Source organism: Coregonus lavaretus (genome assembly GCF_964263955.1).
Source record: "Coregonus lavaretus genome assembly, chromosome: 5".
Taxonomy (NCBI): Eukaryota; Metazoa; Chordata; class Actinopteri; order Salmoniformes; family Salmonidae; genus Coregonus; species Coregonus lavaretus.
The window spans coordinates 30653249-30941606 of record NC_139992.1 but is presented as its reverse complement, the minus strand read 5'-3'; the positions used below and the strand labels follow the sequence as shown (position 1 = coordinate 30941606).

Genomic DNA, 288358 nt, shown 5'->3' with positions numbered 1-288358 from the left:
GTTTTCCTTTTGTAGTCCGTGATTGTCTGTAGACCCTGCCACATACGTCTCGTGTCTGAGCTGTTGAATTGTGACTCCATTTTGTCTCTATACTGATGTTTTGCCAGTTGAATTGCCTTGCGGAGTGAGTAGCTACACTATTTGTATTCTGCCTTGTTCCCAGTCACCTTGCCATGGTGAAATGCGGTGGTTCGAGCTTTCAATTTTGCGAGAATGCTGCCATCTATCCACGGTTTCTGGTTAGGGTAGGCTTTAGTAGTCACAGTGGTCACAACATCTCCTATACACTTCCTAATAAACTCAGTCACCGTTTCAGTGTATTCGTCTAAATTATTTTCGCAAGCTACCCGGAACATATACCAGTCCGCGTGATCAAAACAATCTTGATGCGTGGATTCCGATCGGTCAGACCAGCGTTGAATAGTCCTTAGCACGGGTACTTCCTGTTTGAGTTTCTACCTATAGAAAGGGAGGAGCAAAATGGAGTCGTGGTTAAGCAAGACAGAATGAGCTATCCGTAAGTTGTATGATGGTTTTCTTATCATTTTCAAATATGTTACATGAAATAGAGGTGCGAATATCATGCATAAACTTAATTTATTGTTTTATTCTTTGTCATGTCTCAGGAAGAACAGTCCGCACAAAACCTGTGTACTGGGTGTGCTGGTCAGTCATCTGAGATTAAGGTACACAGATGGAAAGTGGAACATGGCAGATTTTGAATGTGAGTAGTTTCATAAAGACAGACTGACTGTAACATAATACTACATTTTACAATTTTCTCAAAGATTTTGATGCATATATCCTCATATGCATTGAACTGAAAGAGCGGCATAAGTCGTCGGACACCCCAGACAGAGCAAAGGAATGGGACATCAAAAAGCGAAGGCGATGTCGCCAGAGATAGGTTAGTTTATAGATGTAAACTAACCCATACATTTTAAATGCAGTACTGAATTTTGAAAAGTTAAGACAGCTTTCAGTGTGTGTGCTTCTTTATTATTTAAATTTTTTTGATATTCCATTGTTCAAGACCATTTGTTTATTGTGTAGAATAACTTGTTGTCTCCAGTAATTTCACAGACTCTGGCCAGTTGGTCAAAATAACTATCTGTTGAAAAGAAGCAGCGATTTGCGGGCGCAACTGAAGACATGATGTCTGATGTGAAGCCAGACCCAGAGGACCGCAATGCATTTTTTATAACATCTCCACCCTGACGCTCCCCTGAGTTTGAGAACCTGATTGCGTCAGCAGACCGGAGAAGGGCCACGCGTGCTTATGGGGAGAAATTGCTCCGTCAGAACGAATCACCTTTATTTTACCTTTATTTAACCAGGTAAGCCAGTTGAGAACAAGTTCTCATTTACAACTGCGACCTGGCCAAGATAAAGCAAAGCAGTGCGATTAAAAACAACAACACAGAGTTACAAATGGGGTAAAACAAAACATAAAGTCAAAAATACAACAGAAAATATATATACAGTGTGTGCAAATGTAGCAAGTTATGGAGGTAAGGCAATAAATAGGCTATAGTGCAAAATAATTACAATTAGTATTAACACTGGAATGATAGATGTGCCAGAGATTATGTGCAAATAGAGATACTGGGGTGCAAATGAGCAAAATAAATAACAATATAGGGATGAGGTAGTTGGGTGGGCTTATTTCAGATGGGCTGTATACAGGTGCAGTGATCGGTAAGGTGCTCTGACAACTGATGCTTAAAGTTAGTGAGGGAGATAAGAGTCTCCAGCTTCAGAGATTTTTGCAATTCGTTCCAGTCATTGGCAGCAGAGAACTGGAAGGAATGGCGGCCAAAGGAGGTGTTGGCTTTGGGGATGACCAGTGAGATATACCTGCTGGAGCGCATACTACGGGTGGGTGTTGCTATGGTGACCAATGAGCTAAGATAAGGCGGGGATTTGCCTAGCAGTGATGTATACTGACACCACTCACACACACACACTTGCTTTCACTCACCACATACGCTGCTACTGTCTATTATCTATCCTGTTGCCTAGTCACTTTACCCCTACTGTGACTTTGAAAATATTCATAACCCTTCACGTATTCAAAATGTTGTTGTCTAACAGCTTGAATAACAAATTGATAAAATTGATGTTTTTTCTCACCCATCTACACACAATACCCCATCATAACAAGTGAAAACATGTTTTTAGAATTTTCCGCAAATGTATTGAAATACAGAAACATCTCATTTGCAGAAGTATTCACATCCCTGAGTCAATACATGTTTGAATGGTTGTTGATCATTGCTAGACAACCATGTTCAGTTCCTGCCATAGATTTTCAATTTGATTTAAGTCAAAACTGTAACTGCCACTCAGGAACATTCACCGTCTTCTTGGTAAGCAACTCCAGTGTAAATGTGGCCTTATGATTTAGGTACTCAGTAATGTGTTGTATTGCATTTGGCCCAAACAAAACACTTTGTATTGAGGACAAAAAGTTAATTGCTTGGCCACATTTTTTGCAGTATTACTTCAGTGCTTTGTTGCAAACAGGATGCATGTTTTAGAATATTTTGTACAGGCTTTCTTCGTTTCACTCTGTCAATGTCACGATCGTCGAAAGGAGTAGACCAATGCGCAGCGTGGAATGCAAACATATTTTATTATATTCACCACACGAGTAAAAACAACAAAACGATACGTGAAGTCCTTGGTAACAAACACAAACCAACACGGAACAAGATCCCACAATACACTGTGCCAAACAGGCTGCCTAAGTATGGTTCCCAATCAGAGACAACAAGCAACAGCTGATTCTCGTTGCCTCTGATTGAGAACCACCCCGGCCAACATAGATACACATGAACTAGATCCTAACATAGAAACACAAACACATAGAATCTACACACCCTGGCTCAACATATAAGAGTCCCAGAGCCAGGGCGTGACAGTCAATTAGGTTAGTATTGTGAAGCAACTATAATGTTGTTGATCCATCCTCAGTTAAACTTTGTAACCATTGGCCTCATGGTGAAATCCCTGAGCAGTTTTCCTCCTCTCCGTCAACAGAGTTAGCAAGGACGCCTGTATTTCTGTAGCGACTGGGTGTATAGATGCACCATCCAAAGTGTAATTAATAACTTGCTGAAAGTGGTATTCAGCGTCTGCTGTTTTTATTTTTACCCATCTACTAATAGGTGCAATTCTTTGTGAGGCATTGGAAAGCCTCCCTGGTCTTAGTGGTTGAATCTGTGTTTGAAATGCTGCTAAACTGAGGGACCTTACAGATATTTGTATGTGTGGGGTACAGAGATGAGGTAGTCATTCAAAAATCATGTTAAACCCTATTATTGCACACAGAATGAGTCCATGCTATTTATTATGTAACTTGTTAAGCATATTTTTACTCCTGAACTTATTTAGGCTTGCCATAACAAAAGGGGTTGAATACTTGTTGACTCAAGACATTTGTTAAAAAAATAAAATAAAATAAACATCCACTTTGACATCAGGTATTGTGTGTAGGCCAGTGAAAAAAATCTAAATTTAATCAGTTTAAAATTCAGGCTGTGACACAACAAAATGTGGAAAAATCAAGGGGTGTGAATACTTTCTGAAGACACTCAACTACCTTGTATTCATGCACATCGACTTGGTACTGGTACTCCCTATATATGGCCATGTTATTTTTTACTCGTTATTGTTATTAGTTATTCGCTGTGTATTTATTCCTCGTGTCACAATTTATTTATTTTTTACTCTGCATTGTTGGAAAATGACCAGTAAGTAAACATTTCACTGTTAGTCTACACCTGTTGTTTACGAAACATGTGACAATTTTGTTTTTGTTTTATTTGACAGAGACTTTTCAATCTCTTCACACTTGCTTCTTTAAAAAAAATGCACAGACTCACTCACTCACCTACACACAGAACGTCACCCTCGTATTTTTACTACCCTTTATAACGTAATTTTTTTATATAATTGTCTTGATATTGTGTATTTTTGATAAATGTGTAGTGCACTGTTAGAGCCTCAATATTTTAGTTTTGTTATTATATTACACATTTTTGGGCAGGGGGGTTTGGAATATATTTTACTGGGGGGGAGGGGCTGTGACAATGGTGAGGTGTAGGTGTCAGGATAACTTAATGACATGTTTTACGCTGGACACATTGGCAGTCAGGTTCTAGTCTCCACCGAGTGTTGTTAACACCCCATGCTTCCCCTTATTTAACTGTGGATGGAGAAACAAGCTTTTGAGTGTTCAGAGATAAAACACCCAACTTCTTCTGACTGGCATGGGAGTGGCTATATATTTTAATTTTTTTAACCTTTATTTAACTAGGCAAGTCAATTAAGAACAAATTCTTATTTTCAATGACGGCCTACCAAGAGGCAAAAGGTCTCCTGCGGGGATGGGGGCTGGGATTAAAACTAGAAATGTAGGACAAAACCCACATCACGGCAAGAGAGACACCACAACACTACATAAAGAGAGACCTAAGACAACACAACATGGCAGCAACACATGATAACACAGCATGGTGGCAACACAACATGATAACAACATGGTAGAAACACAACATGTCAGCAGCACAACATGATAGCAGCACAAACATGGTACAAACATTTGTTAGGCACAGACAACAGCAAGAAGGGCAAAAAAGTAGAGACAACAATACATCACGCGAAGCAGCCACAAGTGTCAGTGAGGGTGTCCATGATTTAGTCTTTGAATGAAGAGACGGAGATAAAAACTGTCCAGTTTGAGTGTTTTTTGCAGTCTTCTTACCGAACCACATGACCTTTGTTTTGGAGGTGTTCAGAACAAGGGTAAGGGCTTGTGTAGAGCGTTTAACACAAAATCTGGGGAAGGGCCAGCTGAGTATAAGCTTGTATCATCTGCATATAAATGGATGATAAAGCTTCCTACTACCTGAGCTACACAATATATACAAAAGTATATGGACACCCCTTCAAATGAGTGGATTCGGCTATTTCAGCCACACCTGTTACTGACAGGTGTATACAATCGAGCACACAGCCATGCAATTTCCATTGACAAACATTGGCAGTAGAAGGGCCTTACTGAACAGCTCAGGGACTTTCAACGTGGCACCATCATAGGATGCCACCTTTCCAACAAATCAGTTTGTCAAATCTCTGCCCTGCTAGAGCTGCCCCGGTCAACTGTAAGTGCTGTTATTGTGAAGTGGAAACGTCTAGGAGCAACAACGGCTCAGCAGCAAAGTGGTAGGCCACACAAGCTCACAGAACGGGACCGCCGAGTTCTGAAGCGCATAGTGTGTAAAAATAATCTGTCCTCGGTGCAACACTCACAACCGAGTTCCAAACTGCTTCTGGAAGCAATGTCAGCATAAGAACTGTTCGTCTGGAGCTTCTTGAAATGGGTTTCCATGGCTGAGCAGCTGCACACATTCCTAAGATCACCATGCCTAATGCCAAGCATTGGCTGGAGTGGTGTAAAGCTTGCCGCCATTGGACTCTAGAGAAGTGGAAATGCGTTCTCTTGAGTGATGAATCACGCTGGCATTCTGACAGACGAATCTGCTTTTGGCGGATGCCAGGAGAACACTACCTGCCCCAATGCATAGGGCCAACTGTAAAGTTTGGTGGAGGAGGATTAATGGTCTGGGGCTGTTTTTCATGGTTCGTGCTAGGCCCCTTAGTTCCAGTGAAGGGAAATCTTAACGCTACAGCATACAATGAGATTCTAGACAATTCTGTGCTTCCAACTTTGTGGCAAGAGTTTGGGGAAGGCTCTTTCCTGTTTCGGCATGACAATGCCCCCGTGCACAAAGCGAGGTCCATACAGAAATGGTTTGTCGTGATCGGTGTGGAAGAACTTGACTGGCCTGCACAGAGCCCTGACCTCAACCCCATCAAAAACTTTTGGGATGAATTGTAACGCCAACTGCGAGCCAGGCCTAATCACCCAACATTAGTGCCTGACCTCAATAATGCTCTTACATTTTAGTCATTTCGTAGATGCTCTTATCCAGAGCGACTTACAATATTGAGTGCATACATTTTCGTACTGGTCCCCCGTGGGAATCGAACCCACAATCCTGGCATTAAAAGCGTCATGCTCTACCAACTGGAAGCAAGTCCCCACAGCAGTGTTCCAACATCTAGTGGAAAGCCTTCCCAGAAGAGTGGAGGCTGTTATAGCAGCAAAGGGGCAGACCAACTCCATATTATTGGCCATGATTTTGGAATGAGGTGTTCGACGAGCAGTTGTCCACATACTTTTGGTGATGTGGTGTATGTTGTTGATGGAAATTGAGAAGTGTGTAGGGCCTAGGATCGAGCCTTGGGGTACTTCCTTGGTGACAAGCAGTGTCTGAGACAGCAGATGTTCTGACTTTACACATTGCACTCTTGAGAGAGGTAGTTAGCAAACCCGTCCAAAGACCCCTCAGAAATACCAATACTCCTTAGCTGACCCACAAGAAAGGAATGTTCTGCCGTATCAAAAGCTTTGGCGAAGTCAATAAAAATAGCAGCACAACATTGCTTAGAATCAAGGGCAGTGGTGCTATCATTTAGGACTTTTAAGGTTGCAGTGACACATTCATAACCTGAGCGGAAACCAGATTGCATACCAGAGAGAACACTATAGACATCAAAAAAGCCAGTCAGTTAATTATTGACAAGTTTTTCCAACACTTTTGATAAACAGGGCAAGATAGAAATTGGCCTATAACAGTTATGTTCAGCTTGATCTCCCCCTTTAAATAAAGGACCCGCTGTGGCTGCCTTCCAAGCACTGGGAACCTCACCAGAGAGGAGAGACAGGTTAAAAAGGTGAGAGATAGACTCGGCGATGATAGGGGCTGCAACCTTAAAGAAGAAAGGACCTAAACCATCTGACCCAGATGTTTTTTTGGGGTCAAGTTTAAAGAGCTCCTTTAGCGCCTCAGACTCAGTGACCACCTGCAGGGAGAAGCTGTGTAGCGGGGCAAGGAAGAAAGAGGGAGGAGCATCAGGGCTAGTCACATTAGAAGGGCTGGGAGATGAGGAAGTGTTGGACGGGCAAGGAGGCTTGGCTGAGTCAAATAGGAATCCTGACTTAATAAAGTGGTGATTAAAGATCTCAGCCATACGCTCCTTGCCAGTAACAGCCACATCATAAATATTAAGGGACATGTGCAGCTTTGAGGAGGCGGGTTTATTCTCCAGGTCTTTCATATTTTTCCAGAACTTCTTGGGGATAGACCCACAGAGAGAAACTGCTCCTTAAAATAACTAGCTTTGGCCTTCCGGATAGCCTGACTGCACTTATTTCTCATTTGCCTGAATGACGGCCAGTCAGCCTGAGAATTTGTATGCCGAGCCTTTTTACCAAATGGTGTTCTTGAGGTTGAGTAACTCTGCCAGATCACGGTCGAACAAGGGGCTGAACCTGTATTTACTTCTAATTTTCTTTATGGAGGCATGCTTGTTAACAATACCACTGAAAATATCAAAAAGATCAGAGCTCTAGCGCACCTGATTCTAATAATTAGCTGGTTGATAAGCTGAATCAGGTTAATTACAACTGGGGTTGGATTGAAAACATACAGGATGGTAGCTGTCCAGGAATAGGGTTGGAAAACCCTGGGCTAGAGTCACCAGAGGTGTAAGGATAATTAGGAGTCTGAAACTAGGGTATTTGGTGCTGTGCAATTTGCTCCAGGCATTATACCTAAAGCGGACATTGCGATTGGCTGCACGGATTCCATTAACAGAAATCCATGCAGCCTTGTTTACAAGTTCGAACACTGGAATGTGAGTAGCCTATCTACACCTCGATTAGGATAATAGAAATCCTTGTTATTTAGTTTAATAATAATAGAAAAACTAATAAAAATACAAACTTTACAAAACTTTAATAACCTTGGTTGGTACGTGTGTTTCTGCATGTGTTAGTGTTTGTGTGTGTCCCATAATGCCCCTGGCTATGTATTTGCATCGTTGTTGGTGGTGCTCGTCTTCTCCCGGTGCTGAAATGTCATCCTGACCTGGCTGTGCTAATGGATCCACAGCTCCCGTCACTAACTGATACGGCGCCATGAGGAATGCAAAGTAGATGAGGCCATGAGTAGAACTCTGACATCATCAGATTGAGTGCAGGATTCAGAAAGCACAGAGGAACACATTTACTAAGTGTCTTCTGCAACAGGGATTTTTAGTAGGGGATCACCAAAACAATTTGCAATACAATAGCTACTGAAATAAATAGCATTAGCACATAAAAAGCTCAGGTGAGGAGGGCCAGAAATACTGGTCATACAGTATTTACAGTACTGTATGTGGAAATATTGTGATATTTTAAATGCTGTATGGTCTTGACTCTCACCGCAACATATTCAAGAGCTTTGACTCGATACTTCATTGACTTGTAATTTGATGGCTGACATGGTATAAGGTTGTAAGTCAAGTGCAATAACATTTGTCGTCAACTGAACTCAAGCGTACCTTGTTGAGGGGATTCAAGTTGGGCTTTTGAACGTGAGCTGTTTAAGTCAATTATGTTGAGTATGGCAATCAGCTGGATGTCAGAGTTTATTATAGCAACAAGCTTGACTTATCAAATGTTGTTAGTGAGAAATATTTTGGTGAAGAGCTCTGGGATAATTGGAGGTAGTATATGTTTCACAGGTGCCGGATATATGTATGAAAAAGCATATCAAAGAGAAAGGAAAACACATAACTGCATACTGTGATGATCCTAGTTTTAAGCAGTCATTTAAAGCAGCAATCCAATGCTACATTCAACTGGCAATCCTAGCCCTGAAACCTCCATTAAACCATTGTCTAATGTTGAAAGGGCATCTTCATCAGCCATACAGAACAGGAAGAAGGAATCCTCCCACATTGGTTGTGTATAGTAGTGAGGGTTATGAAAAGTTTCTCTCCTCGCTTTGTGGAATTGCTCAATAGACCTGTGCCGGTGTTGGCTCTGTTAGCTCCTCAGGGAAGAGACAGGCACAGAAAGACATTATCACCTTTCTGTGAGAGCATACAAAATGTAATTAATGATTTACCTTACACCAAGCGTGCCCTGAAACAAAGGCTGGCCCCTAGATGGCTCTGAGGCTATAACAGAAGACATGTTGGGGGACCAGGGGGTGCCACGCACACACGCACACACACACACACACACACACACACACACACACAAACACACACACACACACACTCCCAGGCTCTGTTTTTGGATCTCTCTATTTTTGGATCTCTTTTGGATCTCTCTTGCTGGGGGTACCAGACACAGACCACTGGACTTGCCCACTGCAAATTAATGCAACATATTCCCCATAAGAATACAATGGTGTAGCAGTACGCCTACACCATGTCTGCAGTGCACTGGTCCACCAATATCCTTTGGTATTGCACTGTAATGGAAAACTGTAAATTATATGGTCTTTTGGGGTATTATCAACAGTTAAATACTCTAAAATGGTTTACTGCAGCAGGGGAGGAATTGCTGTATTTCGAATGGTACTGTAATTCACCCCCACAGAATACAGTACCAAACCGTATCTTTGGACTGCCAAAAACCTTTTGACCACTACTGGGTGCATGGTATTGTTGTTTCTGGCTCATCAAGAGTGTGCAAAGCTGTCATCAAGGCAAAAGGGTGGCTATTTGAAGAATCTCAAATATAAAATAGATGTTGATTTGTTTAACACTTTTTTGGTTACTACATGATTCCATATGTGTTATTTCATAGTTTTGATGTCTTCACTATTATTCTACAATGTAGAAAATAGTAAAAAAATAAAGAAAAACCCTTGAATGAGCAGGTGTGTCCAAACCATTGACTGGTACTTAAAAAAATATATTTTCCTTTATTATTTTCCACTTACCCTACCACCCTTCCCCTAATTGAAGTAAACTAATGAACAACAACACTTAGGCTTCTACTTCCAGCTTAAACAAAATATATACATTTTACGGAAACAATCTATTTTACAATAGTTATATTTTGTTTGTTTTTAGTCCTGTCCTTCCTCTACTCTCAAGCTCTCCCATCTATTTCTGATGTCTATCCACTTTGATTTGTATTTGCCATATATTTTTAACTGTGCTGTTTCACAAAAGTTCTGAACCTATATACATTTTACGGACACAGTATGTTTTACATTAGTTATCTTGTTGATATTTTCAACAATCAATTTCTCACAATTTTTTTTATAAAATCATAGTTTTATCAAGCGAGAATCACACCTTATCTGATTAGGGAAAGAGTAAGACAGATAGAGACCATAGCCTACTGTGCTCCAGGTTTCCAGCTGAATCTGAGGACTACTGTATTCCCCAGCCTGATTTGTGGGTCTCAGTGAGAAGGCTGGGAGAGCTCCTATAGGTTAAAAATCTGCAAACAATGAGTCTTGTGTCCAATGATGGATGAGCTACATCCTTCCCCATTTGTCTGTGCTTTATCCTTTTCTCTGTATCAATTGTTAAACCAAAGTTTGCTTAACATGCACTCTCTGACTGTAGCTCTGGCTGGGCAAAAGGGAACAGAGGAGACACACATGCACGCACACAGAGAGAGAGAGAGAGAGAGAGAGAGAGAGAGAGAGAGAGAGAGAGAGAGAGAGAGAGAGAGAGAGAGAGAGAGAGAGAGAGAGAGAGAGAGAGAGAGAGAGAGAGAGAGAGAGAGAGAGAGAGAGAGAGAGAGAGAGAGAGAGAGAGAGAGAGAGAGAGAGAGAGAGAGAGAGAGAGAGAGAGAGAGAGAGAGAGAGAGAGAGAGAGAGAGAGAGAGAGAGAGAGAGAGAGAGAGAGAGAGAGAGAGAGAGAGAGGAAAAAAATAAGGAGTTGTGGGTGACTTTCAGGTCCTAATTAGGAACAGGGCCATGTGCTACCTCTTCCTGTGACATTTAACCGGACATTCTTGTTAAATGTCAGAGCATGGATATGTGGACGGCAAATGGATGCATCACCAACTGCTTAATAACCTTTATAGATAGTCCTGCCAGGAATTCAAATCTTCTATCTGTGCTCTTCCTTGCATCCGTAAAACACAAGCCCTTAATCAACTAGGTCTGTGTGTGTGTGTGTGTTATGGCCCTGAACTTCCTTGTTGGGATTTTGACTAACAAGTTTGCCTGGGGAATAGGTGACCCGGGTTGTTCTATGTTTCATTTTTAATGAACAATGCTGTCACAGTACTGAAACGCAAGGTTATTTGCCGAGAGTTGATTTGTGTGAGTGTACGTGTGCGTGTGAGAGAGAGTTGGAAACACAGAGACTTATACAGTCAGGGAAAAAAGTATTTGATCCCCTGCTGATTTTGTAAGTTTGCCCACTGACAAAGACATGATCAGTCTATAATTTTAATGGTAGGTTTATTTGAACAGTGAGTGACAGAATAACAACAAAAAAATCCAGAAAAACGCATGTCAAAAATGTTATTAATTGATTTGCATTTTAATGAGGGAAATAAGTATTTGACCCCTCTGCAAAACATGACTTAGTACTTGGTGGCAAAACCCTTGTTGGCAATCACAGAGGTCAGACGTTTCTTGTAGTTGGCCACCAGGTTTGCACACATCTCAGGAGGGATTTTGTCCCACTCCTTTTTGCAGATCTTCTCCAAGTCATTAAGGTTTCGAGGCTTACGTTTGGCAACTCGAACCTTCAGCTCCCTCCAGAGATTGTCTATGGGATTCAGGTCTGGAGACTGGCTAGGTCACTCCAGGACCTTAATGTGCTTCTTCTTGAGCCACATCTTTTTTGCATTGGCCGTGTGTTTTGGGTCATTGTCATGCTGGAATACCCATCCACGACCCATTTTCAATGCCCTGGCTGAGGGAAGGAGGTTCTCACCCAATATTTGACGGTACATTGCCCCTTCCATCGTCCCTTTAATGCGGTGAAGTTGGCCTGTCCGCTTAGCAGAAAAACACCCCCAAAGCATAATGTTTCCACCTGCATGTTTGACGGTGGAGATGGTGTTCTTGGGGTCATAGGCAGCATTCCTCCTCCTCCAAACACGGCGAGTTGAGTTGATGCCAAAGAGCTCGATTTTGGTCTCATCTGACCACAACACTTTCACTCAGTTCTCCTCTGAATCATTCAGATGTTCATTGGCAAACTTCAGACGGGCCTGTATATGTGCTTTCTTGAGCAGGGGGCGCTGCAGGATTTCAGTCCTTCACGGCGTAGTGTGTTCCAATTGTTTTCTTGGTGACTATGGTCCCAGCTGCCTTGAGATCATTGACAAGATCCTCCCGTGTAGTTCTGGGCTGATTCCTCACCGTTCTCATGATCATTGCAACTCCATGAGGTGAGATCTTGCATGGAGCCCCAGGCCGAGGGAGATTGACAGTTCTTTTGTGTTTCTTCTTCTTCTATTTGCGAATAATCGCACCAAATGTTGTCACCTTCTCACCAAGCTGCTTGGCGATGGTCTTGTAGCCCATTCCAGCCTTGTGTAGGTCTACAATCTTGTCCCTGACATCCTTGGAGAGCTCTTTCGTCTTGGCCATGGTGGAGAGTTTGGAATCTGATTGATTGATTGCTTCTGTGGACAGGTGTCTTTTATACAGGTAACAAGCTGAGATTAGGAGCACTCCCTTTAAGAGTGTGCTCCTAATCTCAGCTCGTTACCTGTATAAAAGACACCTGGGAGCCAGAAATCTTTCTGATTGAGAGGGGGTCAAATACTTATTTCCCTCATTAAAATGCAAATCAATTTATAACATTTTTGACATGAGTTTTTCTGGATTTTGTTGTTGTTATTCTGTCTCTCACTGTTCAAGTAAACCTACCATTAAAATTATAGACTGATCATTTCTTTGTCAGTGGGCAAACGTACAAAATCAGCAGGGAATCAAATACTTTTTTCCCTCACTGTAACTGTTGACAGATTACATGTGACACTAAACTAGTGCAGTGAGATTTGATCATGTTTGTTTGTGGAAGGACAGGCCATCGGCAAGTCTGCATTCAAACTGAAGCTGCATGACATACAGTATCTAGGGCAGGATTAAATGTGCCATTCATTTAAATCTGTTTTTTCGGAAACAATTATTGTAGCACAAAACCTTCTGATTAAGTGCAAGGCTTATAAACAATACAATTCTGCTTCTTCTTAGTTTTCTTTTGTAGCACTTTTGCTTCTTTTGCTTAGCCCAGTAGTGGGATTTTTAAAACATCAAACCCCAAATTGACATTGGGTTGTTTAAGTCCTTCGTTTCAAGTAATTCTTTGATAAGAGTACATACATTTAGATTTATGTAAATGTATTCTTCTTAAAATAAGAACATTTATGTGATTAAATGAATGCGTCTAAATATACACTTGGAGTGTTTGGTGGTTATTTTATCTGCATTGTTCTCCTTGGACCTAGGCTCCTGAGTGATTATCGTGTGTGCGCACACACATGCAAGTGTGTGTGTATTTGTATGCGTGCACGCCAGAGCGTAGGTATTTGTGCGCGTCTATGTGTGTGTGTGCGCGTATGCATCTGTGTGTGTGTGTGTGTATCTGCCTATCTGTTTATGTGTGTGTATGGTTGTTTTATAGTCACACTGCCCAGGCTGTACCGCTGCGTGTTTGGCTAATTGCCTCTCCAAAGGAATAATTAGGTGACAAAAGGCTACAAACTACGATGCATGTCATGTCTTCTGTGTGATGCACGGTGCACAGCCATTTGTTTGAAATCTGTCGGTGGTAACGAATGAGCTAGTGAGAGAGAAGACACAGATAGTGCACAGCAGCCTATACATTTTGAAGTGGGTTTACTAGAACAATTGTGTTCCCTCTGTGATATAATTAATTATGGTTAATTAAACATATCCCGTATATTTACTGGGCCACAGATAAATCTCCACCCCGCGGCCAAGTCAAACTATTTCGGTGGTTAAAAGGTATAACACACACACACACACTCTCCCACTAATAACTAATACCCAGCCATCCAGCCTTTCTATCGTTTAAAATTGTATTTACTCTTTGTTTGCAAGTGTTTGGGTGGGCAACCAGCCAGCTCACTCATGATCTACAGGGAAATTAGATGGATGCGTGCAAGCCGCGAGCTAAACCTTAACCCTTAACTTAACCAAATCAAATCGTATTGGTCGTGTACACATATTTTGCAGATGTAATCACAGGTGAGGCAAAATGCTTATGCTTCTAGCTCCAACACAATAAACACATACATATTTTTTTGCAAAAATAAGAAATATCAGAACAAGCAATGTCAGAATCCGGAATATATATATATATATATATACAGTTGAAGTCAGAAGTTTACATACACTTAGGTTGGAGTCATTAAAACTTGTTTTTCAACCACTCCACAAATTTCTTGTTGACAAACTATAGTTTTGGCAAGTCGGTTAGGACATCTACTTTGTGCATGACACAAGTCATTTTTCCAACAATTGTTTACAGACAGATTATTTCACTTAAAATTCACTGTATCACAATTCCAGTGGGTCAGAAGTTTACATACACTAAGTTGACTGTGCCTTTAAACAGCTTGGAAAATTCCAGAAAATGATGTCATGGCTTTAGAAGCTTCTGATAGGCTAATTGACATCATTTGAGTCAATTGGAGGTGTACCTGTGGATGTATTTCAAGGCCTACCTTCAAACACAATGCCTCTTTGCTTGACATCATGGGGAAATCAAAAGAAATCTGCCAAAATAAATTGTAGACCTCCATGTCTGGTTCATCCTTGAGAGCAATTTCCAAATGCCTGAAGGTACCACGTTCATCTGTACAAACAATAGTACGCAAGTATAAACACCATGGGACCACGCAGCCGTCATACCGCTGAGGAAGGAGACGCGTTCTGTCTCCTAGAGATGAATGTACTTTGGTGCAAAAAGTGCAAATCAATCCCAGAACAACAGCAAATGACCTTGTGAAGAAGCTGGAGGAAACAGGTACAAAAGTATCTATATCCACAGTAAAACGAGTCCTATATCGACATAACCTGAAAGGCTGCTCAGCAAGGAAGAAGCCTTTGCTCCAAAACCGCCATAAAAAAGCCAGACTACGGTTTGCAACTGCACATGGGGACAAAGATCGTACTTTTTGTAGAAATGTCCTCTGGTCTGATGAAACAAAATAGAACTGTTTGGCCATAATGACAATCTTTATGTTTGGAGGAAAAAGGGGGTGCTTGCAAGCCGAAGAACACCATCCCAACCGTGAAGCACGGGGGTCGCAGCATCATGCTGTTGGTGTGTTTTGCTGCAGGAGGGACTGGTGCACTTCACAAAATAGATGGCATCATGAGGAAGGAAAATTATGTGGATATATTGAAGCAACATCTCAAGACATCAGTCAGGAAGTTAAAGCTTGGTCGCAAATGGGTCTTCCAAATGGACAATGACCCCAAGCATACTTCCAAAGTTTTGGCAAAATGGCTTAAGGACAACAAAGTCAAGGTATTGGAGTGGCCATCACAAAGCACTGACCTCAATCCTATAGAACATTTGTGGGCAGAACTGAAAAAGCGTGTGTGAGCAAGGAGGCTTACAAACCTGACTCAGTTACACCAGCTCTGTCAGGAGGAATGGGCCAAAATTCACCCAACTTATTGTGGGAAGCTTGTGGAAGGCTACCCAAAATATTTGACCCAAGTTAAACAATTTAAAGGCAATGCTACCAAATTCTAATTGAGTGTATGTAAACTTCTGACCCACTGGGAATGTGATGAAAGAAATAAAAGCTGAAATAAATAATTCTCTCTACTATTATTCTGACATTTCACATTCTTAAAATAAATTGGTGATCCTAACTGACAGGGAATTTTTACTAGGATTAAATGTCAGGAATTGTGAAAAACTGAGTTTAAATGTATTTGGCTAAGGTGTATGTAAACTTCCGACTTCAACTGTATATACAGTACCAGTCAAAGGTTTGGACACACCTGCTCATTCCAGGGTTTTTCTTTATTTATACTATGTTCTACATTGTAGAATAATAGTGAATACATCAAAACTATGAAATAACACATATGGAATCATGTAGTAACCAAACAAGTGTTATACAAATCAAAATATACTTTAGATTCTTCAAAGTAGCCAACCTTTACCCTATTTTTTTTAATGTACGTTTTACGTCATTTAGCAGACGCTCTAATCCAGAGCGATTTACAGTTATTGAGTGCATACATTATTTTCATACTGGCCGCCCGTGGGAATCGAACCCACAACCCTGACGTTGCAAGCGCCATGCTCTACCAACTGAGCTACATGGGCCCATTTGGTAACAGACCAAGTCCATATTACGGCAAGAACAGCTCAAGTAAGCAAAGAGAAATGACAGTCCATCATTACTTTAAGAGATGAAGGTCAGTCAATCCGGAACAGTTCAAGAACTTTGAAAGTTTCTTCAAGTGCAGTCGCAAAAACCTTCAAGCGCTATGATGAAACTGGCTCTCATGTGGACCGCCACAGGAAAGGAAGAGCCAGAGTTACCTCTGCTGCAAATAATAAGTTTGTTTAGAGTACCAGCCTCAGATTGCAGCCCAAATGAATGCTTCACAGACTTCAAGTAACAGACACATCTCAACATCAACTGTTCAGATGAGCCTGTGTGAATCAGGCCTTCATGGTCGAATCGCTGCAAAGAAACCACTACTAAAGGACACCAATAAGAAGATGAGATTTTCTTGGGCCAAGAAACACGAGCAATGGACATTAGATAGCTGTAAATCTGTCCTTTGGTCTGATGAGTCTAAATTTGAGATTTTGGGTTCCAACTGCCGTGTCTTTGTGAGACACAGAGTAGGTGAACAGATGATCTCCGCATGTGTAGTTCCCACCGTGAAGCATAGATGAGCTTGTGTGATGGTGTGGGGTTGCTTTGCTGGTGACACTGTCTGTGATTTATTTAGAATTCAAGGCACACTTAACCAGCATGTCTACCACAGCATTCTGCAGCGATCCGCTATCCCATCTGGTTTAAGCTTAGTGGGACTATCATTCGTTTTTCAACAGGTCAATAACCCAAAACACACCTCCAGACTGTGTAAGGGCTATTTGACCAAGGAGAGTGATGGAGTGCTGTATCATATGACCTGGCCTCCAAATCACCCGATCTCAACCCAATTGAGATGATTTGGGATGAGTTAGACCGCAGAGTGAAGGAAAAGTAGCAAACAAGTAATCAGCATATGTGGGAACTCCTTCAAGACTGTTGGAAAAGCATTCCTCATGAAGCTGGTTGAGATAATGCCAAGAGTGTGCAAAGCTGTCATCAAGGCAAAGGGTGGCTATTTGAAGAATCTAAAATCTAAAATAGATTTTGATTTGTTTAACACTTTTTTGGTTACTACAATATTCAATATGTGTTATTTCATAGTTTTGATGTCTTCACTATTATTCTACAATGTAGAACATAGTAAAAAATAAAGAAAAACGCTTGAATGAGTAGGTGTGTCCAAAGTTTTGACCTGTACATTTGTGGTCAAAAGTTTTGAGAATGACACAAATATTAATTTTCACAAAGTCTGCTGCCTCAGTTTTTATGATGGCAATTTGCATATACTCCAGAATGTTGTGAAGAGTGATCAGATGAATTGCACTTAATTGCAAAGTCCCTCTTTGCCATGAAAATGAACTTCATCCCAAAAAACATTTCTGCTGCATTTCAGCCCTGCCACAAAAGGACCAGCTGACATCATGTCAGTGATTCTCTCGTTAACACAGGTGAGTGTTGACGAGGACAGGGCTGGAGATCACTCTGTCATGCTGATTGAGTTAGAATAACAGACTGGATTCTTTAAAAGGAGGGTGGTGCTTGAAATCATTGTTCTTCCTCTGTTAACCATGGTTACCTGCAAGGAAACACGTGCCGTCATCATTGCTTTGCACAAAAAGGGCTTCACAGGCAAGGATATTGCTGCTAGTAAGATTGCACCTAAATCAACCATTTATCGGATCATCAAGAACTTCAAGGAGAGAGGTTCAATTGTTGTGAAGAAGGCTTCAGGGCGCCCAAGAAAGTCCAGCAAGCACCAGGACCGTCTCCTAAAGTTGATTCAGCTGCGGGATCGGTGCACCACCAGTGCAGAGCTTGCTCAGGAATGACAGCAGGTAGGTGTGAGTGCATCTGCACGCACAGTGAGGTGAAGACTTTTGGAGGATGGCCTGGTGTCAGGAAAGGCAGCGAGGAAGCCACTTCTCTCCAGGAAAAACATCAGGGACAGACTGATATTCTGCTAAAGGTACAGGGATTGGACTGCTGAGGACTGGGGTAAAGTCATTTTCTCTGATGAATCCCCTTTCCAATTGTTTGGGGCATCTGGAAAAAAGCTTGTCCGGAGTAGACAAGGTGAACACTACCATCAGTCCTGTGTCATGCCAACAGTAAAGCATCCAGAGACCATTCATGTGTGCGGTTGCGTCTCAGCCAAGGGAGTGGGCTCACTCACAATTTTGCCTAAGAACACAGCCATGAATAATGAATGGTACCAACACATCCTCAGAGAGCAACTTCTCCCAACCATCCAAGAACAGTTTGGTGACGAACAATGCCTTTTCCAGCATGATGGAGCACCTTGCCATAAGGCAAAAGTGATAACTAAGTGGCTCGGGGAACAAAACATCTACATTTTGGGTCCATGGCCAAGATACTCCCCAGACCTCAATCCCATTGAGAACTTGTGGTCAAACCTCAAGAGGCGGGTGGACAAGCAAAAACCCACAAATTCTGACAAACTCCAAGCATTGATTATGCTAGAATGGGTTGCCATCAGTCAGGATGTGGCTCAGAAGTTAATTGACAGCATGCCAGGGCGGATTGCAGAGGTCTTGAAAAAGAAGGGTCAACACTGCAAAAATATCGACTCTTTGCATAAACTTAATGTAATTGTCAATAAAAGCCTTTGACACTTATGGAATGCTTGTAATTATACTTCAGTATACCATAGTAACATCTGACAAAAATATCTAAAAACACTGAAGCAGCAAACTTTGTGAAGACCAATACTTGTGTCATTCTCAAAACTTTTGACCACGACTGTACTGTATTTATATATATATATATATATATATATATATATATATATATATATATATATATATATATATATAGAAGCAGTGCCTTCACTTTACTTTTCCACATTTTGTTGTGTTGCAGGCTGAACTTAAATTAATTCAATTACGATTGTGTGTCACTGATCTACACACAATACCCCATAATGTCAAAGTGTAACTGTGTTTGTAGAACATTTTCGAAATTAATAAAAAATGAAAAGCTGAAATGTCTTGAGTCAATAAGTATTCAACCCCTTTTTTATGGCAAGCCTAAATAAGTTCAGGAATAGAAATGTGCTTAACAAATCATATAAGAAGTTGCAGGGACTCATTCTGTGTTAAATAATAGTGGTTAATATGATTTTTGAATGACTACCCTATCTCTGTACACCACACATAAAATTATCTGTAAGGCATTTCAAGTACAGTTTCAACCGCAAAAGATTAGGGAGGTTTTTCATTGCCTCGCAAAGAAGGCCACCAATTGGTGATGTGTTTTTAAAAAAAAGGCAAATGCTGAATATCCTTTTGTGCAATGTTAAGTTAATAATTAGGCTTTGGGTGGTTTATCAATATACCCAATCACTACAAAGATACTAACTCAGTTGCCGGGGAGGAAAGAAACTGCTCAGGGATTTCACCATGAGGACAATGGTGAAATTAAAACAGGTACAGAGTTTAATGGTTGTGATGTGAGAAAACTGAGGATGGATCAACAACATTGTTGTTACTCGACAATACTAACTGAAATGACAGAGTGAAAACAAGGAAGCCTGTAGATAATAAAAATATTCCAAAACATGGATCATGTTTGCAACAAGGCACTTAAGTAATACTGCAAAAACATTGGCAAAGAAATGTACTTTTTGTCCTGAATACAAAGCGTTATGTTTGGGTTAAATCCAACACAACACATCACTACTAATCCAACACAACACATTGTCATCAGCAAGGACTAGGGTGTTTTTTCAGGATAAAAAGAAACAGAATACAGGTAAGCACAGGCAAAATCCTAGAGGAAAACTTGGTTCAGTCTTCTTTCCAACAGACACTGGGAAACAAATTCACCTTTCAGCAGGACAATAACCTAAAACATAACGTCAAATCTACACTGGAGTTGCTTACCAAGAGTGGCCTGGTTACAGTTTTTATTTAAATCTACTTGAGAATCTATGGCAAATCTTGAAAATAGCTTTCTAGCAATGTTCAACAACCAACTTGACAGAGCTTGTCACGATCGTCGAACACAGTGGACCAATGCGCAGCGTGGAATGAGAACATACTTTATTTGATTCACCACACGAAACAAAACGATACGTGACGTCCTTGGTCACAGACACAAACCATACACGGAACAAGATCCCACAAACACTGTGGCAAAACAGGCTGCCTAAGTATGGTTCCCAATCAGAGACAACAAGCAACAGCTGACACTCGTTGCCTCTGATTGAGAACCACCCCGGCCTACACAGAAACACATGAGCTAGATAAAAAACCTAGAACACAAACACATAGAAACTACACACCCTGGCTCAACATAACAGAGTCCCAGAGCCAGGGCGTGACAGAGCTTGAAGAATATTTTGAAGAATAATATTGTAAATATTGTACAATCCAGGTGTGCAAAGCTCTTAGAGACTTACCCAAAAGACTCACAGCTGTAATCGCTGCCAAAGGTGATTCTAACATGTATTGTCTCAGGGGGGTGAATACTTATCTAATCAATATATGTTTTATTCTTTATACATTTTTTATAATAGTTCAAATTTGTCTTCCACTTTGACATTAGATTATCTTGAGTAGATCATTGACCAAAAATGACACTTAATGAATACTGTATGGACAGTATATGAATAGGAAAGGTGTGTATAGTAGTAGTTATATAGGATGAGCCTTGACTAGAATACAGTACATACACAGAAGAGGGTAAAACAGTATGTAAACATTATTTAAGTGACCATTGTTCAATGACTATGCACATAGGGCAGTGGAGGGGTTTTGGAGTGGAGTGGTTTTTGTTTTAATCCTTTTCAAACACTAACCCTTCGGAATTAATTCCTAACGACATTTTACGGTTATGGAAAAGGTTTTGGGATGTCTGATTCTGCGGTGAGACTGAGCTTGGTGGGGTAACAGCCCCCTGGTACAGTAGATTAGTAATCCATTACACTAATGACTGGCTTGGCCTGGCGTAGCAGAGCAGAGAGGACCAAGGGAACGGTCAAGGGAAGCCAAGTGCAAAATTAATGTTTGAGGAATTGAGGTAGTGGTGGTTCTCTGTCGTCGTGGAGATGTCACCTGTTCAGTGACTCATCTCATGACAGCAGGATTGGTTTCCTGCTTCCTGCTCTGAGTCTGTGTCACAAGACATCATCCAAGTCATCCACATAACATGCAACTCACATGTACTGGACATATTACAGTATGAGTCACAGCATCAATAATGAAAATGTGATCTCTAAGTCATTAAAACTCAAATTAAACTTAACCCATAATGAACATTGAGAATGTGACTGGCCTTTGGAATAAGTGTGATGTTCGACAGACTGATTGCCTTTATATATGCATTATTTAAATTGTTTTTGAAATATAAAAATGTTTGTTTGTATGACTCACATAATCATCTCTGAAATAGAAATGAATAGAGGTTGTTTGTGAAGTTCCCCAGTCTCCTGTCTTCAAATGGGGTTATGCCACAGAAGGACTCTGTACACACAATCTGGATAAATATGTATCAATTGCAGTTGGTACACACAGACCAATGGGGGATTTGTGAAAACAGAAAAGCAGGCTTAAAAATGAGCTGAAAACAGAATTCTTCACATTGAACTATAATCTACCAACACCAATATTGGTTTTATATTTTCCTCTGGTTTTTACCCCATTTCCCAATGGGCGTTGAAATTCTATTTAGAAGTCAGAACATGACTGAGCTGAACAAAACACACTGTTAAGAGAATGAGCAAGTAAACTGCAAAACCAGGATGCTCACGATTCAGGCACACAATTCATAAAGGACATTCATATTGTTACCACGCACAAGCAGGAAATACTGACACTGACTTCCCTCTCACTCCTCTTCCCCCTCTCTCTTCTCTCTTTCCCTGGGGACGGCCCATATCCCATTCTCTCTGTTCTCTCGATTGGCCTTCATGATGGATGCCCTGCTTGAGGAATGGGCCGTCCTCGTGGGGCCAGGCGTCTTTTCTGGGTTAAACAGCCTCCTATATCAAACCCATCGATACATTCACACAAACATACACACACACACACACACACACACACACACACGCTACAAACACATCACAACTGCTGCTACCAGACTTATTATTATTTCTAAATACTGCACAATTTAAACACTTGCCCCCCAATCCCACCATCCCAAAATACATGTAAATATTGGACTATAAATTGTGCCTTCCTGTATTATACTTATACAATAATGTTTAGTCTATTTTACTGATCCATTTACTTTATCTTCATGTTTGTATATTTTATAATTTCTCATTGTTGTTGCATTGTCGAGAAGGAACATGCAAGTAAGCATTTCATTGGACGGTGTATACCATGTGTATCCTATACATACGACTAATAAAAATTTAAACTCATTTTTTTATGGTAATAGTAATGAATCAATGGATTAATTACTTAATTAATTAAAATCATTGATGGGTGGCAGGGTATGTACTTCATAGTATTTAACTGTAATTGCATGGGATTGGTGCATAAAATAATTAAAAGCTGAAATGTCTTGAGTCAATAAGTAGTCAAACCCTTTGTTATGGCAAGCCTGAATAAGTTCAGGAGTCAAAATTAGCTCAACAAGTCACATAATAAGTTGCATGGAATCACTGTGTGTGTCAAGGTGACGTGAATGCGGTAAACGAAGTCAAACGCAGGACACCGAGCCGCTGGCAGACGTACTTTACTGAACACAGTAATAAAAGTAAAAATAAATAAATAATAATCCTAACAGGGAGGAAACAAATACTCGCACAACACAGCTACTGCCGACCTCACGAAAAACAATCACACACAATAACCAATGAGAGACAAGGGGTTATAAAGGGAATACAATGTAACATAATGGGAAACAGGTGTAAACAATAAAGACCAAACAAGACAAACACCGAAACATAGATCGGTAGCAGCTAGTACTCCGGGGACGACGAACGCCGAAGCCTGCCTGAGCAAGGAGGAGGAGCAGCCTCGGCTGAATCCATGACAGTACCCCCCCCTTGACGCGCGGTCTCGGGGATGGCCAGGAGGACGCGGAGCAGGGCGAGTCGGATGACTCCGGTGGAAATCCCTCAACATGGAGGGATCTAGGATGTCCCTCCTAGGGACCCAGCACCGTTCCTCCGGACCGTACCCCTCCCACTCCACGAGATACTGCAGGCCCCCCATCCGACACCTCAAATCCAAGATGGACCGGACTGAGTACGCCGGAGCCCCCTCGATGTCCAGTGGGGGCGGAGGAGCCTCTCGTACCTCACTCTCCTGGAGTGGACCAGCTACTACCGGCCTGAGGAGAGACACATGGAACGAGGGGTTAATATGGTAATTAATGGGCAGTTGTAACCTGTAACATACCTTGTTCAATCTCCTCAGGACTTTAAATGACCCCACAAACCATTGACCCAGCTTCCGGCAGGGCAGGCGAAGGGGCAGGTTTCGGGTCGAGAGCCAGACTCGATCTCCCGGTGCATACACCGGAGCCTCACTGCGGTGGCGATCGGCGCTCGCCTTTTCCCGCCTGATAGCCCGCTGCAGATGGACATGCGCAGCGTTCCAGGTTTCTTCCGAGCGCCAAAACCACTCGTCCACCGCAGGGGCCTCGATCTGGCTCTGATGCCAAGGTGCTAGGACCGGCTGATAACCTAGCACACACTGAAAAGGCGTAAGGTTAGTGGAGGAGTGGCAGCGTGAGTTTTGGGCTATCTCTGCCCAGGGGATATATCCCGACCACTCCCCCTGCCGGTCCTAGCAATAGGACCTCAGAAACCTACCCACATCCTGGTTCACTCTCTCCACCTGCCCATTACTCTCGGGGTGAAAACCTGAGGTAAGGCTAATCGAGACCCCCAGACGTTCCATAAACTCCCTCCAGACTCTAGAGGTGAACTGGGGACCCCGATCAGACACTATATCCTCAGGTACCCCGTAGTGCCGGAAGACGTGTGTAAACAGGGAGTCAGCAGTTTGTAGGGCTGTAGGGAGACCTGGCATAGGAATGAGACTGCAAGCCTTCGAAAACCGATCCACAACGACCAAGATCGTCGTGTTCCCCTGGGAGGGGGAATGTCCGTGACAACATCCACTGATAGGTGAGACCACGGCCGTTGTGGAACGGGTAGGGGTTGTAACTTCCCTCTTGGAGGTGTCTAGGTGCCTTACACTGGGCGCACACTGAGCAGGAGGAAACATAAACCCTCACGTCCTTAGCTAAAGTGGGCCACCAGTACTTCCCACTAAGGCAGTGCACTGTCCGACCAATACCATGATGCCCAGAGGAGGGTGACATGTGAGCCCAATATATCAATCGATTACGAACCTCGAGCGTCACGTACTCGATGTCCGCATCAACCTCCCACACCACCGGTGCCACCAGACAAGACTCCGGAAGTATGGGAGTGGGCTCAATGGACCTCTCCTCTGTGTCATATAGTCGGGACATGGCGTCTGCCTTAGCGTTCTGTGACCCTGGTCTATAGGTGAGCCTAAAAACAAATCGGGTCTAAAACATAGCCCACCTTGCCTGGCAAGGGTTTAGCCTCCTCGCTGCCCGGATGTACTCCAGGTTACGATGGTCAGTCAAAATGAGAAAAGGGTGTTTAGCCCCCTCAAGCCAATGCCTCCACACCTTCAGGGCTTGAACCACAGCTAACAGCTCCCTGTCCCCCACAGACTGAGCTTTTTAGAAAAGAAAGCACAGGGGCGGAGTTTTGGTGGCATACCCGAGCGCTGAGACAGTACAGCACCGATCCCAGCCTCGGACACATCCACTTCAACTTGGAACGCCAAAGAGGGATCCGGATGTGCCAGCACCGGAGCCGAGGTAAACAGGTCCTTCAGATGTCTAAAAGCCCTGTCCGCCTCAGCCGACCACTGCAGACGCACCGGACCCCCTTTAGCAGGGAGGTAATGGGAGCTGCTACCTGTCCAAAGCCCCAGATAAACCTCCGGTAGTAATTGGCAAAACCCAAGAACTGCTGCATTTCCTTCACCGTGGTGGGAGTCTGCCAATTGCGCACGGATGAAACGCGGTCAATCTCCATCTCCACCCCTGATGCGGACAACCGGTGTCCCAGGAAGGTGATGGACTCCTGGAAGAACAGACATTTCTCCGCCTTCACAGACAGGTCATGCTCCAACAGTCTACCAAGCACCCGACGAACCAGGGACACATGCTCGGCTCGTGTAGCGGAGTATCTTAGAATGTCATCAATATACACCACTACACCCTGTCCATGCAAGTCCCGGAAAATCTCGTCCACAAACGATTGGAAGACTGAAGGAGCATTCATTAAACCGTATGGCATGACGAGGTACTCATAGTGACCCGAAGTGGTACTGAATGCTGTCTTCCACTCATATCCCTCCCTATTGCGCACCAGGTTGTACGCGCTCCTGAGATCCAATTTTGTGAAGAATCGCGCCCCGTGTAATGACTCCGTCATACTAGCAATCAGAGGGAGAGGATAGCTGTATTTGATTGTGATCTGATTGAGACCACGGTAGTCAATACACGGGCGTAAACCCCCATCCTTCTTCTTCACAAAAAAGAAACTCGATGACGCAGAGGAAGTGGACGGCCGTATGTATCCCTGTCTCAGCGATTCGGTGACATATGTCTCCATAGCCGCCGTCTCCTCCTGAGACAGAGGATACACATGGCTACGAGGAAGCACAGCACCCACTTGGAGGTCTATCGCACAATCCCCCTGTCGATGGGGTGGTAATTGAGTCGCCTTCTTTTTACAGAAGGTGAGTGCCACATCGGCATATTCAGGTGGAATGTGCATGGTGGGAACTTGGTTCGGACTTTCCACCGTCGTTGCCCCAATGGAAACACCTACACACCGCCCGAAACACTGATCAGACCATCCCTTAAGAGCCTTCTGTTGCCATGAAATGTTGGGGTCATGAGATGTTAACCAGGGAAGCCCCAACACCACGGGAAACGCAGGAGAATCAATCAAATACAAACGAATTACCTCCTCATGGCCCTCCTGCGTTTTCATCCTGAGAGGCGCTGTGACCTCCCTAATCAATCCTGACCCCAAAGGGCGGCTATCTAGGGCATGGATAGGGAAGGGCACATCAACTGGTACAATGGGAATCCCTAACTTATAGGTGAACTGGCGATCGATAAAATTTCCAGCTGCGCCTGAATCTACTAGCGCCTTATGCTGGGAATGAGGAGAAACCTTGGGGAACACAACTTTAATACACATATGCGCAACAGGGAGCTCTGGGTGAGTTGGGTGCCTACTCACCTGGAATTACTCATCAGTGCGCTGCCTACTGCCTCGATTCCTAGGAGACCCTCCCTAGCACCGACCAGCAGTGTGTCCTCTGCGGCCACAGTTGGTGCAGGGGACGGCCTCTCTCCTGGTCTCTCTCCGGGTCTCCCTAGTACCAGCACCTCCGAGCTCCATAGGGGTCAGCTCGGAAGTGCTGGGGGATGGAATGGACAGCCCTGAATCCGGACGTCCGCGGGTAGCCAACAGGGTATCCAGGCGAATTGACATGTCCACCAGTTGGTCGAAGCTGAGGTTGGTGTCCCTGCAGGCCAATTCCCTACGCACGTCCTCCCTCAGGCTACATCTGTAGTGGTCGATGAGGGCCCTCTCTTTCCATCCCACGTTGGCAGCCAGCATCCGGAAGTCCAGTGCGAACTCCTGTGCGCTCCTCCTCCCCTGTCTGAGGTGGAATAGACGCTCACCCGCCGCTTTACCCTCTGGTGGATGATTGAATACTGCCCTGAAGCGGCGGGTGAACTCCGCATAGTTGACAGTAGCGGTGTCTATTCCCACCCACTCGGCGTTGGCCCACTCCAGCGCCTTGCCGGACAGAGAGGAGATGAGGGCGGACACGCTCACGTATCCCGAGGGCACCGGGTGGATGGTTGCCAGGTAGAGTTCCACCTGGAGCAGGAAACCCTGACACACGGCAGCTGTGCCATCATAAGCCCTCGGGAGCAAGAGCCGAATCCCACTGGACCCCGGAGGTGAAGCGATGGGCATCGCCGATGGTGGTGGTATCGTCGGAGGAGGTGTAGGCAGACCCCCTCTTTCCCATTGCTCCATTGTGCTCACCACCCGTTCCATGGCGGTGCCGAGAGCCTGGATCATGGCCGCTTGTTGTTCGACGCGTTCTTCCATTGATCCAGCTGGCACCACCGCTGTTGCTGACTCCATGTATGGTGTGTGATTCTGTCAAGGTGACGTGTATGCAGTAAACGAAGTCAAACGCAGGACATCGAGCCGCTGGCAGACGTACTTTACTGAACACAGTAATAAAAGTACAAAAAAAACAAAAAACCTCCTAACAGGGAGGAAACAAATACTCGCACAACACAGCTACTGCCGACCTCACGAAAAACAATCACACACAATAACCAATGAGAGACAAGGGGTTATAAAGGGAATACAATGTAACATAATGGGAAACAGGTGAAAACAATAAAGACCAAACAAGACAAACACCGAAACATAGATCGGTAGCAGCTAGTAGTCCGGGGACGACGAACGCCGAAGCATGCCCGAGCAAGGAGGAGGAGCAGCCTCGGCTGAATCCGTGACAGTGTGCAATAATAGTGTTTAACATGATTTTTGAATGACTACCTCATCTCTCTACCCCACACATACAATTATCTGTAAGATCCCTAAGTCGAGCAGTGAATTTCAAACACAGATTCAACCACAAAGACCACGGAGGTTAACCAAAGCCTCGCAAAGAAGGGCACCTATTGGAAGTAAAAGTTAAAAAAGCAGACATTGAATATGCTTTTGAGTATGGTGAAGTTATTAATTACACTTTGGATGGTGTATCTACACTGAGTGTACAAAAGATTAGGAACACCTGCTCTTCCAGGACAGACTGACCAGGTGAATCCAGGTGAAAGCTATGATCCCTTATTGATGTCACCTGTTAAATCCACTTCAATTAGTGTAGATGAAGGGGAGGAGACAGGTTAAAGGAGGATTTTTAAGCATTGAGACAATTGAGACATGGATTGTGTATGTGTGCCATTCAGAGGGTGAATGGGATAGCACAGAATAGCAACTATAATCTAACCTTGTCAGGTAAAAACTCTGTGTCTAAGCTCAGTCTCGCCATTGCCACCGGGTCTACGTCTCACCAAACAGCGGGCGTCACAAACGACAGAAATTTAGTTTTTCATTTGATCCACCTCAACACTGATAACTCCTTTGAACGGTGCCCTGCTCCGGAGAGCAAAGCATGACACAGGGTTGAGCCCCAAAATGCGCTGCCTCTGGGTGGAGGATGCACAATTTTTTAAAACAATTACACTTCTTCTAGTTTGTCCTTTACCCAGCCTGAAACAACGTACAAGTCGGCCAAAAAGCATGAATCCACTTTTTCCAAAAATCTCAATCCTATCGGTCCAAAATCATGGCAAACACTGGGAGTGTCTAGCATACCTGTCGCCGCAGGTACTTAATCCCGGTCTGGCTCAACTTCAGAGCACTCACTACTGGAGACCGACTCAAGGTTCTCAAGAGAGCAAGTAATTTTACTTCGCACCTCCGCGTGCTCCACAGCTCCTTGCCCAGCATGTTGACAGCTGACTGCTAGAAGCACCTTTTTGCTGTCCTGCCTCAACTTTATCCAAAACTGACTCCTGACAACACACACTTCAGTCCTTACTCAATGAAAAGCCATGGCAAACATTGCAAATACTCAACCACTAAAGGTTCTTCTTCTATGGTATAATGGCAGTCTGCAAACAAACTTTTAAGGTGCATGCCACAACCTACTGTGCTGGAGTGTGCGATCAATGATATAGTTTGCCTAATTCTGTACTACAAAGAACAATTATTACAAATAATTTAACCAAAACGCTCCCTCTATCATGCTGAGACAATCCATCCTCACGATTATTCAGCATTTCAAAAATCATGTCGACAGTAACATCTGTTACCCCTAAAAACTCTGTTGCCGTATCCACAATAATCTTCAACCTTCAAGCATTTCTGCTTTCCACAATCCGAGTTGATAACCTTTCCAATGAAAGCTACGGAGTCAATTTTGTTTACTAACAAAGTGTCCTTTACACAGTACATTTATGGGAGCAAGATTTCTGAACATGCCTTGAAACCATGCCAGGACTAGTAGAAGCATCAGTTCTGACAGTAGGTCCACTTACCATGGGAGCAGCCATGGTAGCTCCATCAGTCCATCTAGTAGTTCCATCAACCTGTCCCACATGAAAAAAATACTGTGGTCTAAATACTGCAGTATTACTATATTTATATACTATAGTATTGATTGCAGTTTTTTTGTGGACATGACTGTAGTGTACTGCAGTATTCACTGTAGTGTTTAATCACATATACAGTTGTCACGCCCTGGCCTTGAGAGGCCTGTTGTCTTTAGTTGGTTTGGTCAGGGCGTGAGAATCTATGCTAGAAATTGCAATCGCCATCACACTGCACACTGCCCTATCCCATCTGGACAAGAGGAATACCTATGTATGAATGCTGTTCATTGTCTATAGCTCAGCATTCAACACCATAGTACCCTCCAAGCTCATCATTAAGCTCGAGGCCCTGGGTCTGAACCCCGCCCTGTGCTAGATGCATTTTTTGGGGTGGTCCTGGGCCAAAAATGCTGTTGACCACCTAGCTAGCTAGCATTATCATCTACATTTTTTATTTTATTTTTGTTTTGTTATTATCATCTACACACGAAACACACCATCATGTCAACAATCAGCATATCTCGCTTTAGCTAGCTAGTTGGAATAAAGGCATTGGGCATCTTGTGCGGTTTATGCAGTGTACATGATGCTATCGTTAGATTACTTTTGAGTACAAAACAGTCCGAATACAGAAGATGTTAGCTAGCTAGCTAAGTAGCCTTGTTAGCTAGCTTGAACACACTAAGGTTAGCAGTAAACGTAACTAGCAGGCTAAAAATGCAACCCAACACTTACTTAAAATTACCAGTCTATGAGAACGGTGGCCATTTCGGCGTAACTTCCACCTTTCAAAATTAATTCCAATGTTTATCCAGTTTATTGATTGGTCATGAGCAGTCTTTTTCTCTCTTCATCTCTTTTGACTTCGACTTGATTCAGTTCCAAGAACAAAGAATGATGCTTGCTGGCTTCGTCTGCTCTGTTTGTTTCTGGCGGCTTTCACTTCCTCTCCAGCTCAGGGGCAGCAGGGTAATTAGAGTTGGCGGGATTTGCACAAAGACACACCTAGCCTAGAAGGGCAGCCCAAGGCAGCTCAGGGCTCAACCCCCTTGTTTTCGTTCAAAGTGAAAACACCACGACCTGCGGATTTCCGCTTTAAAGATAGGGGGTTAGGTTTGCTTGTTTGACACATAAGTAACACATTAACAAGAGTAAACCAAAATGACTTCTTAGATCTATTACTTCCACTAGATATATTTCTGAAATACAACAGTGCTTTCACAGAGATTAAGCTGACCAAGTTCACAAGATGACCAAAAACAGTGACAAACAGTGGAGTAAAGTACTTAAGTAAAAAATACTTTAAAGTACTACTTAGGTCGTTTTTTGGGCTATCTGTTCTTTACTATTTATATATATTTTTAGAACTTTTACTTTACTACATTCCTAAAGAAAATGGTGTACCTTTTACTCCATAAATTTTCCCTGACACCCAAAAGTACTCGTTACATTTTGAATGCTTAGCAGGACAGGACAATGGTCCAATTCACGCACTAATCAAGATCCCTGGTCATCCCTACTGCCTCTGCTCTGACAGACTGTCTAAACACGCATGCTTTATTTATAAATGATGTCTGAGTGTGGGAGTGTGCCCCTGGCTATCGTTAAATAAATAAAAACAAGAAAATGGTGCTGTCCGGTTTGCTTAATGTAAGGAATTTGAAATGATTTATACTTTTACTTTTGATACTTAAGTATATTTAAAACCAACTACTTTTAGACTTTTACTCAAGTTGTATTTTACTGGGTGACTTTTATTTGAGTAATGTTCTATTAAGGTATCTTTACTTTTACTCAAGTATGACAATTGGGTACTTTTTCCACCACTGGTGACAATCAATACTGTACTCCTGATGGTAGAAAATAACAGTTAACTACAGCAGTTACATAAACAATAGATTTTATAAATGCAAATACTGTAACTTTACTTTAAAATACCATCACCTTATTGGAGGGTGCTGCTAATAAACTGCCTGGACTTCAAACGAGCAAAAACTCTCCAAACAAACCAACTGAAAACAAAAGGACATTATCGCAGTGGCTTTACATAATGAACATTTTGAATATTGTCAGATGAATGAACTCACTGATGTCAAACACAACACATAACATTCAGAGCAATCAACCACACTCCAAACATTTCTTCAAGACATCATGGTCACAAAATGGTTGCTCACAGAAATAAACCACCAACAACACCACCATCATCATCATACAGCCTACATACACACAAAGGACCTTCCAGGTACAAAGCGCTCACCAGAACTTCTTCTTCTTCTATGAGGTTTAACGGCGGTTGGAATCCAATAAATGTTGCATTACCGCCACCATCTAGACTGGAGTACAACTCCCTTATACTTTGCATAAAAACGACCATCTAACACTACTCAAAAAAAATTATTTTGTTTTTATAATAATAATAAAATAACACCACTCTACTCCACTATTTAAATCTATGTAGTCCTACCTCAGACCAACAACCTGAAAGGATGGGACACCACCACTTAACACACCCTGTAACTCTTCTGATGTCAAGTCTTGCACACCCAAATACCTCTCTGCAGCTGCCACCACAACCTCAATTTTCTGCGACATACATTCCATCCCTGCAGTACAGTTGATAACCATTGCTATAAATGCTAAAAATCTTACTGAAACACATATCACTTGTTGGCCTATCCCTCTGTACTTGTACAGATCAACTACTTACACCACTCCTCTCAGGATCCCTCCCCCTTGACCCAATCTTCCTCTACTTTCTTCACTGCCTCAGCATATGACAACTTCTGCACTACTCTAACCCTGGAAACCTCAACCTGCCTCTCTCGCTCTGGACATTTCTGATCTCCAGCCCCATTGGCACCCCTACAATTAACATATACCACTACTTTCCCCAATGCTACACATTCCTTTGTCGCATGCCCTTCTGCACACTTCTCACACCTAGGAACCTCCCTCCTACACACTGCTGCCACATGCCCATAAGCTTGACACCTGTAACAACGTAATGTATTCGGCACAAACGCTCTTACAGGATAACTTATATATCCTAACATCACTTTGTCGGGCAAAGACTCAACATCAAAACTCAAAAGAACAGACAATGACTCTTCTGTTTCACAACTCACCCCACCCTGTCTGCGTCGCACCAAATGACGAGCATCAAAAACACTGGGAATCTTCCCCTTCAGTTGGTCAACTTGTACATTTACTGCTACCCCAGTAATCACTCCTTTCAATGGCGCCCTTTTCTTGAGCGCAAAACAATTCACATCTCTTGCCCCCATTCGTTCAGAGCGCCTGCTCCCTCTGATGAGCAGAAACACAAACAATTATCACAAGACCACTTCTGGTTACCCTCACCAATTCCACAGCACCAAACTCTGTTTACACCCACCCTGAAACCACAAATGGATCAGCCAAAAGACAATGTTCCACCTTTTCCAAAAACTGAACTCCTACTGTCACAGACTCATCTTTATCCTGACCCTCGGTACAATCCTCAGGCTCCAAGAACTTCACCACACCTACCACCTACTTCGTCCATATTCACTTCAATTTCTCCTCCTGTCTTCAGCTCACTCTGCTTATACTTTCTACCATTCTTCTTTAACAATCCATTTCCCTTTTTTCCGGCATTTTTTACCAACTCAATCTCACCCTCTTCCTCCCTCTCTCTTAGACCTCCTCTGCCTCTCTTTTTCCCTCCATTCCTCCTCTGTATTTCAAGTATACGTCTCCTTATGATAATACTGCACTTCTCCTGACATACATCTTGTTCTTGCCTTCTCAAGGGACGCCATTTAACCGGCTGTCACAATCTCCGTACAATCAGCACAACCCCTCGGGATGTAGAGCTCAACAGTGCATCCCACAGTGCGCGTCTTCATGTTCGCGACGCTTTTCCATTTCAAATAAATGCGCTCTTCCAACCACCGTCCACCGTCACTCATTACGCTCCGTGTCACCTGTCTTTTTTATTTCTCTCTCTCTCTCTCTCTCTCTCTCTCTCTCTCTCTCTCTCTCTCTCTCTCTCTCTCTCTCTCTCTCTCTCTCTCTCTCTCTCTCTCTCTCTCTCTCTCTCTCTCTCTCTCTTTTTAAGATCGGCATACCATGGATGATTTAGCTATTTGATTTGGAATTTAAGGAACCCATAAATCAAACAATTAAACACAAGGAATAAGGTTTTGAAGTGTCTGTCATATATCTATTTGATATAAGAAAGTTCAGGAAATATTTTAGTTTTTTGGACACATATTTAACCCATTATTTTTGTTGCCACAAAACTACCTCCATACTACCATTCATTTGTATGGGTTACATTCAGACGAGTTCCGTGACACTTGTGGGGGTCGTAGAGCACAACCGAGAACACCATAGTGTTCGTGAGAGTCTCATCTTTCCATAGAGTGGACATATTAGTTAATACACTACAGACGTTTTCGTGAGAAGATTGATCTTCGGGATGTCTCCTGGTCTGACAAACAGAGCTGTAGCTCTGCCACTTTCCACCGCAGATGTGGACATATTAGCTAACCCTAGTTGGCAGGTGTTACTAGAATATACCACAGCCATGTCTGCAAAAACACCACAGTCATATATGCTAAAACACTACAGGAAATAATACAGTATACTACAGTCATGTCCACAAAAAACACTACAGTGAATACTATAGTAAACTCTGCAAAAACACTACAGTCAATACTAAATTATACTACAGTCATGTCTATAAAAACACTGCAGTGAATACTACAGTAAAGGCTGCAAAAACACTATAGTATATAAATATAGTAATACTACAGTTTTTATCAAAAAATTATAAAGTAAGCACTACGTGATCGAGGGGTACTACAGTGTGTAGTATAGTATTCTACAGTATACTACAAAAGTCTAAAATATGAACTACACGATCGAAGGGGACACTACATTGTGTACCATAGTATTCTATAGTAAACAGTAGTATTTTTTAATGTGGGGTCTTACAGCCGCTGCATAAGTTAAATCATAAGTGATTCTATATCTCTGGGCCTCTCTAGCCTCTCTCTGCACCAGGCATCCACCAAATGCTGCACTGTGTTCTTCCCACAATTACAACATTTAGCCTTCACATTGTTTCCACATTCAATGTATCATGTTCCCCTCCACACTTGGCACATCTTTTCTTTCCTTTACACTAGCTAGGTTTCCATCCAATTTGCGACAGATTTTCATGTGAATATTCTCAAATCTGCGTAAAATAATGTGCTCATGTATTTTCATCAAACTGACTTATTGCGGTTAAAGGTCTGTGCACGATGACAGTGCACATAAAAATAACTTTTGAGGTTAAATTCCCATGTATCGAATGAAAAATACAAGTTAAATGTGTTTCCATTGCATTTTCAACATTGTCACAAATGCTGTTGCGTTATATATCAAATGTGTCCACTCTGGTCTTGGCACGTGCACTCTAGCCAACTGCTCAACAGCTCGCAGATACAGTGTGTATATGGTTACCTACATTATGAGATTATTATGGATAAGAACTATATTTGTATTTGTCAAACGGCAGCCACATCGACCATCATGTCACCAGAATAAGACCCTCGATATTTATTGGAAAGGAGCATCAAGCTTATCACGTGCACTATCACCACCCTGTGAAATTCATCATAACTTATTTAATCTGTAGCCTAATAAACTGCATGCTTACCCAAGTTGTAGTGGGAGGACCACACAACATATCATTGCGTGACTCCAAGTTTACTTCAATATGATGGTTATTATATAAATATTTGCGCATAACAGCGTTTCCTCCGCAATTTCTCGCATAATTCATTTTACCGACACAAAAAGATCCCACCATGTCAAACGAACAAATTGTCTGCATATGCTGTTTCCATCAGCCTGCTTGTGATTTTTTTCATGTGTCAGGTAATTCATCGGGATTAAATGGTTGGATAGAATCCTGGTTAATGAGCAGCTAAATGTCCCATTCTTTGGCATTAAAAACACTGCAAAACCTTCTCAAACCTCAGTAGCACTGATAAGCATTCATTTCTTTGACCCTCTTTCCTGCTGATCAACCTTTTGGCCTCAATCACTATGCCTCCCTTCACATTTTCTGTCACGCCCTGACTCAGGGGACGCTTATATGTTGACTCAGGGTGTGTATATTCCTTGTTGTGCTTTTTCTATGTTGTCGATCTAGTATGTGTGGATCTATGTTGGCCGGTGTGGTTCCCAATCAGAGGCAGCTGTCGCTCGTTGTCTCTGATTGGGGACCATACTTAGGCAGCCTATTGGCACAGTCTAGTTGTGGGATCTTGTTCCGGTTAAGGTTTGTTGTATCTACCTTAGGACTTCACGTTTAGTTTCGTTTATTGTTTTGTCGTGTGTTTATTTAGTTGAATAAACATGTATGTATATCACGCTGCGCCTTGGTCTGTCCCGTCATTCAACGAACGTGACAGAAGATCCCACCAAACGAGGACCAAGCAGCGTGCCCAGGCGGAGCGAATAGCCATGTCACAGGTGGGCAAATTGTGGTCATGGGAAGAGATATTTGCAGGGAGAGGACCATGGGCTAACGTAGATGCCCAGGCAGGAGAGGTGCAATGGCAACACGGAGTAGGCCGGTCGAGGAGGAAGCCCGAGAAGCAGCCCCAATACATTTTTTGGGGGAGGCACTCGGGGTGGTTGGCGGAGCCTAGTATCAGAGCAGAGCCAACTCCCCGTACTCACGCGAGGAAGCGTATGACTGGGCAGGCTCCGTGTTATGCGGAGCTACATACTGTGTCGCCAGTGCGCCGGCACAGTCCTGTACGTCCTGTGCTTGCACCACGCACGTGCCGTGCAAAGATGGGCATCCAGCCAGGACGGGGTGTGCCGGCTCAACGCTCCTGGTCTCCAGTACGCCTCCTTGGTCCCGCATATCCTGCGCCAGTTCTACGAACTGTATCGCCAGTGCGCGTGCACAGCCCAGTGCGTCCTGTGCTGATACCTCACACATACTGTGCGGAAGTAGGCATTCAGCCAGGACGGGTTGTGCCAGCTCTCCGCTCCAGACCTCCAGTCCGCCTCCACAGTCCGGCCCGGCCTGTTCCTGCTCCTCGCACCAAGCCAGTGGTGCGCGTCGCCGGCCCGGCCTGTTCCTGCTCCTCGCACCAAGCCAGTGGTGTGCGTGGCCAGCCCGGCCTGGCCTGTTCCTGCTCCTCGCACCAAGCCAGTGGTGCACGTCGCCAGCCTGGACCGGCCTGTTCCTGCTCCTCGCACCAAGCCAGTGGTGCGCGTAGCCAGCCCGGCCCATTCCTGCTCCTCGCACCAAGCCAGTGGTGCGCGTCGCCAGCCCGGCCTGGCCTGTTCCTGCTCCTCGCACCAAGCCAGTGGTGCGCGTTGCCAGCCCGGCCCGGCCTGTTCCTGGTCCTCGCACCAAGCCAGTGGTGCGCGTCACCAGTCTGGCACGGCCTGTTCCTGCTCCTCGCACCAAGCCAGTGGTGCGCGTCGCCACTCCGGCCCGGCCTGTACCTGCTCCTCGCACCAAGCCAGTGGTGCGCGTCGCCAGTCCGGCCCGGCCTGTTCCTGCTCCTCGCACCAAGCCAGTGGTGATCGTCGCCAGTCCGGCACGGCCCTGTCCCTCGCACCAAGCCAGTGGTGCGTGTTCCTAGTCCGGTCCGGCCCGTGCCTGCTCCTCGCACCAGACCAGAGGTGCATTTGTCCAGTCCGGCACGGCCCGTGCCCGTTCCACCGGTACCTGTTTCGGCACCGGTCAGCTGCTACACTCCGGAGCCAGAGCAGTCCGCTCCACCGGTGCCTGATCCAGTGCCGGTCAGCTGTTCCACTCCGGAGCCAGAGCAGTCCGCTCCACCGGTGCCTGATCCAGCTCCGGTCAGCTGCTCCACTCCGGAGCCAGAGAAGTCCACTCCACCGGTGCCTGATCCAGCTGCGCCACTCCGGAGCCAGAGCAGTCCGCTCCACCGGGGTCCAGTCCAGCTCCGGTCAGCGGCTCCAGTCCAGACCATGACGTCAGCCCCTCTCCAGGTTCGGGGTCTCCCACACCAGGGTCCAGACAGGGCCTGGCGTATCGTGATAGGAAGGAGAGGGGAAGCAGCGCGCCGAGGTCCAGACCAGACCAGGGGCGCAACAGGGAGGCGGAGAGTGAGAGGTCGTCACGCCCCGAGCCGGATCCGCCTCCGAGGCGGAATGCCCACCCGGCCCCTACCCTGTTATGTTTATGTTGTGCGGTCGGAGTCCGCACCTTTGGGGGGGGGAGGGGTACTGTCACGCCCTGACTCAGGGGATGCTTATATGTTGAGTCAGGGTGTGTATATTCCTTGTTGTGCTTTTTCTATGTTGTCGATCTAGTATGTGTGGATCTATGTTGTCTGGTGTGGTTCCCAATCAGAGGCAGCTGTCGCTCGTTGTCTCTGATTGGGGACCATACTTAGGCAGCCTATTGGCACTGTCTAGTTGTGGGATCTTGTTCCGGTTAAGGTTTGTTGTATCTACCTTAGGACTTCACGTTTAGTTTCGTTTATTGTTTTGTCGTGTGTTTATTTAGTTGAATATACATGTACGTATATCACGCTGCGCCTTGGACTGTCCCGTCATTCAACGAACGTGACATTTTCTTTAATATCATCTATGGACATAGATAGTGGGACCCCATAAATGACTACCCTCAACTTAGCATAAGCTCCAGGGACATGGCTTTTGATCTTCATCGCATTTCTATTTGAAGAATCTTCCCTTGCTGAGCATGACTAGCACAGAATATTAGCATTCTACTATTCCCAATGAACCGGGCTAGTTTTACTTCACCTATCTCTTTCTTTACAGCATTGGTTAATCAGATAAGGTTTAGATAAGGCCCTGTTGTCACATCAAACACCATCACAACGTTCCATTCCGACACATCATTACTCTTTTTTCCTACCTTTGCCCTCTTCACGTTCTCTTCGCTAGAAGCATCACTGCTTTCAGTAGCGTGGTCTCTCTTTTTACTATTACTTTCCACTACAGATCATTCAGGTCCTTGATCCTCATCCTTCCGACGCATATCATGAGAACTATCATCCATACTGATAGCATTCCAGCACAGCTGTTGCTTCTCCATAGCATCCATCGCCTCATCCTCACCACTTGCCGCTAACGAATCGAAATCAAATCAAATCAAATGTATTGGTCACATACACATGGTTAGCAGATGTTATTGTGAGTGTAGCGAAATGCTTGTGCTTTTAGTTCCGACAGTGCAGCCATATCTAGCAAGTAATATCTAACAGTTCCACAACAAAAACCTAATACACACAAATCTAAGTAAAGAATGGAATAAGAAAATATAAATAAATGGATGAGCATTGACATTATCAGAGTGGCATTGGCTAAGATGCAATAGATAGTATAGAATACAGTATATACATATACAGTATATAGTGACTAGCGTTTCATTTATTAAAGTGGCCAGTGATTTTCAAGTCTGTATGTAGGCAGCAGCCTCTCTGTGCTAGTGATGGCTGTTTAACAGTCTGCTGGCCTTGAGATAGAAGCTGTTTTTCAGTTTCTCGGTCCCAGCTTTATGCACCTGTACTGACCTCACCTTCTGGATGATAGCGGGGTGAACAGGCAGTGGCTCGGGTGGTAGTTGTCTTTGATTATCTTTTTGGCCTGTGACATCGGGTGCTGTAGGTGTCCTGGAGGGCAGGTAGTTTGCCCCCGGTGATGCGTTGTGCAGACCGCACCACCCTCTGGAGAGCCCTGCTGTTGTGGGCGCTGCAGTTGCGGTACCAGGCGGTGATACAGCCCGACAGGATGCTCTCAATTGTGCATCTGTAAAAGTTTGTGAGGGTTTTAGGTGACAGGCCAAATTTCTTCAGCCTCCTGAGGTTGAAGAGACGCTGTTGCACCTTCTTCACCATGCTGTCTGGGTGGACAATTTCAGTTTGTCAGTGATATGTACACCTAGGAACTTAAACTTTCCACCTTCTCCAGTGCTGTCCCGTCGATGTGGATAGGGGGGTACTCCCTCTGCTGTTTCCTGTAGTCCACGATCATTTCCTTTGTTTTGTTGACATTGAGTGAGAGGTTATTTTCCTGACACCACACTCCGAGAGCCCTCACCTCCTCCCTGTAGGCTGTCTCATCGTTATTGGTAATCAAGCCTACTACTGTTGTGTCGTCTGCAAACTTGATGATTGAGTTGAAGGCGTGCATGGCCACGCAGTCATGAGTGAACAGGGAGTACAGGAGGAGGCTGAGCACATACCCTTGTGGGGCCCCAGTGTTGAGTGATCAGTGAAGTGGAGATGTTGTTTCCTTCCTTCACCACCTGGGGGCGACCCATCAGGAAGTCCAGGACCCAATTGCACAGGGCGGGGTTGAGACCCAGGGCCTCAAGCTTAATGATGAGCTTGGAGGGTATATGGTGTTAAATGCTGAGCTAAAGTCAATGAACAGCGTTCTTACATAGGTATTCCTCTTGTCCATATGGGATAGGGCAGTGTGCAATGTGATGCCGAGTGCATCGTCTGTGGATCTATTGGGGCGGTAAGCAAATTGAAATGGGTCTAGGGTGACAGGTAAGATGGAGGTGATATGATCGTCGACTAGTCTCTCAAAGCACTTCATGATGACAGAAGTGAGTGCTACGGGGCGATAGTCATTTCGTTGAGTTACCTTTGCTTTCTTGGGTACAGGAACAATGGTGGCCATCTTGAAGCATGTGGGGACAGCAGACTGGGGGAGAGATTGAATATGTCCGTACACACACCAGCCAGCTGGTCTGCGCATGCTCTGAGGACGGGGCTAGGAATGCCGTCTGGGCAGGCAGCCTTGCGAGGGTTAACACGTTTAAATGTCTTACTCACATCGGCCACGGAGAAGGAGAGCCCACAGTCCTTGGTAGCTAGCCACGTCGGTGGCACTGTGTTATCCTCAAAGCGGCCAAAGAACTTGTTTAGCTTTTCTGGCAGCAAGATGTTGTTTTCGGCGACATGGCTGGTTTTCCTATTGTAGTCCGTGATTGTCTGTAAACCCTAACACATACGTCTCGTGTCTGAGTCGTTGAATTGCAACTCCACTTTGTCTCGACATTGACGTTTTGCCTGTTTGATTGCCTTGCGGAGGGAACGACCCCTCTGTTTGTATTCTGCCATATTCCCCGTCACCTTGCCGTGGTTAAATGCGGTGGTTCGTGCTTTCAGTTTTTCGCAAATGCTGCCATCTATCCATGGTTTCTGGTTAGGGTTGGTTTTAATAGTCACAGTGGGCACGATATCTCCTATACACTTCCTTATAAATCCGAATGCGTTCACCCAAAGTAGAGAGGGGAGAGCAGACAAATGGGGCTTTCTGGCATATTAATAATGCACAGGACCCTACTGCATTCACAGAATGCTTTGTACACCAAAATGTCAGTCGGAACCGGTCCAGAACCACTCAAAGTCCCCCTTATGGGGGACTTATCATTTAAGATAAAAGGTTTTAGGCTTGCTGCCATTCCAATCTGTCCCCTATACACATGTAACTTTTACTACTGGTCAAACGGATTTTGGTGCTCCAAAAATATGGTAGGGTACTGTATTCTGTGGATTGGAATTACAGTACCATTTGAAATACAATACTTATTTACAGTAATGTACTGTTAAGCCAACATTTAATTGGAATTTACTGTATCATTTACAAGTTATACCTAAAATCACTGAGTGCATTGTGATTTACGGCAATTTACTGTAAATAATGAATAGGGTACATTGCTGATAGTTTTATTGTATAATACTGTATAAACAACAATATTTTTTAACAGTGTATGTAACCAAAGAAGAGGATTTATTACAACACTAATTCCAAATATATATTGTGTGCGCGTGTGTGTGTGGGATGGGGGTTGGGGGAGAGAGAGACAAAGGGAGAGAGGGGGATGGAGTCAAAATTGGGATTGGGTACAATCCTAGATCTATGATCAGGGGCAAATCTATTTGTGGTAAGGGGGTTCAGAAGCGGTGAAACACACAACGGGACAGTTTGGTCAGGAGAGCATCAATGAGAGAGGTCAGCAGCTGCTGAAAATATTGTTCCACTTCACCACCGTTTCAAGAAGATATTTTCTAAAATAGTGTGACAACATGAGGTTGGTGCCTGAAACAGAAAATGTGAATCTACAGTAGGCATAAGCTATTACTGTAAGGAAATACAGTATGTTAGAGTAATTTTTACAGGAGGCTTCTAATTACAGTAAATAACAGTATTCTTCAGCATTTTACCCATAATGCAGTGCAATATACATATTTAATTCTGTAAAACACATTTAAGGTATTTTACTGTGCATTATACAGTGTTTTGCTGTTTAAATGACAGTTGTCTTATAGTGGATGGACATGACTTCTCGTTAGCGAAGGTATCAAGAAATCTGCATCAACATCTTGATAATTTCCATATCTTTAGTACAGTCTAGCTGGTTGTGATCTTGATTATTTCCATATCTTTAGTTCTGTCTAGCTAGCTGGTTAAGATTTTGATAATTTCCATAATACAGTCTCGCTGGATGTGAATTATACTAGGATTACTCCTTCTAACCAAATCCCCAACAGTCTTATTGGCAGACTAAATAGCCTTGGTTTCTCAAATGACTGCCTCGCCTGGTTCACCAACTACTTCTCAGATAGAGTTCAATGTGACTGGACCTCTGGCAATCTCTATGGGGGTGCCACAGGATTCAATTCTCAGGCCGACTTTATTCTCTGTGTATATCAATGATGTCGCTCTTGCTGCTGGTGACGCTCGGATCCACCTCTATGCGGACGACTCTATTTTGTATACATCTGGCCCTTCAATGGACACTGTGTTAACAAACCTCCAAACGAGCTTCAAAGCCATACAACACTCCTTCCATAGCCTCCAACTGCTCTTAAACACTAGTAAAACTAAATGCATGCTCTTCAACCAAACGCTGCTTGCACCCGCCCACCCGACTAGAATCACTACTCTCGGCGGGTCTGACCTAGAGTATGTGGACAACTACAAATACATAGGTGTCTGGTTAGATTGTAAACTCTCCTTCCAGACTCACATTAAGCATCTCCAATCAAAAGTTAGATCTAGAATCGGCTTCCTATTTCGCAACAAAGCCTCCTTCACTCATGCTGCTAAACATGCCCTCGTAAAACGGACTATCCTACCGATCCTTGACTTCGGCGATGTCATTTACAAAATAGCCTCCAACACTCTACTCAGCAAATTGGATGTAGTCTATCACAGTGCCATCCGTTTTGTCACCAAAGCCCCATATACTACCCACCATTGTGAGCTGTATGCTCTTGTTGGCTGGCCCTCACTACATATTCGTCGCCAAACCCACTGGCTCCAGGTCATCTATAAATCACTGCTAGGCAAATACCTGTCTTATCTTAGCTCACTGGTCACCATAGCAACACCCACCCGTAGTCTGCGCTCCAGCAGGTATATCTCACTGGTCATCCCCAAAGCCAACACCTCATTTGGCCGCCATTCCTTCCAGTTCTCTGCTGCCAATGACTGGAACGAACTACAAAAATCTCTGAAGCTGGAGACTCTTATCTCCCTCACTAACTTTAGGCGTCAGTTGTCAGAGCAGCTTACCGATTACTGCACCTGTACACAGCCCATCTGTAATTAGCCCACCCAACTACCTCATCCCCATATTGTTTTTTATTTTGCTCATTTGCACCCCAGTATCTCTATTTGCAAATCATCTTTTGCACATCTATCATTCCAGTGTTAATACGAAATTGTAACTATTTTGCACTATGGCCTATTTATTGCCTTACCTCCATAATTTACTACATTCGCACACACTGTATATATATTTTCTGTTGTATTTTTGACTGTTTTTATCGCACTGCTTTGCTTTATCTTGGCCAGGTCGCATTTGTAAATGAGAACTTGTTCTCAACTGGCTTACCTGGTTAAATAAAGGTGAAAAAAAAAAGAAAAAAAAAAAAGCCTAACTAAGCCAAGCCAGTTGATTTAGAAAGATAGATTTTGTCGAAATCTTGAATACTCGAGAATATGCTGTGAGCACGTTTGTGTTGTCTGTCTGAAGTCACTCTCCTGTCTGTCTGAACACTATCTCCCCCTGACTAAGATAGACTCTCTGTGGCATGTTTCTCAGAGATAAGGCTTTTCCCAGGGCCCTCACGTCCACTCGCTGTCGGCTAGGGGTGATCAGAGTGTTAAGTTTACCGTCCTGTGGTGGACTCTTGCAGTCATCTCCAGCAGGCCAGTGACAGGAAGTACATAGAAGTTCACACAGGGTGGTGGATAGTAAGGAAGCTAATTTGACCTCAGTTACATTGAGGTTGTCAGTCATTCCCTTGGTGGATAATAGCATAGCCACAGGAAGTAGGGGTGCTTCTTCTTCGTCTTCATCTTCATCTTCATCTTCGTCTTCGTCTTCTCATCCATCTCCTTCTCCCTCTTTTTCTTTTGTCTGTCTGTTACTCTTACAAAGTGCTGGAAAGAAAAGTCCACTTTGCTGGAGTCGGCCAGGTGAGAGTGGGAGGCTTAATGGAATGCTAATACAGGCCACAGAAGTCAGTGGTTTATAATTGGAGCACAGCTGCTGCTGGGACCAGCCAACAGCATCCTGTGGGTTGAGAGACGCCAGGCTGAGAGGAGGTACAGGCTTGCTAGAGGAGGAGGTGGTGGAAGTCACAGTGTCACAGTGATCAGGTCAGCTTTGTCTCAGAATAGAGATACCTATGGTAATTTATGATATTATAATTTATTGTACTATAATATAGTTTTAGAATGTTAGAGTTGAAGAACTCATTAAGAACTCACTTTAGATTAGAAAGAACTTGTGAGATGTTGCCTTAGCTTAGACACAGTATGTTGGCATATTGTTGGCATATTAGCATATTGTTATTCCAGGCCAGACTCTAGTGGATTACGGCCTAATTATGCATTTTTTTAATGTTGAAATTAAGGCCTTGGATGTAATTTTATTTCCATGGCAATTTCCTACCATTCACTAGGGGCAACGCAAGCACCTAGTAGGCTCGCAATGAGCTAGGGTGTTGTGGATGGGATAAAGATGGCCTTAAACCACAGTAAACGGCTCCAATGATCGCCGGTTCAATCCCAGTACTAGGCACTTCATCTGTAATTTTAGTTTTTCTGTTTTAACCCCATCCCAAACCTTAACCCTTACCTTAACAATTTTGAACTAATACCTAACCTTAACTGTTTTAACCCTACACAAAAATAAGTGCTAGTTTGTACCAAAAAAGGGTTTTTCATATTGTCCCTTAAGGCGAACCCTTTTTTGGGCTATGGAAAAACGTTTTATATCTGTTCTTTGAATAACCCTTTGTATAACTATTTGTATGGTTGTTCATTACGCTGATAGAACCAGAGGGTTCTTCATTACACTAACCACGTTTCCATCCAGAGTTTTTATGGGAGTAATAGCCTACCGTAAAAAAAAACTAAAATCACAATAGCTGTGATGGAAACAATACACAGTTTCGGTACAATTTTATAAATGTTGACAGATAATTTGTTCGTTCGACATGGTGGGATCTTTTTGTGTCTTGAAAATTATTTATGCACGGAATGGCGGTCGAAACGCTTTTATGTGCATTTAATGATATAATAACCATCACATAGAAGTAAAATTGGTGTCACGTTATGATATGGTGTGTGATTTTCCCACTGTGACTATGGAAACCATGCAGTTTATTAGGTTAAAAATTAAGTTATGATGAACTTCACAGGGTGGTGAAAGTGCATGGTGATGAGCTTGATGCATTAAACATTTTTGCTAAAAGTATTATTATATTATTGATCGATTGACTGTGACTTTTCAAATCACCCAGCAGTGCTATTTGTAGACTTAGCTCCAGGTAAATGTTGCAATTCTTCAGCCATTTCTGGACCTGCGACCAAAAACAAGCAAAATATGGACAGTACCAAAGCAAATGATCTAATGAATCTGTCTCTTCACAGCAAAATCTGCAGAGCTGGGATGGTTGTATCCCCCACATATATAACGTTATATTGGTTGCAATAATTTTGTAAAATAATTTAAATTGAACATTCTGAAGTTTTGAATCCGGCGTCGTCTTGCGCATCAGTTCATAAACCATGTGCCATGGAATCAGTACATCGCAGGGCCGACAGACAAGTTCCTTACTTTTTCCCCCTTCCACTTTCCTCTTCCATTTTTGCGGTAATGCTACAATTAGTTGTTTGTAATTTTGGGTAGAGCAGACATTTCCATGTATTTTTGTTAGCCGCATGTGTGACACAACTCCACCAGTCCAATTCATGATATCATTTACAAAGATTAAACCTTTTCTAAAAAAAAAATCCAAAAAAAATGTTATTTTATCAATTAGTATATTTGAGTTTAATCATAATATTTGTTGTATTATTTATTCAGTCTTTTCTGGTGGATTAAACTGAAATTGCAACCAAGGTTGGCTTCTTGGCGTTAATTGCTATTTCCATTAATTGTACCTTACAGATGGAAAGGAAATCCCAGAAGATTGGTTGTAACAGCAGTAGAGACGTTTTGGGGTATCAGAGATTTTAATGTGGAAGAACTACAGGGGGTTTTGAGAGAAGGGATTCCAGCCTCCCAAGTGTATGATCTTTTGGGGCCAAAGTAGTGGGAAGGGGTGGTGGGGTGTGTTGAGGATGGTGGTATACTGTATGTATATATTCAGTATATAGGGTTAGATGGTGGTGCAATTTCCTTTTTTCCCCCATTTCCCTTTTTTTGTGAAAACATTTGCAATGTACTTTCCAAACTGTGAAAGGCAGCAATACTCAACAAAGCGTTTAGTCTGTCGGAAAGCCACACGAAGAAGAAGAAGAAGAAGAAGAAGAAGAAGAAGAAGAAGAAGAAGAAGAAGAAGAAGAAGAAGAAGAAGAAGAAGAAGAAGAAGAAGAAGAAGAAGGCTATCGAGGAGGGAAGGACACTTTTCCGTTTGCCTACTAACGAATTGACATCTCCTTGACCACTTATCGCTTTCTGGGTCACGGAGGAGAGAGGGTGGAGGATGGACTTTTATACAAATGAGAAAGGCCCTTGTGTTGTGTTATTCACAGAGCCACAATAGAGGAGGGCTTTGTGATCAGGTCAGCTTTGTCTCAACTACCTACCTACGTACATACTGTAACTATAATAGCTGGACCTGCAAGGCCTATAGTTTATAAGAACGTACTAACTCACTCAGTTTATATGAGAAAAATGTCTGACATTTTTGTGACATTTTGTTATTTACATTGAAATGTTGTTTATTTATTTTTAAGCGACATGTGTTTCTAGAGTTTTAAGAGTTTTATGGGCCTGTTTTGAAAAGGAACTGACAGAACTGTCTTAAAAGCAAATTCTGTTTAACTACAGATGATAGCCAAAGATGATTAGCTGTAATTCATGGAATATGCTGCACTTTATTTCAACTACTGTTGCTCGTCGTTAACTTTTTCCAAAATACTAACCTATGTACCTTAAATGTATCCCTCTGTCATGACTTCCGCCGAGGCTGCCTCCCCTCCTTGTTCGGGCAGGTTTCGGCGTTCGTCGTCACCGGCTTACTAGCTACTGCCGCTCCCATTCTCATCACTCCACTTGTCTTGTCTTGTCAATCACACACACCTGGTGCTATAGGATTATTTTATGTATCATTAAGGCAAATGTAGGGAGATGCCAAAGGTAAAATATAATAAACATGACTGTGTTTTAACTGAATGTATGTGCTCTTTCACAAAAGCTCTCAACAGTATGTGTTACATTAGTTATTTTTTAAGAAGGGGCCTAGGCCACGCAGCCAATAGAATGATAAAATGAGAGGCTTCATATAGAAAAAAGCATTCATTACCTTTTGGAGTGGACATTGTGTGACAGCTGGACGTTGGAAAAGAAGGGTGGTGCAGAACTAAAATAAGTTAGGAATTTGCCATAAGGGGGTAACTGAATATGCCATGGAAGTATGTTTGTGCATTTGTGTGGGTATAAAAGGAGCTCTATGCCAAAGGAAGACAGCCGTTCCATGGAACTGCTCGGCTTTCGTTATTAGATAATAAAAGTCTAATTTTTGGATTCACAGGCTCCAGTTTCTTGAGAGATATGTTTGATTTGACTACTTTCGAGTCATATATTTCTACGACAGTGCTCATCGACCTAATTAGTCTGTGTATACGTGTTCCCTCTGCCCCCTTGTCTTTGTGAGTGATTGTTCTATGTGGGTTGAGAGTAGCTCGGTTGAGATACACTCTCATTTATTTTGCCAGGGTTGATTTTCCCCTGTGTCATTACATTTATTGTATTTTCTGAGACTGTGTTTGGTCAGGGAGGATTATTTCACCTGTACCTGTTTCGATTGCTGTTGTAGGCGCATTGTATGTCTGGAAGGAATAAATTCTGCATCCGGTTATTTTACACGTGCGCCTGACTCCGTCCATCATTCACCACACCCTCAATGTTTCCCAAAGCTTTTCTAAGAAACTCTAAATCTTTTCAATTTTGCCAAATGTTCCCCAATCTATACACAACTCTTTCATACTAATACAACTCGAGGGAGAAACTTTGACTTCTGAGGCACTTTAAATATCACTCATTTGCCAGCCAAGTTTTAATCTGTCCATCCTCCGTAATCCATCCTCCCTCTGGTCTTTTTCTCAGACCTCAATCGCCATTGCTATTTTATTAATTCAGATAATTTCCATACACTACACAACCATGAACATGACATCAGTTCACAATACCATATGGTCTGCTGAGAGAAACATATTTCTGCTTCTAATGCAACCTGGCACTGCTAGCTCTCTGTGGACACACAAGCCTGGAGAGCAGAAGGTTGAGGGGGAGTCTGTATTTCACCGGGCCTTTTCTGAAGCCACTCTGTGAGCCAAGAGAAGATGATTGACATGAACCGCCCATCATGAACCTTGGATGGTGAGGGTTAGGAAGGGGCTTGAAAGGGTTCCACCTATATAATGAGCTTATTCTCAACAGTGGAGCTGACATACTAAAGGCTCTTCATGGATGGACAGGCAGCGACGCTGGGAGGGGATCAGGCTTCATTCTTGATTTGATAGAAAATAGAATTGAGAATTGTGAGAATTGTACTGCTTGTAGCAATGTTCTAGAAGCCTCAAGCTGGGTTCACATTCAATAGTCTATAGACTACAATAGACCTATATAGACACATCTTTATTATTGTAATTTTGCCTCAGCCGTGCATGACAAAACATTGAGCGAGGAAAACATTGGACACCACAGATGTGGCGGAAATATATGTCTTCTTTAACATTTATATTTAGTGAACTTCCAGATACCTCCAGCATGATCAAACCTCAAACATAATGTAGGCAATGGCCTCCATATGATAAAACCATCCTAAAACAATCAGTTATTGGTTTACCCTGTAATTTATTCTAATGGAGCTAAAATAAATAAAAATGTTGTGTTTCTATATAGGTGCATATTTTCCAAAGAGTGGTGATGTGCACAGTTTGTCAGTACATTGTCTCTGTGGAGTGTAATTTATCCTGCTGCTGTGTGTCTTCTTAATGACAAGGCGCATTAGAAAAGGCCTGGGGCTGGAAGCATAGCAGCAGACAGTGGCACAACAATATCATCCTAGACTCAAATCCTCACCAGGAACTGATAACTGGGGAGACAAACATACATGTTTTATTTGGGCTATTTCATTGTGATGTAAAATGGGATTGGAATATGTTTTATTCTTCAGCGTGGAGTTCTATATTCAAGGATGAGGATTTGTTTTCACTCAGAGCTATTTCTCTTTCTCGTAGGCATAAAATATTAATTTCACAGTTACAGCAAATTGGTCAGTGTTACCTAGTGTAGATTTTTCAGTGTAACATTTCTAGTGTTGTTTCAGGAGTAAGTGTTACATTATCACTCAGTGGTGTAAAATAACCCCATTGTTGGTGGTAATAACCAGGGTTGAACCAAAACCGTGCCCATCATTATCATATTTCCCAATACGCTCTATTGCAATATCTACGTTTTGCATGTACATTGATTGATTAATTAATCTAACACTACACAAATATAAATAACATACATTTCTCGAAACTAATCCAATCTGTTAGTTGGACTTATTGCACCCGTTACTGAAATTGCTGTTCCAGTTTAGATGGTTTAGGAAGTCTCAGTTATCAGTCTACCTTACCCTGATTCTGAATGCAGGTTGGTGAATAAAAATTCAAATTGTTGGATATCCCCACCCTGGCTGGAATCCGACAGGAATTACACATCACTTTGTAAGCCAGCATAATGTGACTTGCAGGTCTGATATGGCCTGTTAACCATGAGTTTCCGGCCACTGTGTAAGGGTAAACCTAGGCCGTCAAAATAAGGCCTTATGAAATATGTATTTTATTAAAAAATGTATAACATATTTTCGCTTAGGATCTCACTTGATGAAGGCAACAGGACTGCAAATGAATGAATGCAACAACCATGTCTCTCTCACTAACAAATACAGTCATGTCAGGTAACTCAACAATTCACTCTTAAGGCAAGGCGTACTGGGAAATACACTAAGCAAAGGAGTAATTTAACACTGAAAAGTGTGGAATGTATAGACACTGGAACCGTGTTAAATATAACACTCTCAATGTTCATTTAACACTGGAAAATTTGCTGTGTATATTTTTCGTGATAACCTTTATTTTTTCTATCAAATAGATTATAGTTCTGTTATTATGTTTCTGGATATGATTCTTTCCCACCTCAATTACCCCACTAGAGTATCATACACTCATAAAATTGTCTTGACGTGTTGACAATCATCTCCCTCAAATGTTGTACACTGACTCGCTCTCTGCTACTCTCTCTTCTGTTCCTTCCTCCCTATCGCACTCTTTCTCTCCCATTCTCTCTCTCTCCCTCACCATCTCTCTGCCTCAAAGGACAGTGTGTTCCGCCAGCCCTCGCTTTGTTGGGGGAAATTGCTGTCATTTTCCATTTGCACTTTGTTTGCAGTGGTTTGATGTTACTACCTGCAGAGCATGTCCGTCTTTTTGCACTGGTGGTGGCCTGTATGCGGAATGGAGTGTAGAACTCAAATTAAATATTGAAGTCCCAAAAATGTTCTCATATATAATAATGAAATACTCTAATTGTTTTTCAGCGAAAAAAATAACAATAACAATTGTTACTCTCCATATTTGTCTCTCTTTCTGATGTCTGTCCTTGTCTATCACACAATGATAGCAGTATGTGGAACTAAACATGGTCAGTATGAAAAATGTATGCACTCACTAACTGTAAGTCGCTCAGGATAAGAGCATCTGCTAAAATGACTAAAATGTACATGTAAAAATGTACAGATGTGTAGTGCTATTTTGTTTAGAACAGGGAAACCAGCTGCAGGCACCATCTTTCCCCAGAAACTGACAGGGTCACAATCACCAACCTGCTCTTTCAAAGCCACATTTTCTTGCAGTTCAATCAACTCCATTTGTAGTGATGCAACATTTACCCATCTGAAGGTCTGTTTTGCTTCCTCTGAAAACTCTGTGACATTTGTGACCAAGAAGCGGTTCTGTATGGACAGCAGCAGGTGTCTTCCAAGAGTAAAGTCATCAAAGCGAGCCTTGAAGCTGTGTTGTTTTGTCCCTGCAGCTTAACATTGAGCTCATTAAGATGTGATGTATTTTCTGCCAAAATTGCAGCTGTTTGCATTTTCTCCACATCTTCCAAAAACTCTGTAAACTGAGTTGCCTTTTCACTCTTTTGCTCTGATAGGAAAGATTTGATCTCCTCACGAATGGCCCAAAAGCGCTCCAAAACCCTGCCTTTGCTGAGCCATCTGAAATGGTTGTACAGTAGTAAGTCATCATAGCTGGCATTAACCTCTGTCAGAAAGCCTCTTAGCAGATGATACTGTAGGGATCATGAAGCTCTCAAAAAGTTTATCAGTTTCATCATTGTTGTCATGACCTCAGACTGGCACACAGGACAGATTGGTGGATGATGCAGTGGTAAGATGTCAGGTCAGGGTGGTCCTCTTTCAAACGCGCAACCAGTCCCCTCCCTCTTCCTATCATGGCTGGAGCTCCATCTGTGGTGACGGAGACCACTGACTTCAGATCTATCCCCCTTTTTGTCAGCATCCCTTTGTTGGCCTCATGAATGTCCTCTCCTCGTGTGTGTGCTTAAAGAGTTGTTAAACCCAACAGGTCCTCACAGAATTCCTTTTGTGTTTTGTCATAAAATCTCACAATTACCAGAAGCGTTATTGGTGGTATCTGTTGATTCATCCACAGCTAAAGAAATGCATGGTGCATTCTGAATGGCCTCATCAAGTTGTGAAATCACATCTTCAGCTAATATTTGAGTTATTCTCATTGCTGTGGAATCTGACAGTGGGATCTGTCCTTCAGCTCATCTTTCTGTTTACCATCAAGCAAGGGCTAAGCTACTTCACTCATGCATTCTTTAACCATCTCTGCGTCAGTAAATGTTTTTTTTGCGTTTTCCCAAAACCCAAGCTATTCTCAGTGAGCACTCCATTGCACGTTCTTGGGCTGTCAGGGAATGCACAAGAACTTTAGTGGACCTCGCATATTGGGCTTTGAGCTGATTTATTTTCTCGTTCTCACCTCTGTGTTTTGGGGATACGTTTGCTTGAAATAACTGTGTTTTGTGTCATAGTGGCGCTTCACATTGGCACTTTTCACGAGCGCTACGGACTCTGAGCATATCAGGCACATTGCTTTTGAACTTGTTGCGGGGAGAATTAATGTGTACTTGTCTGTCCACTCGTCTTTGAAAATGCGATCTTCGCTATCAACTTTTATTTTCTTTGAACAAGCCATCCTCACATTCACAATGTCTATCGATGGACGTATTACCATGTGTGTCTGCCTGCTGCTTGTTCCCAGTCCCAACACCGTCTTTCACTGTCGAAGATATTTGCATATATTTATGCGATTGGATGAGACGCGGCTCTCTTCATGAGTTTAATTTGCATAAATGCACGCGATTGGATAGGTCGCGGCCCCAGGCTGGTGTTTCTTCACCACTGCTAGAGACAGTGAGAGGCTGCGGTGCACTTGGGAAACGGCGCCCGGTCGATCATGTTTGATGGCTCACATCATCACCATTATCCCAGAAACCCTACACCCACTCCAATTTGCATACCGCCACAACAGATCCACAGATGAAGCAATCTCTATTGCACTGCACACTGCCCTTTTCCACCTGGACAAAAGGAACAACTACGTGAGAATTTTATTAATTGACTACAGCTCAGCGTTCAACACCATAGTGCCCTCAAAGCTCATCACTAAGGACCCTGGGACTAAACAGCTCCCTTGCAACTGGATCCTGGACTTCCTGATGGGCCACCCCCAGGTGGTAAGGGTAGGTAACAACATTTACATTTACATTACATTTTAGTCATTTAGCAGACGCTCTTATCCAGAGCGACTTACAGTCAGTGAATACATATCTTTTTTTTTATACTGGCCCCCCGTGGGAATCAAACCCACAACCCTGGCGTTGCAAACGCCATGCTCTATTAACTGAGCTACATCCCTGCCGGCCATTCCCTCCCCTACCCTGGACGACGCTGGGCCAATTGTGCGCCGCCCATGAGTCTCCCGGTCGCGGCCGGCTGCGACAGAGCCTGGATTCGAACCAGGATCTCTAGTGGCACAGTTAGCACTGCGATGCAGTGCCTTAGACCACTGCACCACTCAGGAGACTAGTGGAGCACTAAGGTACCATTACAAATGCAGCATTTGTTTCAAAACTCAAGTGCTATAAAAGTTCAGTTCTCATAGTAACGTCACTGTCAAACATAAGCCACACCTAGAAGTAAGCAGTCACAAATGGAAGTCAGCTGGATAGACTCAATTGAATTGGCTCTCGTTGTATCACCCTTTACCCAGTGTGGAGGCGTGGGATTGGACTTTCACATTTATGTAATTAGACCCACCCCTTCCATGAATCTCATTGATGCTGGTGTTGGACTGTGGACTTAATCATCTCCATTTACACAGTGATTTCTGTGACACCATTTGCTGGGATCTTCAATAACAGAAAATGTGCTTGTCAGGGTTAGCTGTCCATGGTCTCTCTTGACCATAAATCTCCCAAGACCGGTCCAATAGGTTTCTTTCAGAGTGCAGCGTCCAAGCAGAGGCTGGTTTGGAGTCGAGGTTGTGGTTCGAAAGGCCTTGGGGTTCAGAGGAAGGTCCTTCCATCAAATAACCAGGCACAGGTCAGTTCTTAAGTTAGGGACCATGATGGAGGATAGAGAGCACAATAAACGCGAGACCCTAGATTCCATGGGCATTTCAAAAATGTCCTTCACGGTATGTTTGGATCCAGCTGATGTGAAAGGTGTGAAACATGCACTTGTCAATGGGGGGGAAAAATATCCTTCCTCTAAATGCGCAAATGGCTTTCTGGGTCAGGCTCTACAGAACATCGAGACAGAAAAAAACAGATGAAAAGAAAACAAACGGGGAGGATGTGTAGGCCTACATCTTTGGCCTGCATGGGCTTGTCTTCCATCTGGAGAGCGTTAGACACAGAGAGCTTTGGGGAACCTGTCCTCAGTGAATCCCTCAATCTCCTCCTCATCATCATCATTCAGCTCCATGTCCAACTCATTGTCCAGACAATCGCGGCCATACCCACTCAGGACACTGATGGAGCGACAGGTGAAGAATACAATCCTCTTCAGCCTCTTGTTGTAGAAGAAGTAGTTGAAGGACCAGAGGCTGCCTTCCTCACCAAAGGGGTCTGAGTCCAGGTCAGGATTGTAGCTGTATATGTCACATTCCTGCAGGCTAATTTCCTTGTCAACACATCTGCCATGCTGATCCTCAATACGGGGGCCCCTCAGGGATGCGTGCTCAGTCCCCTCCTGTACTCCCTGTTCACCCATGACTGCATGGCCAAGCACGACTCCAACACCATCATTAAGTTGGCCGACGACAGAACAGTGGTAGGCCTGATCACCGACAACGATGAGAGCCTATAGGGAGGAGGTCAGAGACATGACAGTGTGTTGCCAGGATAACAACCTCTCCCTCAACGTGATCAATACAAAGGAGATGATCGTGGACTACAGGAAAAGGAGGGCTGAACATGCCCCCATTCTCATCGACAGAGCTGTAGTGGAGCAGGTCGAGAGCTTCAAGTTCCTTGGTGTCCACATCACCAACGAACTATCATGGTCCAAACACACCAAGACAGTCCTGAAGAAGCACGACAATGCTTATTTCCCTTCAGGAGACTGAAAAGACTTGGCATGGGGTCCTCAAATCCTCAAAACGTTCTGCAGCTGCACCATCGAGAGCATCTTCACTGGTTGCATCACCACCTGGTATGGCAACTGCTCAGCCTCCGGCTGCAAGGCACTACAGAGGGTAGTGCGTACGGCCCAGTACATCACTGAGGCCAAGCTTCCTGCCATCCAGGACCTCTATACCAGGCGGTGTCAGAGGATGGCCCTACAAATTGTCAAAGACTCCAGCCACCCTAGTCATAGACTGTTCTCTCTGCTACCACACGGCAAGCCGTACTGGAGCGCCAAGTCTAGGTCCAAAAGGCTTCTTAAGACTCCTGAACAGCTAATAAAATGGCTTCCCAGACTATTTGCATTGTTATGCTTCTGCTATTCTCTCTTCATTATCTATACATAGTCACCTTACCTCTACCTACATGTACATATTACCTCAATTACTTAGACTAACCTGTGACTCCACACATTGACTCTGTACCGGTACCCCCTGTATATAGCCTCGTTACTGTTATTTTATTGTTGCTCTTTTATCATTTGTTATTTTTCTATTTTCTACTTTTAGATTTCTTTCAAAGTTTTGTTAATGTTTTTTTTTTTACTTCAGTTTATTTTAGTGAATTCTTCTTATTGGTGAAGGGCTTGTAAGTAAGCATTTCACTGTAAGGTTTACACCTGTTGTATTCGGCGCATGTGACAAATAAAGATTTGATGTTGCGTTTATATGTTTGTTCAGTGTATATTTGATGACCTCCTACACTATAGCTGTCTCTCACTTTCTCTCTGCAGTACCTGAGAGGAGGGAAATGGTACCATGCCATGAGAAAATAACCCTGCTCAGTCTGCTGTTATTTCAGTTCCTTCTGCATTATCCACTCAGATTGATTTATATGCTGGAAAAAGCACCCTGGCTTTCATAAATCCACAGACACTTCTCACTACTTTATTAGTTCATAGACCCAGAGATTATGTCTCAATGCAGTATGATGCATTATGCATGGCTATGCACCGCCGTGGTAGCACCCTGTCGAACCCTTATTTCCCTGTTCATTCTACAATGAGGAACACACACCACACACCACACACATCACACATCACACATCACACATCACACATCGGAACACTATATATACACACAGGCACACACATAGGACACATACATTTATATTTTAGCAAACGCTCTTATCCAGAGCGACTTACAGGAGCAATTAGGGTTAAGTGCCTTGCTCAAGGGCACATCGACAGATTTTTCACCTAGTCGGCTCGGGGATTAGAACCAGCGACCTTTCGGTTACTGGCACAACGCTCTTAACCACTAAGCTACCTGCCACCCCCATACACGTACACACTGAACACACACACACACGAGTGGAAAGGGGGAGAAAACCCATGTATTTCATACCCAAATGAAACGCAGTGAAAGTACAATCAAAGTGATGCCTGCATGTTCACAGTCATGCTCTGCTCTCGTCTGAAATGGTAAAAACACATTTTTACCTCACTTCTTCCAATCCTTTTATGCCTGTGGTAATACGGCCGTGCACGCTGCGCATGCCTTATGGACGATAAAGGAAAAGCGATGGAGGTTGCCGCGTGTGCGTGTGCGTGTGTAGAGCGGTGGAGCTGTCTTTTGGCTGGGTAGGTGGTGTTGTGTTGGGGCCCGGCTTGAGAAGAGAGATCCTTGCAATTGTTAGTGTTGTCAGTCACCTGTCACATCGCGGTGGGCTTAGCGAGAGGAGACGGGAGTGGGGGTAGAGAGAGGAGCGGAGGATAAAGAGAATGAGAGAGAGAATAAGAGAGAGGGGGAGAGACAGAGAGAGAGAGAAAGAAAGGAAGGAAGGGGAGATCGAAGGTCTCTGGGAGGTTAGACACAAACAAGAAAGCAGCAGAGGTAAGTGTCAGAGCTACGCTGTGCCTGCTGTATTATACCTGCCTGCTCAATGGAAAGGGACCACACACAGTTCAGTTGCATTCAACAGTCAAACCATACATATTGTATGGGGGATGTACTGTCTGACACAGGTAGCTAATGGACTGTGAATGCTACACTGCGTCCGTAATGGGTCCGCGGTCAAACGACCACCCCTCATCACTGTCAAACGCTCCCTTAAACACTTCAGCTAGCAGGCCTTTCTAATTGACCTGGCCCGGGTATCCTGGATGGATATTGACCTCATTCCGTCAGTAGAGGATGCCTGGTTGTTCTTTAAAAGTGCTTTCCTCTCCATCTTAAATAAGCATGCCCCATTCAAAAAAATCAGAACTAAGAACAGATATAGCCCCTGGTTTACCCCAGACTTGACTGCCCTTGACCAGCACAAACACATCCTGTGGCGTACTGCATTAGCATCGAACAGCCTCCGCGATATGCAACTTTTCAGGGAAGTCAGGAACCAATATACAGAATCAGTTAGGAAAGCAAAGGCTAGCTTTTTCAAACAGAAATGTGCATCCTGTAGCACTAACGCCAAAAGGATTTGGGACACTGTAAAGTCCATGGAGAATAAGAGTACCTCCTCCAAGCTGCCCACTGCACTGAGGCTAGGAAACACTGTCACTACCGATAACTATCGAAAATGTCAACAAGCATTTTGCTATGGCTGGCCATGCTTTCCACCTGGCTACCCCTACCCCGGCCACCAGCTCTGCACCCTCAGCTGTAACTTGCCCATGCCCCCCCCCCCCCCCCGCTTCTCCTTCCCCCAAGTTCAGATAGCTGATGTTCTGAAAGAGCTGTAAAATCTGGACCCATACAAATCAGCTGGGCTACACAATCTGAACCCTTTCTTTCTATAATTAGCCGCCGAAATTGTCGCAACCCCTATTACCAGCCTGTTCAACCTCGTTTCGTATCGTCTGAGATCCCCAGAGATTGGAAAGCTGCCGCGGTCATCCCCCTCTTCAAAGGGGGTGACACTCTAGACCCAAACTGTTACCTATATCCATCCTGCCCTGCCTTTTGAAAGTATTTGAAAGCCAAGTTAACAAACAGATCACCGACCATTTCGAATCCCACCATACCTTCTCCGCTATGCAATCTGGTTTCCGAGCTGGTCATGGGTGCACCTCAGCCACGCTCAAGGTCCTAAACGATATTATAAACGCAATCGATAAAAGATAGTACTGTGCAGCTGTCTTCATCGACCTGGCCAAGGCTTCGACTCTTATTGGCAGACTAAATAGCCTTGGTTTCTCAAATGACTGCCTCGCCTAGTTCACCAACTACTTCTCAGATAGAGTTCAGTGTGTCAAATCGGAGGGCCTGTTGTCTGGACCTCTGGCAGTCTCTATGGGGGTGTGTATAGAAATGATGTCGCTCTTGCTGCTGGTGACTCTCAGATCCACTTCTACGCAGACGACACCATTTTGTATACATCTGGCCCTTCAATGGACACTGTGTTAACAAACCTCCAAATAAGCTTCAATGCCATACAGCACTCCTTCTGTAGCCTCCAACTGCTCTTAAACGCTAGTAAAACTAAATGCATGCTCTTCAATCGAACACTGCTTGCACCTGCTCTCGGCGGGTCTGACTTAGAATATGTGGACAACTACAAATACCTAGGTGTCTGGTTAGACCGTAAACTCTCCTTCCTGACTCACATTAAGCATCTCCAATCCAAAGTTAAATCTAGAATCGGTTTCGCAACAAAGCCTCCTTCACTCATGCTGCCAAACATGCCCTCGTAAAACTGATTATCCTACCGATCCTTGACTTCGGCGATGTCATTTACAAAGTAGCCTCCAACACTCTACTCAGCAAATTGGATGTAGTCTATCACAGTGCCATCCGTTTTGTCACCAATAGCCCCATATACTACCCACCATTGTGACCTGTACGCTCTCTTTGGCTGGCCCTCACTACATATTCGTTGCCAAAGTCCAAGCTCCAGGTCATCTATAAATCACTGCTAGGCAAATCCCCACCTTATCTTAGCTCATTGGTCACCATAGCAACACCCACCCGTAGTATGCGCTCCAGCAGGTATATCTCACTGGTCATCCCCAAAGCCAACACCTCCTTTGGCCGCCATTCCTTCCAGTTCTCTGCTGCCAATGACTGGAACGAACTGCAAATATCTCTGAAGCTGGAGACTCTTATCTCCCTCACTAACTTTAAGCATCAGTTGTCAGAGCAGCTTGCCGATCACTGCACCTGTACACAGCCCTTCTGTAATTAGCCCACCCAACTACCTCATCCCCATATTGTTATTTATTTTGTTCATTTGCACCCAGTATCTCTATTTGCACATCATCTTCTGCACATCTATCATTCCAGTGTTAATACTAAATTGTAATTATTTTGCACTATGGCCTATTTATTGCCTTACCTCCATAACTTACTACATTTGCACACACTGTATATAGATTTTCTATTGTGTTTTTGACTGTACGTTTTGTTTATCCCATATGTAACTCTGTGTTGTTGTTGTTTTTATCGCACTGCTTTGCTTTATCTTGGCCAGGTCGCAGTTGTAAATGAGAACTTGTTCTCAACTGGCTTACCTGGTTAAATAAAGGTGAAATACAATGTTTTAATAAAAATATATACTACTGACTCTCAGCAATAGCATTTGATACAATTCCAGAGGGATATATGTTTTATTTCTGACCAATTAGCTGCCTAAACATCGTATTGGTCGTGAACTTGTCTCTACAGGGACATTATCAGGGTTCGCTCCATTAAATCAACTACTGGTCTGTAGCTGTAGGAAATAAACACTATCACAGTCCTCCCAGGGCAGTACCTCACCCAGCCAAACGCCAAAAGCATAGAAAGTCATAATTCCCATTTGTTGTTGTTGTTGCTTGTTTTCATTCAGAGAGCATTGATGTGTTTGTTTACGTGTGTTTTTCCTCGTTCTCGTTGATCTGGAGGTGGTGGAGCGATCATCATTATGCTTGAGGGGAAAGGTGGCTTAATATTTTATCTCTGGATTTCAAACACTCCACTGGGCAAAAACTGGTTGAATCAACGTTGAAAACTGATTGGATTTGCAAAAAGTCATCAACGTAAGAGAATTTCGTATTTTTTTCACCCAACTTTTAACCTAAATCCAATAACATTTAGATTTTTAAAGTTGATTTCACATTGTATTCACGTTAGTTGACAACTCAACCAAATGTATATCAAAACTAGATGTTGAAATGACGTCAGTGCCCAGTGGGACAGTTCTTGTTTTCACCATAGCTTGACAATGCAAGGAAGTACTAAAACAGAAAAGCAGAGATGAGGTGTGGCTTTAGATATGGTATGACATTGAGAGGAAGTTCTTGCGTTAAATGTTTTTTTTGCTGTCTCAACCGATTTATCTGAGGGTCAGGTCTCTAACATCACAGAATCTCAGCTAAGAATTTTCTCTTAAAGGGCAATTCTACCACTTTTCAACCTCATATTCATTGTCTCCAACACCAAACCAGTGTCTATATGACAACAACGCATTTCTATGATCTGTGGTTAAAAAGATAAGAAGAAATGTCCTAAAAAATGCTTCTCTGTCACATCACAGGGTAGGATTAAATGTAGAAACAATAAGTGATTTTCAAAACCTGCGACGAGTTTCTAACCAGAGGGAGGGTATTTTCTTGCTCATCACATCACCTCAAATCTCATAGTGTTTGAAAATCACTGTTTTTAAAATGTTATACATTTTGATGATGTCATTGGGTATAACTTTTTTACTTCATATATTTTCCAGACAAAACGTAGAAATGCACAATTTTCACATATATAGACACTGGTATTGTCCTGGAGATAATGAAAATGAGGTTGAAAAGTGGTGGAATTGCCCTTTAACCCCTTACACTCGTGGGAATTGGCCTATATGATGGGGTTAAATTGAAACGTTTCTTACAGAATAAATATGGAAAGCATATGCATAACCATTGTAGCAATCAAAAGGGAACACTTTGGACATTTTGGGGAAATCATTAGACTAAAGGTGAGGCCAAAACAGTTCATTGGACACAAGGCTGAATTACACTGTTGATTTTATGCATTTACATTAACTGCACTTTTCACCACATTTGTTGATAACGAAATCTGAAAACACTCTGGATACATTCAGTAACATGATAAAAATATTCTGGAACATTTTGGGTAGGTGCAACAAGACAAAACAATTACAAAGGTTTGAGTGAGAGGACTAACTGGTGTCTCCAAGTGGCCACACACCTCTCCAAAGTGTGCACAGTTCCTTCATAATTTCAATGCACATTTATGACTTAAAGAAGAGCTTTCAACTATAAGGTGCTATTTTGAGCTCTCCTAGCTGTGCCGTTGAGGAACTAGAGCAAGCAGACTTACTGTTGTTGTTTACGCATTCCAAAAACGGTCCATCATAAATTGAAATCTGGTCAGGTGGGCAAAATTTGAAAGCATGTTCTATTGCCAACATTGGTAGTTAAAGGAAACATCCACCCAAAACCACTCATTCCTTTAATTTACAGTGTAAAATAACACTCATATGTGAGAACAATATTTTTTGTGAACAAATGCTTTATTTTGTCTTCATAATAAGGTTGGTAGCAATATGAAAATTGTTGTGGAAATCTGCTCAAGTCGACTACAAAATCCACAACGCAATGCTCTCTCTATGGGCTGGCTGGTTAGCAAGAAAACGTAGCTACACACAATAATACCAAAGACAATATCAGCATGTAAAGTAGCTAGTTAGCTGTAAAACCGCCTAAACAAACTGCACTATCAATGTAGGACTCTACAATCTCTCCATGTTCAACCTGCAGATCTATGTGCCTCACAGAGTGGAGCCTGACATTTGCAACGGCAGATGTACTTTTGAGGAGATGGGACAAGGAACGCTCTACGCCAATAACTCAGATACACATGAAAACATGAAATGACCCAGGGAATTGATAGAACATCACTCAGAGATGCATAAAAACAGTGTTATCTTACAGTGTTATGATTTCACAAGGCAATTCAGAGAAGCAGATCAGAATTTTGGTGTCATCAGAGAGCATTCAGATGCGTGTTCCCCGCCAAATGTCTTCACAATACGACAAACATAGTCTCATTCTGTTCAGAACAACCCAGGGTATGACGCAATATTGTCTTTAACTGTACATCAAGCATAGTGATCATAAACGTTGACAATGTATATTACATGAGTTTTATGATATGGAAATGTGAAGTGCATATTTGGATTAACGGTTGTTTGCTTGTATGACATCAAAGCGGTATTTATTATAATCCTCATCGTCTCATCTTTCAAAATACATTTATTTACAGCATCTGCCTCACTCAGTCAACAAAAATTGTACAAAAGTTGCCCAATTAGCGGGAGGGATGGGGGCAACTTCTTGTCGCACGCAGTGTTCAAGTTCAGAACCGCTGTCAGTCAAAATCAATACTGCACTGTGAAGCAGAGACTTTGTTCTCTGATGTCATGCATACATATCAGTGCCCAAATCTGCTATTTTTAACCCATATATACGTGTACGATGGTAAAGAGCTACGAGGAAACAAGAAACTCAATCAACAAAATAGAAAATCCCAAAATAATATGTCCCCAAATAAATATGCCAGTCCTGAAGGTCATAGCTTTTTGAAACCCATTTGAATCGGTTGCTGTCTCCCCTTTTCCTCGATCTCTCTGTCTCATCTCTGCTCTGTACTCCTTATCTAAACCCGGACAATTCCGTCTCAGTCAGGACAGTAAGTCACCCTTGATCCTTCAAAAACAAACACACCCAGGGACTCATGGTGGACAGGTGAAAGCACTGACCTGGAATGACATAGTTGGTTGGGAGTTCTAGGAAAAATGCAGTAATACCTACTCCCAATCCTCATACCCAATATGGAAGGCTTGTCCCTGGCCTGCACCCAATCCTAATACACAATACAGAATGCCCCTGCCTGCTTTCCCATCCTCATTAGTTGAGCTGTACTGGTGATGCCAGTACAACAGCCGTGTGCTAAGGTACTGCATGTGTGTGTGCGTGCGTCTGTGCGTGTGTGTGCATGCCTATGTGTATGTCATTGTGTCTACTGTTATGTGCGTGTGTATCAGCATTGGGCAGCCACTCCAAAATGCTATCATCATTGTGCTTCCGGCAGGCTCTCCCATTCTATCCCTGATCCCCTGTGAGCGGATGATAAAATCTGTCACAATGCCGTGCGTCCATTGAGGAGCCCATTGTTTTGGGGATTAGGGGGATTACGGGGTGCTGGAGACAGAGGGGCTTGAGCCCTGTGACCCCTTCTACTAATCATTATGTGACGGATATGGAGCGTTCATCCTTTAAAGCCAAGATTTTATTGGATTATCAATTATTCATGGACTGGGAGGGAGGGAGGCAGGGAGAGAAAGAGAGGGAGAGGTGGAGAGAGAGAGAGAAGGAGATGGAGAGAGAGAGAGGATGAAATCTTGACTTTTTGAAAGAAGTCATTACAGATTACACTGATTTAGTTATATTATAACTGCTACAGGCCAAGGCCGGGGGTTAAGGGGTTAATGCTTCTGTCATATCTGACAGGGTCTCTTGTGTTATAAAACGGCTTCATCAGATTAAATTCTATTAAGATTATACCATGGCCCTACATCTTAAGGTCCCACCCGTTACATCAATTACCCTAATCATCCTGTCCGATTGGCGCAGACATCCATAACGATGACATTCATTTGAACCATTTATGAAACTTCAAAACATCACACCCCTTCCTTCCTTTTAATTCTATGGAACCCTTTGACTTGATGACTGCTTTGTTGTCTTTGGCCTATGAGGCCATCACCATTTCCCGTGTCAATATCACATCAGCTCGTTCTAACAGAAAAGACATGACTGCCTGGTTGGTGCTTTGACCTGGCGGCTCTATGGGGACCTCCATCAAGAGGTTAGGAGACTTGGAGCTCTCTGATTTTGTTGTGCTCAGCAGGGTCCCATGGGATGGAGGAACATGTTGGATCAAAGCTGCCACAACCAACTTTAATCAGGGAGACTGGGATCTCTTCTCCATCACTACTGACACAGAGTCCAACTGCTGTTCCCTAGCTAGTCTCTAGCATGCATTCTCTCTCTCTCTCTCTCTCTCTCTCTCTCTCTCTCTCTCTCTCTCTCTCTCTCTCTCTCTCTCTCTCTCTCTCTCTCTCTCTCTCTCTCTCTCTCTCTCTCTCTCTCTCTCTCTCTCTCTCTCTCTCTCTCTCTCTCTCTCTCTCTCTCTCTCTCTCTCTCTCTCTCTCTCTCTCTCTCTCTCTCTCTCTCTCTCTCTCTCTCTCTCTCTCTCTCTCTCTCTCTCTCTCTCTCTCCTCTCTCTCTCTCTCTCTCTCTCTCCTCTCTCTCTCTCTCTCTCTCTCTCTCTCTCTCTCTCTCTCTCTCTCTCTCTCTCTCTCTCTCTCTCTCTCTCTCTCTCTCTCTCTCTCTCTCTCTCTCTCTCTCTCTCTCTCCTCTCTCTCTCTCTCTCTCTCTCTCTCTCTCTGGTTGCAATGCTATTAGGGAATCCATCTCTGTTGTGTGACACTAAGCCAAACGTTTCACCTGTGCAATCTAATCAAATCAGACCCATGTATCCTGGAGCCCTGATGCACAGTGGCAAAATGTTCATGTGAAGCCCATGCTGCCTACAAGAAATACTTCTGCCTACAAGAGTTCTGCCTTGTATCCTAGAGTTCCCTCTCTCTCTGTTAGGTGGGATGGCACTGCACACGACATACCAGCAGTGTGAATTTTGATGGCTGGGCACTTCTCTCCCATCTCTGTCTTGGCAGCTTTGCCTCCTCTCTCCACCTTCCTCTTCTGAGAATTCCCCTTTTCCCTCCCTCTCTCCAAGTGAGAAGCTGTTAGCGTGTTAATTGCTTCAGCCTCCCTCCATAATCAAGGTGCTAGGAGCCAGGGGAGCCTGGGGAGCCCAGGGAAGGTGAGATCCTTCACTCTGCTTTAGAGGGGCTTTAAATTAACCAGAGAAGACACCCAGATAGGCCTTCTGTCCTGAAGAAGAGGGCTGGAGCCTGGAGATGGTCACTGTGTGTCACCCATAGTGCTGTGTCACCCCATCTATTGGCCATGTTCTGGTATTCATCTGCTAGTTACCTTTTGAGATGTCCATGGAGCTAAAGATTTCCATCACCATTGTTCAGAACCAATCTTTGACATCTTTGTCAATCAAGTTGTAGTGTAGGAGACAGAAAATTGTCCTGTCCTCTTTTCTTTCCTTAGATGAATTGCTAAACTGTTGTGTTTATTTTTTATTTTATTTTATTTCACCTTTATTTAACCAGGTAAGCCAGTTGAGAACAAGTTCTCATTTACAACTGCGACCTGGCCAAGATAAAGCAAAGCAGTGCGATAAAAACAACACAGAGTTACATATGGGGTAAAAAACATAAAGTCAAAAATACAACAGAAAATATATATACAGTGTGTGCAAATGTAGCAAGTTATGGAGGTAAGGCAATAAATAGGCTATAGTGCTAAATAATTACAATAGTATTAACACTGGAATGCTAGATGTGCAAGAGATTATGTGCAAATAGAGATACTGGGGTGCAAAAGAGCAAAATAAATAACAATATAGGGATGAGGTAGTTGGGTGGGTTAATTTCAGATGGGCTGTGTACAGGTGCAGTGATCGGTAAGGTGCTCTGACAACTGATGCTTAAAGTTAGTGAGGGAGATAAGAGTCTCCAGCTTCAGGGATTTTTGCAATTCGTTCCAGTCATTGGCAGCAGAGAACTGGAAGGAATGGCGGCCAAAGGAGGTGTTGGCTTTGGGAATGACCAGTGAGATATACCTGCTGGAGCGCAGACTACGGGTGGGTGCTGCTATGGTGACCAATGAGCTTAGATAAGGCGGGGATTTGCCTAGCAGTGATTTATAGATGGCCTGGAGCCAGTGGGTTTGACGACGAACATGTAGTCAGGACCAGCCAACAAGAGCGTACAGGTCACAGTGGTGGGTAGCGTATGGGGCTTTGGAGACAAAACGGATGGCACTGTGATAGACTACATCCAATTTGCTGAGTAGAGTGTTGGAGGCTATTTTGTAAATGACATCGCCGAAGTCAAGGATCGGTAGGATAGTCAGTTTTACGAGGGCATGTTTGGCAGCATGAGTGAAGGAGGCTTTGTTGCGAAATAGGAAGCCGATTCTAGATTTAACTTTGGATTGGAGATTCTTTATGTGAGTCTGGAAGGAGAGTTTACAGTCTAACCAGACACCTAGGTATTTGTAGTTGTCCACATACTCTAGGTCAGACCCGTCAAGAGTGGTGATTCTAGTCGGGTGGGCGGGTGCCAGCAGCGTTCGATTGAAAAGCATGCATTTAGTTTTACTAGTGTTTAAGAGCAGTTGGAGGCTACTGAAGGAGTGTTGTATGGCATTGAAGCTCGTTTGGAGGTTTGTTAACACAGTGTCCAATGAAGGGCCAGATGTATACAAAATGGTGTCGTCTGCGTAGAGGTGGATCTGAGAGTCACCAGCAGCAAGAGCGACATCATTGTGTAAGGTACATCTGTATCAGGTAGTTGGTATTTAAACGCACACATAAAGGCCTTGCCCTCTTTGTAACGGCCTGAGTGCTTGCCCCTCACTGCATGAAAAGCAGAGTTTCTGGATTAAATCAGATCTGCTATATTCCGTGAAATTTAAGATTCATGGTCGTTGGTGGGAAGTTCCCATTGCGAGTGTGCAGACACCTGTAGACTCCCGAACACCCCTGAACACTTGCGTCATACAGGAATTCTGGGATAGTAAATTCCAAATTATGCATTAGTACGTTTCTGGAAATGTCCTTTTGTAAATTCTCAACTGCCACAGACGTGAGCCTCTCTACCTCATGTAGGACGAGAAGCCCAGTGAAAATAAGCCAATTCTCTAACTCTCCTTATTTTCAGGTTTGTAACATTTACACTACCAGTCAAAAGTTTGGACATTGTAGAATAATAGTGAAGAAATCAAAACTATGAAATAACACATATGGAACAAGAAAGTGTTAAACAAATCCAAATATATTTTATATTTGAGATTCTTCAAATAGCCACCCTTTGCCTTGATGACAGCTTTGCAAACTCTTGGCATTCTCTCAACCATGATGTTGTCACCTGGAATGCATTTCAATTAACAGGTGTGCCTTCTTAAAAGTTAATTTGTTGAATTTCTTTCCCTCTTAATGCGTTTCAGCCAATCAGTTCTGTTGTGACAAGGTAGGGTTGGTTTACAGAAGATAGCCCTATTTGGTAAAAGACCAAGTCCATATTATGTCAAGAACAGCTCAAATAAGCAAAGAGAAACAACAGTCCATCATTACTTTAAGACATGAAGTTCAGTCAACACGGAACATTTCAATAACTTTGCAAGTTTCTTAAAGTGCAGTCGCAAAAACAATCAAGCGCTATGATGAAACTGGCTCTCTCGGCACACTCGGGGCCTCCCGAGTGGCGCAGTGGTCTAAGGCACTGCATCGAAGTGCTAGCTGTGCCACTAGAGATCCTGGTTCGAATCCAGGCTCTGTCGTAGCGGGCCGCGACCGGGAGACCCATGGGGTGGCGCACAATTGGCCCAGCGTCGTCTAGGGTAGGGGAGGGAATGGCCGGCAGGGATGTAGCTCAGTTGGTAGAGCATGGCGTTTGCAACGCCAGGGTTGTGGGTTCGTTTCCCACGGGGGGCCAGTATGAAAAATTAAAAAATAATGTATGCACTCACTAACTGTAAGTCGCTCTGGATAAGAGCGTCTGCTAAATGACTAAAATGTAAATGTAATGAGGACCGCCACAGGAATGGAAGACCCAGAGTTACCTCTGCTGCAGAGGATAAATTCATTCGAGTTTCCAGCCTCATAAATTGCAGCCCAAATAAATGCTTCACAGAGTTCAAGTATTAGACACATCTCAACAGCAACTGTTCAGAGGAGACTGCATGAATCAGGCCTTCATGGTTGAATTGCTGCAAAGAAACCACTGCTAAAGGACACCAATAAGAAGAAGAGACTTACTTGGGCCAAGAAACACGAGCAATGGACATTAGACCAGTGGAAATTTGTCCTCCCAGCACAATGTGTCTGTGCGATGTAAAAGAGGACAAACACGTCACTGGATGTTAATGTTGTACTACATGTTATCTGTTCATTCAAACACTGAAAAAGAGTGACACTCTCAAAGGTACAGTATGCTTAATGCTCTTTTTACATACGATAGCAAGGTTTACCTGAAAACATAGGGGACACAATCTTGGAGAATGCAGAAAAAGGGTCGCCAGAGGAGAAAGCGGTATGGAGTCCAAATTGCAGATGTTTTGTTCCAACCGCTGTGTTTTTGTGAGATGTGGTGTGGGTAAACGGATGATCTCCACATGTGTATTTCCCACCGTAAAGCATAGAGGAGGAGATGTTATGGTGTGGGGTTGCTTTGCTGGTGACACTGTCTGTGATTTATTTAGAATTCAAGGCACACTTAACCAGCATGGCTACCACAGCATTCTGCAGCAATACGCCATGCCATCTGGTTTGGGCTTAGTGGGACTATCATTTGTTTTTTAACAGGACAATGACCCAACACACCTCCAGGCTGTGTAAGGGCTATTTTACCAAGAAGGAGAGTGATGGAGTGCTGCATCAAATGACCTGGCCTCCACAATCACCCGACCTCAACCCAATTGAGATGGTTTGGGATGAGTTGGACCGCAGTGTGAAAGAAAAGCAGCCAACAAGTGCTCAGCATATGTGGGAACTCCTTCAAGACTGTTGGAAAATTATTCCAGGTGAAGCTGGTTGAGAGAATGCCAAGATTGTGTAAAGCTGTCATCAAGGCAAATGGTGGCTACTTTGAAGAATCTAAAATATACTGCTAAAAAAAATAAAGGGACCACTTATACAACACAATGTAACTCCAAGTCAATCACACTTCTGTGAAATCAAACTGTCCACTTAGGAAGCAACACTGATTGACAATAAATTTCACATGCTGTTGTGCAAACGGAATAGACAACAGGTGGACATTTTAGGCAATTAGCAAGACACCCCCAATAAAGGAATGTTTCTGCAGGTGGTGACCACAGACCACTTCTCAGTTCCTATGCTTCCTGGCTGATGTTTTGGTCACTTTTGAATGCTGGCGGTGCTTTTACTCTAGTGGTAGCATGAGACGGAGTCTACAACCCACACAAGTGGCTCAGGTAGTGCAGCTCATCCAGGATGGCACATCAATGCGAGCTGTGGCAAGAAGGTTTGCTGTGTCTGTCAGCGTAGTGTCCAGAGCATGGAGGCGCTACCAGGAGACAGGCCAGTACATCAGGAGACGTGGAGGAGGCCGTAGGAGGGCAACCACCCAGCAGCAGGACCGCTACCTCTGCCTTTGTGCAAGGAGGAGCAGGAGGAGCACTGGCAGAGCCCTGCAAAATGACCTCCAGCAGGCCACAAATGTTCATGTGTCTGCTCAAATGGTCAGAAACAGACTCCATGAGGGTGGTATGAGGGCCCGACGTCCACAGGTGGGGGTTGTGCTTACAGCCCAACACCGTGCAGGACGTTTGACATTTGCCAGAGAACACAAAGATTGGCAAATTTGCCACTGGCGCCCTGTGCTCTTCACGGATGAAAGCAGGTTTACACTGAGCACGTGACAGACGTGACAGAGTCTGGAGACGCCGTGGAGAGCGTTCTGCTGCCTGCAACATTCTCCAGCATGACCGGTTTGGCGGTGGGTCAGTCATGGTGTGGGGTGGCATTTCTTTGGGGGGCTGCACAGCCCTCCATGTGCTCGCCAGAGGTAGCCTGACTGCCATTAGGTACCGAGATGAGATCGTCAGACCCCTTGTGAGACCATCCACCAACGCCACGTTGCACCACAGACTGTCCAGGAGTTGGCGGATGCTTTAGTCCAGGTCTGGGAGGAGATCCCTCAGGAGACCATCCGCCACCTCATCAGGAGCATGCCCAGGCGTTGTAGGGAGGTCATACAGGCACGTGGAGGTCTCCTGGATCAGCCTGTAGTGTGGTTTTCCACTTTAATTTTGAGGGTGACTCCAAATCCAGACCTCCATGGGTTGATAAATTTGATTTCCATTGATCATTTTTGTGTGATTTTGTTGTCAGCACATTCATTCAGATCTAGGATGTGTTATTTTAGTGTTCCCTTTATTTTTTTGAGCAGTGTATAAAATATATTTGGATTTGTTTAACACTTTTTTGGTTACTACATTATTCCACATTATTTCATAGTTTTGAAGTCTTCACTATTATTCTACAATGTAGAGTATTATACAACTAACAGCAATGTACTGTATTAATTATTTACAAATTGCTGCAAATTGCAATGCACTCTGGGTGGTTTTAGGCTTAACTGGTAAATTACACAGTAAATTCAACTGAAACTTTGGTTTAACAGTAAATTACCTTAAATAAGTTGTGATTCCATTTGACATGATTCCATATGTGTTATGTAATAGCTTTTATGTCTTCACTGTTATTCTACAACTTAGAAAATAGTCAAAATAAAGAAAAATCCTTGAATGAGTAGGTGTTCTAAAACTTTTGACCGGTAGTGTGTAAGCATGGTTTAGTTTTCAAAATCTTGAGATAACATGTTTATCTAAACTGTGAGTTTTCTGGTCATTTTGATGTATCATTTAAGTGTTTTGACTGAGTGAAAAACAAGTGAGATTTTCTCATTCATATGAGTGTAGCCAAGTTAAGCTAGCTAACTTTGTATGAAAGTTGATGAGAACAAGATGGCATTTCAGGTTGTTTTTCATTTCTGTTATAAATGTTTCTACATATGAACAACAAAAATGATATGTATTTTAGAAGTTTTATCTAATGGTTGCATGCTAATTGCTAACAGTATGAAAAATGTATGCACTCACTAACTGTAAGTTGCTCTGGATAAGAGTGTCTGCTAAATGACTAAAATGCAAATGTAACTACTAATGTTAGCTAGCTACAGAGCTAGGCACTAGCTAGCCTACCATTTCTCCCTACTAACTAGCTACTTTTAGCTTATGTTGTTGTTGGCTAGCAATTCATGTTTTTTAAATTACATTTAATACACAGGCCTCTTTTATAATTTGTTTGTACTGCTGTACAAACTGTTTTTGCCCATACAATGCATGGGTGTATATTTAGTGGTTTTGCACACCACCATCTTTAGTGATAAACTAGCTAACACTAGCTAGGTAACTAGCTAGCTAACTAACCCGGTTCAAACCCTGATGCATCATACATACACACCTAGCAAGCAGTGTTGGGGAACGTTACTTTTAAAAGTGACTCGTTACTTTACAACGTTACTGCCATTAAAAGTAACTTGCTACGTTACAATGTTACTTACTATGGAAAGTAAATTGTTAGTCGTTACATTATACTATTCCAGGTATTCCGTAAAGAGGTAGGGTTTCAAGTGTCTCCGGAAGGTGGTCAGTGACTCTGCTGTTCTGGCGTCGTGGGGGAGCTTGTTCCACCATTGGGGTGCCAGAGCAGCAAATAACTTTGACTGGGCTGAGCGTGAAATGTGCTTCCGTAGAGGTAGGGGGGCAACAGGCCAGAGGTGAATGAACTCGTTTGGGTGTAGGGTCTGATCAGAGCCTGAAGGTAAGGAGGTGCCGTTCCCCTCACAGCTCCGTAGGCAAGCACCATGGTTTTGTAGTAGCTGGAAGCCAGTGGAGTGTGCGGAGGAGCGGGGTGACATGAGAGAACTTGGGAAGGTTGAACACCAGACGGGCAGCAGCGTTCTGGATAAGTTGTAGGGGTTTAATGGCACAGGCAGGGAGCCCAGCCAACAGCGAGTTGCAGTAATCCAGACGGGAGATGACAAGTGCCTGGATTAGGACCTGTGCCGCTTTCTGTGTAAGGTAGGGTCGTACTCTGCGAATGTTGTAGAGCATGAACCTGCAGGATTGGGTCACCGCTTTGATGTTAGCGGAGAACGACAGGGTGTTGTCCAGGGTCACGCCAAAGGTTCTTTGCACTCTGGGAGGAAGACACAATGGAGTTGTCTACCTTGATGGCGAGATCATGGAGCGGGCAGTCCTTCCCTGGGTAGAAGAGCAGCTCTGTCTTGCCGAGGTTCAGCTTCAGGTGGTGATCCGACATCCACACTGATATGTCTGCCAGACATGCAGAGATGCGATTCTCCACCTGGTTATCAGAAGGGGGAAAGGAGAAAATGTATTGTGTGTCGTCTGCGTAGCAATGATAGGAGAGACCATGTGAGGATATGACAGAGCCAAGTGACTTGGTGTATAGAGAGAATAGGAGAGGGCCTAGAACTGAGCCCTGGGGGACACCAGTGGTGTATGCCAGGAAGATGGTAATAAAGGGTATATAAGGTAGAGTGTCTTCTTTGTTCAAGTGAGTTCAACTGACGAAGGGCAAAGCTATGTCCGTTGGTTAAATGAACCCACGAGCTCGTGATTCAATAAATACTTGGTATGAAATCTCCACAGAATGTCTAAGTATATCCTTGCATCCTTGGAAACTCATCATAACAGTGTGTGTGTGTGTCTCTTCACAGTCCACGCACAGTTCGTTGTAGTTATATCTGTTTTTTAAATCAGATTTTACTGCTTGACTGAGTTACATAATGTGGAATAGAGTTCCATGTAGTCATGGCTCTATGTAGTACTTTGCGATTCCTGTAGTTTGTTCTGGACTTGGGGACTGTGAAGAGATGTCTGGTGGCATGCCTTGTGAGGTATTTATGGGTGTCTGAGCTGTGCGCTAGTCGCTTAAACAGACAGCTCTGTGATTTCAACATGTAAATACCTCTCACAAAGACAAGCAGTGATGCAGTCAATCTCTCCTCCACCCTGAGCCAGGAGAGATTGTTGTAGTAGTGCAGTCCTGTTTTTGTCGTGTGTCTGTAAATAGCCTGTAAATACCCTGTTTTGTATTTTTCGTACATATTTCCCTATCAGACTTTTCATCCTTCTACAAAATATACTTTCCTGCAACCCGCCTCACTCAATGTGGAATGGATTCTATTATTGACTTACCTTTTATCTAGAATCTCCAGTTGAAACTAGCTAGCTAGCTAACTAGCTACTTGCTATTAGCCACAGTTAGCGGTATTTCACCCAGAACATTGGATTTTTCTGCCGGAATAATTTAATCACTGGACATTAATCACCGGATCGCAACTAGCTAGCTGCAACCGAATGGATGTTGCTGTTTGGCTAATCACCACTGCCCCCGATGCAAGCACCAGTTAGCCTCGAGCTAGCCTAGAGCCAGGCCCATATCCCGGCTATCTACCTCTCGGTCTACCGGACGGGAGTAGCCAGCTAACTAGCTACTTGCTATCAGCTACCGTTAGCGGTTTTTCACCATTGTCCGTGGCCTGCACCACCTACCAGCCAGCTCTAGCCTGGACTATTATTCGGCCAGTCTGCACTGTCTGCACAGCGCGTTATCGACCCAGAACATATCAGTTTTTCTGCCGGAATCGCTGAATAACTGGACCTTTAACTCCGGATTCATCGCTACCAGCTAGCTGCAACAAAATGGACGTTGTGGTTTGGCTAATCATCCTGAGCTAGGCCCATCTCCCGGCTATCTACCTCTCTGTCAACCGGACGGGACCACCTAGTGTTGACACGGAGCCCCGCCGATCCTACACGACTGGTCTGCCGACGAAATCGTCTGATGTGGTTACAACAGGCTTCCCGTTACGACGTCGACCACGAAGATTCCATCTGCTAGCCCCGGCCCGCTAGCACACGCTAGCCATGGCCTCTTGCTCGCTAGTGCTTTAGCAGCCCCCGAACTACCTCCGAACTATCCTATTGCTGTTCACCGGACCTTATGATAACTCAGCTATACAGCTGATGCCTGCTGGACTGTTCCTTTTTATGGTACCGCATCCTGTTTATGTTTAGCCTCAACCCAAACTGTGTCGTCATTACCAGCTGTTGTCTTAGCTCTCTCAAATTACACCTGTGATTGCTTTATGCCTCTCTCCCATGTCAATATGGTTAGCTTATTGTTGTTTCGGTTATTTCTAATTGTACTATTTCACTGTAGATCCCCCAGCCCAGCTAAACCTTCCTTAGATAGTTCCTTTGTCCCAACCCCCATACAAAAAAATCAGAAATTTCCATCCCCAACTATAACATTTTCTGTCTAGATAGAACTGCCAAAGGGGGTGGAGTTGCAATCTACTGTAGAGATAGCCTGCAGAGCTCTATCATACTATCCAGGTCTGTGCCCAAACAGTTTGAACTTCTTCTCCTAAAAATCCACCTTTCCAGAAATAAGTCTCTCACTGTTGCCGCTTGCTACAGACCCCCCTCAGCCCCCAGCTGTGCCCTGGACACCATATGTGGATTGATTGCTCCCCATTTATCCTCAGAGTTCATACTGCTTGGTGACCTAAATTGGGATATGCTTAAAACCCCGGCCATCCTACAATCCAAACTAGATGCCCTCAATCTCACACAAGTTATCAACGAACCTACCAGGTACAACACTAAATCCGTCAACATGGGTACCCTCATAGATATCATCCTGACTAACTTACCCTCTAAATACACCTCCGCTGTCTTCAACCAGGATCTCAGCGATCACTGCCTTATTGCCTGCGTCCGTAACGGGTCCGCGGTCAAACGACCACCCCTCATCACTGTCAAACGCTCCCTAAAACACTTTAGCGAGCAGGCCTTCCTAATTGACCTGGCCCAGGTATCCTGGATGGATATAGATCTCATTCCGTCAGTAGAGGATGCCTGGTTGTTCTTTAAAAGTAATTTCCTCTCAATCTTAAATAAACATGCCCCATTCAAAAAATACAGAACTAAGAACAGATATAGCCCCTGGTTCTCCTGAGACTTGACTGCCCTTGACCAGCACAAAAACATCCTGTGGCGTACTGCATTAGCATCAAATAGCCCCTGCGATATGCAACTTTTCAGGGAAGTCAGGAACCAATATACACAAGCAGTCAGGAAAGCAAAGGCTAACTTTTTAAAACAGACATTTGCATCCTGTAGCACTAACTCCAAAAAGTTTTGGGACACTATAAAGTCCATGGAGAATAAGAGCACTTCCTCCCAGCTGCCCACTGCACTGAGGCTAGGAAACACTATCACCACCGATAAATCTACGATAATCGAGAATTTCAACAAGCATTTTGCTACGGCTGGCCATGCTTTCCACCTGGCTACCACTACCCCGGCCACCAACTCTGCACCCTCCGCTGCAACTTGCCCATGCACCCCCCCCCCCCCGCCACCCCGCTTCTCCTTCACACAAATTCAGACAGCTGATGTTCTGAAAGAGCTGCAAAATCTGGACCCCTACAAATCAGCTGGGCTAGACAATCTGGACCCTTTCTTTCTAAAACTGGCCACCGAAATTGTCGCAACCACTATTACTAGCCTGTTCAACCTCTCTTTCGTAACGTCTGAGATCCCCAGAGATTGGAAAGCTGCCACGGTCATCCCCCTCTTCAAAGGGGGTGACACTCTAGATCCAAACTGTTACAGACCTATATCCATCCTGCCCTGCCTTTCGAAAGTATTTGAAAGCCAAGATAACAAACAGATCACCGACCATTTTGAATCCCACCGTACCTTCTCCGCTATGCAATCCGGTTTTCGAGCTGGTCATGGGTGCACTTCAGCCACGCTCAAGGTCCTAAACGATATTATAACCGCGATCGATAATAGACAGTACTGTGCAGCCGTCTTCATCGACCTGGCCAAGGCTTTCGACTCTGTCAACCACCGCATTCTTATTGGCAGACTAAATAGCCTTGGTTTCTCAAATGACTGCCTCGCCTGGTTCACCAACTACTTCTCTGATAGAGTTCAATGTGTCAAATCGGAGGGCCTGTTGTCTGGACCTATGGCAGTCTCTATGGGGGTGCCACATGGTTCAATTCTTGGGCCGACTCTTTTCTCCGTGTATATCAATGATGTCGCTCTTGCTGCTGGTGACTCTCAGATCCACCTCTACGCAGACGACACCATTTTGTATACATCTGGCCCTTCATTGGACACTGTGTTAACAAACCTCCAAACGAGCTTCAATGCCATACAACACTCCTTCAGTAGCCTGCAACTGCTCTTAAACACTAGTAAAACTAAATGCATGCTCTTCAATCGAACACTGCTGGCACCCGCCCACCCGACTTGAATCACTACTCTCGACGGGTCTGACCTAGAGTATGTGGACAACTACAAATACCTAGGTGTCTGGTTAGACTGTAAACTCTCCTTCCAGACTCACATTAAGAATCTCCAATCCAAAGTTAAATCTAGAATCGGCTTCCTATTTCGCAACAAAGCCTCCTTCACTCATGCTGCCAAACATGCCCTCGTAAAACTGACTATCCTACCGATCCTTGACTTCGGCGATGTAATTTACAAAATAGCCTCCAACACTCTACTCAGCAAATTGGATGTAGTTTATCACAGTGCCATCCGTTTTGTCACCAAAGCCCCATATACTACCCACCACTGTGACCTGTATGCTCTTGTTGGCTGGTCCTCACTGCATATTCGTCGCCAAACCCACTGGCTCCAGGTCATCTATAAATCACTGCTAGGCAAATCCCCGCCTTATCTTAGCTCATTGGTCACCATAACAACACCCACCCGTAGTATGCGCTCCAGCAGGTATACAGTGGGGAAAAAAAGTATTTAGTCAGCCACCAATTGTGCAAGTTCTCCCACTTAAAAAGATGAGAGAGGCCTGTAATTTTCATCATAGATACACGTCAACTATGACAGACAAATTGAGAATTATTTTTCCAGAAAATCACATTGTAGGATTTTTAATGAATTTATTTGCAAATTATGGTGGAAAATAAGTATTTGGTCACCTACAAACAAGCAAGAATTCTGGCTCTCACAGACCTGTAACTTCTTCTTTAAGTGGCTCCTCTGTCCTCCACTCGTTACCTGTATTAATGGCACCTGTTTGAACTTGTTATCAGTATAAAAGACACCTGTCCACAACCTCAAACAGTCACACTCCAAACTCCACTATGGCCAAGACCAAAGAGCTGTCAAAGGACACCAGAAACAAAATTGTAGACCTGCACCAGGCTGGGAAGACTGAATCTGCAATAGGTAAGCAGCTTGGTTTGAAGAAATCAACTGTGGGAGCAATTATTAGGAAATGGAAGACATACAAGACCACTGATAATCTCCCTCGATCTGGGGCTCCATACAAGATCTCATCCCGTGGGGTCAAAATGATCACAAGAACGGTGAGCAAAAATCCCAGAAACACACGGGGGGACCTAGTGAATGACCTGCAGAGAGCTGGGACCAAAGTAACAAAGCCTACCATCAGTAACACACTACGCCGCCAGGGACTCAAATCATGCAGTGCCAGACGTGTCCCCCTGCTTAAGCCAGTACATGTCCAGGCCCGTCTGAAGTTTGCTAGAGTGCATTTGGATGATCCAGAAGAGGATTGGGAGAATGTGATATGGTCAGATGACTTTTTGGTAAAAACTCAACTCGTCGTGTTTGGAGGACAAAGAATGCTGAGTTGCATCCAAAGAACACCATACCTACTGTGAAGCATGGGAGTGGAAACATCATGCTTTGGGGCTGTTTTTCTGCAAAGGGACCAGGACGACTGATCCGTGTAAAGGAAAGAATGAATGGGGCCATGTATCGTGAGATTTTGAGTGAAAACCTCCTTCCATCAGCAAGGATATTGAAGATGAAACGTGGCTGGGTCTTTCAGCATGACAATGATCCCAAACACACCGCCCGGGCAACGAAGGAGTGGCTTCGTAAGAAGCATTTCAAGGTCCTGGAGTGGCCTAGCCAGTCTCCAGATCTCAACCCCATAGAAAATCTTTGGAGGGAGTTGAAAGTCCGTGTTGCCCAGCGACAGCCTCAAAACATCACTGCTCTAGAGGAGATCTGCATGGAGGAATGGGCCAAAATACCAGCAACAGTGTGTGAAAACCTTGTGAAGACTTACAGAAAACGTTTGACCTGTGTCATTGCCAACAAAGTGTATTTAACAAAGTATTGAGAAACTTTTGTTATTGACCAAATACTTATTTTCCACCATAATTTGCAAATAAATTCATTAAAAATCCTACAATGTGATTTTCTGGAATTTTTTTTCTCATTTTGTCTGTCATAGTTGACGTGTACCTATGATGAAAATTACAGGCCTCTCTCATCTTTTTAAGTGGGAGAACTTGCACAATTGGTGGCTGACTAAATACTTTTTTTCCCCACTGTATCTCATTGGTCATCCCAAAGCCAACACCTCCTTTGGCCGCCATTCCTTCCAGTTCTCTGCTGCCAATGACTGGAATGAACTGCAAAAATCTCTGAAGCTGGAGACTCTTATCTCCCTCACTAACTTTAAGCATCAGTTGTCAGAGCACCTTACCGATCACTGCACCTGTACACAGCCCATCTGTAATTAGCCCACCCAACTACCTCATCCCTATATTGTTATTTATTTTGCTCTTTTGCACCCCAGTATCTCTATTTGCACATAATCTCTTGCACATCTAGCATTCCAGTGTTAATACTAATTGTAATTATTTTGCACTATAGCCTATTAATTGCCTTACCTCCATAACTTGCTACATTTGCACACACTGTATATATATTTTCTGTTGTATTTCTTGACTTTATGTTTTTTTACCCCATATGTAACTCTGTGTTGTTGTTTTTACCGCACTGCTTTGCTTTATCTTGGCCAGGTCGCAGTTGTAAATGAGAACTTGTTCTCAACTGGCTTACCTGGTTAAATAAAGGTGAAATAAAAAAAATATATAAAAATACAAAATAAAAATCATGCATATTATCAATGCTGGCTCTCCATGTACATCTAAGGGCCAGCTGTGCTGCCATAGATTTCCAAGCCGATTTAAATCAAAACTGTAACTATGCCATTTAGGAACATTCAATGTTGTCTTGGTAAGCAACTCCAGTGTATATTTGGCCTTGTGTTTTAGGTAATTGTCCTGCTGAAAGGTGAATTTGTCTCACAGTGTCTGTTGGAAAGCAGACTGAACCAAGGTTTCCTTTAGGCTCTGCTAAGCTCTATTCCGTTTATTTTTATCCTAAAACATTGACATTTTAGTCATTTAGCAGACACTCTTATCCAGAGCAACTTACAGGAGCAATAAACTCCCGTAGTCCTTGCCGATGACAAGCATACCCATAACATGATGCAGCTACCACCATGCTTGAAAATATGAAGAGTGGTACTCAGTGATGTGTTGTGTTGGATTTGCCCCAAACATAACGCTTTGTATTCAGGACAAAAAGTTAATTTCTTTGCAGTATTATTTTAGTGCCTTATTGCAAACAGGAGGCATGTTTTGAATATTTGTATTCTGTATAGGCTTCCTTCTTTTCACTCTGTCATTTATGTTAGTATCGTGGAGTAACTACAATGTTGTTGATCCATCCTCAGTTTTCACCTATCACAGCCATTAAACTCTGTAACTGTTTTAAGGTCACCATTGGCGTCATGGTGAAATCCCTGAGCGGTTTCCTTCCTCTCCGGCAACTGAGTTAGGAAAGGCACCTGTATCTTTGTAGTGATTGGGTGTATTGATACACCATCCAAAGTGTAATTGATAACTGCACCATGCGCAAAGGGATATTCAATGTCCGCTTTTTTATTTTACCCATCTACCAATAGGTGCCCATCTTTGCGATACATTGGAAAACCTTCCTGCTCTTTGTGGTTGAGTCTGCGCATGAAATTCACTGCTTGACTGAGGGACCTTACAGATAATTGTATGTGTGGAGTATAGAGATGGGGTAGTCATTTAAAAATAATGTTAAACACTATTATTGCATACGGAATCCATGCAACTTATTCTGTGACTTGTTAAGCACATTTTTACTCCTAAACCTATTTAGGCTTGCCATGACAAAAGGGTTGAATACTTATTGACTCAAGACATTTCCGCTTTTCATTTTTTATTAATTTGTTAACATTTCTAAAAACATAATTCCACTTTGACATTATGGGGTATTGAGGGTTCAACATGGAACCCAAAAGGGTTCTACCTGGAACCAAAAAGGGTTCTACCTGGAACCAAAAAGGGTTATCCTATGGGGACAGCTGAAGAACCCTTTTGGAACCTTGTTAGAGTAGATTAGAAGGACATCTTAAAAGCGGAGGGACAGTTGAATGGTCTTAAACTGTTAATACAAAGAGATATGAAGTCTTATGCCAAAGTCTCATTTGAGTCATTCAGTTCACCTACTGTGGCTCACCTAGCAGTAGCCTGCCTGAATTAAAGGCCAGCACTCAACCTAATGAGCTCTTATGATCTAAAGGCTCAGGGCAAAATAACCTGTTTCATGATCACTGTCCCCTTTAGTCCCTTCTTTAGTCAGGAGATGAAGTAAACTGCACTTGCTGTTTTAAACTTTGAAGTAGCAGGGTCTAGCAGTTGACACACTTGATCCCTAGTTCCCCAATTCACTTAAATTGAAGCATTGCCATATTCCCATTATAGAATAACCACTTAAATTCAAAGTGATTGAAAAGCTTGCTGCGGTGGGGAAAGATGTGCAAGTTGTAGATGTTTTACATACTCGTTCATTTCTGCGTGGCTGCCAGCTCCTAGCCAAAGAATATGATAATGGTAGTTCTATATTAAATTCCCCCCACCCTGTTATTTCTGTAAATGAATACTTTGAACACTCTGGGTTTCTTTATGGAATGGAGCAGAAAAACATATATCTCGTTCTGAGTGAGCAGTTAACCAAAACATTCCTAAGGGGAATGATTCCTTGCTCCTTGTCTTGCCTTGCTCCCTCGCTCACTGACTGAACAAACCTCATCATCACAATGGTTTGCATCCCCAATGGCACGCTATTCACTATATAGTGCACTATTTTTGACCTGATCCCTATGGGTCCTGGTCAAAAGTGGTGTACTAAAAAAGGGTGCCATTTGGGATGCAGTCAATGACAACTGACTGAATTTCAACTCTGATAGTGAAATGTATTAACGCGGCGCTGATGATGAGAGTGTTTTAGAATAGCAAAGATTTCTACTGAGGCGAGGAGAGAAGAGAACGAGCCTGTCAATCTCTTTGATGAGAAGACACAGTCGTTAGTACACAGGGTGACGCCTCTGCCATGCCACTGCCATTTAAGGGATAGTTAGAGATTTTGGCAATGAAGCCCTTCAGCTAATTCCCATTAATATGTTTCTGCGTCCACTATGCAGGAAGGAAGAGGTAATTACGCAAGCCAATGCTAACTAGTGTTACTGCAATGAAGTCTATGGGAACAGCTAGCATGCTAGTTGTTGCCATAGACCTCCAGTCATTGCGCTAATGCTATTTATATAGCTACATCCTTCATACTGCACGCAGAGACATAGAAATGGTTCATCTGACTCTGGGGAAGTAGGTATTTGGTATTTTGGTATTTTATTAGGATCCCCATTAGCTGATTCAAAAGCAGCAGCTACTCTTCCTGGGGTCCACACAAAACATGAAACATTACATAATACAGAACATTAATAGACAAGAACAGCTCAACGACAGAACTACATCAATAAAAATAAAAAAATAAGGAAAAAGGCACACGTAGCCTAAATATCAATACCAATACATACACACAAACTATCTAGGTCAAATAGGGAAGAGACGTTGTGCCGTGAGGTGTTGCTTTATCTGTTTTTTTAAAGCAGGTTTGCTGTTCATTTGAGCAATATGAGATGGAACGGAATTCCATGCAATAATGGCTCTATATAATACTGTACACTTTCTTGAATTTGTTCTGGATTTGGGGACTGTGAAAATACCCCTGAATGCATGTCTGGTGAGGTAAGTGTGTGTGTCAGAGCTGTGTGTAAGTTGACTATGCAAACAATTTGGGATTTTCAACACATTAATGTTTCTTATAAAAAGAAGAAGTGCGCTCTGTTCTGGGCCAGCTGCAGCTTAACTAGGTATTTCGTTGCTGCACTCGACCACACGACTGGACAATAATCAAGATAAGACAAAAGGGCTTTATTGCAAAAATCCCGAACTATCCCTTTAAGAAGACAAATGCAGAGCAGAGAAACAAACACATGCATGCACTCATGCACACACACACAAACACAGTAGCAGTGTGTGGGTAAAATCACTAGGGAAGCCAAGCCAGGAAAAAGGCCATATTTGCGTAAAATCACTGTGGAAGCCAAGAAAAAAGCCATATTTGGGTAAAATCACTTGAGAAGCCAAGCCAGGAAAAAAGCCATATTACAACCTACTGTATGTGTTGTGATAATTGAGTTGTTTGCTCTATAAACCGTTAGTTCGTATGCCACTGTGTGTGTTTGTGTTTGTGTGTGTGCGCAAGTAGAAAAAAACATGATGACTCACCCTACTTGTAGATGAACAGGAACGCCAATGCCATCCACCTCTCTTTCATGTTGGCAAAACGGTTTGACTGTCATACAGTATACACTTTTAGTTTTTGTTGTCCTAGACTAGGCTACTTGTCTAAAATGCTTGCTAGCCAAACTTCCCTACCCATATGTACATACAGTATCTACCTCAATTACCTCGTATCCCTGCACATCAAAGAGCTTGCTCCAAAGCAATATCAGTTCCCATTGCCTGTAGTGACCATATCATTGTGGCAATAACAAGGAAAGCCAAAGTACCAAAGGCAGGGCCTAAAGTTATTTATAAGAGATCATACAAAATGTTTTCTCAGGACTCTTTTGTTGAAGATGTAAAACATGTATGTTGGTCTGATGTGTATAACACAGGAGTTTGGTGGCACCTTAATTGGGGAGGACGGGCTCATGGTAATGGCTGGAGCGGAATTAGTGTAATGGTATCAAATACATCAAACACATGTATTTGTAAAATTATTCTTGCTAATTGTTGACAAAAACGCACGTTAAGAAACTAACTGTGAGAACTGTTTGATGATGAATTGAAAAATGTTATGGTTCAAAGAAATGATGCAAAAAAAGTGGCAAACAAGTCAGACTGCTCAGCTGATTGGTTGACATACTGTCAATTGAGAAATGCTGTGACAAAAAAATTAATACAAATAATTCATTATATTACCAAAACAATTCAAATGATGTAAAAAAAAAACAATGGGAAAAGACTTTGGAGCACCTTAAATTATATTATGCGCAGAAAACCCAAATCATCTCCATCGTTTATTGAAGCTGATGGGTAATTTATAACAACAGTTTTTGATACAGCCAATCATTTGAATTACTATTTCACCGTTAAAGTGGACAAAATGAGAAGTGAAATGACAATACTGAACAGTGTATTAAAGATCTAATAATGAAAGAGAAGGATTGCCGTTTTGAATTTGGTCAAGTTTGTGTGGAAGAGGTGAAAAAAGTGTTTGTTATCCATTAATAATGATAAGCCATCAGGTATAGACAACCTAGAAGAGGAACTATTGAGAATGGTAGCAGACTGTATTGCCACCCCTATTTGCTATGTCTTTTACCAAAGCCTAAAAGAGTGTGTGTGTCCACAGGCGTGGAAGGAAGCTAAAGTAATTCCACTACTTAAAAATAGTAAAGCACCCTTTGCTGGCTCTAACAGCCGCCCAATCAGTTTGCTGCCTGTTCTTAATAAACTGACGAAGAGAATTGTATTTGAACAAATGCAATGCTCTTTTTTAAAGAACAAGTTAAATATTGACTTTTAGCATATATTTAGAGAAGGGCACTCAACTTGTACTGAACTGACTCAGATGACTGATGATTGGCTAAAATAAATGTTGGAGCTGTATTGTTAGATTTCAGTGCAGCCTTTGATGTTATTGATCATACTTTATTATTGAACAACTAACTTGTTATGGCTACATCACCTGCCATCACATGGTTGGAGAGTTACTTATCCAAAAGAACTCAGAGAGTATTCTTCAATGGATGTTTCTCTAACATCAGAGATGTACAGTGCAGTATCCCTCAGGGCAGTTGCCTTGGGCCATTACGCTTCTCTATTTTTACAAATGATTTGCCACTTGTCTAAAAATGAGTTAAAATGACTTTGTATGCTGATGATTGCACACTCTACACACCAGCACCTACAGCCAGTGAGCTCACTGACACACTTAGCAAGAAACCAAAAGCATTGTATTTGGTACAAAGCATTCTCTTAGACCTAATCCTCAACTGGAGTTGTGCATTGAGGGTGTGACCATTGAATAATTTGAAGAAGCTGAACTCATAGGAGTAACATTGGATAGTCAGTTATCATGGTCATATCATATTGACAAAGTTGTTGTGAAGATGGGGTGAGGTATGTCTGTTATAAAAAGATGTTCTGTGTTTTTGACACAAAGATCAACTGTACTAGTTGTTCATGCTTTGATCTTGTCCCATCTTGATTACTATCCGGTAATATGGTCAGGTGAGCAAAGAAATACCTAGCAAAGCTGCAGCTGGCTCAAAACAAATCAGCACGCCTTGCCCTTATCTGCACACACAGAAAGAACATCAACATGCATTATATTCTTTCATGGTTGAGGGTTGAGGAGATATTGACTACTTCTTTTCTAGTCTTTTTAAGAAACATTTGTGTGTTGAAAATGCCTAACCACTTGTGTAATCTATTTTCATACGCTTCAAACAGACATACAGTGGGGAGAACAAGTATTTGATACACTGCCGATTTTGCAGGTTTTCCTACTTACAAAGCATGTAGAGGTCTGTAATTTTTATCATAGGTACACTTCAACTGTGAGAGACGGAATCTAAAACAAAAATCCAGAAAATCACATTGTATGATTTTTAAGTAATTAATTTGCATTTTATTGCATGACAGAAGTATTTGATCACCTACCAACCAGTAAGAATTCCGGCTCTCACAGACCTGTTAGTTTTTCTTTAAGAAGCCCTCCTGTTCTCCACTGATTACCTGTATTAACTGCACCTGTTTGAACTCGTTACCTGTATAAAAGACACCTGTCCACACACTCAATCAAACAGACTCCAACCTCTCTACAATGGCCAAGACCAGAGAGCTGTGTAAGGACATCAGGGATAAAATTGTAGACCTGCACAAGGCTGGGATGGGCTACAGGACAATAGGCAAGCAGCTTGGTGAGAAGGCAACAACTGTTGGCGCAATTATTAGAAAATGAAAGAAGTTCAAGATGACGGTCAATCACCCTCGGTCTGGGGCTCCATGCAAGATCTCACCTCGTGGGGCATCAATGATCATGAGGATCAGCCCAGAACTACACGGACCTGGTCAATGACCTAAAGAGTGCTGGGACCACAGTCTCAAAGAAAACTATTAGTAACACACTACGCCGTCATGGATTAAAATCCTGCAGCGCACGCAAGGTCCCCCTGCTCAAGCCAGCGCATGTCCAGGCCTGTCTGAAGTTTGCCAATGACCATTTGGATGATCCTGAGGAGGAATGGGAGAAGGTCATGTGGTCTGATGAGACAAAAATAGAGCTTTTTGGTCTAAACTCCACTCGCCGTGTTTGGAGAAAGAAGAAGGATGAGTACAACCCCAAGAACACCATCCCAACCGTGAAGCATGGAGGTGGAAACATCATTCTTTGGGGATGCTTTTCTGCAAAGGGGACAGGACGACTGCACCGTATTGAGGGGAGGATGGATGGGGCCATGTATCGTGAGTTCTTGGCCAACAACCTCCTTCCCTCAGTAAGAGCATTGAAGATGGGTCGTGGCTGGGTCTTCCAGCATGACAACGACCCGAAACACACAGCCAGGGCAAGTAAGGAGTGGCTCCGTAAGAAGCATCTCAAGGTCCTGGAGTGGCCTAGCCAGTCTCCAGACCTGAACCCAATAGAAAATCTTTGGAGGGAGCTGAAAGTCCGTATTGCCCCAAAACCTGAAGGATCTGGAGAAGGTCTGTATGGAGGAGTGGGCCAAAATCCCTGCTGCATTGTGTGCAAACCTGGTCAAGACCTACAGGAAACGTATGATCTCTGTAATTGCAAACAAAGGTTTCTGTACCAAATATTAAGATCTGCTTTTCTGATGTATCAAATACTTATGTCATGCAATAAAATGCAAATTAATTACTTAAAAATCATACAATGTGATTCTCTGGATTTTTGTTTTAGATTCCGTCTCTCACAGTTGAAGTGTACCTATGATATAAATTACAGACCTCTACATGCTTTGTAAGTAGGAAAACCTGCAAAATCGGCGGTGTATCAAATACTTGTTCTCCCCACTGTACATACCCACCAGACACGCCACTATGGGTTGCTTCAAGGTATCCAAACCAAAAACAGATTTAATGCGTCGCTCAGTTATGTATAGGGCCATGTCATCGTGGAATGCTCTGCTACCAAAAGTTACTCAGGCAAAAAGCTGAATGTGTATGAATAGTGTGTAATTGTGTACTTCTTTTTGGTCTCTTTCCTATATATAATTATTATTTAAAAAATATATATATATATTTTGAATTTAATGTAATATCTTATGTTGTTCTTGTCTATTACTGTTTTATATTTGTCATGTATTTGTACATTTTATGTGGACCCCAGGAAGAGTAGCTGTAACGAGGTGTGAATGAAGGAGTCAGGCGCAGGAAGTAAAATACCGAAGTCCAGAGTTTATTCCGTTTACATAAATCAAACGCCCCAAGCGTCAAACAAACTATTACAAGGGAAAATATCCACCTTGGCATAAATACAGTGAATAGTAGCTCAACCGAGCTACACGCTCTCACAACGAATAGTAGCTCAACCGAGCTACACGCTCTCACAACAAACAATCACTCACAAAGACAAGGGGAACAGAGGGAACACTTATACACATACTAATTAGGGGAATGAGCACCAGTTGTGTGTGATTGACAAGACATGACAAGTGGAGTGATGAGAATGGGATTGGCAGTAGCTAGTACTCCGGTGACGATGAACGCCGAAGCCTGCCTGAACCAGGAGGGGGGGGGCAACCTCGGCGGAAGTCGTGACAGTAGCTAACGACTCGGTACTGGTACCCAGTATATATAGCCAAGTTATCGTTACTCATTGTATATCGTGTGATTATCTTTCTATTTTTTTATATTTTTTGTTCTGCATTGTTAGTCTACACCTGTTGTTTTTACGAAACGTGACAAATAAAATATAATTTAATTTGATTTTGATTCTCACATGGGCAACGATGAGCCAGCTCGTAATGTTAGCCTACGACATCTACATATTAAACTTCCATCCTCTCAGTCCAGGGGCACAAAAAAAAGTCTTCACAGTCTTTATGGTAAATTTACAAACATATATAATGATAAATAGACTTGAAACTTGTATCTCATTATGGTGTATGGTGAAATAAGTATAGCCCGTTATAATTGTAATGGCTTAGCTGATAATAACAAAAGAAGAACAATATTTACATGGCTCAAAGAGAAGGAATAAAATATATATTGTTTACAGGAAACTCATTCAACAATTCTAGATGAAATTGCGTGGAAAAGGGAATGGGGGGGCGAAATATACTTCTCCCATGGGCAAAGAAATTCGAAAGGGGTGATGATATTAATTAATAGTAATTTCGATCCGAATATGCAAATTGTCAAAATAGATACGCAAAGGAGATGGATTATTTTAAATATGTTATTGGAAAATAAACAGATATGGCTCATTAACATTTACGGACCAAATAATGATGATCCACACTTCTTTGACAATATATATAATAAATTATCAACCCTGCAAGCAATTCAAGACAATATTATTATGGTGGGGAATTATAATACTGTTTTAAATAGCTCAATGGACCGTAAAGGAAATCACACCACAAACAATCACCCATATGCTCTTAAGGAAATCGTGAATGTCATGGATACATTAGAACTAGTAGATATATGGAGGCTTAAATATCCTGATCTAGTGAGATATACATGGCGGAGACTCAATCAAGCTAGTCGTCTTGACTTCTTTCTTATCCGTCACGGTGTCAGTGTAAAGCGGTAGACGAAGTCAGGTGCAGGACACAGAACTCAAAGAAAACGTATCTTTACTGAAACACGTAAAGAAACAATAAACCTCCACGCAGGGAGGAATAAACCCGCTCACTAACGACATCCGAAAACAAACAACAAACACGCACAGAACACAATGGGAGCCACAGGGTAAAATAGGGGTGGAGTAATTACAAGATGGGCAACAGGTGTGAAACAATCTGACAACAACAGGTAGACATAGAACATAGATCGGCAGCAGCTAGTACTCCGGTGACGACGAACGCCGAAACCTGCCCGAGCAAGGAGGAGGGGAAGCCTCGGCAGAATCCGTGACAGTACCGCCCCCCCGACACCGGCCTCGGGGACGGCCAGGAGAATGCGGCGCGGGGCGAGTGGGATGATTGCGGTGGAAATCCCTCAACATGGAGGGATCGAGGATGTCCCTCCTAGGAACCCAGCACCGTTCCTCCGGACCGTACCCCTCCCACTCCACGAGATACTGCAGGCCCCCCACCCGACGCCTCGAATCCAATATGGAACGAACCGAGTATGCCGGTGCCCCCTCGATGTCCAGCGGGGGCGGAGGAACCTCCCATATCTCAGACTCCTGGAGTGGACCAGCTACCACCGGCCTGAGGAGAGACACATGGAACGAGGGGTTAATACGATAATTAGTAGGAAGTTGTAACCTATAACATACCTCGTTCAATCTCCTCAGGACTTTGAATGGCCCCACAAACCGCCGACCCAGCATCCGGCAGGGCAGGCGAAGGGGCAGGTTTCGGGTCGAGAGCCAGACCCGGCCTCACTGCGGTGTCGGTCGGCGCTCGCCTTTTGCCGCCTGATGGCCCGCTGCAGACATACATGAGCAGCGTTCCAGGTCTCCTGCGAGCGCCGAAACCACTCGTCCACTGCAGGTGCCTCGATCTGGCTCTGATGCCAAGGTGCCAGGACCGGCTGATAACCTAATACACATTGGAATGGAGAAAGGTTAGTGGAGGAGTGGCGGATTGAGTTCTGGGCTATTTCTGCCCAGGGGAGGAAAACCGACCACTCCCCCCGCTGGTCCTGGCAATATGACCTCAGAAACCTACCCACCTCCTGGTTGACTCTCTCCACCTGCCCGTTACTCTCGGGGTGAAATCCTGAGGTCAGACTGACCGAGACTCCCAGACGTTCCATGAACGCCCTCCAAACCCTAGAGGTGAACTGGGAACCCCATCAGACACTATATCCTCAGGTACCCCGTAGTGCCAGAAGACGTGTGTAAATAGGGCCTCAGCCGTTTGTAGGGCCGTAGGGAAGCCGGGCAGCGGAATGAGGCGGCAGGACTTTGAAAACCGATCCACAACGACCAGGATCGTGGTGTTCCCTTGTGAGGGGGGAAGATCCGTCACGAAGTCCACCGATAGGTGGGACCATGGTCGTTGTGGAACGGGTAGGGGTTGCAATTTCCCTCTGGGCAGGTGTCTAGGAGCCTTACACTGGGCGCACACCTAGCAGGAGGAAACATAAACCCTCACGTCCTTAGCTAAGGTGGGCCACCAGTACTTCCCACTAAGACACTAAGTGCACTGTCCGAACTATGCCAGGATGCCCAGAGGAGGGTGACGTGTGAGCCCAATAGATCAACCGATCGCGGACATCCAGCGGTACGTACACACGACCCTCTGGACACTGGGTAGGAGTGGGTTTGTTACGCAACGCCCGCTCGATCTCCGCGTCAACCTCCTACACCACCGGTGCCACCAGACACGACGCCGGAAGTATGGGAGTGGGCTCCACGGAACTCCCCTCCGTGTCATACAGTCGGGAAAGAGCATCTGCCTTAGCGTTCTGGGAACCTGGCCTGTAAGAAAGGGTGAAAACAAAACGGGTGAGAAACATGGACCACCTTGCCTGGTGAGGGTTTAATCTCCTCGCTGCCCGGATGTACTCCAGATTGCGGTGGTCAGTCAAAATGAGAAAAGGTTGTTTAGCCCCCTCAAGCCAATGTCTCCACGCTTTCAGAGCTTCGACCACAGCCAACAGCTCCCGGCCCCCACATCATAGTTGCGCTCCGCCGGGCTGAGCTTCTTTGAAAAGAAGGCACAGGGGCGGAGTTTAGGTGGCGTACCCGAGCGCTGAGACAGTACAGCGCCTATACCAGCCTCGGACGCATCCACCTCAACCGTGAAGGCTAAGGAGGGGTCCGGATGAGCCAGCACTGGAGCCGAGGTAAACATGTCCTTCAGACGACTAAAAGCCCTGTCCGCCTCAGCTGACCACCGCAGACGCACCGGCCCCCCCCTTCAGTAACGAGGTAATGGGATCTGCTACCTGACCAAAGCCCCGGATAAACCTCCGGTAGTAATTGGCAAAACCCAAAAATCGCTGCACCTCCTTTACCGTGGTAGGAGTCGCCCAATTACGCACAGCCGAAATGCGGTCACTCTCCATCCTCACCCCTGACGCGGACATATGGTACCCCAAGAAAGAGATGGACTCCTGGAAGAACAGGCATTTCTCTGCCTTAGCATACAGGTCATACTCCAACAGTCTTCCAAGCACCTTACGCACCAGGGACACATGCTCGGCCCGTGTTGCGGAGTATATAAGGATGTCATCAATATACTCCACTACCCCTTGTCCGTGCAGGTCCCTGAAAATCTCAGCCACAAATGATTGGAAAACTGATGGAGCATTCATTAACCCGTATGGCATGACCAGATACTCAAAATGTCCAGAGGTGGTACTAAATGCCGTCTTCCACTCATCTCCCTCGCGGATACGCACTGGGTTGTACGCGCACCTGAGATCCAATTTTGTGAAGAAGCGTGCCCCGTGCAATGATTCCGTCATAGTAGCTATCAGAGGTAATGGATAGCTGTACTTGATGGTAATCTGATTTAGGCCACAGTAATCAATGCACGGGCGTAACCCACCATCTTTCTTCTTCACAAAAAAGAAACTTGAGGAAACGGGTGAAGTGGACGGCCGAATGTATCCCTGCCTCAGAGATTCGGTGACATATGTCTCCATAGCCACCTTCTCCTCCTGAGACAAAGGATACACGTGACTCCGGGGAAGTGCAGCTCCTACCTGGAGATTTATCGCACAATCCCCCGGACGATGGGGTGGTAATTTAGTCACCCTCTTTTTACTGAAGGCGATAGCCAAATCGGCATACTCGGACGGAATGTGCATGGTGGAAACCTGGTTTGGACTTTCCACCGAAGTTGCCCCCAAGGAAACTCCTAAACACCTCCCTGAACACTGACCGGACCATCCCTTGAGAGCCCTCTGTTGCCATGAAATCGTGCGGTCATGAATGGTTAACCAGGGAAGTCCCAACACCACAGGATACGCAGGAGAATCAATCAGATAGAGGCTAATCCTCTCCTCATGACCCCCCTGCGTCATCATCAGCAGTGGAGCGGTGACCTCCCTGATTATGCCTGACCCTAACGGGCGACTATCTAATGCGTGAACAGGGAAAGGTTTATCAACAGACACTGTGAGAATCCCTAGACTACGTGCATACTGGCGATCAATAAAATTCCCAGCCGCACCTGAATCTACTAGCGCCTTATGCTGGGAATGGGGAGAAAATTCTGGAAACATAATGTCAATACACATATTAGCAACAGGGAGCTCTGGGTTAGTCGGGTGCCTACTCACCTGAGACGGTCGACCAGTGCTCTGCCTGCTGCCTCGACCTCCTGAGAACCCTCCCCAGCACCGATCAGCAGTGTGTCCTCTGCGGCCACACTTGGTGCAGGGGACGGTCCCTCTCCCAGTCTCCCTAACTGCAGCACCTCCGAGCTCCATGGGTGTAGGCTCGGAGGTGCTGGGGGATGGAATGGACAGCCCCCCATCAGAACCTCCGCGGGCTGCCAACAGGTTATCCAACCTGATGGACATGTCCACCAGTTGGTCCAGGTTGAGATTGGTATCCCTGCAGGCCAGTTCCCGACGGACGTCCTCCCTTAAGCTGCAACGATAGTGGTTGATAAGGGCCCGCTCACTCCATCTCGCGCTGGCTGCTGAAGTCTTAAACTCCAGCGCAAAATCCTGCGTGCTCCTCATCTCCTGTCGTAGGTGGACCAGACGTTCTCCCGTGCTCTCCCTTCAGGTGGATGATCGAATACCTCCCGGAAGCGGCGGGTGAAATCCTCGTAGCGGACAGTTCTCGAGTCTATACCTCCCCACTCGGCGTTGGCCCACTCAAGCGCCCTCCCCGATAGACAGGAGATGAGGGCGGACACCCTCTCGTATCCCGAGGGCGCCGGGTGAATGGTGGCCAGGTAGAGCTCTACCTGGAGGAGAAATCCCTGGCACCCGGCAGGTGTACCGTCATATGCCCTCGGGAGCGAGAGCCGAATTCCACTGGACCCAGGTGGCGAAGTGGTAGCCAGTGTTGTACGTGGTTGTGTAGTTGGAAATGGGGAAGGAATACCACCTCTCTCAATTCGTACCATCATCTGGAACACTCGTTCCATTGTAGCACCGAGATTCTGAAGTACCGTCTCTTGACGTTGGACTCGTTCCTCCATCGTCTCAGTAGATCCAGTTGTTCCTGCTGACTCCATATTGGTGCGTGTTTCTGTCACGGTGTCAGTGTAAAGCGGTAGACGAAGTCAGGCGCAGGACACAGAACTCAAAGAAAACGTATCTTTACTGAAACACGTAAAGAAACAATAAACCTCCACGCAGGGAGGAATAATCCCGCTCACTAACGACATCCGAAAACAAAGAACAAACACGCACAGAACACAATGGGAGCCACTGGGTAAAATAGGGGCGGAGTAATTACAAGATGGGCAACAGGTGTGAAACAATCTGACAACAACAGGTAGACATAGAACATAGAACATAGATCAGCAGCAGCTAGTACTCCGGTGACGACGAACGCCGAAACCTGCCCGAGCAAGAAGGAGGGGCAGCCTCGGCAGAATCCGTGACATTATCTCATTCTCGTTGGCACCAAAAGTTTAAAAAGTGTGGATAGGGGACAAAATGTGGTCGGACCATCATACACTGCTCAAAAAAATAAAGGGAACACTTAAACAACACATCCTAGATCTGAATGAATGAAATAATCTTATTAAATACTTTTTTCTTTACATAGTTGAATGTGCTGACAACAAAATCACACAAAAATCATCAATGGAAATCAAATTTATCAACCCATGGAGGTCTGGATTTGGAGTCACCCTCAAAATTAAAGTGGAAAACCACACTACAGGCTGATCCAACTTTGATGTAATGTCCTTAAAACAAGTCAAAATGAGGCTCAGTAGTGTGTGTGGCCTCCACGTGCCTGTATGACCTCCCTACAACGCCTGGGCATGCTCCTGATGAGGTGGCGGATGGTCTCCTGAGGGATATCCTCCCAGACCTGGACTAAAGCATCCGCCAACTCCTGGACAGTCTGTGGTGCAACGTGGCGTTGGTGGATGGAGCGAGACATGATGTCCCAGATGAGCTCAATTGGATTCAGGTCTGGGGAACGGGCGGGCCAGTCCATAGCATCAATGCCTTCCTCTTGCAGGAACTGCTGACACACTCCAGCCACATGAGGTCTAGCATTGTCTTGCATTAGGAGGAATCCAGGGCCAACCGCACCAGCATATGGTCTCACAAGGGGTCTGAGGATCTCATCTCGTTACCTAATCGCAGTCAGGCTAGCTCTGGCGAGCACATGGAGGGCTGTGCGGCCCCCCAAAGAAATGCCACCCCACACCATGACTGACCCACCGCCAAACCGGTCATGCTGGAGGATGTTGCAGGCAGCAGAACGTTCTCCACGGCGTCTCCAGACTCTGTCACGTCTGTCACATGTGCTCAGTGTGAACCTGCTTTCATCTGTGAAGAGCACAGGGCGCCAGTGGCGAATTTTCCAATCTTGGTGTTCTCTGGCAAATGCCAAACGTCCTGCACGGTGTTGGGCTGTAAGCACAACCCCCACCTGTGTACGTCGGGCCCTCATACCACCCTCATGGAGTCTGTTTTTGACCGTTTGAGCAGACACATGCACATTTGTGGCCTGCTGGAGGTCATTTTGCAGGGCTCTGGCTGTGCTCCTCCTGCTCCTCCTTGCACAAAGGCAGAGGTAGTGGTCCTGCTGCTGGGTTGTTGCCCTCCTACGGCCTCCTCCACATCTCCTGATGTACTGGCCTGTCTCCTGGTAGCGCCTCCATGCTCTGGACACTACACTGACAGACACAGCAAACCTTCTTGCCACAGCTCGCATTGATGTGCCATCCTGGATGAGCTGCACTACCTGAGCCACTTGTGTGGGTTGTAGGCTCCGTCTCATGCTACCACTAGAGTGACAGCACCGCCAGCATTCAAAAGTGACCAAAACATCAGCCAGGAAGCATAGGAACTGAAGTGGTCTGTGGTCACCACCTGCAGAACCACTTCTTTATTGGGGGTGTCTTGCTAATTGCCTATAATTTCCACCTGTTGTCTATTCCATTTGCACAACAGCATGTGAAATTTATTGTCAATCAGTGTTGCTTCCTAAGTGGACAGTTTGATTTCACAGAAGTGTGATTGACTTGGAGTTACATTGTGTTGTTTAAGTGTTCCCTTAATTTTTTTGAGCAGTGTATAATTGGCATATGCATTACTCTTACTGAATTTCCACGTGGGCGAGGATATTGGATATTTAATCAAACCCTATTGGATGAGAATTTATTTTTAACTAGGACAAAGGAATTTATAACTGACTTTTTCCGACATAGCATAGGTACAGCAAATCCCCTTATTGTATGGGACACCTTTAAATGTGCCTTTAGAGGACATGCAATTCAGTAATCATCTCGAAAACAAAAGCAATTTAGGTCAAAAGAGTTTATACTAACAAAGAAAATAGAAAGTCTAACAGAACAGATAGATGGCAATAAAAACTGTAACATATAGGCTCAGAATAAATTAGAGGAAAAACAAAAAGAAATGGAGAAACTTAATCAAGAAAGATCAAGTGTAATATATTATAAAAATAAAGCAAACTGGATGGAATATGGGGAAAAATTCACACATTATTTTTTAATCTTCAACATAGGAATGCTACCAAAAAGAATGTAATGACGGAGTAACCCATGATTCAACAAATGATATTTTGAAGGAGGAAACAAGGAACTTTAAGCATATGTTTTTGTTTCAGTCGCCTCCATCTCCTCTAACTGAAGCTAATTGTAGAGATTTTTTTTTCTATTGATAATGTAAAATGAACAGCCAAACAGAAAGACTCATGTGAAGGTGAAATTACAGAGGAGGAACTTCTGGATGCAATTAAAGACTTTAAGTCTGGGAAAACTCCAGGGTTGGATGGCATACCAGTCGAGGTATACCAAACCTTTTTTGATATACTAAGAGGACCGCTATTAGCATGTTTTCACCACTCCTATGTAAATGGTAGATTATCTGACACTCAAGAAGAAGGTCTGATCTCATTATTACAGAAACAGGATACAAGTGGAAAATATAAAGATCCAGTCCATTAAAAAAATTGGAGGCCCCTTACACTTCAGTGTTGTGATGCAAAAATTCTAGCAAAATGTATAGCGCATAGAATTTAAAAGGTATTGTCGGATATTATTCATTCTAATCAGACAGGTTTTTTACAAGGAAGATACATTGGAGATAATATAAGGCAAGTATTGGAAACAATAGAACATCATGGAAAATCGGAGAAACCAGGCCTGCTATTCATAGCAGACTTCGAAAAGGCATTTGATGAAGTACGACTGGGGTTTATATATAAATGCCCGGAGCATTTCAATTTTGGTGAATTTCTTATAAAATTGGTCAAAATCATGGATAGTAACCCTAGGTGTAAAATAGTAAATAATGGCTATTGAAACAAGGTTGTCCACTATCGGCATATCTATTTATTGTGGCCATCGAGATGTTAGCTATTAAAATCAGATCCAACAATAATATCAGGGGATTAGAAATCCAGGGCTTAAAAACAAAAGGTATCATTGTACGCTGATGATTCATGTTTTCTTTTAAATCCACAACTAGAATCACTCCACAGCCTCATAGAGGATCTAGATACATTTTCTAACCGCTCTGGATTACAACCAAATTATGACAAATGTACTATATTACGTATTGGATCAATAAAATATACAATTTTTACATTGCCAAGTAGTTTACCAATAAAATGGTCTGATGGTGATGTGGATATACTCGGAATACATATCCCAAAGGAAATAAATTATCTCACTTCAAAAATTATAATAGAAAGTTAGCAAAAATAGATAAGATCTTGCTACCATGGAAAGGTGGGTGCCTGTCAATTTGTGGAAAAATCACCCTGATTAACTCTTTAGTATTATCCCAGTTTACCTATTTGCTTATGGTCTTGCCTACGCCTAGCGAACAGTTTTTTAAATTATATGAGAAAAAAATATTACATTTTATTTGGAATGGCAAGCCAGACAAAATTAAACGGGCCTATTTATATAATGAATATGAATTTGGAGGACAGAAATTATTAAATATGAAAACATTAGATCTATCACTAAAAGCTTCAGTCATACAAATGTTATACTTAAATCCGAACTGGTTCTCTAGCAAATTAGTAAGATTGTCTCACCCAATGTTCAAGAATGGCCTTTTTCCCTTTATTCAGATTACAACCACTCACTTTCAGTTATTTGAAAAGGAAATAATCTCTCAGATATCACTATTTCTAAAACAAGCCATAGAAAGTTGGTTGCAATTTCAATTTAATCCTCCAGCAACGACAGAAGAAATAATGAAACAAATATTGTGGTTAAACTCAAATATACTAATTGACAAAAAATAAAATATTTTGACAAAATGTTTAAAAAATGTATAATCTTTGTTTATGATATCATCGGTAGGACTTGTGGAGTTATGTCGCACATGCAGCTAACAAAAACATATGGAAATGTCTGCTCTACCCAAAATTACAACCAAATAATTGCAGCCTTACCGCAAAAATGGAAGAGGAAAGTGGAAGGAGGACAAAGTAAGGAACTTGTCTGTCGGCCTTGCATTAAAGAACATAATTGGAGGAAGGAAAACTGTGATAAATAAAAAGGTATATCAGTTTCATTTAAGGACCAAAGGATTGACAGCCGTCCCATATAGATTGCAAAATAGTTGGGAAGAGATTTTTGACGTACCGATCCCATGGCATAGTGTTTATGAACTGATACGCAAAACGACACCGGATTCAAAACTTGGAATCTTTCAATTTTTATATAAAATTCTTGCTACCAATATAATGTTATTTATATGGGGGATACAATCTTCCCAGCTCTGCAGATTTTGCTGCGAAGAGACAGAATCATTAGATCATTTGTTTTGGTACTGTCCATTTGTAGCTTGTTTTTGGACACAGGTCCAGGAATGGCTAAAGGATTGCAATATTTACCTGGAGCTAACCCTGCAGATAGCACTACTGGGTGATCTGAAAAGTCATAGTCAATCGATCAATAACATAATAATACAATTAGCAAAATGTGTTATTTTCAATTCACAATCTGTAGAAACAATGAGAATAGAAAGGTTCAGAACTTTTGTAAGACATCACAGTACAGTTGAAATATATACGGCAAATAGAAATCCTATATGGATGGTGTTAAAAGATAGATGGGAGGTGTTGAATGGAATTGAAGGATGGGACTAATAACAACTAACAACAAACAATAACAAGATAACTAATAATGTAGGCACGCTGTGTCCATAATAAGTGTATTGGTTGTAGGTTGGGAGCTTTTGTGAAGGAGCACAGTTAGAAAGATATGGCATATAGAAGCAAACCGGATGGACATCATGAAAATGATCGGAGAGGTTGAGAGTAGAAGAAGTTCAGGAGAAAGAACAAACAAAATGTAATTACTGTAAAATTGACCATGTCCATAAAATGTAGATAGTGGGTATGGGCTGGAAGTAGAGGCCTAGGCATTGTTGTTCACTAGTTTACTCCAAGTGGGGAAAGGGTGTCGGGGTTGGAAAGTAATAAAGAGGAATATATATATTTTTAAAAAGGATATGTATGTGTATGTATGTATGTATGTATGTATGTATGTGTGTGTGTGTATATTTGTATGTAAGTGCATGTATATATATATATATATATATATATATATATATATATATATATGTATATGTAAATGTATATGTATATATGTATATGTGTATGTATGTATGTATGTATATATGTATATATATATATATATATATATATATATATATATATATATATATATATATATATATATATATATATATATATATATATATATATATACACAGTGGGGAAAAAAAACTATTTAGTCAGCCACCAATTGTGCAAGTTCTCCCACTTAAAAAGATGAGAGAGGCCTGTAATTTTCATCATAGGTTCACGTCAACTGTGACAGACAAAATGAGGGAAAAAAAATCCTGAAAATCACATTGTAGGATTTTTTATGAATTTATTTGCAAATTATGGTGGAAAATAAGTATTTGGTCAATAACAAAAGTTTCTCAATACTTTGTTATATACCCTTTGTTGGCAATGACACAGGTCAAACGTTTTCTGTAAGTCTTCACAAGGTTTTCACACACTGTTGCTAGGTATTTTGGAACATTCCTCCATGCAGATCTCCTCTAGAGCAGTGATGTTTCTCGCTGGGCAACACGGACTTTCAACTCCCTCCAAAGATTTTCTATGGGGTTGAGATCTGGAGACTGGCTAGGCCACTCCAGGACCTTGAAATGCTTCTTACGAAGCCACTCCTTCGTTGCCCGGGCGGTGTGCTTGGGATCATTGTCATGCTGAAAGACACAGCCACGTTTCATCTTCAATGCCCTTGCTGATGGAAGGAGGTTTTCACTCAAAATCTCACGATACATGGCCCCATTCATTCTTTCCTTTACACGGATCAGTCGTCCTGGTCCCTTTGCAGAAAAACAGCCCCAAAGCATGATGTTTCCACCCCCATGCTTCACAGTAGGTATGGTGTTCTTTGGATGCAACTCAGCATTCTTTGTCCTCCAAACACGACGAGTTGAGTTTTTACCAAAAAGTTATATTTTGGTTTCATCTGACCATATGACATTCTCCCAATCCTCTTCTGGATCATCCAAATGCACTCTAGCAAACTTCAGACGGGCCTGGACATGTACTGGCTTAAGCAGGGGGACACGTCTGGCACTGCAGGATTTGAGTCCCTGGCGGCGTAGTGTGTTACTGATGGTAGGCTTTGTTACTTTGGTCCCAGCTCTCTGCAGGTCATTCACTAGGTCCCCCCGTGTGGTTCTGGGATTTTTGCTCACCGTTCTTGTGATCATTTTGACCCCACGGGGTGAGATCTTGCGTGGAGCCCCAGATCGAGGGAGATTATCAGTGGTCTTGTATGTCTTCCATTTCCTAATAATTGCTCCCACAGTTGATTTCTTCAAACCAAGCTGCTTACCTATTGCGGATTCAGTCTTCCCAAGATGGTGCAGGTGTACAATTTTGTTTCTGGTGTCCTTTGACAGCTCTTTGGTCTTGGCCATAGTGATGTTTGGAGTGTGACTGTTTGAGGTTGTGGACAGGTGTATTTTATACTGATAACAAGTTCAAACAGGTGCCATTAATACAGGTAACGAGTGGAGGACAGAGGAGCCTCTTAAAGAAGAAGTTACAGGTCTGTGAGAGCCAGAAATCTTGCTTGTTTGTAGGTGACCTAATACTTATTTTCCACCATAATTTGCAAATAAATTCATAAAAAATCCTACAATGTGATTTTCAGGATTTTTTTTTCTCAATTTGTCTGTCATAGTTGACGTGTACCTATGATGAGAATTACAGGCCTCTCTCATCTTTTTAAGTGGGAGAACTTGCACAATTGGTGGCTGACTAAATACTTTTTTTCCCCACTGTATATATATACAAAAAATATAAAATAAAATAAGTCTTCACGCCCCTTGACGTTTTCCAAATTTTGTTGTGTTACAACCTGAAAAATTATAGAAAATAATTATTTGATACAATATTGATTTTGGCCTTTACTACGATAGCCCATAGAAACACATTGAATAACACATTAATAAATGAAAAAAAAAACAGTGAAAAAAATAAGCATAAGGAATATAGAAAGCTCAGGATATATTATAGATTTATTTGGACGCATATTTAACCCCTTATTTTTGTTTGCTCAAAACTACTTCCATTCATTTTTATGGGTTACCTTCAGACGAGTCCCGTGACACTTGGAGAAGTCTGAAAAGATTTGGCATGGGTCCTCAGAACCTCAAAAGGTCCTACAGCTGCACCATCTAGAGCATCCTGACTGGTTGCATCACTGCCTGGTATGGCATCTGCTCGGCCTCCGACTGCAAGGCACTACAGAGGGTAGTGCGTACGGCCCAGTACATCACTGGGACCAAGCTTCCTGCCATCCAGGACCTCTATACCAGGCGGTGTCAGGGGAAGGCCCTAAAAATGGTAAAAGGCTCCAGCCATCCTAGTCATAGACTGTTCTCTCTGCTACCGCACGGCAAGCGGTACCGGAGTGCCAAGTCTAGTTCCAAGAGGCTTCTAAACAGCTTCTACCCCCAAGCCATAAGACTCCTGAAAATCTAATCAAATGGCTACCCAGATTATTTGCATTGACCCCCCCACCCCTCTTTTACGCTGCTGCTACTCTCTGTTTATTATCTATGCATAGTCACTTTAATAACTCTACCTAACTCTACATGTTACGCCAATTACCTAGACTAACCGGTGCCCCCGCACATTGACTCGGTACCGGTACCCCCTTTATATAGCCTCACTATTGTTATTTTTACTGCTACTCTTTAATAATCTGTTACTTTATTTTGTATTATTTTATATTGTATTTTTTTGGTATTCTTTCTTAAAACTGCATTGTTGGTTAAGGGCTTGTAAGTAAGCATTTCACTGTAAGGTCTACACCTATTGTTTTTGGCGCATGTGACAAATACTATTGATTTGATTTGATTTGTGATAAGACTGCTTTTCGGGATGTCTCATGGTCTGACAAAAACCACTGTAGCTCGGCCACCTTCCACAACAGATGCGGAAAGCCGACATAGGCAGATGCGGTGGATTTTTGCCCATGCAAAAAAAATCTCTAGCGTAAACTGACAGATTTTGATGGGGATTTTGTTATTATGTTACTTAGAATTACGCACAGGTGCATCGATAGAGTCTTAAGGATTTTAATGGCTGTAATAGAGAAAACTGAGGATGGATCAACAACATTGTAGTTACTCCACAATACTAACTTGTACAGAAGAAGCTTGTACAGAAGCTTGTACAGAAGAAAAACATTCCAAAACATGCATCCTGTTTGCAACAAGGCACTAAGGTAATACTGCAAAAAATGTGGCAAAGCAATTGACTTTTTGTTCTGAATACAAAGTGTTGTTTGGGGAAAAACCAATACAACACATTGCGGTGTACCACTCTCCATATTTTCAAGCATAGTGGTGGTGTCACGTCTCCTCCCGTTGCTCCCCTCCGGTGCTCTGATTCGCCGGTCTACTGAGCCACCGGTCTGAGCGCACCACCTCGGCAACACCGGAATGGAAACCCAACGCACCCTAATCACCTCCAGCGCACACTATCTCATCATCTCATCACCACCCCTATTTAGCCCTGGTCTGTTCTGTAATATGTTGTGTGTGATTGTTTAGCTTCATCTTTGTTATTTCTCCTTGTCATTGTTAAGTAAACATTGACCTTGTTCATTCCTGCGTCCTGCCTCTTCGTATAATCAGTCCTCGTCACATGTGGCGGCATCATGTTATGGGTACGTTAAAGACCGTGGAGTTTTTCAGGATAAAAAATAAATGGAATGGAGCCAAGCACAGGCAAAATCCTAGAGGAAAACCTGGTTCAGTCTGCTTTCCACCAGACACGGTTAGATTAATTCACCTTTCAGCGGGACAATAACCTAACACAAGGCCAAATTGCTTACCAAGAAGACAGCAAATGTTCCTTAGTGGTAGAGTTACAGTTTTGACTTAAATCTGCTTGAAACTCTATGGCAAGACCTGAAAATGGTTGTCTAGCAATAATCAACAACCAATTTGACAGAGCTTGAAGGATTTTGAAAATAATAATCGGGAAATGTTGCACAATCTAGGTGTGGAAAGCTCTTAGAGACTTCCCCTGAAAGACTCACAGCTGTAATCGTTACCAAAGGTGGTTCTACAAAGTATTGACTCAGGTGTGTGAATACCTATGTAAATGAGATATTTCTGTATTTTATTTTCAATATATTTGCAAAAATTTTAAAAACATGTTTTCATTTAGTCATTATTAGGTATAGGTGAGAAATACAATCTATTTAATCCATTTTGAATTCAGGCTGTAACATAATAAAACGTGGAATAAGTCAAAAGGTATGAATACTTTCTGAAGGCACTGTATGAATTTATAGTTGGATCAGAACCAGTGTTATAATCATATAAAACCACAAGTCCAAATCTCCATCCATGGCTAATTTAGGAAAGGGCCAATTAATTGTACTTGTGAGCAAACACTAGGTGGCAGTATGCACCTTTTCAGTTTGTTTGCCAACACATCAAAGTAGTAGAAGAAGAACATGGACTACTTCAAAATGGAGATTTTCTCAATGGCGCTGACAGTGCGCTCACAGACAAAATAATGGGACATATATAAAGATGATATCTCTATCTATCTCTGTGGGTGAGATAGATTCAGCCACTTGCGAATTGAAGGAAAATTATGAAACACAGGGAAACGAAATATACATTATTTAGTATGTTTTGTCTTTTTCTCCTTGGTCACATTTTTGAGGAAGCCTGATTTCCCTTGGCAATCATGAATACACGCCACTGCACACACACACACCACAGATGATTTCCACTCTGTCGCTATGCTATCACACAAATGCCACAGATTTATAAGGAGATGTAAAGATTATACCTTTTTGAAGAAATTATTGTTTGTTGATGATGTTGAAATAGGGATGTCAGGCTCTGGAAATATGACTTGGAATGTGTCTCATGTACATGTAATCCTATATGCATACTGTAGCCGATATGAAATGTGATTTTCCTTTCCGGCCTTCAGTATGAGGAACCATGGACCATACTTTTGTTGAGGCCTGAATTTACAGCATTCTGAATTGACGACAACAGAGTAAGAACATGAAGAGCTGGTTAAAGTCATTTTATTTCCAAGTACCCGTTCTAATGATCTCACGTTTTGACCTTGACACCATTGCAGCTACTTATACTCTCTTAAGGAAAATAACTTCAGGTATAATAGAAATGTACATTGGTTTGTGAGAATCTGCATGTCGTTTCTGCCATGGCGTCAAGCGTGCCACGCAGCTTCGGTTTTTATGTCTAATATATTCTCTGTTCACATTTTTTACAAAGCTCAGCTGACCCAGACACTTTATTTACGAGGGAGTCACAGGGACATTTGTGGTGAAAGGTATTTAAATGACCCTTATAATTAATTTAAAAACCATTGGCTGTTATTTTGAGTTATGTTGAAGGATGCGACTCAGACACGGCTCATAGGCCTACATCATTGCCCGGCCGGCCAGGCAGGTGTCATCAATCTATGGGTCGTAGTAAATTCTAGGCCAGCAGGTCTTTGATTTTCTATTGATGATTGGAATTGCCTTTTGCTAGACAAATAGATATGAAGCTCTCAGTCATGAAGCTTAAAAAACTTTGTCTTAATCCACTGATCAATACATTTGGACAGCAGAAATGACACTATAAAGTATATTTAGGATGGGGCAATCTAGGACAGGCTCAGAGAGGCAGGCAGGGAGCCTCAGACGCCAGAGAAAATGGAATCTTCAGTAGAGAGAAGAAACAAATGTTGTTTCTTATTGAATATCTTCATCTTTAGCAATGACTCACCTTCATTGTATTTGTACAGCATGTACATATATTTTCATAACTTAGCTGATTGAATAATAAAGTAATGAGGACATGGTATTTCTAAAACAATGTGTTTGTTTGTTTTGGTTCAGTTATTTTCCTCTGTCATGTTACTGACTGAAGCCGTGAGGTGACATATGGTGTAGGTTTAAGACATGGCTGCAGTCTGCAGCCATATTCTAAGGCATAGATGTGACACAAGAATCACATAGATGATCTGAAGTACAGTTGAAGTCGGAAGTTAAAATATACCTTAGCCAAATACATTTAAACTCAGTTTTTCACAATTCCTGACATTTAATCCTAGTGAAAATTCCCTGTCTTAGGACAGTTAGGATCACCACTTTATTTTAAGAATGTGAAATGTCAGAATAATAGTAGAGAGAATGATTTATTTAACCTTTTATTCATTTCATCATATTCCCAGTGGGAATACACTCAATTAGTATTTGGTAGCATTGACTTTAAAGTGTTTAACTTGGGTCAAATGTTTCAGGTAGCCTTCCACAAGCTTCCCACAAAAAGTTGGGTGAATTTTGGCCCATTCCTCCTGACAGAGCTGGTGTAACTGAGTCAGTTTGCAGGCCTCCTTGCTCGCACACGCTTTTTCTGCCCATCAATGTTCTATAGGATTGTGGTCAGGGCTTTGTGATGGCCACTCCAATACCTTGACTTTGTTGTCCTTAAGCCATTTTGCCACAACTTTGGAAGTATGCTTGGGGTCATTGTCCATTTGGAAGACCCATTTGCGACCAAGCTTTAACTTCCTGACTGATGTCTTGAGATGTTGCTTCAATATATCCACATCATTTTCCTTCCTCATGATGCCATCTATTTTGTGAAGTGCACCAGTCCCTCCTGAAGCAAAGCACCCCCACAGCATGATGCTGTCACCCCCGTGCTTCACGGTTGGGATGGTGTTCTTCGGCTTGCAAGCAGCCCCCTTTTTCCTCCAAACATAACGATGGTCATTATGGCCAAACAGTTCTATTTTTGTTTCATCAGATCAGAGGACATTTCTCCAAAAAGTATGATCTTTGTCCCCATGTGCAGTTGTAAACCGTAGCCTGGCTTTTTTATGGCGGTTTTGGATCAGTGGCTTCTTCCTTGCTGAGTGGCCTTTCAGGTTATGTCGATATAGGACTCGTTTTACTGTGGATAGAGATACTTTTGTACCTGTTTCCTCCAGCATCTTCACAAGGTCCTTTGCTGTTGTTCTGGGATTCATTTGCACTTTTCGCACCAAAGTACGTTCATCTCTAGGAGACAGAACGTGTCTCCTTCCTGAGCGGTATGACAGCTGTATGGTCCCATGGTGTTTATACTTGCGTACTATTGTTTGTACAGATGAACGTGGTACCTTCAGGCGTTTGGAAATTGCTCCCAAGTGTGAACCAAACTTGTGGAGGTATACACATTTTTTTATGAGGTCTTTGTTGATTTCTTTTGATTTTCCCATGATGTCAAGCAAAGAGGCACTGAGTTTGAAGGTACACCTTGAAATACATCCACAGGTACACCTCCAATTGACTCAAACGATGTCAATTAGCCTATCAGAAGCTTCTAAAGCCATGACATCATTTTCTGGAACTTTCCAAGCTGTTTAAGGGCACAGTCAACGTAGTGTATGTAAACTTCTGACCCACTGGAATTGTGATACAGTGAATTATAAGTGAAATAATCTGTCTGTAAACAATTGTTGGAAAAATTACTTGTGTCATGCCCAAAGTAGATGTCCTAGCTGACTTGCCAAAACTATAGTTTGTTAACACGAAAATTGTGGAGTGGTTGAAAAATAGTTTTAATGACTCCAACCTAAGTGTATGTAAACTTCCGTCTTCAACTGTATGTAGTAGTCACTCATTTCCATGTTCGTGGTCATGTCAATGACACACATTTGGCACCTCAAGACCTGTGACATACTACAACCATAGATAAACGGAAATGCCTTTCATAGTCTTTCATCGACATTTCAGAATACGCAAACCACCACAGTTTCAAACCACTTTTAAGGAATCACTGTACACTGACCTCTGATATTAGCCCATTTAAATGTATAGAGCGCAGCGCCTCCGTCACATCTCCATCTCTCTCCCCATGAGGTTTCACAGCGACTTCATTAGAAGAGTTCCCTCAGGGGCCATCATAAGACGCCCGGGCCGACCGCTCCACGACTCCACATTGTTAGACTAATGAAGGGACAGGATTTGATTAAAACATTTCAAACATTTTGTCCCCGATGCGGCACAAAGAGGGTCCCCCACTGAGCGCACTTAACACCCGTCGGTCGCTAGGCTGAATGGAGTGGACGCCCCGGCGCTATCCCCCGCTCACAAAGGTGAGTTGACAAATCACTGACTGGGTCCCAAATGGCACCCTATTCCCTACACAGTGCACTACTTTTGACCAGATCTAGTCAGCCCTGTTCAAAAGGAGTGTACTATATAGGGAATATGGTGCCATTTGGGACGCATCCATAGTAATGCATTCACCTGGGCGCTTCCCTCCCCTCTTCCCTCGCTCCCCTCCTCTCTCCACGCTCGCAATGACACCAGTCGTTAAAATGTCATTTGACGGTGTTTGTGTGTCAGCTCCTTGCGGATGTCACCCCTGATAGCTGGCTGTGTAGAGAGGGTAAAGTTTTCCTTGGCCTGGGGGGAATGTAGAGATCAGTGTGTGTAGTAGCCTAGTAGGGTGACTCTCTGTGGCATTGCTACAAAATGGGGTTAAGGAGATATAAAAGTTCCAGTCCTGTTTGCTCAAGTACCGAAACAATATCAGAAACCGCCTTATGCTTCAGAGGAAGTGAATGTGAGCAAAGGAAGAAAGTTATGTAAGGATATATTTTATTATTACAGTGAAACGTTAGATCTGTTTCATGAAGATTATAATGCACTAAAGAGGTATATCATGAATATTGGCACATATAAGGGGTTTTAGCCGTGACATTGTTCATATGCAGTACCATGTCTTCTGTGTGCATTATCACTTAAGTAATCTACAGTCATTTGGAGCTTCAAGGGAAATAATAATTTGTAGAAGACACATTTGAGGCTGGCTCAAACAAACTGTAACACTTTACTTGGATAGTCCATCTGTAGATACTCTACAGACTGTCAGTAACATTTCAACTAACTATCTACACTCTTAGAAATAAGTGTATGGAATTGTTCCCTGGGGTACAAAAATATAAAAATAAACATAACATACCTTCAGAGGTACACATACAGTGGGGGAAAAAAAGTTTTTAGTCAGCCACCAATTGTGCAAGTTCTCACACTTAAAAAGATGAGAGAGGCCTGTAATCTTCATCATAGGTACACGTCAACGATGACAGACAAATTGAGTAAAAAATTCCAGAAAATCACATTGTAGGATTTTTAATGAATTTATTTGCAAATTATGGTAGAAAATAAGTATTTGGTCACCTACAAACAAGCAAGATTTCTGGCTCTCACAGACCTGTAACTTCTTCTTTAAGAGGCTCCTCTGTCCTCCACTCGTTACCTGTATTAATGGCACCTGTTTGAACTTGTTATCAGTATAAAAGACACCTGTCCACAACCTCAAACAGTCACACTCCAAACTCCACTATGGCCAAGACCAAAGAGCTGTCAAAGGACACCAGAAACAAAATTGTAGACCTGCACCAGTCTGGGAAGACTGAATCTGCAATAGGTAAGCAGCTTGGTTTGAATAAATCAACTGTGGGAGCAATTATTAGGAAATGGAAGACATACAAGACCACTGATAATCTCCCTCGATCTGGGGCTCCACGCAAGATCTCACCCCGTGGGGTCAAAATGATCACAAGAACGGTGAGCAAAAATCCCAGAACCACACGGGGGGACCTAGTGAATGACCTGCAGAGAGCTGGGACCAAAGTAACAAAGCCTACCATCAGTAACACACTACGCCGCCAGGGACTCAAATCCTGCAGTGCCAGACGTGTCCCCCTGCTTAAGCCAGTACATGTCCAGGCCCGTCTGAAGTTTGCTAGAGTGCATTTGGATGATCCAGAAGAGGATTGGGAGAATGTCATATGGTCAGATGAAACCAAAATATAACTTTTTGGTAAAAACTCAACTCGTCGTGTTTGGAGGACAAAGAATGCTGAGTTGCATCCAAAGAACACCATACCTACTGTGAAGCATGGGGGTGGAAACATCATGCTTTGGGGCTGTTTTTCTGCAAAGGGACCAGGACGACTGATCCGTGTAAAGGAAAGAATGAATGGGGCCATGTATCGTGAGATTTTGAGTGAAAACCTCCTTCCATCAGCAAGGGCATTGAAGATGAAACGTGGCTGGGTCTTTCAGCATGACAATGATCCCAAACACACCGCCCGGGCAACGAAGGAGTGGCTTCGTAAGAAGCATTTCAAGGTCCTGGAGTGGCCTAGCCAGTCTCCAGATCTCAACCCCATAGAAAATCTTTGGAGGGAGTTGAAAGTCCGTGTTGCCCAGCGACAGCCCCAAAACATCACTGCTCTAGAGGAGATCTGCATGGAGGAATGGGCCAAAATACCAGCAACAGTGTGTGAAAACCTTGTGAAGACTTACAGAAAACGTTTGACCTGTGTCATTGCCAACAAAGGGTATATAACAAAGTATTGAGAAACTTTTGTTATTGACCAAATACTTATTTTCCACCATCATTTGCAAATAAATTCATAAAAAATCCTACAATGTGATTTTCTGGATTTTTTTTCTTCTCATTTTGTCTGTGATAGTTGACGTGTACCTATGATGAAAATTACAGGCCTCTCTCATCTTTTTAAGTGGGAGAACTTGCACAATTGGTGGCTGACTAAATACTTTTTTTTCCCCACTGTATGATCTCACATGGTACTGTTTGGTACCTTTTAGGGTACATGTGCAGATAAAGAGTATGATGGTACATTGTTGTACCTAATATTTTGAATATTAAGGTAGAATCATCACGCTCTCACTTTCAAAATACGGTGAAGGTACATTTCTGTTTCCCAGAGTACAAACTTATTTTGTCTACCCTCAACTCTTGATGGTAATGATTTATACCTTTGCGTAGCAGAAAAGTAAAGTATTGAAGAAAGCTACATATTTGTACCCAACATAAGGTACAAAAATGAATATTTTTTGCCACCTAAAAGGAACTAACTGCTTTGTCACTTGGGTGGTACCCTAAAAAGGCACATTTGTACCATAAACATTATCATATTTCCCAGCATGCTCTACTGCAGGTTGGTGAATTGTTTTTAATAGCTGTGTTTTTGCATGTATGTACATTAATTGATTCATCTTATGCTACACAAAGATAAATAACATCGATTTTTCTAAACTAATCCAATTAGTTAGCAAAATGTTTGGCACCCATTACTGAAATGGTTGTTCCATTTTAAATGACTTAGACAGTCTCCTCATGATGTTCCAAATAATGGTGGTCATTCTCAATACAGGTTGTGGATGGATAAAACAATTCCAACTGTTGGATATTGTTACTCTGGCTAGATTATGAAGGGATTACACATCACTTTGCAAATCAGCATCAAGGGCCTGATTCAGGCAAAGAAAATGTATGCCTTTCCTACACATTACTGCAGTTGGTATTCAGATTCACCTTATGCAGGTGCGCAAAAGGCTTTGCAGTCATGGTTCCCTTGCACAGGCTGAATACATTTAATTCAACCGCTGAAAACCCTCCCACTTGCTGGCCAACAGATTTTCTCATGGAGTTTTCATTCAATAGGGTTTTCTGTACATTTATCTAAAACCATCAATTTAAATTAGGTGTACCTTTAATTTGAATTTTCTCGACAGACTCAGTAAAATGGAGAGTATATGGCGAGGACGATTCAGAATATTAGGAATCAATGAATGAAAGCCATCTAAAAACATGCATAAGCCTATTCATATCCTTTTTAGCACTAATTGGTTGATTTTAAAATACTGTGATCTTAAATATTATTTAGGGTTATTTCGTCGGTCGGTCGAGCAAGCAGGCAGGAGAGAGAAGCAAGACCCAAAAGCAACTGTGGGCTTTGTACCAAGCAGAACGTCAGGCTGATAGATCAACATTTTAAACTTGCCCAACAACTTACAGTTGCAATATGAAGAAATCGCTCCACCATTTCCTGCTTGCTAAAATTCGAATAGATCGCTAATTTCAGTTTCTGTGACAAAACAAACAATTATTGTGTAGAGAATCATTGTGCCATCTAAACCGCTGTGAAATATATATTCCATGACTAAAAATATTGTATTTTCAGCTTTTTGAAGCTGGTGTACAAAAACAAAACTTAAGAACGGGAAGCATAGAAATAGCGTACAGATCTACCACTTCTTAGACTTCCTTTCAATGAAAATGAGAGATCTATAACTCACATTTCTATGTGAATTTGGTTGGGTCGCCCAAAAAGTTACATATTGCAGCTTTGTCTGGTACTATCGAATGGAGACAAGCTATGCTTGCGAGCCGGCTCTCGGCCCGACAGACAGCAGCCCGGAATGCAGCAGCCGACGCAGCAGAGCGCTGGTGGTGGTGGCAGAGAGAGCTGGGACACTGCCGGCAAGAGAGAATGAGCAATCGGAGCAGCGGCTGACACAGCAGAGAGGTTGTGGGATGCGGCATGAGCCGACGGAGAGCGCTGGAACGCCGCCGGCAAGTGAGAGTGAACAATCAGAGCGGGGCGATAGACCTACAGCAAGCAGCGGTGAGTCCCCCTCGCATCCACAGGGTGATGCCATTTCATCCACTACTGAGGCTCCAAGACCTCACAGGAAGCGAGGAAAAAAATATTACATTTTGACAGAATACGAAGCGTTTCTACTGGGTAAAGACCCATCTGAGAAGCAATTGGATAATACCCAGTCGAGCCTATCCCGAGTGTGGGAATTCCTACAAATAATGTCCGGGGGCAATGCCGACGAAGGACTGTGCTGCACGGCAAAGTACAGGCCTGTGTCAGAATGGTACAGTCAGTGCCAAGAGAGTGACTTGGCCGCTTCCATGTTGAAAATCTATTGGGCCGATATTAGACGTTTTCTGCGGTATCTTCTGCAGTTCAGACCGAAGACTCTGTGGGCCAAAGCCAGTGGGATTCGAAAGGTGTTGCTCTGCTTGATAAAGCTGGATTGGGAGTCGTGGCAGGAACTGGCAATGCACAGAGTGCTGTAATGCAGGCGCTGTAGAGAAGGGGTTCTCAGCCCTGAGCAGTTGGGTTGGTTCATCCTCCTGAGTTCGCAAGCAATTCCAGCAGTTCTCGAAAGACTGGAAGCCCGAGCTACCTGCTCCGACAGACGCAGATTCGCGGCTCTCATAACCAGCCAGTTAGCAGTGTGTAACAGGACAAGGCGATCCCTACTGACTATGTTCAGTGAAAGGGAATATATAGAAATATCTCAGTAAAGTGGGGGCCATCAGCTATCTGTTGCAAGCCATAAAATAAACTATAGCTTTGGCGAGTGTCCAATTCAGCCAAAGAGTACGGTTGGCTGAGGCGGGACCACGCGCTCAGGCCTTCTTTAAGCGGCTTCGGCGGGGAGATGGAGTATTTTTCATGTCTGGCAGTAAATCAAACTGTAATCTCAGGGACCACGTCGGCCGGATCTTTGATGAGTTTGGCTTGGGAACTTATGTGATATTTGGCACACTCCAACGCAGTATTGGGACAATTAACTTTAATCAAGACTCTGTTATAGACCTGTCCACTGTCACAGATCACATGAATCACCCGATTCAAACGCAACCCCACTATTATCGCTTCCATCGTCTGCCTCATAACACCAGCCAGGCCAGAGCTCTGATCGAGGCAGCAATACACCCTTCATCCATTGTTGAATCAATACAGTTGATAACTTTGAAATGAACCCTTGTGTATGTTATTTGGTCATGGGTAATGCCCAACGAGAGGGGTTTTGAACTGGGATGGGAGAGTAGATGTGGAGGCCTGGAGGTCTGGCGTTCCAGTGAGTAAGCTGGATGCTCAGGCTCAGGGATCTGGCAGGCAGGGGGCAGAGACAGAGTGTGAGAACCAGGCAGGCGGGTAGAGGGTGAGACAAAGATGGGGGCTCTGGCTCCTGAGATAGAGGGCCAGGTGCATGGGCCAGGTGATCCTCTACTCTCCCTAACCAGCCAACACTTCTCTCTCTGGGCATCATCCATCACCGCGTCCCTGCCGGGGCTCAGCCACCTAAACAACCTCGACCACGAGGCTAACTGGGGCACCCGTACATCAGCACCACTCTCCCAGCCACTAAGACCTCTATAGCCCCGCTGTGAGGAACCACTGGAACCTGGTGACCCAAATGCGCTCTGTGCAACTGGTACCACTAACAGGCTCTGTGCACATGGCAACCCACTCGCTTTTCCACTCAGAGACTCCACAGCATGATAAAAGTCAACTTGTCCACATGGTTATCAAAACGTCACGGCAGGGTAAGCCTATACAAAAAACAGTCCTTATTTTAAGTGTTTCTAAATTCCCCTATGGGATAAATGAATGGTGGAAAAACGATTGGAATCATTTCCCTGTTTGAGCTCTAGGTTTTATGGGTATTATGACACCTCCACTGTGGGGCTCTATTCCACTACTTTGGCCCTATCTGATCCTACTCCAGGCCAGCAGCCTGGGAGGATGGGACACTATCATTCAAAACACCTTGTAACTCTTCTGCAGTAAAATCTTGTATACCCAAGTACTTCTCTGCAGCCCCTGAGGGCCCCTGGAGCTATTCCCCCTTGCTGCACATGGTAACCCATTCGGTCATCATGTGCACATTTGGACTTCAACTTGGGCGTCCAGGGTTTTGACCCCCGATGACTGGGCATCAGCAAAGTTTGTGGGGGGGCGGGGCTTATGTCAACTTTGCGGCCTCTCTCATAGTTGTGCTACTAGTACCGCCTGGATGACATTAACAACTTGGTTTTTAATTCATTAAATGTATTTTATTTCATCTGGGCGCTTACGTCACCCACTAACACCCTGGAACTACTCGTAGCTCCCGTTCTCCTCAGTCCGTGAAAACACTGAGAGAGAAAGAACAACTTGTCAGACGGTGCCTTGAAGATTGACATATTCCTGTCCTGACTTTTCATAATACCATTGCAGATCTACATAAAAGCCCTAAAAGACATCCGTGGTGTCGCTCTTCATTTCTTGGTTCTTCTGTGGTACATATAAAGAACGCTACAGATTGGTGCTGTGACCCGGATCAACAGATCAGATGCAGCGGCTCGCCGGGGGACCCCAACACAGAAGTTGATCGACATCACATGCTTAGAACATTTGAGGGTATGGTGAACTTTGTACAATATGTTGCGTACACCTCAGTTGTATGAGATTACAGAACAGCAGAGAAAATAAGTATCAGATGTTGGTGATAACAATGTACATGTTACTCTGGTTGGTGTTACTCTGAGAGGTGCACAAGGTATTACCACTGGGATGGGGCGGGGGGCTCAGTTGGCCAGTATGGTGGAACATAGTGCTACAGCCAGTCCTGTTAGATGCCCAGCAGTCAATACTAGAGGGCCAAGTGATAACAGTAGCCAACCAGGCAATGATAACAGTGAAGAGTCTCAGAAGCCCATAGGGGTGAAAATGAAAACCAAACCCAGTTTCAAGCCCTAGCAGAGTTAGTCAAACAACTGGACAGTGAAATAGGAAATCAAGTTGCTGCTAGTCTAGCAGGGGCTGATCCATGCACTCCCCAGCCCATAGCACAAATACCTGATTGGTCAAAGGTCAACCTAATTCTGAAGTCAGGGGTGATAGCACAGACCGGTGCACAGTGACTGAATGGCAATCAATGATTCAAGCTTACCTGAAAAATAAGGAATACAGTATATCAGAACAGGGGCAAGAGACACAGAACAGACTAATGGGGCGGGCTAAAGACATAGTCAGGATTGGGCTCTGTGGAAACCCCCTCGTTAACATAAGCAGAGACCCTGAAGCCATATACAATATCCAGAGGCAACACTTTGGAGAGGCAATCTCATCCACAATTCCATTAGGATACTTCTATGAAACCTTACCAAGACAGTTAGAGAGCTGCTTGGATTATTGGGCCAGACTGAACAAAGCAATTGACCTTGCCAATGAGTGCTTGCAAAGACAGGAAAAAAGAGTGGATGATCTAGGTCATGAGGTGACAATGTTTGTTAAGCACTGCCCTGACCCAGCAATATACGCCGCCCTTAGGTGCAAGCCTATTGAAAATTGGACAGTTGGAGATTTACAGGCAATGATTGACTGCCATCACAGAGACAAACAGTCAGCCAGACACAGGGCAGAGAGTACTGCCAAGGTAGAAGACGGGATGACCCCCAACGCTTGGTGTTTGACTCAGCAACAAGCTGTCGGTCATGATAATTCAGCCACACCCAATAACAGTGATCAGGCTTCATTGAACAAAGTGATTTCTCCCCTGGAAAAACTTATCTTAACCCAGGAACAGAATCAACGGAGAACTTCGTCCAGAACGCCACAAACTAATACATCCGCTGGCCCCTGTAGAATTTGTAAGGCTTCAGACCATTCAACTCAGTCGCACTGCTTTAAGGAGGGTACATGCTTCAAGTGTCACATGACAGACCACAGAGGCTTTGAAAACAAGTTGGAGAGGCAACTGCCGAGGCTCCCCTGGGCCCGTTTTAAACTGACATGCTCACGCCAAGAGGGGGGCAGTGTGGGCGAACATGTTACACCACCACAGAACACCATGGATACAAAGACAGAGTAATGGCAGTATTTTCTATGTTCCAGTAATAGTGCAAGAAATTGAAGAACTTCAAGCTCTGATAAACACTGGGTCTAGAACCTGCACGTTAAGTGAGTCAGCTGAAGACACACTGAGATGGAACGTGATAAAACCAGGGTCTAGAAAGCCAACTCAAGTAGTTATTGTAGGCTGTGGGGGTAAACAGGAACAGCCTAAGTATGAATATGACTTGAACATTTATATTTTATATTACAAGATGGCAGTGTCTGTTTTAGTTGTACCTGGACAGACAGACCCCATGATAGTTGGATCAAACGCCATAAAACACATGATGCAACAGGTTAAGAAAACAAAGTCGTACTGGGACAGCCTCTCCAAACCTGCCAAAGAACATTCACATGGACTTTTACTCAGCATGCTAGCCAACGTGAACCGCTGGCATGGTGACAAGATACCAGACCAAGTGGGAACTCTAGTGCTCAAGCAGAGTGTGACTCTCATGCCTCAGCATGAACACTTAGTCTGGGGAAAACTGAAAGAAAAGGTGCCTCTATCAGTTGGTAGTACTGTAGTCGTAGAGGCCACTATAGCACGATCTGCACCAAGGAATGTCCTAGTAGGACGCACTGTATGCCTTTTGGGAGGTGACAAGTGGGTCCCCATGAAAGTGATCAACATGTTGGACCGCCATATTGTTCTCTGCCATAACACCAAGCTCTGCTGTTCAGAATGTCACCCAAGCCGGGGAAGAACGTTCAGTGAGTGGGGAAAGGGCAAAGAGGGAGTATCTACAAAAGTTGAAAGAACTAGGCTTAACAGAAGTTGATAGAGTCATGTGAAGTGTCTGACATGTGGAAAGGAAAACTAGTGGACCTTATTGCTCAGTATGAAGGCATCTTCTCCAGGGACCGACTTGACTGTGGGGAAACGAAGAGCATCATCCACCGGATCTGACTCAAAGATGAAAAGCCTTTCAGGCTGCCGTACAGGAGGGTTCCACCATCCGACTACCAGAAACTGAGCCAGACGTTGGAGGAGATGGAGGAGCGGGTATCATCCGTAAGTCCAGTAGTGAGTGGGCCTCCCCCTCGTCCTGGTTTGGAAGCTGTAAGGAGACATGAGAATTTGCACTGATTTCAGATGGTTGAACCAGAGGACAGAGAAAGATGCGTACCCATTGCCCCATCAAGCCGATGTTCTCGCTGCTTTGGGATGGAACTGCTTCTTCAGTACTATGGATTTGACTTCGGGATTCCACAACATCCCCATACATGAAGATGACCACAAGTACATAGCGTGCACAACACCTGCAGGGTTATTGGAGTACAACATAATGGCTCAGGGGTTATATAACAGCCCAGCAACATTTGCCAGAAGGATGACCTCGATCTTCGGCGACCAGAACTACTTGTCCCTCCTGTGTTACTTGGATGATCCCCTGGTTTTCGGGAAGAGTGAGCAGGAAGCCCTGGACCATCTTGAAATTGTGTTCTCCCGCCTCAAGGAACACAACCAGAATGTTACCTCCTCCGAAAATCGGTCTGCAATTAACATCACAGCAGCTGACCTGATGGAAAATTATGGGAAAACACCTTCACCTACCAAGATCAGATCATTCCTTGGTATGGGAACTATTATTCCCACTTCATTGTGAGTTTAGCTAAACCACTGTTTCATCTGACTGCAGGACAGAAATGTAAGCGGAAAGGAGAAAAAGGAAAACCTCATGGCGGTGACCTAAAACGTCTGAAACCTGAAGACTGGACTTCTGAATGTGAGGAGGCGCTGGAGAAACTAAAAGTTGTAGTCTCCCAAACAGCCATGCTGGCTCACCCAGACGTTAGCAGACAGTTTTTTTCTATCAACAGATGCATTGATGTATGGCCTAGGTGCAGTACTTAGCCAGACACTTCAGGGTGAGAGTAGGCCAAGACTAGTAGCCTTTGCAAGCAAGACTCTGTCGAGGTCCCAGTTCCTTTACCCAGCATACAGATTAGAGTTCTTCGCTCTTAAGTGGGCTGTGTGTGATAAGTTCACTCATTGGCTGAAGGGGAATAGATTCAGAGTCCTAACAGGTATCAACGGTAGGTCTCTAAACTTGCCCTCTTCAACTTGACTTGAAGTACATCCCCGGGCCCCAGAAAGTCGACAGCCGTTCTCTGGGGTTAGGAAGGCAAGTGTGATCCCAGAGTATGGAGCAGAGCATGTGACTTCAGAGTCCATCCAGGAAGCATTCAAACTGTCAGTCAACATCCAAAGAGGCGAGATCCTGGCTCAAGTCTCTCCTGAAGGAATGAAAGCAGTTTTGGAATCCTGTCTGGAGTGGGATGCGAGTGTGCCAGTGTGCAGCTTCCAATTAGCCTAGTATTCTGCCCGCATCCTTCAGCATGACGCGATACAGGGAAAACAGAATGCGGATCAGGTGCTGGACCGGGTAGAATACTTTGTTGAGAGGAGGAGACCTTCGCAGACGGAGAGAGAGCTCATGAGACTGCCCAAGTGTTGAGAATGCTGAAGCATTGGGGCGAAACTCAAAATCAAGGATGGGATCCTCTACCGAAGATCTAAGGACAGAGTTGGCAAGAAGAGGCACCAGCGGGTAGTGCCAGACTTCCTTAAAGCCATCGTTCTGAGGGGAACCCATGACGACGCTGGCCACCAAGGCCAGACTATAACCCTCCATCTTGTGCGTCAAAGGTTCTTCTGGACTGGGATGGACGGGGAAGTGAAGAATTATGTCTCCTACTGTAAGTGCTGTGTGGTTGGCAAGACACTGGAGCCAGGGCTAGGGAATCTCTACAGACCAGCACAGTGTTGGAATTGGTGTGCATAGACTTCTGGTCAGCAGACGGAAGGAACGGAGAGAGCGTTGATGTACTATCATCACAGACCATTTCACGACGCTGGCACAAGCATTTCCTTGCCTGAACCAGACAGCAAAGGTGGTTGCCCAGAAGTCATGGAACCAGTTCCGGTGGGACAGACAGACAAGGTGTCCACAGTCGCGCTACTGCTTCACAAACGCAGAAAGCGGTGACAAAAGACCAGTATTCGATATGGATGAGGATTCAGAGGATCAAAGGACTGCTGCCTGGATTCTCGATAGCCAGAACCCTGAGGGGCCCACAGAAGCTGAAGCCCCAAAATTCTTCAGGACTGGAAGATGGAGTAACCATGAAAGAAGCCGATCCTCCAAGTCCACGGGAGGACATCATCTCCGGAGACGCAGCTAGCTCGAGCACAGGGAGCTCCTCAAGGATGCCTAGTGATGATTAAAGTGATCTTTCCGAAGATTACACAAGTAGAAAATGGACATTAGTGAGCAGTCTAGATGGCATCAGCAGTAGAAGTGCATCAGTCAGCTGCTCTTGATGCATAAGATCTATTAAGAACAGAACGAGTAACCAGAGGGAGGAAGAGCACAGAAACAGCCAGATGGCTGATCTCAGTCCTGATACAGTCTTGAGACCTAGTGAAGGCACCTTGAGAACTCAAACTAGAAGAGTTATGAAGTCTTTCAGAAGACGTTTAGAGTCAATGAGTCAAGTGATCGCTGAGCCTGACAAAAGAGAGCATCTAGCTGCCCTGATTCAAGTCCTATTAACTTTTGTTGAAGTGTAGGCCTAAGTGACATAACCCCCAGTGAAACATAGAGGCCCAGAGGATAGATCAATAGAGAAATACTGTAGATCTCAAGAAAGAAGTCAATATATTAAGGGAATGATAAATACTTTATTATTGGGTCATAGGTTATATGTATAAGGGCATATTTCTACCTGACAAAGTCTCTTTGCTGTCCTTCTGGACGACTGAGGAAAAAGTCTTACCTTATGTCTTAAAGTTTGCTTGAATTAAGAAGGGATGAGTGTAGGAGAGCTAAAATGGTTATTCCATCAAACTTCTAATTATTAGAATAGTAAACAACGCAGAAGAGAACATCCAGGTTAAGGGTCAGTGGCCCAAGCCCGCGAACAGGAATGTTCCAAGTTCAGACAGAAGGGGGAATCAGATTGCTATGATCGGCAGGAACTTTACTTTTGGTTTATATTTTCATTAGTTGCACTACTAGTACTGCCTGTTAATGTTAAGGAGGCAGCTACAGTAGCTGGATGATATTAACATCTTTGGTTGTTATTTCATTAAATGTAGTATTTTATTTAATCTGGGTGCTTACGCCACCCACTAACACCCTGGTACTACCTGTAGCACCCGTTCTCCTCAGTCCGTGAAAACACTGAGAGAGAAATAACAACTTGTCAGATGGTGCATTGAAGACTGACTTTTCATAATACCATTACAGATCTACATATAACCCAAAAAGACATCCGGTGTCGCTCTTCATTTCTTGGTTCTTCTGTGGTACATATAAAGACCGCTACAATAGCAAAGAGATTGAAGCCAGTTTCATTTGACATTTATTGGACATGAAAATATGGCCTATTAATTGTAATGCATTTCAGTGTCATATAATGAATTGTACGCCATTTGAATTGCAGATCACCCCAAAGCTTTGTCAGGGGTCTGCTATGATGATAGACATATGACAGAAAACATATCACCTCCATTGAAATCACACACAGCAATCCCTGTTTAATTAAATGTCCACTTTAACACTATTACGATAGCTATTATTGTACCGTTATTTAATAGTATTCAAAAAGACATGAAAAATACACATAATCACTCAGGCAGATAAAGAGAAAACATATGTTGATTCATTGCTGCCTTAACATTATCAACCATAACACCTCTTTTGCTTTCTCTTGGCTCTCCTTCTCTTCTTCATCTCTCTCTACCTCTCAGCTCACCCAGCTCTCTCTATCTGTACTCCTTACTCTCAGCCCTCCCTCTCTCCATCTCTCAGCTCTCTACCCCTCCATCCCACTATTTTCTCCCTCTACCTCTTAACTATACCTCCCTCCCTCATACCTCTGTCTCTCTCTCCCTGCCTCTAGTTCTCTCCATCCCAGTTCATCTCTCTCTCTCCTCTCGCTTATGCAAAAAACATGTGGATAATTTATTCAAGGTTCAGCATTTAGCAGTCTTAATCCTGGGCTGATGCTCTTAGGTGAGCCATAATTGTATGACACTGTAAAAGTGGGATTTCAGGCACTCAGATAATCACCCACTGTTAGTTAATGCCTGAGAACGGAGGGATGGATGGAGGCAGAATTGGAGGGATGGAGTGAACGAAAAAAAGAGATGGTAAAGAAAGAAGCCAAAGCCTTGACATGCAAGATTCAGCTGTCAGCTCGCCCGGTGAGCAGGGTCAGAATGATCCTCCTCGCTTGGCCGGTGCAGGGGGTTACGTTAACACTCACCGCTAATGGCCAATTCTGTCCTCCCTCCTTCCGACCTCAGAAAATCGTCCACCCCGTCCACCCCGTCCGCCCCAGCAGTCCCGGCCATAATGGAAGCTGACAGGATGTAAAATCATTTTTAAAATAGTTGGCTGGCGGATGGTCATTTTTCTCATTTAGTGGTCAGATGAGCTGGTCGAGCCCCCAGCTGTCTGTTTTCCTTCCTGTGGATTAAGAGGACGAGAGGCTCAATTCAACACATCAGGCCTTGATTACCATCTTGACGAGGCTGCTCCTCACTCCATTTCCTTCCCTCGCTGTGTCTTTTTTTTCTCACTCTACCTTTCTCTCTTTCTCTCCCTCCCTCTCTTTGCTCTGCTTCCCTCCCTAAATGGGGAAGCAGAGGGTGAAGCAGAGAGAGAGAAACAGAAAGAGAGAGCAAGTGAGAAAGAACAAGAAACCTAGGGAGGGAGGATTTTGTCAAGGCTTAAAAATATTGTGTTGTAGGTCTGTTCAGCAGCAAATAAAAGCAGCAGCAGTGTGAGGCTACCATAGCGATGTGCTCTGCTTCCTCCAGGCGCCCTGCCTGTCTCTCCAACCTGGCTCTCTCACCCTCTCTTTTTCTCTCTCTCTCTTGCCTGTCTCTCTAGGCTCCAGCTCGGCTGGCTGTGTGTCAGAAACTCTCTCCCTCCTCAATACAAAGAGCCTATAGGAACAGCCAAACCAGCCTTAATGGACCGGCCTTATCCATATTGCATGTGTTTGTACTAAATACCTGATTAAGGGCTTCATAAGGACACAGGGTTTTTAAGGATATGGATAATACATAACAAAATCATGCACAATAGGATTTGGGGTTGATATTAATTCTACCAGGTGATACCAGGTGTTTTTGTGTGTTTCTTTATAATTGCGTTGGTAACTGTAAGCTTATGATTTATTGTTGTCCACTCTGTTCCTGTCTTTGCTGGGTTGAAGTGGTGGCCTTAGTTATCCTGAACATTATTTTGTACTGTTCATGGCTCCATATACTCAATTTGTTCTTGTTCACGACTATGTTTGACCTTCCAATAATGTCTCCAAGCCAATGTTATTTACCTTCAAGCAAGATGACCTTTTCCTCCTTTGAGTAATGAGCATTTCTGAAAATACACACATTTACAATACCGAATAACAATAACTAATATTCAAAGCCAGCTCCATGTCCACGTGCACCAGATGTTTGCTGGGTTCCTGTGAGGTGCATGTATAATGAGAGAAAGAGAGAGTTAGTCATTAATGCAGGCTGTTAGCAGTGGTGTAAAGTACTTAAGTAAAAATACTTGAAAATACTACTTAAGTAGTTTTTTGGGGTATCTGTACTTTACATTACTATTTATATTTTTGACAACTTTTACTTTTACTTCACTACATTCCTAAAGAAAATGATGTACTTTTTACTCCATACATTTTCCCTGACACCCAAAAGTACTTGTTCAATTTTGAATGCTTAGCAGGACAGGAAAATTGCCCAATTCACACATTTATCAAGAGAACATCCCTGCTCGTCCCTATTGCCTCTGGTCTGGCAGACTCACTAAACACATGCTTTTTTGTAAATTATGTCTGAGTGTTGGAGCATGCCCCTGGCTATCCGCAAAAATAAGTATATATTTGCTTTATATAAGGAATTTGAAATTATTTATGCATTTACTTTTGATACTTAAGTATATTTTAAACCAAATACTTTTAGACTTTACTCAAGTAGTATTTTACTTGGTGACTTTCACTTTTACTTGAGTCATTTTCTATGAAGGTATCTTTACTTTTACTCAAGTAGGACAATTGGGTACTTTTTCCATCACTGGCAGTTAGTTAGTTAGTTAGTTAGTTAGTGGTGTTTAATGGAGCCTGAAAGCTCAGCTAACACCAGCATGTCTTCTTCTTCCTTGGGTTGGAGAGGAGAGCCAGAGCGCCTCGATCAAGATTCAATAGAATAGCACTGGCCTGGAGCACCAAGCACAGATGTGGAGGGATACTGTACAAGACCAGGCAAAGGGTACGATGATAAGGAGAGGTGTTTGTTTATACAGAGACTGGGTTTTAATCTGAAATTAACAGTTAGTTGAACAGCTCTACTGCAAAATATTTAGATCTGTCACAAATTATAATCTGGGTAAGGAAAGCAACAGACATTCCAATTCACAGTCCAACTCTCAGCTATCTTTGCAAAGATCAAAATGTAAAAGGTAGTCAATAGAATCACATCATACAACACAAAGGATGCCACAACTGTTTAGCACACCTCTCCTCCTACAGTACATCCCTGGTGTATCAGTCAAGAGCTCAGGTAATGTTTAGTCTCTCACTGTCCTAACCTTGACAGATCATTGGACCCAGTGCTTAGAAAACACCCAACAGTTTTATGGCTAGAAAATATTGGTGACGGAAGACATCTTCGGAGGAAAGCAGCAGCGCGAGCCATATTGCTTATTGATCCCCTTTCAAAAAGCACTGGTTGCCCTTCATTAGATTTATATTATAAACAAAGGCTTATAATATCAAATGTGAATTAGCACTTAAATGTTATCCATCACTGCAGTTCATATTTTGTGCCATTGGTGCAGTATTGGTATTGCAGCAGACTGCAGAGATTTATCTTGGGTTGTGAAGGGAGAAGGAGTCTTCCCTGTGAGTTTAGTGTTGGTTATTAAAGCAGGCTGTCTGCTCTGTCTCTCTCCTCTGTAGATGCAGCTCAATGACAGAAACACAACACTGTGCCTTAGGACGGTAATTGGTAACAGTCCAAGTCATAACATAACCGTCAACACTCACACACAGACACATGCAAGGAAACACATATACACATGTACAGTGCCTTTGGAAAGTATTCAGACCCCTTGACTTTTTTTCCACATTTTATTATGTTACAGCCTTATTGTAAAATTTATTTGTATTTTTTTCATCAATCTACAAACAATACCCCATAACGACAAAGCAAAAACCGGCAATTTTTTGTTTTGCTAATAGAAAAAAAAAAAATAAACACTGAAATATCACATTTACATAGGTATTCAAACACTTTACTGAGTACTTTGTTGAAGCACCTTCGGCAGCGATTACAGCATTGAGTCTTCTTGGGTATGACGCTACAAGCTTGGCACACCTGTATTTGGGGAGTTTCTCCCATTCTTCTCTGCAGATCCTCTCAAGCTCTGTTAGGTTGGATGGGGAGCGTTAATGCACAGCTATTTTCAGGTCTCTCCAAAGATGTTCGATCGGGTTCAAGTCTGGGCTCTGGTTGGGCCACTCAAGGACATTTAGACACTTGTCGCGAAGCCACTCCTGCATTGTCTTGGCTGTGTGCTTAGGGTTGTTGTCCTGTTGGAAGGTGAACCTTCACCCCAGTCTGAGGTCCTGAGCACTCTGGAGCAGGTTTTCATCAAGGATCTCTCTGTGCTTTGCTCCGTTCATCTTTGCCTCGATCCTGACTAGTCTCCCAGTCCCTGCCGCTGAAAAACATCCCCACAGCCTGATGCTGCCGCCACCATGCTTCACCGTACGGATGGTGCCAGGTTTCCTCCAGACGCTTGACATTCAGGCCAAAGAGTTCAATCTTGGTTTCATAAGTCCAGATAATCTTGTTTCTCATGGTCTGAGAGTCTTTAGGTGCCTTTTGGCAAACTCCAAGTGGGCTGTCATGTGCCTTTTACTGAGGACTGGCTTCCGTCTGGCCACTCTACCATAAAGGCCTGATTGGTGGAGTGCTGCAGAGATGGTTGTCCTTCTGGAAGGTTCTTCCATCTCCATAGAGGAACTCTAGAGCTCTGTCAGAGTGACCATCAGGTTCTCGGTCACCTCCCTGACCAAGGCACTTCTCCCCCGATTGCTCAGTTTGGCCGGGCGGCCAGCTCTACGAAGAGTCTTGGTTGTTCCAAACGTCTTCCATTTAAGAATGATGGAGGCCACTATGTTCTTGGGGACCTTCAATGCTGCAGAAATTTTTTGATACCCTTCCCCAGATCTTTGCCTCGACATAATCCTGTCTCGGAGCTCTACGGACAATTCCTTCAACCTAATGGCTTGATTTTTGCTCTGACATGCACTGTCAAATAAAATAAGATCAATTTGTCATATGCGCCGAATAAAACAGTTGTAGACCTTACAGTGAAATGCATACTTACAAGCCATTAACCAACAATGCAGTTTTAAGAAAGATAAGTGTTCAGTAAAAAATTGATGAGTAAAAAATTAAAATAACAAATAATTAAAGAGCAGCAGTAAAATAACAGTAGCAAGGCTATATACAGGGGGTACCGGTACAGAGTCAATGTGCAGGGGCACAGATTAGTCGAGGTAATTGAGGTAATATGTATATGTAGGTAGAGTTAAAGTGACTATTCATAGATAATAAACAGAGAGTAGCAGCAGCGTAAAATAGGGGGGGGGGGGTAACAATGCAAATACTCTGGGTAGCCATTTGATTAGCTGTTCAGGAATCTTATTGCTTGGGGGTAGAAGCTGTTGAGAAGCCTTTTGGACCTAGACTTGGCGCTCCGTTACCGCTTGCTGTGCGATGGCAGAGAGAACGGTCTATGACTAGGGTGGCTGGAGTCTTTGACAATTTTTAGGGCCTTCCTCTGACACCGCCTGGTACTGGATGGCAGGAAGCTTGACCCCAGTGATGTACTGGGCCGTATGCACTACCCACTGTAGTGCCTTGAGGTCGGAGGCTTTGTCGTGCCCTCTTCACGACTGTCTTGGTGTGTTTGGACCATGATAGATTGATGGTGATGTGGACACCATGGAACTTGAAGCTCTCAACCTGCTCCACTACAGCCCCATCGATGAGAATGGGGCGTGCTCGGTCCTCTTTTTCCTGTAGTCCATAATCATCTCCTTTGTCTTGATCACGTTGAGGGAGAGGTTGTTATCCTGGGACCACACGGCCAGGTCTCTGACCTCCTCCCTATATAATACATGTTGGTATTACAGACTCAGTCAGGGACAGGTTGAAAATGTCAGTGAAGACACTTGCCTGTTGGTCAGCGCATGCTCGGAGTACACGTCCAGGTAATCCGTCTGCCTTTTGAATGTTGACCTGTTTAACTGTCTTACTCACATCGGCTACGGAGAGCGTGATGACACAGTTGTCTGGAACAGCTGATGATCTCATTAATGCTTCAGTGTTGCTTGCCTCGAAGCGAGTATAGAAGTAATTTAGCTTGTCTGGTAGGCTAGTGTCACTTGGCAGCTCGCGGCTGTGCTTCCCTTTGTAGTCTGTAATAGTTTGCAAGACCTGCCAAATCCGACGTGCATCGGAGCCGGTGTAGTACGATTCTATCTTAGTCCTGTATTGACGCTTTGCCTGTTTAATGGTTCGTCGGAGGGCATAGCGGGATTTCTTATAAGCGTCCAGGTTAGAGTCCCGCTCCTTGAAAGCGGCAGCTCTACCCTTTAGCTCAGTGCGGATGTTGCCTGTAATCCATGGCTTCTGGTTGGGGTATGTACGTACGGTGACTGTGGGGACTACGTCATCGATGCACTTAGCCAGTTACTGATGTGGTGTACTCCGTAATGCCATCGGAAGAATCCCGGAACATGTTCCAGTCTGTGCTAGCAAAACAGTCCTGTAGCTTAGCATCTGTGTCATCTGACCTTTTATTTATTGACCGAGTCACTGGTGCTTCCTGCTTTAGTTTTTGCATGTAAGCAAGAATCAGGAGGATAGAGTTATGGTCAGGTTTGCCAAATGGAGGGCGAGGGAGAGCTTTGTCCACATCTCTGTGTGTGCAGTAAAGGTGGTCTACAGTTTTTTTTCCCTCTGGTTGCACATTTAACATGCTGGTAGAAATTAGGTACAACGGATTTAAGTTTCCCTGCATTAAAGTCCCCAGCCACTAGGATGCTTAAGGACTTATACAGCTCATTGAGTGCAGTTTTAGTGCCAGCATCGGTTTGTGGTGGTAAATAGACAGCTACGAAATATGTAGTTGAAAACTCTCTTGGTAAATTGTGTGGTCTGCTGTTAATCATGAGAACCTTGAGACTTCCTGTGGGGCCTTGTATAGAGAGGTGTGTGCCTTTCCAAATCATGTCCAATCAATTGAATTTACCACAGGTGGACTCATGTCAAGTTGTAGCAACATCGCAAGGATGATCCATGGAAACAGGATGCACCTGAGCTCAATTTCGAGTCTCATAGCAAAGGGGCTGAATACTTATGTAAATAAGGTATATACACTGAAAAATCCAGAAAATCACATTGTATGATTTGTAAGTAATTAATTAGTATTTTATTGCATGACATAAGTATATGATACATCAGAAAAGCAGAACTTAATATTTGGTACAGAAACCTTTGTTTGCAATTACAGATATCATACATTTCCTGTAGGTCTTGACCAGGTTTGCACACACTGCAGCAGGGATTTTGGCCCACTCCTCCATACAGACCGTCTCCAGATCCTTCAGGTTTCGGGGCTTTCGCTGGGCAATACGGACTTTCAGCTCCCTCCAAAGATTTTATATTGGGTTCAGGTCTGGAGACTGGCTAGGCCACTCCAGGATCTTGAGATGCTTCTTACGGAGCCACTCCTTAGTTGCCCTGGCTGTGTGTTTTGGGTCGTTGTCATGCTGGAAGACCCAGCCACGACCCATCTTCAATGCTCTTACTGAGGGAAGGAGGTTGTTGGCCAAGATCTCGTGATACATGGCCCCATCCATCCTCCCCTCAATACGGTGCAGTCGTCCTGTCCCCTTTGCAGAAAAGCATCCCCAAAGAATGATGTTTCCACCTCCATGCTTCACAGTTGGGATGGTGTTCTTGGGGTTGTACTCATCCTTCTTCTTCCTCCAAACAAGGCGAGTGGAGTTTAGACCAAAAAGTCCTATTTTTGTCTCATCAGACCACATTACCTTCTCCCATTCCTCCTCTGGATCATCCAGATGGTCATTGGCAAACTTCAGACGGGCCTGGACATGCGCTGGCTTGAGCAGGGGGACCTTGCGTGCGCTGCAGGATTTTAATCCATGACGGCGTAGTGTGTTACTAATGGTTTTCTTTGAGACTGTGGTCCCAGCTCTCTTCAGGTCATTGACCAGGTCCTGCCGTGTAGTTCTGGGCTGATCCCTCACCTTCCTCATGATCATTGATGCCCCACGAGGTGAGATCTTGCATGGAGTCCCAGACCAAGGGTGATTGACCGTCATCTTGAACTTCTTCCATTTTCTAATAATTGCACCAACAGTTGTTGCCTTCTCACCAAGCTGCTTGCCTATTGTCCTGTAGCCCATCCCAGCCTTGAGCAGGTCTACTATTTTGTCCCTGATGTCCTTACACAGCTATCTGGTCTTGGCCATTGTGGAGAGGTTGGAGTCTGTTTGATTGAGTGTGTGGACAGGTGTCTTTTATACAGGTAACGAGTTCAAACAGGTGCAGTTAATACAGGTAATGAGTGGAGAACAGGAGGGCTTCTTAAAGAAAAACTAACAGGTCTGTGAGAGCCGGAATTCTTACTGGTTGGTAGGTGATCAATTACTTCTGTCATGCAATAAAATGCAAATTAATTACTTAAAAATCATACAATGTGATTTTCTGGATTTTTTTCTCTCACAGTTGAAGTGTATCTATGATAACAATTACAGACCTCTACATGCTTTGTAAGTAGGAAACCTGCAAAATCGTCAGTGTATAAAATACTTGTTCTCCCAACTGTATATATACAGTACCAGTCAAAAGTTTGGACACACCTACTCATTCAAGGGTTTTTCTTTATTTTCACTATTTTCTACACTGTAGAATAATAGTGAAGACATCAAAACTATGTAATTACACATATGGACTGATGTATTAACCAAACAAGTGTTAAACAAATCAAAATATGTTTTATATTTGAGATTCTTCAAAGTAGCCACCTTGATGACAGCTTTGCACACGCTTGGCATTCTCTCAACCAGCTTCACCTGGAATGCTTTTCCAACAGTCTTGAAGGAGTTCCCACATCTGCTGAGCACTTGTTGGCTGCTTTTCCTTCACTCTGCAGTCCATCTCATCCCAAACCATCTCAATTGCGTTGTGCTCGGGTGATTGTGGAGGCCAGGTCATCTGATGCAGTACTCCATCACTCTCCTTCTTGATCAAATAGCCCTTACACAGCCTGGAGGTGTGTTGGGTCATTTTCCTGTTGAAAAACAAATGATAGTCCCCCTAAGCGCAAACCAGATGGGAAAGCGTATCGCTGCAGAATGCTGTGGTAGCCATGCTGGTTAAGTATGCCTTGAATTCTAAATAAATCACAGACAGTGTCACCAGCAAAGCACCCCCACACCATCACACCTCCTCCTCCATGCTTCATGGTGGGAACCACACATGCGGAGATCATCAGTTCACCTACTCTGCGTCTCACAAAGACACGGCGATTGGAACCAAAAATCTCAAATTTGGACCATTAGACCAAAGGACAGATTTCTTCCGGTCTAATGTCCATTCCTCGTGTTTCTTGGCCCAAGCAAGTCTTTTCTTCTTATTGGTGTCCTTTAGTAGTGGTTTCTTTGCATCAATTCGACCATGAAGGCCTGATTCACATAGTCTCTTCTGAAAAGTTGATGTTGAGATGTGTCTGTTACTTCAACTCTGTGAAGCATTTATTTGGGCTGTGGCGGTCCTCAAGAGAGCCAGTTTCATCATAGCGCTTGACGGTTTTTGCGACTGCACTTGAAGAAACTTTCAAAGGTCTAGATATTTTCCGGATTGACTGACCTTCATGTCTTAAAGTAATGCTGGACTGTTGTTTCTCTTTGCTTATTTGAGTTGTCTCTATTACCAAATAGGGCTATCCTCTGTATTCAAAGGCACACCTTTTAACTGAAATGCATTCCAGGTGACTACCTCATGAAGCTGGTTGAGATAATGCTAAGAGTGTGCAAAGATGTGATCAAGGCAAACGGTGGATTTTTTAAGAATATCAAATAAAACATATATTTTGATTTGTTTAACTATTTTTTGGTTACTACATGATTCCATATGTGCTATTTCAGGTTTTGATGTTTTCACTATTATTCTACAATGTTAAAAATAGTCAAACTAAAGAAAAACCCTTGAATGAGTAGGTGTGTCCAAACTTTTGACTGGTTGTGTGTATTTGTATAATTTGCACAAAAAAAAACAACAAAAAAACTGTTTTCGCTTTGTCATTATGGGGTATTGTGTGTAGTTTGCTGCATTTTTTAGTTTCGAATAAGGCAGTAACGTAAAAAAAATGTGGAAAAAGTCAAGGGGTCTGAATACTTTCCGAAGGCACTGTACAAATACGAACATATTAACAGCTCAGGATTCAGAAATGCAGATATGATACACATATCACTATAGAGCTGTAGGAGAAAGAAAGAGTGTACACAGACACATATACACACACAGTAATATTCTCCCTGTTGTATGTGAACCACTTTGCCTCTTTCTCCACGGCAAAGATATTATCGCCAGCTCTCTTTTGTACCTACATGTACCATATAGCTCTAGGAGAAACTCCTCATTGTACTTTGCTCTAATCAAATTAAAACATGTATGAGACACAACTCCTCCGAACATCACACCGAACCTCAAGGATACGGGAGAGATTATTGAAATTCAATGAGATGTAATTGAATATTTACAATCGTCTTGACAATCGTAGGCTACACGAGCACATCACACACGCATGCAAACACGCACACAAACACACACAAACACCAATGAAAAGCACACGGATCCTTTCAGGAAACTCACTTCTCATTTGCATCCTTAGAAAACGTATCTGTTAACAACAGCTGTATGTATTAATCTCCAGCTGGTGTTGGTGGAACAGGCTGATCCAGTCAGTAAGTATTAGGAAGGAACGTCAGGCAGCCAGCCAGCCAGCTAGTCAGACTGGTCCCAGTCAGTCAGTCAGTCAATGAAAGTCTGTCAGTCGGACTGAACAGCAGAGAGCCAAGTGTGGGTAAGAGAAGTTCAGCATCTGGATCTGAACAGATGTGAATCTGGGCAAGTTGGGGGTTAATCTGGAAGGTGTAGGCCTTCACTCAGAGCTTAACACAAGACCTTTGAAGCCTCTTTGAAGGCTTTGATTTGTGTCTTTCATGGAATCAGAGCCCCTGGCTGAAAACCAGGACCTTGGACAGCATCACCTAATGTAGCGGGTGTCTGATTATGTGGTGCTGTCCAAGGGACTGATATCATCTATTTTTATGTGTTTTCACTTACATTAGATCCGTAGTCCTTTGCAGGGTAACCCTTTGCAAGTTCTTCAACATCATAATCTTACAGTTCATTAAATATTGACCAGGTGTACTGTTCTGCATATGTACCGTATATTCTTGTATAACTATGGAATCCCTTCCACCATAATGCATACAGACAGCAGCATACACACATGGAGTCAGTCACCTTCTATTATTTCTGTCCTAACTGTCACTCTGAGCAAATGCCTTTATCAACTCTGCATCAATACATTAATATGTTATTGTAATCAAATCCCAGTAAGACTGTCCATAAATCATTTGATTTGGTTTACTTATGTATATTAGGTGTTTACCTATTAGATATGTATGAGGAACTTACATGTGGACAATTAGACACTGTAAAGTAGATGGTCTAGAAGAAAATAAACAAATATTTCTGGCTGTCAGTTTTTGGCATATGGGACAGAACAATTAAATAAACATAATACAAAATAAGGTATGATAAATCTTACTTCCTTGAATAAATTGGATGACTTTGAATACCAAAGCGTCTATATTAGCAAGTGATGGTTCTTTCATGTATTTAATTTATTCTTAAAATACTTATTGATAAAAAAGTATCGAATGTAAATGATTCTAAAACTTTTCCCGCAATGCCTCCATTCTTCACATGTCATCATCATCTTCTTCGCTCAGGACTGGAGGTCAGCATTGTGCGACAAACACAAGCACCAAAATAAATGAGATATTAGAGAGAAATATTCCACACCTTTTACAATGCAATACTGCAGCCATTAGCAGGTTCCAAAGGCTGCTCATTGACTAAAGTGACAAAATCTCTGTCTGCGATGAGCTCAATTCATGTTGTAATGTAATTTTTCATGTTTTTGATAGATTGTGACTCTCAGGCCGGCATTCAAACAGTTGCAGATAAAGGTCAACAGCATTGAGGGTTCAGTCAGATTGTTTATGCTGTATCAGAGTTGATGACCACATTAAAACCGTACACTGCAAGACACTCTCACAAGACACTCTCACACACATTCTGAGTGAACTCAAGTGCATTTTGTCCTTCATCTGTAATTGATAGATTGTGAGATTAGAAGTATGAGAGGAGAGAAGCTACTTGTCATGAGAACAGAAAGAGAGCAGGACAAACCAGCGTTAGAGAGCTTGTTTTTCATGTTCTATGGCTGCCATTTTGTGACCACGTTATTCATGTCGAATAAGGTTCTCTACAAAGGTACAACATATAAAACTGTTAAATATATACGTTTTAGGCCTTTCAAAATCAATTTAATGAAATTTGTCTTTCCCCCGCAATCAGAAATGACAGTTTCAATATTATATTTTTCATTGATCAGTAGTTTTACACTTTTACCATTTTTACTAACCATGCTTATTGCAATGTGTCCCAATTTGTAGCTATTGAAAAATGAAAATCAGATTTTTTTTATACACAGCTATGTTTACCTATATCTCCAGTTTCAAAATACAGAGGTGGGTTTAGTCAGAGAAAAAAATGTCAGCAACGTTTTTAAATGTAACTCCTTTGATTGTATACGTGTCCCACTAGACTCTATAGTCTATGTTCGAAATGGCATAAAGCCCAACATCTACAGCTATGAGGGCAGTCATTGTTGTGTAGCGAGAAAAACAAGTATCCATTTCTCTTTCCCAATCTGGTCCATCTCGTTTTACAATAAACTGTTCTTTTTAACCTCTTTGGTCTATAAGAAAATGAAGAGTGCCAAAGGTGTACTCCTCCAGCAGAAGGACTATTCACAGCAGAGCAGAGGGCAAGCAGTGAGCAGTAGGATCTGGTCCAGTCTGGTCCATAGTCTGGATAGATCCAGTCCAACGTTTCGTCCAGTCCATAGTCTGGTGCTAGGTCAGACACATCAGAGAGCCTCGAGCCTGGTTCACAATAATCCTGTTCTTTGGGACACATCTCTCTGTCCCATTACAGTCTAACAGAAGCAGGTGAGGTTGAAGTAAGTGGGAGTCCTCTGTCCGCTGAACATTAGCAGACAGTAGCTGAACAGTACAGTAGTCGATCCAAAATGGCTCCATAGTTACCACTCTCTTCCTCTCTGGACAAGGCGCTGATGGACACCAGACCTCCATGGCACTAGAGGGTTCTGCTCATTTACAAAGCAGACGGACGGTAATAGGAGGAGGCAGACGGACATGTTGATCCAATGACAAACAGTGGGTAATCTACAGCGGATGGTCATTGGTTGGTCGGAGCCGCAGAGTGGTGGAGAATGGAGTCAGGGCACAGGACAGAGTCAAAGATGAGACCTCGCTCTTGACTTCAAGTGACCTCAAACCCTCCGGAATTGGCTGTCGTTGAATGTGTTTAAGAGACCTGCGGATCAATGAGAACACAAGTTCTGTCAGAGTACAGGATAATCAATGCTAGCTTATGACAGACAATCCTTAAACAATGCTAAGTTGATAACACTTCAAAACATGCTAAAGAAATCAATGCTTGTGGTAGAAGTTGCCCAGGCCCTAACCACAGACAGATCTAGGATTAGATTACCAAATGCCAAATCTCGTTGAAATTGAAGTGGGTGAAGAATACCTTAGACTAGTTGTTAGGGTCAACATCTACCTATTCCACAATGATTGTCCCTAGATGAACGTTGTATTTTTTACTCTCATTACTTTTTACTCCCTAATAGGTACTGTATGTGGAACTTCTTAAAATGTCTAGACAGTCCCATACTAATCATTGTCAACAACAGTATGTTCTGGCATCCAAATATTGTGAATTCTGCTGGGGCATTAAACCCAATAACAAAACAAGTGTTGCAGTGCAGAACTGTAAAACAATTAATCAGCCTCACAGAATAAATCTGGAGAGAGAAAAAAATCGTGTAGTTCGTCGGCATGCCATCTGGCCTATGTGTGGTCTCCAGCCAACTTGATAAAGGCATTGATGCCTTCCAAGATTGCCGGGGCTGCTTAATTTATAATAATGAACTCTTGACAATTACACAGAGTGCAAATTGCCATGAAACGGGGCAGGAGTTAGATTAAAACTGGGGAGATCTGGGGATAAAAACAACAGGAACGGAGCAATCAGTAACTAAATGAACCTGTGTCATTTAATAGGATAATGTCACAGTGTAGTGTAGTCAGTGGCTGCAGGAGAGAAGGTATGGAGGGAATGACCCAAGAGTATACGGGCTAAGAAGAGGGGCATGTCTCCCACTAATACGCCCAGTGCAGCACCAGCCAACGTGGCAATTAGCGCCATTTGAGATTCTGTAATGCTGCCCCGTCATTATGGCAGTGACAGTCATGCTGCCCTCTAGTGGTGAAGTAGTGATTACACTGAGACTGCATTACAGTAACACAACGGATGGAATAGGCAACAAAAGTGGTGGTACGACATGGAAATGAGCATTCATTTGTTTGTTGGTTCATTCATTTGTTGATTTGTTTGTTAGTTCGATCGATCGTTCATTAATTCATTAATTCATTCATCAATCCATCAATTGACCCATTCATTCAACACAGGCTAATGGAGAAAACATGACAGCCTAATACAGTGGTGGCAACGTGTCTCTGTGATATCTCAGGAGAATTTGAATGCAAATTACTTTAAATAGACCGCAGGCAGTGAGAGTCTGTCTGTGTTGGCTTCCCTCTTTCTTCCACTACAATATCTCTCTCACACTGGCCGTGGTAAAATGTAATACTGTAAATCTTGCACACAAATATGATCTCTATAAAAATGGAAACTGGCTATTAATGTGGCAATGAATATGGGCAATTCTGACCTGTAAATAATATGTATAGGCACAGCATGATTATTGAATAGGTTTACATAAAAAATATGTTATTTCTTAATCTTATACTGTATCTCCAGTAACAGATTTATGATGCTTAGGAGAATACTAAAAGTAATCCTGTTGGCCAAACAGATATATTCTGCTTTAGCTGCCCAACTTTCAGGGTGACCCAAAACAAGAGCATCAATGAGATGTCACTTTATTGACAATAGCACGAGGTATAGCATTTTCACGGCACAAATGTTGTTAGGACGTGACAAAACTTCTGGGAAATTCAAATGGCGTGGAGTACTGTGCTGTTACAGGGAAACAGAACGAAACAATCAATAGTTTTCAGTATTCTCCTGAATAAGAAAAACAATTTATGGAAGTAAAATATTTCCTGAGGCCATCCCTCTCTCCCCTCCCCCATTCATCTCTCTCTCTCTCTCTCTCTCTCTCTCTCTCTCTCTCTCTCTCTCTCTCTCTCTCTCTCTCTTACTCTCACTCTCACTCTCACTCCCACTCTTACTCTCTCACTCTCACTCTCACGCTCTCTGTCTTCCTCTCCCTCTCTTCCGCTCTCCATCTTCCTCCCTCTGGGTGTGTAGCGAAGCAGGGGGGTTGAGGAAGATCCAGGACCCAGGACCCTTCAAGCGGAGCCAATGGATGAGACTATTACTTTCAGCCCCTGTGTGTGTGTGTGTGTGTGTGTGTTGGTTCTTCTATCCTTGTGGAGACCTAAAATCCCCAAAGGTCCCCAAAAGGATAGTAAAAAAAGGAAGGTCCCCTCGTGGGGACATTTCCCACGTTCCCATGAGGACAAAGGCTATTTTAAGGTTAGGTTTAGGGTTAGAATTAGGGTTAGGGGTTAGGGTTAGGTTTTAAGGTTAGCTGTTCAGTTTAGGGTTAGGGAAAATACATTTTTGGGTCCCCACGAGAATAGTAAAACAAACGTGTCTGTGTGTGATGTGTGTAACAAAGGCTGATTTGTGTCCCAAAATAGTAACCAAGGGTTAATATGATTTAGATTGATAAGTGGCAGAGCGTGTAACTAGGCCTATATTAAAGTGCCTGAGGAAGATGTGATCAAATGGTTGAGGTACTGTATGTTAGACACATTAGTATGATTTAGATTGATAACAGAGAAAGTAGGACTAGTAGAATCAGTGCATGAGGAAGATGTGATCAAATGCTACCAGGGCTGATTGAGGATCGTTATGTTAGACGTGTGTGTTTGATATTCCCCAGACACTCCCCATGTTCTCTCGGGAGAAGGAAGTTCAAAGCTATCGGTACTGTAGCTCTTTCATATTACATTTCCTCTACACATCAAATAAACTAACGCTGTTTTAAGCCCAGTGTAAATACACATCACACAGTGTACAGTATATTAAGACTCTGGATAAAAATTTTTTTTGTGCACAGTACATTAGGTCTCCAGAGATCAAAGTGTGTGTTTGTGTACAGTATGTTCACTTTTAATCCACTATATTGGATGAAAACATGGTCACTCAATGAGTGCATACACGGTATTGTTCCCTGGGGTACAAAAATATCAAAATATAAATAATGTACCTTAAGAGGTACACATAATGATCTCACATAGTACCTTTCAGTACGTTTTATGGCAGGGCTTCCCAAACTCGATCCTAACACTACACAGCTGATTCAAATAACCAACTCATCCTCAAGCTTTGGTTTTTTGAATCAGCTGTGTAGTGCTAGGGCAAAAAAAATAAATGCACCCGGGTGCGGGTGGGGGGCCAGCACCGACTTTGGGAAACCCTGTTTTAGGGTACATATGCGGATAAAGACTATAATGGTACATTTTTTTACCCCATATTTAAAATATAAAGGTACAATCATCACACTCTCACTCTCAAAAAAAGGGGTACAAAGTACATTTCTGTTTCATTTTTACATTTTAGTCATTTAGCAGACGCTCTTATCCAGAGCGACTTACAGTTAGTGAATACATATATATATATTTTTGTAATTTTATTATAAAAAAAATAAAAAATAATTCAAACTGGTCACCCGTGGGAATCGAACCCACAACCCTGGCGTTGCAAACGCCATGCTCTATCAACTGAGCTACATCCCTGCCGGCCAATTGTGCGCCGCCCATGAGTCTCCCAGTCGCGGCCGGCTGCGACAGAGCCTGGATTCGAACCAGGATCTCTAGTGGCACAGCTAGCACTGCGATGCAGTGCCTTAGACCACTGCGCCACTCAGAAGCATGTTTCCCAGGGTACAAACATATTTTGTGTACCCTCAATACCCTTAAATACTTACCATAAGGTACAATTATGCATTTTTTAAATTATATTGGAAGAATGGCTTACTGGGGGCGTGGCTTTCAGATAGTTATTTTTGGCTACCTGTGAGTGGAAGTGTTGTACCAATTGAAGTGGTCAATGTTAGAGGTCAATTTTTGGCACTTACAAGGAACAAAAAAAGTACTATCTGAGGTATGAACTGGGGTACATTTATGTATCTAAAAGTACCACTCCAGTGACAAACGGTTGTACTACTTTAGGAACAATTCTAAACCTTTATTTCTGAATGTAGGTAGCATAGTAAGTTGGATATTTCTGCTCTTCTATACAGTATCATCTCACTCACCACTTTATGTCTGTAAGGGTGTTCCACCCATGTAGCTAAAATTAGTCTGAACCTAGACATACAGTAGTGTCTGAGATACATATAGGATGGATGAATCAACTGACAGTAAACATAAACAAAACATAAACCGAGACTGAGACTATCGACTGTAGAGTTTGTCCTTTACAAATAATATAGTGAAATAGCACTGTCTTGCTTTACAACTGGCTTCAGGCATTTTCATCACAAGATAAGTAAAATTTTCTATGAGACTTTTCTGTTTCACCAAGACATTCTGGCAGTATCTAGACCAGTCTATACAGTGGGGAAAATAAGTATTTAGTCAGCCACCAATTGTGCAAGTTCTCCCACTTAAAAAGATGAGAGAGGCCTGTGATTTTCATCATAGGTACACGTCAACTATGACAGACAAATTGAGAAAAAAAAATCTCCAGAAAATCACATTTTTGGATTTTTAATGAATTTATTTGCAAATTATGGTGGAAAATAAGTATTTGGTCACCTACAAACAAGCAAGATTTCTGGCTCTCACAGACCTGTAACTTCTTCTTTAAGAGGCTCCTCTGTCCTCCACTCGTTACCTGTATTAATGGCACCTGTTTGAACTTGTTATCAGTATAAAAGACACCTGTCCACAACCTCAAACAGTCACACTCCAAACTCCACTATGGCCAAGACCAAAGAGCTGTCAAAGGACACCAGAAACAAAATTGTAGACCTGCACCAGGCTGGGAAGATTGAATCTGCAATGGGTAAGCAGCTTGGTTTGAAGAAATCAACTGTGGGAGCAATTATTAGGAAATGGAAGACATACAAGACCACTGATAATCTCCCTCGATCTGGGGCTCCACGCAAGATCTCACCCCGTGGGGTCAAAATGATCACAAGAACGGTGAGCAAAAATCCCAGAACCACACGGGGGGACCTAGTGAATTATCTGCAGAGAGCTGGGACCAAAGTAACAAAGCCTACCATCAGTAACACACTACGCCGCCAGGGACTCAAATCCTGCAGTGCCAGACGTGTCCCCCTGCTTAAGCCAGTACATGTCCAGGCCCGTCTGAAGTTTGCTAGAGTGCATTTGGATGATCCAGAAGAGGATTGGGAGAATGTCATATGGTCAGATGAAACCAAAATATAACTTTCTGGTAAAAACTCAACTCGTCATGTTTGGAGGACAAAGAATGCTGAGTTGCATCCAAAGAACACCATACCTACTGTGAAGCATGGGGGTGAAAACATCATGCTTTGGGGCTGTTTTTCTGCAAAGGGACCAGGATGACTGATCCGTGTAAAGGAAAGAATGAATGGGGCCATGTATCGTGAGATTTTGAGTGAAAACCTCCTTCCATCAGCAAGGGCATTGAAGATGAAACGTGGCTGGGTCTTTCAGCATGACAATGATCCCAAACACACCGCCCGGGCAACGAAGGAGTGGCTTCGTAAGAAGCATTTCAAGGTCCTGGAGTGGCCTAGCCAGTCTCCAGATCTCAACCCCATAGAAAATCTTTGAAGGGAGTTGAAAGTCCGTGTTGCCCAGCGACAGCCCCAAAACATCACTGCTCTAGAGGAGATCTGCATGGAGGAATGGGCCAAAATACCAGCAACAGTGTGTGAAAACCTTGTGAAGACTTACAGAAATGTTTGACCTGTGTCATTGCCAACAAAGGGTATATAACTAAGTATTGAGAAACTTTTGTTATTGACCAAATACTTATTTTCCACCATAATTTGCAAATAAATTCATTAAAACTCCTACAATGTGATTTTCTGGAAAAAATGTCTCATTTTGTCTGTCATAGTTGACGTGTACCCATGATGAAAATTACAGGGCTCTCTCATCTTTTTAAGTGGGAGAACTTGCACAATTTGTGGCTGACTAAATACTTTTTTTCCGCACTGTATGGCGTCTGGTTGTATACTGTGTGTGTGTGTGTGTGCGTGTGTGGCGTCTCGTTCAATCCTCTGTGTGGATACAAGGCTCTGTAATGGGTGTAATACTTTAAAAACAACATATAACATATAATATATATAAAATAGAATTGCAACACTAATGTACAAGATCATATTATTACCATTGTATCACTTGTCAACATCATGCTGCAATACTATTAATCTGTCAGAATCATAAAAACAACATGGGTTAGGTTAGATGTTTGTTTTCCCATTATGTTTTGATGCCGATTCCTGTGTTGATGGATTCATTCTGTACCTTACTTTGTGGATAATGCCCAGCATGGTTTAGAGTTGGTTGTGTAGGTTGTTCATGTCTGTAGTAATGGACCGGAGGTGGTGGTTGGTGGTGTGGGCTGAGGCTGTCTGTCAGGGTCATCAATGCTCTCCTCCGCCATGGGACTGTCAGAGGAATGGAGGATCCACAGGGACTCCAGTCACGTCATAGAGCCTGGAGGGAAATCACAGAGAGGAGGAAAGGGAAGAAGTCATTTTGTAGCTCTGGTAACTTTTTCAAACCAGAGTGTTACCACAATTGACCAATAGAATTAGAGCAATATGGTCAAACGCCTATTCTGCAGCTACCGTAAAGAATAATACAGTAACACAAAAATCAATGTGAGATCTCTCTACAAGTTTTCCAAACCATAAAATACTTTTCAAAATGGAGGAGGTTATGTGTGTGTGAGAGTAAGTGTGTGTGTGTGTGTGTGTGTGCATCATTACTGTGTGTGAGCGTGAGGGTATGTATCTCTCTCTAGCTAATGGTTTGAAGCGTGCAAGGCTCCTCCATGCAGTCTCAGACTAGGGAGGGAGGCTTGGCAGAGGTGGCTAATCGTTTGCAGCGGCTGAGTCTGTTGCATGGCAGTCGGAGCATCTGTCCTCTCCGCGGTGATTCTGTTAAAGCCTCAACTGGATGTGTCCTGTACGGCATGCCAGCAGTGTGTGTGTGTGTGTGTGTGTGTTCTGTCGTACCAGCCGGGCCCAAAGGGATCAATTACACAAAAAGGTAAGGCAGGCCGTATCGTATCAAACCCTGCTCTACCAGCACCACACTGCCGGGGCTCCCTCCAGTACCCACAGCCTCCAGTACTATGCAGCCTCTCTAATGTGTTAGCTAGGACTGGGACTATGGATGATCCAAATTCAAGGGATTTGTTACACACTCTGGTCAACACAGTCATACAGTACAAATACACTCCAAGAAAAAAAGAGAGCACCTTTTGTTTCTAAGAGGGTAGTGTGTGCGAATATAAACGCGTGTACACACATACACACGTACAAGCGTGGTTTCCCACCCACCCACATGCAGTCTATTTATATACCCACACACACGCATGCACGCGCAAACACACGTTTGTTTTACAATCCTTGTGGGGACCAAAACATTTATTCCCATTCAAAATCATATTTTCCCTAACTTCAAACCCTGAACCTAATCCTAACCCTTAACCTAACTCTAACCTTAACCCTAACCCTAACCCTAACCCCAAAACCCTAAAACTAAACCTAACTCCTAAACCTTAACCCCTAACCCTAATTCTAACTCTAACCCTCATTGTAACCCTAAACCTAACCCCTAAGCCTAAAACATAATGTTCCTTGTGGGGTACGGCGAAATGTCCCACATTTTTTCCTTGTTTTACTTTCCTTGTGAGGACTACACACACACACACACACACGCACACGCACACGCACAAGAAGAACACCAAGAAGAGGTAACACCCCCAGACTCCATTAAGACTGTGGGATCACCCTTTCCTCCCAATCTCCTCAGTCCTAACACACTGAGTCCTTCACTTCCTTGATTAGCAACCCCTCCACTCCACGTCTGCTGCTGTGAAACAGCCCTGATTACAGTGTGGTGCATAATCATAGGCTTTCTCTCAGTGGATGCCACCGACACCACTCTCCATTCTGTAGTTAAATACCCCAATCAGGAGCGAGCTAATGGATTCACTGATTTAATTCATCATCCGCCACTTAAGAGGCTACCCCTCTATGTATGGTATAATCAGTGTGTGTGTGTGTGTGTGTGCGTGCGTGCTCACGTTTGTTTGTGTGTTTTAGTTTATTAGGATCTGCATTAGCTACTGCACATGCAGCAGCTACTCTTCTTGGGGTCCACATAAAACGTACAAATACATGACAATTATAGACATAGTTATAGTGTGTGTGTGTGTGTGTGTGTGTGTGTGTGTGTGTGTGTGGCTACCCCTCCATGTATGGTAGAATCATTGTGTGAAGACGAGAAGTAGCAAGTGCCATTTAGGCCGACAAAGGAAAGTGTGTGTGTGTTTGTTGTGTTAAATCATTTTCACTGAGTCAGGTTGTTCATTTGAGACGAGACTCACTCTCCATTTTTCTGAGTCAATGTTTGTTCTAAATGGAACTGAACAAATCTTTTCGAAATTAGTTGTATAACAAGTGAGGGTTTCGGTAGCGCTTTGAGGGATAGCTTTTAGCTGAGGAAGTGTAAAAAACGTGCAGGGCTTGGATATACTGTATACTGCACTGTTGTATGCACCTCAAGAACCACTGCATGGTGTTCCAAAGACAAGAATTCTCTTGAGAAGGCGGTTTTCCGCCAGGAGAAAGCAAGTTCATGACATTATCACTTCCTGCCAAGATTAAATGTTCTCTTGAAAACCTCAGCCTTCTCACAAACGTAACAGGGTCCAGAACCATGAAAGACAATGGTCACTACTTGATGTGCTCCAATTTGAAAAATTACTTGTAAAAATGTATCTGTCAGACTGATGGGCTCAAGCATTTTCTTTCCCCTTCTCATCTCTTTCTCCGTCTCATCCTTTGCCTTCTCCCAAACTCATTTGAATTGTTCATCCTATTATATTGTCAAGATATAACCTAAGGTGATTCTTCTCACCCTTTAACTTATTTTTACCAGCATGCATTTGCTCCCTGTGATGAGAAAGAGAGAGAGAGAGAGATAGACAGTTCTCTTTGTTTTATCTGCCAGTACAATGGAGGAGACAATAATGTGAAGCATCTGCAGAGAGAGAGAGAGAGAGAGAGAGCGCAATAAGCAATTTAGCTTAAATACATTTTGCTGAAAGGTATCAAGGATGACTGCTGAAACTAATATTATTTCATCATCAGAGAGATGTCTCTGAAATGCAGTTAACCATGTTAGACATTAGCGTTTAACTCTGCTGCCGTGTGGGAGAAATACATATTTAAATTCTCTGTGAGGGTATTGGGGTGGGTACAGTACTCAGTCAATGCTAAATTGGACTTTCATTGGATGATGAATATGTAGGTACGGTAGTCCTTTCCTGCGGTCAATGACCAAAAGCGCCCTCGTTGGCCTCATGGGTGGAATGTTATTAATATTTTTCATAATTCATCATTAATAACGTTTTTTTTTGGGGGGGGGGAACGAAAATCCAGTGTTTCTATGTTAAACAGTTGTGTTATATTTCAGTCGTCTGTGGTGTATATAAAGTGTAATATTGGGATGCAAACTCAAAATTGAATACATTTAAACTCTATATATGACATGGTACAGATGTCTTCTTTTTTTAAGCCCATAACCATCGTGTGAGGTGTATACTTTTGTTTCAAAGTAGATTTATTTAAGACCTTCTAAGAATCACTCTGTGTGACCCTGATTTAGCCCACTGAAGGAAAAGTTACTTTACCATACATTTACTGTACGTGAAGAGGGGCAGAGGGAGAGAGTGATTGGCCTTTCTTTCTCTTTTTCAATACTCTGCAGATGACACACTGAACTGTCATTTCTTTATAGCTGATTCATAACTATCAACATCCACACACACTGTGAACCACAAAAAGCCTCCAGGCCTCAGAAAGGATCAGAATAGGTCACCACTGTGAAGCCAAACAAAAAGTATGCATCAATGAGATGGTTGGATTTGAAGAAAAGTCATAGTTTTTACCACATAAAAAATAGAAAAAGATTGGCAGGCCAATGAACTGTAAGCTTTGTCAAAACCTGAGAGATTGGCTGTACATGTCACAGAGGCAGGCAGGCAGGCAGGCAAGCAGAGAGAGAGAGAGAGAGAGAGAGAGAGAGAGAGAGAGAGAGAGAGAGAGAGAGAGAGAGAGAGATAGGCACTAGAAAGGCGGGTAGGCAGGCACGTAGGTTGGCAGGCAAACACGCACCCACGCACACACACATCCAGCCAGTGCGTCACTTCACACAGACAGCTCGTCCCTAGCCAACTAGGGCCTCTGACTGTCCGTTTGACGTACAATATGGAGCAGACATGAATACCTGTCATCTCTCAGCCTCTCAGAGCCAACGTCAACACAGGATGACAAACAGCCTTCTAACTCGGGTCGAAATAGACCCACCCAACCTTCTCTCTATACCTCACATCTGTCATTCACAACAGACCTATAGCTCGGGGATTTCTCTGTGTGATAGATATACCTGTTTTTTCTCAGATAATAAATGGTTGAGGTCAATCATCAAGGATAAGGTTTTCATATGCAGGTAAACAGTAGAAGGTAGTTTGTTACAAGGGGGTACAGGCATTGGTCTCAATGGAATTTCCCAGTTTAAATAAAGGTAAAAATAAAATAAAAAAGTGCTTCTGACTGTATAAGGTGCTGCATGGTCAATCCGATATCTGCATAGGCCGTGCAGCATTTACGGTGATACGGCCTCTGCAGAAGTCAGTGCATTCATACTTCTTGCGCTTTGCGGAGCAGCGCAGAGCTGTTGTGAACGAAGTTGTGAAGGAAGTGAGTTTGTGTTTATACAGGACCTCCCGCCCCCACCTACCGTCAACCAATCATGTCAATGCGGAGCGATACGGAGCCCTCCTCATTGTTACAAAATTTGGGAGCGCACAGCGATGCGGTACAGAGCTCAATTTTGCCTCTGCATGCCTCTGGAGGCTCCGCAATTGTGTCCCACCCTCTATACGGAGCCTCCAACCACATGTGCAGATGAAGCATAAATTGGCTCTAAGTCGCTCTGGATAAGAGCATCTGCTAAATTACTAAAATGTCAATGTTAATGTCTATAGTATGCAATGCTATAAGAGGTTGGTGGGGCTCAACTTGCAAGAGAGAGACTCGATAATGAACTGTATCAATTGGATTAAACTCTTTAAAAATGCTACACGGATCTGAGACACGGTGCCGGTGTGACTCGGCGCATCTCTTCAGGAGAAGGAGTAAAACAGTTAGACTCAGCTGATGACTAAAATATGACAGATACATTAATGATGGGGCCTACGATGGTCAGAGTTCACAAAGGGCGGGTGGGGAGGCAAATTGGGGAGAGAGAGAGAGCTGCATAACGAATGTGCCCAAATTAACTGCATTTAATTACTAATGAGTGGAAGGTGGGGTGGAGGCAGGAGAGTGTTTGGGACACGGGGAGAGAGGGAAGTGATGGTGGGTGTGTGCACTGTAAAACTTTTCCCTGTAAATGTACAGCAATATACTGGCAGCAGATATGCCAGCTAAATAAATTAATTAAATTCATTGAGGGTAGGCAGGGTTTGTATTTTACAGTATTTTTCTGTAACTACATGGGATTGGTGCAAGCAGGTTGACTGCTAGGTAATGTGTTTTCATATTACAGCATATCAAATATATACAGTATGTATATACATATACTGTATATCAAATATGTATGAATAACTTCTAGAGGCCTTAACAAAGGCTTCCAAACTTGCAGTGACTACAGAGCAAAACAGACCAAGGACATAGCAAATACGCAACCGTTAAAGGTTTGAGGCTTGCTGCCACGCCAATCTGTCCCCTACACACATTTAGTTTACATCTGAGTCATTTAGCAGACGCTCTTATCCAGAGTGATTTACTGTTAGTGAGTGCATACATTTTCATACTGGCCCCCCATGGGAAACGAACCCACAACCCTGGCGTTGCAAGCCCCATGCTCTACCAACTGACCTACAGGGGACTAGCATACTACTACCACATATTAGTTAAATTGGTACAGCACTCTCACTCATAGGTGGAACAAACATAGCCTCTTACAAGGCATGCCTCAAAATATGTTAATGACCCAGAAACAACAATACAATGCAACCATTAGAGGTCAAAAGGTTTTTCATGATCCAAAAATACGGTACACTGTAAACCCCAAGGCATTTTTTACTCAAACACTTCTAGTAAGTTGTACTCAAAGTCAATGAAATTACTACTTAAAAGGTTTATGTAGTACTGACTCAAAACTAAATGAGAATTCACACCAACTACATAAAAAAAAAGATATGATAACAACTTTTTTCCCAGCATGCTCTACTGCAGGTGGATTTTTTTTATTGTTTTTAATATCTGTGTTTTTGCATGTACATTAAGTGATTGATTGAATAAATGTTATGCTACACAAAGATAAATAATTGTTTTCTAAACTAATCCAATCATTGCACCCTTTACTGAAATGGTTGTTCCAGTTTAAATGGCTTAAATAGCTTCCTCCCACTGTTCTTAACCCTGGCAGTCATTATGAATAAATGTTGTTGGATAGCCTTAACACTGACTAGATTCCAATAGCAATTACACATCACTTTGCAAATAAATTGTCCAGATATCCTGGTTGGAAGATTACTGGAAAACATTTTGGCAAAATTTGTGAAATTTTGCAACCCTACTTGCAGGCCTGATGTGACCTGTAAACTATTAGTTTCAGGCAACTGTATAAGGCCTTATGATACATGTAACTGTTCACCTATACTGATAATATTCGCCTACGAACTCACTTGGGGAAGGCCACAGGATTGAACACTATCAAATTCAACAATGATGTCTCTGTCACTAACAAGTCATGGGTGGTAACTCTACAATTCAATTGAAAAGGCAAGGCACACTGAGAAATTATTGGTGTGACTTAGTGGGGGCATTAAATTGAAGTATACCTTACAAAACAATCTGCATTTGTATTACTCATATGAAGGTAGTACTGATAACTTCAGCTATTTAAGTTTATTTTTAAGGTAATCGGTTTCCTCAAAATATTTGAGTAGCCAGAACTTATCCGGTTTTACAGTGTAGGGTACTGTATTCTGTGGGGTGAATTACAGTACCATTTGAAATACACAACTTCTTTAAGGTAATTTACTGTTAAACCAAAGTTTCATTGGAATTTACTATGTCATTTAACAGTTAAGCCTAAAACCACCCAGAGTGCATTGCCATTTACAGCAATTTACTGGAAATAGTTATTACAGTACATTGCTGTCAGTTGTATAATACTGTAAAAACAAAAATATTGCGCCTGTAATATGGGTCATATCTTTTGAAGTGTTTGGGCCAGAAACAAGCTGTTTTCTCTGTAGTAATGGTGCAAACATCATGGTCACGAAAATGCATGTTTATTCACTATGGCACCGAGAGGCTGTGGTACAGCGAAGCCTAATCATTACAACAATTATTATATAATATATACAGTACCAGTCAAAAGTTTGGACACACCTACTCATTTAAGGGATTTTTACTATTTTCTACATTGTAGAATAATAGTGAAGACTTCAAAACTATGAAATAACACGTGGAGTAATGTAGTAACCCAAAAAGTGTTAAACAAATCAAAATATATTTAATTTTTTAAATTCTTCAAAATAGCTACCCTTTGCCTTGATGACAGCTTTGCACACTCTTGGCATTCTCTCAACCAGCTTCACCTGGAATGCTTTTCCAACAGTCTTGAAGGAGTTCCCACATATGCTGAGCACTTGTTGGCTGCTTTTCCTTCACTCTGCGGTCCAACTCATCCCAAACCATCTCAATTGGGTTGAGGTTGGGTGATTGTGGAGGCCAGGTCATCTGATGCAGCACTCCATCACTCTCCTTATTGGTCAAATAGCCCTTACACAGCCTGGAGGTGTGTTGGGTCATTGTCCTGTTGAAAAACAAATGATAGTCCCACTAAGCGCAAACCAGATGGGATGGCGGTATCGCTGCAGAATGCTGTGGTAGCCATTCTGGTTAAGTGTGCCTTGAATTCTAAACAAATCACAGACAGTGTCACCAGCAAAGCACCCCCACACCATCACACCTCCTCCTCCATGCTTCACGGTGGGAACCACACATGCGGAGATCATCCGTTCACCTACTCTGCATCTCACAAAGACACTGCAGTTAGAACCAAAAATCTCTAATTTGGACTCATCAGACCAAAGGACAGATTTCCACCTGTCTAATGACAATTGCTCATGTTTCTTGGCCCAAGCAAGTCTCTTCTTCTTATTGGTGTCCTTTAGAAGTGGTTTCTTTGCAGCAATTCAACCATGAAGGCCTGATTCACGCAGTCTCCTCTGAACAGGTGATGTTGAGATGTGTCTGTTACTTGAACTCTGTGAAGCATTTATTTGGGCTGCAATTTCTGAGGCTGGTAACTCTAATGAACTTATCCTCTGCAACAGAAGTAACTCTGGGTCTTCCTTTCCTGTGGCGGTCCTCATGAGATCCAGTTTCATCATAGCACTTGATGGTTTTTGAGACTGCACTTGAAGAAACTTTAAAAGTTCTTGAAATTTTTGGGATTGACTAACCTTCATGTCTTAAAGTAATGATGGCCTGTTGTTTCTCTTTGCTTATTTGAGCTGTTCTTGCCATAATATGGACTTGTTCTTTTACCAAATAGGGCTATCTTCTGTATACAACCCCTACCTTTTCACAACACAACAGATTGGCTCAAACGCATTAAGAAGGAAAGACATTCCACAAATTAACTTTGAACAAGGCACACCTGTTAATTGAAATGCATTTTAGGTGTCTACCTCATGAAGCTGGTTGAGAGAATGTCAAGTGTGCGCAAAGCTGTCATCAAGGCAAAGGGTGGCTGCTTTGAAGAATCTCAAGTATAAAATATATGTTGATTTGTTTAACACTTTTTTGGTTACTACATGATTCCATATGTGTTATTTCATAGTTTTAATGTCTTCACTATTATTCTACAATGTAGAAAATAGTAAAAATCCCTTGAATGAGTAGGTGTGTTCAAACATTTTACTGGTACTGTATATATTTTTTTACTAAAATAATTTGTGCTTCATTCATTTCACCTGACAGAGGTTGGCGCGTGAAACTGAACATTTGAATCTACAGTAGGCAGAGCTATTACTGTAAAGAAATACAGTATGTTCGAGTAATTTTTACAGGAGGCTTCCAATTACAGTTAACAACCGTATTTTTCAGCATTTTACCCTTAATGCAGTGCAATCTAGAGCGTTAATTCTGTAAAAACACATTTAAGGTATTTTACTGTGCATTCTACAGTATTACTGTTCAAATGACAGGAAAAAGTCTTACAGTATGTGCGTGAGTGAAGCGAGGGAGGGAGGTTGATTTCTCTCCACAAAATACCTGCCCTTGAAGACTCCATCTGCTCCAGTCATTAGCGTTAAGAGGGAACCTTAATTCAAACTAATTGCGAGCGATGAACAGGTAAACAAACCACTGTGTTGTTGGGGAGAAGTAGGAGGGAGAGGAGAAGCGTTTTAGGTACGCTTGCTTAGGTGTACCTGGATGGGGTTGGATTCATTAATATGAGTGTTCTGCTGTCTGCTGCCAGCTAGTGTAGCTAACTCTAGGATGGAACTGTGGAACTGTCGGGAGCTAAACTGTGACTTGGGAGCCAAGTCATGGCTTGTGGTGTAGTGAGTGAGTGAGTGAGAAAGGATTCACACTGGGTTGAGGATACACATTGGTGGTTGATGGAATTAGAATGACTACAATTGACATTCCTATTCAAGTTAACATTCTGGTCATTCTAATTCCAAGGAGTTACCCCCATAATGTACTTTCAAACATAGTGAGAATGTTAAAACTCACCGTAGTGGTTTTGACTCTGCCTCCTGGTTGTGTACAAGTCCATCCAGATTTATTGATTAACAGGTCACAGCCCTCATCTTCCAGACATGGGACCATCTCACACCACTGTTTGGTCCGGACGATACTAGCTGTGGGGTGAAGGAGGGAGGAGAGGAGAGATGGAGAGAGATAAGGAGAGAGGAGGACAGAAAGGGAGAAATAGAGAGACATGGTTAACCTCATTCGGAGGGGTCAAAACACACAACTCTCAGTATTTAAAACAATAAGTCAGTATTTGGGTCCCCGAGTGGCGCAGTGGTCTAAGGCACTGCAGCGCAGTGTAAGCTGTGTCACTAGAGATCCTGGTTCGAATCCAGGCTCTGTCGTAACCGGCCGCGACCGGGAGACCAATGGGGCGGCGCACAATTGGCCCAGCGTCGTCCAGGGTAGGGGAGGGAATGGCCGGCAGGGGTGTAGCTCAGTTGGTAGAGCATGGCGTTTGCAATGCCAGGGTTGTGGGTTTGATTCCCACGGGGGACCAGTATAAAAAAATTATAATGTATGCACTCACTAACTGTAAGTCGCTCTGGATAAGAGCGTCTGCTAAATGACTAAAATGTAAATTTATATTATTTTCAAATGTTAATTTGGTTTTTTAAACTCAGTTGATTGAGGCACTAAAAATAGTAGCCTTCTGGATATACGGCAAGTGTATATGAACTACTAAATAGTTAGCACACAGAGCCAGAGTACTAAAATCCACCTGGCTCGCTCACACTACAAATGTAGGATCTTAATTTGATCACCCTGTTGCAGGATAACTTCCCTGCAGTGTATTTGAGGTTAAAAAAGGCTTCTGAAGTTTGTAATTTCCACTTTGAAATTTCAGACTTGATTTTCCTTTACGAAAAATGTATCAGCCCCTACATAAATCTCCATAAATTATATTCCACATAATATTATTTTCCTGATTTAGCAAACTGGCTCAAATTAAGATCCTACATCTGTGCATCCAAAATATTATCATTGATTAGCCACAAAAAGTGACGCTTTTTCTACATCAGCCTTGTTTGGGGTTGTCTGTTTGTGATGATGCACTTCTGAAACGTCTTCATGGGCAGAAGTGTGTCCTTATCCTTATCCAGCTTGACTGTGGACTAATCAACGGATAGAGTACAGACTAATAATAAACACTTCTTCTGAAACCAACCAAACTGTCTGTCTAATCACAAAGCTTTGTATTTGAGGTAGGCTCTTTGGCGTAGGGACTCATTATACACAAAAGTCTAATTTTAAAAAGTAGGACACACTATTCCCACACCTGCACACCTTCAGACAAATGGCACCCTCAACTGGCCAGAGAGAGAGAGAGAGTGAGAGAGAGAGAGAGAGAGAGAGAGAGAGAGAGAGAGTTAGAGTTAGAGTTAGAGAGAGAGTTAGAGTTAGAGAGAGAGTTAGAGAGAGAGTTAGAGAGAGAGTTAGAGAGAGAGTTAGAGAGTTAGAGGGAAAGAGAGAGATAGACATCTATAGAGATGGATACGTGTCAGGAGAAAAAGTAATCAAGCTCAGCCCTTGGAAGAAAGGAAAAAAAGAGAAAGGGAGAAAAAATGAAAAATGTCCATTCACTGCAGGTGAAAGGGGAAACATGTTGGGAGTCTTTGTCAAGTACTCGCCAAGACAGACGACCCTCAATTGATAAAGACATATTGTGGAGTCTGGTTAATATGGTGTGCGTCCCAAATGGCAACCTATTCCCTATACATTGCACTACTTTTGATCAGAGCCCTATGGAAAAGGGTGCCATTTGTGACTCGGCCATGGTAATACTGTAGGTCCTTCTGGGTTGTTTGGAAGGCTCACAATGATTGTGATAGCCTGTTAGCCCCAATGAATAATCCAATCTAGGATAAAACGAGATGAAGGTGCCCTGCTCCGCTAACATTCAACCATGGGATTAAATTACAAGGCACAACTCTTCACACGGCTTATCTCCTGTACTACACCACTAACACACCACAAGCAAGCACACATGCACGCACACAGGCACAACACACACCCCTAGCAGCTCATTGAGCCATCCGACAACATTTTAATCAGATTCACCCTCCATCCGTAACACCCTCCACATGTCATGATGCCATTCATTCTACTCACTCTCTCCTGGCATTCCTGTTACACTATCTTTCCTTCTTTCTGTCTATAGTGGGCTACCAGCAGTATTGGCCTATACAGCGTACCATGTAACCAGGGCAAGCGGTGTTATTTAATAAAAACACTCCCTCCTTCCCAGCCCAGTCCAGTAGATGTAATTTGGTTGAGGGAAGGTATCTGTGGGTGAGTTCATGTGGCGGTGATAAAGGGAGGAATAACATCATTACACCCACGGTGGGACACTATCTCAGTGAAATGATATATCACACTCATGTCAACCAGCCTGAGAGAGGGCTAAGGTGATAAATCCTGGCTAAATAGAGAGAAGAGGTGATGCTCTGGCTGGCAGGGAGGAGAGAGAGAGGGAGGGCCTGGAAATGCTCATCTACCAAAGCCTGGGATAGGATGGGGATGGATACAGCAGGAGTCGCTGTACTGATGCTAGATCTGCTCACATGATTATAGCTAGGAACCATCTATTATAGCTGATAGGGCCAGCATCAGCAGTTAAAGCCTACATCTGGAGTGCTGCTGATGGCGTACTACCAAAAATAATGTTTCAAGATGTAATGGCTCTCTTGTCGTTCTGTTATCTGTATCTTTCTACATTACACACACACATCCCTTAGCCTGTCCCCTTCTCTGAATCCATGCCCAAGCCTCCAAACCCTCCTCACCCTCACCCTCAGTCCCAGTCACCCTCAGTCCCCAGTCCTGGCCTTCTGCCTACCAGCTCCTCTCCTACATTAGCATGCTCAGCAGGCCCCTGCATGACAGCTCCAAGACCCTTTTAAGCAAATGTAGTGTGTCTAAATTTCACACAGGCATTTCCAAACACGGTGGGCCCTATTGTCAGTCCCCACTCCTCTCCTATGGGCTAAATGGCTAACCGTCCACACACACTGAACACAAACTGAACACACACACACACACATTAGCGCACGGTCATTTGCTTTCATCATCGAAATCCCCTTTCATGTTTCTTTAAACTGCAGTGTGTATGTCCCAAATGGCATACTATTACCTATACAGTGCACTATATTTCACTGGCCCTGGTCAAGGAATAGGGTGCCATTTGGGATGAACACAGTATCTCACTCATTATCCACCACTCTCCTATGCTATAAGCATGACACACGCCCTGGCAGGTTCCTGTTTGTATGTGTGTGTATACCTACAGTATGTGTGTGTTGTGTGCATGCAAGTGTGTGCGTACATCTTTGCGTGTTAGTGTTCATGGTCTATGTTCGCTCGTGTGTGGGCTTCTTTCGTCTGTGTGTGCATGCGTGTGCTCAGACTGACTGTGCATCAGGAATAAAAATAAATCCTAGCTTTGTAATTAGCCACAAGCCTCTGTCTCTCTCTCGCTCTTCCCTTGCGGTCTCTGATTTTCATATGATTATTACACCCATTTGCTGGCTTAATGAATGTCTCGTGTTAAAATCTGCAAAGCCTTTTAAAGCCTGAGATTGTACTGCATTGAATTTGTGTTCCAAATAGCTCCGTCACTCATGAAGCTTCGAGAGGCTGTGATAACGAGATAGCATGCCGACACACATAGCAATAATCCTTGTTTTCCTATGCGTTTAATGGTGGCCCACGTGTCCCTGGAGAGGTGTGTGTGACAACTTATGATCTTCATAAATATTTTATTATCATTGATATCAAGGATATGAAATACTGTATGGCGATACCGTGTGTGCAATAAAGGGAGGACTGTAAAATGCAGGCCATATTATAATATTTTTACTGGCCATATTTTAACTGGATATATTTCTACTGGGAAATTCCTATTGACCTTGAGTTATGACATACTGTATGTATAGGTTTGTTATTGCATAGAGTATTATGTAAATGTACTACAGATGTTAGTGGTTCAATATCCAAAGGTTTCATTTCAAGCCTTTGGAATATTTCTAAAATGTAGCATAGCACTGTGTTTTTGTAGGTGCCATTTTGGTGCATAATTGGCCGTATTTTGAAATGCCAGAGCTCATGGTGTCTGCCAGGGCCCATGGCATGTGCCTGTGTGTGTCAGTGGAGGCACCTCAGAGGAGGAAGGGGAGGACCATCCTCCTCAGTGAAATGTCATAAAAATAAAAATAGTGAAACATTAAAAAAGTTATCGTTTTTAGATACAACTATACTAAATATGTCACCAAATAATTGATTAAAATACACTGTTTTGCAAGGGAGGTCTACAGTAACTTCAACAGCACTGTCTGGGGTAGCACCAGGGTGTAGCCAGAGGACAGCTAGCTTCCGTCCTCCTCTGGCTACATTGACTTCAATAGGAAACCTAGGACGCTCGTAGGCCTCACCCCCTTCCATAGACATACATGGTAATTATGACCACTTCTGGAGGATGTCCTCCAACCAATCAAAACTTTTGCAGTATGAACTAACATGTCTCCATCCAATCATATAATTAGGATCAGAGAATGAACCTAGTGTGTTGTATTGGGATTGTGCCACAGAGCATTATGGGGGTTCTATGTGTTGAGAAGCTAGGTGACATTGTTGGATAGAGATTAAGAGTGAAAGTTGAGCATTTTTTGGATATTATTCAATTCAAATTACCTTAGACGGAGGGATATTATAAATTGTTTTCTTGGTTTTAGAACTTTATTTTTGTGTCCAGTTAGTGGAATTGATTTAAATTTGCCTTGCTAACTTCAGTAGCTAGCTACCTACCAGGACAAGTGTGTAGTTTTTTTCTCCGCCAGAATGGTAGAATGGCCGACACTGCCGGAAATGTTGTGGACTTTTTGTTGAAAAAACCCCTTTCATTCTCTGCGGTACACGGAAAAGGTGTGATTTAAAAGCGAGGGTCGACCTCTGCCTGAGATCAATTCCATGAAGAAGGATGAAAAGGTGAGGGCGTTCAATACCAATTGGTATCAAAAGTATAGCTGGTTAACAGGGAGCTTTTCATCAAGCCGCCTGTATTGCCGGCCTTGCTTGCTTTTTGGAAAGTCTGAGCCTTGGTGGAAAGGTGGGTACAGTGACCTGAAAAACATTCAGCTAAACGGCAAAACAAAAGCAGGGAGCATATAAATGCCCACATCAGATTCAAGCTTCTGGGAAAAAGCTGCATCGATCATGACGAAGGTCTGCATATTAAAACTGCGCAACACAACGAGAAAGTAACAGGGATGTTCTCAAGTGGTTTATCAACACCACTGCGTTTTTGGCCATGCAAGGATTTGCTTTTACATTTAAGTCATTTAGCAGACGCTCTTATCCAGAGCGACTTACAGTTAGTGAATACATATATATATATTTGTATACTGGCCCCCCGTGGGAATCTAACCCACAACCCTGGCGTTGCAAACGCCATGTTCTATCAACTGAGCTACATCCCTGCCGGCCATTCCCTCCCCTACCCTGGACGACGCTGGGCCAATTGTGCGCCACCCATGAGTCTCCCGGTCGCGGCCGGCTGCGACAGAGCCTGAATTCGAACCAGGATCTCTAGTGGCACAGTTAGCACTGCGATGCAGTGCCTTAGACCACTGCACCACTCAGGAGTACACGTCGAGAGGGAACGTTCCGCCAACAAGGGCAACTACAAGGAGCTTGCAGAGGTAATTGTACATTACGATGCTTTACTTGCTGAACATATAGAACTTTCGACAGTCTTTTCTGGGATGTCGAAAACAATTCTGAATGATTTGATAGCTTCCATCGCATCATCTATTAAAAGTTAGATTAAAGAGAGAGGTTGACGCTTTCCACTTTCCTCTGTTATTTATTTAGCAAAGATGATAACACATAATCACTCCGGACAGACACAAGCAAAAACTCATGACATACATGTTGAAGCAGCCTAGGCTACACTTAAACATTAGAGATCTGACATTCTGTATGGGATGAAAACGAGACAATTTTTCAGTCTGATCAACTGTAGGCTACTAATAAGAGCAGCTACATAGAGCCTATGCGCCCTGCCCATCTGTTTTCAATTGGGCTGGCTAGGCTGCCTATACGTTTTTAATCCAAAATTATTCACTGGAATTAATCAATCAACATAATAGTGATGACAGATGTGAGTAAATTTTTTATAAGGCCTACAGTTGCATAGGCCTGCATGATGCAAACATGCATAAAGCAAGCTCAGCCATGTGAGTTCTATTGTCTATCAGTTGTTCTCTATGTGTCTGGGTAGAGGAAATCCCCCTCCTCATCTAGTCTAAATATAATTTATATGAACAAATATAAGGTAGCTGCAGTTTGACAGGGTTTTCACCCCCCCAGTGCCAGGAGTCTTTTTCAGGACTTTTTTAAAACCATGTGACCTGATAAGGAAGAACTGGTCCCATCATAACCCATATAAAACTTTTTTACAACTGATTAATCACTGTCATACCTTATAGGTTCCAGAGTTTTCCTAGTTAGGTTAACATATAAGGAAAAACTCCAGGCCCCAGGGGGTAAAAATTACCCCACCGCTCTGGGACCTATGTCCGCTTGCAGTTGTCAGTTATTGTCTGGTATGTGGATGATCAGGGCTTTATTCAGGAACGTTTCTTAGGCTACTTTGATGTGTCAAGTGGGTGAGATGCGCAGTCTGTGTTTGACTTTATGAATTTTGAGATGTCTGAGATTAACTTCATAGAGAAACTCGTCCAAACCTACGATGGCGCAGCTGTAATGGACTGTACAGTGGGGAAAAAAAGTATTTAGTCAGCCACCATTTGTGCAAGTTCTCCCACTTAAAAAGATGAGAGAGGCCTGTAATTTACACGTCAACTATAACAGACAAATTGAGGAAAAAAATCCAGAAAATCACATTGTAGGATTTTTTATGAATTTATTTGCAAATTATGGTGGAAAATAAGTATTTGGTCACCTACAAACAAGCAAGATTTCTGGCTCTCACAGACCTGTAACTTCTTCTTTAAGAGTCTCCTCTGTCCTCCACTCGTTACCTGTATTAATGGCACCTGTTTGAACTTGTTATTAGTATAAAAGACACCTGTCCACAACCTCAAACAGTCACACTCCAAACTCCACTATGGCCAAGACCAAAGAGCTGTCAAAGGACACCAGAAACTAAATTGTAGACCTGCACCAGGCTGGGAAGACTGAATCTGCAATAGGTAAGCAGCTTGGTTTGAAGAAATCAACTGTGGGAGCAATTATTAGGAAATGGAAGACATACAAGACCACTGATAATCTCCCTCGAATAGGGGCTCCACGCAAGATCTCACCCCATGGGGTCAAAATGATCACAAGAACGGTGAGCAAAACTCCCAGAACCACACGGGGGGACCTAGTGAATGACCTGCAGAGAGCTGGGACCAAAGTAACAAAGCCTACCATCAGTAACACACTACGCCACCAGGGACTCAAATCCTGCAGTGCCAGACGTGTCCACTGCTTAAGCCAGTACATGTCCAGGCCCGTCTGAAGTTTGCAAGAGTGCATTTGGATGATCCAGAAGAGGATTGGGAGAATGTCATATGGTCAGATGAAACCAAAATATAACTTTTTGGTAAAAACTCAACTCGTCATGTTTGGAGGACAAAGAATGCTGAGTTGCATCCAAAGAACACCATACCTACTGTGAAGCATGGGGGTGGAAACATCATGCTTTGGGGCTGTTTTTCTGCAAAGGGACCAGGACGACTGATCCGTGTAAAGGAAAGAATGAATGGGGCCATGTATCGTGAGATTTTGAGTGAAAACCTCCTTCCATCAGCAAGGGCATTGAAGATGAAACGTGGCTGGGTCTTTCAGCATGACAATGATCCCAAACACACCGCCCGGGCAACGAAGGAGTGGCTTCGTAAGAAGCATTTCAAGGTCCTGGAGTGGCCTAGCCAGTCTCCAGATCTCAACCCCATAGAAAATCTTTGGAGGGAGTTGAAAGTCTGTGTTGCCCAGCGACAGCCCCAAAACATCACTGCTCTAGAGGAGATCTGCATGGAGGAATGGGCCAAAATACCAGCAACAGTGTGTGAAAACCTTGTGAAGACTTACAGAAAACGTTTGACCTCTGTCATTGCCAACAAAGGGTATATAACAAAGTATTGAGAAACTTTTGTTATTGACCAAATACTTATTTTCCACCATAATTTGCAAATAAATTCATTTAAAAATCCTACAATGTGATTTTCTGGATTTTTTTTCTTCATTTTGTCTGTTATAGTTGACGTGTAAATTACAGGCCTCTCTCATCTTTTTAAGTGGGAGAACTTGCACAATTGGTGGCTGACTAAATACTTTTTCCCCCCACTGTATCTATTTGAATTTACAGCTAAGTCCCCTCCTGTTCCCTGACTAAGAGGTGATGACTACTCCACTCCACTACCATTGTCAACTTTCTCCTGACATGAACTGAGGCCACATCTCATGTGCCCGCTCATCCACTGGCACATTGCATGTTTCCCCTCCAAGCACTGTGAGTACCCCTATCAATTTTCTCTCATTACTGTATGTTTATCACATACACAAACACAATCACATTATTACACATCAATGATTTTACTTCTTGCTTGGACTAACTCATTCTTAACTATTTTGTCTAACTGTGTAGTGTGTTGTGTTACTGTTTTTTTGTCTTCCCAGTCAAATCCTGTCCTGCACTGGTCAAGCCTCTGAACATCTCAACTCATGCCTCATTCAGTCACTACTGTGATCCCTTTCCAACACGGTGTAAGTAGCCCTCTCATTCCCATTCCCCATAATATTGTACTATAAATGTCTTTATTAAATGCTTTAGGTTAAAATAATTCGTCTTTGACGATTTTTGAAACACACTTTGTCGTCTCCGTGCGTTCCGCGCCTATACCGTGGGTCTCCCATTCTCCTCAATTTTTCAAGTCACCAGCCTCCACTGGTGTGTGTATGTGTTGTCTGTGAGCCATCAGGCATACTGAGGCAAGTGTGTGGAGCGGGGATGGGATGTCTTCAGTGATATCGTACACTCGCAGATGTGCTCGGACATTTCCCCCCTCCAAACACACACGCACACACATAGCCTGAAGATGCAGTAAGCCAGAGGAGGAAATGTCAACCTGAACAGGAGTCTTCGTCGATGGAGATCATTTAATAATAACTCAGGTCTGCTGGGACCTCCGTCAGTACATCTGCACCAGACAGACAGCAAGGCCCCGTCGGCTGCTCCTACCCAAACATTGAAAGCTTTTTTAAATTGTCTATATCAAGCCATTATGTGCAATGCGTTGTTCATACTGTACATGCTCAGAAGGAAATAGAATAATGTACAGTTGAAGTCGGAAGTTTACATACACTTAGGTTGGAGTCATTAAAACTTGTTTTTCAACCACTCCACAAATGTATTGTTAACAAATTATAGCTTTGGCAAGTCGGTTAGGACATCTACTTTGTGCATGACACAAGAACTGAAAAAGCGTGTGCGAGCAAGGAAGCCTACAAACCTGACTCAGTTACACCAGCTCTGTCAGGAGGAATGGGCCAAAATTCACCCAACTATTTGTGGGAAGCTTGTGGAAGGTTACCCGAAACGTTTGACCCAAGTTAAACAATTTAAATGCAATTCTACCAAATACTAATTGAGTGTATGTAAACTTCTGACCCACTCGGAATGTGATTTTACATTTTTGTCATTTAGCAGACACTCTTATCCAGAGCAACATACAGGAGCAATTAGGGTTAAGTGCCTTGCTCAAGGGCACATTGACAGATTTTTCACCTAGTCGGCTCGGGGATTAGAACCAGCAACCTTTCGGTTACTGGCACAACACTCTTAACCACTAAGCTACCTGCCGCCCCATGATGAAATAAATAAAAGCTGAAATAAATAATTATCTCTACTATTATTCTGACATTTCACATTCATAAAATAAAGTGGTGATCCTAACTGACCTAAGACAGGGAATTTTTACTAGGATTAAATGTCAGGAATTGTGACAAACTGAGTTTAAATATATTTGGCTAAGGTGTATGTAAACTTCCGACTTCAACTGTACACTACCAGTCAAAGGTTTGGACACACCTACTCATTCAAGAGCTTTTCTTTATTTAAAAAAAAAATTACATTGTAGAATAATAGCGAAGACATCAAATCTATGAAATAACACATATGGAATCATATAGTAAACAAAAAAAGTGTTAAACAAATCTAAATATATTTGAGATTCTTCAAATGGGCACCCTTTGCCTTGATGACAGCTTTGCACACTCTTGGTATTCTCTCAACCAGCTTCATGAGGTAGTCACCTGGAATGCATTTCATTTAACAGGTGTGTCTTCTTAAAAGTAATTTGTGGAATTTATTTCCTTCTTAATGAGCTTAACTTTTGATACTACTATTGGTAGTCCCCTGAGCTTCTCCTGGTCAGGTTCATATGTAGCAATATACAATGCATTCGGAAAGTATTCAGACCCCTTGACTTTTTCCACAAATTTGATACGTTACAGCCTCATTCTAAAATGGATTAAATTGTTTTTTTCCATCATCAATTTACAAACAATACCCCATTATGACAAAGAAAAACATGTTTATTTGCCAATTTATCATTTTTTTTAAAGAACTGAAATAGAACATTTAAGTATTCAGACCATTTACTCAGTACCTTGTTGAAGCTCCTTTGGCAGCGATTACGGCTTTGAGTCTTCTTGGGTATGACCCTACAAGCTTGGCCACCTGTATTTGGGAAGTTTGTCCAATTCTTCTCTGCAGATCCTCTCAAGCTCTGTCAAGTTGGATGGGGAGAGATGCTGCACAGCTATTTTCAGGTCTCCAGAGATGTTCGATCGGATTCAAGTCCGGAATCTGTCTGGGCCACTCAAGGATATTCAGAGACTCGTCCCGAAGCCACTCCTGCGTTGTCTTGGCTGTGTGCTTAGGGTCGTTTTCCTGTTGGAAGGTGAACCTTCACCCCAGTCTGAAGTCCTGAGCGCTCTGGAGAAGGTTTTCATCAAGGATCTCTCTGTACTTTGCTCCATTCTTCTTTGCCTTGATCCTGACTAGTCTCCCAGTCCCTGCTGCTGAAAAAACATCCCCACAGCATGATGCTGCCACCACCATGCTTCACGTTAGGGATGGTGACAGGTTTCCACCAGACGTGACGCTTGGCATTCAGGGCAAAGAGTTCAATCTTGGTTTCATAAGACCAGAGAATCTTGTTTCTCATGGTCTGAGAGTCCTTTAGGTGCCTTTTGGAAAACTCCAAGCGGGCTGTCATGTGACCTTTACTGAGGAGTGGCTTCCGTCTGGCCACTCTACCATAAAGGCCTGATTGGTGGAGTGCTGCAGAAATGGTTGTCCTTCTGGAAGGTTTTCCCATCTCAACAGAGGAACTCTAGAGCTCTGTCAGAGTGACCATCGAGTTGTTGGTCACCTCCCTGACCAAGGCACTTCTCCCCCGATTGCTTGGCCGGACGGCCAGCTCTAGGAAGTGTCTTGGTGGTTCCAAACTTCTTCCATTTTAGAATGATGCAGGCCACTGTGTTCTTGGGGACCTTCAATGCTGTAGAAATGTTTTGGTACCCTTCCCCAGATCTGTGCCTCGTCACAATCCTGTCTCAGCGCTCTTCGGACAATTCCTTCGACCTCATTGCTTGGTTTTTGCTCTAACATGCACTGTCAACTGTGGGATCTTATATAGACAGATGTGTGCCTTTTCAAATCATGTCCAATCAATTGAATTTAACACAGGTGGACTCCAATCAAGTCGTAGAAACCATCTCAAGGATGATCAATGGAAACAGGATGCACCTGAGATTTCGAGTCTCATAGCAAAGGGTCTAAATACTTATGTAAATAAGCTATTTCTGTTTTTAATTTTTTATTAAAACAAATATATTTAAAAAAAACTGTTTTCGCTTTGTCATTATGGGGTATTGTGAAAAACTACTGGACCTAGTCATTAGCTATCCTAGAATTATAATTCCTATGTAGGACACACAGGCAGAAACAACGAGATAGCATACCATCACGCGTAGCAGAACACGTAGTGTTACATGATGTTCCTGTTCACACTCAGACTCCCAGATGTGTTAGCTCGACAGTTAAGTTGTTAATGAAGAACCTATACAGCTGGGCTAAACCAATGCCCCCTCAGGACACAACACATTACACTCAATCCCCCAACTCTCTCTCTCTCTCCCTCTCTCTCTCTGTCTCTCTCTCCTCTCTCTTGTGTGAATCAGGCAATTTAGCCTCTATTGACCTCTCCATACCAAACATATCCACTATATATTATGCATAACCTTTTGCTTGGCAGATTTCCCACATAACCAGTGTTTATTCCCTATTCTCCATAATATAATACACAAAGACTGCTGAAAACTAAACAGCATTCAATTATGAAACAAGCAGCTATGAAATTGAACGGCAACCACTATTTCTTCTAGACTACGGACAAAAAGCAAGACGGAATCACTAACTATCTTCTCAAAACCTTTTGGGCAACAACATTCAATTATGAAGTCTGTGTACAAATAGCAGAAATAATCAAAGACTATCTTCACAAAACAGGGACAGTGATGTTTGCTGTATACTGTATGACATGATATACAGTAGTGATGGTGGGAAACAAATCACTACAGCTACATATCACAATATTATTTTTGGAAGATATTATATCGAGTAATATATACATTGAACTAAAATATAAATGCAACATGCAACAATTTCAAATATTTTACTGAGTTACAGTTCATATAAGGAAATCAGTCAATTGAAATAAAATCATTAAACCCTAATCTATGGATTTCACATGACTGGGAATACAGATATGCATCTGTTGGTCACAGATACTTTTAAAAAAAAGTAGGGATGTGGATCAGAAAATCAGTTAGTATCTGGGCATAGAGTTGATCAGGCTGTTGATTGTGGCCTGGGGAAGGTTGTCCCACTCCTCTTCAATGGCTGTGCGAAGTTGCTGGATATTGGCGGGAACTGGAACACGCTGTCGTACGCGTAGATCCATAGCATCCCAAACATGCTCAATGGGTGACATGTCTGGTGAGTATGCAGGCCATGGAAGAACTGGGACCTTTTCAGCTTCCAGGAATTGTGTGTAGATCCTTGAGACGTGGCCGTGCATTATCATGCTGAAACGTGAGGTGATGGTAGCGGCAGACGAATGGCACAACAATAGTCCTCAGGACCTCGTCACGGTATCTCTGTGCATTCAAATTGTCATCGATTAAATGAAATTGTGTTCATTGTCCATAGCTAATGCCTGCCCATACCATAACCCCACCGCCACCATGGGGCAAACTGCTCGCCCACACGACACCATACACGCTGTTTGCCATCTGCCCGGTACAGTTGAAACCGGGATTAATCCATGAAGAGCACACTTCTCCAGCGTGCCAGTGGCCATCGAAGGTGAGCATTTGCACACTGAAGTCGATTACGACGCCTGTCCGGGTGACTGCACTCAGACGATCCCTCAGGTGAAGAAGCCGGATGTGGAGGTCCTGGGCTGGCGTGGTTACACGTGGTCTTTGGTTGTGAAGCCAAATTCTCTAATTTGACATTGGAGGTGGCTTATGGTAGAGAAATTAACATTCAATTCTGGTGGACATTCCTGCAGTCAGCATGTGAATTACAAGCTCTAAAAACTGCACATTTTAGACTGGTCTTTTATTGTCCCCAGCACAAGGTTACCTGTGTAATGATTATGCTGTTTATTCAGCTTCTTGATATGTCACAGCGGTCAGGTGGATGGATTATCTTGGCAAAGGAGAAATGCTCACTAACAGGGATGTAAACAAAATTGTGCACAAAATTTGAGAGAAATAACCTTTTCTGCAAGGTAGCGTTAGCACCTGGTAAATTTCATCCTATCTTCTTTTTAAATAGTGAGGCAACATGTTTTCAGCACTTTTAGTTCCATGACTGATCTGAACAAATGTTCTCATGCTCTCTCTTGTCTCTCTACAGCAGACATACTGACATATACAGTGGGGAGAACAAGTATTTGAGACACTGCCGATTTTGCAGGTTTTCCTACTTACAAAGCTTGTAGAGGTCTGTATTTTGTATCATAGGTACACTTCAACTGTGAGAGACGGAATCTAAAACAAAAATCCAGAAAATCACATTGTATGATTTTTAAGTAATTAATTTGCATTTTATTGCATGACATAAGTATTTGATACATCAGAAAAGCAGAACTTAATATTTGGTACAGAAACCTTTGTTTGCAATTACAGAGATCATACGTTTCCTGTAGGTCTTGACCAGGTTTGCACACACTGCAGCAGGGATTTTGGCCCACTCCTCCATACAGACCTTCTCCAGATCCTTCAGGTTTCGGGGTTGTCGCTGGGCAATACGGACTTTCAGCTCCCTCCAAAGATTTTATATTGGGTTCAGGTCTGGAGACTGGCTAGGCCACTCCAGGACCTTGAGATGCTTCTTACGGAGCCACTCCTTAGTTGCCCTGGCTGTGTGTTTCGGGTCGTTGTCATGCTGGAAGACCCAGCCACGACCCATCTTCAATGCTTTTACTGAGGGAAGGAGGTTGTTGGCCAAGATCTCGTGATACATGGCCCCATCCATCCTCCCATCAATACGGTGCAGTCGTCCTGTCCCCTTTGCAGAAAAGCATCCCCAAAGAATGATGTTTCCACCTCCATGCTTCACGGTTGGGATGGTGTTCTTGGGGTTGTACCCATCCTTCTTCTTCCTCCAAACACGGCGAGTGGAGTTTAGACCAAAAAGCTCTATTTTTGTCTCATCAGACCACATGACCTTCTCCCATTCCTCCTCTGGATCATCCAGATGGTAATTGGCAAACTTCAGACGGGCCTGGACATGCGCTGGCTTGAGCAGGGGGACCTTGCGTGCGCTGCAGGATTTTAATCCATGACGGCGTAGTGTGTTACTAATGGTTTTCTTTGAGACTGTGGTCCCAGCTCTCTTCAGGTCATTGACCAGGTCCTGCCGTGTAGTTCTGGGCTGATCCCTCACCTTCCTCATGATCATTGATGCCCCACGAGGTGAGATCTTGCATGGAGCCCCAGACCGAGGGTGATTGACCGTCATCTTGAACATCTTCCATTTTCTAATAATTGCGCCAACAGATGTTGCCTTCTCACCAAGCTGCTTGCCTATTGTCCTGTAGCCCATCCCAGCCTTGTGCAGGTCTACAATTGTATCCCTGATGTCCTTACACAGCTCTCTGGTCTTGGCCATTGTGGAGAGGTTGGAGTCTGTTTGATTGAGTGTGTGGACAGGTGTCTTTTATACAGGTAACGAGTTCAAACAGGTGCAGTTAATACAGGTAATGAGTGGAGAACAGGAGGGCTTCTTAAAGAAAAAGTAACAGGTCTGTGAGAGCCGGAATTCGTACTGGTTGGTAGGTGATCAAATACTTATGTCATGCAATAAAATGCAAATTAATTACTTAAAAATCATACAATGTGATTTTCTGGATTTTTGTTTTAGATTCTGTCTCTCACAGTTGAAGTGTACCTATGATAAAAATTACAGACCTCTACGTGCTTTGTAAGTAGGAAAACCTGCAAAATCGGCAGTGTATCAAATACTTGTTCTCCCCACTGTATGTTTGGAACATCAAATCGCAGCATTGAATTGAAATATATATAGAATCGTGAGAATCACAATACATATCATATCGCCACCTAAGTATCGTGATAATATCGTATATTGAGCTCCCTGGCAATTCCCAGCGCTATACAGTATATTATCAAAGCTTCACACTCTTTCTGAACCTATTGGTATTGGCGGTATCATCAAACAGTTGAGCTATAGGGGCAACACAGTCTGTCCCAAATGGCACACTATTCATTACAATGCACACTCAAAAAAAGGTGCTAATTAGTACACACAACAAATGAGGGTTCATCAAGGGTCCTTTGGGAAGGGTGAAGGTTCTATGTGGAACCATAATGACTCAAATAACTATTTGAGCTCTTCAATGGTTATTTTCAGTTCACAAAAGGGTTATTTGGTCTTTTAGTGATAATTCAAATGTGGGGTAGGTGGCTCATTAGAATATTTTGAGGCGTGGTTTGCACACAGCTCTTTTTTATTTTATTTTTTATGTTTATAATAATTTTAAAATAAATTCATCATTTTCTTTCTCATCTCCATACAAAAACCTATACACATGAAAAAGAAATTACACACGCACACAAACAATGACTACATCTCATCTCATCTGCCGAGACCCGCATGCTCACACCCCCATCCCTAATGACTGCATTATTGTTTGCCACAGCTCCTTTTGTGCAACCGTGAGTGAGAGTTTCATTCCAGTTCAACATGTTGTGTTATACCATTACATATTATAAATTATATGATGATGGCCAGTGACGGTGGCCTTGTGTCAATTGAGAACGGTTGACTAAATCTGTCAGTGGTTCTCAATTCTCCCCTCAGAGACACCCAGCTGTTCCAGCGGTAGGTTACTAAATGAAATTAGTCAATTAACACAATATTAGCGCCTATGGAAACGTAACAATATAATATGGCCGACCAGAATAAAAAATCCTGTATGGTTCTTAATACGATCTACAAAGAACATTTCAGATTGAGAAAGGTTCTTTATAGAAGCATTATCAACAAATGTTCTATAAAGAACCATAAAAAAGGGTTCTATTTGGCCCCATAAAGATTTATAACCATAACGGAACCCGTTTTGGGTGCTATATAGAACCTTTTTTAAAAGTTCTTTATAGAACCTAAGGAAAGGGTTCTTTATAGCACCATACAGGTTCAATTTAGAACCTTATGAGCATGGTTCTTTATTGAGCATGGTTCTTTATTGAACCCCAAAAAAAAAGTTATGAATACAGTTGAAGTCGGAAATGTACATACACCTTAGCCAAATACATTTAAACTCAGTTTTTTACAATTCCTGACATTTAATCCTAGTAAAGATGCCCTGTTTTAGGTCAGTTAGGATCACCACTTTATTTTAAGAATGTGAAAAGTCAGAATAATAATAGAGAGAATTATTTCTTTCAGCTTTTATTTCTTTCATCACATTCCCAGTGGGTCAGAAGTTTACATACACTCAATTAGTATTTGGTAGCATTGCCTTTAAATTGTTGAACTTGGGTGAAACGTTTCGGGTAGCCTTCCACAAGCTTCCCACAATAAGTTGGGTGAATTTTGGCCCATTCCTCCTGACAGAGCTGGTGTAACTGAGTCAGGTTTGTAGGCCTCCTTGCTTGCACACGCTTTTTCAGTTCTGCCCACACATTTGATATAGGATTGAGGTCAGAGCTTTGTGATGGCCACTCCAATACCTTGACTTTGTTGTCCTTAAGCCATTTTGCCACAACTTTGGAAGTATGCTTGGGGTCATTATCCATTTGGAAGACCCATTTGCGACCAAGCTATAACTTCCTGACTGATGTCTTCAGATGTTGCTTCAATATATCCACATAATTGTCCTTCCTCATGATGCCATCTATTTTGTGAAGTGCACCAGTCCCTCCTGCAGCAAAGCACCCCCACAGCAGTTCTTCGGCATGCAAGCTTCACCCTTTTTCCTCCAAACATAACGATTGTCATTATGGCCAAACAGTTCTATTTTTGTTTCATCAGACCAGAGGACATTTCTCCAAAAAGTAAGATCTTTGTCCCGATGTGCAGTTGCAAACCGTGGTCTGGCTTTTTTATGGCGGTTTTGGAGCAGTGGCTTCTTCCTTGCTGAGCGGCCTTTCAGGTTATGTCGATATAGGACTCGTTTTACTGTGGATATAGATACTTTTGTACCTGTTTCCTTCAGCATCTTCACAAGGTCCTTTGCTGTTGTTCTGGGATTGATTTGCACTTTTCACACCAAAGTATGTTAACCTCTAGGAGACAGAACGCGTCTCCTTCCTGAGCGGTATGATGGCTGCATGGTCCCATGGTGTTAATACTTGCGTACTATTGTTTGTACAGATGAACGTGGTACCTTCAGGCGTTTGGAAGGATGAACCAGACTTGTGGAGGTCTACAATTTTTTTTCTGAGGTCTTGGCTGATTTCTTTTGATTTTCCTATGATGTCAAGCAAAGAGGCACTGAGTTTGAAGGTAGGCCTTGAAATACATCCACAGGTACACCTCCAATTGACTCGAAAGATGTCAATTAGCCTATCAGAAGCTTCTAAAGCCATGACATCTATTTCTGGAATTGTCAAAGCTGTTTAAAGGCACAGTCAACTTAGTGTATGTAAACTTCTGACCCACTGGAATTGTGATACAGTGAATTATAAGTGAAATAATCTGTCTGTAAACAATTGTTGGAAAAATTACTTGTGTCATGCACAAAGTAGATGTCCTAACCGACTTGCCAAAACTATAGTTTGTGGAGTGGTTGAAAAAATAACAAGACATTTGTGGAGTGGTTGAAAAAAAAGTTTTAATGACTCCAACCTAAGTATATGTAAACTTCCGACTTCAACTATATCACCAAAAGTGTTGCACGATGGTTACAATCCAAAGAACCTCTATCTGGTACTATTTAGAAGAAAAGGAATTGTGTGTACCAAAAAGGGATCTTCATTTTGTCCCTGTAGGGGACATTTGTTTTTGGGTGTGGAGAACTTTTTTATATCAGTTCTTTGAATAACCCTCTGTATAACCATTTGTATGGTTATTCATTACACTGTTAGAACCAGAGGGTTCTTCATTACACTGTAAAACATTTCCCGGCTATTGGTTGCAGTGACAATATACAAAGAGTTACTATATTTTTTAATGGATTAATGTATTGTTGCTGTAAGAGACAGCATACTGCTATTTTGTGATTAGATGGGAGTGAACCTCACTTGGGATTTGAAGTCATAACCTCCTGGTTGCTAGTGACCTGAATGTCCACCGGGTCTGTGGGTATGACAGAGATTGTTAAAAGATTAGAACCAATAGACATTCTGTCATTTGTCCCTATGGGGGAACCCTTTTGGGGGCCATGTAGAACCCTTTGATTTTTTAGAACACTCTCACAAGGAACCCTAGGTGGGTTATTTGTTTTGTCTCTGTAGTTTTGTCTCTCACGAAGAACCCTCTGGTTCCATGGTTTTGTCATCTGTCCCTATGGAGGAAACCTTTTAGGGGGTGCTACTAATCACCACAAACAACCCAAAATAACCACAAACAACACCAAACAACCCCAAACATGTACCCAAAAGAACCCAAAAGTACCCCAAAACAACTACAAACAACCCCAAACAGACACCGAAAACATCCCAAAAGTATCCAAAAGTACCCAAAACAACCACAAACGAACCCAAACATCTACCCAAAACCACTAAAAAGTACCCAAAACAACCCCCCAAAAAGAATTAGATGTTCATCCATGTTCTAAGCTGACCTATGGAATTGTTTTAAGATGGTCACACCATGGATCATTTAGCTATTTGAGTTTGAATTTTAGGACCCCTTTAGGTATCCCTAAGAAATATATAACAATTATTTGGTAAAATATTGAATTTGGCCTTTAATAATATAGCCCATAGAAACGCATTGAATAACACAATTATAAATGGCAAAACAGACAGTCAAAAAATGTATCATTAGGGTATAAAGGTTTTGAAGTGTCTGTCCTATATTTAGGAGATATAAGAAAGCTCAGGAAATATATTTTTTAAAAATTACACATGTTGAACCCCTTTTTTGGGTAGGCACAAAACTACCTCCATACTTCCATTTATTTTTAAAACCGGTACCGGTTACCTTCAGACGAGTCCTGTGACATTTGTGGGAGTTTGTGAGAACCCTTTCCACAGTGGGGTCACATTAGTTTGTAGCCCAAATAGTTTGGATGCTACAAAACACATACACGTACCGACTTCAGATGAGTCCCATGACACTTGTGGAGGTCGTAGAGCAAAACGGAGACCACCCTCATGAGAGTCTCCCCTTTCCATAGAATCGTTTTTAGGCAAAACGGTTCGGACGCTACAGACGTTTTAGTGAAAAGACAGATTTTTAGGATGTCTCATGGTCTGACAAACAGCGCTCTAGCTCTGCCACCTTTCACCGTAGATGTGGAAGTGCGACATGAGCAGATGCAGTGGATTGTGATATCTCTAGCTTAAACTGACAGATTTTGATTGGGGATTTTTTTATTATGTTATTTAGATTGGGGGTTGACTCTAGGGGGTTAAGTTTAAGGTAAGGGTTTAGGTTTGGGGTAGGCTTAAAACAAAAATCAACTTCCTATCACTGGATTTGAACGTGCAACCTTTCGTAGAAGAGGCAGATGCTTCCGCCCAGCTGCCATCCCTGCCCACAATGCCATAGCAAAACCGAAACCTACTTGAAGGTAACAGTGCTCACTGTTGCCCCTAGTGGCCAGTTTCCACATCATCTCCCGACATGGATGGACATCGAATACTGACATGTATCACGGGTGACCTGGCTGCAAAATACAGGCAACTAACTGCCATTAAGTCACTATGAAATGCACAGTAACCGCTTAACAGTGCAGCTCTTTATTGTCACATGCTTGGAATCCAAGATGGCGTAGCAGTGCAGTCGTGTTCTTTGTTGTGTGTCCGTGTAAATAGCCAATTTTTTGTATTTTTTTTGTATTTTTCGTACATATTTCCCTATCACACTTTTGATCCTTCTACAAAATATACTTTCCTGCAACCCGCCTCACTCAATGTGGAACGGATTATATTATTGACTTACCTTTCATCTAGAATCTCCAGTTGAAACTAGCTAGCCAGCTAACTAGCTACTTGCTATTAGCCACCGTTAGCGGTTTTCACCCAGAACATCGGATTTTCTCACGGAATAACTGAATCACTGGACATTAACACCGGATCGCAACTAGATAGCCGCAACCGAATGTATGTTGCTGTTGGCTAATCACCACTGCCCCCGAAGCAAGCACCAGTTAGCCTTGAGCTAGTCTCGAGCCAGGCCCATATCCCAGCTATCTACCTCTCTGTCTACCGGACGGGAGTAGCCAGCTAACTAGCTACTTGCTATTAGCCACCATTAGCGGTTTTTCACCATTGTCCGTGGCCTGCACTACCTACCAGCCAGCTCTAGCCTGGACTATTATCGGCCAGTCTGCACTGTCTGCACAGCACGTTATCGACCCAGAACCTATTGTTTTTTCTGCCGGAATCACTGAATCACTGGACCTTTAACACCGGATCATCGCAACTAGCTAGCTGCAACCAAATGGATGTTGTTGTTGGCTAATCAGCCTTGAGCTAGCCTCGAGCCAGGCCCATCTCCCGGCTATCTACCTCTCTGTCAACCGGACGGGACCTCCTAGTGTTGACACGGAGCCCCGCCGATCCAACACGACTGGTCTGCCGACGAAATCGTCTGTTGTGGTTTCAACAGGCTTCCCGTTACGACGTCGACCACGATGATCCATGTGCTAGCCCCGGCCCGCTAGCACACGCAAGCCATGGCCTCTTGCTCGCCAGTGCTGTAGCAGCCCCCGAACTACCTCCGAACTCTCCTATTGCTGTTCACCGGACCTTATGATAACTCAGCTATACAGCTGATGCCTGCTGGACTGTCCCTTTATACGGTACTGCATCCTGTTTATGTTTAGCCTCAGCCCAAACTTTGTCGCCATCACCAGCTGTTGTCTTAGCTCTCTCAAATAACACCTGTGATTGCTTTATGCGTCTCTCCCATGTCAATATGCCTTGCTTATTGCTGTTTCGGTTATTTCTTATTGTACTATTTCACTGTATATCCCCCAGCCCAGCTCAACCTGCCTTAGATAGCTCCTTTGTCCCACCCCCCATACACGCGGAGACCGACTCAATCGGTGCCTCCAGTGATGCTATCTCTTTCATCGTTACCCAACGCTTAGGTTTACTCCACTGTACTCATATCCTTCCATATCCTTGTCTGTACATAATGCCCTGAATCTATTCTACAACGCCTGGAAATCTGCCCCTTTTTTCTCTGTACCCAACGCACTATAAGACCAGTACTTAAAGCCTTTAGCCGTATCCTTATTCTACTCCTCCTCTGTTCCTCTGGTGATGTAGAGGTTAACCCAGGTCCTGTAGCCCCCAGTATCACTCCTACTCTCCAGGCGTTATCATTTGTTGACTTCTGTAACCGTAAAAGCCTTGGTTTCTTGCATGTTAACATCTGAAGCCTCCCCCCTAAGTTTGAGTTATTCACTGCATTAGCACACTCCGCCAACCCTGATGTTCTAGCAGTGTCTGAATCCTGGCTTAGGAAGGCCACCAAAAATTCAGAAATGTCCATCCCCAACTACAACATTTTCCGTCTCGATAGAACTGCCAAAGGGGGTGGGGTTGCAATCTACTGTAGAGATAGCCTGCAGAGCTCTATCGTACTATCCAGGTCTGTGCCCAAACAGTTTGAGCTTCTACATCTAAAAATCCACCTTTCCAGAAATAAGTCTCTCACTGTTGCCGCTTGCAACAGACCTCCCTCAGCACCGAGCAGTGCCCTGGACACCATATGTGAACTGATTGCCACCCATCTATCCTCAGAGTTCGTACTGCTTGGTAACCTAAACTGGGATATGCTTAACACCCCGGCCAACCTACAATCTAAACTAGATGCCCTCAATCTCACACAAATTATCAACGAACCTACTAGGTACAACCCTAAATCTGTAAACATGGGCACCCTCATAGATATCATCCTGACAAATTTACCATCTAAATACACCTCTGCTGTTTTCAACTTGGACCTCAGCGATCACTGCCTTATTGCCTGCGTCCGTAATGGGTCCGGGGTCAAACGACCACCACTCATCACTGTCAAACGCTCCCTAAACCACTTTAGCGAGCAGGCCTTTCTAATTGACCTGGCCTGTGTATCCTGGATGGATATTGACCTAATTCCGTCTGTAGAGGATGCCTGGTTGTTCTTTAAAAGTGCTTTCCTCTCAATCTTAAATAACCATGCCCCATTCAAAAAATTCAGAACTAAGAACAGATATAGCCCCTGGTTCTCCTCAGACATGACTGCCCTTGACCAGCACAAAAACATCCTGTGGCGTACTGCATTAGCATCGAACAGCCCCCGCGATATGCAACTTTTCAGGGAAGTCAGGAACCAATATACACAATCAGATAGGAAAGCAAAGGCTAGCTTTTTCAAACAGAAATGTGCATCCTGTAGCACTAACTCCAAAAAGTTTTGGGACACTGTAAAGTCCATGGAGAATAAGAGCACCTCCTCCCAGCTGCCCACTGCACTGAGGTTAGGAAACACTATCACCACCGATAAATCTACAATAATCGAGAATTTCAACAAGCATTTTGCTACGGCTGGCCATGCTTTCCACCTGGCTACCATTACCCCGGCCACCAGCTCTGCACCCTCCGCTACAACTTGCCCAATCCCCCCCCCGCTTCTCCTTCATACAAATTCAGACAGCTGATGTTCTGAAAGAGCTGCAAAATCTGGACCACTACAAATCATCTGGGCTAGACAATCTGGACCCTTTCTTTCTAAAATTAGCAGCCGGAATTGTCTCAACCCCTATTACTAGCCTGTTCAACCTCTCTTTCGTAACGTCTGAGATCCCCAGAGATTGGAAAGCTGCCGTGGTCATCCCCCTCTTGAAAGGGGGTGACACTCCAGATCCAAACTGTTACAGACCTATATCTATCCTGCCCTGCCTTTCGAAAGTATTTGAAAGCCAAGTTAACAAACAGCACTCTTCCTTGGCTAAATGTAGAAATCTGGAAATTGATGAAAGAACGAGATTATTATCTAAAAATAGCCCTAAGATCCAAATTAGAGCATGACAGACGTAGGTTTACCATGTTGAGAAATAAGGTGATGAAAGAAATCAGACAGGCCAAGGCAAACTTTTTTATTAACATAATTGGTGAAGCAAAGGGAAATTCTAAACTGATCTGGGAGAATCTAAAAAAGTTAACAGGGAAAGACCATAGTAACACTGCAAAAAGACTAGAAATCATGGTGAATAACAATCTAACACAGGATGCAGTCGAAATAGCAATAGCCTTCAATTCCTACTTTATTGACTCTGTCAGGGTACTGACACAGAACCCCTCCACTGGTTTCTTGGGCTCAGTGCTAGTAAATGATGCTCAACCTGTCTTCATCATAAGGGAGGTTTCTGAGTCAAAGGTAGACAAGGTGATTAGCTCACTAAAGAACTCTAAAGCCAAAGATGTGTTTGGGATGGACTCTACCTTTCTTAAAAACTACAAAGAGTCACTCATTGGCCCCATTACTAAGGTCACCAACACATCTATTGGTCTCGGGGTGTTTCCAAGGGTATGGAAGTCGGCCATAATAACGGCCATCTTTAAATCAGGCGACCCTGCTGATGTGAGTAACTACAGGCCCATTAGTATACTACCTGTGGTGTCAAAGATTGTTGAAAAGTGTGTAGCAGAACAACTGATTGCCCACCTCAACAACAGCCCCTTCACATTACATTCCATGCAGTTTGGCTTCAGAGCGAAACACTCCACAGAAATGGCCAACTGCTTTTTTCTGGAAAATGTGAAGTCCAAGATGGACAAAGGGGGCGTTGTTGGGGCTGTGTTTCTGGACCTAAGGAAGGCTTTTGATACTGTTAACCATGAGATTCTCATCACAAAATTGTCCAAGTTCAACTTTTCCCCCGATGCCTTGAGATGGATGAAATCATACCTTGAAGGCAGAACTCAGTGTGTCAGAGTGAGCAATGAGCTGTCGCCCACTCTTAGCTATGATGTGGGTGTGCCCCAAGGGTCAATACTGGGGCCCCTCCTGTTCAGCCTGTACATTAATGATCTGCCTTCTGTCTGTACTGGGTCTGAAGTTCAAATGTATGCAGATGATACAGTGATATATGTGCATGCAAAGAGCAAACAACAAGCTGCACAAGAACTCACTACTGTAATGGTCCAGGTTACAAAGTGGCTCAGTGACTCGTGTTTGCATCTCAATGTGAAAAAAACGGTTTGCATGTTCTTCACAAAGGGGGCAACAGATGCTACTGAGCCAGAAGTCTATGTGTCAGGGGAGAAGCTCCAGGGGGTATCTGATTTTAAGTACCTTGGCATCATACTTGATTCCAACCTCTCTTTTAAAAAGCATGTGAAAAAGGTAATTCAAATAACCAAATTCAACCTAGCTAATTTCAGATTTATACGAAATTGTTTGACTACAGAGGTAGCAAAACTGTACTTCAAATCTATGATACTCCCCCACTTAACATACTGCTTGACTAGTTGGGCCCAAGCTTGCTGTACAACAGTAAGACCTATTCAGTCTGTCTACAAACAGGCTCTCAAAGTGCTTGATAGGAAGCCCAATAGCCATCATCACTGTCACATCCTTAGAAAGCATGAGCTCCTGAGTTGGGAAAATCTTGTGCAATACACCGATGCATGTCTTGTATTCAAGATCCTAAATGGCTTGGCTCCCCCTCCACTCAGTATTTTTGTTAAACAGAAAACCCAAACATATGGCAGCAGATCCACAAGGTCTGCCATGAGAGGTGACTGTGTAGTTCCTCTAAGGAAAAGCACCTTTAGTAAATCCGCTTTTTTTGTGAGAGCTTCCCATGTCTGGAATACACTGCCATCAGACACACATAACTGCACCACATATCACACTTTCACAAAATGCTTGAAGACATGGCTAAAGGTCAATCAGATTTGTGAACATGGTCCCTAGCTGTGTGTTGCCGCTTTCCATGTCTGTTGTCTGTAACTTGTGAGGTGTGGAAACACTTTGTTGCTTTTATGAATTTTGTCTTGCTGCTTTTTGTTCTATGTTGCTCGGTCTGTATGCTACGCCTTGTTTGTCCTATGTTGCTATGTCTGTATGCTATGTCTTGTTCTATGTTGTTATTGTCTATATTGTAATTGTTTTTAATAACCTGCCCAGGGACTGCGGTTGAAAATTAGCCGGCTGGCTAAAACCGGCACTTTTACTGAAACGTTGATTAATGTGCACTGTCCCTGTAAAAATAAACTCAAACTCAAACTCAAGATCACCGACCAGATCACCGATAGCCTTGGTTTCTCTAATGACTGCCTCGCCTGGTTCACCAACTACTTCTCAGATAGAGTTCAATGTGTCAAATCGGAGGGCCTGTTGTCTGGACCTCTGGCCGTCTCTATGGGGGTGCCACAGGGTTCAATTCTCAGGCCGACTCTATTGTCGGTGTATATCAATGATGTCGCTCTTGCTGCTGGTGACGCTCGGATCCACTTCTATGCGGACGACACCATTTTGTATACATCTTGCCCTTCATTGGACACTGTGTTAACAAACCTCCAAACGAGCTTCAACGCCATACAACACTCTTTCCGTAGCCTCCAACTGCTCTTAAACACTAGTAAAACTAAATGCATGCTCTTCAACCGAACGCTGCTTGCACCCGCCCACCCGACTAGAATCACTACTCTCGGCAGGTCTGATCTAGAGTATGTGGACAACTACAAATACCTAGGTGTCTGGTTAGACTGTAAACTCTCCTTCCAGACTCACATTAAGCATTTCCAATCAAAAGTTAGATCTAGAATTGGCTTCCTATTTAAAAAACAAAGCCTCCTTCACTCATGCTGCTAAACATGCCCTCGTAAAACTGACTATCCTACCGATCCTTGACTTCGGCGATGTCATTTACAAAATAGCCTCCAACACTCTACTCAGCAAATTGGATGTAGTCTATCACAGTGCCATCCGTTTTGTCACCAAAGCCCCATATACTACCCACCATTGTGACCTGTACGCACTTGTTGGCTGGCCCTCACTACATATTCGTCGCCAAACCCACTGGCTCCAGGTCATCTATAAATCACTGCTAGGCAAATCCCCGTCTTATCTTAGCTCACTGGTCACCATAGCAACTCCCACCCATAGTCTGCGCTCCAGCAGGTACAGTGAGGGGAAAAGTATTTGATCCCCTGCTGATTTTGTACGTTTGCCCACTGACAAGACATGATCAGTCTATAATTTTAATGGTAGGTTTATTTGAACAGTGAGAGACAGAATAACAATAAAAAAATCCAGAAAAACGCATGTCAAAAATGTTATAAATTGATTTGCATTTTAATGAGGGAAATAAGTATTTGACCCCTCTGCAAAACATGACTTAGTACTTGGTGGCAAAAACCTTGTTGGCAATCACAGAGGTCAGACGTTTCTTGTTGTTGGCCACCAGGTTTGCACACATCTCAGGAGGGATTTTGTTCCACTCCTCTTTGCAGATCTTCTCCAAGTCATTAAGGTTCCGAGGCTGACGTTTGGCAACTCGAACCTTCAGCTCCCTCCACAGATTTTCTATGGGATTAAGGTCTGGAGACTGGTTAGGCCACTTCAGGACCTTAATGTGCTTATTCTTGAGCCACTCCTTTGTTGCCTTGGCCATGTGTTTTGGGTCATTGTCATGCTGGAATACCCATCCATGACCCATGTTCAATGCCCTGGCTGAGGGAAGGAGGTTCTCACCCAAGATATGACGGTACATGGCCCCGTCCATTGTCCCTTTGATGCGGTGAAGTTGTCCTGTCCCCTTAGCAGAAAAACACCCCCAAAGCATAATGTTTCCACCTCCATGTTTGACGGTGGGGATGGTGTTCTTGGGATCATAGGCAGCATTCCTCCTCCTCCAAACACGGCGAGTTGAGTTGATGCCAAAGAGCTCCATTTTGGTCTCATCTGACCACAACACTTTCGCCCAGTTCTCCTCTGAATCATTCAGATGTTCATTGGCAAACTTCAGACGGCCCTGTATATGTGCTTTCTTGAGCAGGGGGACCTTGCAGGCGCTGCAGGATTTCAGTCCTTCACGGCGTAGTGTGTTACCAATTGTTTTCTTGTTGACTATGGTCCCAGCTGCCTTGAGATCATTGACAATATCCTCCCGTGTAGTTCTGGGCTGATTCCTCACCGTTTTCATGATCATTGCAACTCCACGAGGTGAGATCTTGCATGGAGCCCCAGGCCGAGGGAGATTGACAGTTATTTTGTGTTTCTTCCATTTGCGAATAAACGCACCAACTGTTGTCACCTTCTCACCAAGCTGCTTGGCGATGGTCTTGTAGCCCATTCCAGCCTTGTGTAGGTCTACAATCTTGTCCCTGACATCCTTGGAGAGCTCTTTGGTCTTGGCCATGGTGGAGAGTTTGGAATCTGATTGATTGATTGCTTCTGTGGACAGGTGTCTTTTATACATTAACAAACTGAGATTAGGAGCACTCCCTTTAAGAGTGTGCTCCTAATCTCAGCTCGTTACCTGTATAAAAGACACTTGGGAGCCAGAAATGTTTCTGATTGAGAGGGGGTCAAATACTTATTTCCCTCATTAAAATGCAAATCAATTTATAACATTTTTGACATGTGTTTTTCTGGATTTCTTTGTTGTTATTCCGTCTCTCCCTGTTCAAATAAACCTACCATTAAAATTATAGACTGATCATTTCTTTGTCAGTGAGCAAACGTACAAAATCAGCACGGGATCAAATACTTTTTTCCCTCACTGTATATCTCACTGGTCATCCACAAAGCCAACACCTCCTTTGGCCGCCATTCCTTCCAGTTCTCTGCTGCCAATGACTGGAACGAACTGCAAAAATCTCTGAAGCTGGAGACTCTTATCTCCCTCACTAACTTTAAGCGTCAGTTGTCAGAGAAGCTTACCGATCACTGCACCTGTACACAGCCATTCTGAAATTAGCCCACCCAACTACCTCTTCCCCATATTGTTATTTATTTTGCTAATTTGCACCCCAGTATCTCTATTTGCACATCATCTTTTGCACATCTATCATTCCAGTGTTAATACGAAATTGTAACTATTTTGCACTATGGCCTATTTATTGCCTTACCTCCATAACTTACTACATTCGCACACACTGTATATATATTTTCTGTTGTATTTTTGACTTTATGTTTTGTTTACCCCATATGTAACTCTGTGTTGTTGTTTTTATCGCACTGCTTTGCTTTATCTTGGCCAGGTCGCAGTTGTAAATGAGAACTTGTTCTCAACATGCTTACCTGGTTAAATAAAGGTTAAATAAATAAAAATGCTCTTACAAAAAATGCAGCACTGACAGTGTTAAAAGAGGTGCTCAACCTTTGACAAGATAACCATCAACCACTTAAACTGGTACAACACTTATAATAATATAATATGCCATTTAGCAGACGCTTTTATCCAAGCGACTTACAGTCATGCGTGCATACATTTTTTGTGTATGGGTGGTCCTGGGGATCGAACCCACTACCTTGGCATTACAAGCGCTGTGCTCTACCAGCTGAGCTACAGAGGACCACTGACGATTGGCACAAATACATACAATTCAGTAACTTGTTGTTGTTTACCATACTTTCACTGCAACCAGTAGCCTGTAGTGTACTGTAAAATTACAGGACCTTTTTGTCACGATCGTCTAAGGAGGAGGACCAAGGCGCAGCGTTGAAGGTGAACATATTATTTATTATACTGATCACACGATCAAAACAACAGACGATAACGTGACGGACTCCGACCGCGCCAACTAAATACCACAGGGGAGGGACCGGGTGGGCACTCCGCCTAGGCGGCGGATCCGGCTCCGGGCATGATCCCCACTCCTTCTCTAACCCCCCAAAGTACCCCTGGTCCGATCTGGCCCTGCTGACCAGAGCTGAACTGAACACTGGTGGAGCGGATTGCTCTAGCTCCGGCGTGACGCAGCACCTGACCGGTGCCGGACCCGCCACCGGTGGAACAGGCACGGGCCGTGCCGGACTGACGACGCACACCACTGGCTTGGTGTGGGGAGCAGGAGCGGGCCGAGCCGGGCTGACGAAACGCACCACTGACTTGGTGCGGGGAGCAGGAGCGGGCCGGAATGGGCTGACGAAGCTCACCACTGACTTGGTGCGGGGAGCAGGAACGGGCCGTGCCGGGCTGACGACGCGCACCACTGACTTGGTGCGGGGAGCAGGAACGGGCCGGACAGGGCTGACGAAACGCACCACAGACTTGGTGCGGGGAGCAGGAATGGGCCGGACTGGGCTGGCGACGCGCACCACAGACTTGGTGCGGAGAGCAGGAACGGGCCGGACAGGGCTGACGAAACGCACCACAGACTTGGTGCGGGGAGCAGGAATGGGCCGGACTGGGCTGACGAAACGCACCACAGATTTGGTGCGGGGAGCAGGAATGGGCCGGACCGAGCTGGCGATGCGCACCGTAGACTTGGTGCGAGTGGCAGGAACAGGCCGGACCGTACTGGGAACACACACCACTGGCCCTACGTGGGGATCAGGAACAGGCTGGACCGGACTGGCAACACACGCCAGTACCTCTCGCCGTGCCTCTACATCTTCCACCCCCTCTTCGACCAGTGGCCCCCGTAACCTGGCGGCCTCCTCTGCCAATCCGCTGGGCCGCTCTGCCGCGGTCTCCTGCTGGCCCGTCGTCCACGGCGTTAGCCCCCCCCTAAAAATTTTCTGGGCGTCTCCCCTACCCGTGGACCAGGTCTCCATGTCCCTCGCCAGCCTTTCGCCCTTCTGCCATAATGTCAAGCCCTTCTCTTCCTCACTCGGCTTGACCCAGTCGAGGAGGCGAAGGAGATCTGTTAGGGATCTCCCTGGCGATGGCTCCTGGACACGCTGCTTGGTCACATCTTGGTGGTTTCTTCTGTCACGATCGTCTAAGGAGGAGGACCAAGGCGCAGCGTTGAAGGTGAACATATTATTTATTATACTGATCACACGATCAAAACAACAGACGATAACATGACGTCTACGGTTTAACACAAACCAAAATAAGAACAAGAAACCACAAACACAAAGTGAAAGACAAACAGTTAAATATGGCTCCCAATCAGAGACAACCAGCTGACACTCGTTGCCTCTGATTGGGAGTCACTCAGGCCAACATAGAAATACAAACATAGAATTACACACCCTGGCTCAACATAACAGTGTCCCCAGAGCCAGGGCGTGACACTTTTTTACAGTGTAGCCTTTCATGGCATAAAGGAAAACATTGTGGAGCGGGAAAAAACAGGATGGTTCTTCACAACCATCACAGAAGTAAAGAACCCTTCCTGATATGCAAAACATAATAATGGTTACACATAATACCCTCACCCCTGACAAAGAACCCCTCAATAACCTTTTTTTTTTACAGTGTGGGGTGCCATTTCTATTACCTTCTGCAGTCTTGAGTTGCTACTAGAGTGAAAACAAAATGAAACAGTGATAGAATGTTTGATATTCCACTCAAGTAGCTTCATCATTGGATTTTAGCAAGACGGTTATATCTCTAGATCAGAAGATATGCTATTCCTGATTAAGTTTGATATCCAAAATTAAGCAACAAATTACTCTGTTGTTTCATATTCTAAAATCTCTCCAATCTGTCAGTGAACAATTTCTGTTCTTAATCGAATGCTATTGATGTTTTTCATGTGCTGTATATTTCTCATATCACCTCTGTCTGATTAGCGTTTAATAAATGCATTTATATGATCTAAGAAAAAACCCAATCAACCTCTATTACGTTGTATCATTTCAAATAACTTCTTTAAACCCTCCTTTTATGTTAAAAAATGATTTAAAAATTATTCCAATATCCCCATGATGATACAGAGTAGTAATAAACAGAATTATTTACTATGTTAATAGCTCCTGTACAGTTGACTGTAAGTCTAGGCAGCACTGCGTATTTCAAAAGTATCAACGGTTAAACATTCCATGTTCCTCTTCTGCTCTGAATTCCTAACGTCTCTATTAAGTGTGAGTGATGCCCTGGCTCCAGCTGTATCCCAGAGCCGCTGACGGTCCGGTCAGAGTCAGAGAGGAGGAGAGAAACGTAGAGGAGGTACCGGTTTCCCGGGCCCCCAGCGGTCTAGACCCAGTTAAGACGGGTTCTGTGACTGATGACCGATGCAGAGACCAGCACAGCCTCTATTGAGACAATGAATGTATGTGTGTGTGTGTGTCTGTGTGTGTGTCCAGCCAGCACTGATGTCAATGTCGATTTCTGATCTTTTAACTTCGCCCTGATGTTTTTGTTGCGTAAGTCAGAATGGATCAGAATGCATCATTCCCCACTGCTTGGAAAGTGCTGAGTTAAAGATCAAAATCTGATCTGATTCGTGGACACACACACAAACACATACAAATACGCACATGTGCACGCACACACAAACATACACGCATGCAAGAAAAGACACGCACACACACACACACAGCCGTAGTGCGTCACAAAGCACAAAGAAAAAGCTATAACATGCTTCCTTATTATCCTATTTTTGTCTTGACTGTCAAAGTTCTCTTCAAAAGAACTCGGGAGCTCGAGACACATCTCATCTCAAAACAGTACTCCTTACCTCTGAAGCCCTCTGTCAATGTCTCTGTCTGAATCTTTTGAAAAGCCCATTGAGGTTAATGAACAGGAGCAGTAGACGGACACAGAAGAAGAACAGACTGATTCAAACTTGGCTAACGTGGCAGAGACCCACAGACACACCATCAACGGCTAATTAGGAAATGTGGATATGCCCACCACACAAAGATGACAACTCGTAATTATCCCAATGTACCCCAATGTGTCTGCGTACGTGCCCGTGTTTCTGCATGCAATGCATGCATGCATGAGTGTGTGTGTGCTTGTGTGTGTATGTGTGTGTGTGTGTGTAGCAGACCAGTCAATCCCTGTAGCTCTGAGTAAGCCAACCAGAGAGTTTTAACTTGACATTTAGAAGGATCCGTTTGGATCAATAGGAAAGGTTAGGGAAACAACGGCCCCCAGGTTTGTTGATGCTAAAAAGAGGAAGGGGAAAACAGTCTGGTTATGACTTTCCCGACCTGCGATATCTGACCGATTTCTATCCACATCGATTGAGAACAACACCGCTCAGGTCAGGAAGGGATTGAGGGTGTTTTAATGGTCATGGTGATTGTGATGCAGGAGATTAAGCCCAGGCTGTCTGTTAGAGGAATAAAAAGACGGCAAATATTAACTGTGGGGTATAAATCAAATTTTATTGGTCACGTACACATATTTTGCCGATGTTGTCGCAAGTGCAGCAAAATGCTTGTGTTTCTAGCTCCAACAGTGCAGTGATGCCGAACAATAAAAAACAATACACACAAATCCCCAAAATAAAAACAAAGAAATTAAGAAATATCAGAAAGAGCAAACAATAGGATGGTGTGTATATTCAGTATGGACAGTATATGAATAGAAATGGTGTGTACAGCAGAAGTTATATAGGATGAGCCTTGACTAGAATACAGTATATTCATATGAAGTGGGTAAAATAGTATGTAAACATTATGAAAGTGACCAGTGTTCAATGACTATGTACATCGGGCAGCAGTCTCTAAGGTGCAGGGTTGAGTACCAGGTGGTAGCCGGCTAGTAACAGTGACTAAGTTCATAGCAGGGTACTGGGCGGAGGCCGGCTAGTGGTGACTATTTAACAATCTGATGGCCTGGAGATTTACATTTACATTTACATGATAGTCATTTAGCAGACGCTCTTATCCAGAGCGACTTACAGTTAGTGAGTGCATACCTTTTTTTTCATACTGAAGCAGTGTTACAGTCTCTCAGTCCCAGCTTTGATGCAATTGCACTGTCTCCACCTTCTAGATGGTAGCGGGGTGAACAGGCCATGGCTCGGGTGGCTGAGGTCCTTGATGATCTTCTTGGCCTTCCTAGATGTCCTAGAGGGCAGGCAGTGTGCCCCCGGTGATGCGTTGGGCTGACTGCCCATCCTCTGGAGAGCCCTGCGGTTATGGACGGCGCAATTACAGCCCAACAGGATGCTCTCAATGGTGCATCTGTAGAAGTTTGTGAGGGTCTTAGGGGCCAAGCCAAATTTCTTCAGCCTCCTGAGGTTAAAGAGGCACTGTTGCGCCTTCTTCACCATACTGTGTGGATGGACCATTTCAGGTTGTCAGTGATGTGCACGCCGAGGAACTTGAAGCTTTTCATACTCTCGGTGATGCAACCGGTCAGGATGCTCTAGATGGTGCAGCTGTCTAACTTTTTGAGGATCTGGGGACCCATGGCAAATCTTTTCAGTCTCCCGATGGGGAAAAGGCATTGTCATGCCCTCTTCATGACTTTCTTGGTGTGTTTGGACCATGATAGTTTGTTGGTGATGTGGACACCAAGGAACTTGAAACTCTCGACCCGCTCCACTACAGCCCTGTCGATGTGAATGGGGGCATGTTCGACCCTCCTTTTCCTGTAGTCCACAATCATCTCCTTTGTCTTGCTCACGTTGAGGGAGAGGTTGTTGTCCTGGCATCACTATGCCAGGTCTCTGACCTTCTCCCTATATGCTGTCTCATCGTTGTCGGTGATCAGGCCTACCACCGTTGTGTCGTCAGCCAATTTTATAATTTTGTATTTATAATTTTACAATAATTCTATTATATATATATATATATATATATATATATATATATATATTTTTTTTTTTATTGCTCCTGAACTTCTTCTACTCTCAACCTCTCCGATCATTTTCATGATGTCCATCCGGTTTGCTTCTATATGCCATATCTTTCTAACTGTGCTCTTTCCCAAAAGCTCCCAACATACAACCTATATACTTATTATGGACACAGTATGCTTACATTATTAGCTATCTTTGTTATTATTTGTTGTTACTTGTTATTAGTCCCATCCTTCAACTCTATTCAATACCTCCCATCTATCTCTTAACACCATCCATATAGGATTTCTATTTGCCATATATATTTCAACCGTACTGTGATGTTTTACAAAAGTTCTGAACCTTTCTATTCTCATTGCTTCTACAGATTGTGAATTAAAAATAAACATTTTTGCTAAAAGTATTATTATATTATTGATTGATTGACTATGACTTTTCAGATCACCCAGTAATGCTATCTGCAAGGTTAGTTCCAGGTAAATATTGCAATCCTTTAGCCATTCCTGGACCTGTGTCCAAAAACAAGCTACAAATGGACAGAACCAAAACAAATGATCTAATGATTCTGTCTCTTCACAGCAAAATCTGCAGAGCTGGGAAGATTGTATCCCCCATATAAATAACATTCTATTGGTAGCAAGAATTTTATATAATAATTTAAATTAAAAGATTCTAATTTTTGAATCCGGTGTCGTTTTGCGTGTCAGTTCATAAACACTATGCCATGGGATCGGTACGTCAAAGATCTCTTCCCAACTATTTTGCAATCTATATGGGACGGCTGTCAATCCTTTGGTCCTTAAGTGAAACTGATATACTTTTTTATTTATCACAGTTTTCCTTAACCAATTATGTTCTTTAATGCAAGACCGACAGACAAGTTCCTTACTTTCTCCCCCTTCCACTTTCCTCTTCCACTTTTGCGGTAAGGCTGCAATTATTTGGTTGTAATTTTGGGTAGAGCAGACATTTCCATATGTTTTTGTCAGCTGCATGTGCGACATAACTCCACCAGTCCTACAGATGATATCATTTACGAAGATTATACCTTTTTTAAACATTCTGTCAAAAAAGAAAGGTTTTTTGTCAATTAGTATATTTGAATTTAACCACAATATTTGTTGCATTATTTGTTCTGTCGTTTCTGGAGGATTAAATTGAAATTGCAACCAACTTTCTATGGCTTGTTTTAGAAATAGTGACATTTGGGAGATTATTTCCTTTTCAAATAACTGAAAGTGAGAGGTTGTAATCTGAATAAAGGGAAAAAGGCCTTTCTTGAACATTGGGTGAGACAATCTTACTAATTTGCTTGAGAACCAGTTCGGATTTAAGTATAACTTTTGTATGACTGAAGCTTTTAGTGATAGGTCTAATGCTTTAATATTTAATAATTTCTGTCCTCCGAATTCATATTCATTATATAAATATGCTATTTTAATTTTGTCTGGCTTGGCGTTCCAAATAAAATTGAATATTTTTTTCTCATATAATTTCAAAAACTGTTCGCTAGGCGTAGGGAAGACCATAAGCAAATAGGTAAACTGGGATAATACTAAAGAGTTAATCAGGGTGATTTTTCCACAAATTGACAGGTTTTTTCCTTTCCATGGTAGTAAGATCTTATCTATTTTTGCTAACTTTCTATTAAAATTTATTGAAGTGAGATCATTTTATTTCCTTTGGGATATGTATTCCGAGTATATCCACATCACCATCAGACCATTTTATTGGTAAACTACATGGTAATGTAAAAATTGTATTTTTTAGTGATCCAATACGTAATATAGTACATTTGTCATAATTTTGGATGTAATCCAGAGAGGTTAGAAAATGTATCTAGATCCTCTATGAGGCTGTGGAGGGATTCTATTTGTGGATTTAAAAGAAAACATGAATCATCAGCGTACAATGACACCTTTGTTTTTAAGCCCTGTATTTCTAATCCTCTGAAATTATTATTGGATCTGATTTTAATAGCTAACATCTCGATGGCCACAATAAATAGATATGCCGATAGTGGACAACCTTGTTTCACTCCAGAAATAGCCATCATTTACTATTTTACACCTAGGGTTACTATACATGATTTTGACCCAATTTATAAGAGATTCTCCAAAATTGAAATGCTCCAGGCATTTATATATAAACCCCAGTCGAACATTATCAAATGCCTTTTCGAAGTCTGCTATGAATAGCAGGCCTGGTTTCCCATATTTTCCATAGTGTTCTATTGTTTCCAATACTTGCCTTATATTATCTCCAATGTATCTTCCATGTAAAAAACCTGTCTGATTAGAATGAATAATATCCGACAATACCTTTTTAATTCTATGCGCTATACATTTTGCTAGGATTTTTGCATCACAACACTGAAGTGTAAGGGGCCTCCAATTTTGTAAATGGACTGGATCTTTATATTTTCCACTTGTATCCTGTTTCAGTAATAATGAGATCAGACCTTCTTCTTGAGTGTCAGATAATCTTCCATTTACATAGGAGTGGTTAAAACATGCTAATAACGGTCCTCTTAGTATATCAAAAAAGGTTTGGTATACCTCGACTGGTATGCCATCCAACCCTGGAGTTTTCCCAGACTTAAAGTCTTTAATTGCATCCGTCAGTGCATGTCGTCAGCAAACTTAATGATGGTGTTGGAGTCGTGCTTGGCCACGCAGTCATGGGTGAAGAGGGAGTACAGGAGGGAACTAAGCATGCACCCCTGAGGGGCCCCAGTGTTGAGGATCAGCGTGGCAGATGTGTTGTTGCCTACCCTTACCACCTGGGGGCGGCCTGTCAGGAAGTCCAGGATCCAGTTGCAGAGGGAGGTGTTTAGTCCCAGGGTCCTTAGCTTAGTGATGAGCTTTGATGGCATTATGGTGTTGAACGCTGAGCTGTAGTCAATGATCAGCATTCTCACGTAGGTTTTCCTTTTGTCTAGGTGGGAAAGGGCAGTGTGGAGTGCGATTGAGATTGCGTCATCTGTGGATCCGTTAGGGCGGTATGCAAATTGGAGTGGGTCTAGGGTTTCTGGGACGATGGTGTTGATATGAGCCATGACCAGGCTTTCAAAGCACTTCATGGCTACCGATGTAAGTGGGGCGGTAGTCATTTATGCAGGTTAGCTTCACTTTCTTGGCAAAGGAACTATGGTGGTCTGCTTGAAACATGGAGGTATTACAGACTCGGTCAGGGAGAGGTTGAAAATGTCAATGAAGACACTTGCCAGTTGAACTCTACAAGGTGTCAAAAGCTTTTCACAGGGATAACGGCCCATGTTGACTCGAATGTTTCCCACAGTTGTGTCAAGATGGCTGGATGTCCTTTGGGTGGTGGACCATTCTTGATACACACGGGAAACTGTGGAGCGTGAAAAACCTAGAAGCGTTGCAGTTCTTGACACACTCAAATTGGTGCGCCTGGCACATACTACCATACCCCGTTCAAAGGCACTTAAATATTTTGTCTTGCCCACCTTCTGAATGGCACACATACACAAGACATGTCTCAATTGTCTCAAGGCCTAAAAATCCTTATTCAAACTGTCTCATCCCCTTCATCTACACTGATTGAAGTGGATTTAACAGATGAGGTCAATAAGGGATCGTAGCTTTCACCTGGATTCACCTGGTCAGTCTACAGTACGTTATGTAAATAGCAGGTGTTCCTAATGTTTTGTACACTCAGTCCCTTCAGAAAGTATTCATACCCCTTGACTTATTCCACTTTTTGTTGTGTTACAGCCTGAATTCCAAATAGATTGTTTTTCTCATCCATCTACACACAATACCCCATGTGAATACTTTCTGAAGGCACTCTCGTGTCTGAGCCATTGAATTTCGACTCCACTTTGTCCTGTCGTTTCACATGTTTGATTGCCTTACTGAGGGCTTAGCTGGTCTGTTTGTACACGTACACGTTCCCAGTCACCTTGCCATGGTTAAATGCAGTGGTTCGCGCTTTCAGTTTTGCGCGAATGCTGCCATCAATCTACAGTTTTTGGTTTCGATAAGTTATAATCGTCACAGTGGGAACAACATCCTATATGTACTTCCTGATGAACTCAGTCACTGAGTCAGTGTATACGACAATACTATTCTCAGAGGCAACCCGGAACATATCCCAGTCTGCGTGGTCAAAACAATCTTGAAGCGTAGATTCTGATTGGTCAGACCAGCATTGAACAGTCCTTACCACGGGTACTTCCGGTTTAAGTTTCTGCCTATAGGAAGGGAGGAGCAAAATGGAGGCGTGATCTGATTTGCCGAAGGGAGGGTGGGGAGGGTCTTGTAGCCATCCCGGAAGGGGGAGTAGCAATGGTCAAGAGTGCTCGATGAGCAAGTAGCACAGGAGATGTGTTGATACAACTTCGTTAGCGTTTTCCTCATATTTCCGTTATTGAAGTCCATACAGTGAGGGAAAAAAGTATTTGATCCCCTGCTGATTTTGTACATTTGCCCACTGACAAAGACATGATCAGTCTATAATTTTAATGGTAGGTTTATTTGAACAGTGAGAGACAGAATAACTATAAAATAATCCAGAAAAACGCATGTCAAAAATGTTATAGATTGATTTGCATTTTAATGAGGGAAATAAGTATTTGAACCCTCTGCAAAACATGACTTAGTACTTGGTGGCAAAACCCTTGTTGGCAATCACAGAGGTCAGACGTTTCTTGTAGTTGGCCACCAGGTTTGCACACATCTCAGGAGGGATTTTGTCCCACTCCTCTTTGCAGATCTTCTCCGAGTCATTAAGGTTTCGAGCCTGACGTTTGGTAACTCGAACCTTCAGCTCCCTCCACTGATTTTCTATGGGATTAAGGTCTGGAGACTGGCTAGGCCACTCCAGGACCTTAATGTGCTTCTTCTTGAGCCACTCCTTTGTTGCCTTGGCCGTGTGTTTTGGGTCATTGTCATGCTGGAATACCCATCCACGACCCATGTTCAATGCCCTGGCTGAGGGAAGGAGGTTCTCACCCAAGATTTGACGGTACATGGCCCCGTCCATTGTCCCTTTTGATTCTGTGAAGTTGACCTGTCCCCTTAGCAGAAAAACACCCCCAAAGCATAATGTTTCCACCTCCATGTTTGACGGTGGGGATAGTGTTCTTGGGGTCATAGGCAGCATTCCTCCTCCTCCAAACACGGCGAGTTGAGTTGATGCCAAAGAGCTCGATTTTGGTCTCATCTGACCACAACACTTTCACCCAGTTCTCCTCTGAATCATTCAGATGTTCATTGGCAAACTTCAGACGGGCCTGTATATGTGCTTTCTTGAGCAGGGGGACCTTGCGGGCGCTGCAGGATTTCAGTCCTTCATGGCATAGTGTGTTAACAATTGTTTTCTTGGTGACTATGGTCCCACCTGCTTTGAGATCGTTGACAAGATCCTCCCGTGTAGTTCTGGGCTGATTCGTCACCATTCTCATGATCATTGCAACTCCACGAGGGAGATTGACAGTTCTTTTGTGTTTCTTCCATTTGCGAATAATCGCACCAACTGTTGTCACCTTCTCACCAAGCTGCTTGGCGATGGTCTTGTAGCCCATTCCAGCCTTGTGTAGGTCTACAATCTTGTCCCTGACATCCTTGGAGAGCTCTTTGGTCTTGGCCATGGTGGAGTGTTTGGAATCTGATTGATTGATTGCTTCTGTGGACAGGTGTCTTTTATACAGGTAACAAGCTGAGATTAGGAGCACTCCCTTTAAGAGTGTGCTCCTAATCTCAGCTCATTACCTGTATAAAAGACACCTGGGAGCCAGAAATCTTTCTGATTAAGAGGGGGTCAAATACTTATTTCCCTCAATAAAATGCAAATCAATTGACATTTTTGAGATGCGTTTTTCTGGATTTTTTTGTTGTTATTCTGTCTCTCACTGTTCAAATAAACCTACCATTAAAATTATAGACTGATCATTTATTTGTCAGTGGGTAAATGTACAAAATCAGCAGGGGACCAAATACTTTTCTGCCTCACTGTATGTCTGGCTACTACTGCGTGAACCCAAACAGTCACACCGTATGGCTTCCTTCCCTCCTTCTACAGCTATGGCTGGGCCCCTATGGCGCCTCTGAGTGTTTGACACATAACAGCCAATAACATCCGTCTCATAGCAGGTGTTCAGGCCTTGAGAGCTGCCTGTTATCTGGCCTTGACACAGTGGAGAACCTCAGAGACCTCCATGATGAGGTACATCATGCACTGCGAGAGGTATTGTTCTGACCAGATTATAAATAACCTAATCGATATATCATTTGGCATTTGGCTTCTGAGGGAAACAAGTTTTCGGGGATCCACTTTTCCAAACCAAATGAACCCAATCAATCATGGCTCTGCTGAGACCTCCTCAGCGAGAACTACAGAGAGTGGAAGTGATTCTCGATGGCTCCCGCCTGTTCCTCTTTTCCTTTTTCTCTCATTCGGTATAACTCTCCATCTCTCCTTCCCTTTCTTCCTCTATCTCTCTCTTTCTCCCTTCTCCTCTCTCTTACTCTTTCCCTCCATTTCCCTCTCTCCTTCTGAAAGGAGTCAAAGTTAACTTTTTTCCCTCCTCTCATTCCCCCTATCATTTACCCATCTCTGTGGTTTAGAAGCCGACAGAGGGGGTAGAGGCAGAGAAAGTAGGGAGCATAGCCAGGCAGTGTTCTGCTCTGATGGCACTTTGTGTTTAAGTGGAGGGCAGAATGTTCCTGTCAGGGCCCTGAGGCTGAGCAGGACTGGCAGGTGTATTATTCTCCCTCGCTCCATTGTCCCTGGACAAATTCAAAGGCAATGTTACCCAACCACTCGGCAGGAGCCACTCTCTACTCCATCCCTGCTACTAACAGACCGAGCCAAGTTCCTGTCTCAGCAGTGCCTCTGTGTTTTGTGTTTCTCCGTCTCTCACAAAACGGAAGCAAATACCGCTTCTCTGGGATATATAACAGCATTGCAGTCATCTGCTCAAAACTGGAGAGTTTGGGGTTATGAATTGTGAAGATGTATTCCCATGACAGTGGTTGTAATACTACGGGAACAAGCAAAAATAACCCAGAGTGTGCGGTATTCGGTAATGGTGAATAAAGTCCTACTCAACCATAAGCGCCCCTACATTTATAGTCGTGAGTATTCCTTTATCCAGCGTAGATGTTAAGTGAGTGGAATTGCTGTTATTTGCTTGTTTAGTCAATACAGGCAAATCAAGCCTTGCACCGTTTTTGGGTAAGCACGTTCACATGGAATTCAGTGTCAAATTGCCTATACGTCATCAAGGAGTGAAAGTAGCTGAAATGCTTGGTAAACAAACACGCACACACACACTTGGTGCAGCACATCAGACCCAAGGCTTTCATAGTAAATCAACCAACACCAACATAACAGACTACAGATCCATTCTTGAATGCTCATTCCTGAGATTCTCGTTTGCCAGTTGCCCTGGTAACTCATCCACAATCGTCTGTGCATGCCACTGACAGAAACTCAGCTCTCGCTGAGAAAAAGGAACTTCAGCCATATTATAGCAAATATGCCCAAACCTGTTGGTTTTTATAATATAATAATACATGCCATTTAGCAGACACTTTTATCCAAAGCAACTTACAGTAATGCATGCATACATTTATACATACAGTGGGGAGAACAAGTATTTGATACACTGCCGATTTTGCAGGTTTTCCTACTTACAAAGCATGTAGAGGTCTGTACTTTTTATCATAGGTACACTTCAACTGTGAGAGACGGAATCTAAAACAAAAATCCAGAAAATCACATTGTATGATTTTTAAGTAATTAATTTGCATTTTATTGCATGACATTCGTATTTGATACATCAGAAAAGCAGAACTTAATATTTGGTACAGAAACCTTTGTTTGCAATTACAGAGATCATATGTTTCCTGTAGGTCTTGACCAGGTTTGCACATACTGCAGCAGGGATTTTGGCCCACTCCTCCATACAGACCTTCTCCAGATCCTTCAGGTTTCGGGGCTGTCGCTGGGCAATACGGACTTTCAGCTCCCTCCAAAGATTTTCTATTGGGTTCAGGTCTATAGACTGGCTAGGCCACTCCAGGACCTTGAGATGCTTCTAACGGAGCCACTCCTTAGTTGCCCTGGCTGTGTGTTTCGTGCCATTGTCATGCTGGAAGACCCAGCCACGACCCATCTTCAATGCTCTTACTGAGGGAAGGAGGTTGTTGGCCAAGATCTTGCGATACATGGCCCCATCCATCCTCCCCTCAATACGGTGCAGTCGTCCTGTCCCCTTTGCAGAAAAGCATCCCCATAGAATGATGTTTCCACCTCCATGCTTCACGGTTGGGATGGTGTTCTTGGGGTTGTACTCATCCTTCTTCTTCCTCCAAACACGACGAGTGGAGTTTAGACCAAAAAGCTATATTTTTGTCTCATCAGACCACATGACCTTCTCCCATTCCTCCTCTGGATCATCCAGATGGTCATTGGCAAACTTCAGACGGGCCTGGACATGCGCTGGCTTGAGCAGGGGGACCTTGCGTGCGCTGCAGGATTTTAATCCATGACGGCGTAGTGTGTTACTAATGGTTTTCTTTGAGACTGTGGTCAAAGCTCTCTTCAGGTCATTGACCAGGTCCTGCCGTGTAGTTCTGGGCTGATCCCTCACCTTCCTCATGATCATTGATGCCCCATGAGGTGAGATCTTGCATGGAGCCCCAGACCAAGGGTGATTGACAGTCATCTTGAACTACTTCCATTTTCTAATAATTGCACCAACAGTTGTTGCCTTCTCACCAAGCTGCTTGCCTAATGTCCTGTAGCCCATCCCAGCCTTGTGCAGGTCTACAATTTTATCCCTAATGTCCTTACACAGCTCTCTGGTCTTGGCCATTGTGGAGAGGTTGGAGTCTGTTTGATTGAGTGTGTGGACAGGTGTCTTTTATATAGGTAACTAGTATCAAACAGGTGCAGTTAATACAGGTAATGAGTGGAGAACAGGAGGGCTTCTTAAAGAAAAACTAACAGGTCTGTGAGAGCCAGAATTCTTACTGGTTGGTAGGTGATCAAATACTTATGTCATGCAATAAAATGCAAATTAATTACTTAAAAATCATACAATGTGATTTTTCTGGATTTTTGTTTTAGATTCCGTCTCTCACAGTTGAAGTGTACCTATGATAAAAATTACAGACCTCTACATGCTTTGTAAGTAGGACAAACCCATGACCCTTGGTGATGCAAGCTCTATGCTCTACGAACTGTCCTCCAAGACTGGCCAAATGCCTCCTGCACAACCAGATAGTTATTTAATTCTAGCAGCTTGGTTACACTGCAAGGTTTTGACAGTATACATTCCCCTGTTAACAGGAATTTCAACACAGAACCATAATTTCAGCCACCTCATTAATTGTGACAGATTAAAGAAAGAACTACATTTGTGTAAAAGAAAGACACTATGTAGTGTACAGTAGATTTAGGTCTCTGGTGGATGGCTGGCTCCCTTAGGCGCCATGTTCCTGTTCATGTTCAGTTTGCTCTGTCTCACAACGACATAACTGGCTTCCTACAGGTACTGTAGTATTCTCCTGCTAAAATAGTCTCTCTGCTCTGTTCTCCTCAGAACTAACACCGTCTCAGGGTGTATTCCAAACGGCACCGTATTCCCTACATAGTGCCCTACTTTTGACCAGGGCTCATATAGCGCTGGTCAAAAGTAGTGCACTATATAGGGAAAAGGGTGCCATTTGAGACGAAGTCTCACTCTTAGAATCCATAATGCATTTCCTTTATAGTGCAACACCCATTCCACCAAGCATATAATAGATGCAATAATATCATAGCATCTATAAGTAAGAAGGGGTTTAATCTTAAATCAATGCCTTGGATGACTAGGGTGGAAATCAGATTCACTGTACACAGCACAGGGATGATGTTGGTTTATTCATAAGCCTTGAAGAACATGATTCACTTGTATCATTTTGAAATTGCACATCTGTTCAGCACACATATACACTGCTCAAAAAAATAAAGGGAACACTTAAACAACATAATGTAACTCCAAGTCAATCACACTTCTATGAAATCAAACTGTTCACTTAGGAAGCAACACTGATTGACAATAAATGTCACATGCTGTTGTGCAAATGGAATAGACAACAGGTGGAAATTATAGGCAATTAGCAAGATACCCCCAATAAAGGACTGGTTTTGCAAGTGTTGACCACAGACCACTTCTCAGTTCCTATGCTTCCTGGCTGATCTTTTGGTCACTTTTGAATGCTGGCGGTGCTTTCACTCTAGTGGTAGCATGAGACGGAGTCTACAACCCACACAAGTGGCTCAGGTAGTGCAGCTCATCCAGGATGGCACATCAATGCGAGCTGTGGCAAGAAGGTTTGCTGTGTCTTTCAGCGTAGTGTCCAGAGCATGGAGGCGCTACCAGGAGACAGGCCAGTACATCAGGAGATGTGGAGGAGGTCGTAGGAGGGCAACAACCCAGCAGCAGGACTGCTACCTCCGCCTTTGTGCAAGGAGGAGCAGGAGGAGCACTGCCAGAGCCCTGCAAAATGACCTCCAGCAGGCCACAAATGTGCATGTGTCTGCTCAAACGGTCAGAAACAGACTCCATGAGGGTGGTATGAGCGCCCGACGTCCACAGGTGGGGGTTGTGCTTACAGCCCAACACCGTGCAGGACGTTTGGCATTTGCCAGAGAACACCAAGATTGGCAAATTCGCCACTGGCGCCCTGTGCTCTTCACAGATGAAAGCAGGTTCACACTGAGCACGTGACAGATGTGACAGAGTCTGGAGATGCCGTGGAGAACGTTCTGCTGCCTGCAACATCCTCCAGCATGACCGGTTTGGCGGTGGGTCAGTCATGGTGTTGGGTGGCATTTCTTTGGAGGGCCGCACAGCCCTCCATGTGCTCGCCAGAGGTAGCCTGACTGCCATTAGGTACCGAGATGAAATCCTCAGACCCCTTGTGAGACCATATGCTGGTGCGGTTGGCCCTGGGTTCCTCCTAATGTAAGACAATGCTAGACCTCATGTGGCTGGAGTGTGTCAGCAGTTCCTGCAAGAGGAAGGCATTGATGCTATGGACTGGCCCGCCCATTCCCCAGACCTGAATCCAATTGAGCACATCTGGGACATCATGTCTCGCTCCATCCACCAACGCCACGTTGCACCACAGACTGTCCAGGAGTTGGCGGATGCTTTAGTCCAGGTCTGGGAGGAGATCCCTCAGGAGACCATCCGCCACCTCATCAGGAGCATGCCCAGGCGTTGTAGGGAGGTCATACAGGCACGTGGAGGCCACACACACTACTGAGCCTCATTTTGACTTGTTTTAAGGACATTACATCAAAGTTGGATCAGCCTGTAGTGTGGTTTTCCACTTTAATTTTGAGGGTGACTCCAAATCCAGACCATGGGTTGATAAATTTGATTTCCATTGAACATTTTTGTGTGATTTTGTTGTCAGCACATTCAACTATGTAAAGGAAAAAGTATTTAATAAGATTATTTAATTCATTCAGATCTAGGATGTGTTATTTTAGTGTTCCCTTTATTTTTTTGAGCAGTGTATCTTTCCAATATACTCTATGTACAGTACCAGTCAAAAGTTTGGACACACCCACTCATTCCAGGGTTTTTCTTTATTTTTACTATTTTCTACATTGTACAATAATAGTGAAGACATCAAAATTATGAAATAACACACGGAATCATGTAGTAAACAAAAAAGTGTTAAACAAATCAACATATATTTTATACTTCAAATAGCCACCCTTTGCCTTGATGACAGCTTTACACACACTTGGCATTCTCTCAACCAGCTTCACCTGGAATGCCTTTCCAACTGTCTTGAATGAGTTCCCACATATGCTGAGCACTTGTTGGCAGATTTTCCTTCACTCTGCGGTCCGACTCATCCCAAACCATCTCAAATGGGTTGAGGTCGGGGGATTGTGGAGGCCAGGTCATCTGATGCAGCACTCCATCACTCTCCTTCTTGGTAAAATAGCCCTTACACAGCCTGGAGGTGTGTTGGGTCATTGTCCTGTTGAAAAACAAATGATAGTCCCACTAAGCCCAAACCAGATGGGATGGCGTATCGCTGCAGAATGCTGTGGTAGCCATTCTGGTTAAGTGTGCCTTGAATTCTAAATCAATCACAGACAGTGTCACCAGCAAAGGACCCCCACACCATAACACCTCCTCCTCCATGCTTTACGGTGGGAAATACACATGTGTAGATCATCCGTTCACCCACACCATGTCTCACAAAGCCAATTCTCCAATTTGGACTCCAGACCAAAGGACACATTTTCACCGGTCTAATGTCCATTGCTCGTGTTTCTTGGCCCAAGCAGGTCTCTTCTTTTTATTGGTGTCCTTTAGTAGTGGTTTCTTTGCAGCAATTCGACCATGAAGGCCTGATTCACACAGTCCCCTCTGAACAGTTGATGTTGAGATGTGTCTGTGACTTGAACTCTGTGAAGCATTGATTTGGGCTACAATTTCTGAGGCTGGTAACTCTAATGAACTTATCCTCTCCAGCAGATGTAACTCTGGGTCTTCCTTTCCTGTGGAAAGACAATGCCAAGAGTGTGCAAAGCTGTTATCAAGGCAAAGGGTGGCTATTTGAAGAATCTCAAATACAAAATATATTTTGATTTGTTTAACACTTTTTTTGGTTACTATATGATTCCATGTGTGTTATTTCATAGTTTTGATGTCTTCACTATTATTCTACAATGTAGAAAATAGTAAAAATAAAGAAAAACCCTTGAATGAGTAGGTGTTCTAAAACTGGTAGTGTATTATATTCTGTATGTGATAGTGCCATGGAAGATTGAATAGTGACAATCTGTGTGTTTGTGTGTGTGCCTGTGGGTGTGCGTACATGCTTGTGTGTGTAGGATAACCTTCCTCTGTCATCATCTCTGTAATGGGGCTACATATGGCGGTGAACATGTTGCTCATCAATAGTATTCAAGTCACCATGCAAATGAGCTCATTAATATTAATGATGGGTGTAATTCCTTCATGGCTGCCTCACAGCTGGGCTCCACACACACACACACTCTCACACACACGCACACATACACACTCTCACACACACACACACACACACACACACACAGAGAAACAAATACACACTCACGCATGACAGTACACAACCACACACACACACTCACTCACAACATACACACACACACATACGCACACACGCACAATGACAATGTTTGACCGTGTGTGTATTCCCAGTGTTGCTGTCGTCCCAGCCAGTCCGGTGCTGTAGCATTTTAGGATAAGCTAGCTGTTCTTTTTAGGTGGGAGGCATTTTTTGGATGAGAGGATATAATAAAGTAATTGAACCGGTGCTAATTGTAGCAGTGAAGTTGGTGTTCAGTGAATATGTGATGAGATGTGTCATTGCTGTAGCTACAGCGCTAAAGCATCATGAGTCACAATATTCACTGACAGTGGTATCAGTTTGACGGCAGTGAGACACTTTCTATTTTGAGAGACCATTAAGGACCTCTGTCCTCTGAAGAGGGGAAAGTAGCGAATGGATGGCGAGAGGGAAAGAGAGAGAAAGAGAGCGCGAGACAGCAGAGAAGAGATAGAGAGAGGGAGATGGAGAGGGGGAGAGAGAGAGAAAGATAGAGAGAGGGAGATGGAGAGGGGGAGAGAGAGAGAAAGATAGAGAGAGGGATAAGGAGAGAGAGAGTGGCGTCTTCTCCATCATTAGTGCCATCAACATCACTCACTCCGTGACTATTTGTCGAACACACATGGCTGTAGCTGTATCTAGGGTGACTAACAACGACGTAGGCGGCTCCAATTTGGGTTTGTGACCCATTTTCACAGCCGGGTTTTGAGTGGGCTATATCCAGGTTATATCCAGGTTAAGTGGTCTATACAGGGAGCAAGTCTCTGGCCTCAGCTACAGACAGCTGCACAACCCTGAGTTCACTGCCCTACAGGCTTATAGTAGATCACCACTAATGGGGATCCTAATAAATACCAAATACCAAACCCCAACCTCTCTGTCTACCTAACCCTATATCTAACACCCTATAACTCCTGCATCCATCTCTTAATCTACACTCTGTATGAGGAATCAATGGTACAGTGTGGTTCTTATGCCTACAGTTTCCAGAAGGCACTGACCTAATCTAAGATCAGCTTTCCCTCCAACCAAATGCTAACCTAAACCACTGAGGGACACAACGCAACCCTGACCACAGATAAGCATGACCAAGCAACTTCATGCTATTCCAGATGGCAAGGGGACTCACACTCCATGCTGCGAAGTAACCTAAATAAAGAAACACCATAGGAAGTCTCTTCCTCTACATACCCAATGCTGTGAGGTCAATTCCTGTGACACCTACAGATCGGGTATCTTAATTTGATCCCCATTTTGTTGCAGAAAGTTTTCCTTCTCCACAGGAAAATGCAAATTGCCACAAATGGCCTTTATGATTTATATAAATGCAACAGAAACACCCAGAAACCCTTACTCTTCATGCTGGGGCAGTCGAGTCAGTCATTCAGATTCAAGTGATAAAATTTGCTTTCAAATGGAGGCCATTCATTTCCTGCAGGAATGTGATGGCTGATTCAGATTATGGTACTACAGGAATATTTTCCTCCTGTAACAATAGGGGTCACATTAAGATGCCACATATGTAAATGAAGACACTGCCACCTCGGCCCAGTCCTGCTGTGCACTGAATCAGTTAGTTATTAAAATAGGCCCGTGCTCAGTACTCTGTACACTGTAATTCAATGAGAGAGAAGGAGCCCTTGTCTCAGAACCATATTAAGCCTTAGTGATTTATCCTCTGCTCCCGGTGAAGGATACATCGTTTGTATTCATTTGCCTTCTTTTTATTCTACATTTACATTTTTCTTCACGCGGCTTGTCACTACTGTGCTAATATAAATATATATATATCAGTTATATACTTTATATTTATTTTTCCTTCCCCATGCAATGCCCTGTAACATGCTCTTACAAGTTTTTTGGACGGGCGTAAAGGGTACCAAGGACCAGGGTTGCATCCCATATGGCACCCTATTCGTATTAAGTAGTGCTCTACTTTGAACCAGGGCCCGGGCCTCTGGTCAAAAGAAGTGCACTGCATAGGAAATAGGGTGCCATCTGTGTTGCAGAGCAGATGTGTGAAGGGACGGATAATGATGTATGCTGTCCGGGTGCACTGAGGGACTGAATAGGGTTCAGCAAGCGTTTGTATTACTGACAGAGCTAGCAGCTAGCAGCTAGCTGTACCATCCCAAGGACATGACTTCCAATACTCTGCAGGGCTTCACAGAACAATTAGATGAGAAGAGAATACAACAGTGGGTTGGGTTGTTCCTCCGGATACTGCATGACTCGCACTCACACACTGGTACAGACACAAGCATGTACACACTTGTACACCCACACCCACACACTGGCACCGACACAGATACGCACACACACATCCACCCACACAAACGCATCAGAAGCCCTCTTCAGATCCACCCAACATATCCTTTCCGATGTGTTTCATTGGGGAGACAGGGAAACAAACCTTGCCTTCCTTCCTCCCTTCCCATCTCCCTCCCTCAAACACACACACACACACACATGCACACACACACATTAACACACACTTTTCTATCGCTCTCCCTCACCTAGCTCATATCGCTGGTATATCCAGCCCACTGAACACAGCTGCACTCGAACATCTCCTGCAATTACAGGTAGGGGGAAATAATAGTACAACACTACAAACCACATTCATTATTAAACAAGACATGTTCATGAAATTGCTCACCGAGCCAGTAAAGGTAAATTACACAATACAAAACAGACAGAAAGAAAATATGACTGCATAGCATTAATAAAGGATTATTTCCTTAACACACCAAATATAAAAAAAGAGAAATAACACAACATTGACTGCCTAATTATGTGTTTTATCATCTCAGTCACAATAGAGTGCCTCGGCTCGCTGCTATCCTTGCCTCCTGTAAACGCAGCTGTTTCTTTTACCGCTTTAATGAGGGGAAATAAAAAATAATCACATTGGTCTTATTTTTATATTCACACAGCCAACATTATAATTCCAGGCATAACACAAGAACTACCTTCACATTAGCTGGAGGTCGGGATTGAAACATCATAGACGCTTGCCAAATGCACACACACACACACACACACACACACACACACACACACACACACACACACACACACACACACACACACACACTTCTTTACCACATCTGATCACTACCACTGCAGATACACACCTCTTATGCATGAAGAACAGAAAGATCTGCCCTTTTCTGCTCATCACATATAAGCACACATCCCAGGGTGCCCTAGAACACACACACACACACACACACACACACTGCCTTCAAAACAGACACACACTTTAGACGAGATCGCAGAGGAGCGTGAAACAAAGCATAGAGGAGCAGTGGGCCAGGCGCACTGCAGCATGCCACAGAGAGAGGGAAGGAGAGAGAGAGAGAAACACACACAGTGGAGGATGTGGAGGAACGCAGCCCCAGAGTGCCACTGGGGGGTTCATTACCAGCAGAAGAAGTGTCACAGTGGGAGAGAGAGGGAGGGATGGAGGGAGAGAGGGGCAGGAGGGAGGGAAGATGAGAGAGAGTGAGAGTTTGCTGATGATCTGGTGCTTCTGTCCCCTACCAAGGAGGGCCTACAACAGCACCTAGATCTTCTGCACAGATTCTGTCAGACCTGGGCCCTGACAGTAAGACAAAATTATTGTGTTCCAAAAAAGGTCCAGCTGCCAGGACCACGACTACAAATTTCATCTAGACACCGTTGCCCTAGAACAAAAAACGATACATACCTCGACCTAAACATCAGCGCCACAGGTAACTTCCACAAAGCTGTGAACAATCTGAGAGACAAGGCAAGAAGGGCCTTCTATGCCATCAAAAGGAACATAACATTTGACATACCAATTAGGATCTGGCTAAAAATACTTGAATCAGTTATAGAACCCATTGCCCTTTATAGTTGTGAGGTCTGGGGTCCGCTCACCAACCAAGAATTCACAAAATGGGACCAACACCAAATTGAGACTGCATGCAGAATTCTGCAAAAATATCCTCAGTGTACAACGTAAAACACCAAATAATGCATGAAGAGCAGAATTAGGCTGATAACTAGAATGCTATTTGGCCCTAAACAGAGAGTACACACTGGCAGAATACCTGACCACTGTGACTGACCCAAAATTAAGGAAATCTTTGACTATGTACAGACTCAATGAGCATAACCTTGCTATTGAGAAAGGCCGCCGAAGGCAGACCTGGCTCTCAAGAGAAGACAGGCTATGTGCACACTGCCCACAAAATGAGGTGGAAACTGAGCTGCACTTCCTAACTTCCTGCCAAATTTTTGACCATATTAGAGACAAACATTTCCCTCATATTACACAGACCCACAAAGAATTTGAAAACAAATCCAATTTTGATAAACTCCCATATCTATTGGGTGAAATACCACAGTGTGCAATCACAGCAGCAAGATTTGTGACCTGTTGCCACAACAAAAGGGCAACCAGTGAGGAACAAACACCATTGTAAATAAAACCTATATTTATGTTTGTTTATTTTCTCTTTTGTACTAACTATTTGCATCCCCCTTGGTGTTTTTCCTATTTTGCTACATTACAACCTGTAATTTAAATTCATTTTTACATACACAAAATAGTCCAAATTGGTGAAGTGAAATTAAAAAAATAACTTGTTTCAGAAAAATCTAAAAAATGAATAACAGAAAAGTGGTGTGTGCATATGTATTCACCCCCTTTGCTATGAAGCCCCTAAATAAGATCTGGTGCAATCAATTACCTTCAGAAGTCACATATTTAGTTAAATAAAGTCCACTTGTGTGCAATCTAAGTGTCACATGATCTGTCACATGATCTCAGTATATATACACCTGTTCTGAAAGGCCCCAGAGTCTGCAACACCACTAAGCAAAAGGCACCACCAAGCAAGCGGCACCATGAAGACCAAGGAGCTCTCCAAACAGGTCAGGGATAAAGTTGTGGAGAAGTACAGATCAGGGTTGGGTTATAAAAAACTATTAAAACATGGAAAGAATATGGCACCACAACAAACCTGCCAAGAGAGGGCCGCCCACCAAAACGCACGGACCAGGCAAGGAGGGCATTAATCAGAGGCAACAACGAGACCAAAGATAACCCTGAAGGAGCTGCACAGCACCACAGCGGAGATTGGAGTATAAGGCCATAGGACCACTTTAAGCCGTACACTCCACAGAGCTGGGCTTTACGGAAGAGTGGCCAGAAAAAAGCCATTGCTTAAAGAAAAAAATTAGCAAAGATGTCTGGTGTTCGCCAAAAGGCATGTGGGAGACTCCCCAAACATATGGAAGAAGGTAAGCGGAGCTTTTTGGCCATCAAGGAAAATGCTATGTCTGGCGCCAACCCAACACCTCTCATCACCACGAGAACACCATCCCCACAGTGAAGCATGGTGGTGGCAGCATCATGCTGTGTGGATGTTTTTCATCGGCAGAGACTGGGAAACTGGTCAGAATTGAAGGAATGATGGATGGCACTAAATACAGGGAAATTCTTGAGGGAAACCTGTTTCAGTCTTCCAGAAATGTAAGACTGGGACAGAGGTTCACCTTCCAGCAGGACAATGACTCTAAGCCTACTGCTAAAGCAACACTCAAGTGGTTTAAGGGGAAACATTTCAATGTCTTGGAATGGCCTAGTCAAAGCCCAGACCTAAATCCAATTGAGAATCTGTGGTATGACTTAAAGATTACTGTACACCATCGGAACCCATCCAACTTGATGGAGCTGGAGCAGTTTTGCCTTGAAGAATGGGAAAAAATCCCAGTGGCTAGTGTGCCAAGCTTATAGAGACATACCCCAAGAGACTTGCAGCTGTAATTGCTGCAAAACGTGGCTCTACAAAGTATTGACTTTGGGGGGGGGGGGGGGGGGTGAATAGTTATGCACGCTCAAGTTTTTTTCAGTTTTTTTGTCTTATTTCTTGTTTGTTTCACACCCAAAAATATTTTTGCATCTTCAAAGTGGTAGGCATGTTGTGTAAATCAAATGATACAAACCCCCCCAAAAATCCATTTTAATTCCAGGTTGTAAGGCAACAAAATAGGAAAAATGCCAAGGGGGGTGAATACTTTTGCAAGCCACTGTATACATAATATGACACTTGACATTTCTTTATTCTTTTGGAACTTTTGTGAGTGTAATGTTTACTGTACATTTTTTTATTGTTTATTTCACTTTTGTTCATTATCTATTTCACTTGCTTTGGCAATGTAAACATATGTTTCCCATGCCAATAAAGCCCCTTAAATTGAAATTGAAATTGACAGAGAGTGAGAGAGGGCAGAGAGAGAGAGAGAAAGGAGTGGACAGAGAGAGAGGGAGTGGGAGAGGAGAGAGCTAGGAGGGAAGGGCACAGCCACAGCAGGGTCTGTTAAGATTCCCTCCAGAGAGAGAGAGAAACGGAGAGAGAGAGTTAGAGAAGGAGTGAGAGAAAGATTCTCTGGAGCATACAGTGGGGGAAAAAAGTATTTAGTCAGCCACCAATTGTGCAAGTTCTCCCACTTAAAAAGATGAGAGAGGCCTGTAATTTTCGTCATAGGTACACGTCAACTATGACAGACAAAATGAGGAAAAAAAATCCAGAAAATCACATTGTAGGATTTTTAATGAATTTATTTGCAAATGATGGTGGAAAATAAGTATTTGGTCAATAACAAAAGTTTCTCAATGCTTTGTTATATACCCTTTGTTGGCAATGACACAGGTCAAACGCTTTCTGTAAGTCTTCACAAGGTTTTCACACACTGTTGCTGGTATTTTGGCCCATTCCTCCATGCAGATCTCCTCTAGAGCAGTGATGTTTTGGGGCTGTCGCTGGGCAACACAGACTTTCAACTCCCTCCAAAGATTTTCTATGGGGTTGAGATCTGGAGACTGGCTAGGCCACACCAGGACCTTGAAATGCTTCTTACGAAGCCACTCCTTCGTTGCCCGGGCGGTGTGTTTGGGATCATTGTCATGCTGAAAGACCCAGCCACGTTTCATCTTCAATGCCCTTGCTGATGGAAGGAGGTTTTCACTCAAAATCTCACGATACATGGCCCCATTCATTCTTTCCTTTACACGGATCAGTCGTCCTGGTCCCTTTGCAGAAAAACAGCCCCAAAGCATGATGTTTCCACCCCCATGCTTCACAGTAGGTATGGTGTTCTTTGGATGCAACTCAGCATTCTTTGTCCTCCAAACACGACGAGTTGAGTTTTTACTAAAAAGTTCTATTTTGGTTTAATCTGACCATATGACATTCTCCCAATCCTCTTCTGGATCATCCAAATGCACTCTAGCAAACTTCAGACGGGCCTGGACATGTACTGGCTTAAGCAGGGGGACACGTCTTGCACTGCAGGATTTGAGTCCCTGGCGGCGTAGTGTGTTACTGATGGTAGGCTTTGTTACTTTGGTCCCAGCTCTCTGCAGGTCATTCACTAGGTCCCCCCGTGTGGTTCTGGGATTTTTGCTCACCGTTCTTGTGATCATTTTGACCCCACGGGGTGAGATCTTGCGTGGAGCCCCTGTTCGAGGGAGATTATCAGTGGTCTTGTATGTCTTCCATTTCCTAATAATTGCTCCCACAGTTGATTTCTTCAAACCAAGCTGCTTACCTATTGCAGATTCAGTCTTCCCAGCCTGGTGCAGGTCTACAATGTTGTTTCTGGTGTCCTTTGACAGCTCTTTGATCTTGGCCATAGTCGAGTTTGGAGTGTGACTGTTTGAGGTTGTGGACAGGTGTCTTTTATACTGATAACAAGTTCAAACAGGTGCCATTAATACAGGTAACGAGTGGAGGACAGAGGAGCCTCTTAAAGAAGAAGTTACAGGTCTGTGAGAGCCAAAAATCTTGCTTGTTTGTAGGTGACCAAATACTTATTTTCCACCATAATTTGCAAATAAATTCATAAAAAATCCTACAATGTGATTTTCAGGATTTTTTTTCCTCAATTTGTCTGTCATAGTTGACGTGTACCTATGATGAAAATTACAGGCCTCTCTCATCTTTTTAAGTGGGAGAACTTGCACAATTGGTGGCTGATTAAATACTTTTTTCCCCCACTGTATGTGTTGACAGTGATGGTCAGAAATGGTTAACACTTAAAGAGTGATAAGGGCTAGGTGTTTACACCTGGTGATAAAATGTGGGCTGCATGGGGGTAGGAAAGAGGGAGGTACACACTTAGAAAAAAGGTGCTAAATAGAACCATACTGGATTCTTCGGTTTGTCCCCATAGGGGAACCCTTTTTGGTGCTGAGTAGATCCCTTTGCAGAGGGTTCTGTCTAGAACCCTCTATGTAGTGTTCTTAAAAAAAAAAAATGTATATGGTTCTACCTATAACCCTCTATGAAGGGTTCTACTGAGAACACTTATCTTTGGAGGGTTTTACCTAGAATGCTCTATAAACGGGTAGAACCCACCAGCCTTATTAGCCTTTCAAATGTAACATAGACTGACCAGGTGAATTCAGGTGAAAGCTATGATCCCTTATTGATGTCAAATCAGTGTACAGTCGTGGTCAAAAGTTTTTTTGAATGACACAGGTATTGGTCTTCACAAAGTTTGCTGCTTCAGTGTTTTTAGATATTTTTCTCAGATGTTACTATGGTATACTGAAGTATAATTACAAGCATTCCATAAGTGTCAAAGGCTTTTATTGACAATTACATTAAGTTTATGCAAAGAGTCAATATTTGCAGTGTTGACCCTTCTTTTTCAAGAACTCTGCAATCCGCCCTGGCATGCTGTCAATTAACTTCTGGGCCACATCCTGACTGATGGCAGCCCATTCTTGCATAATCAATGCTTGGAGTTTGTCAGAATTTGTGGGTTTTTGTTTGTCCACCCGCCTCTTGAGGATTGACCACAAGTTCTCAATGGGATTAAGGTCTGGGGAGTTTCCTGGCCATGGACCCAAAATGTCGATGTTTTGTTCCCCAAGCCACTTAGTTATCACTTTTGCCTTATGGCAAGGTGCTCCATCATGCTGGAAAAGGCATTGTTCGTCACCAAACTGTTCTTGGATGGTTGGGAGAAGTTGCTCTCGGAGGATGTGTTGGTACCATTCTTTATTCATGGCTGTGTTCTTAGGCAAAATTGTGAGTGAGCCCACTCCCTTGGCTGAGAAGCAACCCCACACATGAATGGTCTCAGGATGCTTTACTGTTGGCATGACACAGGGCTGATGGTAGCGCTCACCTTGTCGATTCCGGACAAGCTTTTTTACGGATGCCCCAAACAATCGGAAAGGGGATTCATCAGAGAAAATGACTTTACCCCAGTCCTCAGCAGTCCAATCCCTGTACCATTTGCTGAATATCAGTCTGTCCCTGATGTTTTTCCTGGAGAGAAGTGGCTTCCTCGCTGCCCTTCTTGACACCAGGCCATCCTCCAAAAGTCTTCGCCTCACTGTGCATGCAGATGCACTCACACCTGCCTGCTGCCATTCCTGAGCAAGCTCTGCACTGGTGGTGCCCCGATCCCGCAGCTGAATCAACTTTAGGAGACGGTCCTGGGGCTTGCTGGACTTTCTTGGGCACCCTGAAGCCTTCTTCACAACAATTGAACATCTCTCCTTGAAGTTCTTGATGATCCGATAAATGGTTGATTTAGGTGCAATCTTACTAGCAGCAATATCCTTGCCTGTGAAGCCCTTTTTGTGCAAAGCAATGATGACGGCACGTGTTTCCTTGCAGGTAACCATGGTTAACAGAGGAAGAACAATTATTTTAAGCACCACCCTCCTTTTAAAGCTTCCAGTCTGTTATTCTAACTCAATCAGCATGACAGAGTGATCTCCATTCTTGTCCTCGTCAATACTCTCACCTGTGTTAACGAGAGAATCACTGACATGATGTCAGCTGGTCCTTTTGTGGCAGGGCTGAAATACAGTGGAAATGTTTTTGGGGGATTAAGTTCATTTTCATGGCGAAGAGGAACTTTGCAATTAATTGCAATTCATCTGATCACTCTTCATAACATTCTGGAGTATATGCAAATTGCCATCATAAAAACTGAAGCAGTAGACTTAGAAAATTAATATTTGTGTCATTCTCAAAACTTTTGACCACGACTGTAGACGAAGGTGAGAAGATAGGTTAAAGAAGGTTTTTCAAGCCTTGAGACATTGATTGTGTATGTGTGCAATTCAGAGGGTGAATGGGTAAGACAAAACATTTAAGTGCCTTTAAACGGGGGATGGTAGTAGGTGACAGGCGCACCGGTTTGAGTGTGTCTATGTAACAGTTTTGCTTCCGTCCCTCTCCTCGCCCCTACCTGGGCTCGAACCAGTGACCCTCTGCACACATCGACAACAGTTACCCTCGAAGCACCGTTACCCGTCGCTCCACAAAAGCCGCGGCCCTTGCGGAGCAAGGGAAACAACTACTTCAAGGTCTCAGAGCGAGTGACGTCACCGATTGAAATGCTACTAGCGCGCACCGCTAACTAGCTAGCCATTTCACACCTGTTACATCTAGAACTGCAACGCTGCTGGGTTTTTCAGCCTACCTCAATCATCTAAACTGGAACAACCATCTCAGTAACGGGTGCAATAAATCCAATTACTAACAGATTGGATTAGTTTAGAAAACTGTATGTTATTTATCTTTGTGCAGCATAAAATTAATCAACCAATCAATATACCTGCAAAAACACAGACAGAGTAAAACAAACAATTCTGAAAATCTCCCTATAGAGCATGCTGGGAAATATTATATATGGTTCTATGATTCATCAAAGAACCCTTTCTTCCAAAAACGGTTCTTAGGATGTTAAAAGTTCTAGGTAGAACCCTTTGACTTACAAATACCCTTTGTCTCCCAAAAAGGTTATTGGTAGAAACCTATCCCTCCGCAAAGAACCCCTTTGACACCCTTTTTTCTAAGAGTGTATACGTAACTAAATAATTAGAATCCTTCAGCAGAAGGAACATGGTATAGTGTCAATTTGCAAGTCAGCATATAGCTACAGTATAACTGAAGTGACTTAGAACTGGAAACCTGAAGTAGCAGGAATGAAGGGTAACAAGAATGAAGGAGTGTCAATTTGTAAGCCAGATGTAGCTACAGTAGCTAGCTTGATGGAGAGTTACCACTGGGATGGATATGTGTCTTAGAACTAGAAATCTGAAGTAGAGGGAATGAAGGGGTGTCAATTTGGCAAGCAAATATGTAGCTAGCTTGATGGAAAGTTACCTAAGCAATGATTAACAGGATGACTTGTCAAACCATGAATATTCATACAAGCTTGCATTGTGAGAGGTGCATAACAGACAGCATTCTCTTATCACAGGAATAATTATATGACGGGATCCATTTAGATTTCCCTAAATGACAGGTGACTCAAACAGTGCTTAGATACAGCCAACATCGAGTAATTATTACAGTGAAAGTAAAAATAAGAAATTAACTTAGAGGCACAGAGGCACTACATATGCAATATACAGGTAACTGCCAAAATAATGGAAACACCAACATAAAGTGTCTTAATAGGGCGTTGGGCCACCACGAGCCACCAGAACAGCTTCAATGCACCTTGGCATAGATTCTACAAGTTTCTGGAACTCTTTTGGAGGGATGCAACACTATTCTTCCACGAGAAATTCCATCATTTGGTGTTTTGTTGATGGTGGTGGAAAACGCTATCTCAGGCGCCGCTCCAGAATCTCCCATAAGTGTTCATTTGGGTTGAGATCTGGTAACTGAGACAATGTTTTCATGCTTATCAAACCATTCAGTGCCCTCTGGATGGGGGCATTGCCATCCACTCCCATCAGGATAGAAATGATTCACCATAGGTTGAAGGTGATCACTCAGAATGTCTGTGTGTTTACTAGCCTCTGCCGAGTCTCCAACAACCGGATGGTCCGGTTTTCAGGGGAAATGGAAAGAGAGCCTGTGACTTCCACTTTTGGACATTAACAAGGCGACACTCCATCTTAACTCCTCCTCCACATTTACTGGATTGGTTGAACAATGAAGAAGAGAACCTCCCCCGACAGTGTTTTGTTCTTCTCATCAAGACTCGTATCTATGGGATCTAGTTTCAGGCTTTTCTTTTACGCCTGCTATGTTAGGTCAAATAAAATAAAATCATATTTGTCACATGCTTTGTAAACAACGGGTGTAGACTAACAGTGAAATGCTTACTTACAGTCTCTTCCCAACAATGCAGAGAGAAAAAAAAGAGGAATAACACAAGGATGAGTAATGAGTAACGATAACTTGGCTATATACAAGGGGTACCAGTAACGAGTCATTGTGGTTGAGGTAGACTAGGCAACAGGATAGATAATAAACAGTAACAGCAGCCTATGTGATGAGTCAAAAGAGTTAGTGCAAAAAGGGTCAATGCAGATAGTTAAATAGTTAACCAATAGCTACCCGGACTTACTATTTAACAGTCTTATGGCTTGGGGGTAGAAGGTTAGTATTTACTGGTGTTTACCTTGCCCTCTAAGGGGTTGAGTGGACCAGGAAAATGCACCCCACACCATAACAGAGCCGCCAGAACCCTCATTTACTCAAGTGTTTCCATTATTTTGGCAGTTACCTGTATCACAAAAGAGGAAAATAGCAAAGTGGCGGAGAGCCCAAAAAAGTATGGCGGAGCAGCTATTCCAAACATAGAACTACTCCTAAGCTACTTGTAGCATTCAGGACTTGCATCCCAAATGGTACCCTATTCCCTATATAATGCATTACTTTTGACCAGGGCCCATAGTGCACTATATAGGGAAAATTAGGTGGGACACAGACACTATTAACCCTTATAGATTCCAAGCACACTGCAAAAACCCGACAGCACTTCTTGTGCCCTCTTTACCATGGCATTTTTGATTAATCACAATAGAATCGGTACCGGTACCCCCTGTACTGGTACTTTTAATTTTATTTTTTACTCTACTTTAGTTAGTAAATATTTTCTTAACTCTATTTCTTGAACTGCATTGTTGGTTAAGGGCTTGTAAGTAAGCATTTCACGGTAAGGTCTACATCTGTTGTATTCGGCGCATGTGACAAATAAAATTGTATTTTATTTTAATTGACTGGAATGATAATTGGATGAATAGGTAGTGCTGAGCGATTAGTGCTTTTATAGGTCAGTTCGGTTTTGGTTAGATTAAATAGTGATTTTCGATTGCGGTTTAAATCATTTAAATGCATAATGAAATAATGAGATTACAATTCTTTTAGCTTTTTAACGGAAATTCCAAACATTCAATTCCAAAACATTGAACATTTTCCATTGTCTCTGTCAGGTCCACATAGAAAAATAGGAAATTACTTAGTTTTCTTTTATGACTTTATAATTTTTTATTCCTTAAAGTCAGCATCTCATCTCTGCTCAGGCAGTAGCAGCCAGCCAGCCAGCCAGCCAGACAATCATCTAATGTTATCTCTGATCTCCCCATAATGTATTTCTTCTTCTTCTTTGGTAAAATGGCGGTCCGCAAACAAATATAATAGGTGCCGAATACTGTATTGCCTGTGTACCTGTAGTATGAATTCATTACACTTTGTGAAAAAATTGCCCTCAGCAGCCTGGGAGGACGGGACACTATCATTCAAAACATCTTCTAACTCTTCTCTAATAAAATCTCGTACACCCAAGTACTTCTCTGCAGCTGCCACCACAACATATATCCTCCGTGATTTACGTTCCATTCCTGCGGTACAATTGACAACCATGGCCATGAATGCCAAAAAAACAACCTTACTGAAGCACATGCCTATCAGCATATGACACCTTCTGCACTACTCTGATTCTGGCAACCTCAACCTCCCTTTCTCTCACCGGACACCTCTGATCTCCAGCACCATGGGTACCCCTACAGTTTACACACACAACTTTTTCCACCGATACTACACATTCCTTTGTCTCATGTCCTCCTACACACTTCTCACATCTAGGAATCTCCCTCCTACACACTGCTGCCACATGACCATAAACTTGACAAATAAAGTACTGTAATGGATTCAGAACAAAAGCTCTCGCGGGATAACTGACACATCCTAACTTGACTTCATCTGGTAAAGACTGCATCAAAACTCAGTGGTACAGATACTGTCTTCTCTGTTTCACTACGCTCTCCACCAGGTCCGCGTAACACCAAACGGCGGGCATCACAGACACTGGGAATCTTCATCTTCAGTTGATCCTCCTCAACACTTTACACCATTCCAGTTATCACTGCTTTCTACGCCCTGCTCCGGATAGGAAAGCAAGTCACAGTTCTTGTCCCCAGCCGCGTGGTGTGGAGTGCACTTCGAGTCACTTTCACCAACCCAACATTCCCCAACAAACCTGACACCACATATGGATCTGCCAGAAGGCAAAGATTCATTCTCTCAAAAAATCTCACTCAAACTCTTGCCACCGCAGTTAATTCATCCTCACTCTCGTCACGTTCAATTTCCTTCTGTAGCTCTTCCAAAAGTTCTGTGTGATCTACCACTCCATCTTCACTCAAAACATGTATCGTATCTGAAGATTATGCCTTTGTTAAATGTTTTTCATGAAGAAATGGAATGTTGGTTGTGTTAGTAGCAAGAGGGAATGTTTTGGGTGTAACGCCACATCCAGCAGACCGGAAGTGTCTTGGAGACTGGGGATTGGTCAGAAGAGGTCAGTTTCATTGTTTATAAATAAGGGGGTTAGGCGAGGAAGACGGCAGAACGGCCATAGCAATCTGGGGAGCCGTTCTCCGGACATCGCGGGTCTGTACCTATGCTGTAAACTCGTGATTTTAATAAAAGCCTCTCCCACGATGCAGCATAACGGACTCTGTGTTGACAGCAATAATTACCACCATTCATCATATACGACATAATGGCGCCCAACGTGGGGCTGGGTTTGCGTCTCCTCTGTGTTTCAGTCAACCGCCAGGCTAACTCTCTCTGAGGCATGGCCGAAAAAAGGGTGAGTGTTCTTACCGCTTCGGAGTTTGTTAGATTGGATATGACTTGTGTACACTGGAGAGATGTTCCATTATGACCTGGCCTCGGTGGTGTTATTGCTGGTCGACTGGGGTCTGCTAAAATTTATTCCATCGGAAACGGCAGTTAATTGGAATGTAGAGCATTAAACGGTAGGATTTAAGTATTGAAAGTGTATATTCCATTGGTAACGGGTGACAATGGTTGGTAAATTCAGATATGCGCATTCTTTAGGGCATTGCAGGTTTAGATAAGTCCTCGTGACGAACGGGGCGACCACCAGGGTGGGCCAAAATCCTGGACATGCATTAGGAGTGTTCAGGTTCAGTCTGGGACTGGGGGTTGGTGGGACATTTCTTGGGGATGGCTTACTCAACTTCTGTTCGACGGGATAGTTGCATTGGGGGGGATCGCTCACTGAAATAGCCATACCCACGGCAGAATAAATTTAGGACAAACGAAACAGTACTCAATTAAAGACGCAATGCGGGTTTGTTACATGTTGTAGGCCGCAGTTAGCTAAAGGCTAATGCTAACGGCTAATTGCTAAATGCTAAATGCTAATTGTGTTGCGTGCTACAGGATAACTTTAACCTTAGAGGTCCACTGCGATGGATTCAAGCCTCTTAAACTTGTTTGTATGTGGTGGAACTGAAAGTTCTACGCAAATGTGAGCTCTGTTATGTGTAATTGTGTGAGTATAAGGTATAAAATAGTGACGCTGTAGCGTAATGCTATCGTTCTGTTGTGTGGTAAGCATGGGCTTGAATGGATGTGCGCATGCGTTTGATTTTACAGGGCTAAAACTACGACATGTGGTCGCGCTGAGCCTACAAAACAAAATGGTGGGTACAGGTCATAGGTCCCATTTGGCGTTACCCTGCAAGGGAAAATAGACAGAGGAGAAATTCTAACACGATGATTCTAGTTTAAACTGCGGCTGGTTAAAGATGAAACTTGTTTTGTGACCTATTGAATTTATAAATTAGATATATGGTAGCGGATTATAATAAATTGAATTAAATAATTAAATAACGGATTAAAATAAAATAAATGTTTTTGAGCGATCTATTTAGTTCTGAGTTTAGTCTTAGAGTGAATAATGTAGAACGAACAAATATTGAATGTTGGAAATACTCAGTGATTGCATTAACTGCTGAAATCTTGTGTGTTTCTATGTTTTTTGAAATATGAGAGGAACATGGAACGAGAGAGAGAAGGGGCTGACGTGTGCGTCACGTGACAAGGTGTGACGAGGCAGACGAGAGGATCAGATCAGGCTAGTACACAAAATCATCCTAACAAGATATGTGATGTTATGACAATTTTACATAGGCTTGGCAAATACTATTTCATTAAAAATTGCATTTTGGATGCTCTGTGTATCACTGGGGTTTGATGGGAATTGTAGTATTGAAGGGTTAGAGGCTTTGTTTTTGGGGAATTGCTTTGAAGTTGACTAACTTCATTTACTTGCATTTGATGGGTTGGGGTAAGATAGCCAACACTAATGGGACATAGGATATAGGAATAAAAATTGGTTTTAATTATTCGTGATTTTTATTTGGATTTATTTGGAGTTGTTAGGGTTATATTAATAATTTAAGGGGGTAAGCCTTAGGCTATACAGTCTAAAATAAGCTAATTTAGAAAAACTAATGGCAGATGTTAGTACACCTTTCTCACATACGGATTCAGAAGAAAGACACCCACCTTACGAGAAGGAAGCTTTCAGTGATCATCTAGCATGGTGATTATGGCATCAGAGATGAAGACGAATACGAGCAGAAACGACGATGAAGATGAATTCAAAACTCCAGAAGGAAGGAAAACCGAGATGTCTGGGAACTTAAAGAAGATGAGGATGATGAAGATGAGAGTGATTGAGAGAGGTCATGCATGGGTGGATATGACTCTGTGATCAGAAGGAAGTTGGCAAGAGAGAAACGAAGAAGGATACGCGAGATTTGATCTCTGATGGAAGTTGAAGATGAAGAAAGCGATGAAGATTTGGAGATTAAAGGTGCTTTATTTTCAAGAGGAGTTTGTCCTACAAGGACTGGCACAGAAGAACAGTAAGAAGATGATGGAAGATGATATTTCGAGGACAGAACTTAGAACTAAGGTTGAAGAATACTGATATGTCAACGACGAGAAGGAACAGGACCAAGAAAACTGCTGAGAGAATCCCCAGAACAGGAGAAAACAACAGAGGAAGATGAAGGAGCAAGTGAAGATCACCTGTTCTAGAGGAGATCCGGAAGGGGGGTGCATTGCTGAGAGCATCGATTAGAGAAGAAGAGAAAATAGCTAACAGTTGAAACAACCGGCCATTAGAAGTGATAGTGAATAGGGGAAAAACTTATTTGGGTTTAGGCCTAAAGAGGTTAAACATCTCACTAATTGATAACGAATTAGGATAGGGATTTGAGGTAGTAAAACAGTTAATCAAAATAGACATACTAATATTAGAAGATACTGTTATTGCAGTGTTGGGAAGAGAATTGAATTGTACAATAAGATGTACACTAGACTGTCTATTAAGACAATCTGTCTGAAAAGTTAAAAGGGGTGATTATTATTCTGGGTTACATTCTTACACTAAGGGATTTCAGGCTAGGCTAAAAGGTGGTTAGTCGTTTTGTGTAATGAGTCAGAAGCAGGTGGGGAACTTTCCCAATCACATATTCTACAAATTTGGTGGTAAGGGATTTTGTGAAAATCAGGGGAAAAGGTTTTAAATGTTATGAGAGAAAAGATTAGATTAAAATAAGTTAGGAGTAGATTAGGGTTGGAAGAACTCTGAGACAGTAAGCTAAGTTTCAAAGTTAGTAGTAAGACAGAGAGAGAACAGTGAGGAAGGACATTTTAAAGTTTAGTGGGAAGATAGGGTAGGAGTTTAGATCGGTTAGGAGCAGATGCATTGAGAAAGTATGTGTTGCTGAATGATAAGAGAAGATTGAGGGTGATTGAGTATCTATATTTACAGTTTCCAGCAGGGAGATCAAGGTCATTATAGGTGTATTTTGTGTAATCAAAAGTTTGAAAGTCAGGGATTTAGAGGAAGGACTGAGATTTGGGGAAAAAGTGACACTAGTGGGGATAGATGGAAGTACAAGTAAAGAGTTCAAAGTCTTAGGGGAAAACTGGGGGAAAACTAGGAGTAACTAAGGACATTAACACTTCAGTTTATTAGAACAACAGGGAGAAGCAATTTAACTCTTTCAACATTGATAGTTATTAAAGTCATAAATATATTGCATTTGATTATAAGGGAATCAATACAGCACCAATTTTAGGGGGAATAATACTTATTAGGGTTTAGGATGGGGACGTTCCTCCCATATGGAGAGATAATTATGGAGAATAAGTATTGTTATCAGAACCAGGAGTAGAAGCTGTTGCACCTAGTCAAAGGAGGGATAGTTTGTACAATGGTATAGTTTGGAAGAGGTTAGGAGTGACTGTTCACTTATTTGGCGTAATGTTACAGAGAAAGGTCAGGGAGAATATATGTGTACTTATCTAGTGCAAGCATTAGAAGTTGTTCCGGTTAGGAATTATTGGTTAAAGGGCTATGTAATTCATAAAGTGATGCCTATAATGGAAGATTTGAAATCTGTTGAAGCTTCCGCAGTCACCAAGGGAGTTCAGGAAGTGTAGATTATAGTAGTCACTCCAACAGTAGATAATACACAGAGGATAATGGGAACTTTTGCACTAGAAGTAATTAAGGTTAATAAATCAACTACTTTAATGATAACTTTGGAAGGGATTAATGATACGATGTAGGGAGTATGGCATCGACAACAACTTTTCTGAAATTAAATGGGGGATTTTAGACTCATGGGTTATGTTACGGATGGAGAGTGCTGTCAATGATAGTACGAATAGGGTTAAAATAGGAGAACAGATAGTAGTAGAGAGAATATAGATTCATCATGGAGGACAGGATGAGATCTTTGATTTTGATGACAGACAGGGAGAGGTATCTGATCAGTGCCGCTCGTTCTTCTGTTGTGGAAATTAGAGATAGATTAACTCATTCTGTAAGATCAGTGAGGAATCTTGAGGGTCCATGTCTGTTGAGAATTCCATCCCAAACATGTTAGACGGTTGCGCAGCCTCTATCAGGTATGGGTCAGTCTTATGCTTTGTCATGGCTGTGGTATTGGCAACAGTCATTGACAGATAAAATAATGTCGTTGTCAGAACAGTGATTTAAGCTTAGGCTTAATTGTTCTTGGTTAAATGAATTACCCTATGGGAATTGTTAAATGGGAAAGGAAAATCAGGTAACAACGGAACCCTGAAGTATTCAGGTGAAACATTGAGGGCTAAAAGTTGTTTTATAAAATATAGGATATAAGGGTATGTTTATGGGAATATCAGATTGGGATGTTATATGATAACTTTGGATTAGCATGAACATAAGGTTAGAGATGACAAATATAATGTAACTTTTTATGTACCAGGTAGTAGAAAAGCAGGACTTTGATGGTTAAACGATTAGCTTTTGACTGACAATGTGACTATGGGGAATTTTAGAGATATTTAGGGGTTTGGGGGTGATAAAGCATATATATATACTTATATTAGGGATGGACAGGATTTGGTTACATGTCAACGTTGAAGCTTCCATATGAGGCTTTTACTATTAAAAGAGGAGTAGCACCGAACACAGATCGATCTGAAATTAGAGTTCAAAATAGGATGAAAAGGGACATGTCATAGGCTTCAAGCCTATCATTGAAGGATAAGTCTAAGGGAGAAGGGGGGACTTTATTCATGGTATGGTGTAACATTTGGGAAGATCATATTGATAAATATTAGTTATACTTTGAGTCCAGATAAGATCACTGGGGTTATAGATGCATTATAAGGGATGTGTTTGGGAGATCTGAGAAGATTTGGTTGCAAGATCAATTAGGCCAGTAGGGGCAGTGATGGGTCAGATTTTAGTTTCAGCTTTGATAACACTGTGATGTTTGTAATTTGTTACTGATCTTTGAGAAAGTTATGATATTGAGATAGGTTGGAGAGTGATTCCTGGAGACAACACTCAGATGCCGGTGTTGACTGTTCCGGATCTGGAGGAAGATGGATGGACTACTGATGGATAAATATCATTTTGATGATTTTTCAAAAAAAAAAAATTCAATATTGGGGTGATGTTGGTATGATTTATGAATCAAAGGGGGGAATAGGTTTATGTGATTCATGCATCATTTATATATCATTTTTTAAATTCTTAGGTGAAATTGAGGTTTAATTTGAAAGTGTTTGTTTTGCAAAAGATACTGTTTGGTCGTTTATTTTCTTGTCATTCCAGAAGCATTTGGGAGAACATGTGGAGATTGGAATACTCAAACAAAGACAATATGAAGGGACAATATGACTGGAGGAGATGAAACAAGGAGGGTGTGGCTGATTCCATCATCAACAAGTCCATTGGAAGAGGACACTACAGGGAGATGAAGTGTAGTGGACTACATTCCAGTGTTTGCAATGAAATATAGACATGTGTAATACATAATTGTGTCATATTTTTAGGTATTAATTTTGGTAGAATGATGTTTGATGTTATTGACTACATGTAAGGATCTTAGATGTTTTTGTTTATTTCGGTGAATGTTTAGGGACAGAGAGGCTAGGAAGGGAGAGTTTCATTGTCCGGTCCAATGGGTTGACCAGCCGTACAATGGATGTTTATGGATAGGATTTTGTGTATTTAATACATGTGTATTTAATTGCATCATAGTTTCAAATGCATTTACATGGTTAATGAGGTTATCTGGAGTACCGACGGTGGTTGCCTGGGGCAGAGGGACCGTGAGAGAATTTTACTGTCTTGATTGATATGGATGGATGGCTGCCAGACAGTTTTTCGCTCTTACACTCCATAGAGATTTCTTCATATGTCATAGTAATGTATTCACACTTCATAAACAGTTATGTCATAGTAATGTATTCACACTTCATAAACAGGTATTTCATAGAAAGGTATTTACACTCTAGAGGAGAATGTGTTTGGTTTAATGTTAAAGATACTCAATAAGATAAATGGTTAATAGTCATAATCCTATTCTGTTTGTTTTCGAGACGTTTATTTCGTCTCGAAGGGGGGAATATCGTATCTGAAGATTATGCCTTTGTTAAATGTTTTTCATGAAGAAATGGAATGTTGGTTGTGTTAGTAGCAAGAGGGAATGTTTTGGGTGTAACGCCACATCCAGCAGACCGGAAGTGTCTTGGAGACTGGGGATTGGTCAGAAGAGGTCAGTTTCATTGTTTATAAATAAGGGGGTTAGGCGAGGAAGACGGCAGAACGGCCATAGCAATCTGGGGAGCCGTTCTCCGGACATCGCGGGTCTGTACCTATGCTGTAAACTCGTGATTTTAATAAAAGCCTCTCCCACGATGCAGCATAACGGACTCTGTGTTGACAGCAATAATTACCACCATTCATCATATACGACACATGCTTCACTTTTCTCGTTTTTTTCTTGTCCACCATCTTCTCCTTCATCAGATCTTCCAGAAGGCGTGTGCATTCCCCTATTCCGTATTTACTTATAATATGTTCCACTTTCTTCATTTTTTTCCAGTCCGCAATCTTACCCCCACCTCATAGCCACCCCCATACTGTACTGTCTTTAGTCATCCTATTTAGCTAGGCTAGCCTGCCTAAGTATGCTGCAGAGCTGTCTGACAATCATTTTAATAGTTTTTCAAAGTAGATAAAGCATACTTTCACGAACTGTCTCCATCCCTCTCTTTCGTCATTGTGTTGTGTACATTCCTCTCTCATGCAGAGGCATATGCGGTCTGTATGTATCTAACCTAACGTAGCAGGCGTGAAAGTGTATCCATCTCTGTCCGATCTGGAAAAGAACAGGAGCAATGGATTTCGGTCATTGTAGTTAATTACCACGTTTCTGCTCTGAACTTGGTTGAATACTTGCTTAATGAAAACTCCCTTCAGCCCAGCGTCCCATATAGTTCTTGACTTAATTTATCTCGTGAATTATTTGATTTGTCTTTAGAAAAATGGTGTGTTGGGCTCACAAAAAAAAAGAAGAAAGCTAAACGGAATGGAATGGAATTCAAGTAATTGAACCGACGTCTGTCAATTAGTTGTTTAATAAATGGGGGAAAAAAACAGTTAATCGCACAGCACTATTAATAGGACTCTGTACCGGTACCCCCTGTATATAGCCTCCCTACTGTTATTTTATTTTACTGCTGCTCTTTAATTATTTGCTATTTTTATTTTTTACTTATCTATTTTTTATTAAAACTGCATTGTTGGTTAAGGGCTTGTAAGTATGCATTTCACTATAAGGTCTACACCTGTTGTATTCGGCGCATGTGGCAAATAACATTTGATTTTATTTGATTTTGACATCAATAACAATTAACGTTATCAATAGCTCGGAACCCTCGAAACCCGTGGAACACCTTCGGACTCTTCATCATGCCATGTTTGTCACGATCGTCTGAAGAAGCGGACCAATACGCAGCGCGTGGAGTGAACATAATGACTTTATTAAATAAAGCAACCACGAAAAAACAACAAATGACGATAGTGAAGTCCTCTGTAACACTAACAGAAACATGGAACAAAAACCCACAAAACCAAGGAGAAACCACACAGTATAAATATGGCTCCCAATCAGAGATAACGAGCCGACAGCTGACACTCGTTACCTCCGATTGGGAGTCATATGACTAATCACCACTAAACACAAACAAATGAAACACACCCATCCCCAACACCACCAAATGAAATACACCCTAACAAATGAAAATGAACAACCCTGGCTCAAATATCAAAGTCCATGGAGCCAGAGTGTCACAGTACCCCCCCCTAAAGGTGCGAACTCCGGGCGCACCAACATAAGGACTAGGGGAGGGTCTGGGTGGGCGTCTGTCCACGGTGGCGGCTCTGGCCCCGGTCGTGATCCCCACCCCACCACAGTCACAACCTGCTTCAGTAGCCTCCTCCCAATGACCACCCTCCAACTAACCCCACCTGGACTAAGGGGCAACACCGGACTACGGGGCAGCACCGGACTAAGGGGCAGCACCGGGATAAGGGGCAGCACCGGGATAAGGGGCAGCACCGGGCTAAGGGGCAGCACCGGACTAAGGGGCAGCACCGGGCTAAGGGACAGTACCTGACTAAGGGGCAGCACCGGACTGAGGGGCAGCTCCGGACTGAATGGCGGATCCTGGCTGGCTGGCTCTGGCGGATCCTGGCTGGCTGGCGGATCCGGGCTGGACGGCTCTGGCGGATCCTGGCTGGACGGCTCTGGCGGATCCTGGCTGGACGGCTCTGGCGGATCCTGGCTGGACGGCTCATGGCTGGCTGACGGATCTGGCTGCTCATGGCTGGCTGACGGATCTGGCTGCTCATGGCTGGCGGAAGGCTCTGGCTGATCCTGTCTGGCAGACGGCTCTGGCTGATCCTGTCTGGCGGAAGGCTCTGGCTGATCCTGTCTGGCGGAAGGCTCTGGCTGATCCTGTCTGGCGGAAGGCTCTGGCTGATCCTGTCTGGCGGAAGGCTCTGGCTGATCCTGTCTGGCGGAGAGCTCTAGCGGCTCCGGTCTGGCAGATGGCTCTGAAGGCTCATGGCAGACGGGCGGCTTTGCAGGCTCAGTACAGACGGGCAGTTCAGACGGCGTTGGGCAGACGGACAGTTCAGGCCCCGTTTGGCAGACGGCAGACTCTGGCCGTCTGAGGCGCACCGTAGGCCTGGTGCGTGGTGCCGGAACTGGAGGTACCGGGCTGAGGACACGCATCTCAGGGCTAGTGCGGGGAGAAGCAACAGGGCATGCTTGGCCCTGGGGACGCACCATAGGCCTGATGCGTGGTGCCGGAACTGGAGGTACCGGGCTGAGGACACGCATCTCAGGGCTAGTGCGGGAAGCAGCAACAGGGCATGCTTGGCCCTGGGGACGCACCGTAGGCCTGATGCGTGGTGCCGGAACTGGAGGTACCGGGCTGAGGACACGCATCTCAGGGCTAGTGCGGGGAGAAGCAACAGGGCATGCTGGACCCTGGGAACGCACATAAGGGCTAGTGCGGAGAGCCGGAACAGGGCATGCTGGACCCTGGGGACTCACATTAAGCCTAGTGCGGAGAGCAGCAACAGGACGCACAGGACTCTGGGGACACACAGGAGGCTTGGTGCGAATAGCCGGAACGGGCTGGACCAGGCTGGCGACTCGCACCCCTGGTTTGGTGCGAGTGGCAGGAACAGGCCGGGCCGGGCTGGCGACGCACACCGTAGGCTCCGTACGTGACGCAGGGACAGGCCGGGCTGGGCTGGCGACGCACACCGTAGGCTTCGTACGTGGCGCAGGAACAGGCCGGGCTGGGCTGGCGACGCACACCGTAGGCTTCCTACGTGGCGCAGGGACAGGCCGGGCTGGGCTGGCGACGCACACCGTAGGCTTCGTACGTGGCGCAGGAACAGGCCGGGCTGGGCTGGCGACGCATACCGTGGGCTTGACGCGTGGAGTAGACACAGGCCGGTCCGTACTGGGAACACACACCACTGGCCTTAACCGGGGCTCAGGAACGGGCCGGACCGGACTGGTAACACACTTCAGCCTCTCACGCCGTGCCACAACAACTTCCCTCCCTCTACTCGCCAATGGCTCCCGTACTCCGGTAGCCTTCTCTCCACGTCTACCTGTGGCAGCCTCCTGCTGCCCAGCCGCCCAAGTCATGTGCCCCCCCCAAAAAATTTCTTGGGGTTGCCTCTCGTCCACGGGCTTCCAGCCTCGCCTCCGTGCTGCCTCCTCATACCACCTCCTCTCGGCTTTGGCTGCCTCCAGCTCTTCACGAGGGCGGCGATATTCTCCCGGTTGTGCCCAAGGACCCTCTCCAGCCAGTATCTCCTCCCATGTCCATGAATCCTTTACAGGTGGATACTGTTGCCGCTTGACACGCCGCTTGGTCCTTTGATGGTGGGTTTTTCTGTCACGATCGTCTGAAGAAGCGGACCAATACGCAGCGCGTGGAGTGAACATAATGACTTTATTAAATAAAGCAACCACGAAAAAACAACAAATGACGATAGTGAAGTCCTCTGTAACACTAACAGAAACATGGAACAAAAACCCACAAAACCAAGGAGAAACCACACAGTATAAATATGGCTCCCAATCAGAGATAACGAGCCGACAGCTGACACTCGTTACCTCCGATTGGGAGTCATATGACTAATCACCACTAAACACAAACAAATGAAACACACCCATCCCCAACACCACCAAATGAAATACACCCTAACAAATGAAAATGAACAACCCTGGCTCAAATATCAAAGTCCATGGAGCCAGAGTGTCACAATGTTCTGATTTATGGTGAAGTGACGGAAGCAAGGGGTTATGGGTAGGAACAGGAAGTGCGGTTAATGCTGTTTGTTAAAGAGGAGGATAAGGAGGAAGCTATTTTGTCTGTTGCCTTCAAACTGCATCAGTGCTATATCCTCTGCTATATCAGCTGCCTCTCGTGGAATTCCATGTCAACTCCCCCTGATAGGAACTTATGTGACTTGATGATGTATCATGTTCATGTTCTTAATGTATAGCTAGTTCCACTAGGATTATTTTATTTTTAACTTTATGAATCTGAGCGATTCAGCATAAACAAATGAAAAGAAATAGGGTTGTAATGTTAACAGATTGGAAGAGAAGTGAGTGGTAATGAGCAGCATTGCATACCACACTTTTAATTTCTATGCTAATATCTGTGTCACATGTCAGTAGACATCCCTGAAGGGAAAAGCATGCAGGTTTCTTTGTGTATCATATTTCTGCCTGTCATACAGAAAACAACCTACACAATATGTTTTTTGTAAACCCACCAAAAAAAGACTTTGATATAACTACCCTAGAGAAATAACATTGCATTAGGTTCAGGAAACAAATTCAGAGTGAGTCGAAGAGTACTCCTTGGAGTTGGATTTTTCTCCCCTGTCTTTGGTAGAAGAGAAATCAGTGATGGCTCGACACTCGACAGTTCTCCAGTATTTTCACTGACAACGTTCCGGGGAGTATAAGTGTTGATAGAGCTGGTGGAAGTGTTGAGAATATCAATGGAGAATAGGAGAATCGCTGGTGCATAGTTTCTGTTCTTCGAGGAGTCCCTCTCGAGATCATTTTGTGTTCAAAATGGATTTGCCAACTGCTGTTAATAAGGAACTTTTTTAAGGAAAATGTTAAAGTTGTTGTTTTGTAACACTGTTACCTAAAATAAAACATGATGTGCTCTCAAGCTGCCAAAATAATCACATTTTCAACCGTTTGTCTGTTTAACTGACAATCAAATTCCTCCTTTCTCTCCATCATGTAACCTCCGTGGGCAGTTATACATCATACCTAGCTGCTCCTAATCTCTCCAACTCCAACCCAACATTATATGCAGCGTTCATACGGAGGTGGCAGATAATGACTCCCACTATCTCTAGGGTCTGATTTGTATTCCGGTGGCCTTTCCCCTCCTGACCCAGAGGTCAGAGGGCCGGTTTAACATGCCCAGAGAGACTGCTAGGCACACCAGGCACACCAACCTCCCCAGCCCCCATCTGGATGTCTACTACAGGAACCCATTATGATTCACTACATCACTAAACCTCCCTTCCCAACACACAGCACTGGCAGACAGCCCCTTTCCTCCTAGTTACAGCTACTGCAGTTCATACTAATGGAATGTACTGAGCTGACATTCTATGTTTTCTCAATGGAATTCACCACTTACTGTGTATGTTGCACAGTCCATACAGTATGGGCAATTCCATAGTAACAAAATGATGCTGAGACTCAGATTTTTCCCTTTAAAGTATACCAAACAAAAACCATTAATTGCAAAGTTAAACAAACTATACAACTCTAAGAACAAAGACTACTTTTAACAATTTCCACTGAGGATTTTACAAAAACACATTTACTCAAAGAACAGTGCAGATGTAAAGTTTGGTAACAGAATGACAGCAAAATCTTCCTCAGTTTATGTGACCAAAACTCTTAAATATCTACTCTGAATTAAGATTAAAACATGTCTGCAGAAATAATGGGGTATCAGCTATGAAATGACATCTTGAGTTTCAAAAAATCTATTTTGGTTATTGAACTACAGTAAGTGAAGTGGATTAACACCCGGTAACAGAATGTAACAGAATGACATAATGTGTCACTTATGAATGTAATTCTCTTCATGGTGATGTACCTCAATAGGTACACAAAGATTTAAAAAAGTATAATATCCTCCTTTGCATGTTTGGATATTACTTTACACACCGGCTATCATTCTAATGAGCTACGCCCCCAAGCAAGGCCAAATTTGGTTAGTCCGGACCGGACCAAATCTGTACCAATCATAGACATCTATGTTTTACATGTTTGGACATCACAGTACAGCACAGTAGAGAAGAGTACAGTATAGCACAGCACAGCTGAGTATAGTTCAGTACAGCAAAGTACAGTAGAGTAGAGGTCAGTACAGTACAATGCAGCACAGTAGAGGATAGTTCAGTTCAGTACAGTATCGTTCAGTACAGTACAGTAAAGTACAGTACAATACAGTAAATTATACTGTACTCTACTCTAGTGTTCTCTACTGTACTAAACTATACAGTGTACATTTACATTACATTTTCGTCATTTAGCAGACGCTCTTATCCAGAGCGACTTACAAATTGGTGCATTCACCTTATGATAGCCAGTGGGACAACCACCTTACAATATATCAAACTTTTTTTGTTCTCTTTTTTTTTTCTTTTTTTTTTGGGGGGGTGGGGTAGGGTGAGGGTAGAAGGATTACTTTTATCCTATCCCAGGTATTCCTTAAAGAGGTGGGGTTTCAAGTGTCTCCGGAAGGTGGTGAGTGACTCTTGAGGGAGCTTGTTCCACCATTGGGGTGCCAGAGCAGCGAACAGTTTTGACTGGGCTGAGCGGGAACTGTGCTTCCGCAGAGGTAGTGGGGCCAGCAGGCCAGAGGTGGATGAACGCAATGCCCTCGTTTGGGTGTAGGGACTGATCAGAGCCTGAAGGTACGGAGGTGCCGTTCCCCTCACAGCTCCGTAGGCAAGCACCATGGTCTTGTAGCAGATGCGGGCTTCAACTGGAAGCCAGTGGAGTGTGCGGAGGTGCGGGGTGACGTGAGAGAACATATAGTACAGTACAGTACAGTACTGACCTATTCTCTACTCTACTTTCTTTACTGTATTGTACTGTACTGTCCAAACTTGTGGAACAGACGTCTCATTTCATACATTTTCTACATATATTTTCCTCATTCTACGCTTGGTAACAGATGTAGGATATAGGATCTTAATTTGAGCCAGTCTGCTATAGCAGGAAAATAATCCTGTAGTAACAGGAAATGTGAATTCTTATGCGGATTATAATTAATGGACATTTTGTAGTAGTTGTTAAATTTTTTTGGGAGCAAATCAAGTCTGCCAAATTACAAACTTTAGAAGCCTTTTAAAAACTTGAATACACTATGTTTGCATTTCCTGCGGTGCAGGAAAATTCTCAGCAACGAAAGAGTGATCAAATTAATATCCTACATCTGTATATACAGTTGAAGTCAGAAGTTTACATACACCTTAGCCAAATACATTTAAACTCAGTTTTTCACAATTTCTGACATTTAATCCTAGTACAAATACGCTGTTTTAGGTCAGTTAGGATCACCACTTTATTTTAAGAATGTGAAATGTCAGAATAATAGTAGAATGATTTATTTCAGCTTTTATTTCTTTCATCACATTCCCAGTGGGTCAGAATTTTACATTCACTCAATTAGAATTGGGTAGCATTGCCTTTAAATTGTTTAACTTGGGTCAAACGTTTCGGGTAGCCTTCCACAAGCTTCCCACAATATGTTGGGTGAATTTTGGCCCATTCCTCCTGACAGAGCTGGTGTAACTGAGTCAGGTTTGTAGGCCTCATTGCTCGCACACGCTTTTTCAGTTCTGCCCACACATTTTCTATAGGATTGAGGTCAGGGCTTTGTGATGGCCACTCCAATACCTTGACTTTGTTGTCCTTAAGCCATTTTGCCACAACTTTGGAAGTATGCTTGGGGTCATTGTCAATTTGGAAGACCTATTTGCGACCAAGCTTTAACTTCCTGACTGATGTCTTGAGATGTTGCTTCAATATATCCACATCATTTTCCTTCCTCTTGATGCCATCTATTTTGTGCAGTGCACCAGTCCCTCCTGCAGCAAAGCACCCCAACAGCATGATGCTGCCACCCCCGTGCTTCACGGTTGGGATGGTGTTCTTCGGCTTGCAAGAAACCCCCTTTTTCCTCCAAGCATAATGATGGTCATTATGGGCAAACAGTTCTATTTTTGTTTCATCAGACCAGAGGACATTTCTCCAAAAAGTACGATCTTTGTCCCCATGTGCAGTTGCAAACAGGTAGTCTGGCTTTTTTATGGCTGTTTTGGAGCAGTGGCTTCTTCCTTGCTGAGTGGCCTTTCAGGTTAATTCGATATAGGACTGGTTTTACTGTGGATATGTATACTTTTGTACCCGTTTCCTCCAGCATCTTCACAAGGTCCTTTGCTGTTGTTCTGGGATTGATTTGTACTTTTTGCACCAAAGTACGTTAATCTCTAGGAGACAGAACGCGTCTCCTTCCTGAGCGGTATGACAGCTGCATGGTCCCATGGTGTTTATACTTGCGTACTATTGTTTGTACAGATGAACGTGGTACCTTCAGGCGCTTGAAAATTGCTCCCAAGGATGAACCAGACCTGTGGAGGTCTACAATTATTTTTCTGAGGTCTTGGCTGATTTCTTTTGATTTTCCCATGATGTCAAGCAAAGAGGCACTGATTTTGAAGGTAGGCCTTGAAATACATCCACAGGTACACCTCCAATTGACTCGAAAGTGTCACGATCGTCATAATGAGTGGACCAAGGCGCAGCGTGATATGCGTGCATCTCTTTAATAGTGTACGTAGCAACACGATACAAATAACAAAAACAACAAAACGAAACGTGAAGTCCTCGGTCATACACAAACCTACACGGAACAAGATCCCACGAATCACAAGTGCACAAAAGGCTGCCTAAGTATGGTTCCCAATCAGAGACAACAAGCAACAGCTGATTCTCGTTGCCTCTGATTGAGAACCACCCCGGCCAACATAGAAACACATAACCTAGAACAGAACATAGGAAACGAAACATAGACACTACACAAAGAAACTAACACCCTGGCTCAACATACAAGAGTCCCCAGAGCCAGGGCGTGACAGAAAGATGTCAATTAGCCTATCAGAAGCTTCTAAAGCCATGACATAATTTTCTGGAATTTTCCAAGCTGTTTAAAGGCACAGTCAACTTAGTGTATGTAAACTTCTGACCCACTGGAATTATGATACAGTGAATTCTAAGTGAAATAATCTGTCTGTAAACAATTGTTGGAAAAATTACTTGTGTCATGCACTTGCCAAAACGACTTGCCAAACTATAGTTTGTTAACAAGACATTTGTGGAGTGGTTGAAAAAACAAGTTTTGATGACTCCAACCTAAGTGTATGTAAACTTCCTACTTCAACTGTATTTCTCTCTTCCAGTCTCTTCCTGTCTCATGGAATAATAGTGCTGCGCAAAACAAAGTACAATACAGAGAGCCAGTGTATACAAACGTACAGTACTTCTAACCTGTGACTTAACCCTTATGGGTCATTCCATCTCAAAAAGCACAAGAGAATTTGACACCCACCATCTCAGGTCGTGCTGAAATTGTTTATGTAGTTAGAGATACGATTCTGGGTCTACCTTTCCTGTGGCGGTCCTCATGACAGCCAGTTTCATCATAGCACTTGATGGTTTTTGCGACTGCACTTGAAGAAACTTTCAAAGTTCTTGAAATTGTCTGTATTGATTGACCTTCAGGTCTTAAAGTAATGATGGACTGTCGTTTCTCTTTGCTTATTTGAGCTGTTCTTGCCATAATATGGGCTTGGTCATTTACCAAATAGGGCTATCTTCTGTATACCCCCCTACCTTGTCACAACACAACTGATTGCCTCAAGCGCATTAAGAAGGAAAGAAATTCTAGAAATTAATTTTTAAGAAGGCACACCTGTTAATTGAAATGCATTCCAGGTGACTACCTCATTGAAGCTGGTTGAGAGAATGCCAAGAGTGTGCAAAGCTGTCATCAAGGCAAAGGGTGGGTATTTGAAGAATCTGAAATATTACATATATTTTGATTTGTTGAACACTTTGTTGGTTACTCCATGATTCCATATGTGTTATTTAATAGTTTTGATGTCTTCACTATTATTCTACAATGTAGAAAATTGTAAAAATAAAGAAAAACCCTTGAATGAGTAGGTGTTCTAAAACTTTTGACCGGTAGTGTAATTGTCAATAAATATAGTACCTAACATCCGAATTGGACCCTACTTCTTACTAGCAATGAGTAAGACATGAGGAATCCAATAAAATGATCAAAAGCCACCCACGGACACCCCACACCCAACGCCAAGCCCATCCCAACAACCAGTATACAGTATCAGTTCTTTATGTCTGACAAGTAGTATGCTGCGGCTTGGAGTATTGCTTTTTCATCTTATGTAATGTATTTCCTGTGAATCTGGAATCTTTTTTTTTTTCTTGTTCAGAGAAATTAGCCATCGAAGTCACTTGCGTTATTTACCATAAATGAGTGTGAAAATACCAGGTTTTGCCCACTAGATGCCGCTGTTCCTACTGCTGCCATGCCACTGTTCCTACCACTGCCACGTCCTTTTATCCATTTTGCTGGTCTCCTGTGTTGATCAAATGGATCCCAACATTTTCTTTGCAACTTTGGGTAGAAATCAATAACTTTTGCTAATGATGAAAATAAATTGTGTGGTCATCCTCACAATTCAAGACAGTCCACCATGAAAGCAATTCAGTTTGTCCTTCTTTTTGGCTTAATCTGTGTCCAGGAAACATCCTCTCTGTGTGTGTTTATATCTTCAAAAAAGGTCTGGAGTAGTTAGACCATTCCTGGTAAACAAGCACACCATTAGCCTACAGAAGTTCTAATGGCTTCAATGTTATGGTCTCTAATTGTCTTCAATGGTAAAAGTATATTGTTTTCCAATGGTTTTGGATTGGGTTTAATGTTTCTAAGAATTGTATTGAAATGCAATGGTCTATAATTTTATTAGGGTTGTCTGATTAGTGATTAGAGCTTTTTGAGGTCGATTTCGGTTTCGATTATTAATTTTTTACATTAAATGCACTATGCATTGTCTGGGTTGAATGCTGTAACAACACAGAATAAAACAATTAATACAAGTCGCATGATGGTAGTGACTGCTCATTACTGATCATCCCTTATCAACCATCATTTATTCACGTTACTTTACTTGAATAAAATATTTCAGTTGGTGTGTATATTACATTTGTTTTATTTGATTATTAGTTCATTCCAAGTCATCATCTCATCTCTATAGAGCTGCTGCCTATGCTGTCTGACAAAATCACTATTTTAGTAGTTCTTCAAAGTAAATAAGGCATACTTTTAAGACTGCTGAATACCAACTATCAATCACTTAGATCATGTATTTTCAGGTAGAGATACCTTGCGAAGCAACTGCTCTCTATCCCTCTCAATCGTGTCTCCCGAGTGGCGCAGTGGTCTAAGGCACTGCATCGCAGCGCTAGCTGTGCCACTAGAGATCCTGGTTCGAATCCAGGCTCTGTCGTAGCCGGCCGTGACCGGGAGACCCATGGGGCAGCGCACAATTGGCCCAGCGTCGTCCAGGGTAGGGGAGGAAATGGCCGGCAGGGATGTTGGTAGAGCATGGTGTTTGCAACGCCAGGGTTGTGGGTTCGATTCCCGTGGGGGGCCAGTATGAAAAATAAATACAAATATGTATGTACTCACTAACTGTAAGTCGCTCTGGATAAGAGTGTCTGCTAAATGACTCAAATGTAAATGTAATCGCACATTCTTCTAGCAGACGTAAAAAAGAAACACAGATCGTACAAGTAGGCACGCAATGGAATATGGTCATTGTAGTTAATTACCACGTTTTCTGTGTAGAATATTGGCCTGTTGGAAACACAACTCCCTACTACATCGCACAGTTTGGGCTTGATCTGACTTATCTCTACAGAAACTGAGAAATGTGTGCGTTGAGCTCACAAAATAATAATTGAACCGACATTGGTCAATTAGTTGTTTAAAAACCGAAAATAACAGCAATTTCTCAGCACTAGGGTTGTCATAACATTTTAGTCACTAGCCCATTTCTCCATCAATGTTTTGAGCTTGTAGGAAAAGTCTTCATATGAGAATGGCACCATAGGGATGACCTTCTCAGAAAGCTGCCATTTGTTAACTTTTCAAGGAGAGTTGGGTTGAAGCATTAGGTTGCTAAGAGAAGGACAAACTGTATTGCTTTCATGGAGGACTGGCTTGACACACAACTTATTTGAATCATGAGCAATATCTATTGGTTTTCTACCAAAAGTTGCAAAGAAACAGGCTGTGGCAGTAGCAGGAACAGTGGCATTTATTTGGCAAAACCTGGTACTTTCACACTAATTTGTGGTATATAATGCAAGCAACTTCAATGGGTATAGTTTCCCATGGAACACGAGAGGCCAATTGGAGACTGTCTCTGACCTGTTTTGTCATGTTGAGTGTGTAACCCACACAATTAGGGGGGTGTTATCAGTGTCAATAGCCAACACACACACACACAGGGCTTTAAAGTGCAACCAAATATTTCGCTGTGCAACCTGGAGTTTTAATTTGGGAGCACCAGTGCGACCCAAAGAAAATCCAATATTTTTAAAATTATTCTTTAAATAATAATTGTTTTAATGATAAGGCTTCGCACTACCATTGTTTCCCGAGCGCAGATTCGTTAGCATCATGCTTGCACCATTAATACAACAAACAATGCTTGTTTTTAGCACAAACACTTCAAAAGTTTTGAGACCCATATTACCAGAGCAATGATTTTTTCTTTCTGTCACAGATTGGGGGGCTGTATTTTACATTCATAAACCATGTTGCAGGCCGTTCTAAAACTACTCGTGGGTCTCATTGGTTTTACACCTTGTACAGTCATGTTTGATAACTCATTAGCTAGCTAGCTAACAACCTGGTAACTTTACCTGTATATCCAAACATTTGGGGGCACAGAAAGAAAGGAAAAGGATAAACTTCTTCAGGAGATCAATGATCATAGAAATGAATGAATGACAGATGTCTTATCCTCACAAACTTGACTCTCTTAAAGAGCCAGTGTACAATTTTCAATGTAATGCATCTCAATAGGAAAATAGTGCTTTTACATAATGTTAAAAACCTCATATTCTACAAATGACTTTTTAATTTCAATGACAGTTATTTGTATCAACATTTTAGCTTTTTGTAATGAACAAATGTATTTACAGAGTTACATATGTGTTTCTAGGGCACAACATATAGGATATATCTCATTCGAATTCATATAAGCTATATCTCAATTGATTTTTAAAATCTTATTTTCTGGTGCTCCTAAAAGTTATGTTGTGCTTCTAACTTTTTAAAGTTGGAAGCACCAGTGCTACCAATGATTGTTTTGTAATTTAGAGCCCGGTACACACATGCAAACACCCTCCTCGGGCCTCTCCTCTCTCGGAACACCTGAGGAGAAGGTACAATTTCTCTGTCCTCAGCCCCTCAACGAGCTCTCCTCTTAATCAGTGTAGTGGCCCCTCCACTCCAACACCACACTGCTTGGCAAAAGCAGCCTTGCTCTCTTTTCACCTGCCTTGATGGGAATCAATAGGTAGACTGTGACATTGTTACAAGAAAATAAAGGGATCAGGAGAGTGAAATGGAGTCTGTATTTATGCAACACAAGACAACATCACATCGGCCCCCTGTGGATCGGGATCAATTGGGCTGAGAGGAATATTTTGGCATGGAATTTCGATTTTGTCTGAAGAAGATTTTGTTGTCGGTGTTTGTTGTCTCCTTGCGGACCGGATGTAATGATATGACATAAAATGGGGCAGTTGGGAAGATTAAATGTATCCTGTCCTCCACTTGAACAAACTGCTTCCGAGATATGTGTAGCACTCAACCAGCAGAATAACTATTTTGTAATGGCAATACAGAGAGTAAACAGATTATATATTATTCTCAGGATTAAGTATGTTGCAGATGACTCATTGGGTAGATCATCTTGCAGAATTTCTATCAGGATTCAATTCCAGAATTAGGCTGCATTGGTTGTGATGGGTCTCATTTGGATGATCCTTCTCAAGAGGTGACCGTCAGGAGTAGAGATTGAGGATTGACAAATTAAGGACAGAGATTGTGTTGTACAGAAAGACTCAGATTGTATCAATTTAAATGTGGGATATTACAATACTGGCCCAGACCTTCAGAACAATAATAATAAAAAAAAAGACTGAAATTGAATTTGTTTATTTTATTTTATTCTCTGTCCTATTCTCTTCCAGTGGACTGGCTGCTCATTGTGTGTGATCCAGGAAGAAATATAACAAATAACACTGACTTCAGGGGAGAGAGGGGAACCAGACAAACAGGCCATGACACAAATATCAAACCCCTGTGTCGACGCAGTCTGCTCGGGGTGAGGTGTATGTGGTGGGGGATTACATGTCATGATGTCAGGTCCTTCTACTCACTATTAGACACACATACACACACACACACACACACACATTGATGGTGTCAGAGAAATAGCAATAGCATTGGCTTGGGGGGAATAGGAAACATTTGTTAAATTCACGGCCTATTGTCACTGCTGACAAAAGGAACGTCAAAGGTAACTTGACAACCACAAAAACAAAAAGAGATTTCACGGACGTATCCATGCCAAAGCATCAGATAATGTGAAGCATAAGGTATAAGAAATGATTCACTGACATGACATCACTCAGCTCTTCCAGCAGTCTTTCTGACAAAAACAATGCAATCACAACCCTTACTATACGCTTGGAAAATGTACTGGTTAGTTTGAATGTTTCAATCTGCAATGTATCTTCAGTATTGGTGATAGGATAAGCCTATTTCAGTGGCTAATATGTCCAACTCTGGTCTACACACCACCTGTATACCCACATACTTGACCACACACAGTAAAGGATCACTCCACTTGTTCAAAACTATGTAAAAAGCTCTTACCATCCACACAGGCTGGCATGGCTCTTGTCGTCCCAGCGATCTGTCCCTTCTTACAGGCGCACCGTGCAGTCTGTCTGGCGATGGTCCGTCTGGGCTGACTGCTGTCCCTGTCCAGCATCACAATCTCACATGTCCCCGCTGCCAGCTGACCTGGAAGTGACATCACATAGACAGGACATTACGTCAGAGTGGCAGAACATACTCTCTTAGGAAAAAAGGTGCCATATAGGGTTCTTCAGTTTGTCCCCATAGGGGAACACTTTTTGGTACTAAGTAGAAACCTTTGCAAAGAGGGTTCTATCTAGAACCTGTAGGGTTATTCATAGAACCCCCTGTAAATAGTTCTGCCTTGAACCCTCTATGAAGGTTTCTGCCTAGAACCATCTATAAAGGGTTCTACCAAGAACACTTTTATCCTCTAAAGGTTCTTCCTAGAACTGTCTATGAACAGTTCTACCAACATTATTAACAAAATGTTATTCTTTATGACAATACATTACATACAGCATATCATAAGGCCTTTCTTTGAGGGCCTAGTTATACCCTAAAGGTGCCCGCATACTAGGTTCGGTTTGCTCCTAGCAGAACTCGGCTAGGCGACGCATACGTCTGTGCCTCGCATACTTCCTTAAAAGACCTTCGCTTGAAGCACGAGACAAAAGCGGCAATATTACAGTTTGTCCCTCTTCAGACGCCGTAGCAACAACATAGCCAGTATACACTTCCTCAAAATAGTCAGAATTAATCTAAGATAAATCATGAAATCTGTCATAAATGTAGATGTTTTTACCAAAGAGGTCTTAGCCGTACAATTTTACATCTAACTAAGATGTTTGGTGCAGTATTTCTCAAGTGAAAAAATTAACTAGTCATCTCTCGTTGAATGAAAACAAACACTTAATTGAAGAATCCCATCCTACTAGGAGTAGTATTGTTGACCAATCAACAACGAAGGGGCTACCAAACTAGAAATATGTTTGTGTGCTTGAACAGCCAAAACGAACAAAAGGTCACAAAATGTTGTCATAATATATGCGGTGGTGTTAGGAAACTCCTGGGACTTTTCTCAATTGGATTTGCTCAACTCCAGCGTTCTCTCTCCTCCGTCCTCTCTCGCCTCCTTTGGAAAAAGGTCAAAGGTAATCAAGGAGAGGCGGTGGGGTGATGGAACGTGGACGAAAATGTGCTTATAGGAAATGAGATTCTCCTTCTCCACTCGTGCATCATCAGGCAGATTTTGCTTACAGGGGTGGATCCCAAAATAAATGTGTAAAGTGATCAAAACAAGTTAGTTGTGAAGACATTTTATAGATAAACCAATAAGTAGCATATTATTTTTAAATGTGAGCATGCTTTTCTCCTCCGTCAAAACAAAAGTTGATTAAAGTAGTGATGTTACATTTGATACTGGAGCTCCGAGGCATGAGTTGAAATCGCTAAGCAGTGTACTTCGAAGCAGTGTGCCGATGCCCGTATAACTTTATCAGAAGCACGTGAACAATGACGTCCGAAGCTCAGTTTCATCAAACAACCACCTGATTGTTTTGGTATTGGTTTCAGTAGAAGAAAAAAAGGCTACACTGTGCATGCTCTCTGGCGTTGTTTTGACCAGTAGGTTCCACTAGTGTACACTGTGTTGATCAAAGCCTTGAGTAATGAACCTATTTTCGACACAAATGGCTGGAAAGCCTCAATGCTTCAGGAAGCTTAGTTTCCCCATCACTTATTCAAAGGGATGTGACAGGTTTCAAAACTCTTCCGCAAAGGACTCATGTAGGATACACATGACTAGCCTCGATGAAAGGTGGCTTCCATTCGCCTACTAACAAATTGACATCTCCTCGACCACTCAACCACTTATCGGTTTCCGGGTCACAGAGGACGGAGGAGAGAGGGTGGAGGACAGACTTTTTTCCCAAATGAGAAAAGGCCCTGGTTTACAGGCCACGTCAGGGGCGTATTCATTACGGAAACCGTTTAAGAACCAATTTGAAGGTTCCTCCCCGTTTCATTCCATTTGCTTTAATAAATATTTTGCAACAGAATTGGCGTAATGAATATACACCGCAGTCCTGCAAGTCACATTATGCTAGCTTGCAAAGTGAGGTATAATTCCTATTGGAATCCAGCCAGAGTGAGGTTATCCAACAATTGAAACTTTTAATCACTCACAACCTGCATTCAGAATGACTGCCAGGATAGAGACTATTTGTTTATAAGACTACCTAAATCATCTAAACTGGAACAACCATCTCAGTAACGGGTGCAATAAATCCAATTACTAATAGTTTGGATTAGTTTAGAAAAATGTATGTTATTTATCTTTGTGTAGAATAAGATTAATCAACCAATATAGGTACGTACAAAAACACAGATATTGAAACAAACAATTCTGAAACTCAACCTGCAATAGAGCATGCTGGGAAATATGATGGGCGTGGTTTTCAGTGTTTTACGCTACAAAGAGTAAAAATGGCACAATCACACTCAACTCCGGTTAGTAAAACCAACAGTGGTGTTGTTAATTTAACTCAACACTAAAAATATTACACTGAAAAATCAACACTAGGTAAAATTGCACAATTTGCTGTGTGCCGTACAATACACTGCCGGTTCACTCATACTCCCTTCTACTCTCCTACTCTCTGCTCAATAAAATCACAGAAAATACTCATTTGAAAGACAGAAATCATGGCAAAGATATCAACTATGTCAGTACTGTATATGTAAAATGATTAAGGTAATACCAGATACATGCACAAATATTCCCATATAGGTACAGTTTAAAACATTCTCACACCTAACTTTTTTAACTTATCAGATTGCTCACACTCCTGATGTTAAAGTTTAAAAACGGAGGTAAACTTTAAAATAATAATAAAGTATGCACTCACTAACTGTAAGTCGCTCTGGATAAGAGCGTCTGCTAAATGACGTAAATGTAAAATGTAAATGTAATGATCATGCACTGTTTAAAAGCGGATTCAAATTCAGAAGGGATCTATGTAGAACTCTTCTTGCCTTCCAAAGAATCCTTCTTGCCGTCCAAAGAATCATCAAAGAACCCTTTCTTCCAAAAACAGTTCTTAGGATGTTTAAGGTTCTAGGTAGAACCCTTTGCCTTACAAAGAACCCCCAGCAAACATGACCACATTGGCCCCATGTGGGTATTTGGTGGGCAAGTGGGGCGGGGGCTAGCCCACACAAATATTTTGGGGCTTGATAGTAAGAACTTTGTTGTCTTTCTGATACAATGTAATCGGCAGCCGATCCAAAAGGGTTAGCTTACTTCAGGCGAAGTGAGGGCTGCACTTGGGGCTACCTGCATAGGGGCCAATGTTGGGCTGATGAGCAAAGGCATATTGGCCCAATGTTGGCAGCCTACATGGGGACAATATTTTAATCTGCATTGGGTCCATATCATGCCAATGTAGAAATGTTTGTTGGGCCTCGTCTTCCAAAAATAATTATTCAGATGAAAACAATTCTTGGTAGAACCCTATCCCTCCGCAAAGAATCATTTTGGAACCCTTTTTTTCTAAGAGTGTAAGGACATAAACATCGCAGAAGTGTGTGCAGTATTGTTCTATGAGGCAAAGCATGAACCTGCTCAGTGCAGATGTAAGAAAGGAGACAAGGAGTGGACACACATTTCGAGTATTGAGATGCACCCAATGTTGAGAAAAAAGCTAATAAAGCAGTCTAGACAATCACTTAAGAGAGCATTTTTGAGGAGTGGTTTTTATTCTAATACTTATTAGACCCCCCCACTGGAAACCACCAGACTTTACCCAATGGTATTTCTTATTAATTTCTCATTAATTGTACATTTTTCATCACCCTACCTCCGTGGACGTGTTGCATTCATTAGCCATGAATGGAATATATGAATACTGATGAACCATCCAATCACAGCACAGCGTCCCCCTCACTTCCAGAGTTATTCAATCAGGTGACCTCTGACCTTTAATCAACCTCTTGCTCTTCACCCATCAACCGCACCCACACACACACACACACACACACACACACACATATATAAATATATATATATATATATATATATATACAGTGGGGGGAAAAAGTATTTAGTCAGCCACCAATTGTGCAAGTTCTCCCACTTAAAAAGATGAGAGAGGCCTGTAATTTTCATCATGGGTACACGTCAACTATGCCAGACAAATTGAGGGAAAAAAATCCAGAAAATCACATTGTAGGATTTTTAATGAATTTATTTGTAAATTATGGTGGAAAATAAGTATTTGGTCACCTAAAAACAAGCAAGATTTCTAGCTCTCACAGACCTGTAACTTCTTCTTTAAGAGGCTCCTCTGTCCTCCACTCGTTACCTGTATTAATGACACCTGTTTGAACTTGTTATCAGTATAAAATACACCTGTCCACAACCTCAAACAGTCACACTCCAAACTCCACTATGGCCAAGACCAAAGAGCTGTCAAAGGACACCAGAAACAAAATTGTAGACCTGCACCAGGCTGGGAAGACTGAATCTGCAATAGGTAAGCAGCTTGGTTTGAAGAAATCAACTGTGGGAGCAATTATTAGGAAATGGAAGACATACAAGACCACTGATAATCTCCCTCGATCTGGGGCTCCACGCAAGATCTCACCCCGTGGGGTCAAAATGATCACAAGAACGGTGAGCAAAAATCCCAGAACCACACGGGGGGACCTAGTGAATGACCTGCAGAGAGCTGGGACCAAAGTAACAAAGCCTACCATCAGTAACACACTACGCCGCCAGGGACTCAAATCCTGCAGTGCAAGACGTGTCCCCCTGCTTAAGCCAGTACATGTCCAGGCCCGTCTGAAGTTTGCTAGAGTGCATTTGGATGATCCAGAAGAGGATTGGGAGAATGTCATATGGTCAGATGAAACCAAAATATAACTTTTTGGTAAAAACTCAACTCGTCGTGTTTGGAGGACAAAGAATGCTGAGTTGCATCCAAAGAACACCATACCTACTGTGAAGCATGGGGGTGGAAACATCATGCTTTGGGGCTGTTTTTCGGCAAAGGGACCAGGACGACTGATCCGTGTAAAGGAAAGAATGAATGGGGCCATGTATCGTGAGATTTTGAGTGAAAACCTCCTTCCATCAGCAAGGGCATTGAAGATTAAACGTGGCTGGGTCTTTCAGCATGACAATGATCCCAAACACACCGCCCGGGCAACGAAGGAGTGGCTTCGTAAGAAGCATTTCAAGGTCCTGGAGTGGCCTAGCCAGTCTCCAGATCTCAACCCCATAGAAAATCTTTGGAGGGAGTTGAAAGTCCGTGTTGCCCAGCGACAGCCCCAAAACATCACTGCTCTAGAGGAGATCTGCATGGAGGAATGGGCCAAAATACCAGCAACAGTGTGTGAAAACCTTGTGAAGACTTACAGAAAACGTTTGACCTGTGTCATTGCCAACAAAGGGTATATAACAAAGTATTGAGAAACTTTTGTTATTGACCAAATACTTATTTTCCACCATCATTTGCAAATAAATTCATAAAAAATCCTACAATGTGATTTTCTGGAAAATTTTTTCTCAATTTGTCTGTCATAGTTGACGTGTACCTATGATGAAAATTACAGGCCTCTCCCATCTTTTTAAGTGGGAGAACTTGCACAATTGGTGGCTGACTAAATACTTTTTTTCCTCACTGTATATATATATATATATATATATATATATATATATATATATATATACACACACACTCCGGTGTGACTCCCTCCCCTTGCTGCTCACCCATTAACCCCGGTCTGTGTTGGGAGCCCCAGGTCTCATCCGGCGAGGGTTATCAGTGCCAGTAAGGGATAATTGTGATTGGCAACAGGGTCAGAGGTGTGATTTAATCTGGCACTTAGTCACCACAGAAACATAATTAACTCAACTACCGGGTCATTCTCAGGGTAATAGTGATCCATCAAGACCAGGACGCTAGAATGCGGTGGAGACCAATTTGCAGTGGAATGGTGTGCCAATAGGGGTTGCCTATAACTTTAAATGCAGATAGTTTGTGTGTGTGTGTTTGTACACTACTTTAGCGCACACTAGGATATACAGTGTATGTGTGCTTTCACTTCCAAATTTAACTTTCAAATCTTTCAGGATGAACGATTTAAAAAATATATATATATACCAGAATAAACACTTTGCACATATGGCTCACTTGTGTATGCTTTAGCCTGTGCATCTGTCAAGGTAGAGAGGTAAACAAACCCATACGGTGTTACAGCATGTTACAAAGAGGAAACTAGGTAGTTTACTTAACCCCATGTTTGAAGTAGCCAATCAATTTATGCATGGATCTGTGCACAGAGTAGAAAGAAGGAAAGCATCCTGTGGCTAAACAAATAGTCAGGGATGGGTAAAATTTACAAAACACAATTACTAAATACAATTACAAAATACCATAAAGATCAATATATCAAAATAAACTACAAAATAATTGCATTTGAACATGTATTTCATTAAAATGTTGTATTTTTAAATACAGAAATACATTTGCAAGTAGCCGTGCCGAACAGCAACATCATTCTCAGTAACGGTTACAGAAACGTTTAACTTTCTATGACTGTGATATGTTGTTGTTTATGTGAAATTGAACATGCCAAAATGAACTGCAAAGCACACTGGGTATTATTATTGGCCTTGTTTTGAGGGCGGAGCTCATTGGAATAATGTTTTGCAATTGTTCATTTTTACATATACATTTAGTTAATTTTGCAGAGACTTCTATCATGCCATAGTGCCATCAGACTCCTGATACCAATGCAGGGTGAAAGTGGGCCACGAAATGTTGAACCGCTATAAAAAAATGGTACAGAAAAGTATTTTGTATATTGAAAAGAAGAATGTGGACACCACTTCAAATTAGTGGATTCGGCTAGTTCAGCCACACCCGTTGCTGACAGGTGTATAAAATCGAGTACACAGCCATGCAATCTCCATAGTCAAACATTGGCAGTAGAATGGCCTTACTGAAGACATCATTGACTTTCAACGTGGCACCGTCATAGGATGCCACCTCAGTTGCAACACTCACTACTGAGTTCCAAACTGCCTCTGGAAGCAACGTCAGCACAAAAACGTTGTCAGGAGCTTCATGAAAAGGGTTTCCATGGCCGAGCAGCCGCACACACGCCTAAGATCACCATGCGCAAAGTCAAGCGTTGGCTTGAGTGGTGTAAAGCTCGCCGCCATTGGACTCTGGAGCAGTGGAAACGCGGTCTCTGGAGTGATGAATCACGCTTCACCATATGGCAGTCCAACGGACAAATCAGGGTTTGGCGGATGCCAGGAAAACACTACCTGCCCCAATGCATAGTGCCAACTGTAAAATTTGGTGAAGGAGGAATAATGGTCTGGGACTGTTTCATGGTTCGGGCTAAGCCCCTAAGTTCCAGTGCAGGAAAATCTTAACGCCACAGCATACAGCAGCTTCCACTGATCTGTTCCCTATATAAATGTGATTGCTAGAGAACCACTACCACGTATCATTTAAATCGGTACAGCACTCTCACTAACAGGTGCAACAAATATAGACTCTTACAAGACATGCCTCAAAATATGTTAATGAGCGAGAAACAACAATAACATGCACCCATTAGTGTTCAAAATGTTTTTGGCATTCCTAAACTGTTTTATGGTACTGTATTTTGAATTACAGTAAATTACTGACAGCAATTGGCCAGTAAGGTACTGTAGAATTTCAGGACAAGGTTTGTAGAACTCCTAAAATACATTCTCACTCACGGGTGCAACAAATATAGCCTTTTACAAAGCATGCCTTAATTATGTTAATGAGCCAGAGACTCTGTCCCTGCCCACAACATTTTCCCACAATGCACCATAATTAATAATGTAAAACACATTTACGCTATTTTACTGTGCGTTCAACAGTGTTTTACTGTTAAAATTACAGAAAGGTCTTAGAGTGCTGTATAACAAATGTACCGTATTTTACTGTGCATTCTACAGTATCTACTGTATTCAGTTTATACAGTATCATACTGTTGAAAATTACAAAAACGTCTAACAGTTTAACTGTACCCTTGCAGTTCCCACCTTAAAAGAGCCAAAAGGTACAAATGTAGTTATCTCTTTATAAAGACAGGAGGAAAAGATCCAGCCAGCACTTATCAGCACATACCTGTATCTTTAGTAATAAATGGATGCAGATCTGCAGAGACAGAACACAGGGCTGTGATGTCTTGTGTTACGTTGTGATGGCTTTTGATGGGGTTGTGATGTCGGCTGCCTTTGCACCATGTCATAACGTCTGATGAAGGGTTTTTAATCTCTGACTGTGTCCTTCCCAGCAGGGGCCTAGGACTAAAGAACAATGTGAGACCTCACGATTTCCCTTCATCATCTTCTTTCTTCTGCCTCTCTCACTTGTCTTCCTCTGCTCTTCATCACGTGTTTCACTTAACTTCCTCTTCCTCTTTCTTCTCCCTCTCTCCCTTGCCTTCCTCTTCATCACCTTTCACTTCACACCCTCACCTCCTCCTCAACTCAGACTTTCCCTTTATTCATCTCCTTCTTTCCTCTCTCCCTTCTCTTCCTCTGCTCTTCATCACGTGTTACACTTAACGCCCTCCCTCCTCCTCCTCTTCCTCCTCCGTGCCTCTCCGGGTGATGCAGGATAATGACTTTTCATGTGTGCGTTGCATCAGGCACATTGGCAGACTTCGTTTTTATTTTTACACCCTTCTACAAAGGTCCACTCACTGCCTCTCCCTCTGTCAGAGCCCCCTGTGAAATAATCATTTCTTTCTTCACTGAAGCTGAGAACATTTCCGTGCACACCATTGTCTCATTATATATAATATGTGGATCACTTTGGAGCTGGAGCACAGTGTGTCATAGAGGCACGAACAGCAAGAGTGACTTTTATGAATGTCTCCAGCTGCTTTTAGCTAGGCAGAGGACCTCTCCAGACTGACTCCACTGTTTTACTGTTAATGATTGGTAATCTACAGTCTAAACGGATTCCTTTGTGTGCTGGTGAAGGGTAGTAACACCTAATTATTAAGAACTGAGCACTGCAGTCAGTGTGAAGAATATCTCTTGTGTTGCAGCCATCTCAGGGCTTTGTATTAAAAGAATGGTGTCCATTCCACAAACGTCTCTATCAGACTGAATAATCCACACAATAATGAATGGACACTGCTAGTCACATATACTGAGACACATTGTTAAAATGGCTTGAACAAAACTAACATGTTAGCCAGATTGATGTATGATTTTTCTGTCCTATTGTCACCTGGTTGTCATCTGGGCAGGCGAGATAGCTGCTTAAAATGTATGTATCATGCCCTTCAGCGAAATGAAACCTCCATCCACAGTATAGAAGATGGATTAACTTGGCCAGGCATACAACTTAATACACAGCAAGACTATTGACATGTTCCTTTGCTTTATTATTTCTGTGAGCGATCCCAGAAACACATTAGGATTGCTCTTTTGTACCGGGTCATTTGACAAACGTCCGGCGCAGCAGCGAGTACACAAGGCCGGAATGCGTGATTGATTTTATGTTCATGTCAACGCCTTTGGGCCCTTACGATCTCGGAAGTGTGCTCGTCAGTTTTTGGCGAGGAAGACATGCTCTTACTTGACTTTTTTTTCTACACTTCAAAAAACATTCACCAAGTGCATCTTTAAGTGTGAATGTGATTAATCAAATGCTTTGCTATTTATAAGTCGAGTGGTTCGTGTTTTTATTTATCCGCCAGGAAAATGTAAACAAGGTCATACATAAACAGAAAATTACATGGTTTCAAAAACTGTTGGAAGTCATGTAGAGGACTCACTCACTCTGTATGTATTCCGTCATTTTACATTCCCATTTCAGTGTATTTCCAGTTTCCATTCTATTCAACTCAAATGTAAATTCCGACTCCAGATTCGATTTGGGGGAAAAAACAGAAGTGAAGAGAATGAAAAACATTATTACCACTTACATTCTTGGCATCTCGTGCTGCATGTAGCCCTCGTGGCGGTACTGTAGTAGAGTTCAAACTAGATAACGATGCACTGGAGTACAGTATATTCCCCCCAAAATTACAATGCCTAGAAAAAAGCCTCTACTCTGAGCCCCTCAGCAACAAAATAACAATGTGTTCCAGAGCAGATAAGGCCACTCCAGTGACATTCATTCACTATCAATCTCTACTGTATGGGAAGAGGACTCAGCATCTGCAAGTACAGGCTCTACACAGCCAGAGAGGAGAGATCACAGAGGGCTAGCAGCACTACTCTGCACCCTCCTCACCCTGACCCAGTCAACAGCCAACCAGACAGGGCAGAACAGAACACATTCATTACACATTCATGCAGTACAACCTAAGATAAGTCATTTCTACAAAGTCTTGTCAATATCTGTCATGAGAAATCCATCACACACGCACTCAACTACATTATGCCGAAATACATAATGTCCTTCAGGGAAGTGTGGCAAGAACTGTAATTAAAGTTGTGCATCACCATCTAGTCTTAGCCTTTCTAGTTAGACAGTATGCACTGCAAGTCAGATTCCTTTTTAGGTTTCATTCTACTTACCACTGTTGCCTTGGACACGACATGAATTATTCCGGGAGTTTAGGTACAGGTTGCACTTTGTGGTAAATGCAGGCAAAAAATAGAATTTGATTTATGTATCTCCAAACATAAGCATGGTGATGGTGTGTGAATACAGTAAGCTCTTAGAAAAAAGGTACTAAGTAGAACCATATAGAGTTCTTCAGTTTGTCCCCATAGGGGAACCATTTTTGGTGCTAGGTGGAACCCTTTGAACCCTCTATGTAGGGTACTTCATAGAACCCCCTGTAAATGGTTCTACCTAAAACTCTGTGTGAAGAGTTCTAGGCAGAAGTTAAACGTTTTAACGTCACATGCACAAGTACAAGGAAATGCCTTTCTTGCAAGCTCTAAACCCAACAATGCAGTAATCAACAACTTTATGGAGTGAGTGTTTGTGTGTGTGTTGGAGTGTCAGTGGGCGTGTCAGCCCTGTCAATGGGGGAGTGCTAGCCCCCGCCGTTTCCTGTAGTCCACGATCAGCTCCTTGGTCTTACTGATGTTGAGAGAGAGGTTGTTGTTCCGGCACCACACTACCAGGTCACTGACCTCCTCCCTGTCTCATCATCACCAGTGATCAGGCCTACCATTGTCATGTCGTCAGCAAACATGATGATTGTGTTGGAGTCGTGCGTGGCCATGCAGTCGTGGGTGAACAGGGAGTACAAGAGGTGACTAGGCACACACCCCTGTGGGGCCCCCATGTTGAGGGTCAGCGTGGCAGAGTTGATGTTGCCTACCCTCACCACCTGGGGTTGTCCCGTCAGGAATTCCAGGATCCAGTTGCAGAGAGAGGTGTACAGTCCCAGGGTCCTAAGCTTGGTGATGACTTTGGAGAGGGCAATGGTGTTGAACGCTGAGCTGTAGTCAATGAACAGCATTCTCACATAGGTATTCCTCTTATCTAGGTGGGTGAGGGCAGTGTGGACTGCAATTGAGATTGCGTCATCTATGGATCTGTTGGGGAGGTTTGCAAATTGGAGTTGGTCTAGGGTGTCTGGGATGATGGAGTTGATGTGTGCCATAACCAGCCTCTCAAAGCACTTCATGATTACAGATGTGAGTGCTACAGTGCAGGAGTTATTGTGGCATGAAGCCTTAGAGTTCCTGGGAACAGGAATGATGGTGGTCATCTTAAAACATGTGGGGATTACAGACTGACAAGGAGAGGTTGACAATTACCGTGAATATGCCTGCCAGCTGTTCTGCGCATGCTCTGAGAATGTGCCCTGGAATACTGTCGGGCCCCACGGCCTTGCAGGTGTTGACCTGATTGAAGACCTTACGTTGGCCTCAGAGAGCGAGATCACCAATCCTCTGGGTTGGTGGCAGCCCCCCCTAACTCTGTGGAGGTCATAGTGGGACTCCTTGTACTTGTTCCTGTCCTCCGCTGTGGCCTCAGGGTTGTCTGTGATAGTCCTGTGTACGGTGGCCCTGTCCTTTAGTTTAGCGCTAACCTCAGTGTTAATCCAATACGTTTGATTGGGGAAGCAGCGAACCTTCTCTGTGGGGACAATGTCACCTACGCATTTCGTAATGAAGCCGGTGACAGCGGTGGTTAGCTTGTCGATGTTAACAGGGGAGTCTCAAAACATTGCAAAGCAGTCCTCTAGCATGGTATCTGATTCTGGTGACGATTTCTCAACGGAGCGAGTCACAGGTACTTGCTGTTTGAGCTTCTGCTTGCAAACAGGAAGCAGGAGTACAGTCATGATCTGATTTGCCGAATGGCGGATGAGGGAGGGCCTTGTATGCTTGCTTGTGGGTAGAATAACTGTGGTCTTTATCGCCCCTAGTGGCGAGGGAGACGTGTTGATGGATGTAGGGCATCAAGTGTCTTAATGACGCAGAATTAAAATAGCCGGCAACCAGAAAAGCAGCCTCTGGATGTAAGTTTTCCTGATTGTTTATAGCCTCGTTATTTTTCTTGTCCTGAGGTGGAATGTATACAACAGTCACAAGAACAGCTGAATGGTCGGTATTTGACCATCAGGTGTTCCAAGATGGGTGAACAATGGGTCAACACTTCCACCGCACTCGAGTCAGCACACCAGTTGTTGTTGATGAAGAGGCAAACCCCTCCCCCTCTCGATTTCCCTGACTCCACTGTCCTGTCTGCACGGTGAATGGAGAATCCATCGAGTTGGATAGCCATGGGGGGAATATTGCAGTTTTGAGAGTCCCGTTGGTAGCAAATCCGCGATCGGAGGTCATCTATCTTATTATCAAGTGACTGTACCAGTAGAATGTAGGGAAGAAGTGGGCGGCTTTTAGTGATGGGGTAACAAAGATTCCTGAAGCATGGAGGTTTTCCTGCCAATTGTGTCGAAAATAGGTTCAATACTCAAGGCTTTGATCAACACAGTGTACACTAGTGGCACCTGCTTGTACCAAACCAATCAGGTGGTTGTTCGACGAAGCAAAGCTTCGGACATCATTGATCACGTGCTTCTGATAAAGTGATACAGGCATCGGCACACTGCTTCGAGGTACACTGCTTAGGGATTGCGACACATGCCTCAGAGCTCCGGCATCAAACGTAATATCACTACCGGTTTTCCCTTTGCCTTAATCTCACAGGATCCCCCCTCTCTTGCCTCTCTTGCCTCTGTAAAGCCGGCGTTTCCTCTTGGGTAGCCCGAAAATTAGGTCGGAATTACAGAAAGAGCCAAGGCTAGATGAGGCTAAGTCGAAGTAAAGCTGGAATTGAGGTAAGTAACTGCCGATCTGATGTTCAAAAATTATTGTTGGTTGTAAGAAATGATAGCGGATACATTTAGTGAGAACAGAGTAAAAACAAAAGACAAAAGAATCACAAAATAGCAAAGTTGGGTCGGAGCTTGCAAAACAGTGGCTATCCAGTACGGCACCATCTTAGAGAGTTCTAGGTAGAACCATTTTCATTTTTCTTTTGTCTTTGAAGGGTTCCTCCTAGATCCCTCTATGAACGGTTCTACTAAGAACCCTTTTATCTTTGAAGGGTTCTCCTTCGAACCCTCTATGAACAGTTCCACCAGCCTTATTAGCCTTTAAAATGTTACTCTTTATGACAATACATTACATACACTACCAGTCCAAAGTTTTAGTACACCTACTCATTCAAGGGTTTTTCTTAATTTTTACTGTTTTCTACATTGTAGAATAATAGCGAAGACATCAAAACTATGAAGTAACACATATAATCATGCAGTAACCAAAAAAGCTTTGCACACCCTTGGCATTCTCTCAACCAGCTTCATGAGGTAGTCACCTGGAATGCATTTCACTTTACAGCTTGGGAGAAGCAATGGATCGGGTTCTCCAGGTCATCCAACGCCTGGAGAGGAGAGGACCCGATCATTTGGGACCAGCTGAGCGACTGGATCCAGCCACCCACAACCCAGCACCCAGAGGGATTCATATATCCCAACCACAGGATTTTGATGGGACAGCTGCCTCTGACAGGGATTCCTCCTACAACTGGATTTATACTTCTCAAACATCAGTCAGGCTCCATCGGAGAGGGAGAAGGTGTCTGCCCTCGTCTCCTGCCTCTCGGGGAAAGCCCTGGAGTGGGCCAACGTGGTCTGGAGTGAAGGAGGAGCCGTGTTGGACAGCTACGGGGAGTTTGATCGCTTCGATCACCCGCCCGAAGGTAGAGAGGCGGGCGAGCGCTTGGTCCACCTGAGGCAGGGGACGAGGACCGCGCAGGACTTCACCCTGGAGTTTCGTACTCTAGCGGCTGGGTCCGGGTGGAACGAGCGGGCCCTCATCGACCACTTCCGGTGCCATCCACTGTCACAACTTCCTCCGAAGCTGCCACCTCTCCTTGTTCGGGCAGGCTTCAGCGTTCGTCGCCACCGGCCTTCTAGCCACTGCCGCTCCTCATCTCATCATTCCATTTGTTTTGTCTTGTTTATTACAGACACCTGGTTCATATCCCCTCACCAGTCCCTGTATAAGTGTTCACTCTGCCCCCTTGTCTTTGTGTGTGATTGTTTATTGTGGAGGACAGAGAAGCTCGGTGGAGCTCCGTGTATTTTTTATCGGCAGGATATTTCCCTGTGTGCCTTGTATTTTCCAGAGCGCACTGGAGTGTTTTGATGCATTACTGCGTAACTCTGTGTTTCAGAATAAATCCTGTTATTCTGTGATTTACCCTCCTGCGCCTGACTCCTTCGAAATCACCTCATCACAATATCCAACAATTTGAACTTTTAATCACCTGCAACCTGGATTCAGAATGACTGTCAGGGTAGGGAAGATTGATTAGTGAGACTACCTAAATCATCTAAACTAGAACAACCATTTCTTTCAGTAAGGGGTGCAATAAGTCCAACTACTAACAGATTGGATTAGTTTAGAAAATGGTATGTTATTTATTTGTGTGTAGCATAACGTTAATCAACCTATTAATGTACATGAAAAACATATATTGAAACAAACATTTGTAAAAAATCAACATGCAATAGAGCATGCTGGGAAATATGATTGTTGATTGTGATTGTCTGCATTGTTGGGAAAGGGCTCGTAAGTAAGCATTTCAAGGTAAAGTCTACACCTGTTGTATTCGACCCATGTGACAAATACCATTTGATTTGATGGGCGTGGTTTTGATTGTGTCATTTTGACTCTGTGTAGATTAAAACAATCACACTCAATTCTTTCACACCAGTGTTAACACAGTACAACACTTATTTCATAAGGCCTTATTTTGAGGGCCTAGTTTTACCCTAATACAGTTGTCTGAAACTCATGGTTTACAGGCCACATCAGGCCTGCATGTCACATTATGCTGGCTTGCAAAGTGATGTGTATTGGAATCCAGCCAGAGTGGGGATATCCGACATTTGGCATTTTTATTCACCTGCAACCTTCATAAAGAATGACTGCCGAGTTGGGAATACTAAGATATGAGACTACAAAACCATCTAAACTGGAATAACCATTTCAGTAACAGGTGCAATAATTCCAAGTAACAGATTGAATTAGTTTTTTAAAAAACATTTATGTTATTTATATTTGAGCAGCATGAGATTAATTAATCAATCAACATACATGTGAAAACATAGATATTGAAACAAACAATCCTAAAAATCTAAATATAATAGAGCATGCTGGGAAATATGAATGAAGAGCATGGTTTTGGTTTAACACTGGTTATTAACACTAACACTGGGGTTCTTTTAAACCAATGAGTGTTAATTTAACAATTGCAGAGTTAATTTAACACCTTAATGATCACTAGAAATGTTACACTGAAAAATCAACACTTGGTTACACTGGCCAATTTGCTGTGTATCTACTATGCCAGTACTGTATATGTAAACTTTTTAAGGCACAGGTGTCAAACTCATTCCACGGAGGGCTGAATGGCTCCCTTGTACTTGATTGATGAATTAAGGTCACTAATTAGTAAGAAACTCCCCACACCTGGTTGTCTAGGGCTTAATTGAAAGGAAAAACCTGCAGACACTAGGCCCTCCATGGAATGAGTTTGACACCCCTAGATTAATTGAAATATTCCCATATAGGTACAGTTTAAAACATTCTCACACCTATCTTTTTAAACTTAGCAGATTACTCAAAATCCTTATATTGAGTGTAAACACTGAGGTAAACAGTAATGCTCAAGCACCATTTAAAAGAAATAAAATAAATGACAATAAAAAAGCTTATTCAGATTCAAAAGGGTTCTATGCGGAACCCTTCTTGCTATCCAAATAATCATTCTTGCCTTCCAAAGAATCATGAAATAACTAACCTTTTCTTCCAAAAACGGTTCTTAGGATGTTAAAAGTTCTAGGTAGAACCATTTGCCTTAGAAATAACCATTGTCTTCCAAAAAGGGTTCTTCAGATGAAAACGGTTCTTGGTAGAACCCTATCCCTCTGCAAATAACCCTTTTTTTCTAAGAGTGTATGATGAGTTCAGTGTGCCTGAGCCCCTGATGATGTGCATAATGTTCGACTCCATCACCTCATCATCACACTCAGCCAGAGTGGAGGGAGGCAAATATCTACACTCACATACTCATATACATTCCTGCCAAAATCCCTCTGCAAAACACCAACAAAACACACAGCAACACACAGTCCACTCTATCTCTGCCCACCAGTCCCGAAGTAACACAAAGGGACATGCAGCCATGTTCCAGCTATCTCTCTCTCTCACACACACACACACACACACACACACACACACACACACACACACACACACACACACACACACACACACACACACACACACACACACATACACACACGATTTTACAGAGGACTGCATTAATAAACTACAATAGCATACAGCTGTTCACGGAGAGTCAGAGATACAGAGCCAACAACAAGCTGAGATGTCTGGAATCTAATTTGGATACAAACTGTAAATTAGTGAAACCTTGATGATGCTCCCTGCCCTCGGGCCTGGCGTGGTAGATTTAAATGAAGCCTTTTAACAAACTTAATAAGGGGCTGTTAGAGCCAGCACAGAGTCAGCACAGCTTCCCTACACAGCATACCTCTAGGTGGGAGAACGGCACACCGCCCACAGGTCTCATCCTGACACATACAAATGCGCATGTTATGTACACACACACACACAGACGCATATACACGTGCATGAATACATGCGCAAACGCAGGCAGGCAGGCAGGCAGGCAGGCAGGCACACAAACACACACAGACACAGACACACAGACACACACTACAATTACTGCCCATCCAGCATGAAACAGTACATCAGCTGTATACAGTATGGGGCTGACAAAATACAGCCATAGACTCTGCATGCTGTTGGAAAACAGAGATCAGGGAGGGGCAGCTTGGGCCGCTAAAGTGCTGGGCAAAGAGGATAAATATTAGCTCTCTGTCAATGCTACCAGAAGTCAGAAAAGTTCTCGAGACAACTCTCGTTACAAGCGTTCTCATCATAAAAAGGGAAAGTGCGTACATAAGATCCATGCTCTACCAACTGAGCCACAGAGGACCACACACACACACAGAAGCATACACTGGTCAACCTGCAGTCTGAATAACATCAGCTACGTTTACACAGGCAGCCCAATTCTGATCCTTTTTTTTTTACTAATTGGTCTTTTGACCAATCAGATCAGCTCTGAAAAAGATCTGATGTGAAAATATCTGATGTGATTGGTCAAAAGACCAATTAGTTAAAAAAAATAAGATAAATATCAGAATTGGGCTGCCTGTCTAAACGCAGCCAACTAGAGGTTTTGAGTCAGACAACCTTCTGCAGTATAAGCTATTGTCACGGAATCAGCCGAGGCTGCTCCTCCTCCTTGCTCGGGCAGGTTTCGGCGTTCGTCGTCCCCGGAGTACTAGCTGCCACCGATCTATGTTTCGGTGTTTGACTTGTTTTGTCCTGATTGTGTACACCTGTTCCCCATTATGTTGTATTGTTTCCCCTATTTAACCCTCTGTCGTGCATTGTGTGTTGTGTGTTATTGTATTCGTCTTCGGCAGTGTTAGTGTGCGGGTTGTTTTCCTCCTTGTATGGAGATGGTATTCTTCTCTGGTTACTTTCAAGTAAAGTACGTTTCCAGTAAGCTCTGTGTCCTGCGTTTGACTTCGCCTACCGCATTTCACCGTCGCCTTCTGACAGAATAACACACCTTCCGATGGAGTCAGCAGGATCGTCCGCGCTCAGGGGAGCACTGGAGGAGCGTGTAACCCAACAAGAGGCCGTGATCCAGCACCTGGGCACCACCATCCAAGGGGTGATGGACACCTTGAGGCGATGGGAGAGTGGAGGTTTGCCCACACCTCATCCTACGATACCACCACCATCAGCCATACCCATCGGTCCATCTCCGGAGTCCAGTGGGATTCGGCTCTCGCTCCCGAGGGCTTATGATGGCACCGCGGCCGGGTGTTAGGGTTTCCTACTCCAGGTTGAACTCTACCTAGCAACCATTCACCCGGCGCCCTCGGGATACGAGAGCGTGTCTGCCCTCATCTCCTGTCTGTCCGGCAAGGCGCTGGAATGGGCCAATGCCGAATGGGGTGGGATAGACGCCGCTACGGTCAGCTATGCGGAGTTCACCCGCCGCTTCCGGGCAGTATTCGATCATCCCCCAGAGGGTAAAGCGGCGGGTGAGCGTCTATTCCACCTTAGACAGGGGAGGAGGAGCGCGCAGGAGTTCGCGCTGGACTTCCGGAAGCTAGCAGCCAACACGGGATGGAATGAGAGGGCCCTCATCGACCACTACAGATGCAGCCTGAGGGAGGACGTGCGTCGGGAATTAGCCTGCAGGGACACCAACCTCAGCTTTGACCAACTGGTGGACATGTCGATTCGCCTGGATACCCTGTTGGCTACCCGCGGACGACCGGATTCGGGGCCGTCCATTCCATCCCCCAGCACTTCCGAGCCGACCCCTATGGAGCTCGGGGGTGCTGGTGCTAGGGAGACCAGGAGGGAGACCAGGAGGGAGGCCGTCCCCTGCACCAACTGTGGCCGCAGAGGACACACTGCTGGTCGGTGCTGGGGAGGGGCTCCTAGGAATCGAGGCAGTGGGCGACGCACTGATGAGTCATTCCAGGTGAGTAGGCACCCAACTCACCCAGAGCTCTCTGCTGATCATATGTGTATTAAAGTGGTGTTTCCCGAGGTTTCGCCTCACTCCCAGCATAAGGCGCTAGTAGATTCAGGCGCAGCTGGGAATTTCATTGATCGCCAGTTCACCTATAAGTTAGGGATTCCTATCGTACCTGTTGATGTGCCCTTCCCCATTCATGCCCTAGATAGCCGCCCGTTGGGGTCTGGGTTGATTAGGGAGGTCACGGCGCCTCTCCGGATGAAAACGCAGGAGGGTCATGAGGAGATAGTACGTTTGTATTTGATTGATTCTCCTGCGTTTCCCGTGGTGTTGGGGCTTCCCTGGTTAACCGCAACATTTCATGGCAGCAGAGAGCTCTCCAGGGATGGTCTGATCAGTGTACTGGGCGGTGTGTAGGCGTTTCCGTAGGGGCAACGACGGTGGAAAGCCCGAACCAAGTTCCCACCTTGCATATTCCACCTGAGTATGCCGATTTGGCTCTCGCCTTCAGTAAGAAGAAGGCGGCTCAATTACCATCTCATCGACAGGGGGATTGTGCGATAGACCTCCAGGTAGGCGCTGCGCTTCCACGTAGTCACGTGTATCCTCTGTCTCAGGAGGAGACGGCCGCTATGGAAACCTACGTCACCAAATCTTTGAGACAGGGTTACATACGGCCGTCTACTTCCCCTGCTTCCTCAAGTTTCTTTTTTGTGAAGAAGAAGGATGGGGGTTTACGCCCGTGTATTGATTACCGTGGTCTAAATCAGATCACCATCAAATACAGCTATCCTCTCCCTCTGATTGCTAGTATGACGGAGTCTTTACACGGGGCGCGATTCTTCACAAAATTGGATCTCAGGAGCGCGTACAAGCTGGTGCGCATTAGGGAGGGAGATGAGTGGAAGACAGCATTCAGTACCACCTCGGGTCACATTGAGTACCTCGTCATGCCATACGGGTTAATGAATGCTCCTTCAGTCTTCCAATCATTTGTGGACGAGATTTTCCGGGACTTGCATGGACAGGGTGTTGTGGTATATATTGATGACATTCTAATATATTCCGCTACACAAGCCGAGCATGTGTCCCTGGTGCGTCGAGTGCTTGGTAGACTGTTGGAGCATGACCTGTATGCGAAGGCGGAGAAATGTCTGTTCTTCCAGTAGTCCATCTCCTTCCTGGGACATCGGTTGTCCGCGTCAGGGGTAGAGATGGAGATTGAACGCGTTTCTGCCGTGCGTAATTGGCAGACTCCCACCACGGTAAAGGAGGTGCAGCGCTTCTTGGGTTTTGCCAATTACTCCCGGAGGTTTATCCGGGGCTTTGGACAGGTAGCAGCTCCCATTACCTCTCTGCTAAAGGGGGGTCCGGTGCGCCTGCAGTGGTCAGCTGAGGCGGACAGGGCGTTTAAACGTCTGAAGGACCTGTTTACCTCGGCTCCGGTGCTGGCGCATCCGGATCCCTCTTTGGCATTCCAGGTGGAGGTGGACGCTTACGAGGCTGGGATCGGCGCTGTGCTGTCTCAGCGCTCGGGTACGCCACCTAAACTCCGCCCCTGTGCTTTCTATTCTAAGAAGCTCAGTCCGGCGGAGCGCAATTATGACGTGGGGGATAGGGAGCTGCTGGCTGTGGTTCAAGCCCTGAAGGTGTGAAGACATTGGCTTGAGGGGGCTAAACACCCTTTTCTCATTCTGACTGACCATCGTAACCTGGAGTACATCCGGGCAGCGAGGAGGCTGAATCCTCGCCAGGCAAGGTGGTCAATGTTTCTTTCCCGCTTTGTATTTAAGCTCACCTATATACCAGGGTCCCAGAACGCTAAGGCAGACACCCTGTCCTGACTATATGACACAGAGGAGAGGTCCATTGAGCCCACTCCCATACTCCCGGAGTCTTGTTTAGTGGCACCGGTGGTGTGGGAGGTGGATGCGGAAATCGAGCGGGCGTTACGTTCCGACCCTACTCCTCCACAGTGTCCAGAGGGTCGGAGGTACGTGCCGCTCGAGGTTCACGACCGGTTGATATACTGGGCTCACACGTCACCCTCCTCTGGTCATCCGGGTATTGGTCGGACAGTGCACTGCCTTAGTGAGAAGTACTGGTGGCCAACCTTAGCCAAGGACGTGAGGGTTTATGTTTTCTCCTGCTCGGTGTGCGCCCAGTGTAAGGCACCTAGACACCTGCCCAGGGGGAAGTTACAACCCCTACCCGTTCCACAACGGCCGTGGTCTCACCTATCGGTGGATTTTGTCACGGACCTTCCCCCCTCCCAGGGGAACACTACGATCTTGGTCGTTGTGGATCGGTTTTCTAAAGCCTGCCGTCTCATTCCCCTGCCAGGTCTCCCTACTGCCCTACAAACTGCTGAGGCCCTGTTTACACACGTCTTCCGGCACTATGGGGTGCCTGAGGATATAGTGTCTGATCGGGGTCCCCAGTTCACCTCTAGAGTCTGGAGGGCATTTATGGAACATCTGGGGGTCTCGATTAGCCTTACCTCAGGTTTTCACCCCGAAAGTAATGGGCAGGTGGAGAGAGTTAACCAGGATGTGGGTAGGTTTCTGAGGTCATATTGCCAGGACCGGCAAGAGGAGTGGTCGGGATATATTCCCTAGGCAGAGATAGCCCAAAACTCCCTCCGCTATTCGTCCACTAACCTGACGCCTTTCCAGTGTGTGTTAGGTTATCAGCCGGTTCTGGCACCTTGGCATCAGAGCCAGACCGAAGCCCCTGCGGTGGACGAGTGGTTTCGGCACTCGGAGGAAACTTGGAACGCTGCGCATGTCCATCTGCAGCGTGCCATCAGGCGGCAAAAGGCGAGCGCCGATCGCCACCGCAGTGAGGCTCCTGTGTATGCACCAGGAGATCGGGTCTGGCTCTCGACCCGAAACCTGCCCCTTCGCCTGCCCTGCCGGAAGCTGGTTCGGCGGTTTGTGGGGCCCTTTAAAGTCCTGAGGAGATTGAACGAGGTATGTTGTAGGTTACAACTGCCCAGGTATTATCGCATTAACCCCTCGTTCCATGTGTCTCTCCTCAGGCCGGTGGTGGCTGGTCCACTCCAGGAGAATGAGGTACGAGAGGCTCCTCCGCCCCCGTTGGACGTCGAGGGGGCTCCGGCGTACTCAGTCCGTTCCATCTTGGATTCGAGGCGTCGGACGGGGGGCCTGCAGTATCTCGTGGAGTGGGAGGGGTACGGTCCGGAGGAACGGTGCTGGGTCCCCAGGAGGGACATTCTAGATCCCTACATGTTGAGGGACTTCCACCGGAGTCATCTGACTCGCCCTGCTCCGCGTCCTCCTGGCCGTCCCCGAGGCCGGGGTCGGCGCACGGCTGGGGCCGCGCGTCAAGGGGGGGCTACTGTCACGGAATCAGCCGAGGCTGCTCCTCCTCCTTGCTCGGGCAGGTTTCGGCGTTCGTCGTCCCCGGAGTAGTAGCTGCCACCGATCTATGTTTCGGTGTTTGACTTGTTTTGTCCTGATTGTGTACACCTGTTCCCCATTATGTTGTATTGTTTCCCCTATTTAACCCTCTGTCGTGCATTGTGTGTTGTGTGTTATTGTATTCGTCTTCGGCAGTGTTAGTGTGCGGGTTGTTTTCCTCCTTGTATGGAGATGGTATTCTTCTCTGGTTACTTTCAAGTAAAGTATGTTTCCAGTAGCTCTGTGTCCTGCGTTTGACTTCGCCTACCACATTTCACCGTCGCCTTCTGACAGCTATATGCTTCAAGGGATAGTTCACGCAAATTAAAACATTTTAATTGCTGTTCATCACAATGCAAATCTCTGCCCCTATTATACAGTACATACACAGGGTGTATACACATCATTTAATATATCAGCTCTGTATGAAAATACATCTAAATGAATTAGTATCTTTTCATAATGATGGTAGCCTTTTTTTCCTCGTTTGACCTTGAAGTAGCTTGCATATGGAGAATGCTTGTTTCCCACGAGGGGCAACCTTTTCCTCCATGTTAGTCTTTAAGAATAATTAATTCTTGTAATAGCAGGATTCTGGCTTGGAACATTGAAATGAATGTTCATCAATTAAAACGGTGGAAGACGGGAAAACAAATGACCCTGATCACCCTAACACAACACACACACAACCGCCCCCCTGCCCACACACACACTTATACACACATAGCACCACTGCAATTAAGCACATTTTCCAATCCCTGAGGATCCACAAATGAGGCCAGGCACGCTAGTCCCTTAAACGCCACTGTGATTTTACAGGTTAAAACTCAATCTGAAACTAAACACCATGTCTCAGCCCTCGGGGCCAGGGGGAAGGATAGAGAGGTCACCCTTAGGTACGCAATTTATCTGTGGCAGAAAAAGCCTATAATGAGGCCTAGTTGGGATGTGTTTGTAGTTGGAGTGTGAGTGTGAGTGTGTGTGTGTGTGGGAGTAGTGTGAGTCCATGACTTCTTTCATGGAGGGTTGATCAGCATTCATCAGGAGGACTCGGGGACTGCAGTGATTGAATGCAGACTCCACACCAGCCTTCCTTTAATCTCACTCTCTCATTCAGCCCCTGACTGTGGCTCAGCTGTATGATAAAGAACGTTCACATTCTCCTTCCATCTCTTTCTCTTTCCATTTCTCTCATTTTTGCTCTCTCTCTCTGTCGGACAGTTGGTTGGTAGGTATCGCTCTCGCTTTCTCCGTTGGTCTCTCTCTAGCTCTCTTTCCCTCTCTTTTTCTCTCTCACTTACAAACCCTAACATACCAGGGGCAATATTAGATATCTTTCCAAACAAGTACACAAACACAAACCCTCATGGACTATTTGCCCAATTATCTACTTGCATCAACACCAATAAAACAGTCCCATCCCATGCCTATAATACTTCAAAGTTGGGGAGAATACAATGAGGGAAAAAAGTATTTGATCCCCTGCTGATTTTGTACATTTGCCCACTGACAAAGAAATGATCAGTCTATAATTTTAATGGTAGGTTTATTTGAACAGTGAGAGACAGAATAACAACACAAAAAGCCAGAAAACGCATGTCAAAAATTTTATAAATTGATTTGCATTTTAATGAGGGAAATAAGTATTTGACCCCCTCTCAATCAGAAAGATTTCTGGCTCCCAGGTGTCTTGTATACAGGTAACCAGCTGAGATTAGGAGCACACTTTTAAAGGGAGTGCTCCTAATCTCAGCTTGTTACCTGTATAAAAGACACCTGTCAACAGAAGCAATCAATCAGATTCCAAACTCTCCACCATGGCCAAGACCAAAGAGCTCTCCAAGGATGTCAGGGATAAGATTGTAGACCTACACAAGGCTGGAATGGGCTAAAAGACCATCGCCAAGCAGCTTGGTGAGAAGGTGACAACAGTTGGTGCGATTATTCGCAAATGGAAGAAACACAAAATAACTGTCAATTTCCCTCGGCCTGGGGCTCCATGCAAGATCTCACCTCGTGGAGTTGCAATGATCATGAGAACGGTGAGGAATCAGCCCAGAACTATACGGGAGGATCTTGTCAATGATCTCAAGGCAGCTGGGACCATCGTCACCAAGAAAACAATTGGTAACACAGTACGCCGTGAAGAACTGAAATCCTGCAGCGCCCGCAAGGTCCCCCTGCTCAAGAAAGCACATATACAGGCCCGTCTGAAGTTTGCCAATGAACATCTGAATGATTCAGAGGAGAACTGGGTGTAAGTGTTGTGTTCAGATGAGACCAAAATGGAGCTCTTTGGCATCAACTCAACTTGCCGTGTTTGGAGGAGGAGGAATGCTGCCTATGACCCCAAGAACACCATCCCCACCGTCAAACATGGAGGTGGAAACATTATGCTTTGGGGGTGTTTTTCTGCTAAGGGGACAGGACAACTTCACCGCATCAAAGGGACGATGGACGGGGCCATGTACCGTCAAATCTTGGGTGAGAACTTCCTTCCCTCAGCCAGGGCATTGAAAATGGGTCGTGGATGGGTATTCCAGCATGACAATGACCCAAAACACACGGCCAAGGCAACAAAGGAGTGGCTCAAGAAGAACTGGCCTAGCCAGTCTCCAGACCTTAATCCTATAGAAAATATGTGGAGGAAGCTGAAGGTTCGAGTTGCCAAACGTCAGCCTCGAAACCTTAATTACTTGGAGAAGATCTGCAAAGAGGAGTGGGACAAAATCCTCTGTGATTTTGTCCCACTCCTCTGTGATTGACAACAAGGGTTTTGCCACCAAGTACTAAGTCATGTTTTGCAGAGGGGTCAAATACTTATTTCCCTCATTAAAATATGCAAATCAATTTATAACATTTTTTACATGCGTTTTTCTGGCTTTTTTTGTTGTTATTCTGTTTCTCACTGTTCAAATAAACCTACCATTAAAATTATAGACTGATCATTTCTTTGTCAGTGGGCAAACGTACAAAATCAGCAGGGGATCAAGTACTTTTTTTCCCTCACTGTATACGTGTGTCATTGTGCCGTCGGTTACCCCAGTTAACGACAGCTCTATTCTAACCTCCAGGCAGTCAGTTCACCACTCATCCAGCTAATCCTCCCACTCCCTGCCTGCCATTCTCTTCTCCCAGAATAACGATGAGCTTCACTCCACAAAGTCTTTCTCCTAATCATCCCAATGACGGGTCTGACAACTGACTGTATAACAATGAAAAACACACACTGAGAGCATGGAACACAGCTCATGTCGACGTCGGGGAGGATTGTTTCGATGACTTCAATTCAACAGCACCAAACTCCCTCTGTGTGTCACCGAATGAGACATTTTGTCTCTGCACTGTCTGCAATATCATATCTAGGCTCCGGAATGGCATCATTTGAAATACAAGAAGAGAGGAGGATTTTTATTTTCTATTGGCTGGGCTTTTATAGATGAGTAGTAATTATTCTGAGAGATTGATGGCTAGCTGGGGGAATGTGAGGTGAGGAAACCTAAATTAACATGTTATTCAGACACAGAAATAGGCACAGATATTGTGTTGTCACCAGGTGGCAACTACAGTCATTTAAGAAATTATGAAACAGTGTGAGAGAACATCTGTTGAAACCCAATGACAACACACATACATCTGATTCAATTAACTATGGTGTAAACTGAAGACCATGAACTAGACCGACCATGACAATTCGAAGACTTGATTAGTGTATTGATGGAATCAGGTGTATTATATAAAGCTGGGCTGGAACAAACACCTGCACACAGTACAGTCCTTTACTACAGATGTAGTAATTTGAGCCAGTTTGCTACACTAGGAAAATAATCCTGCAGCAACAGGAAATGTTAATTATTATGTGGATTATAATTAATGGACATTTCTGTAAGGGATATGATACATTTTTCGTTAGGGCAAATCAAGTCTGAAATTTCAAAGTGGAAATTACAAACTTTAGAAGCCTTTTTAAACCTAAACTACACTAGAAGTTTGCATTTCCTGCCGTGCAGGAACATTCTCAGCAACAAAAGAGTGATCAAATTAAGATCCTATATCTGTAACCCAGCTAGGCTACTGTTTCTATGGGACAGAAATGGGGCATGTTTCTGGGTTGAGCCTGAAGAGCCTCAAGTAATTAGGAATGCCCCCATCTGGTTCACCCCTGGAGACGGTAAGTGTGTGTGTGATGGTGGTGGTGGTGTGCCACTAGGGGCTGTGAGTCATTCAGTCACCCCGCTGACATGTCACCTTGATGGGCATCTGACTAGCAACCCCACCCCGCTATCCTGGAGAGACCCACAAGTGGTGCTGAATCTACGTATCTGTTTCTGGGCCCTAGATATTCTATTCTATTTTATTCTACCCTCAAAAAACATCCCTATGTTTGATACGCAGAACCAGACACCACACTGCATGCCCCAACTGCAAAAGCACCCATTATCAACAACCACAACAGCATCAACAACAACATAAAAATCAAACCACCTCTTATATTTCAATATTATGGCTGAAAAGCAGTTTGGCCAAACATTTGCTCATGAATATTCAGTTTACATATTGAATACGAGTTAGCTCAGTTTAGTATCAGTATAAGCTATGAAATTTATGAGTATGGGAGATGATTATAAAGCTGGAGCAGGGCTGTGTCCCAAATGGAAACCCTATTCCCTATATAGTGCACTACTTTTGACCTGATCCCATAGGGCTCTGTTCAAAAGTAGTGCACTACATAAGGAGTAGGATGCCATTTGGGACGCATGCCTGGAGGGATGTAACCCACCCACAGGCATGAAGAACACAGATGCTACAAAATATTTTAAGATCAGGTGGTAGTTTTAGGGCCTTATTTACCATTCGGTCTATCCAAGCAACTTCTCTCCATGTACCTTAGTTGGATTGTGTGCGTATCTTCCATTATAGGCCTACTTTTCACTGAATATGTATTTGCATCGCAATGACTCAAATGGAAAGGTGGGGATTGTAGATAAAATAACTTGAAATCATAAATGCCATGGAATTAAATGTAAATGCAATGACACAAGTCTCACATAGGCCTACTTAGCTGTGCCATACATTATATAGTCCTTCAATATCCCATTGACTTCTAAAGTGGTTGAAGGGAAGAAGCAGCAGAGCACAGAAATAGCATCACATTACTCTGAGATAACCTTGTTGTAATTTCAGATCCCTATGTGTGTGAGGTGAATTCCCTGGAAGCTAAAGTATGCCCATCTCGCCAACTCCCCTCTTGTGTGTGTATTGTGTGTTGTGTGTGTTAGTGTACCGTGATAACAAACCTCTATCGCCTGGCCGTTCACACAGAGATAGCACCACCACACGCTTCAGCTGCAACCAAGGTGCAGGGAAATACTCACCTCTGGGAGCAAGAAAAGAGCTGACAGGTAAGGAAAGGCAGCACAACTCACTACCGTCTTCTCAGTACCAGAAGCGGTTTATTTACCGAAAACATTTGATAAATCAATTTATAAATCTAGACATGTCTCACCACTATTACGCTCTCCAAACTCCTGCCATTTCATAGCACTTTGTTTCCCCATTATAAATGTTTGTTCATGTTTCCCCACAACGTTAAACTTAATTTCTGTTAAATCTTTGTTGCATAACAATAATCGCGAGCGTTACACCATTTCATTTCATTACCGTTTATTGCAACATTGTTTCATTTAATTTACCAATTTCTATCCTGAATGGCGTTATTTAAAGTGCACATTCATTAAACTCACATGGTAGACGTTAATTTTATTTCCATCAAATGTGTTTGTGTGCTGTTAGTCCTTGGAGCTCCTTGTCTCTGTCAAATGTTCGGTACCTGTGAAAATTGTGGGTGAGCGAGCGGCTGAGTTCCAATACTTATGTGTGGTCTCCCCATAAGGACACCAATGGGGGAGTTCAATTAGACTGAACCAGGGTGCACTGGATTATGGCCCATCACATGAGCGGTCCAACCAGTGAGTGAGGAAGTTTTTCCCCAAAAGTTTTTCAGACCAGTTACGGTACATCAAAATCAAATCAAATCAAATCAAATTGTATTGGCCACATGCGCCGACTACAACAGGTGCAGACATTACATTGAAATGCTTACTTACAGCCCTTAACCAACAGTGCATTTATTTTTTCATAAAAAAGTAAAATAAAACAACAAAAAAGTGTTGAAAAAAAAGAGCAGAAGTAAAATAAAATAACAGTAGGGAGGTTATATACAGGGGGGTACCGGTGCAGAGTCAATGTGCGCGGGCACCGGCTAGTTGAGGTAGTTGAAGTAATATGTACATGTGGGTAGAGTTAAAGTGACTATGCATAAATAATTAACAGAGAAGCAGCAGCGTAAAAAGATGTGGTGGGGGGGCAGTGCAAATAGTCCGGGTAGCCATGATTAGCTGTTCAGGAGTCTTATGGCCTGGGGGTAGAAGCTGTTGAGAAATCTTTTGGACCTAGACTTGGCACTCCGGTACCGCTTGCCATGCGGTAGCAGAGAGAACAGTCTATGACTAGGGTGGCTGGAGTCTTTGACAATTTTGAGGGCCTTCCTCTGACACCGCCTGGTATAGAGGTCCTGGATGGCAGGAAGCTTGGCCCCAGTGATGTACTGGGCCGTACGCACTACCCTCTGTAGTGCCTTGCGGTCGGAGGCCGAGCAGTTGCCATACCAGGTGGTGATGCAACCAGTCAGGATGCTCTCGATGGTGCAGCTGTATAATTTTTTGAGGATCTGAGGACCCATGCCAAATATTTTCAGTCTCCTGAGGGGGAATAGTCTTTGTCGTGCCCTCTTCACGACTGTCTTGGTGTGTTTGGACCATGATAGTTCGTTGGTGATGTGGACACCAAGGAACTTGAAGCTCTCAACCTGTTCCACTACAGCCCCGTCGATGAGAATGGGGGCGTGCTCAGTCCTCTTTTTTTTCCTGTAGTCCACAATCATCTCCTTTGTCTTGGTCACGTTAAGGGAGAGGTTGTTATCCTGGCACCACACGGCCAAGTCTCTGACCTCCTCCCTATAGGCTGTCTCATCGTTGTCGGTGATCAGGCCTACGACTGTTGTGTCATCGGCAAACTTAATGATGGTGTTGGAGTCGTGCCTGGCCATGCAGTCATGGGTGAACAGGGAGTACAGGAGGGACCTGACCACGCACCCCTGAGGGGCCCCCGTGTTGAGGATCAGTGTGGCAGATGTGTTGTTACCTACCCTTACCACCTGGGGGCGGCCCGTCAGGAAGTCCAGGATCCAGTTGCAGAGGGAGGTGTTTAGTCCCAGGATCCTTAGCTTAGTGATGAGCTTTGAGGGCACTATGGTGTTGAATGCTGAGCTGTAGTCAATGAATAGCGTTCTCACGTAGGTGTTCCTCTTGTCCAGGTGGGAAAGGGCAGTGTGGAGTGCAATAGAGATTGCATCATCTGTGGATCTGTTGGGGCGGTATGCATATTGGAGTGGGTCTAGGGTTTCTGGGATAATGGTGTTGATGTGAGCCATGACCAGCCTTTCAAAGCACTTCATGGCTACAGACGTCAGTGCTACGGGTCGGTAGTCATTTCGGCAGGTTATCTTAGTGTCCTTGGGTACGAGGACTATGGTGGTCTGCTTGAAACATGTTGGTATTACAGACTCAGTCAGGGACATGTTGAAAATGTCAGTGAAGACACTTGCCAGTTGGTCAGCACATGCTCGGAGTACACGTCCTGGTAATCCTTGTGAATGTTGACCTGCTTAAAAGTCTTACTCACATCGGCTACGGAGAGCGTGATCACATAGTCATACGGAACAGCTGGTGCTCTCATGCATGCTTCAGTGTTGCTTGCCTCGAAGCGAGCATAGAAGTGGTTTAGCTCGTCTGGAAGTATTGTGTCACTGGGCAGCTCGTGGCTGTGATTCCCTTTGTAGTCTGTAATAGTTTTCAAGCCCTGCCACATCCGACGAGCGTCAGAGCCGGTGTAGTACGATTCAATCTTAGTCCTGTATTGACTCTTTGCCTGTTTGATGGTTCGTCAGAGGGCATAGCGGGATTTCTTATAAGTGTCCGGGTTAGAGTCCCGCTCCTTGAAAGCGGCAGCTCTACCCTTTAGCTCAGTGCGGATGTTGCCTGTAATCCATGGCTTCTGGTTGGGGTATGTACGTACGGTCACTGTGGGGACGACATCATCAATGCACTTATTGATGAAGCCAGTGACTGATGTGGTGTACTCCTCAATGCTATCTGAAGAATCCCGGAACATGTTCCAGTCTGTGCTAGCAAAACAGTCCTGTAGCTTAGCATCTGCGTCATCTGACCACTTTTTTATTAGCCGAGTCACTGGTGCTTCCTGCTTTAGTTTTTGCTTATAAGCAGGAATCAGGAGGATAGAGTTATGGTCAGATTTGCCAAATGGAGGGTGAGGGAGAGCTTGGTAAAGGTGGTCCAGAGTTTTTTTTTTCTCTGGTTGCACATTTAACATGCTGGTAGAAATTAGGTAGAACAGATTTAAGTTTCCCTGCATTAAAGTCCCCGGCCACTAGGAGCGCTGCCTCTGGATGAGCATTTTCCTGTTCACTTATGGCCTTATACACCTCATTCAGTGCAATCTTAATGCCAGCATTGGTTTGTGGTGGTAAATAGACAGCTATGAAAAATATAGATGAAAACTCTCTTGGTAAATAGTGTGGTCTACAGTTTATCATAAGATACTCTACCTCAGGCGAGCAAAACCTAGAGACTTCCTTAGAATTTGATTTTGTGCACCTGCTGTTGTTTACAAATATACACAGACCGCCACCCCTTGTCTTACCGGAGTCAGCCGTTCTATCCTGCCGATGTAGCGTATAGCCCGCTAGCTGTATGTTGTCCATGTCGTCGTTTAGCCACGACTCGGTGAAACATAAGATATTACAGTTTTTAATGTCCCGTTGGTAGGATAACCATAATCTTAGGTCATCCAATTTATTCTCAAATATTGAACATTGGCTAATAGGATTGATGGAAGAGGCAGTTTACTCGCTCGCCGTCGGATCCTTACAAGGCACCCCGACCTACGTCCACGATATCTCTGTCTCTTTTCTGATATCCAGAAGCTCTTTTTGGTTATCAGAGACGATGGCAGAAACATTATGTACAGAATAAATTCAAAATAACGCGGAAAAACACACATAATAGTACAATTGGTTAGAGGGCTGTAAAACATAAATCCTTGTCTAGAAGAAAAATGTATTGTAGCCTACTGATGTCTACTCATTATTTTATTAGTAGCCTATATTATTGGTAATATGTTTTTAAGCTATTGCTGAAGTAAAGGAAAGGAAAAATGCATTACCAAGCACAATGTACACAATATTGTACACAATGTACAGAAGAGTAGAGCTGCTGAGGTTGTAAGATGTGATGCTTTACAAAACCAATACAGAGCATCACCAGGCTTTGTGGCAATCACAAAGGCGGGCTCTTGACAGTCGACTCCTGAAATAAACACATTTCTGTCTCTCTGATGAGCAAGGCTTCGGTAAAAAGAAAGGGAGAATATACTGTGGCTGTCAGTGGTGAAGGTGACACTGGGTAGAGCCTATGATTTCAATGCGACTCGCATCCTCATTTTTCTCCCTATTGTGACTAAAAGCCCTGTCATTCATCTGGTGAAAATGGACCGTTTGAGTGCTATTATCAAGCTGACACAATAGACGGCTTGACTCCCCTCTCCGCTTCCATCACTGTGGTGTTTGTGTATTATGCCCATTGCTTTGACATTCCATACAGTACAGTACTTTAATGGGATAAATATTTAACTGTTAAGATAATGTACAATGTCTACATTAGCGTGTGTGTGTGTGTGTGTGTGGTGTGTGTGTGTGTGTGTGTGTGTGTGTGTGTGTGTGTGCATTCCTGTGTGCCTGTCTGTGTATGTATGACTATAGTAATAAAGCTAGTAGCTGCCATTAGGCCCAGACAGACAACCCAGCATTAAGATATACATTATTCATTCCCCTCAACACCCCAACTACACTGCTCAAAAAAATAAAGGGAACACTAAAATAACACATCCTAGATCTGAATGAATGAAATAATCTTATTAAATACTTTTTTCTTTACATAGTTGAATGTGCTGACAACAAAATCACAGAAAAATTATCAATGGAAATCAAATTTATCAACCCATGGAGGTCTGGATTTGGAGTCACCCTCAAAATTAAAGTGGAAAACCACACTACAGGCTGATCCAACTTTGATGTAATGTCCTTAAAACAAGTCAACATGAGGTTCAGTAGTGTGTGTGGCCTCCACGTGCCTGTATGACCTCCCTACAATGCCTGGTCATGCTCCTGATGAGGTGGCGGATGGTCTCCTGAGGGATCTCCTCCCAGACCTGGACTAAAGCATCCGCCAACTCCTGGACAGTCTGTGGTGCAACGTGGCGTTGGTGGATGGAGCGAGACATGATGTCCCAGATGTGCTCAATTGGATTCAGGTCTGGGGAACGTGCGGTCCATAGCATCAATGCCTTCCTCTTGCAGGACCTGCTGACACACTCCAGCCACATGAGGTCTAGCATTGTCTTGCATTAGGAGGAACCCAGGGCCAACCGCACCAGCATATGGTCTCACAAGGGGTCTGAGGATCTCATCTCGGTACCTAATGGCAGTCAGGCTACCTCTGGCGAGCACATGGAGGGCTGTGCGGCCCCCCAAAGAAATGCCACCCCACACCATGACTGACCCACCGCCAAACCGGTCATGCTGGAAGATGTTGCAGGCAGCAGAACGTTCTCCACGGCATCTCCAGACTCTGTCACGTCTGTCACGTGCTCAGTGTGAACCTGCTTTCATCTGTGAAGAGCACAGGGCGCCAGTGGCGAATTTGCCAATCTTGGTGTTCTCTGGCAAATGCCAAACGTCCTGCACGGTGTTGGGCTGTAAGCACAACCCCCACCTGTGGACGTCGGGCCCTCATACCACCCTCATGGAGTTTGTTTCTGACCGTTTGTGCAGACACATGCACATTTGTGGCCTGCTGTAGGTCATTTTGCAGGGCTCTGGCAGTGCTCCTCCTGCTCCTCCTTGCACAAAGGCGGAGGTAGCAGTCCTGCTGCTGGGTTGTTGCCCTCCTACGGCCTCCTCCACGTCTCCTGATGTACTGGCCTGTCTCCTGGTAGCGCCTCCATGCTCTGGACACTACGCTGACAGACACAGCAAACCTTCTTGCCACAGCTCGCATTGATGTGCCATCCTGGATGAGCTGCACTACCTGAGCCACTTGTGTGGGTTGTAGACTCCGTCTCATGCTACCACTAGAGTGAAAGCCCTGCCAGCATTCAAAAGTGACCAAAACATCAGCCAGGAATCATAGAAACTGAGAAGTGGTCTGTGGTCACCACCTGCAAAACCAGTCCTTTATTGGGGGTGTCTTGCTAATTGCCTATAAATTCCACCTGTTGTCTATTCCATTTGCACAACAGCATGTGAAATGTATTGTCAATCAGTGTTGCTTCCTAAGTGGACAGTTTGATTTCACAGAAGTGTGATTGACTTGGAGTTACATTGTGTTGTTTAAGTGTTCCCTTTATTTTTTTGAGCAGTGTATTATCGAGCACCACACTTTTGACACTAGTGCACTAGGGAATAGGGTGCCATTTGGGATTCAGTCACAATAGCTATTACTGGATGACGGTCACCCATCATTATATCTGGGCAAAGCAAAGCTCCAACGTACTGTAAAGTTCAATCTTCATATTAAACGCCTGCTGACGCTGTTATAGGGGCTTTTTTTGTTATGTACTGTACTGTAGGTCTAGGATTGTATCCCAAATGGCACCCTATTCCTTATACAGTTCACTGCTTTTGACCAGGGCCCATTATGGGCTTTGGTGAATAACAGTGCACTATGTAGAGAAGAGGGTGCCATGTGGGACACAACCTAGGTCTCTGGTCATGTTTGCTAAATGGTATTAGGAAATTATCAAGGAGCTCATCAATATGTTTTAAACAGACAGGGCTTCAAGGAGTTCAAATTATAGAGTCGTTTCTTTCTCTCTATTTGCTTCTCTTCACTCTGGCTCGGAGCAGAGCAGAGGTTGCTTGCCAGTAGTGAGGTATTGGTTCAGAGTAATTGGTATTCTCTGCACATCAGACCCAATGCAGGGCTTGTTATGAGAATAAGAGAGGAAACACGCTTATCTGTATTTCCACAGTAATGCTCTTATTTTATTCCCTGTGCAGTTCTCTACTGTCAGAGCTTATTATGGAGTGTTGCTTTGCTTTGCTCGTGCCGCTGTCCACACTTTTAGCCTTTCTGCTTTCACCACACACTCTCACCACCCCCCAGCTCTCCCACACCACCACCCCCTCCTTCCTCCTCATCATCTGGCCCCACCACCCACACACATACAGTGCATGACTTTTGCCACATTTTGTTACGTTACAGCCTTATTCTAAAATTGATTAAATTGTTTTTCCCCCTCATCAATCTACACACAATACCCCATAATGACAAAGCAATTTCTAGCAAATTTATTAAAAATAAAAAATGGAAATATCACATTTACATAAGTATTCAGCCCCTTTACTCAACACTTAGTTGAAGCATCTTTGGCAGCGATTACTGCCTCGAGTCTTCTTGGGTATGACGCTACAAGCTTGGCATACCTGTATTTGGGGAGTTTCTACCATTCTTCTTTGCAGATCCTCTCAAGCTCTGTCAGGTTGGATGGGGAGCTTCTCTGCACAGCTATTTTCAGGTCTCTACAGAGATGTTAGATCGGGTTCAAGTCCGGGCTCTGGCTGGGCCACTCAAGGACATTCATAGACTTGTCCCTGAAGCCACTCCTGTGTTGTCTTGGCTAGGTGCTTAGGGTCATTGTCCTGTTGGAAGGTGAACCTTCGCCCCCAGTCTGAGGTCCTGAGCGCTCTGGAGCAGGATTTCATCAAGGATCTCTCCTTCGACCTCGTGGCTTGGTTTTTGCTCTGACATGCACTGTCAACTGTGGGACCTTATATAGACAGGTGTGTGCCTTTCCAAATCATATCCAATCAATTGAATTTACCACAGGTGGACTCCAATCAAGTTGTAGGAACATCTCAATGATGATCAATTGAAACAGGATGCACCTGAGCTCAATTTCAACTCTCATAGTGAAGGGTCTGAATACTTAGGTAAATAAGGTATTTATGTTTTTATTTTTAATATATTTGCAAATATTTCTAAAAACCTGTTTTCTGTTTGTCATTATGGGGTATTGTGTGTAGATTGATGAGGAAAATGTGGAATTTAATTAATTTTAGAATAAGGCTGTAATGTAACAAAATGCGGAAAAAGTCAAGGGGTCTGAATACTTTCCGAATGCACTGTATACACACATACAGGTAAACAGACAGAAACCTGCTTAGTACACGCACATGCACACACAAACACACCACTTGCATTTCTCAAATTCTTTATGGTATTGTATAGTGGTGAGCTTATGGTCTGTGAGTAAACATCAAACAATATCTCTCTCACCTAGCTCTTACACATGGCTTGGCCATAGCCAGTCACTTCCTACCAATACCTTTTTTTAAGGATGAGTCACCATAGCAACCGCCCAAAAATAATTTATTTCAGGAAGCAGAGTAGCAGACCAGCTACAACCTGTGACACTCTCTTTCTGTCTCCCTCTTTCTTAAATATCTCCTTTCTCTCACGTCCTCTCTCTCTCAATATCTCTGTCCCCCCCTCTCTCTTCTTGACAGAACTCAGTCCATCTGTCCCTTTCCTTTCTACCTCATTAACTGTCACAGTGCTACGCGTCAGTCTGTGGTCAGTCAGTCCAGTCGTAAGATACTACTGCTCCTCCGCTCATCAGTCCATTTGCTCTTACAAGCAGTGGCTTGGTCCATCAGGCATCTCCAGTTGAGCGGTTATCTGTACTGATGGGAGAAAGGGCCTGACAAAGCAGTGAGCCCATGTGTAACCATTTGTGCCAATTATTTCATTAGAGTCTGACAGACTCCCTTCCCTCCACTGGCAGCAAACAGGCAGGCAGGCAGCACCCCTCTCTACTCTTCCCACCTCTCGCCTCCCTGCTCTGCACGCTGGAGCACACCGCAATGGGTTCAAGTCCATCAATTAATGAGGCAATTTGCTCAAGTGGTTACACCTGGGCTGAACACTTTGTGTAGCTCTGCTTGCCGATCACAAGCTAATAGGGTGAGGTAGGATGAGGGTGGGTTCTGCTAGTTTTGCTGTCTCACTAGGCTTCGCTGGTTATGTCAGTGTGTGTGTGGGATGATGGTGAGTGTGGGGGGGTTGGGGTGTGTGTGCATGTGTGAGTGTTTGTCATGTCTGCCTGCATGTTTGTCTGTCAGTCAGTCTGTCAGTTTCTCTTTCTCTCTGCTAGCATGTTGTGTGCATCATGCTATCTCTCCATCTCTACGTCAGACTGCTGCTGCGTGTCAGTGTGTTTGTGTGTGTGTCAAGTTTGTGTGTGCGTGCGTGTGTTAGGGATGTACCGAACCACTGATACGCATCGGACTTCGGTTCAAATGTTTAAGATATGAGTGCATCAACTGATCATAATGTAGCATGCATCGGTCAGAAAATCAATTCAAATGTGTCGAACTAAGCATGTAATTGTGTTTACAGTAACTGATCTACAAGTAATTTTGCATACAGAACAACCCCAGCCAATATCAGTTGCCTAGTCAAACTACGCACTGTGCGCAGCTTCGCACGCTGACCAACGAGAGGTAGGCCGATTCCTTATCTGGCAGATCTGCGCATCGCCTTCAGCATTCAAATGCTTGTAAAATGGCTTGTGCAATATTACGCTTTATTAGTTGAGTTATTTTTATAAAATGTGCTGTTGAAAATGATGTTTTAGTAGCCTAAGCTACCGCTGAGACACAACTCTCATCACCTACATGCTGATCGGGGTTTACATTAGATTTTAGTTATGGCTCAGCTCAGGGGCCTACATACACCATAGACATATACAACATTTACACACATACACAAACACACACACACACACATACAGAAGTCAGCTCATGAGCTCCATCAGCAGCAGATTTGAATTTAGAATGGAAAATGAATGTGTTTATGCAACAAATGTTAGTGCATAAAATCGTATTGCATCGAACAGAATTGCTTCGATTCGTTCCTCTAATCAAACGGAATCGCACCGAATCGTTTCAAACTAAAAAGTATCGTTCCTGTATCGTATTGGAGCCCATGTATCTAGATACGTATCGAATCGTCTTGAAAGGGAAAGATGCACATCCCTAGTGTGTGTGTGTGTGTTTGTGTGTGCTGCTGACACGCAGAACTAGAAGCAGAGGTTTGTTGTCCCGTCCACATTTTCAGGCTTCCTGAATCTTTGATGACACTGCTTCAGAAATTTCAGTCTCTACCAGTCAGAGTCACATGGGATAACCAGGTGCCATGTGGTTTGTATTGCTTCACGAATCGACAGTGGATACAGAAGAAGAACATCTATACAAATCTGTGGGTATTTGGTCAATCTTTACAGACTAATTCTTCTGTACTGTATTTACAACATTTTGTATGTTGCGCTTGAGCTGCTATATTCAGTAGGCAAACTAGAGAAACCGATGCAGAGAATTGTGGACATGGTCTGTCAACGCTGGTAGATTTTCATGGCTTAATTTTCCTCTCTCTGCCACAGTCTTTTATGAAGTAGCCTTGTGCAAGTTCATTAAATTCTTTGGTTATAGTGAGTCTATTTAACATTTCACTGCATATGAGATTCTTCAGTGTGTGTGTGTGTGTGTGTGTGTGTGTGTGTGTGTGTGTGTGTGTGTGTGTGTGTGTGTGTGTGTGTGTGCGCATGCAGGCGTTGTGTGTGTTTGTGTGTGTGTGTGCATGTGTATGTGCCTGTGTGTGTGTGTTTGTGTGTGGTCTGAATAGAGATTCCTCTGAGTTACAGAGACAAACACGGACACACCGGCTAGGTAAAGTTGTGTGTTTACAGGCTGACCCCATTGCAGCGAGCTGTGCGGAACCGTAGCAATAATGTATGCTTGAGATAAACCACTATGACAAGACCTACATGCGAATGTTTCCCATTCCTCCATTTGATTTAAGCAATGGCATTCTCACTCCTGCATCCAACAGCCCTATTTCTTTCATCTCATTGGATGTGATATTATCCTTGGGCTTCTGTAGCAACACAAGGTATAATTTATTGTTTGTTCAGCAAGGCAAATGTGCGAGCCCGGCATATTTCATTTGCAGTATAAATATCATTATTAAAATATTAAGTTTCTTCGTCTTTTTTTGTGTGTTCACACTTGTGTGTTCTCTGTGGCACAGATACCTCATTGTCTGAGTCATATCCTCTCCGGGATTGTATAATTTTTCCCCACTGTGATTATTCCTGCAATATGAAATGTCATGGGATATATATGTGTGGACTCGAGGTGCAAAGGGAGTTTTTGTCATGAGCCTCTCACTCCACCGGGTTACCACCTTAATTTTCTTCCACTCTGCTCACCACTCTCTCTACTCAGCCTAACTAGCTCCACCTGTCCCTGCTCTGCTCTGCTCTAATTACTCTGCCAGCTGCGCTGCATTACCCACTACCTCTCCCAGTATTTAAGGCCCTGTCTTTCAGCTCTCCGGTGTCAGATCGTCTGCAAAGCTCACACCCGGAACCTGTTTGCTCGCGCTTCTGGCTCACCCTGGTTTTGTGACCCCGGACCTGCCTGATTTTTGGATACTCTTCTGCCCCAGGAGATCCAGACCTGCTTCTGCCATAACGACTCCTGACTACTCTTCAATCCCGGTAACTCTGACCAGCCTTCTGCCTTGCTACTACGTATTTTGGATTTCCCTTGAACTGTACTGCTGCCTTGTTTCATTCCGCCCTGTTGTGTCTGTGTCTCCCCCCCCCAGGACTTCTGGACCACCCACCACCGGCTTCATAGGACGCATCGCTGCCATTGGGGGGGGCACAGACCCAGCACATTGGACGGGATCCCTGTTACCCCTGGAGCCTTCATTCACTCCCTACTTCCCTTTTCCCTTAAGTTTTAATAAACTTTCTGGTGTGACGCAATTGTGGTCCTCTGGTCGTCTGTCTGAACCGTGACAGTACGATCTGACCATTATGGACTCAGCGCACACTTTCCCCGACATGGAAACCGATGAGCATGAGCAGCAGTTCCAGCAGCAGCAACAACAACTCGCCATGATCATTCAACTCCTCACCAACCTTACCCCAGCCAGTCTGCCCACCAGCCCTGCCCCCGAGTTACCTGCCCCGGTCATTGCAGCCGCTGCTCCGGAACCCAAGATTGGAAACCCCGAGCGGTTCAACGGCGATTCAACCCAGGTCCGGCCATTCCTGACTAGCTGCCGACTTCAGTTCTCCTTGCAGCCAAGGACCTTCGCCACGGAGGGGGCTAAAGTTGGGTATGCCATCACTCACCTGACGGGCCGAGCTCGACTCTGGGGAACAGCAGAGTTCGAACGTCAAACCCCCGCATGTGCAACCTTCGACCTGTTTGCTGAGGAGATGCTGAAGGTGTTTGACCTGGATTCACCAACCGCAGAGGCGTCTCGTGAACTGTTCAGTATTCGACAAGGCAGACGTACAGTCGCAGACCATTCCATCGACTTCCGAACCCTGGCTAGACGAAGTTCTTGGAACACACCATCGTTGGTGGACGCGTTCTTCCATAGTTTGGCTGACTATATCAAGGACGAGTTGGTCTCCCATGAACTGCCTTCCACTCTTGATGAAGCCATCGCACTGACTGTCAGGATCGACAGAAGGATACAGACCCGTCGTCGTGAGAGGGGGCGCCAAGGTCCACCTACTACCGGCATTCGGAGAGATCCGACTGGGCTCCTGTCATCTACTGCCACTCACCCAGGTCAGCTTGATCAGTCTGAGCCTATGGAGATTGGGCGAGCCTCTCTCACTCCTGCAGAGCGCCAGCGCCGCTTCACCTCAAACCTCTGCCTCTATTGTGGAGGTGATGGACATCGTGTGGTAACCTGCCCTTTAAAGGGCCGAAGCTCACCGGGCATAGGGGGAGTCCGGTTGAGTTCAATGACCATCCAGTCCTCCGACCGCAAACCCCTGCTGCAAGTTCACCTCCGCCTCTCTGACTCAACTCACACCCTGGCTGCTCTGGTGGATTCTGGCGCCGAAGCCAACATAATGGACATCAAGCTGGCACGCCAACTGGGACTGGAGAACCTCCGTTTGACACCTCATATTCCTGCCCGGGCACTGGACGGACACTTACTCGGATCGGTCACTCATGTCACGGCCCCGGTCTCGATGGGTCTGTCCGGAAACCATCAAGAAACTATCCAGTTTCACCTGCTCCCCTCTCCAGGCCAACCCCTCATCCTGGGTTACCCATGGCTCCGCCGGCACAACCCTCAGCTCGACTGGGTGACCGGGGTGATCAGGGAGTGGGGAGAGGACTGCCACCGAACCTGCCTGCTTGCTGCCGCACTACCCCCTCGGCCAGTACCTACTAACTCCGCTCCTGACCTCTCCAATGTCCCAGAATGCTACCATGGTCTCAGAGAGGTGTTTAACAAAGCAAGAGCCACATCTCTGCCCCCTCACCGACCGTACGACTGTGCCATCGACCTCCTCCCTGGAACAGCCCCTCCAAAGGGTCGTCTTTATTCGTTGTCTGCTCCTGAAAGAAAGTCCATGGAGGACTACATCAATGGCTCTCTGTCCGCAGGATTAATCCGTTCATCTTCATCTCCTGCTGGTGCTGGCTTCTTCTTTGTGGGGAAGAAGGACGGATCTCTTCGCCCCTGCATCGACTACAGGGGACTCAACGACATCACAGTGAAAAACCGTTACCCTCTGCCTCTGCTCACCTCTGCTTTTGAGTTGCTCCAGGGAGCCACTGTTTTTACCAAGTTGGATCTCAGAAACGCTTACCACCTAGTGCGGATCCGGGAGGGAGATGAATGGAAAACCGCATTCAATACACCAACAGGCCACTACGAGTATCTGGTTATGCCTTTTGGTCTCACCAATGCTCCTGCTGTGTTCCAGGCTCTAGTGAATGATGTACTGCGGGACATGTTAAACAAGTTTGTCTTCGTTTACTTGGATGACATCTTAATCTACTCCAGAAACCTGTCTGAACACACCCGCCATGTCCAGCAAGTCCTTCATCGTCTTCTGGAGAATTCCCTCTACGCCAAGGCAGAGAAATGTGAGTTTCACGTCAAGACAGTGGCCTTCCTGGGGTACATAGTGGCAGAGGGAAGTATCCAAATGGATCCTGCCAAAGTATCAGCAGTCACTTCATGGCCATTTCCGGAGAACAGAAAGAAGCTGCAACAGTTTCTGGGGTTTGCTAACTTCTATAGAAAGTTTATCCGGAACTACAGTACCGTTGCTGCCCCTCTCACTGCTCTAACCAGCACCAAGCAACCCTTCACCTGGACCCCAGCAGCCGACAAAGCCTTCAGTACCCTCAAGGTGAGGTTCACCTCCGCTCCCATCCTCCAGATGCCTGATGTGGACCGGCAATTCATTGTGGAGGTGGACGCCTCGGATGTGGGAGTTGGTGCTGTGATTTCTCAGTGGGCTGCGGAGGATAGGAAGCTCCATCCCTGTGCCTTTTTCTCACGTCGGTTGTCCCCCTCTGAGTGCAATTACGACATAGGGAACCGTGAGCTGCTGGCTGTGAAGCTTGCCTTGGAGGAGTGGCGTCACTGGCTGGAGGGGTCCACCATTCCATTTCTCGTTTGGACCGATCATAAGAACTTGGAGTACATCCGCACGGCCAAACGGTTGAACTCCAGGCAGTCCCGCTGGGCCCTGTTCTTCACCAGGTTTAATTTCACTCTGTCATACCGGCCTGGATCACGCAACACCAAGCCAGACGCCCTCTCCCGTCAATTCCAGAAGGATGACACCCCCTCCAAGAACCCTGTGTCGATTCTGCCAAGTCCCTGCATCGTTGCAGCTCTGACCTGGGCTGTTGAGGAACAGGTGCTGGAGGCTCTCCGTAACCAGCCAGGTCCCAGCACTTGCCCAGCTGACCGCCTTTTTGTCCCCGAAGACCTGAGGTCCCAGGTCGTTCAGTGGGGACATGACTCCCGCCTAGCTTGTCACCCTGGCTCCACCCGCACTTACAACCTGCTCGCCCAGAGGTTCTGGTGGCCCTCTCTGAGAAAGGATGTACGGGAATTCGTCCAAGCCTGCTCCATCTGCAACCAACACAAGTCGTCCTGCCAGCCCCCAGCCGGATTGCTGCAGCCCCTGCCTGTGCCCAGACGTCCCTGGTCTCACATCGCCCTTGACTTTGTCACGGGGCTGCCCCCTTCAAGTGGCATGACCGTCATTCTCACCATAGTTGACCGTTTCAGCAAGATGGCACACTTCATTCCCCTCCCCAAGCTCCCAACCGCCAAGGAGACCGCCCAGGTGGTCCTGGAACACGTCTTCCGGATCCACGGACTGCCAAAGGATGTAGTTTCTGACCGTGGTCCACAATTCTCCTCCGCTTTTTGGAAGGAGTTCTGTCACCTGCTGGGAGCCACAGTCAGTCTGACTTCCGGATTCCATCCCCAATCCAATGGGCAGTCAGAGCGGGCTAATCAGGAGCTCGAGAAGGCACTGCGATGCATGACTTCACGCAACCCCCACTCCTGGTCGCAGCAATTGACATGGGTGGAGTACGCACACAATTCTCTGACCTGCTCTGCCATCGGTATGTCCCCTTTCCAATGTGTTTATGGATACCAGCCTCCTCTATTTGCCAGCCAGGAAGAGGAGGTTACTTGCCCATCTGCACTTGCTTTTGCCCGTCGATGTCGCCGCACCTGGTCACAAGCCCGAGCCACACTCCTCAGATCCGTTGCCAGCTACACTACCGGGGCCAACCGTCGGAGAATTCCTGCTCCCACCTACCATGTTGGTCAAAGGGTGTGGTTGTCATCGAAGAACCTGCCACTCAGGGTGGAGTCGCAGAAGCTGGCACCTCGGTTCATTGGCCCATTCCCTATCATAAGAGTGATTAGCCCAACTGCTGTCCGGCTCCAACTGCCTAATTCCCTGAGGGTGCACCCCACTTTCCATGTGTCTAAGATTAAGCCCATCCATGAGAGTCCGCTGGTCCCTGCTGCGCCTTGTCCTCCTCCTCCACGGCTCGTCGATGGTGGTCTGGTTTACACCGTCCGCCGCCTGCTTCGGTCCAGACGGAGGGGTAGGGGTCTCCAGTACCTCATTGACTGGGAGGGCTATGGACCTGAGGAAAGGACCTGGGTGCCAGCTAGTCGGATTGTGGATAGGACTCTCATCACCGCTTTCCACCAACGGCATCCTGATCAACCTGCAATCCGTAGGGGCCGCCCCAGAGGGGTCCCTAACCGTCCTGCCCGCTCGGCTTCCTGTCCTGTGCCTGATCCTGTCTCGGGACCTGTCCCATCTCCCGACCACGGCCCTCCGGCTTCCTCCGAGGATGAGGACGTTCACTCGGACCGTTCGGAGGAGTTCTAGCCCTCCTCCGGCTCCCCTCCTCCCGCCCGGCGTGGTGTTGCTCTTGGGACTTCTGGGGCCGTCCCTTGGGGGGGGGGTTCTGTCATGAGCCTCTCACTCCACCGGGTTACCACCTTAATTTTCTTCCACTCTGCTCACCACTCTCTCTACTCAGCCTAACTAGCTCCACCTGTCCCTGCTCTGCTCTGCTCTAATTACTCTGCCAGCTGCGCTGCATTACCCACTACCTCTCCCAGTATTTAAGGCCCTGTCTTTCAGCTCTCCGGTGTCAGATCGTCTGCAAAGCTCACACCCGGAACCTGTTTGCTCGCGCTTCTGGCTCACCCTGGTTTTGTGACCCCGGACCTGCCTGATTTTTGGATACTCTTCTGCCCCAGGAGATCCAGACCTGCTTCTGCCATAACGACTCCTGACTACTCTTCAATCCCGGTAACTCTGACCAGCCTTCTGCCTTGCTACTACGTATTTTGGATTTCCCTTGAACTGTACTGCTGCCTTGTTTCATTCCACCCTGTTGTGTCTGTGTCTCCCCCCCCCAGGACTTCTGGACCACCCACCACCGGCTTCATAGGACGCATCGCTGCCATTGGGGGGGGCACAGACCCAGCACATTGGACGGGATCCCTGTTACCCCTGGAGCCTTCATTCACTCCCTACTTCCCTTTTCCCTTAAGTTTTAATAAACTTTCTGGTGTGACGCAATTGTGGTCCTCTGGTCGTCTGTCTGAACCGTGACAGTTTTAAGGCAATGTTATATCAAAGAGAAGAAAAAGAGATTGGTGGTGCAGTATCCATCAGCCTGCCAATATGCACACCAATGCATACCAAATGGATGTTACATTAACACTCAGGGGATTAAATATTGAGATGGTAGAAAGCTTTGACCCGACTGGCCAGCCCAGCCCTAATGCACGTTTCTATACAGACATTAGGTGTGTGTGTGTGTGTTTTATGTTTGTGTCTGTGTCTGCATGCCTACGTGTTTCTGCGTGCAATGCACGCATGCGTGTGTGCGTGTGTGTCACGTGCATACATGTGTGCGTGTAACCTAATCAACAGCCAGAACTCAACTCCTGCAGGTGCTAGCACTAGCAGTCGTTTGTCTTCGACCCAGAATCTAAGAAAAGCGTTCTGTATTTATGAGTCTGTTTTAACAAGCCCAGTCTGTCTAATAATTAAGTTATTCCATCCATATGGAATTAACTGTAATGATTATGATTAAGCTAAAGCAGTCTTGTTTTTCTCTGTGGGTATTGACAGGGTTGTAAAGACTAGCGTAAAACTATATGTAGCCATGGCTGTAACCGTAAAGGTAGCTGTAAACTGACATCCAACAAAAGAGAGAGAGAGAGAGAGAGAGAGAGAGAGAGAGAGAGAGAGAGAGAGAGAGAGAGAGAGAGAGAGAGAGAGAGAGAGAGTTGGGTGGGTATAGTGTCGGCCTTTCACCTCTGGAGTACATTGCACTCATACAATCATACACTTCCATGTCTATGTACAGTACACCAGCACTGAATGTCCATTCCCGTTTATTAACTCCAAAACATGTACATGGTCTAGCCTAACCCTAGATACACGCAATCCACTTTCGCCACTACAAACCTAAAATGAGTTTCAAACGAACAAATTACATAGGACATTATTATTATCCCAATGACACTATAGCTAAGATAGCAGTTGAATATCATTTCAGTTGAAGCACATATAATTCTAATAGCGGAGAAAGGGGTCAATTAAGTTGATCACTGTATTATGATTTTGTAGGTTTAGTTGCATGACTAACATCTATATCACCCCACCTGACTGTCATCCAGACACACATAATGAAATTACCAGGTAGATGAGTATGTACTTCAAGTAGACAGTCATGATTACTTTTCCTATACTCAATCTATTCAAGTTGTGCTAAGCTAAAGGAATGTGGCGTCCAATGTTTTAGGATATTCATTGTGTCATTTCTTTTAATTCGTTTTTCAATTGACAATATAGAGCCGGCGATCATTGACGGAAGCGGGCAGAGGAGGAGGAGGAGAGACATGAAGGAGCCTGTTTGGCTTCAAGTCATCTGCAGAAAATAAGGATCTTTATGAAATTGCTTTAGACACAATCTGACAGGCAAGACAAAGACTGTGGCTGGCGTTATTAAAATCAATGATGTCTCCATTATTCCGGCTAAAAGAAACATGCAATTCATTCCAGTGAAGCGTGGACTATGTTTTTACCCTGTTAGACAGAAGGTAATGTTCTACAAACAAACGAATCCCATATAAACTAACATGTCTGTAATAGTGCACTTGGGCAATTTCAACAGTGGTACATTGAGTAGCCTTCAATATACGTAATCTATACTGTATAATACAATTACATCATTCAATCATTTGTATCTCTGTCATTATAGATCAACAACAACAAGCAACCTCTTTTCAATGTAGCCGATACACTCATTATGAGTAGGTTCAGCTGGAGATGTAAACAGAGATTGAGTGGAGCACTCACACACACACAAACACACACACACACACACACACACACACACACACACACACAGGGTGTGTTGACTCCTGTTCAGTATGGATCTTTAACGCAGCAGAAAAGTTACAAATTGAGGCATTGAGGGGTAGGACCATCCCAGCCCACTGTGTGTGCATGTGTGTGTGTGTATGCCTGCGCGTGTGTTCCCCACCCTTAACCACAAAGAAATTAAGATGTATGTAGTACTGCTACATTACAGCTGATGATCTCCATTATTTACGAGGAATTGAAAAGTTGCCTCCTTTTTAAATGCTAATGATTGATATGTTGCCAATGCAGCAGAGAGAAGGAGCACCTCCTGGTTTCCGCCCCTGGAGGAAAACGCTGATCTGAGAAGATCTTCCTCCCACTCCCTGACTGTAGGTTAGACAAATTACCCTCCAAATCTCTAACCTCAGGGACCTGGCTGGGCGGCTCCCTGCCTCTCTACCGATGTGTGTCTGTGTGTGTGTGTGTGTGTGTGTGTGCATGTGTCTCTCTCTCCACATTGTTGTGGGCTTTACTGAGACCCTAGATGCCACTAAACACTGATATATGGTCTAGGTGTGTTCAGGTGCGTTTTACCCCTATTGGTTCAGGTTAAGGTGAGGATTTGCTGAAGGAGAAGCTGCCACTACAGTTGATCTGTGCCTAAAAGCTTATTGTACTTGAAGCAGATAGATAGACATAACAGGGGTGGAGAGAGTGGTCACTTAGGTCTGGAGCCTTTAAATCAGATAAATGCTATTCACTGGGGACAAGCTAGGGAAGGAGCGCAAAACCCCAAACCCTTTTCTGATAAAAACCCTATGCCTAACCCTATAACTCCACTGGCAGCTTTCATTAGTCTTAGCTATTTCCTAACACAGGAATTTTACTGTCCTCAGGGCACCGACAAACTGCAATCAATAAAACCCAAAGTAAATATGGTGCAATAGAAATACTGTATCCCCAACTAGGCTTAGGCGCTATACCGTATATACCGGGGTATTTGGAAATAGCCATGGGATGGTTTTTCAATACCGTCAAAACTATTTTTTTAATACATTTGAATATTTGTAGCTACTTTTTAAGTTAATATCTGCAGTCAACTTGTGCAATACTTTAGGAGATAAAGCAGACTCCGTTCTTCATTTCACCTGTCACATTACATTATGAAGCTTACCGCAGTTCCCCAGAACTGTTGAGCCAGTCAGGTGTTTGTTTGTAAATAGCACAGGTAGTTAGCCAAGTACTGTAAGTGGCTGAATTAATATGAAGACGGGGCATCATTAAGCGTTATCTTTCTGCCATGTTTGAGAAGTCAAAGCGCTTTGGATGAGTTATCTGTACAGCTGCCACTGCTATCTTGATGTCCTTGAGTTTCTTCTCCTTTCTGTCCTCAGACCCTCAGTCTTCTCCTCCCCCATCTTCTCAGAGCAGAGCAGGCAGGCCTGTTGCCCTAGAGACTCCAGACTCCACACAGACACAGTGTGTACACATGCTGCTCCAGAGCCAGTGCTGTTCTTCCTTCAGACAAGCATGCTTCAAAACTTTGTTTGTATGCACAATGTCTCTCGTTCACATTAGCTTGTTAATGTCCAAGCTCACCAAAAATGACATTCGGTAGCTACTACCTATACTTGTATAACTTTATGAGCTGGATTGCTTGTCTTTGCAATTAGTTATTTTTTGTTTGCAATCCTTAGTATATTTAATTAGCAACCTCTATGAAAATTCACTAGTACTTGTGCTAATCTTGTTAGCATTCTGCTAATAGATGCCCAATGGGCTTTTTTGAGTTTTTAGCACCCCCTTGTGTACTAAGACGGTAATGTTGTATATCCCGGGATGAGAGAAGGACGGTATGACGATATGAAAATCTGGACACCGTCCAACCTTAGCCATATCGGGGCTGTTTTATCTGAATTGTGACTAGATAAAAATACCACAACAAATCTGTATTTTCAATTATCTTTCATTCCTACGACCTGATTTTTCACTAATTCAATTGGTTATTGTTGTATTCTTACCGTTGTGAATTACAGTATATTCCAACCCCTTTCAGATAATTCTGTTCAACTGCTAATCCTTGATGTAAGGGACCCCTCACCTATACAGTATAGTTGGGGAGGTAACAAAAAGAGTTGGGGATGTGACAAAAGAGGGATTTCCGCATACAGTACAATAACCATGAGCTCTTATTTGCATCTGTGTAGTGTGTAGTGTGTGTGTGTGTCTGCCTGTGTGTGCGCTGTATGGGAGTATTACTGGCACGCTAAACAAATGAATTATCATCTTTATGTCACTTCAGCCTGAAGGGATGCAGTGCTCAAGGGCAAAACAACCAAATCCCTCCTTTTCTTTCTGCAGGTTTAAGCATCTTTGTGAAGAAGAGCAACATTGATGAATGCACCTGCCATCTTTACATGCTGTACATGTAAGTCACACTACTACACCACGGTAATTACACTCTAATGTTTACCAGTACTTTCACGTTCATCTCTAGGAGACAGAACACGTCTCCTTCTTGAGCGGTATGACGGCTGCGTGGTCCCATGGTGTTTATACTTGCGTACTATTGTTTGTACAGATGAACGTGGTACCTTCAGGTGTTTGAAAATTGCTCCCAAGGATGAACCAACTACAAAAAATAATCTGAGGTCTTGGCTGATTTCTTTTCATTTTCCCATGATGTCAAGCAAAGAGGCACTGAGTTTGAAGGTAGGCCTTGAAATATATCCACAGGTACACGTCCAATTGACTCAAATGATGTCAATTAGCCTATCAGAAGCTTCTAAAGCCATGACATCATTTTCTGGAATTTTCCAAGCTGTTGAAAGGCACAGTCAACTTAGTGTATGTAAACTTCTGACCCACTGGAATTGTGATACAGTGAATTATAAGTGAAATAATCTGTCTGTAAACAATTGTTGGAAAAATTACTTGTGTCATGCACAAAGTAGATGTCCTAACCGACTTGCCAAAACTATAGTTTGTTAACAAGACATTTGTGGAGTGGTTGAAAAACAAGTTTCAATGACTCCAACCTAAGTATATGTAAACTTCCGACTTCAACTGTACATGTAAAATCAGTTAAAAATGCTCCATATAAACAGTGTACACAGTCAGGTACTTTATGGGTTAAATGAAGAATTATTTAGTCATTGTCATAGGTGAGCCACTGCATAGGATTATAATAATGTGGCATTCTAAATCCTCCACACCATCTCCATTTCCACATCCTCATCCCTCAACTCATGAGGCCAGCAGCATACCACCCTGCATCCCATTGCTAGCTTGCCTCTGAAGCTAAGCAGGGTTGGTCCTGGTCAGTCCCTGGATGGTGGAAGTCCTGATGCTGCTAAAAGTGGTGTTGGAGGGTCAGTAGGAGGCACTCTTTCCTCTGGTCTATAACAATATCCCAAAGCCCCAGGGCAGTGATTGGGGACATTGCCCTGTGTAGGGTGCTGTCTTTCGGATGGGACATTAAACGGGTGTCCTGACTCTCTGTGATCACTAAAGATCCTATGGCACTTATCGTAAGATTAGGGGTGTTAACCCTGTTGTCCTGGCTAAATTCCCAATCTGGCCCTCATACCATCATGTCCACCTAATCATCCCCAGCTTCCAATTGGCTCTCATTCTTTCCTCTGTAACTATTCCCCAGGCTGTTGCTGTAAATGAGAATGTGTTCTCAGTCAACTTACCTGGTAAAATAATGGGTAAATAAAAAATGAGATGCAGTGTGATATTATGCAAGTTGCAACCTCTCTCCTGCCTGTTCAAAATTCCAGCAACGCAATGATGCATGCCTACCTACGATACCCTTTCCTGACACCCTGCTGCTATCTGAAAACTTGCAGAAGGGGTGACATGTGTTTCCTTGTATTTACATTGAAATGTCAGGGTGCTGCCAATATATATAATGAGATATATGATTCCTCATGTCCTCTGGCTATATAGAGTCCTGCCTGCCTTTATATGTTAGGTATCTGTCATGCTGGGGAAGCTAAAAAAGATAACTTATTTATTCCATACCTGTTTTGGTTGGTTAACATTCAATGCAAACAGATGTGGAAATATGTCATTTTGACTGAGAGCATTTGAAAAGATTGTAGCTACTAGCAACTGTATGAGCAAAATCATATTGTACTACTTACTATATGTGCCTTTTTATTATTCTGGCCCCAATAGACTGTCATTAATGCAGTTATTTTGAATTCATTATATCAGCTGCGTGTCTTTTATTCTGTAGCCTACCGTCCGTTTTGACCTTGGCTATTCTAACAGCACAAAGTGAACATGGTTCCAGCTTCCTTTGTATGCCTCTTCTTGCCTCCTTGCATATATTTCAATAAAGAAATACCTCTCAAACCTCTGATATTATAAAGCTAACAACATGAACAAAATAACCAGAGGCTACAAGACATACAAGACATGTTTGCTAACCAATTTTCTATTTTTGTGTTGTGGAAAGGAATATAATGATATTCACAAAATGCTATTGAACGTGAACAAATATAGCCATGGCCACGATCACAAACTCATTGACCAGGAAGCATTAGATCTATTGCATTTGTGCATTCATTGCCATTCCGGAAGAATACCACAGCCTATGATAGGCTGCCAATCAAATTCCCATTGCGGAAGAATCCCATGGTCCTGGCCTATCACGCGCCACATGGAGTTCAGTTGGGTGGATGTGGATTATTTGGGCTGTAGTCAGTGCTCAGAGCACTGACAGCCCCTTGGACCCTGTAGGCACAAGACAAACAGGAAAGGTCTTTCTCACTTGGCACGCATGAATTTCTCTTTCCACCATGTGGCACAGAGATGCCATGGAGAGAGAGACCATTTGCCACCAGTTGACCTGCCTTTCTACTGACAGTGCGGAGAGGAGCCTGACCGAGTCGTAACCTAATGACCCTGCTGCCTGCCACACACCCACACACAAACAGTGCTTGTTTGCCCCTAGCCTCAGGCCAGACATGAGAGAAAAGGGATTCCAGTTTGTGCATAGAATGTCTAATTCTGCCAGAGGTCATTAAAAATGTAATCAATAAAACTATTGGAGAATGTGTGCAAATGAAAACCAACTAGTTATCTTAAAAGCAGCAAAAAATGGCTCCCTTTAGATTTATAAACGACATTAATGCAGGCCAAAATAAAAACCAAATAGCAATGCAGCAGAGGGCAACACTAAGATTTGTAGCTGGAGCTTCACCATAAGATGAATGAATGTTTAGCAGGGTTGGATTGTATCCAGTGGCCATGGCACTAGGCACGACAACAAGAATCACAGCAGGCTAATAGGAGGAAATAATAAGGGTTTGACCTCAGCCTTACCCTAAAGCTAGACTATAGTGCCATCTATTGAAGAACTCAACTATAAATCACACTATCTATTGAAATGGCATACTACCACCCATATATTGTGGTCCTCTGTAGCTCAGCTGGTAGAGCACGGCGCTTGTAACGCCAAGGTAGTGGGTTCGATCCCCGGGACCACCCATACACAATAAATGTATGCATGCATGACTGTAAGTCGCTTTGGATAAAAGCGTCTGCTAAATGGCATATTATTATATACAGTATCAATGTATTTATCTGCTGTTATTTTTTGTGTGTAAATTACAAAAATATATAATAAATATAATTGGATCAACTGGATAGGTCTATAACTTGTTGACATTAACCAGTAGAAAAGCATTGCTGGTGACAATCAGACCATGGAATTGTTCACATTCATCGAATAGATAGATATTCATATTATCGAATTGAATTGTATTTTTTGGCTTTGCGGTAAAATCCAGCAGGTTTATGCCATGGCAAAGTTGATTAAGTATGAGAGCCAAAGACGCATTCTGCACGAGGCTCTTATGTCATCTAGGGCTATGAGACTTCATATATGACAGACAGTGAGTGGGCTACAGTACAGACAGGTGACATGAAAACGGAGATATTTAATATGACAACACCATTATATAATGGTCTGAAATCAGTTACATAAACAATTACCTTCTTTGAGCAAGCGTGAGTGGATGAGAAGAATAACAAAACAACAGATTGCCGCTCCAGCTAAAGCCCACGCAACTCTGAGAAGCTGCATCCTGGCTGGCGATTGGCGATGGCTTAATTCAAACACCCGAGGAGAGAAGCCAGCAGTCTTCAGAGACACACACAGCCTTCCATTCTGCTCCCATCCAGCGCAATGCTTCTCACCCAAAGAAAATAAGAGAAAATAGGCTACAACACGTGTGGAATACACAAAAGAAACTCCCCTTTAGTTCGATTCGGAAATAGCTGGGGCGAATAAGAAATACTAGTCAATCCGTCAGTTGAAGGGGGAAAATAGATGATTCCGCCCGTGGAAAAGGACACAGTGCTGGGTCAAAATTGAAATGTGGGGTTATCCAGTATGAAGCGGGGCTGTTAAACCCCCATCGTTTGAAGTGCTGGCATTCCCACTACCACTTCACCCCCGCGTCAGTGACTCGGTCACGGCAGGCTCACCAGCAGCTTTCTCTCCGCTCCCTCTCTCTGACTGCTGCGTGCGGATACGGTAATTCGGTGCGCTGGTCACCACTCTCCTCCAGTACATGTTCCACACAACTCCCGCGCAGGAATATACTCAGAAGCAGGCAGCACCACCATGTCGCTATGTAGTAGGGCTATATATCCGTTTAGTTTCCGCCAGATAGCACGCTTGCCATTTTACGCACAGGGATAGCACACCGTGCATTCGTTCTGTGGATACCTCTCGTCTTAGTCGTTCTACATGTAGATCATGAAAGATGCTCGCATCTCTTTCGATTTGGAAGCTATACCTCCCGACCTTTATCGGATAAAAAACCCAAAACCAAACGCGCAATAGACCGTCTCCGGTTTAGTTTCTTGATTTACTTCAGGATTGCTATCAATTTGTCCGTTAGTGATGATGATGACACAGTATATATCGGCATCACCATCCCTGATCTCCGTGCCAGTTCTTCGGGCTTGTCGCTTTTCTTCGTCAGGCAACCGCAGATACAATCTACAGACGCGACTTTCTCTCTCCCTGCTCTGTGCTCTCCCGGTGAGTGACGTCACAACAACTCCCCCCCAAAATATGTTTCCTCGGGCGAATTCTCAGAGGCAGTATGAGGAGAGGAGGAGAGGCGTGGAGGGGATTGAGGAGGAACGAGACTGGTTGGCAGATTAAAAACACTGCATTGCTCGTTGTAAACTCGCTAATTAGTGTCCCTATTCTGCATTTGGAGAACTACAGTTGTAATACATTAGGGCATATCCAATGGAATTTCAATGCATTTTTTCTTTATCTTTCTATTTCAATTATAGCCCATGGGCAATATGCCTAGCACCCAGCTGTGCCTTTAGTAGCCTATAGACGTTATATTTCAAAGACAGATTTGCACAGATTCTTTCAAGCTAAAGTATTTTTAAACACAAGAATATGGGCATATAGGCCAATCACATGCAATATCTCCTGAGAAACAGTGTCCATCCCATTTCCAAAGCCCTTGATGGGTCTGTGCCAATTCTCATATTCTGCAACCTATCCATCTATGTTTAATTATGAGAACAAACAAGATAGGCATGGATACTGTGGGAACATGTAGGTTTGAGCAAGTATGATGTCATTTATGTTGAAATGTACCTACGTCTGAGTTGCTGTTTTTTGTCTTAATTCGTCTTTTTTCTTTATGTCGAAGGTTGGGCATTAAGTCCCAGCCAATGTCATGTCTACTTTAGTGGATCCATGTCTGTGAAATGTTAAGTTGTCTATTGTCCATTTTTTAAAACAAAAATAATAGTTAAATTTGTGTTGCCCAAAATGAAAAACAGTGAAAAGCAGTCTACTGCTTGATATGTTGAGGTTTCTTTGAAGAATTCCAGTGAAACACTTGTCTACCAAACCATTTCAAAGAACTGTTCAATAGCTCCACTGAAACCAATATATTTATTATGAAATATACAGTAGACTAAGGCTCTGCAAGGATTTTACTTTTGCCAGAAGAAATTAATATTTTCAAGACACACAATAGAAAAAGATACTTCAATCCAAGATGTGCACCCAACTGAGACACATGGTTGGGCAGTCCTCAATATTGTATGAGTTGGTGTCATATGATAAAATAATTTAATCTCTTCCTGGATTGATCGTTTTTGCAGTAATTAGAAGTAAGACCTGTAGTTTATATTGATTTGAGGTATGTAGTTAGTTCACTCTCTTCCAAACAGCGCAATCATGTCTCAAAGTATTAAAACCCTATAGAGTCGATTGACGAGGTGCGTTAATCTAAGTTATCCTCTTAAGGATCGGACCCTTTTTTTCCATTTTCACCTAAAATGATATACCCAAATCTAACTGCCTGTTGCTCAGGACCTGAAGCAAGGATATGCATATTCTTGATACCATTTGAAAAGAAACACTTTGACGTTTGTGGAAATGTGAAATTAATGTAGGAGAATATAACACATTAGATCTGGTTAAAGATAATACAAACAAAAAAACATGAGTTTTTTTGTTTTTTTCCAAAATCTTTGAAATGCAAGAGAAAGGCCACAATATAATTTTGCAGTTTAGGCGCAGTTTAGATTTTGGCCCCTAGATGGAAGCAGTGTGTGTGTGCAAAGTTTCAGATTCACTCAGCGAAGCATTGCAATACTGGACTATTTTGTATCAAGTCTGCCCAAATGTGCCAAATTGGTCAGTTGATACATTTTCAAGTACATTGTCAGAGAACATACAAAAATGATATGGTAATACAAAATGTAAGTTTACACACTCCCAGGAATGTCATACATGATGGATCATTAGCTTATACACTAACTTTTACACATCTAGATGTGGATGTTGAGCCAGAGACAGCAGGGGTTCAAACTGTAGAACCCAGTTCCTACATTTGAATATAAAAATGGATTTTATCAAACAAAACTATGCTACTTTATATCTCTGGGATCCTCAGGATGACAAATCAGAGCAAGATTACTGAATGTAAGTACATTATTTACCTTCAGAGCTGAATGTATCAAACCAGTTGCCGTGATAAGTATTTTGTTGTTGTGCACTCTCCTCAAACAATAGCATGGTATTTTTTTCACTGTAACAGCTACTGTAAATTGGACAGTGCAGTTAGATTTAAAATAATTTAAGCTTTCTGCCCATATAAGACATGTCTATGTCCTGGAAAGTTTGCTGTTACTTACAACAGTCATGCTAATCACATTAGCGCATGTGTCACGCCCTGGCTCTGGGGACTCTGAAATGTTGAGCCAGGGTGTGTAGTTTCTGTGTATTATTTTCTATGTTGATGTTCTAGATCGTTTAGATCTATGTTGGCCAGGGTGGTTCCCAATCAGAGGCAGCTGTATCTCGTTATCTTTGATTGGGGACCATAATTAGGCAGCCTGTTTGGCACTAGTCGGTGTGGGATCTTGTTCCGTTAAGGTTTGTTTTGTGTAACCTAGGACTTCACGTTTCGTTTGTTTGTTGTTTTGTCGTGAGTTAAGTACTTAATAAAACGTACGCTCATCACGCTGCGCCTTGGTCCGTATCTTCCATAAACGATCGTGACAGCACGTTAGCTCAACCGTCCCGTATACGGGACACCGATCCCGAAGAGGATTTATATTTTTTTAAATCCCCATAAAAATCTGGCAATTTAAACTAGATATCTGTTTTTGCATTGGGTGCGTCTCAATCCTCCGCATCCACCAGTGTCGCACTTCTGCCTCTGCGGTGAAAGTTGGCAGAGCTAGAGCAGTGTTTGTCAGACCATGAGACATCCTGAAAATCGGTCTTCTAACGAAAACCTATGTAGCGTCCAAACAGTTTGACCTACAAACTCTTATGACCACTCTATGACCGCCACAAGTGTCACGGGACTCGTCTCAAGGTAACCGGTTAAAAATGTTTTATTGAAGTATACCAAAAAAAAGGGGTTAAATATGTCCAAAAAAATAATAATATATATATATATATATATGTAAAAAAATATATATATATATATATATACAGTGGGGAGAACAAGTATTTGATACACTGCCGATTTTGCAGGTTTTCCTAATTACAAAGCATGTAGAGGTCTGTAATTTTTTATCATAGGTACACTTCAACTGTGATAGATGGAATCTAAAACAAAAATCCAGAAAATCACATTGTATGATTTTTAAGTAATTCATTTGCATTTTATTGCATGACATAAGTATTTGATCACCTACCAACCAGTAAGAATTCCGGCTCTCACAGACCTGTTAGTTTTTCTTTAAGAAGCCCTCCTGTTCTCCACTCATTACCTGTATTAACTGCACCTGTTTGAACTCGTTACCTGTATAAAAGACACCTGTCCACACACT

At 43.5% G+C, this 288358-nt stretch overlaps 1 protein-coding gene across 1 annotated transcript; it reads right to left on the bottom strand.

Moving 5' to 3' along the window:
• Nucleotides 1–130902: 130902 nt before the first annotated feature.
• Nucleotides 130903–284108, bottom strand: LOC311129895 (chemokine-like protein TAFA-5; the record flags this gene model as incomplete). The annotated part of the gene is made up of 5 exons (XM_084162424.1): nucleotides 130903–131995; nucleotides 138250–138441; nucleotides 147789–147916; nucleotides 231487–231636; nucleotides 284018–284108. The coding sequence occupies 4 exons, from the start codon at nucleotides 284106–284108 to the stop codon at nucleotides 138433–138435; spliced, it is 378 nt and encodes a 125-aa protein (XP_084018550.1). The 3' UTR covers nucleotides 130903–131995; nucleotides 138250–138432.
• Nucleotides 284109–288358: the final 4250 nt, after the last annotated feature.